At 34.9% G+C, this 253,264-nt stretch overlaps 10 protein-coding genes across 16 annotated transcripts; 5 read left to right on the forward strand and 5 right to left on the reverse strand.

Moving 5' to 3' along the window:
• Positions 1 to 477: 477 nt before the first annotated feature.
• On the reverse strand, positions 478 to 16,655 carry LOC149910549 (long-chain fatty acid transport protein 4-like). Its single transcript, XM_090114942.1, has 12 exons — positions 16,398 to 16,655; positions 15,970 to 16,120; positions 14,325 to 14,562; positions 13,539 to 13,788; positions 10,405 to 10,603; positions 8,833 to 8,943; positions 4,336 to 4,417; positions 3,816 to 3,946; positions 3,152 to 3,302; positions 2,157 to 2,314; positions 1,474 to 1,627; positions 478 to 1,280 (listed from the first exon to the last, which is right to left on the reverse strand). The coding sequence occupies exons 1-12, from the start codon at positions 16,559 to 16,561 to the stop codon at positions 1,120 to 1,122; spliced, it is 1,950 nt and encodes a 649-aa protein (XP_089971068.1). The 5' UTR covers positions 16,562 to 16,655; the 3' UTR covers positions 478 to 1,119.
• A 3,656-nt stretch (positions 16,656 to 20,311) lies between these two features.
• LOC149910550 (long-chain fatty acid transport protein 4-like) lies at positions 20,312 to 45,707 on the reverse strand. Of its 3 annotated transcripts, XM_090114954.1 has the most exons (14): positions 45,573 to 45,707; positions 31,167 to 31,345; positions 30,254 to 30,501; positions 29,617 to 29,767; positions 29,249 to 29,486; positions 28,816 to 29,065; positions 28,326 to 28,527; positions 27,845 to 27,955; positions 27,343 to 27,424; positions 25,887 to 26,017; positions 25,463 to 25,613; positions 22,239 to 22,396; positions 21,165 to 21,318; positions 20,312 to 21,000 (listed from the first exon to the last, which is right to left on the reverse strand). In XM_090114954.1, the coding sequence occupies exons 2-14, from the start codon at positions 31,233 to 31,235 to the stop codon at positions 20,843 to 20,845; spliced, it is 2,103 nt and encodes a 700-aa protein (XP_089971080.1). In that variant the 5' UTR covers positions 31,236 to 31,345; positions 45,573 to 45,707; the 3' UTR covers positions 20,312 to 20,842. The 3 variants fall into 3 exon arrangements, with proteins under 3 accessions (XP_089971080.1, XP_089971097.1, XP_089971089.1); XM_090114971.1 differs by lacking the exons at positions 31,167 to 31,345; positions 45,573 to 45,707 and adding an exon at positions 30,813 to 30,898; XM_090114963.1 differs by lacking the exons at positions 31,167 to 31,345; positions 45,573 to 45,707 and adding an exon at positions 30,587 to 30,771.
• Positions 31,705 to 33,192, forward strand: LOC149910551 (uncharacterized). The gene has a single exon (XM_090109487.1). The coding sequence runs from the start codon at positions 31,705 to 31,707 to the stop codon at positions 33,190 to 33,192; it is 1,488 nt and encodes a 495-aa protein (XP_089965613.1).
• Positions 45,708 to 56,584: 10,877 nt separating the features above from the next.
• Positions 56,585 to 69,629, forward strand: LOC149910552 (uncharacterized protein C05D11.1-like). The gene is made up of 18 exons (XM_090114983.1): positions 56,585 to 56,810; positions 56,993 to 57,338; positions 57,651 to 57,753; positions 57,922 to 58,044; positions 58,811 to 58,924; positions 61,072 to 61,224; positions 61,827 to 62,096; positions 62,385 to 62,527; positions 62,903 to 63,011; positions 63,876 to 64,046; positions 64,387 to 64,623; positions 64,942 to 65,061; positions 65,229 to 65,524; positions 66,184 to 66,358; positions 67,026 to 67,169; positions 67,719 to 67,876; positions 68,747 to 68,899; positions 69,399 to 69,629. The coding sequence occupies exons 1-18, from the start codon at positions 56,672 to 56,674 to the stop codon at positions 69,454 to 69,456; spliced, it is 3,012 nt and encodes a 1,003-aa protein (XP_089971109.1). The 5' UTR covers positions 56,585 to 56,671; the 3' UTR covers positions 69,457 to 69,629.
• Positions 69,630 to 73,351: 3,722 nt separating this feature from the next.
• Positions 73,352 to 111,014, reverse strand: usp (retinoid X receptor ultraspiracle). Of its 3 annotated transcripts, XM_090114994.1 has the most exons (10): positions 108,060 to 108,162; positions 98,250 to 98,507; positions 89,412 to 89,619; positions 86,631 to 86,856; positions 80,502 to 80,640; positions 79,796 to 79,938; positions 79,128 to 79,203; positions 78,277 to 78,426; positions 77,944 to 77,993; positions 73,352 to 73,724 (listed from the first exon to the last, which is right to left on the reverse strand). In XM_090114994.1, exons 2-10 carry the CDS (start codon positions 98,431 to 98,433, stop codon positions 73,503 to 73,505), a joined length of 1,398 nt encoding a protein of 465 aa, XP_089971120.1. In that variant the 5' UTR covers positions 98,434 to 98,507; positions 108,060 to 108,162; the 3' UTR covers positions 73,352 to 73,502. The 3 variants fall into 3 exon arrangements, with proteins under 3 accessions (XP_089971120.1, XP_089971136.1, XP_089971128.1); XM_090115010.1 differs by lacking the exons at positions 98,250 to 98,507; positions 108,060 to 108,162 and adding an exon at positions 110,708 to 111,014; XM_090115002.1 differs by lacking the exon at positions 108,060 to 108,162 and having other exon boundaries at positions 98,250 to 98,755.
• A 1,689-nt stretch (positions 111,015 to 112,703) lies between these two features.
• Zw (glucose-6-phosphate 1-dehydrogenase Zw) lies at positions 112,704 to 115,190 on the forward strand. Its single transcript, XM_090115021.1, has one exon. It carries the CDS (start codon positions 112,803 to 112,805, stop codon positions 114,285 to 114,287), a length of 1,485 nt encoding a protein of 494 aa, XP_089971147.1. The 5' UTR covers positions 112,704 to 112,802; the 3' UTR covers positions 114,288 to 115,190.
• Positions 115,191 to 117,609: 2,419 nt separating this feature from the next.
• Positions 117,610 to 135,692, forward strand: Atg17 (autophagy-related 17). Of its 2 annotated transcripts, XM_090115029.1 has the most exons (23): positions 117,610 to 117,811; positions 118,346 to 118,489; positions 118,570 to 118,760; positions 119,887 to 120,128; positions 120,269 to 120,396; positions 120,703 to 120,917; positions 122,214 to 122,419; positions 123,428 to 123,610; positions 123,685 to 123,857; positions 124,064 to 124,250; positions 125,032 to 125,315; positions 125,406 to 125,462; positions 125,742 to 125,853; positions 126,528 to 127,060; positions 127,240 to 127,489; positions 127,788 to 127,958; positions 128,189 to 128,307; positions 131,093 to 131,252; positions 131,902 to 132,039; positions 132,246 to 132,357; positions 133,360 to 133,437; positions 133,824 to 134,043; positions 134,503 to 135,692. In XM_090115029.1, the coding sequence occupies exons 2-23, from the start codon at positions 118,422 to 118,424 to the stop codon at positions 134,633 to 134,635; spliced, it is 3,960 nt and encodes a 1,319-aa protein (XP_089971155.1). In that variant the 5' UTR covers positions 117,610 to 117,811; positions 118,346 to 118,421; the 3' UTR covers positions 134,636 to 135,692. The 2 variants fall into 2 exon arrangements, with proteins under 2 accessions (XP_089971155.1, XP_089971163.1); XM_090115037.1 differs by lacking the exon at positions 133,360 to 133,437.
• A 3,320-nt stretch (positions 135,693 to 139,012) lies between these two features.
• LOC149910556 (uncharacterized) lies at positions 139,013 to 147,855 on the reverse strand. Its single transcript, XM_090115050.1, has 4 exons — positions 147,711 to 147,855; positions 143,320 to 143,642; positions 140,290 to 140,631; positions 139,013 to 140,060 (listed from the first exon to the last, which is right to left on the reverse strand). Exons 1-4 carry the CDS (start codon positions 147,719 to 147,721, stop codon positions 139,372 to 139,374), a joined length of 1,365 nt encoding a protein of 454 aa, XP_089971176.1. The 5' UTR covers positions 147,722 to 147,855; the 3' UTR covers positions 139,013 to 139,371.
• Positions 147,856 to 178,946: 31,091 nt separating this feature from the next.
• Positions 178,947 to 182,710, forward strand: mei-W68 (meiotic W68). Its single transcript, XM_090108668.1, has 8 exons — positions 178,947 to 179,279; positions 179,385 to 179,556; positions 179,750 to 179,893; positions 180,252 to 180,445; positions 180,615 to 180,760; positions 181,072 to 181,209; positions 181,753 to 181,924; positions 182,571 to 182,710. The coding sequence occupies exons 1-8, from the start codon at positions 179,066 to 179,068 to the stop codon at positions 182,708 to 182,710; spliced, it is 1,320 nt and encodes a 439-aa protein (XP_089964794.1). The 5' UTR covers positions 178,947 to 179,065.
• Positions 182,711 to 190,759: 8,049 nt separating this feature from the next.
• On the reverse strand, positions 190,760 to 205,789 carry LOC149910558 (inactive dipeptidyl peptidase 10). 2 transcript variants are annotated; one of them, XM_090115069.1, is made up of 17 exons: positions 205,631 to 205,789; positions 204,883 to 204,986; positions 203,808 to 204,006; positions 201,305 to 201,379; positions 200,966 to 201,018; positions 198,869 to 199,080; positions 197,510 to 197,730; positions 196,460 to 196,563; positions 196,243 to 196,372; positions 195,909 to 196,149; positions 195,759 to 195,828; positions 195,210 to 195,521; positions 194,976 to 195,125; positions 194,353 to 194,538; positions 193,982 to 194,139; positions 193,505 to 193,710; positions 190,760 to 193,170 (listed from the first exon to the last, which is right to left on the reverse strand). In XM_090115069.1, the coding sequence occupies exons 1-17, from the start codon at positions 205,742 to 205,744 to the stop codon at positions 193,042 to 193,044; spliced, it is 2,664 nt and encodes an 887-aa protein (XP_089971195.1). In that variant the 5' UTR covers positions 205,745 to 205,789; the 3' UTR covers positions 190,760 to 193,041. The 2 variants fall into 2 exon arrangements, with proteins under 2 accessions (XP_089971195.1, XP_089971203.1); XM_090115077.1 differs by lacking the exon at positions 195,759 to 195,828 and having other exon boundaries at positions 195,210 to 195,525; positions 205,631 to 205,788.
• Positions 205,790 to 253,264: the final 47,475 nt, after the last annotated feature.

Below are 253,264 nucleotides of genomic sequence, written 5' to 3' on the forward strand. Positions count from 1 at the left end.
TGAATTATTTTATAACTATAAAACAATGAAACTGCTGTAAAAACGCCATTATTTCTAATACAAGAATTTCATACCTTGACTTGATGTTCGATACTTACTACTTAGCATCAATACAAAACGACTATTTACATCAAAAACCTTTCGCAAAATATTATACAGCATTTTATAAATGTGGGAAGTTTCACTTCCATTACCCCTTTGGACTAGGTATATACAAATTATTTTTACATACCTTAAATATATTTAATTTATATAATACCTCAATTCCTTGGAAATTATCGTAAAGTAGTATTTTACCAAATAAAAAAATAGGAAAGTTTTCGGTATATAAATACATACTAGCAATTGGAATATATTAATAAATAGCTTTCAGCGTATGCAAACCTATTTAGGAATTTTATTGTGGCAAAAATATAATAAAACCTGTAGAATGACTTACAGAAATTTAAACAGATCTACTTTCATAAATACATACTTTTGAATAGTCCGATTATAATTATACTAATTGTGTAACCATTTTGTATATACATATATGTAAAACGAAATTTTCCATTTTGAGATAGCATAAAATATATTACGTTATTTTATTCATTGGTTGTATATTTTGCTTATACTTAAATAACACAAATAAAACATTTGAACATAAAACAATTAATTAAATATTTTCACCTATGCCACATTATAACAAATTAAAATAAAGATTCACAAATTCTAAAGAGATTATTCCTCGTCATTGTTTTAAAATGTAATTATGGGATTAAATCCGTGTCAATAAAATAGTTATTTCAACATTATTATAATTAAATTAATAGTATTATTATTATCACCCATATTTCCCAAATATCAATAGAAACAACCCTTTTCCATTATTTTATTTGAATTTTGTCGTAAAAATTACTATAAACAAATTATTTCATAATGGCAGAGCCGTCAAACACTTTATATGCATAAATGAAAGATATAGGAATACTAACATGACTAAAACAATTTTGAATTATACACACATTTTTCTATAACGATATGAGTACCTCCGATATATGAGACTAATTCGAGTATTTTTGGTAAAGTAAGACGAGAGTATACCAACAATTCGATTGTTTTACTTTATATATTAAAAGATCACAGTCTAATTTTTCCAGTGTTAATATTTTCGTACTCTTCAGGACCTAGTGGCAAATATTTGTTTTGTTTCACGTCTAAGTAGTATAGTTTATCGGTTTTTACTACACTGGGATCGAATCCTTCCTTCTGTAGGTCCGTTTTCTTCATTTTGAATGTTCCTGTAAAAAAATAAATTGATAAGTAATTTTAAGTGGCTTAACTACTCATTTCTCAATAACTTTCGAATTCTTAAAGACGCAAGTGATCTGAACATTTGCTAGAAATTTTTTAAATAAAAACGTTAAACATATTAGGATCATTCACAAAATGTTGCTTAAATATCAATAAAGATAAAGCTAGAACTAAACCCACCCGTCATATCCATACTATCCATGACTCTGATGAAGATAGGTCTCGCATATGCAGGTAGATCTCTGGCTAGATCTTTGGCGAGTTTGTCTAAATCCAGACTGCCATCCGGGTCTACAATACCGCACATTCCCGCTCTACCTTCCGTGTTGGCAACCTGGCGATAAAATATTATATGTTACCAACAATTTTTGACAGGTTGAGATCGCACAAGTTTTTGACACTACATCACCGGTTTATATAAATTATATATTATGTATGTTTATCAGCCATCTGGTTTCCATAACACAAGCGAAAGCTTAGTATGGGATCAGATCGTGCCGTGTGAAAATTGTCCCGAAATATTTATTAATTTTTCACTATCACTTTATTCACCAATACCCTTATGATATGCACCATAGAGATGCCTATCGCTTGCGCTGAGTACGAAACCGTGTCTCATTTCAAATTTACGCACACAACTGCAGTAAACAAAATCAAAGCAATACTTCGCGTTGTGTGCGTGTCATCACACAAAAATATGAGAGCGACTATTCGTTCGCACACTATATTGTAAGTGACGTACGTATACAGCACCGCTACAGCTTGTTCTTTTTTTGGGCATATTGGCTGCGACACCGGCCCCGCTCCCTAACCATATTTCCCTTTAGTTTCTGTGATCTGTGATATGCCGCTACGCTACCCACCAGCACGCCGTACACGACCGCGTCGCGGTGCTGAGCGACGCGCGACACGGCCGCCTCCACCTCGCTGGTGCTAACGTTCTCGCCGCGCCAGCGGAACGTGTCGCCGGTGCGGTCGCGGAAGTACAGGTAGCCCAGCTCGTCCGCTACTAGGATGTCGCCTGCGAGATGATATACAGGTTAATGGTGCATTTATATATATACTACGTGGTCCGCCCCGGCTTCGCCCGTGGTACATATTTAGTCCTGCTCCTGGCTCTAAACTACCTCCCTGCCAATTTTCAGCTAAATCAGTTCAGCCGTTCTTGAGTTATAAGTGGAGTAACTAACACGACTTTCTTTTATATATTATATAGATATAGATATACAAAAATTGGTTGTCTGTAAAGTCGGTTTACTGACGATAGTTGAACGTGACAACGTCCGATTGTGCTTCTTTGTCGTTCGTTCCACGCTCTCGCTTACACTTCAAGCCTTACATGGAACGCCTCAGAGCGAGGTAACGCCGCATGAGTCATGTTTTTTCGTGCGTGCAGCCGGCTCTATCGAATTATAAGACGTTGTCACGTCGAAAATGTGATATGCATGGATTTACCACGCTCGCTTATGAAGCGTAAACGCATTGTACTACGTGTAAAATACAACTACAAAAATGTACATTGTCAAATAAGTCCGTACACGAAGCGTAGTGGCAGCAGCTTTCTTACGATACGCTTACGAGATGACTACGCTTACGTTTCATGAGCATTGTTAATATTATATAATATGGGAATTTTATTTAACGCTTGCCCGAACCTGCGCAGAAGTCAAAACTGTCTTGCGGGCGCGACATTATGCATGCAAAGTAATCCCCTTCACATTTCACTCAGCGCTACAGTTACGTGCCGCCTATTATACTTCATTACTCTTTGACGTAAAGTCTTTAAAATCGCTGCTACACACAGAGATCATGCTAGATAGACCATAACGTCCATAATCCATAATCCAATACATCTCACCTGATATAAACGCAGAATCCCCATGTGAGAACACATCGTGCACCACTTTCTTATCCGACGCCGCTTTGTCCACATACCCGTGGTATTCCCGGGATGGGTTATTGGGAGATATCTTGCCAATGAACACGCCCGGTTCGTTCGGTCCTGCGATCTGGAAAACATTAAGAAAGGTATATTATCTTATTATGATAGGAAGGAAAAGATTTGATTTCGAGCAACAATAGTATGATATCTATATGTGACCCTTAAAGGTGGATGTAATAGGGTGCTTTTTCATCAATAATATGCGAGGATGTGTAGCGAGGAATGTGTTTGTAATTAACCAATAGTATCGCTTCAAACGCTAAACGCTTCAAACTTCAAACTAAATAAAGCAATATGATTGGTTATTTGCAAACACATTCCTCGCTACACATTCTCGCACATTATTGGTGAAAAAGCATCCTAAAAACCCGTATGCCATTGTGCAAATACGTTAAAAAAGTTTCTTGCCGATTCTTCTCCGTAGATACTGCTTTCCGAATAGGTGGTAAATGTTAAAAACATGTACTTAATGACGTTTCAAAAGTGCTTCTAGAAGAAGTCTAATTGAATAAATAAATGTTTGAGTTTGAGTTTGAGTTTAAAGTTTACATTGGAGCTGATATAAGAATTTATTGTATACCTGACATAATCCTGAAGAATCTCGTATCGGTTCCCCAGTTTCCTGGTCCACTTTTATGATGGCGATAGGATAAACACTAGGGAAGATTCGAGAAATAAAACCGATGGCTCCCGGCGTTCCATCCGTGTTTGCTGGAGATAAAAAAAAAACATTTGTTTTAAATATTGAATTTTCTTGAGAAAACAGTAATTGAAATTCAATTTGAAAATGAGGGGAGACTAATTTGTACTATTTATTAGTCTTAATTGATGTCTTGTTATCTTATTATACCTTAACGCGTTAACGTGTTACATTCCAGACAAATTACTCAAGCGCTGTAATAGCTATAATATTACATTATACTGTATATTTATGTAACAATTATCTACAATTTATACATTTAGAGAACTATACAATTACTATAGCACTCTACAATTATTATTAGTCTTAATCACTTTTTTAATTCACCTCCGTGAATTGCAACTTTGAACTCTATTTATAGCGCACTATGAGTCAAATTACTCAAGTATCTATATCTCACCAATATTAGCATTTCCCTCGGTCGCTCCATAGAATTCGGTCACGTACTTGATGTTAAAACGATTAACAAACTCGGTCCAAATCTGGAAGACAATGATATTCACAACGTATAAATTACAGATGGAAACAGAATGCTGATAAAGGGATTACGATTTTCATATCATTTCATTGACTCAGTGAAGCGTACTTATTTAATTGTTCGTCATAGTTTGTCCTCTAGACGTTTTTATGTACGGTACATTATAAGAAGGAGCATAAATTGAATACTGTTCAATACTTTTTTTTACTACACAGGATATTCAATCCTTATTTAATATGTTAAGTATGTATTAATTATGCATTCTGAATAGCTTTGTCATTTTTGCCTCATTTTTTTATGACAATATTGATAAATTTATTTTTATTTTTGTGACTAAATAGAATATTTAAATTCTATGCCTTGTTTTAATAATATGCACTTCTGCCTTATAGCCGAATATGATAGGTAACAATTTTATAATCTTAGTTAAAAAGACAATTTAAAATTATTTTTATTGTCTCCATGTTTAAAGTAATGACTAATGTAAATATATATCTTTAGTCACTTTACAGTCTTGTCCGTAACGCAAATGTAGGGTCACCCGGACATATGACCTTTTGTGTATAATTTTATATATCACTGCCAATGAACTTACACGAATTACAGATTTAAATTCATTTAGTAATAAGTACCTCGCGCTGGCCCTCGCGGCGTAGGGGAGCGTCCCCCGGGTGGCGGATGGGGGGATGGTCGGTAGTATAGCCTAGCTACGCTACCGGCTAAGTCCGATGGACTCGCTGACCAACGATGGGTGTGGTCCTCCAGCAATATGGGGGTTGTGCGGCGGGTTAACACCCCTCCCACATAAAAAATCTTTGTGTTACGAAACTGAGAACGAGAAAAAGAAAACCCGATCCCAAGAACGACGACTCCAGGCATGGTATAAAGGATTTACGAATAGCTTCATGGAATGTCCGCTCCTTATTTCGCCCCGGGGCCATTTACCAAGTAAATAGTGAGCTGCGTAGATACAATGTAAAAATAGCCGCACTCCAAGAAGTAAGATGGCCGGGCAAAGGGGAGTGTAATATTGACGATAAAGCGATTTTGTTTTATAGCGGTAATGACACGGGACACCACACACACGGTACTGGATTCATAGTCGCCAAAGATTTCGTCCGCAATGTCCTTCGCTACGACGCCGTATCTGACAGAATATCAGTACTTCGTATTAGAGGTCAATTTGCCAACATCTCCTTAGTAAATGTATACGCTCCTACAGAATTAGCGGAAGACGAAACTAAGGATCAGTTCTACGAACAGCTCGAACTGATATATGACCAATTACCGAGTTACGACATTAAAATAGTACTGGGGGATTTTAACGCCAAAATTGGAAGGGAGGATATATATATCCCAACAATCGGAACACATAGTAAACATACACACTCTAACGACAACGGGCTAAGACTTATAAGTTTTGCCTCAGCCAAAGCCATGGTAGTCAAAAGTACTATGTTTCCGCACAAGGATATTTATAAGGGAACTTGGCGATCCCCGGATGGATACACAATCAATCAGATTGATCACGTAGCGATCGACGAGCGTCACAAAAGAACTGTTGAGGATGTAAGAACTTTCCGCGGGGCAGACTGTGACAGTGATCACTACTTGCTAGGAATAAAACTAAAATTTAGAATCAAATCAGTAACAAAACATTCACAAACCGCAGAGGACAGAATTGATATAGATAACCTAAAATCACAATATATGAAAGAAACATTTCAATTAGAACTGAGCAATAGATTCAAAGATTTAGACATTAATGATCCGATTGACACAGTATGGGAAAATATAAAGAGCACGGTAAAAGAAATTGGTTTTAAAGTATTAGGGAAGGTCAAAAAGAGAAAGCGGAGGAAGTGGTGGAACCAAGAGTGTGAAGATAAAATGCAAGAAAAACGTCACTATAAGGTCCTGGCGGAACAAGATAGGCAATGGATTGGAAAATACTCAGAATGCGGGTTACAGCTAAAGAAAGCTATCAGAAGAGCCAAAAGACAGCACTTTGATGACCTTATACAAAACATGGAGTCATTCATACGAGCCGGTGAATCGAGGAAATTCTACAAGGAAGTTAAAAACACAAAAAAAGGATACCAACCCACAACCCAAGTGCTGGAGGACGAAAATGGTGACCTCATCACTGATAAAGACGACATCAAGATAGCTTGGCGAGAGTATTTCCAGAACCTACTTAATTGCCCACCCCCTCAAGTTGAAATTACCAGGGAGACCGAGGACAACAAGGAAGACGTACCCACTCCCACATTTGAAGAAGTGCACAAAGCAATCATGCGGCTCAAAAATAACAAAGCACCAGGTATTGACGGCGTGCCTTCTGAAATATGGAAGCAAGGTGGGGCGGTGATTCAATCCAAGTTGTACGAAATCCTTAGAAGGATATGGGAGGAACATATACAGCCAAAAGATTGGAATACAGGGATCATCTGCCCAGTTCACAAAAAAGGTAGCAAGAGGAAATGTAGCAACTACCGCGGAATTGCTCTGTTGCCAACAGCATATAAAATCCTGTCGTACATATTGCTGGATAGACTGGAACCCTACGCGGAAAAAATCCTCAGTGATTATCAGTGTGGGTTCCGTCGAAACCGAAGTACGATCGACCAGATTTTCCTCCTCAAACAGATCATGGAAAAGAGGTGGGAATACGCTCTGAGCATGCACGCGCTATTTGTAGATTTCGAGAAGGCTTATGACAGCATTGATAGGGGCGCCCTGTTTACAATTTTAAAGGAGCTTGGTATCCCAGCCAAGCTGGTGGACTTAATAAAAACAGCTATTGGAGACAGCAACATGCGAGTGAGGGTGGGCAAAGAACTATCAGAAGAGTTTGCGGTGCTCACCGGATTAAAACAAGGCGATTCTCTGTCGCCGGTGCTATTCAATTTGGTACTGGAATATATCCTGCGGAAAATGCTTGCATTGGACTGTGGAGTGTTACTAAATGGAAAGCACTTGGTGATTGGATATGCCGACGACCTCGCATTGCTTGGTGAAAACCGTGACGAAGTGGGTAAAGCCGCTGAGACCTTAAAACAAGAAGCTGAAAAGGTCGGACTAAAAATAAACGGAAAAAAGACGGAATATCTCCACATGAAGCGCTATAGGAACACACGAACTCAACGCCAAAACCTACAGGTTGGAGATACGACGTACACGGGAGTAGCTAGCTTCAGATATCTGGGTTGCACGATAACGGATGCACACACTAGAGAGGAAGAGATTAAAATCCGCATACAAAATACCCTCAAGTGTGGTGCTGCCTTGCATAAAGTCCTCGTGTCTAGGCTTCTGAGTAAAAAAACCAAACTGCGGATATACAAAACGGTTATAAGACCAATACTTACTTATGGTTGTGAAGCCTGGACCCTAACCCAGAACGAAGAGCGTAACCTTTTAGTCACAGAACGAAAGCTTCTTAGGAAAATCTTTGGTCCTATCAGACAAGAGGATGGAAGTTGGAGAATCCGGAAGAATGCCGAATTAGAAAAACTCATGGCCGAGCCAAATATACTTGGGGAAATAAAAGCGCATCGCCTGCGTTGGCTTGGTCATGTAGAGCGAATGGGTGAGGAACGAGGTCTGAAGAGAGCATACTTGGGCCGTCCCTCGGGCCGTCGGCCGGTGGGTCGACCCAAGTATCGCTGGCGCGATCAAGTGGAGAGGGACCTGAGTGCGCTTCAAGCCAGTGACAATTGGCAAGAGACCGCTCAGGACCGGGCAAGGTGGAGAGTTCTCGTCTCGGAGGCCAAGACCCACTTCGGGGTTTCAGCGCCACAGGAGTAAGTGAGTAAGTAAGTAAGTAATAAGTTCATACATTGCAAAAAAAGCCTTTCCAATGAATATCCTAAAGTGTGTGCCCTTTTAATGTGAATACTAAATCTATAAAAAGATTAAATATTTCGTCAAGTCATATTCTAGTCAACAATATAAATTATATATTAATAATATTAAATATTAATAAATTTTTAAACCAACAATAAATCACTGCCAGAATTTATCATAGTAACGATAATCAATTTATATTATCGATAATATAAATATATAAGTAAATGTCAAATATGTATTTTACATAGATAAAAAAGAAAGAAATAATAATAGTTAAAAAAACTAAAAAACACGCTTTTTATAGAAAACCGAACTAAAAAATAGAAAATTTTATCAAATTAGTGTATATCATTATTGATATACACTAATCTACAAAGTTTGAACGAAATCTGGCCGTTTAAAGTGGGTCAAAATCGCGCCCAAAGAAGTCGGTTACAAACAAACATACAGGTGAAGCTAATATAAAGCGTGTAAAAAAAAACTCGCGGTATTCTAGAACGTTCTCACGTCACGTGTGCGCGTTTCCCGCCAATTACACAAAGTGACAGATACTATATAGTGACGTACCTGCGGCCTCAGCCCGTTGCCGAAGATGACGCGCACGTTGTGCTGCCTGTCGGCGGGCGACGGCGGGGTCGCGAGCACGTAACGACACATCTCACCTATGTAGTGGGCTACCTAGAAAATATAAGCCATTTGTTACATGGAATCACTATAATGCTATTGATATCGAGTTTGTACCTTGTATACGTAGAATTCATTTTTTTTAAATTTTTTTTACCCGCCTTTTTACAACACCACTTTTGTAACAAAATAAAAACAATTCATATAGGTATTTTGGAGCGAAATAAAGTTTATATTTACGGAATATTTTGTTTACCGGTCGAATTAGAAACAACCACCGTTACAGGAAAGGTCAGTTGAAATATAATACATAATATAAAACTATAGGTCAGGATCAAAATTAAATTTCGCCGTATTCAGGTTTTAAAGACAAGCTTATTCAAGTTTAGTACTAGACCTGCCTATATCTATAAGTAGAGGTACTACTTATAGATATAGGCAGTTTACTATGTATAGGAGATATTATTGTACAACTAAACTACTACAAAACTATTAATTTTGTATAAATCAGCTAACGCATACATTTAAATAACATTAACACATTTAGAACATGCTTGTATCCGCACCGAAAATATTGGTAATGTTCAGTAAGTGAAGATAATTTTCCAATTTACTTGAAAATTTTCTTACCTCCACAAGAACACGCCTTATTTTCGATATAAATTCAAAAGTCGGTAAAAAGATTCGAGAAAGATCAATTCTTAATTTATTTATATATTGATTGAAGACCTCAATGCCAACAGGCGAACCTTACAAGGTAGCCTGGTAGGACAAGTCGAATTGCATGAAAACTTACAAATTTAACAAAAAACGTACGCGTAATTTTCTAGAAACCACATTACATTACTTTGATTGTTTTTCGTTTCATTCAATAAATTTAATTTGTGAATCGACCTCGTTTTCCAAATCCAATGAAGTGCTTAGTCACTCAAGAAAAAGGGGCTAATTTATTTCATTCCGTTTGGTTTAATGTAAAGTTCAGTAGAAAGATTTTACATTGTCAAGTTAATTACAATTTCTTTTTAAAACAAAGTTTCATTTTGTATGCCTTGATATAATTAAAATAAAATATATCGTTTTAAAAACTAAATGTGCGACTAGGTTTTTTGCATACATATTGACTAATAAATATCTATATTTATAAAATTATTTATCGTTAATAATTTGTATAAGAATGACGCAATTGTCATATTTTTATGTGTCGAAGATAATGTTAAAATATGTATTTAAATACATTTGTATAAAATATTAAATAACCTATAATTTGTGAATTAAATTAGCACGTCATTAAATGCATGTTATTCTAAACTTAGGCACACTTAGTCATGAATAGCAACAAAAATCGGCTAATGGTGACGGACCCTTAAAATATATAACATATAACAATTTACATGATAAATCAAGTTGTATATAGACTATATAAATACTCGATCGATAAGAAAAATACTCGATCATCAACCCAAGACGAAGGTTACTTTAAAAGGTTTACAATATAACTGCATTAAACAAACTTACCGTCGCTTTATACTTGGCGCAGTCTGGGAAGAACTGTGATGCTGAGAACTTAGGCTTCAACACCACGGTGCAACCAAACAGTAAGGCCTGGCCCACACTCACGACACCTCCAGCAGTGTGATACATGGGTAAGGGGCAGTACACAATGTCCGACGAGTTGAGCCGCAAATAGTGCACGCCGGATACCATGAAGATTAAACTAAAAAGTTTAATAATTTTATAACTACAAACATTATGAGAGCATAGTTAAATTACTAAATCATTATATACAAATAACTAAAATTTTTATTTATTAGTAACGAATATGTATTACTGTAAGTTTTTTGAACAACATATATAAAAAAATATATACGCTTTATTAGCATGTAGCCGCAATTCGTTATTTCTTATGTTTATGGTGGTAATACAAAAAACTTATGACGTACGTTCTACAGAAATCTCAAAGAATAACAAATAAGTAACAAAAAAGTATGAAGCAATTTACATAATAAAACATAAAAATATTATGGGTATTATGCTATTTCGGTAGACAAGTTTGAGTAATTAAATAATATTAAAAATAATAATTACCTATGATATAAAATAGTAATTAAGCTTATGTATTAGATAGGACCCCTCATGAACAGTTTCTTTTCTATTCGCCTACTATGTCAAACAAACCCTTACCTATGCTTAATTGTATGTTATTAGGAAAATAAGCAATGCACTTCCTATAAACGATTTTAGAAAATTCAAGTGAAGGAATAGTAATAGCATTTACGCATATTTGTACAAAAAGCCCCACCTAGGATAATCTCAATTGAGATAAGCTGCGATTATTCAATCAGCAAAATTATTATAATTTGTGTAACGAACAAATACAGTAACATTATATAATAAATGGTGATCAATTATTTAACAATTATCTAGATCTAGTAAACCAGTTTTAGAGTCGCGAGGCGTTGAATCGTTAATTAGCATAGTATCACTGGGTCAAGGTCACTTTCGACCGTGTCGTTTGTACGTGATGCGATAACCAATTACAAAAAAATTACAAAACATTATACGACAATTATAAATTCTTACTTTTACAGATTATCCTCGAACAAGTTAGTACGTTTCATAATAATGAATAACTAGTAACGTTATTGTGAGTATAAAATGTTATTGGAAGTAATCATTATAAGCAACATATTTGCGTAGTTCGCATTTATTCATCAGCGTGAATATTTCATAAGCGAGTAAACTATATAACAAACAAATCGGATACTTTCCAAATTCCAATAGCTCAATAACATTTAGACTTAGCATTAAGTAGTAAGTACCTATATTAACTCAAATGGTAACAAATTTTAGTATTATCATCATTTTAGTTAGTATTCCTCTTAGGTATGTAAGTTTCATACAAAGCTACAATAAGATTAAGCCTGCAGTTACGTCTTGAAGGCAATGACTAGGGTCGAAAGAGAAAGTCAAATCGAGAAAGTACCTAACAATATTGAGTCTTACGTATCTAATAATTTATGGTCGTGAAAATAGCATGACAAGGAATGAAAGTAGGTAAAGATTCAAGTGGTTAAATTTAAATATGTATACAAATTACACAGTAACAAGTGCGTCAATCTTGGTCGCTGCCGCATTTGCATAGAGGGCCTTATTTGACGACTATAATGAGTTTTTTGATTTACTTAATTAGTGCAAGAGGTTACTTACTAAAAAAAGTTCAATTTAATCAGGAATGATGCGGATTTTATTGTTTAAAAATGATTTCGTCTAAATACCGTCGATTTAGACGAACCTACTGTTGAATACTCCACGTCGTATTTCGAGCTACGCGTTGTAGAAGACTGATGAGTGATGATCATGCGTCCATAGTTTTCAATACATATTGGAAATCAAGATATTCTCTCTAATATATCATAAATGACATTTTGAGGAAGGACCACGTACGTCGTACACACAATGATACCCTGACTACTGTGGCATTGTGTTAAACAAATCGAGTGGCACCCATATCACATCTTCGGTTAAAACTTATGTAAATATACCAGTTCAAAAACATAAAATTTCCACCGAACCACCGATATACATATATTGTTTAAATTACCACCGATATATATTGTTTGGAAAATTTGCTATTTACGTACCGGTCTATAAATAACATTCTACTAACAGTATACTTTGGTGGTTCAGTAGTTGCCACAATTTTGTATTAACCTACTAGGCGCCTCTTATAGTTTTTTTTTTTTTTTTAAAGAAGCGTAGGTAAAAAATGAACACAAAAAATCCACAAAACATCGAAACATCGATATAGAACAAAGTTTAGAGGGTTAATTGTATCATATTTGAAATGATCATACCTACATACTGGGCTTATTCATAGCTATAGGAAAAAACACACAAAGATTGTTTGTCCTTTCTTCTATCAATGCGTGTTAATTTTTTATTTTTTTTATAGTAGATAATAAACTAAGTACATAATTGTAATCAGGTACTTTTTCGAAACTAATCAATTCTCTACTAATATTATAAAGCTAAAGACTTTGTTTATTTGGTTGGTTGAAGGCTTTTATCAGGAACGGGTCCGATTTCAAAAAAAGTGGTTCAGTCAGTGTTTCTATGACTAACTACTGACTATATATTGTATATCATGCCGCTAATTCCAACTGGAACGAAGCTATGCTGGTAAAACCACGGGGTATGTAATGAAAATATAATATGTATGCCAGTAAATACTATATAGCGCCTAGTTAGATCCTTATCAAGATGTATAACAAGGATTACGTAATTTATAAATAACGTTACTTACATTTTTGTTTTTTCCTAATGGACCTAACTAACTACCTAAAGAGTAACATACAAAATTGAGGAAAAACGTTTTTTTTTTATACGTATTGTACAATGAACATATCAAATTTAATCGGATGGAAACAATTATAATCTGGATGCCTTCTACCATGTACAAAAAATTGGAATCTGACATTGAAATTATGTTATGTTTTACTCCTAAATCATCTTTCAAGAAGTGTATAATACATACCTACATTAATACCAAATACGTTAAAAAATACGTTTTTCACACCTCGACAACGTTTAACGAGTATGTAATAACGCAAATCTAATAATCTCAGGAGTGTTAATTAATGCAAACTTACCGGGAGTTAGAAATAACTGCTGCTTTTGGCAACCCAGTAGTTCCCGATGTGTATATGTAAAGTATCTTTCCCTGGAAACCATATCCATCAGCCTTGGACCATGGGGCTGGTGGAGTAGCTTCAAGGAGGTCAGTCAAATTGGGAATACCATCACCACTGGCCTTCTCAGACTTGGGAGAGTTAAGTGGACGGTGAGTGAATTTATAAAGTTTCAGCGACGGATCGAGCTGGCCGGATATTTCTTGTATAGCTGTAATCATGAGCCGCGGATAACGAAAAGAAAAAACTTCGTATAAAAATCGAATATTATGCAGTGTAAAAATCACATATGATTTATACGGTAACTTAAAGTCACGGCCAAGGTAAAAAAGTGTGCATTATAAATATAATAATAATTCAATGTCAATAGGTGTGTTATACGTATGTTATGTACTGGCTCAGCAGTTTAAATAGTTTATTCAGCAATAATGTAAATATGAAAATCTTTATGAAATTACGTACTTAATTTTACTCTTAGTTTTTTTTTCGTTTGTTACTCGAATAAATACAGTACATAAACAAACACAAAAAACCATTTAACATATGTAGGTACTTAAAATTCAGTTCCTATACATACTCCAAAGTCAAAACTATTTAACACATAAAAACAATTGAAACTCGTACTCGCTTTTATCGCGACAAAATATTTAACGTGCACATAAAACAAAAAAACACGTTTCCTCTTCTGGGTATTCCAATGTTTACTATGTCAAGAGAATAAGTACAATAGTAGCATAATGAACTTACCTGGCAAGTATTCGTCGGAAAATATGAGGACATTGCATTTAGCAACATTTATGGAGTGAATTAACGCGTTGCCTCGTTGGTTTGTATTGATAAGTGGGGATATTGCACCAATGCGCGCACTGCCGATCCAGAGCGCTGGCATTTGGGCGCAGTTGTTGGTCATCAATCCCACAATATCCCCCTTCTTTATGCCTTCATTTTTTAGAACTGCTGTCATACGTAAACTGTAGTTTTCTACCTAAAATATAGAATTCTAACCTTGTAGCTTCTTATCATAAATACAAGTCATAATGTGTTATTGACCTATGACAATTTGTTTACATCAGCCTATTGTCTGTAGTATTTCATTCTTATTAAATTGTTAAACAAAGATAACATTTTACAAGTAAAATTGATGTTCATTTGTGGCTAGAGTTAAATCAGACAGAAAAAGACTAAAAAATGTAAAAAGCCCTAAAGTACTAGAAGAATTGAACAATCCAAATAAGTAAGTGATAAAAAAGTGCATTTAGACACTAATCTACTAAATAACATTATTTCATTTGACATTGGATTTCTGAATTTACTAGAAAAGAAAGTAAAACTTCTTCAATGAGAATTGTGTAACTTGTGGCAATGCCTGTTGAATTATCCTTATGTCCTATAATGACCTCTTATTCAGCCTTGAGAACTTTAATTCATTGTTTTAATCCAAGTGCATATGTTATTTCAAGGCTCATATTAAAAAGTATTGGGTTGAAATTGTATTTGTTAATTAGTTTTAACAAAATATACAATTTCAACCCAATACTTGGATATTATATTTAAACATTAATTGATAGGGAAAATTGCAACCAAATATTATATTCTTACACAAACAATACAAAATTAAATCTTGAAATTAAATACCATTTAAAACATTTATTTATTTGAAAAATAAAGTGCTAAGATAATATATTCTCAGTGTCTGGAGTTGCTGTTTAAAATGCATTGACATTGCAATAACACAATAATTAAATAAAAATTATGTTCTTCATTTAATTAAATGTTCATCTTAATTTAATAAATTCAAGTATTAAAACATTTTATATTTTAAACACATACAACTGAGAAGAGATTAGAGTTGTTTGCTTGAACACGCTAATCTTGGGAACCACAGGACCAACTTGAAAAATGTTTTCACTGTAGTATTTATTGAGCAAGGCTTATCTATACTAATATTATAAAGCTGAAGAGTTTGTTTGTTTGAACATGCTAATCTCAGGAACTACTGGTCAAATTTGAAAAATTCTTTCGGTGTTAGATAGCCCATTTATCAAGGAAGGCTATATATCAACACACTAAGAGCAACAGGAGCAGAGCAATGCGGGTGAAACTGCGGAGCACAGCTAGTAGGCTTTATATATTATTTACCAAATATACATACTACAGTTTACATGTTATTCTATATAATATGTCAATTAAATACTTTTGGTATCAATTTGCATCAAAATGTATTGTAATAAAATAAATCAGTATGCACATAATTTTAACCCAACAGTTGGAATAAATATTAGCTTTATCAAAAGTAGCATAAATTAATTTATCCTTAATTTGTACATTAACGTAAAGTTAACTGAAAATATGTTTGATACTAAATGTATGTAAATTGTAACATTACACAAACCTCTCTAAAAGTCCAAACTTCATCTTGAAACAGGAAACACGGCTTTTCAGGGTGCCTTTGAACTACTTCATGGAACAAATCCGGTAGAGTTGAATTATTCCTTTGGCATTTCTTGGCAAGCATTAACACTCTTAGGTAGCACCATAGCGCTCTAAAAATTAACTTTTATTTGAATATACATGTTAACTTTGATGTATGTTAATATAATCATGAAAAGATGTCAAAAGATCATGCTGAATAAAATATTTAAAATATATTATCAACAATATATGAATCTGGAGAAAACATTCCTCCAAGGAGTGACCTCATACTATTCTGGTATACATGTAAGGTGTATTTTATGCACTCAGTTAAAATTACTTTATAGACTTGTTACCTATAAGTAATAGTATTACAACAAGTTTTTATGCATTAAAGGTTTGCATTACCTAAGATCCCTAGGCGTAGTAACCAACGCGATGTAACACCATCTTGAATGGAAGGTAAGTAGATACAGCACACTCACAATAACAGCAACAATGGATGTTAAGAGAAAACCCAAATATTGGCACACGGCGATGAACGCCACCGCAGTACCGAGTGCAGCAAGCATCGCGACCAGTTTCCGCCACGATATACGGCGAACTGATCGACGAAAGTAGCGAAACCAAACCACTTTGATTTCCACAAATCACTGCACAAATACCGAGTTTCTTTCAGCGATAGCGTTTGCCTTCACGCAAGGTAAGGCGTCTTGAATTACACTGATAACAATATAATCACACTTCTTTTAACTACATCATAAACGTAACTGTCGTATAACGTGTTGGACAGTTAGATCCTGTGGTTAGATCGGTGAAGAAGCATACGGTGCAGATATAAATTTGTTCAAAATCTTATTTTATATAGAGAATGAATAGTTATCAAATAATATATAACGATTTCATTTTAAATTTGCATTTGAGCAATTTGTATTAAATAGGTTTTTTTTCTTTAGATTATTTTTATCAGCGAACGATCTTTCAGAATAATATTAAATGTCATCGCTCCAGACGTTCCGATTGTCAACAGGAGAAGTGCCAAGTGGAGACAGGAGAAGTCAAAACAAGTCAATAACTGCGTTAAAAACAACCGACTTCAAACTTGCACTTGCAACATTTACAAAAATGCTCATAAAATAAAAACTACTGGGCCTATCCGAATAAAATTTTTATGGGACCAATTCGACACCATCCCGCATCGAACAAAAAAAGAATCACGTAAATCGGTTCAGAAACCACGGAGTAATCGGTGTACATACATATAAAAAAAAAAAAAAAAAAAAAACATACCGGCCGAATTGATAACCTCCTCCTTTTTTTTGAAGTCGGTTAATAAGTCAAATCACAAATGTCATATTAATTTTAGGGACACCACAACTCACAAGGGACTTACAATATGTAAATATGTGTGTAAATATTTATTTATTTAAAAATAAAAAAGTATTTTATACAGTTCTGGCTAAAAAGAAAAATACCTTTCTGAGTAACTTGCATTAATGTTGACTTAGTAAATTGTATCAGTGATCCTTTAGATTACAAAATAAAAGGCAGATGGAGCATCTCAATTACTTTACTGTTCTGTGATCTCAATCGTCCATCGCCCTTGTCAAAGAAAATACGAAATCAAAAACGAATACGAACCTCCGCCAGCCGCCAGTGATATAGCGATTCTAGTGTCATTATTCGAAAATGAATTTGCCATTTTTAGGGGTAAAACGGTGAAATGGTTAAAAGATCTTCGGGGTAGTGCTGTTGGATTTTTCGATCGTGAATGTGATTATTTATAATCTGCTTGATTCTGCCAACGCTAGACATTTTATTTTTTTTGTCCACTGTCCAAGGATGCGGTCATAGCTGTTTTCCAATGTTGAAAAAAAAAATATTCATAGAGTTAGCAATAACCTCATTTAATGTGTAAATAAAGTTGTATACATAATAATTGGTTGAAAAATATTTACGGTTATTTTAACCCCGTTTTCCAATTACAGCACTAGAGCGCATTGTGCGGCATAATGCTTAACGTTGAATGTTCCAACTACAGCAACGCTTCGCACAATCGAGCACAAGAAAAAGTAATGCGCGTGAATTGATGCGTACAATCGATTTATCGTTAGTAATTATTAATTGTTGGAAAAAAATTTAAAGCTTTCGTTTCATTGTAGTTTTTTCGAAATAATCAAAGTTAATTCAAATTGTGTTAAAAAAATAAATATAAGTATGGACGAAGGTACAAACATTGAAAAAAATGTTAATGAAATAATCAAAATCCAAATTACTTAAAATAACCGTAAATATTTTTCAACCAATTATTATGTATACCACTTTATTTACACATTAATGAGGTTTTTGCTAACTCTATGAATATTTTTTTTTTCAACACTGAAATTAGCGCAACCTGCTGGCGTGTTTCATGTTCCAATGAAGCATCAGCATAATTCGGCATTGTGCGGCACTGAGTCGCATTATGCTCTGTAATTGGAAAACGGGGTAAGTAATTTGGATTTTGATTATTTCATTAACATTTTTTTCAATGTTTGTACCTTCATCCATACTTATATTTATTTTTTTAACACAATTTGAATTAACTTTGATTATTTCGAAAAAACTACAATGAAACGAAAGCTTTAATTTTTTTTTCCAACAATTATTATTAATTACTAAATCGATTGCACGCATCAATTCACGGGCATTACTTTTTCTAGTGCTCGATTGTGCGAAGCTTTGCTGTAGTTGGAACATTCAACGTTAAGCATTATGCCGCATAATGCGCTCTAGTGCTGTAATTGGAAAACGGGGATAGTTCATGTAAGTAAGTACCTAAAATAATGGAATAGGTATAAAATAATGGAAATGGGAATAATTTTATATTTATGTCCTTTTATTTCACTATTCTATAAAGGTGAGTAGTTTATTGTCTTTGATCTACAGTTTGTTTTTTAAAACAAAAAACAGTTTTTTTTTCTGAATTCAAAAATATTAATTTTATACATGGTAACAATAATTAACATAAATATTAAATAATTTATCATAATATTGTCTGTGATATTGTACTGTTTGTAATTTTACGCATTATCTTTTTGATCCTTTTTTCTAATTTTATTTTTGTCGTATTTCTTTCGTTATGAAGCCGTTAAAATTTAAATTATTGTGAAATGAACATGGGAACATTCGAATTTCGAAGCTATTAATTAGGTAGGTATTAGTTAGTTCTTTAAAGAAACGAATCTTCAATGGCGGCGCTTATCATTCCCTCTCGCTCAAACACGGCCGTACGGTATGCAAAAAAAAAATGGAAAAATAAAATCACTAAAATGTATTTGATTTTCCCTATAATAGTTTTTATCATAAATTTCCAATGTCAATTATGCATTTGCGAAAGTAAATAATGTTTTATTGGAATTTGACAAAATATGTTCTTTGGGAAAAGTTGTTCAGTTTTATGGGCTTATTACAAGTATTATGGGGATTTTATTACATTCTGTATACGTAAATATGATAATTAATATAAATACACAAATACAATAACAAAAAAGTTTGTCAACAAACAATTTGAAATAATTAATAAAATAATTATCAATTTACGTTATTTTTATTTTCTTTTTTGATGATCCTACCATCTGTCAAAGTCAGCTTTGGCCGCCATTGAAGATTCGTTTCTTTATTGAACTGACTAATAATTGCTCTGTGATTCGATCATCGATGGTATTAGTCAGAATCTTCAATGGCGGCGCTTATCATTCCCTCTCGCTCACACACGGCCGTACGGTATACAAAAAAAAATGGAAAAATAAAATCACTAAAATGTATTTGATTTTCCCTATAATGGTTTTTATCATAAATTTACAATGACAATTATGCATTTGCGAAAGTAAATAATGTTTTATTGGAATTTGACAAAATAATATGTTCTTTGGGAAAAGTTGTTCAGTTTTATGGGCTTATTACAAGTATTATGGGGATTTTATTACATTCTGTATACGTAAATATGATAATTCATATAAATACATAAATACAATAACAAAAAAGTTTGTCAACAAACAATTTGAAATAATTAATAAAATAATTATCAATTTACGTTATTTTTATTTTCTTTTTTGCTGATCCTACCATCTGTCAAAGTCAGCTTTGGCCGCCATTGAAGATTCGTTTCTTGAACTGACTAACACACACGGCGCACCCCGCATCTGAAGCCTGAAGGACTTTGGGCTACGCGCTAAGCGCGCTAATTGCAAGCAATTTATCCGGATCACAATTTTTCGACATAAATTAGCCAAGTCGAGACCAAGAACAATGAAGAAAGGTAGGTCGGAAAAAAACACAAGTTCATTATAAATAATATTATATTTTCTTTTGTACGTCTTAGTCCATATTTTTATAATAGGTAGGTAGTTACTTAAGTATTCTTATAGATATATTTTCAGTATTGTACCGCTATAAATATTTTCTTATCCTAGAGGAATTGATTACCAAAATATCCTCATGCCCATCATTAAATACCTATTATTCTATTATTTGTTAAGGCCAACTATCCGAAACATACAATAATTCTCTTTCGTGTCCTAAAATTAATTGAGCTTAAAAACATTTCATATAATTATTTAAATTTATACATTCTTATTAATTCATGCTTTCTCAATGCGGTCGGATCCCTGTATACACAAAAAATTATTTCATTTTGATATAAAAATTGTCATCTATAATAGTTACGTAGATATAAATTAAAATGCACATTTAAAAAGAGTAATTAGCCACAAGGCCACAAATACGTTTGAACTTAATTTAAGTATATAATACAAAGTTTATCTAAATACACGGTAAAGGCACCACATTGCATTCAATAAATAAATTAATAATCACAGTCTTATTTGTCCGGACATAATTTTTTCGTATTCCTGGGGTCCTAGGCTAACATATTTATTTAACTTTGGATCTAAATAGTAAAGCTTGTCTTTTATTACTGATGGATTGTATCCCTCCTTTTGTAGGTCCACTTTCCTTATTTTAAATGTCGCTGAAAACGAAAGTAATGGTTATTTACTAAACTGGACAATAGAAACTAAGATAAAAATCGAATAAGGATGCGTATTTTCAGCGGGATGTAATATTTCAGTGAGTACGTTTCAATACAGAAATGCGAATTCCAAACTTGTTATTATAAATGTATATTCAACATACCAGTCATATCCATGATCTTCATTGTCCTGAGGATTATTGGTCTAGCATATTTCGGCAAGTCCTTTGACATGTCTTTTAACAGTTTATCCAAATCTAAACTTCCATCAGTATCCACGATTCCACACATTCCCGCTCGCCCCTCATTGTTGGGAATCTATAAAATATTTTGAGCGTAAAAACATCCAAAAAGGTTAAGGACCTTTAATATAGATTTGAGTTCAAACACATTCAATTGAATACATAATAATTATGTATATTTTTACGTTCTCACGGCTATACTGATGTATTTTTTTATCAACAGACGGACGGAAACAAGACTTAAAAAATTAAACTATGTATGAAAATTTATAGAGACATACTGAATCACTAAATAAATAACGAAATATAATAATACATAATATTATGCTGTACGGTTTCGGAGCATAACGTTTTATGAGACCAACAAAAGTTTATGAAATGTCACACTAATTTATGGGTCAAGGTATACGCTTATACAATAGAATTCCTCACAATATTAAAGAGTTTAGTAGTTCTAAATTTAAAACTTACATAAAAAATGTACTAGTTCAGAGAGCGTACTACAGTATTCAGGAATATATGGACGATAAAGACCCATGGAGGGTTGTCGCGTAAACACCACAGGACAGTTCTTTGGCATATTATGTAGTTAGGTAGATATAAGTTACATATTATGTAAATTTATTGACATAATTTAAAAGAGCAACTATGGAGTTTCTTGCCGATTCTTCTCCATAGATACTGCTTTCCGAATCGGTGGTAAATGTTAAAAATACTATGTAATGACGATTCGAAAGTGCTACTAAATAGTAGTCTAATTGAATAAATGAATGTTTGAGTTTGTTTGAGTTTAATTTCTCCAGTGTGCTAGCTATGGTCCTTGTATAATAATATTTTAATCATAGATATTTATCGTCGAAAATTTAATTTGAAATGCTTAATGATATTTTTTATTAATAGATTTAATTAACACATTTTATCCGTTAGAAAATTCGTTATCATCTTTTTTCTCATTACATTAAAAAAATGTCATACCAGTCTTATTTAACGACTTACCTCAACACCAAACACAACAGCGTCTCGCTGATCAGCCACCCTGGATATAGCAGCTTCCACCTCCGTGGTGCTCACGTTCTCGCCTCGCCAGCGGAACGTGTCCCCGGTACGATCCTTGAAGTAGAGGTAACCGAACTCGTCGGATATTAGGATATCACCTGGAACAAAGAAACGTGTTATGTCTACGAGATAAATATATTATGTTACATGCACGAGTGACAAGATAATGATAAATTATCAGTTTGTTTGCGAAATAACAAAATATTTACGAAACAAAGAAAAAATTTATCGGTTGTGAAACAATTATAAGTAATGGATTATGGAAATACTGTTATCCAATGAACTAAAACTCCAATATACTTTTGGAAGTAGAAATAATTATTTCAAAATCCACAAATCCAATTAATTGCACGCCTCATAAGCGAAGCGTTGAGGTGGGTACTACTGTCACTTCACGCAAAACATCTGATTTTTCAAACTTAAAATGTCTTTATGTATCATACATTGCACTTCTAAGATAATACATACACACACATATTAAGAAAAAGCACTATTTTTAACATTCATGATATTTTAGATGTCATTTTTGTTATTTAAACTAGTTAAAAAACAGTTTAAAAAAGTTCTGTCTTGGATGTCCGTGTGTCTGTATGTGCGGAGGATTTTCTTGTTTTAAAGGGTGATTATACAAAAATGGGGTAACTCGATGTCATCAGCCAATTTAAACAAAGTCTTATTATATTTTATTCAAATAACAATCTATTTTAAAACAATGAAGCGTCCTTTATTTGGTCACTCAATTTCACTTCTTTATTTAAAATACAAATGAATAAAAATATTAAATTAATACCTCAAACGTCAGTACTTTGGCATGTCACAACTCCGAAAACCAACAATCAAGTGACTATCGTTTAAACATTATCATCGATTTGAGAAAACTTACTAATTCACTACAATCTTTGATGTACATAGTATTATATACTACAACTTTCATAACGCAATGTTTTCCATTTTATTTAAAAAATAAAATTAAACTTTGTCATCGTTTTCACTAGTCAGTCCGTTGTGTGTTTTTTAAATTCGAAATTCTCGCTAAATATCACCAAGTCGAGGTCAAATCCCTGTCTAAGTATTAATGTTGGTAATGAAGTTACTTGTGCACCGCATATTTTGACGGCCGTCATAACTGTACCAGCGCTAGGGTTGTGTTTGTCCTCTAAAATCTTGCTGCGCCAGTCAACATTTCAGTCCTATGGTGAGTCGTTATTTTATTGTTAATCCGATTTTTATTTTCATTTATAAATGGTTAACTATGATTTGTAAAAATATAGTTTGTTGATATCAGAAATTAGGCAAAAAAAACCTAATTTGTGATTATAACCTCATATTAAGTCCCTTTTCATCAATCCGCTGGCATCAGTCCTTTGTCAGATATCGCGCCAGAGGACTGATGCGGCCCCATAGTACTGATGATTCTATCATTTTTGAGAACTTTTATCTTGATTGTTATTGGTATAAGCATTTCTATATTATATTTCAGTTAAAAACATCATGCGCCACGCTAAAAGAAACTGAATTTGACTAGGGAAGAAACATTTAAAAAAGAGTAGCAAAGAAAAGAGCTATTGAAACAAACTACTAATAATTTTATTAAAAAGATCTTATTTTCTTTTAATTATTGATTTTGATGCTTTCAGGGCATAGCTTTTTATATTTATCAGATAAATATGTATACGTATAATACTGTGAAGTAAAATTACCTCAAAATAACATAAAAGTTAATTAATATACTTAATAACATTATAAAAATGTCAAGGGGCTCTTATGAAAACTCAGATGAGACTTTCATTCGAGCCTTTGGTTTTTAATTTTATAATAATTAGTACTTTTAACATAAATATTGGTAGATTTTTAGGGCTCCGAACCTCAAAATGAAAAAACAGAACCCTTATAGGATCACTTTGTAGTCCGTTTGTCTGTTAAGACGTTTTTTTGGAACGCGTGGAGGTATCAATCTGAAATTTATATTGGATACTCAAGATTAAGAACCCTTGGGGCTGTAAAAAAATCAAACTTATAACGCAACGCAATCAAAAGATACCTACATCCGTTAATACTGCAAATTTCCACAAAATTCAATATTCGCAAGGGAATAAAAAAACACACAGGATGCTTGCCGTGTATACAGTCTACTATAGTTTACTTCTACTCGGTAAATAGCAACGTCTTATAACACAGATAAAGGAAAAATTGCTAAAAGTGTAAATTTTAAGTTACAAACATACTAAAAAATAGGTTTGTTAGGAGTCCAACTCGCACTTGGCCGTTTTTTTGTTTATATTGTTTGTGAATTACTTAAAATATCAAGTAAAACTAATTCAAAGTAGTAAAAGTTAAGTAAGAGAGTAAGAATATTCACGTTGCGTTAAATGTCAGAAGGCTGTTTTGAAAATTGAGAGATTGTTTTTCCCAGTATCACATATTATTAATTATCATTTTTAAACATGTTAAGTACATAAAAGACATGTGCCACTATTAAAACTGAGAGATTTGTAGTAATTTTCATTGAATTTCTTTAAGAATATTACAAGTTATAGTTTTTTATCAGTACCATGTTAGCCTCGTCAGTCCCCTGGAGGCCAAATCCAGAAAATTTAAAATATCTCACAATCTATTTAAAAAAGTGGCTGGCCCGATTTGGAACAATATATTCATTAGATTAGCTATCATATACACCCTAATTTGTAACAATCTGATATAAAAAATATAGTAAACAAAATATCCTCAAAAGTTACCCCATTTTTGTATAATGACCCTTAACACGATAGCGACTGAAATACTTTACTAATCGAGTCTTTTTTTTTCTCTTACGCTTGAGTATGCTCAGGAATAGAACCCTTTCATTTTTCAGGGTCTGATTCGATGTGGTTTAATTGTTATTAAATAAACAAAAATAATAATTAATAAATAATTATTAAAAAAAATTATGAGGCACTTTTGGATTTTCCAAACTATTTTTAAAATACGATGGATATTAATTATGACATCATAAAACATCTTTGTATCTCCCAGCGTTAAAATAATTTCAAGTAACTAACTAAATACCTATACAATATACATACCTATTCCTAACTTTACCTAGTTAAAATATTTTACATTTTTGATAAAATAGTTTTCTTTAATAATATGTAATTCATTAAATAAATACTTATGCTTTGGCTTACCAGATATAAATGCAGAGTCGCCGTGACTGAGTACGTCTCTAACAATCTTCTTTTCTGAAGCTTCTTTGTCGACGTAACCCAAAAACGCTCTTGAAGGATTGTTCGGTTTTATTTTCCCAATGAATACTCCTGGTTCGTTTGGTTTTGCCAACTGAAAAAAAATCATTAATAAGTAGGTACATAGGTAAATCAAAATTATCATTTCTGATATAAGAATTTGTCGTGATAAGAGGAGGCTTGAGGTCTTATTTCTTAAAGCACTAAAGCAGTACTTATCCTAGTGTGAAAAATTGATGACGGTAGACGACATATTGTATAGCTGTCTTTTTCTGATGGAATTAAAACTGATTTAAGACGAAGCTGTAACAGTCCAGGCTTTTATCCGGTAATAAAAAAACACGAAATTTAATATTTTTGCCCTTACCTGACATAAGCCTTTGGAATCCCTAATAGGTTCCCCAGTTTCTTCATCTACTTTTATGATGGCTATGGGATAAACTGCGGGGATGATTCGCGATATGAAACCAATAGCACCTGGCTTGTTGTCGATATTAACTGCAATCAAAGAAACATAGTTAGAGCAAATTTTTAACAATAATTCTTATATTATGTTTCTCATTTCCATAATACTCGGGTACCACCAGAAGGACAGTACCCGGATCTTTGGAAGGCTTACGTGGGGACACGGATACAACACGCAGAGGCCCTTTCGAGAATTTTAATGTGTTGTGGGACACCAGCCGCAGCCTGCCCATGACTGCACTATAGAGATACAGCCCTGGGCAGTCCGCGGCCGATGTAGGACTATTGCAGGGTATGGAAATTTAATGATTGGGCTATGGATTGGGATGCTAAATGGAATGGTACTGAGGACTATGGGAAACTATGGCACCTGCCTTTCTACTAAAAGAAAGTAAAAATATGTTGGCAGGTGGTGACTCGCCCTCTCACTGTATGGGCCCCCGAAATAAGTCGCTGCAATAGTGCGACAAGGGGGCAACATATTGTGAGCAGCTAAGGGTGGAGAGGCGTCCCTGGACTTTAAACTACGATCACGCGCTCCCTGAGGGTCCAGCATCACGTGCCCACTCGCCACTTACGCTTCGCATCCACCCTTCGAGCTAAAAGCTCTCGCGACTCCACTCTGGCCGGCCGGTTAAGGCAAGCCAGAGGTGGGGGTCCTGTCCTCGTCAGGCTTCACTCCGACCGGCCGGTGAAGGCGAGCCGGAGATGAAGACAGGGGCCTCCCCCGGGAGCACTCGGTTCCCGCGGGGTCGCTACTCCCCGACACCCCGCCACAAGGTGTCCTGCGGGTTGACTGATTGCACGGGTGGAATATCTATTGTCACGTAGACAATAGATATTCCAACCGTGGGCGATGGGGTCGTCACATCCCTACGCCCCTTTATTTTGCGTATTCCTTTTTAATATTTTGCGTATTCCTTTTTAATGTACTATTGGGTACTGATGACAAACAGATTAGTTAGTGTGCATTTAGGGTGAGCCTGTGGTACACTCTAAGTGCCGCCGGACGGATTACGCCTTCGTGTTAGCTCACCGGCAAAGTGGACATTTAGAGATTGTCTCTCAAATGCGCGCTGTGTTCGGCTATCGATCCATGAATCATTGATGAGAGTACAGCAGTGGTGACGGTCGTAATGTTACGCTTATTTAAATTATCCAGATGACTAACATCACTTATTACAATTTGGATATGTTTCCCAGTCTGGAAAATTACTTTTTAATCCCGCCAAAAATGAATCTACGATCCTACATAGATGAAAATCAAATGTGAGAGATACTTATATTATATATATATATATATTAAATAATAAAATATTTATTAATAAATATTTTAATTAATTAATGTTGTTCTTTACCTATGTTTGCGTTTCCTTCAGTAGCGCCGTAAAATTCGACAACCTTTTTTATTCCAAACCGTTCAACAAACTCATTCCACACCTGTAATTAAAAAATAGGTTCATTATTTACATAATATAACTTTACGTGGAGTTAAACAAATGTATTCTTAAGTTTTTAAGATAATTAAGCTTAAGGGTCATTAATTATTAACCATAAAACGTGTCATAATAAAATGTAATTAAGTGAGTTGTAGAACCTTATTTTAATTATTCTTTGGAATTATATTCCCACCAATCTTGTGATAAAGTTGGAGGTGTGTTCATTAAAAATAAGTAAGTATTCAATTTTTACGATTGCTTCCGTGAATTACAGACATCATGTTTTTAGCACATTATACGTAGATAAGATTTTAACATATTATTGTTTATTAACTAATACATAAGAATATACTATATGCGACATTGTTGTCTCAATACTTATTAAAAACTAAAATAACTTTAATAAATAAAATAAATGTACCGTTGGTCTCATCCCGTTTCCGTACACTGTGCGAACTGTATGTTGTCTATCTGTAGCCGCGGGAGGAGTAGCAAGGATGTAGCGGCACATTTCACCGATGTAGTGAGCAGCCTTAAAAAGAAAGAAACAATATTAATACATTCGCTTGGGAATATAGGAAAATTACGATCAAAGTTTTGAATTGCTATCACCACGACCGTTGAAACTATAGTCTCGACCATTGGAAAATCGGTTCTCTAAATTATGTTCTCTATTAATTTAATCTAAGTATTTCTTTTTTAGTTTGTTATCTCAGAACGTTCGACTGGGTGAACTAATTTTAATGACTGTTTTTATTTATTTATTTGAAAGCTTGTACCGCATACCTTGTACCTTCCATATTATTTCTTCAATTCTGACAATATGAAGGCGTTTTAGTTTTTCGTTATAAATGATTAATTAATATAATATAATATTATAATGATAGTTACAAATCACTCACTGTAGCTTTGAATTTGATACAATCAGGGAAGTACTGAGACGCTGAGAACTTTGTGCGTAGAGCAACAGTACAGCCGAAGATGAAGGCTTGGCCCATCGTGATCACACCACCCGCAGAATGATACAAAGGCATTGGACAGTAAATAACATCGGTCTTTCTTAAGCTTCCCAAGTAGTGTACGCCTGACGCCATGAAGCACATTCTGAAAGAAAGAAAGTTATAGTGAAGACAATGATGATCCTGACTTTTTTTAATTCACTGGCTTCGACTCTAGGCTAGCAAAATATCACCTTTCGTTCTCCACCCATTTTTCCAATCGATTATTTTTTTAACATGGTTTAAATATCCTTTTAACTGGTTTATGACCAAACAAAATACATATCGAATAATAATATTGTGCAACATTATGATTTCTATATGAAACACTAAAGTTAATAAAGATAATTTAATATTTTCGTATTCGAACTTTTACGCGTAATTACACAATTACCTTGAAGGCGAAATGACAGCGGCTTTCGGCAGACCCGTCGTGCCAGATGTGTAAATGTAAAGCAGCCTGCCATTGAAGCCTTCACCTTCAGCAGGGCTCCAGGGAGCCGGTGCGGTTGTTTCGAGCAAATGTGTCAAGTCGCTCGCCGACTCAGCAACTTTTACACTGTCGTTCGATGTGTTCAACGGCCGACGAGTGAATTTGAAAAGACGTAATGATGGGTTCAGCTCTTTTCTTACTTCGTTGACGACTGTAAAAATGTTAATGTTAATATTTTGATTTTGGAAAGTTTCCGCTATTGCACAATGCACATACGTATTTATAATTCCTATACAGTAGGTACGTAAAATTTATATCGTCATCATCAGGGTTTTTCGCAAAGTCGCGAGTTATTATTTTTTGTCGATACCACGTTATCGATATGTAAACTCACCGGTTTCAAATTCGCTGCCATAAATAAAAGCATCGCACTTTGCTATATTAATCGAATGAAGAAGTGTGTTTCCAGTTTGATTTGTATTAATAAGGGGAGCTATTCCTCCGATGCGGGTAATGCCGAGCCACATTGACGGCATTTCAGGATAATTACTGGCCATTACAGCCACTGTATCACCTTTTTTGATCCCTTGAGCCTTTAATGCTGCGGATACGCGAAGACTGAAATCTTCCACCTGAAATTTCGTAAAAGACTTAAAATTTACAATTATTAAGGCAAAAACTTCGACCGTTGTGAATTCGACCCCAATAACAAAAAAGATTGTACGTAAGCACAGCACAAAATTATTGTTATTATTAGTATACCTGCTGGAAGGTCCATGTTTCCTCTTCAAATAAGAAGCAAGCCTTATTTGGATGCTGTTTAACAACATCGTGGAAGATGTCCGGCATAGACCAGTCAGTTTTCGTGAATTTATTCGCGAGTCGCAATATTTTTATGTAACAGTATAATGCCCTGTAAGGGAAATAATGTTGAGTTGCATTTTCATTACATAAAAATAATCTTATTTATATATTTTTCTATCGTATCTAATATTATCAATACGAACAGAACAGAATTTGATTAGCTTTGTACATATTACCACGTATTACCTAGGTTCTAGTAGTTACCTAGGTAGGTATATAATTAGTTATCACCATACTATAAATCTATTTATAATAGGTACTATTGTAATTGTGTAGGTGCAGAGTCCAGACTCTTGAAGTAACTACTACCGTAATTAATACGAACAATACATAGCTGACCGTCATGGAAAAATTGGAAAATCCAACTAAACAAAAAATATTTATGAAGAATTTACATGAGCTAACAAATTTTTTTATAAAAGGGGTACTTCTAATTCTATTTGTTTTATCTAATAGCGATCTGGAAAGTGCATGCTTATTAAAATTTAAGAGCATAACAAAACGCATAGCAAGCATGCATAAAAATCCTACTCACGATAAATCCCTAGGTGCAGTTTTCACAACGACGTATAGGAATCTCCAGTAATAAATTAATAAATACACTGGAACCACAACAGCCAGTACAATTAGAGTTGTTTGCCATCCTTGAAGCACCCAAGCCACTGCGCACGCGGCGACTAGTACAGCTAACGCAAGCACCATTATAATGACGCTCTTCCACGGTATTTGAGCACCGCTTGCTTCACGACTTCCTTTTTCCACGTCCCTACTGGGATATGCAATCTAGAAAAACACATTGAACCGTTTTAAATTCCATAAACACACTGTTTCATATCGGTACCAAACACACACTGAGAGATAAGTTTACCGATAACGTGTTACGTAATCATGACTAATACAAACGCATCTTTTATTACCCAATCTCTTAACAATCGGTTAAAGGGTGGAAAAATGCACACGATGAACGTATTTCAACGCATGCACCAATTGAACTTTCTACACGAACTGTTCACAAAACCAAAACTTTCATTTGCGTTCCACTTCGCGGGCCCCTCCAACTATGTATAATATGATTTTCATTTAAAATAAAATACCGGTTTTCCACGAGGACGGCTTCTGTAGTCAGATGTGTAGCTAAGACTATCTTATAAATTATTACATTGTTATTATTTTAAACCCAACCGCAACTAAGCGAGTTGAATAACATTATAGAATATCAATCATAAACAAGCGTAAAAATACACGATTGCATTTTTCCAATGTTTGAAATTTAAAAGTATATTTTACTTCAAACATTTTGAGTAACAAACCTATTGTTTTACAATGTTGGAGATTATAATTTATGCAATGTGGGTGGGTATATGCATTATACTGCATTATATGTGTGAGGTGTCCTATATGTTTACAACGCGTATAAAGACTAGGTACAGTGTATACTTATTACTTACGTCGAGCTTATTATTTTTAACATCAGTCTTATTCATGTTATTGTCGACGTTCACCTCGACATTTGACATCGTTAAGAGGTACAAACAGCAGTCTCAATAAAAATCATTAACAACTGGCGATGTCCCAACGTGACTTGTCATCAATGTCTTCTAATCATCATACATTTTGATCTTCATGCCTGCAACAAAAAATGTACGTACGGAATTTGAATTTGAATATAAATATATAGGGCAAATGCACTGAAATCTAAATCTAGCCTAGCTGTTGGAATGAAGAAGCCGAATATGTCTAGAATATTGTGTATCCTGCCTAAATGTTATGCAGAAAAGTTTGCAAAACTTATTAGCATTGATTAGATACTATCTAACTATTTATATAAATGAAAATTGTAGATCCGCAACCCGTACCGCAACAACAATAATAATAATTAGGCTGTGGTTTTGCCTGGCACTAAACCCTCTAAGCTATTTGCTGGAGAGATTAGGGTCCGGATTTCAGCTTCGCAGAGGTGGTCTAAGACTTAGCCATCTGCTCTACATGGATGATCTCAAATTATTTGCCCCTAATAGGTCCAGGTTAACGGAGCTGCTAAATATCACGTGTGATTTTAGCAGCTCCATTGGCATGGAACTTGGGGTGGATAAGTGTGCGGTTCTGCATGTGGAGCGGGGTAAAGTAACCGCGTCTGATGACATAACACCATCTGGCGCGGCCCATCTTAGGGTACTTACAGAAGCTGAAACTTACCGGTACTTGGGTATGTCACAGAATATATGTGTGGAGGGGACGGGTGTGAAGCAGGATGTTGTCGAAGTATTTTGTGAACGCATGACAAAAGTCTTTAACAGCTATTTGTCGGGCGTGAACAAGATACGAGCGTTCAATACCTGGGTCATGCCCGTTCTCCTGTACACATTTGGCGTACTCAAGTGGACTCAGACCGAACTCAACGCCCTGGATCGGAAAGTCCGCACAACTATGACTCTGCATCGGTTGCATCACCCGAAATCGTCAGTGATGAGGCTGTATATCCCTCGAAAGTGTGGTGGTCGTGGCATGTTAAGTGCCCAATCGCTGCATAATCGTGAGATATGCAAACTCCGAGACTATTTCCTCTCAAAGGTTGGTCATGCAATCCATGCTGAAGTCATAGAATGTGACAAAGGACTCACTCCCCTATCCCTGGCCAAACAGGACTGGCAAAAGCCGACGGTACTCAGCATTTCCGACAGGGAGGCCATATGGAAAGAGAAAGAGCTACACGGTAGGTTTCACAGGAGTCTACATGAACCTCACGTAGATTTCTTGTCCTCCGTGCACTGGCTGCGTTTCGGTGACCTCTTTGGGGAAACCGAGGGTTTTGTCTGTGCGATACAGGATCAGGTGGTTAAGACGAACAATTATCGGAAGTACATCATAAAGGACGGGACCCAGGACTTATGTCGTATGTGTCACCGTCCTGGAGAAACTCTCCGACATGTTACTTCCGGTTGTTCCATGCTTGCCAACTCTGAGTATTTGCACAGGCACAACCTAGCAGCCAGGATTATCCACCAAGAGCTCGCTCTGAAGTATGGCCTTCTTGAAGGAAAAGTGCCTTACTACAAGTACGCGCCGGAGCCAGTCCTGGAAAATAACCGTGCCAAGTTGTACTGGGATCGGCCCATCATCACAGACAGGACTATCCTAGCGAATAGACCTGATATTGTGGTGATGGACCGAGCAACTTCTAGGATTTTCTTGGTAGACATCACTATTCCACATGACGACAATCTTGTTAAGGCCGAGTCAGATAAACGGCTCAAATATCTGGATCTGGCGCACGAGGTTGTCGAGATGTGGGACGGTGTGTCTGCCGAGATAATCCCTATAGTTGTGTCCACCAATGGGCTGGTTCCTGCCTCCTTAAAACAATATTTAAGGAGGTTGGATTTACCGGTAAAGCCCATGACAGTGGGGATACAGCGGGCAGTCCTTCTGGATAACGCTCGGATAGTCCGAAGGTTCCTCACTCAGTCGCCCTAGACTCCGGCCGTCTGGCCACTCAGCCGGAGTTTTTTTTTCACACCGCCGCGAGGCGAGATACTTGCCCCCCCACATTAGGTACCATTTTATAGGATATAGGGAGTAGCTAGTATGTTTTTAAGCTATATCTTCCTACGTCATTGGGTTAGGTAATATCGAAATAATAGTAGAAACTTCTATATGCCATATTCACACCTATAATTATTTATCCCTTCATTGATTGTGAACATACATTGTTTGTGTACCTACATGCTGCGCAACTCACGGCATATATTTAAGTCATTAAAATAGTACATATAAAGAATTCAACATTGTCATTTTGTCACATAACACCTGCAGGTTTTTGACCTCCAAAAAAGTGTCAATGAATTATGAACGTGTTTGCATCTACCTACATTATTTGATGTTTGATTTTGTTCAAAATATTTTAAATCCATTTAAATAATGTAATTTGACTGTATTTTAAAGATACTGCGCTTATGCTTGTATAATCAAGGATCTTCAATCAATTGAATGGCCCTAGTCCTAGCTTTGTTGGTACTTTTAGAAACCTAGGAAGTCCGTGTCCCTGCAGTAAGACCATGTATGTGCTGTCGATGATAAGTGATAACGATGCAAGTCTATAATATTCTAAGTGTAAAATCACAATGAATCTAATAAAAATATCTCAGTTTTCACACTTTTTGTCACAGAAGGTCATACGTAAAAGTGCTTTACCGTGGGAACTAGAGATAAAACTGGGGTATTTGTAACCGAAGTTCCTAAAAATGACATTTTCATTTGAGAACATTTTTTTAACTGTTAAGTATTATAAATTATAATGTGCACGTAAGTACCTTACTTAATTGATTGAAATTGAAATAATAAAAAATAATTGTTCAGTAGTTAGTCTATTTTAAAATTAGGACATTTATAATGCGATAATAATATAAAATTGTATTTAAAAGCAACTACTGTTACAAACTTGAAGTGTTAAAATAATTCACGCAATTTATTTTTGAGAAATATTTTTGCCACCGTTGATGTAGTTCAGAATGCCTGTAGTACTTACAATTTATTTTCTATAAATAGGAAAATAATTCATAAATATATTTTAACAAGTTTGATTTTAAAAATTGCACCTTGAAGTGCTATTGAAGCTGAGTACCTACCATGTACCTACCTTATATTATGTGGAACATCACGATATTATAAATAGATATAAAGTCAGGGTTTTATTGAAATTACGATCTAAAAATAAACTTTTACAATAATTTTGACTTTTACGTAACTGCTATTTATATCTTCTTTATGGTAGGTACTCAGCCAATAACTCTCTAGTAAGAATAAAAGAACGCAAATTACATTTTATATGTCAATCCATTTACGGTTAAGTCCTACGTGAACTTGGTCTTGTATCGAATGAATGACACATGTATTTATTTAACTAGGCACTTATGGCTAAATGTTGTCTTTTAATTGATGAGTTGTATTACTTGTTCAGAAATAAAAAAAGAAATGGATTTAAAACGCCTGCCCTGTGCCCCCTCCAATTTACATGCAATTCTAAGCAATGCAATAAAAGTTCTCGACAAAATAAAAACGGACTTTGGTTCAATTTACAGAACCGAAGCTGAATCAAAACTTTGATTGACCTTGCCATCAATTTTGACCATTACTTGATTAAAAATATGTACGTTGTAAAAATATAATATTATATAATTTAAATATAAATTAACCTAACTACCTGTCGTTAAAGTAAATAAAACTACTATATAATTTACTTCTTTCAGATTTTTTTTACAAATCGATAAGACAGGACGACAACCTGTGTTTATGAGTACTTTTACAATAATAGTTCTATTTGAGTAAGGTTGTTTCCAGCGTAAATCCGTAAATCAAACGCACGCGACGGAAGTCCAAAAAGAAAGTAAAGGTCAACGAACTTTCATAATATCGCGTTGTGGTAGAGAGTGAAAACGAAGCTATCGAATTTCGTCATAGCTCTAAGCCTTCACGTTCGATTTCTGTGGTCAAGAAAGCATTTTACTCGGCTTTAGAAATATCATATTATCAATTATCAATGATGAAAAGCGAAAGTCATACTTAATCATTTTTCAATAAACTTTTTATTTGTCAAAGTTAACACGTGCATTAATTATAATAAATGAATCTAAAAATGCATATTTAGAGAAACGACTAATTTTAAGAGTTGCAAATCAGATGATAAATGCCATATTTCATTTATTATTTTAATTAATTAGATGATTATTAACAAGTACCTACCTACCCACGTTAGGCACTTTCTGTCTGAGACTCTTGTATGTACCTATTTCGGGTGCTCTATTACAAGTTTATATGTACTATAATTTTGTTGAAATATCTTGTAGTTAATTCCGTTACTGAAAATGTTCTATTGATTGGTGAGATAAAAATAACTGGTTCTAGGTTACCCTAAGCCAAATATTCCATGTTGTTCTCAATTTAATATTTGGATTGAGACCACGTATTTTTTGAACAAATATATTTTCATATGTTTGTTTAGTTTCAAACAAACCGCTCAGAGCATGATGTCATTGTGATGTTTCTACGCACAGTACATTTTAAGCTTCACTCTTCTATTCTATTTCCTTTGCTCAAGTTACAAAACGAACAAAATCATGATTATTTTAATACTAGATTTCCGCCCGCGGCTTCGCCCGCGTTTTCAAAGGAAAACCCGCATAGTTCCCGTTCCCGTGGGATTTCCGGGATAAAACCTATCCTATGTGTTAATCCAAGTTACCCTCTATATGTGTGCCAAATTTCATTGTAATCGGTTCAGTAGTTTTAACATGAAAGAGTAACAAACATCCATACATCCATACATCCTTACAAACTTTCGCCTTTATAATAGTATTAAGATAATCAAAGTGAAACTGTATTTTTAATGATATGTTGCATAATAGAGAATATAGTCAATATGTATATAAGTACGTATTTATATGTAGGTACGCACTTCTTAATATTTTAACAAAACGCTGCAGATGGAGAGTTCAGCCTTTACTTTTATTCTTACAGAAACATAAGAGTAATGTGTATGATAAACTCTTACATCACCGTAAAAGTACTGCGTAATAATAGACAGTTTAAGTAACAATGACTTATATTTTATCACTTGAAAGTCATTAAACTTACTAGAGCCTAACAAATTAACATAACTCAGACATCGGAGATATGTGTAGTAAGATCAAATTATGTAACAACAATACATTTTGCAGATAATGAGCAAATTTGGTTACACAAACCTTGCCTGATGATACACGTATTTATCATAAGAACACATTTTGTATATTTTATACACAACTAGGAACTAGTGTAATAGAAATTGAAATTGTTAATGAAAATTCATTTATTCATTATTCATATGAATTCACTCATATCAGACGTAAAGTTAAAAATTTCTTATTATTTCGTCGTATTAAAACATTTAATAAGAATCTTATACTTTTAATTTTGTACAAAACTTTCACAGCAACGTTACACCTAGCAGTCTAGATTGCTCGCGAAGATGCACTGGGATTCCTGTCTATTTTTGAATACTAAACGTATTCGCCTTGTATTCGCTATGATATTATATGAACTATGTATATATATTATAATACACAACTTTTTTATTCCTCAAGATTCCAGAGGGTAGAGTCTGCCTTTCGCAACATGGTAGAATTTCAATATACGTATTGTCTTAACTTTTACCATATTATGACGTTGTCGATGCATATATTTTATTCTTTAAATTACAGGACAGAATATATTAATATGGTGATTTTTAAAAATGATAGAACGATAACTGCAAAGAGAAAGCAAAGACTATAACATAGAATAAAGATATTATCTAATACAAATTACGTATTATAAAGAAAAAGTGCTTATAAATTGATATTGAATGTTAATGATTCTTAAGATCATTGCAAAATATAGGCGCTACTTTACAGTGAAAAGGCGGAAGGAAGTTACCCGATCTTGCTCACTAAAATGATTTGTAAAAAAGCTGAATCTACACTAATATCACAGACTAATAATAATATACTACGTATACACTATAATATTATAAAGCTGAAGAGTTTGTTTGTTTGAACGCGCTAATCTCGGGAACTACTAGTCCGATTTGAAAAATTCTTTCGGTGTTAGATAGCCCATTTATCGAGGAAGGTTATAGGCTATATATCATCACGCTACGACCAACAGGAGTGGAGCCACGGGGGTGAAACCGCGCGGAGCAGCTAGTCTTAAATATAACATATTCTGACGTTTTCACATGTTTTTCTTAGAATTCAATTTGTTCCGATTCTAAAAAAGGTACCTACCTAACAATTTACGTCAATCACAACAGTGATGAGCAAAAAAGCTAATTCATTTCATACAATATTGTTTAAAAAAAAAAACATAATTAATGTGTAGGTAGTAAGAAATTCTTAGATATTCTTATAAGGGTGATGTGTAGTGAATACAAAAACAGCTGAAAACCGAGGATTAACCGCATTCGATTAGTAAGTATAACTTATTTGTATGCACACTATTGTCTTTCTCTTGACTCAAAGTTGTCTTTGTTCATTGCAGATGGTTAATTTATGTGTCATGGACGACCTTAGGTGTTTGAACTTGGAATTTATAAATACAACCAAAACAACATTGCAATGAATAAACACGAATGCTGATTGCCGTGGATAGCGAAAGTTAAAGTTATATTTGTTTTTTTTTGGATTGTATTTTAAAAATCTATAAAATGTCTATAGTCTGTAAAATGCTCAAACAATAGGCTATTTGACAGTATAAAAAATAAATTACTTTTTTGTGTAATCCATATATATATAAGGTTTTTGAAGAGATTTAAATTAATAAATGATATAAATAATAACTTATTTATTTATAAATCGTCGAGAAAAAACATCATATTTTTTAAAATGACCACGTGACCGAAAACATCCATGATTGGCTGCATCTGCCATGACGTCACAGCGGCGTAAATAACAAGTGATCCCAACGTTTACTCACGTCGTTGCTGAATTTCGCTTTTGGTTTTGTTTCTTGTATAACTTATTTATTGTGATTCAAGGTGTCTGTAATCAGTTTTGTTCTTTATGTGTTATTTTTGTTTGTCATGGAACCTAATTTCGAAAAAGCAGACAGTAGAAATCTACCTAAAGTGGACGCTATAATTAGGAAATTATATTCTAATACTGTGCTATAATGGTTGGCATGTTCTTTAAAAACAACCAAGATTTTTACGCTCCTCAATTGAGAAATGTGAAAACAGCTACGTAAGTTAATATTTCAATCGTCATTCATTACCTTTTTAGTTAATTGTACCTACAAACATGAATCACAATAGCATAATAATTATGAAGTATACATTTTTTAGATTAAGTCCTTTATTTTTCATTTCAGCCATCCAGTTTATAGGATTGACGTGTTTGTATTGATATTGAAAATAATCAATACAAACTCGTCATCATCAATTTATATATATTATTATCTTACCTCAAGCAGGTAAGTAATGAGACGATTTATACTATGTATTGCAAATAAATACTTACATCGAAGTGGTCTTCACAAAAAAATATAACTGTTTTAATTGATATATCTAATATCACTTGGATTTCTGCGAGCTAACTGCAACCACTTTCTACGCATTTTTATATCTTTTGGAGCACATATAAATAGTTTGTCAGGGGTTTTAATAGTTGTATTTCTGCATCCAGGAACTACACACCACCTATAAGAACTCATTCTCTGGTTTTTAAACAGATTAACTTAATTATACTATAATTAAAACAAAAACGAACAATAAGTACTAGGAGCAAGTTGATGGTTACGCCGCTGTGACGTCACCATGGTCGCGAGACGCCATATTCTTCAAAATTGTGTTTTGGCGGCGTATTTGAATATCATGTTTTTATTTTCCATTTTCTCAATGAATAACTACAAAAAATTAAGAAACATGTGTTTTGTGTGCTCTATAAACGTATTTTAATAATTTGAGACAGTTTTCAAAACCTTGTCAAATAGCCTATTGTAATAATATGATTATCAATAGCGCGAAAAAGTTTTTGCGCTGCATTGCAAAATCATTGTGCAATGATAAACATAATACGAAACACAAACACAACGCTAAAAACAAAAATGGTCTTTCGGAAAACACATACGTTTATTTATAAAGCGGTAAATTAAAAACATATTGATATAATTAATTTTACATACCTACACGGTAATACAAAAAGCACAGACCTATAAAAATCTGTGAAAAAGATCTATCTAATGATTAAATAATTCGAGACTCCGAAGAAGGTCTTTCATAGAGTTTCTTTAAAAATTGAAATGGTAAAATCATTAGATAATAGATACCATATTTTATAAATGAAACTTCTAATAGTCATGCTGCTCAAGTTTTAGTGGCTTGTGGCTATGTAATCAGAATTACGGGTATTTTGCTCAAGTCTTGAAACTAGATGCATTTAGCATTAATAACATTTCCTATTTTCTCTTACAGCGAAAGTAATAAGAAGCAGGAGCTTAAATTAAAAGCTTTCTGCCACGTCTTGTCAGTTCCTCTTGCATAATTAACTTCTCAATATACTCATAGTATTTTAGTGAATTTTATTTTGAAACTGTCATATGCTGACCTACACAGTATAGCTCAAAACAAGTTGAGTGGCTCTGCGACAGGTTATTACCTAATATCAACTGTTATGCCATATCACTATCGATTGGCATTGACTTTAGATAAAACGTGCAGCTTTATTGCAATTGGTTTACGCCATACTCGAAATAGATGTGGGTATTCAATTAATATTTTCGTGGACCCAAAAATATATTAGATCACGCGATCGTACATGTACCATTTTATCAAAATTGCATTACAATGTAGATGCGTTTTAAATTTAATAGACTGGTTTTGGTATAGGGACACATTTTTTCTCTCTTTTTTTGTATTGCTAATGCTTAGGCTTTTGAAAAATGCTTTTAAAAGCTTCAAATTGAGATTAGGAACCAACGATTCAAAGTACATACCTACAGGCTACATTGTTTAAAAATAATCCCCATTATATTTCAAGTTTAATAGTGTACCTATTCTTTATTTCAATCTTCATCTAACTGCAGGTCAAAGGCACAGGTTATGTTACTGAGTACCTACAACTTGCGTCATTTTCTTTTTATGTATTTCTATTAATATTCGCAAGTGTTGTAGGTATTATGTAATGCTGATGATCATTAATAAATAATGACCCTGAAAGTAGTCCCAGAGCTGATGTCTGATACTTCAACACGGCAACACCGAAACGGTGATGTAGGTAATAAAATATTTGAATAATTAACAGAAACGTTAAATTAAAATTTATCGTTTTTAGTAAAAAAAATATCTGTAAAGGCCGAAAATCCACTCATTGACCCTTATACTACCTTGAGAATGCGTGTTACATTTTAGTAGGTAAATCTTTTTAGACCAGTTTCATTAATGATTAAATCAAGTTATTAGAAGTTTATATTATGATTCTGTGCGTGTATTTAATTAGTTAACCGGCCTAGATAACATCATCAAATCGTTATAAGTTATTTTATCAAATGCTCGGTTTTAAAAAATATTCTATGTGAAGAAGGCAGTTAACTGTTGATGGGCACCTATTTGTATACCTACTTGGACTAGATTTATCAAGGGATACTGTTTACAAAGGGATCTCATCAAAACAGCAATTTCTATGAGGTAATGGTACCCGCAACTCATAAATATCTGGCATTGACGCTCTTGATATGGTAACGACAAAGTAATTAGTGTACGTTAGCCCCATAGTTGCATCAAGACCATTGGATTTCATTGTATATGAAGTACGAGTGAAGGGTAGCCTTGAAGACGTCTGTAATTTATGGTTTGAGCGAAATTGAAGTGAAACTTCTTTAGGCGCGTTGAGAAAAAATTTTACGTTGGCGTTATGGCAATACCGTCACGCAATGGAGTAAGGCGATGATTTTGGTATCTTTGACTCTTGCCAAAGAAATTTCACTTCTGACACGTGTGGTCGACACTCGACACACATGCTCTTTTTTTAATAGGTACCTGAATATAAATTATAAACCATGTTTCTACTAAATATTCACCACCTAGTATGTATGTAGCATAAAGCATTACGCAGTAGGTACGCACCTTGCAGTTGCACATTTAATTTTGTGAAGATACTAATGTAGCTATAAGCTAATGTTTAATTTGAAAACCTGACAAACAAAGGTAATTGATTTTTCATGATTTTACATTTGTGTATAGAGTTTTACTAGTTCCTAAGTCTTAGTGATAGTTATACATTTATGTATGCACTATGTATATACATAGTGACATCCTTTGTTTGTATGCATATTATATGCATAAGTACCATTCCTTTGAATTATAATATACCATTCTTATTAAAAAATCTTTACAACAGGTAGGTAAGTAACTGGTTTGAAAATTCGTAAGAGTTGTGATTTTTCTACCTATAACCTACCTAATATTTGTATACGTAGTATATTATTATTAGTTTGTGCTAATATTAAGGCTTATACATGCGCTAATAACCTTGACCATACTTGACGGATCTCAAACCTCTCCCGCTGCACCTTCTTTTTTCCTCGCATTTTGTATTTAAAAAGATACCAATCAGTGAAACAAAAAAGTCCTCGTCAGGGACTGTTGTGTAACTGATAATTTATTAAACATAAAATTTTCAGAGCTCTAAGTCAGCAGGTTACGAAGTTTATAGAGTATTTGCGGAAAAATCGATGACCACGGCACATTTTTTTTCTAGAAATCTATTAACTTTGGAAAAAAGTTCTCGCGAGCAATTAAAGATCAAAGACCATCCTATTTTATATATTTTTTTCGGTATTGTGCTTTATGTTGTACCAGACTTTATAGAGGTTGAACATAGTCGAAATTGCCGGGTAACGCCTTAAACATTGATTAATTTCATAACTAAACTTGCTATTTATCGTCCTTTTAGGTACCTAATTTTAAAATAAATAAATTAGATTATTGACTATGAGTCTATATATTTTATGCGCCATTAATAATTAATATAGAGCCAGAAAAAAATAATATCTACAAATTAAACTGTTTCGTATTTTGTTGGTTGCAAATCACAATTAATTTCTGAATGCAACTGTATTAACTAGTCACTAGAGCAAAACCTAATACCTATTATAAGGTTTACGTCAAAAATAAAATATTATGCCACTCATATAAATTACACTTCGAGGTCTAATTAATATTAAGTAGGTACCTATATTAAATAAAAATAGGCTCTTTTTATATGTTTACAGAGGCATTACTGCTATTTACCTATAGCTTCATATTGACACAGAATAAGCAACGCAGACAATAGGTAATAATTTGTTTGCGTAAAACACAATTATTGGTTTCGTAATAGGAAGCACTTTATTGTGACAACAGCCATACAATATGAATAGTCATAAAATTTTTACCTAAGTACTCAGATATAAAAATCTCATTATTAAAATATCCGTCATCCATACAGAAACTCTAACTACTCTTGTACTACTATTTACTCCTTTGCTCTACTTCTACTCTCTTTCGTTCAGTTTTTCTTCAATCCAAACCGATCTTTAAATAATTCAGCAATAGGTAATTAATTTTCATGCTGGAGTTAAGGATTAAGTATAAATCATATACCTATAACCTTAACCACAGACTAATAATAATATACTACGTCCTTAACATAACAATGGCCCAAAGATTCAGTCGCGTAAATACTACTATAAATAGGTACATAAATAATTTAAAAATAATATGTATTGTTTCTAAGTAAATATGTTTGAAGAAATTTATAATGTATGTATCTATGTATGTATGTACTTATCGCAAATTCTAGAAAAACAATAAATGACAGAGAAAATGCACTCAAAATGAAAACTAAATAGCTTTATAATTAACCACATCTTCATTATACTTAGTAGAATAGATTGATAATAATGGTTAAAGTGATTGATTGAAAAAGTTAATGGCTTTACCTATTTATTGCCTACATATTGCCTATTTACGTACCTGTAGGTATGTCCCTTGACTAGAGTTACTAATAATAATCTATGTATTTGCTAATTACTTTAATCAAAGGCATCAATCATTCCGTTGTGCTTGTGAATATAATAAGCAAATTATTTTTATACGTTTGGATTATATCTAAATTGATGGATACGAAAAAAATATTTGTATAAATTAATCACAGATTGTTAAAATAACAGATAAGGATAAAATAGCAATTAAATAATCTGTTGTGATTTAAAACAATAATAACGTTTACATCAGGCGCACTATTTTAGTTTTTATCACAGGTTTTTATTATAATATTTTCTTTCTAGGTTACTCTGTTTTAAACTTTTAGCATATTTTATATTAAGGTTAAATTTAATTTAAATATTATTAAAAAATTTCCAGTTATATTTGATTTGCTTTTATTATTTACTAATCAAAATCGACCTCTAAGCTTATTAAGGAAGTTTTTTTATTCCTTTATTAACTATATATTTATTTACTCTTGGTAGATGTTAAACAGATAAGATGTGATTATAAATATTTAAAGGTTCGCATAAATTTATATTCTCTTCTTGTAATGTCTTTGAACTAATTTCTTCATTTAGCAGTACCTACTCATAGGAAGAAATGACGACCAGAAATCAAAGTGAAAGGATATCATTTGAAAGCAATGTTTGAAAGCAGTAAAAATTTAAAGTAAGGTACCTAGGTATTAGGAATTAATAAAAAGGCGGTAAGATCAATGATTTCTCCCATTTTCTGAGTTGATAGAAATGTCGCCATTAAAAACGAGTCGTTTATGAAGAAATAGCTTCCGCATGCAATAGTCGCTTCATTGTAGCATAATATTATAATACATAATAATCGGAACATGGTGCAAGCAGTTATGAAACACAATCTGTGTTATTAAAAAAGTAGTGTTGACGTTATACGTATGACAATTACTCCTTTCATAAACAAAGTAGAGACCATTGTCTCTACCACACTATTTTATTGTAAGTTGTTGAATATTATGATGATTCTGCCTTATTTGTAATATACCTACTGAACATTAGAACATTGGTATTGCTTCAGTCCGTCTACGGTCTATTTTGTTTTCAATTAGCACTTAAATCTTCAATACATTTTAAGTGCATGGACAATGATATTTTTTCAAGGCAAACTGCTAAAAAGTCGTAAAGTAAGAATGTTGCGTTGTTTAATTCATGAACACCAGGATTTTAGTTTCATATTTATACTGACAATGCGCAACCAATGTCCTATTGAAATAATATCTACTTAGTAAATAATAAGTCACGTAGTGAGTTATGATATAATATATTCTTTACTAATTACGTAAAAGAAGATAAGACTTAATAAGTTTTTTCTATACGTAATCGTAATCAGTATAACAATCACAAATGTGTTATCATCAGAGGATTAGCATTTTGTATATCTTTAGAGTAAACGATAAACAAAAATCAATTAAAAATGTGCAAATAACAATGTTTATTTCTTATACCTACCTATCCCATTTTCTCGGTGAAGACTGAAAAGTGAAGATCAATTTTCAAATAACGTTTTGATTCAATTTGTACACAACAATCTCAGTCGTCGAGAAAGTGAAATTTCACATAATATCTCTTAACAATCAAAATAATATGGATTCACAGAAATAACCATTAAATAGGAACCAGAAAACAAGTCTGATATCACATGAATGGTCACTAATTCATGTGAATTGTGAAATCAGACTTGAATAATTACAGTGTGTGAAAATATTAATTTTGTGAGATAAACGTGAAGGTAAACGAAGTTAGATAAATGAATTAATTAATGTCTTTATTATTTACCTGCAATATTTAGGTACGGTACAGTTAAATTATAAAAAAATTTAATTAAAAGAAAATAAGGGGTAACTAATGAATATTTTTAGTAAACTATTTTTTATGGTAAGTAGATTATTTAGATTTTAGAGACATAGTAGAGATGACTGAGATAGCTTTATGTATATCTACTTATTTTCAATCAAAACTCTATGAGCTTGCTGTAATAACGACGAATGAAATAAAAAAATAATTACACATTACGATAACTAGGCATCCGTTTTGGTCCGCAAAAATGTCACAACCAGTAAGCAAATTTATTTAATTAAATCATAATCACTGGTTATCAATTGGAAGATACTCCATAATAATACAAGATATGTATTACTTTTTTTTACTATTATTGGTTTCTAACATAAAAAAATTAAGCAATAGCTACTAAGCAATAAATTTTCACATGAATTTAATCGCGTTTAAAATCAACATAATTTCCAATCCAATAATTATTTATTTAAAAAAATTAAATTATACACACTTACAATTGATAGTCTCCTTTGTATACAATCAAACACGAACTTATGTTATCGGAACTTATCGTAAAATTGGACGTTAACGCCACCACTGAGCACGCGTGCTTGGTACTGTGTGAATGTCTGAACTCTGAACTAGGCGGAAAGCAGCGCCCGGTGGGGTGGGTGATCGTAATCAACTGATAATACAGCACCGTGGGAGATAGAAACACCAAGAACGCATCTCACCATTCAAGTGTGCACAAAAACACCAATCAGCCTCCGACACTAGTGCATTCGAAAGTCGAGATGTTGGTTATTGTGCTAAATATGATTGAAGCTATCTCTCACCTCACCTTTCTTCGGCCTGAGTGTGCGATTATGATGGAGGGAGTATTAGCGAATTAAAAAGCTGCTTTGAATATGCACACTGGTTACATTTAAACACTTTGATGTGGCTATATCGCTTATGGCTTAACAAAGTGAAAGCAAAACTTTCATCGTAGATATTCGTTAATTTAAAATTTTATGCCCTCGCTTATCTTTGTGTTATTGAATCTCCTAAAGTATTCGCTAACTTATATTGGATTGAATAACTTTGTTAAAATTGAGGTCCCAATGTTTTATCAATAAAACTATTTACTTCATTACTTTTATCAAAACTTAAATTTTAAAAGGGAAGTTTACACCAAATACATTTTATGGAAATAAATAAAAACTTCGGTATTTTAACAATTCCTTAGAAAAATATTTAAATAACTAGGTATCTAATAAAAATCTCTTATTCTTTATTATTTATTTTCCAACACAAGTAATTTACAGGTATGTACTATACCCAAAACATTACAAGGCAGTTACTTAACTAAAATTACATAATTTTTTATAACTAAGACAGAATATAATAATATTTTTAAATTTATATAGTTAACAAAATATATCGCTTTGAGCTATTGCTGTGAGCGAGTATTGAGCATATATATATATATACTAGATTTCCGCCCGCGGCTTCGCCCGCGTTTTCAAAGGAAAACCCGCATAGTTCCCGTTCCCGTGGGATTTCCGGGATAAAACCTATCCTATGTGTTAATCCAAGTTACCCTCTATATGTGTGCTAAATTTCATTGTAATCGGTTCAGTAGTTTTTACGTGAAAGAGTAACAAACATCCATACATCCATACATCCATACAAACTTTCGCCTTTATTATAGTTATATGATTATACCGAATCCGGCTATATAAGCGCCTCGACTCACTGCCGTCTTCATACCTACTTCACTCTCTTATCAATCGATCATGAAAAAGGCAAGATACAAGTATAAGGTTGCACAGCGGCAGCACTCCCTCTCGCTAAAAGTGGACCTAACCAACATCAGAGGTCTCCACTCTAATCTCGCTGCAGTCCACTTCCACCTTGAGACTAGCAAACCGTGTATCTTGTTTCTCACGGAGACGCAGATTAGATGTCCGTCTGACTTGGCGTACCTATCCTATCCCGGCTACACCCTGGAGCATAATTTTAAGGCTCGGTCAGGTGTGTGCGCGTACGTCCGAGATGACATCTGTTGTCGGCGTCTCCGACATCTTGAAGACCCCCATTTTTCCGTGCTATGGATGCTGGTGGACACAGGCCCAGAGAAACTTCTCTATGCCTGTGTCTACCGGGCGCACAGCGGAGACCAGGAGACGATCAGGCTCACAGAGTACCTTAGTGAGGTGGCGGATGCTGCTCAACACAAATACCCTTCCGCTCAGCTTGTGTTACTGGGGGATTTTAATGCCCACCACCAGGGCACTGACCTGGCTGGGAGAGAGATGCGTAAACTCTCCATAGCATTAAATCTCACCCAGCTGGTTCAAGGAGCGACGCGGGTTCCTGATGTTGAGAGCCATACAGCCAATTGCTTGGACCTTCTGCTGACAACAGATCCAGACCGTTACTCGGTGGCGATTTCTTCGCCGCTTGGCAGCTCCGATCACTGTCTGGTGAAATCTGTATCTGTCTACTCGCCGCCCGATCCCAGTCCTAGGGGCTCTCGGCGCGTGTGGCGATACAAGTCAGCAGATTGGGATGAGATGCGCTCCTTCTTTGCGTCTTATCCCTGGCGACCGGTCTGCTTTTCTTCTGATGATCCTTCGACCTGCGCGGATGCTGTGACAGATGTGCTGCGACAGGGAATGGAGTATTTCATCCCATTCTCAGACGTAGCTATGTCCGGCAAAGCTCAACCCTAGTTCAGAGCCGACTGCAGACGCGCAGAAGCGCTAAAGCATGAAGCATACCTGGCTTGGGTTGATGCTCGACACCGCAAGGCCAAGGACGTGTCGGAAAAGAAGAAAGCCTTCAACCGAGCCGCCAAGTCCTGCAAAAAGGCTCTACGGAAAGCTCGATTTGACCATGTCAGCCGAATAGGGAACAAACTGGCTTCTTACCCCTCTGGTAGCAAAGCGTTTTGGTCCCTGGCTAAGACGGTTGAATCGAATTTCTGCCGCCCCTCACTTCCTCCACTGCTGAAACCGGATGGATCGCTGGCTCACACCGCCGTAGAGAAAGCGAACCTCTTTGCTTCTCTTTTCGCGGAAAATTCTCGTCTTGATCCTGCAAATGCGAAACCTCCCAGTCTACCTGGATGCGAGGTGAACATGCCCGAAATTCGCATCCGTCAGACTGAGGTTCTTAAAACGCTGCGGAATCTTGACGTGAATAAAGCCAGCGGCCCTGATGGAATTCCAGCCATAGTACTTAAAACCTGTGCGCCTGAACTTGCTCCTGTTCTGACACGCCTCTTTCGTCTCTCGATGACGACTGGAATAGTACCGAAATCTTGGAAACTTGCCAACGTGCAGCCCGTGCCCAAAAAAGGCAGTCGTGCCGACCCCTCCAACTATAGGCCAATTTCAGTCACGTCCATACTCTGTAAGACTATGGAACGTGTACTGAACAGCCGGCTCCTGGCAAACCTAGAAGCGAATGACCTCCTCAGTGACCGTCAGTACGGGTTCCGCCGAAACCGGTCCACTGGGGATCTTCTAGCGTACGCCACCTACATCTGGAGCGAGGCCATAGAGAATCATGGTGAAGCACTTGCTGTCTCCCTTGATATCTCGAAGGCCTTCGATAGGGTCTGGCATGATAGTCTTATTGGCAAGCTTCCATCCTACGGTCTGCCTGCTGGTCTCTGCGCCTGGATCTCAGATTTTCTGAGAGACCGGTCACTTCGGGTAGTTGTCGACGGCTGCTCGTCCGACCAAATGGCTATTAATGCCGGGGTCCCTCAGGGATCAGTTCTCTCCGCAACACTCTTCTTGCTACACATCAACGATCTGCTGAAACCCGGTATCTATGGGTACGCAGACGATAGCACTGTTGTGGAGAGATATGTATCCAGCGCGCGAACCAGTACGGCACAAATCCAGTCTCTACGAGAGTCGATGGTCGATCGCATGAACTTGTCCTTACAGGCGGTCTCCGATTGGGGCGATGCCAATCTGGTCAAGTTCAATGCGACTAAGACCCAGGCGTGTCTATTCTCCGCTAAACGGAGTCCATTCCACCTGACTCCGACTTTCCAGGGTGTATCCGTGCCGATAACCAACCACCTCGAGCTTCTTGGCATTACCCTGACGCCTACTCTGAACTTTGGTTCTTATATAGAATACAAAGCCCAAGTAGCCTCAAAAAAGCTTGGAATTCTGGCGAAGGTGAGACAGTATTTCAGCCCGGGACAGCTGCTCAACCTTTATCAAGCACAAGTCCGATCGTGCATGGAGTACTGCTCTCACCTCTGGGACGGTTCCGCCAAGTACCAGCTGGAGGCACTTGAGGCGATAGAGAGGCGTGCCAAGAGGCTAATAAACGACGATGAGCTAGTAGGCAAAAAACTCCAGAGCCTCGCCCACCGTCGCAGAGTGGCAAGTTTATCGGTATTTTATCGGATACACTTTGGTGAGTGCGCTGCGGAATTGCACGATTTAATTCCGCCATCCCCGTTTTTCCATCGATCGTCGAGGCGCACAGACTCTAGGCATCGCCATATGGTGGATGTTCCATGTACCCGGACAAAGCGGTTCGGATCGACATTCTTCATCCGAACCGCGAGGGACTGGAACATGCTTCCTGAGTATGTGTTCCCCGACGAGTACAATATGGGGGTCTTCAAGCGAAGAGTGAACGGGTACCTTCTAGGGAAGCGCGCTCCATCATAGGCCACATCTCAGCTTACCATCAGGCGAGATCGTGGTCAAGCGCTTCCCTATCACACAATAAAAAAAAAAAAAAAATCAATGAAAATAAACTGTAAAACAAGGGGAATGTTTTTAATTTTACCATGAAAAACTAATTATTTATTACGCTCTACGTTTGAAATCAAACATTTTTCGCGGATAGCTAAGTATGGAAACCGCTTTCATTTATATCTTTGTGTTTATTTTTTTCTATAAGTAACTATATGAAATATAAATATTAAGGAGGTTATTAATCTATCTTGGTATTTGCACAGTAAGAATGCAAAAACTCTATGCAAGAGATAAATATGTAGCTAATTGTGACTCGAACATCTCATATCTAAAAGAAAGTTAAAAAAAGACAATCCAAAGTAAGTATAATATAAACCGTCTGCTCCAAGTCTCACAACAATAGGAACATAATAATTTATGATGACCGCGTGCACGATAACCATTCCATCATGTTAATATAGTAACTGCTATTTTATAACGGCACTTTGTGTGATTTTAGATTCCTCGCATCAAATCAAGGCAGCTCGATTAAGCCCGATGACATCTATGGCCTTGTAGCACTGATTAACATTATCCATGTCATGTGGTGGCGAAAAAAAATTACTATGGGCTGTATAACGATTAAAAGAAGAGAAGAAAACTGATGAATTTATTATTATTTATTATAATTAATTTTACTAGTAGCTAATTTCATTAGCTAGTAATAAAGTAGATTACCTATATTATAATAGCAATATTTTTCCATTCATATTTTTCCACTAATACCTTTGTAATAAATAGTACCCAATGTGCCTTTATTTAGGTTTTAATGCCAACAAGATTCATTTGGCACTAATCGTTTTGTTTAATGAAGTCACTGTTTTAACTACAGTGGATAATTGATACTTCAATGTATTTACATAATAATCATAAAGTAAGATTAAAGAACCCGACGATATGTATAGGTATTACTATGTAATTACTGTAAGTAGGTACATACTTCATATAACCGGAAAAGTCTACAGAATTTAATATTTATCATCAGTTGTGAAACAAGAGGTAATCTGCAACACATCTCATTTAACCATAAAATGTTGAATATTTTAAAAGAGATCTCAAAAAATATGATAGTGTGATCGATTCAAATCCATCTAAGTAGATATATTTGTAGATATTTGCATAAGTTAAATAAATTAATCTTAAAAATTCACGTTACCAGCTATTGCCATATTTTCACAACAGCTAGGCGATAGAGGAGTATTAAATCAAAGCAAATATATGTCAGAGTACTGGCAAATGGCTTAACTGATAAAAGACGCAAAACGGGAAATATTTATCGTGGATATTTAATTCTTTATCGGATAATGTATATTGTTATCAGATGTCATCACTTATTATTTGCGAAGAATAATAATTAGGTATCGACTTTACTGAATTACCCGATAGAGTTATTTAGAGTACCTATGTAGGCTAGCATCAAATTTTCATGACCGAAGAGCGCTTGTGCGTTAATTATTAAATGTCTTATTATTTTCATTGATTATTTTCCTCTATTTTAAATTTGTCAAATATCAATGCATATTGTAGTTAACACAATAGGCTAAATCGGCTGAATACTGCATCTTGCATGTCGATTGTAGGCATATTGTAGGATTATATTTTTTACGTTTTGGGTAATTTTAATTTATTCCCAATTGAAAATTTGACAAATTTCATAGATTTTATAGAATAGAAAAAAATTCGATAACAAGGCGGGATTCGAAAGTAATAATAGCTCAATGATTCGAACCCACGTCTTCTGCCAAAGTCCGCCGCGCGTCCGCGTCGCCTTTGGCGGAAGACGCTTGTTCGCTTCCCGTCCCTGTCCCGATATTTCTTTTTTTGTAATTTTCTTTGAAGTACGAGGATGGTTTATGAAGATAAAACGTAAACATGTACACCACGGGTGAAGCCGGGGCGGACTGCTAGTATTGTATATTATAATAAAGGTGGTTTTAAAATATATTATTTTGTAATATCCGCGCCTGGAACTGGACTGAAGTCCTATATGGCATAATTTTGAGTTAAGTTTGATAAACCTTAAAAAACAGTTTTGTGGTTATTTTAAAAATAACTCTCATGGCTCTATTTTCAGGTTTACTTGGCTAAAAATAAAGTCAGATATTGGTAAGATTTTAATATGCTTGTTGGTATTTATTTCATTTCCTTTATCAAGTTCCAAGCTTGAATCAAAATTATTATAAACCAAGCGACTCATACATCGATTCCCTAGACCAAAGCCCTAGACTGTAGGTTAGTGAATCTTTATATATATAAAAATGAATCGCAAAATGTGTTGCGCATAACTCGAGAATTCTTTTTTTATTATATTCCTTGAAGTATGAGGATGGTTCTTATGTAGAGAAAACGTAAACATGTACCACGGGCGAAGCCGGGGCGGACCGCTAGTATGTGATAAAATTATATTAATTTTATTTATTTATTTATTTATTTATATACTCTTTATTGCACACACAAAGTTTGACAAAATCAGGATATTATACTAAGCAATTGGCGGCTTTATTGCTTAACAGCAATTTTATATTTAGCCTGCTAAAATTGAACGGGTAGGACATCGACGTCGACCCTGTCGACGTCTAGGAAGTCTAGTGAATTACCTTGTATTTTGTAAATTAATAATGTAATTAAATATAAAGCAAGCACAAAAGAAAAGCAAGTGAGTAGCCGCCATCAAGCCATGAAAGAAGTCCCGTCAGTCCCGTAGAGCGTAGACGGTCATTGTCGCGGTCGGTGCCTAGTACAATGTTGCCATTTGTTAGTAATTTATTAAAATTTCCTCAAGGTCCTCATAATTAGTTAGTTATAAGCTAAGGTTGTAAGTTTATTTACATTAATATGTTTATCCATGTATAACACAATCGAATTGGAATTTTTTTTTAGGACAGCACTATTCGAGTCAAACCCCGTTTTCCAATTACAGAGCATAATGCGACTCAGTGCCGCACAATGCCGAATTATGCTGATGCTTAATTGGAACGTGAAACGCACCAGCAGGTTGCGCTAGTTCAGTGTTGAAAAAAAAATATTCATAGAATTAGCAATAACCACATTAATGTGTAAATAAAGTGGTATACATAATAATTGGTTGAAAACACAGTTGAAAAATATTTACGATTATTTTAAGTAATTTGGATTTTGATTTTTTCATTAACATTTTTTTCAATGTTTGTACCTTCATCCATACTTATATTTATTTTTTAAACACAATTTGAATTAACTTTGATTATTTCGAAAAAACTACAATGAAACGAAAGCTTTAAAATTTTTTCCAACAATTAATAATTACTAACGATAAATCGATTGCACGCATCAATTCACGCGCATTACTTTTTCTAGTGCTCGATTGTGCGAAGCGTTGCTGTAGTTGGAACATTCAACGTTAAGCATTATGCCGCATAATGCGCTCTAGTGCTGTAATTGGAAAACGGGGAAAGATTCGAGTATATAAATTGACATTGATTGATAACATTTGACCTCTCATTTGACTAAACAATTTTAAACGTCAAAGTCATTTTAAAGTTTAAACATTTTTTATCTACACAAGTATTTATTTCTTCTTGTTGGTTGTTTTTTCGCATTTCTACTTGTGTATTTACAGATGAGTCAGTCGTTTCAGCCGTGGGACGTCCACTGCTGGACAAAGGCCTCCCTCAGGGTTTTCCACCACGACCGGTCACCGGCGGCCTGCATCCAGCGGCTCCCTGCCACTCGGACCAGGTCGTCTGTCCATCTTGTGGGTGGTCGTCCCACGCTTCGTCGCCCAGTACGTGGTCTCCATTCGAGAACCTTTCTGCCCCAACGGCCATCGGTTCTGCGGGCTATGTGCCCAGCCCATTGCCACTTCAGCGTGCTAATCCGGCGAGCTATGTCGGTGACACCGGTTCTCCTACGGATCTCCTCATTTCTGATTCGATCTCGTAGGGAAACTCCGAGCATAGCCCTTTCCATAGCACGTTGAGCGACGCTGAGCTTGTGCACAAGGCCCAGGGTTAGAGACCACGTTTCTGTACCGTATGTCATCACTGGCAACACACATTGCTCGAAGACTTTTGTCTTCAGGCACTGAGGGATTTTGGATGAAAAGATGTTATGTAACTTCCCGAACGCTGCCCATCCGAGTCGGATTCGACGATTGACCTCTTTCCCGAAGTTGGACCTGCCTAATTGGACCGTTTGTCCGAGGTAGACATATTCGTCAACAACTTCGAGAGTAGAGTTTCCAACAGAGACTGGAGTGGGCACAACATGGACATTCGACATGATTTTCGTCTTGTCCATGTTCATGCTAAGGCCCACTTGTTGTGAAACTCTGTAGAGGTCATCGAGCATTGCATTAAGGTCTTCCATGGATTCTGCCATGACTACGATATCATCGGCAAAACGAAGATGAGAGATGTACTCGCCGTTAATATTGATGCCAAGTCCTTTCCATTCCAACAGTTTGAAAGCATCTTCCAAAGCAGCGGTAAAAAGTTTGGGCGAGATCACGTCGCCTTGTCTAACACCGCGCTGCAATGGGATTGCCTTTGTGCACTGATCTTGTACTCGGACTGACATTGTGGCGTGTTCGTACAAGCTTCTCAATACTTCGATGTACCGATAGTCAATACGGCACCGCTGGAGAGACCTTAATACGGCCCAGGTCTCGATCGAATCGAAGGCTTTTTCATAGTCCACGAACGCTAAGCATAGTGGCAAATTATACTCCTCGGTTTTCTGTATAATTTGCCGCAGCGTGTGGATGTGGTCTATGGTGCTAAAGCCTTTACGGAAACCGGCTTGTTCGGGAGGCTGGAAGTCATCTAACCTGCGTTCGAGACGATTCGTGATAACCCTTGAAAACAGCTTATAAACATGACTCAAGAGTGATATCGGTCTGTAGTTCTTCAATAGGGTCTTATCTCCCTTTTTGAAGAACAGAACAACCACACTCCTGCTCCATGCTTCAGGCGTTGTGCCCTCGAGCAAGGCGGAACTGAATAGCCTCTGGAGCATTCTGAGGATTGGTTTTCCACCCGCTCTCAGTAGCTCAGAGGTAATTCCGTCCTCACCCGGCGCCTTGTTGTTCTTAAGCTGTTTCAGAGCTATCCTAATCTCGTACAGGCTGATGTCCGGGATATCTTCGGTGAAATGTCGGGTTAGTCGGGCTCTTGGGTCTTTCGCCGGACTATTAACAGGCTTGGCAACTGAGGTGTAAAGCTGCCGGTAGAACCTCTCGACCTCTCCTAATACCTCTGACTTGGCCGACACTACTACGCCACGGTCTGTCTTCAGCTTCGTCAGCCGGCTCTGCCCAATAGACATATCTCTTGCAAACACTTTCGAGCCTTGGTTTCGCTTAATCGCTTCCTCAATGCTTGAAGCATTAAAGGAGCGAATATCGTGTCGCAGAGATTTAGATATCCGTCTATTGAGCTGCCTATATGACTTAGCATCTTCAGATGTGCGCAGTGGCATAGAGCGCCGGTCTGCCATAAGTTTCAGAGTGTGGTCAGAGAGTTTTTGCGGGTTTACTTTACGGGTTTTAAAGTGGGACCCAACCGCGCGGATAGTTTCTACCAGCCTGTTATTTAGATCGTCCACTGAAACGCTACTGTCGAGGCAATCGAAGCGATTTTGCAGTTCCAGTTGAAAGCTTTCGGGATTTTGGATTTGTTCATGGCAAGGACGGAGCGTAGACTTCATCAGACGAGATCTCTCACGTTTGACATCGATATTCAAGATGCCTCGTACCATTCGGTGATCGCTTCCGGTTTTCACCCTGTGGATCACGGAGACATCTTTGAATATTTGTCTTTTCGTGGTCATAATGAAGTCTATCTCATTTTTCGTCTTCCCGTCGGGGCTGAGCCAGGTCCACTTCCTGTGGGTCGGTTTCTGGAAGAAGGAATTCATCATAAAAAGACCCTCCTTCTCCAGAAAGTCTGCTAGTCTCTGGCCCCTCGGATTGCGTTGTCCAAATCCAAATTGTCCCACTCTCAACTCATCATCGCCTCTCTTGCCCAACTTTGCGTTGAAATCTCCCATCACAACATTGAAGTGTGTTTTCGAGGTATGTATGGCCCTACTTATGTCCTCATACATAACCTCCACTTCTTCATCGGAGTGAGCCGAGGTCGGTGCGTAAACCTGTATGACCTTCAGCGAATATCTTTGAGATATTCTGAGTATAAGGCACGCAACCCTGCTCGACACACTCTCAATGCTTACGATGTTGTTGACGAGAGATTTGTGGACGATAAACCCGATTCCACCTTGGGACTGTTGGTCGCCCTCCCGGTAGAAGAACAAATTACCGGACGTCAACGTTACCGTGTCCTCCCCCTCTCTTCGGACTTCTGATAACCCTATGACATCCCAGCGTAATTTGCTCAATTCTTCTTCCAGCTCAACAATCTTTTCATCCGTCCTCAATGTGCGTGCATTGTATGTTGCCAGGGCCAGGGGTCGTCGGGAGTGGTAGCCGGATCGCATCCGGTGATTCTTAGCACCCCTTGCCCCGCCGTTACCATAGCCGCTACCGTAGCCAGGAATAGCGGGGCTGCCGGGTACTAGGGGCCTGGTTAAAGGTGTACAATCCATGAGGGGATTTAATGCCAATACTCGCCACGCTTGGCAGGCGGGTTGGCGAGCGCAGTAGATGTGCATGTAAGTCACGGAACGCTGCTGCCCGTTCCGGTATCAGGTATCCCTTAGTCGCCTCTTACGACACCCACGGGAGGAGATGGGGGAGTGCTATTCTTAAACCGGCACCCCACGGCCGATTACAGATGAGTAGACGGTATTTATTTTAATTAGTTGTAAACTTTTTAAATATCTGCATATTAGGAATAGGCGATCTCGAGTTTTTGTTTAAAATGTCTCATTTTAAACTTACTTCTTCCACTAAAGCTTCCGATGTAATACCGGTAAAAAAGTATGTGTCTGAAAAAACTGGCTTAACCGTTATCATTGCAGACGTCGAAGGTCCTCTTGTAAATGGATTTTTCTGTCTAGGTAAGTAATTTTTATTTTTAAATATTTAATATTTTATGAAATACCAGCATCTATAGTAGCAATGATATCACAAAAATAATAAAATACTTTAACTTCAAAGAATAGAAAGATGCACTAACGTTTTTCCAGATGATATCGTATTTAATTAATAATTCATATTAAATTTGTGAATTTCTAACCAGCGACGGAGGCACACGATGATGATGGATTGCCGCACACTCTGGAACATCTCATCTTTTTGGGATCGGAACGGTATCCCTATAAAGGAATACTTGATTTATTGGCAAATCGCTGCATGGCCCATGGTACAAATGCTTGGACAGACATTGATCACACATGCTACACGATTTATACGGCTGGTGATGCTGGTATGCTAACATTACTGCCAATATATCTGGACCACATTTTGAGACCCACCCTCACAGACCAGGGCTTTATAACGGAAGTTCACCACATTGATGGAGATGGTGACAATGCTGGCGTGGTTTACTGCGAAATGCAGGGAAGAGAGAATTCAGCAGACAGCAGGTACATTAAAAAATATTATAAGAATTAAAAGAATATTTTATTTATTGAATACTATATTAGGCACAAACATTTTACTTTTTTTAAATCTTTCATTAAATTCTAATTTCTTATCAAGTTTTCACCTTCTATTACAATTGAAATTAATTTTTTTTTTCAACAAGACTATTTAATTAAACTTTGTACTTAAAATTGAATCGAAATAAATTCATGTGTACTTATGTTGAAGTGAAACTATTTCTGTGACTAAAATATGAGTACGGTGATTTTGTCCATAAATTTCTCATTTTACATTTACTTCGGTATTTGTTTCAGATGCCAGTTGAGATTGCAACGTGCCATGTATCCCAACAGTGGCTACTCCTCAGAAACTGGTGGCATCATGAAGAATCTGCGAGAATCTACAACTAACATTAAAGTTAGTCTTTACAATCATAGAAATTGAAATGCTCGTTAAATATTTATGGTGAACCATTTTGGCAGTGTATCAAAAATTCTTGTGCAGTTTTAATCAATTTCCACAAAAGAAAGCAGCCAAATTTTAAATTAACATGTTTATTAACAATTCTATTATTAATTTTCACAGGTAAGAGACTTTCACAAGAAGTTTTATAGGCCAGAAAATCTAACAATCATCTTAACTGGGCAAATTAAAGCGGATGATGTGTTCAAAGCATTAGCCACTGTGGAGGATGACATCATTGCAAAGGTTAGTACATACTACATACATATCTATAGTAATATATCCATTTACCTGCAGTAGGATTGATTTAGAACTGGTATTATACCTGTGTGAATACTTGTTTTTATTGCCTTGTGAAGGCTGACCATATTTAGAATTCAGATTTTTGTAACATTAATGTTGGCTTTTATAAAATTGGACATGCTCTACTTCTAATGTTAATGATAACAATAAATTGACATTTTTCAACACTTACACATCAAATTGAAAAAAAATATATTTTTTTATTTGTTTAGTTTTTATTAAATATTAGGATTACTTTTATTTATACAATGTACTAGCGGTCCGCCCCGGCTTCGTCCGTGCTACATATATCGCAATAAAAAGTAGCCTATGTTCTTTCTCAGGGTCTAAAGATTATCTGTGCCAAATTTAATCAAAATCGGTCCAGTAGTTTATGCATGAAAACCATACATACATATATAATTAAAAAACCTTTCCTCTTTATAATATTAGTATAGATAAGTTGTATGTCTATAAACACATCAACTGTTAAATTCCCATAAATATAATGAAGCTTTAAAGCTTATAAAATTGAAAATCGTAATAAAAAGTACTGCCCTAATTCGGTACAATTTATAGTCTATGTGAATATATCATTTTTTAAAACAATAATCAAGGCCTCCCATAGAAGTGATATAGCATAAATTATCACACAAGAAACTTAATATCTCCCACCCTGAATGCATACATGTGCATATGAAATTAAATTAATTTTGTATTTTATTAACAGAGGCAGGTAGAGACCCAAGAAGAATGGGTGAAGCCATGGCAGACCATCCCACCGCCTCCCAACTATGGAGATTTGAGGGAACAGTGGCCAGCTGATACTGAAGACTGTGGACAGGTATGATTGCTCTGTGTCTGGGTGTTAATTATCTATATAAGTATTTATATAAAACTAGCTTTCCACCCGCGGCATCGCCCGCGCAGTCAAAGAAAAACCCGCATAGTTCCCGTTCCCGTGGGATTTCCGGGATAATACCTATCCTATGTCCTTTCTCGGGTATCAAAATATCTCTATACCAAATTTAATGCAAATTTGTTCAGTAGTTAAGGTGTGATTGAGTAACAGACAGACAGACAGAGTTACTTTCGCATTTATAATATTAAGTATCGATTATATAATATGTATTAGTACGAGATCCGGCTGCAGGATCAGTGCGTTCATCGGTTTTTTGCTGAAAACCGAATTTTTATGTATATTTATAATTAGGAGAATATATATCGACTAGGTTGCCAGTCAAAATTTGGCCGCAAGCATGTTTAATTAAAATTTTTCTAATCGATTTTTGGGAAAAAAATTCGTTCCCTTGTTTTTTGAATAAAATGTAGTCTACATCACGTCAAATGATATAAAAATTCTAAAAAATCACGGTTGCCGCTTTTCACCTGGCCGCAACATCTTGGCAGCCTGGTGCAAACAGGTATGATTTCGAATTATTTTTACGTTCATAACGCAAATTTATGAATTATATATCAAATTAAAGCTAATTTTTTTCTATTTATTATCATATATGGTTGCCTAATTAAATCCGGCCGCAAATAAGGGTTGCTGGCTTATAAAAATTATAAATATAGGATTAGTGCATTCATCGGTTTTTTGCTGAAAACCAAATTTTTATGTAACTATATGTATATATAATTAGGAGAATATATATAGACTAGGTTGCCAGTCAAAATTTGGCCGCAAGCATGTTTACACTCAACCTTAAATATTCAACATCTTTAACAGCCGGCAACCCTTATTTGCGGCCGGATTTAATTAGGCAACCATATATGATAATAAATAGAAAAAAATTAGCTTTAATTTGATATATGATTCATAAATGTGCGTTATGAACGTAAAAATGAATCGAAATCATACCTGTTTGCACCAGGCTGCCAAGATGTTGCGGTCAGGTGAAAAGCGGCAACCGTGATTTTTTAGAATTTTTATATCATTTGACGTGATGTAGACTACATTTTATTCAAAAAACAAGTGAACGATTTTTTTTTCCAAAAACCGATTAGAAAAATTTTAATTAAACATGCTTGCGGCCAAATTTTGACTGGCATCCTAGTCGATATATATTCTCCTAATTATAAATATACATAAAAATTCGGTTTTCAGCAAAAAACGATGAACGCACTAATCCTATATTTATAATTTTTAAAAGCCAGCAACCCTTATTTGCGGCGGGATTTAATTAGGCAACCATATATGATAATAAATAGAAAAAAATTAGCTTTAATTTGATATATGATTCATAAATGTGCGTTATGAACGTAAAAATAAATCGAAATCATACCTGTTTGCACCAGGCTGCCAAGATGTTGCGGCCAGGTGAAAAGCGGCAACCGTGATTTTTTAGAATTTTTATATCATTTGACGTGATGTAGACTACATTTTATTCAAAAAACAAGTGAACGAATTTTTTTCCCAAAAATCGATTAGGAAAATTTTAATTAAACATGCTTGCGGCCAAATTTTGACTGGCAACCTAGTCGATATATATTTTTCTAATTATAAATATACATAAAAATTCGGTTTTCAGCAAAAAACCGATGAGCGCACTGATCCTGCGGTGGGATCTTAGACTATATGTTTACCAGCCATCTGGTTTCCATAACACAAGCAAAAGCTTAGTATGGGATCAGATTGTGCCGTGTGTGAAAATTGTCCTGAAATATTTATTTCTTTAATTATAGCATACTAAATTCCAAGTTGCTATACATAAGTAAGATATAACATGACATTGTTAAATTGTAATAAAGCATTGTATCTGTTAGATTATGATTTTTCTCACACAATAATTGTAAAGTGTCAATAAAGTGTGATAATTTATAATCATCATGTTACAACATTTGCTTGTAATTTAATTACTATTTTTATATGCTTAATTTAAATTCTAATAAGAATTTAAAATATCATTTAAAAATGCTTAGATTAAAATTAATTAAATCAAGAGAAAAAAAATTATCTATGATCAAAAACATTCCATTTTCAAACAGGTTCTGTTCGGTTGGCGCGGACCGCTGCTCACGGAAGCGAACTCGATAAAGGAACTAACGGGGTGTGCAGTGTTGCTCAGGTATCTGTGTGACACTGCTGCGGCACCCCTGCAGCGATGCCTCGTGGAGCGGGAGGATGCGCTTGCGGGTGATGTGAGTTTGTTTTTTTCTAAAACTGATATGAGTAACACAAAGATAGTAATACCACAGAACATATAAAAGAGGTTAGAAAGTCATTGTAGGCGGGGCAGACGCGCCAAGGATATGAGCACTGCTCACATCATCATCATGCGTATGATTCGTTCCATTTTAAATCGCGTGATCGCGCGACGCTATGATTGGCTAGATTTGAAATTGCAAATATGTGCGTAAGCGGACTTGCACGGACTTGGCCACACCCACAGGCGACACCGGTTCTTATAGGAACGGCGAATTATTGCCATTCTAACCTCTTTTATATGTTCTGTGAGTAAAACATACAAGATACATATATTGTAAAATTATACATTGTTTAACAGAATTTAAAAAATGAATGAAGAATTATTTCAATGTTTTCATATTAATATTTTTGTAGCAGCATAATATTTCTGTTTATTAGTAATTTCAAGATTCAAGAATTTATTAAATATGCATTTAATAATTTTTGTGGTTCAACTTGGTTTTATAATATTGCAAACTAGATTTCCGCCCATATAAAGCTTCATATAAAGTTAAATCACACTTGTTAGTTAATTTTATAATACTTAATTCCTCAGGTCTCATACAACGTAACTGAGAACATCGCGTCCCTACTCAAGATAGAACTGGACAATGTACCGATCGACAAATTGGAAGCTGCGCGCGCGCAAGCACAAACATGCTTAAAGAGTTTAAGGAATGGTGAAGAGGTTATCGATATGGAGCGAATGAAAGTGTTATTAAGAAAGCAGTTGAGGGAAAGTATAGCGAGTTTGGAGTCAGACCCGCATCATGCTGTCGCGTTCCGGTGTATTGGTGACGCGTTGTACTCACAGAGTGAGGAAGATGTAAGTTTATTGTATAGAAATACTAGTTTGTTTCTGACGTAGGTTCTATTATTTGGTATGTGTGGCAGCCATTCTTATGCAAACTTCCATTCTAAATATACTTTTTTCATCTTTTGTTCTATTTAATATAATATATCAATTTAATTAAAATCAAAGTAATGCATTTTTTTGTCTTCTGTTCACTTCAGCATTTTCGTTTTATAATTTATATTGTACAAATGGTTTTTATTACCACAATTTGATTATATTATTTCATCTCATCTGATCCCTTTATCTGTTTTTTTACAGTTCCGACTAAGAATGAACCCCCAAGAATCAATGTATGAACTGCTAGAGGAAAATTCCGAATTCTGGTTGGGCTTACTGCAGAAGTATTTCACAGATGACGTCATTACTATTGTTGGATCGCCGAGTATCGAACTGCAAGCTAAGTAAGTATTTTGGGATAATTGATATCAGATCGAAATTAACTTTTATTTAAGCAAATTAATCTATGAAATATTACTCTGACTGTAGTAATAAATATAGACCATGTCTAAAGTGTGAAAATTAATGAATATTACCAGTTTATTAACCATTTTTGAATCCTGCCTCTCATTTATGTTTTAAACTAGCTTCGCCCGTGGTACATGTTTTCATTTTCTCTCTATAACAACCATCCTCGTACTTCAAGGAATATTATAAAAAAGGATTAATGAAATTCGTTTCGTTCTCGAGTTATGCGCTTACCAACACATTTTGCAATTCATTTTTATATTATAGAAGATGTTTTATTAAAGAAATTGTTTTAATCACTTTAACTTCAGAATGGCAGAAGAAGAAAAAAAGCGTCTGGAAGAACAAAGAGCGCAGCTAGGAGAAACGGGTTTAGCACAAAAAGCCAAAGAGTTGGAACAAGCTATGGAATTCAATGAGGTTGGTTCAATGGTTATTGTGATTTACAATTAAGTTCTAAAAATAAAGATAATATTGATTAATAGATTCTTTATCTTGTTAAGTTAATTTTTCTTTCAATTATGAAGTATGTGTCATTTGATGATAATATTTATTGCTTATTATAAAATACATTATCATAAAAATTATATCTGTGTTAGTCATATGTGATATAATTGCTTTTTAGAAGTGTTTGTTTGTATCATGTTATTTGTATTATTTCTCATTTCTCATTATAATAAAATTACTTTGTGTGATAATATAAATGTGTTACAAACATTAATGTCTTACTGTGTCTATATTTTATGTGAATTTCTGTGTGTGCAATAGAGTATTATCTATCTATCTATCTATATGTCTATTAGCAAACAAAAAACTATTCTATTACCACATTCATCCTGCGGCTTTACTAGCATGATACACCAATACAAAGTAGTTTCATACAACGTAACTGATCCTCTCAGTTCTTTTTCCGTAAAAGAATTTATCGTTTTAGAAACTTTCCCATATTATTATTTATTAGTACCTTCGTTTTTTTTATACTACAACCGGAGCGGGCGGTGCACTTGATGTAAGGTGATCTCCGCTTCCCATAAGCAATTGCAACATCGGGTAACTTTGCGATTGTTTTGCCGGCCTTTGAGAGACGCATCTCTCGGCTCTTTTTCTGTTTAGTGGAAAATAAATCTTGCATAGATACCAACGCGAACGGCCCGCAGGGGAAGGAGCCGTAGGTTATTTCGGATTTTCACCAACTTAACTAACAGCTTAAATGACGGGCCACCAATATTTAATTGAATCCTTCCGGGACCATATTATTAGTACTACTATATTTTATATTTACAGCGTCCTCCCCCTCCCGGCACGTTAGCGTCAGTGCCCGTGCCATCATGTGACAACCTGAAGTGTCACAACATCACCACTTGGAGCTCAGATACTGAACCCTGCCCGTACTTCGATTTGAAGGAGGTGCCGCTGTACACTAGAGTGCACAGCTTGAAGACCAACTTTGTTTATGTGAGTCGGCTTTTTAGCTAATAGTGCGCTATACTATAGTTGATAATTCATTATCATTTAAGAAATGACTGAAAATAGAGCTGAATAATTTTATTATAACAATTTTTTCTCTGCCAAACAGAAAACAGGTTCATTTTACTGTGCATAATAAATATTTTTTTAACAAAGGTTATGAGTTATATGTATTCAATGAAGAAATCAGTTAAAACATTGGAAATACTTTCACAAAAGTTCATTTTTTTTTGTGAATTTACTGTATCTTTTCGTGAATGATACTATGATAAAACTATGTAATTTTCTTTATATTTGCCAATAAATATATTACTTTCCCCAACCATAGATCAACATAGTCTTAGACACGACGTCCATAGACCAGCACACGCGCAAGTGGCTCCCCCTACACCTTAACGCTCTAGCCGAGTGCCCAGTAAGACGTGGCGATAAACTGATACCCCATGAAGAAGTCATCGCTACAACTGAACAATTGACGGTCACTTTTAGCAATGATATTGGCTTTGGGAAGTCGGGGAACTTCACTGTGGGACACTATGGCAACTTTGTGCATATTGAGACGAGGGTAAGTGTGTTTGTTTTGTAAATTGTAAAAAAATGTAAATTTTTGCCCCTTTTATTGATTAAAGCCAAACAGGATTTTACTTCGTATAAGATACTTACTTGCAAAAGTGGATAACCACATGATAAAAGTAAAAATCCTTAACAGAAATTGTAAATCTCCCAAATTTCTTAAATATTGTTTGTTATAAATTTGGTTATCATTCTCCCAAAAAATTTCTACTCTTTTTTATATTTGAAGGAATTTGAGCTTCATTTATGAGCTGTATAAGTATTTTATTTCTGTTTTTTTTATATACAATTTATTGTTTATGGTTTTCAGTGTGAACCTGCGGACTATGTACAAGTGGTGAATCATTTGTACGAAGTATTGTATGCTGCTGAATTGACCAAGGAACGATTGCTTGTCTTTGCTCAAAGACTTATCAATGATGTTGCTCAGGTATGGATATATTTTTCATACAACTTTCTTATACCAAAATTTTACCATTAAAAGAGTCACTTTATTCTGGTAATTTCAGTGGCGAAATTAGGATATTTTATTGCATTTATTTATTGTATTTTATTTTATATTTTAACGGTTTTTAATATACAATTTTGTCTTTTCAGGTCCGTCGCAACGGACACAAAATGGTATACGACATACTACGCGATTCCCTATATAGCAAAGATAGTAACGTACATTGGTCGTCAGTGTTACGCCAACAGAAGTTCCTCAAAGAGCTCATAGAAACACTAAACGCTGGTGGAGACTCAGCTGAGAACGCGTTGAGTGAAGCTAGAGAAACACTTAACAATATAACGGCTAAACCGTGGTTGCATCTAGCAAGTGATTTGGAGAGATACACGCTTAGTACGGAGCCGTGGAAGCAGTTTGCAAGGCCCAATGAAATTTTACCTGTTGAGTAAGTTTAGAATTTTAGCAGATTTATGAATTCCAAACGTTATCAATGTGAAAGCATGTTTATTTGTTTTTTCGGATGTAAGAAAAAGACTTGGGCTACTTTAGAGTATGGTGAAACCTCTCTTTCTCAACGGAATTTCTTGGCTTTAATAAATTTAGAATACATATTGGAAATCAAATTGTTTAGGATATTATAATCATCAAAATCATGTTTCATATTACATAGTTTAAATGTTTTAAACAACATTTAATAGATGATGTGGGGTATCAACTATCAACATAAAAGCGAATGAAATTCAATTTATAAAGGCTACCAGCCTTACGATGCGTCGAGCATAGTGGCAATTCGTAGAACATTGCCACGGTTAATCGAAGGATGCGGGATCATATCCCGGGCATTCACGATATTTTTTCTATTTTTTTTTTCAATTATCCTATACTTTTTGACGTGACAACGTCTTATAATTCGATAGAGCCGGTTGCACGCACGAAAAAACATGACTCATCCGGCGTTACCTCGCTCTGAGGCGTTCCTTGTAAGGCTTGAAATGCAAGCGAGAGCGCGGAACGAGCGACAAAGAAGCACAATCGGCCGTTATCACGTTCACTATCGTCAGTAAACCGACTTTACAGACAACCAATTTTTTTATTATCTCTTAGGCCGAAGCTATACAGCGATTCAGAGCTAATGTCAGGTTGGGGCGGCGGGTTCGTGGTGGGCGTGGGCGGGCTGGAGTCGTCGTTCCTCGCGCAGCTCAGCGCGGGGCCCAGGGGACATCAGCTGCTGGAGACCGCGCCGCTTGCTGTCGCTCTTAACTACTTTACACAATTAGAGGTAATGTTAAATAGCTAAAAATAGACTAGTTATACAGTGACTTAGATACGTATGTATGCGTACGTATAAATTAAATGTTTAGTTTATTGGAACAAAAAAAATTAAATTGTTTCTATTTCTTAATGCACTTGTTGTATTTGCATTGCAAACAATGCAAATACATATTTTCATACCCCAAAGGGTATGAAAATATTTACAATCTAATAAATCTTTAATCTTTTGTGTCTATGCTTTGTCTAATCTCTGTCAACAAAAAAAGACTTAAATTAATTTCGTTATGAATAATAACAATGTTATTTTGGTCATCATCTTTGTGGTACACTTTCTTGCATCAAACCGTGTAGTTTGGAAAAAAAACTATTCTGAAATTTTAAGAACTATCCTTTTTTATTGATTTACAATTCAAAATACAAAAATCCTCTAAAGTATTATAACTTAATACACGAAAAAATATATTCAAATTGTAATTTTTTCCTTGATTGTATGTTACAACTAGCTTTCCGCCCGCGTCTTCGCGCCCGCGTTTTCAAAGAAAAACCCGCGTAGTTCCCGCGGCGAGTACCAACCAACTATTATTTATGCCTAAGGTTGACTTTTGTTAGGGAGTGAACCTTCTGTACGTAGTACTATTATATATTCTGTGGGATTACATAAGTCTCATTCGCAGGGTCCGATGTGGCGTGAGATCCGCGGCGGTGGCCTCTCGTACGGGTACGGGGTGCGCGCGGCCCCCGCGGAGGCGGCGCTCGTGCTGTCGCTGTACCGCGCCACTAACGCGCCAGCCGCCTATACTAAGGCGAAGACTATCTTGGTGAGCACTGCTGTAGTAATCGTAATTAAGGGGTGATCGAATTTTTGATGTTATAACGTTTTTAAAATCGTTTTAGTCGGGTGACATGTTCAGTCAGAAACTTGTGTCACACCAAAACCTCACGAGCGCGATCGCAGGTATAACGAGAGAGAGACGGACCGATCTCCTGTCTCATCTCGAGCGCTGCCACCAATAAGACGTTATCACGTAAACATCTCGATCGTAAACCTACTTTACAAACAACCAATTTTTTTTATACTCTTAAAAATGTCCCATTTATAAAACATTTCAATGCTAAAAAACTATTATAATTGCTTGTTTTTTCCTGTTGAACTATAGCATTAAGATAAATAGAGGAATAACATACGTTCATCTCTTTTTTTTTTTTGTAAAAAAGATGAATTTATAAAATGAAATATTCTTACTCTACATCCAAAATTTTATAGGATTAAATTTGACAAGAAAATAACAATAGATTGTTTCTACCAATTAGGATAAAGCTTCCATGAAAAACATTGTCCGTATAGATCTGAAAATGTGAAATTTCAGGAGGACTATCTCGCCAAAGGCAAGTTCGATGAGGAACTATTTGCCTCAGCGAAGAGTACAGCTTTGTTTGAAGTTGTAGAAAACGAGAAGTGTCCCGCGGACGTGGTGCGGCAGTCGCTCACTAATTATGTGAAACAAGTGGGGACTTGCTATAATAGGTGAGTTACATTTTGTTTCGTGTTGTTTCGATAATTCGTTTGATATTGGATAACTGGAATTCTGTGTTTAGGTTTTTTTAATATTTATTAAATTTTTAATAAATTAAATTTTATTAATTTAAAATTAAATGGTGAAATCGTTGCTTAATTTACAATTCGAATTCAATTCACTTCACCGCACATCATATAAGATATCTTAAAATGTTTATAGCTTATTCATTACAATGAAAAATTATGTACTTGTTATTCTTCATTAAATAAATGCTATAAGGATCTCATATTAATATTTGTTTTCGACTCCTTCATCTCGTCTTACAGTTAATATTTCTTATCGTTTATAATTATTCAATTCAAATTCACATCCAACAAATACATATATTTGCATAAACGTACATAGAATTAAATGTAAATAAACTTCAACAGCAACATTCGTTTCCCATGACAGGAAATATGAAGTCTCCGTCTCCTCGTGACCACGCTCACTGCAAAGTGTGCGGGATAGTAATAGAATGAATAAATCGTGTTTTAAATCCGTTTGTCTTAAATTTCTAAATATATAAATCACAAAAATGTACTAGAAACAAGTTGCTCATATCTATTTTTAGTTCTTTTGAAGTGAAAACTTCTTTAGCGGCGTTGGGTATAAAATCTTAAACTCGCGTCAGGACACGTGGCCTGATCGAAAAAGCGTAGCGCGTAAGACGGACTTTTTTTTTAGCCCTTATATTCCATGCGTAAGACGGATACCATTCCAAAATAAAATATCAAACATGCTGAACGTTAATAATCAAGTTTTCACTTCTGCCGGCACTCCCGGAGTGCAACCCGTCTTTTTTTTTTCTAATGAAATTGCTCGATAATTCCTTGCAGAGAGCTAATATGTGCCATAGCAGCGGTCACCGAGGCAGAAGCACACGCGGCGGCCGAGCGCTGGCTGCCCGCGCTCTTTGATACCAAGCGCAGTAAGCTGGCCATCGTGTGCCATCCCAGCAAGGCCAACGATCTGCAGAATAGCTTTGCTAAGTATGTTCCGTGAATTTTATGTTTTTGATATATGAAATGAAAAATTTACTGTAAATATATTGTTTGGATACTTTAGGAGTGTGAGGTACTTTATGGTTTAGGTATAAGCATAAAATTAACATTTGTCTTTTAGGTAGGAGGTATTGTTCAGATACAGAAATAGAAAAAATTGATGGAGAAATGCAGAGTGCAATTCAAAGATTTTTAAAAAGCTTATTTTAGTGTCTGTAGAGATATTGTATAGGTGTTTTAACATCAAAAATTTATTTAAAATTACAATTGATACCTAATGGGAAACAATTTAATTCCTCTTCAACTACTTATATCTTAAATTTTATTTTCATATCATTTAAAAGCTTATATTTAAATAAAATAAATATTTAAGAATTCCGATCGATCCTTTCGCGACTGACGACTTGGCCACTCTCTTGCATGATCCAGCTCAGCAATCTTATTACTTTCAAAATTGTCTTGATACTTAAAATTATTTTTGTTCCAGAATAAACATTAACTTGGAAGCGTTCGAGTCAATGGAAGCGTCTCACTTTAATAAATAAGAAGTACACAATTTAGAATTTTAAGCAATTTGTATTTTATATTAATTACTTTTATATGTTGCCTGTTAACACCGAAAGTCATTTATTGCTTGGCTGTGCCTTAAATAATATTATTGCATGACCTCAATTTTGTCCGATATTGAATTTATATCTTTGTTAATAAAGTGATTTACAAGGACTATTCGTTTTTTTCTTTGTACACCCAAGACCAATTTCCTTATTAAAAGAATGCGTTTATTGTACGTAACTATATCGGAGGAATATATAAGCTGTTACATTACGAGGTAGGTATAGTATAAAAATTTACCAAAATATTAGGATAAAAATTAAAATCATTAACCATCACTTCAAAACTATATTTCGAGTCACCCCTAGAACTATTGAAGCGCATAAACTCCATGAATGAGTGCAAAAATATTATCCACAGTAATTATAGATAATATCGTTCTTGCTTTCTATTAATTTCAGTCGTTTTTGCGAGGCAAAATATATAACAGACCGAATAAAGTAGCATTAAGACTATAATTGCAAGTAAGACTATAATATATGACAAACAATACAACATTTTGAGGTATTTAAAGACAAAACAAAAAAATCTATATGTGATACCAAAAAATTTAAAGCAAGATCTCCATGTTTATCATATTTCAATTCAAACTGTTGTAGCAAAATAAGTCAGACGAAAATACTATACTATATAAATAGATTTACGCTATACGCAAATAAGCACTAAAATTGTTTATCAAACTTAAACTCAAACATTTATTTATTCAATTAGACTTCTTATAAAAGCACTATTTTAACATTTAACACCGATTCGAAAAGCAGTATCTATGGTGAAGAGCCGGCAAGAAACTCCATAATAATTGCTCTTTTAAACGCATTAAACTACATAATATGTGCAAAAGAACTGTCCTGTGGTTCTTACGCGACAACCCTCCATGGGTTTTAATCTTCCATATATTCCTTAACGCTGTAATAGGCTCTCTGAACTAATACATTTTTAAGCTATTGCATTGCTTCTATTGCGGGCCTTGAGCGCGGCGACCGAATGTAAAAATTCCGTAACGAAAAAACCTAACACCCCCCACTCCAACCGGCACAGCGATGCGATGCTATGCAATAGTTTTACCGCAGCAGTCCTCGAGTGTCACACGTTTTTTTTTATATAAGTTTTAAATTTAGCACTACTAAACTCTTTAATACAATGAGGAATTCTGTTGTAAAAGCGTATATCTTGAGTCATAAATGAATTTTTAACGTTAGCTAAGCGGTAAAATGGCATTTCAATTTTATTTCTGTTCCTTGTGCCATAACAGTGTCTATCTCCTACTCTTGTGTGTATATATATCTTATCGGATAGTTTCTATATCTTTCAACCCTGACCCACAGTAGAATTCCATAGGATATAATGCTATGAAAGTAGCCGAAATAAACCAATCTAGCCGTATTTTAACTGCATATGCTGCTGAACTGAGCTTACTTGCAGCGGTATTGACATGGGCTCCCCACTGTCGTTTCTACATCCAACACTTTACTTTCGTCCAATGTTAACGCAATAAATATAGTAGATTCTGTAGGGTGTATATGTAACGCTTCGAGAAAAGGCACTACCGTGCCCCCAGATACCTTCGTATTCAAGGTAATGTCTCTGTTCAACTTTTTTACGTTAGGAAGTAAAAATCCAATAAATTATTACCATTTAATAATATATTATTCGTCAATATTTGGGTCATGCTTATCAAATTATAAATTATACTAGTCTGAAACGATCTTTTTATTGTAACACAGAATTTGCTTCTCTGTTCTGACAACACAACGTTGAAATATGTAGTCCCTCGAGTATTGTTATATAGAGTATACAATATATTTTGTACTGTTCTGTTATTTCAAAAAAGGAGGCATGCAGGACAATAAAAGACAACATTTTGATGATTTATTTATTCACCATTAATCTTAAAGCTATGTCTATACAAAAAATATAACTTAAATTTAGTCAGATATTTAGTGAACGTCAATATAAATCATCTCACAACCGCTGCAACATATCCATTTTCAAACCGTCCATAGAAATAAACCAATCTTTAACATCAACAGTTTATTCATACAATATAACAAAATATATTGAATAATTTTATAGATAGATACTATTTTTAGAACGACATTAAAACATTAAACATTTCTATCTAATAATACAGAATTTTAAAATTGAAGTCACTAATTGAGCTGTCTTCCAGAAATTCAAAAAGCGCAACTATTTATACATTTAAAAGTAAATAACAGTATCGTATCGATAACGTTCTTTTCGGTTCGTAATACTGGCTATTTTAGTAGCTGTCCTCGAAATTCGTACTTGTTCTTCGCGAGTAGAAATAAACTGGCCTTAGACGATACATACAGTAATAGGCCCTTCAGTATGTGAAGTATAAAAATTATATGCAATAAATATTTACAAATCATTTATTTTATGTTACTAACGATTAGTTTGCTACGCATATTGATATGCAATTTAATGCATTTTAAAGCACCAAAAATACACGCGCCTACCGAACAAAGACAATGTGATGTAGAAATGTAACTCGGTCGATAAATATTTTACGGCACTTCAACAAGTACTTCATTACACGTTTTGGTAAACAATAAACAACTACTTATGTTAACATCTATATGCAGAATATAACTATTAATGCGATGATTACATTATAAACTTATGTTACAAAAGAGGCGGCCCCATTTACACTATCTAACGCGTCTCGATCTGACGGGTTTTATTTCTCACTGTACTTCGAATTGAGATTCGACTTATGATATTTATATTTGGACACTAAAGTATAAATTTCAACTAAAACAACCAAAAGGTAAGCCGATTTCTTCGATTAAAACAAGACTGGATAAAATTCTTTAAAAATTTCATGATATTCATAAATCCGGGGCTTTACACTACGGAATGACAATACTTACAACTGCGTGTATAAGATTTATTAATTATAAATGACACCTAATTCCTTACAATAGTAATTCTCCTATGATTCTTAGATAGTAAATTTGTATAAGTAGTAAATAAGAAAGTTCTAACTTGAACTAAATGCATAGACGATAAACTGTATCAGAAAAATAAATACAAGAAATTTACGTCATAGACAAACTCTAGCTTTGGTTGCCACATATATTGTGACACAAATTAAAATTAACTTAAAAATATTATTACATTTAATCCCAATAATTAACACGATGCTAATATATTTATATAGTTGGAGCGCGGGTTCAAAAGTTTTAGACCAAAACGAAGTGTGAAAATAATTCCACTCTAAATATTATAGTTATACATTTAGTATGAATTAAACAAAAATAGTTTGTACACTGCATGTAAAGCGGCCCCGCCGCATACTTATTTTAGTTATTATAATTAATATGGATAGGTCTTTAAAATTACATAATGAAACATAAACTTCAACTGGTTACTTAATGTTACAGAATAACTGCTATATAACTTAACACTGTCTCGAACATTCTAAACAACAAATCCTATAATCCAAACCTCGAATCGATCGAATAGGTTAATATCCTAACAAGACAGATTACAACTCGTAAGCCGCGAGTACGTTACATATACGTAACTGAAATTCTACTGTCATAAAACATAGCTAGTTAGAAGAACGAATTGTGTGCTTTTAAACTAATCTTTAGAGGACACAGTTGCAAACACTAAGCTCAATATTAGTTTTACAAATGAGTAAAACGCAATAACAATAAGAAGGTTCGAACTAAGTTCGAACTCAGAGTATGTATGTACCGCGACTTACTGCTGCTGTCCGCAAAACTCGAAAGTTCCAGAATGTTCTCGAATGTTCTAGAAGTTTTGGCGCCAATGAGTGAGATGATGAAGTTTCGAAGTCGAAAAAGTCCTCGAAGGTTCGCCGCGGTCGGTGCACGTGCAGCGCGAGGTTGCCAAAGCGCCCGTAAGTTCTCAAGGATTCTAGAAGCTTCGAGCCGCGCGAGGTTGCCGAGCCGAGCGTTCTGGAACGTTCTAGAATGTTCCAATGCGGTTACATCATCGAGTTGGCATCGATGGGCGGCGCGTGGTTGCGCAGCGCCTCGCGGATGAAGCCGCCGATGTTGCCCTCGGCCACCAGGTGGAAGAAGAACAGGTGCTCGAAGCCCTTGAGCGAGATGGAGCGCAGCGCGGGCAGGCGCAGCAGCAGCGACGCGAACCGGCCCTCCTCCGCGCTGTGCGACCGCCGGCAGTACTCGTCCAGGCACGAGAACATCTAGTCATAGTAAATATTAAAAACATTAAATTAAATTAAATTAAAATTTATTTATTTTCTCATCACAAATGTACAATCAACACATACATTGTTAATAGAGGTCCGCGCCACGCCGGCGTGCCGCCGCCGAGCGACCCCGGCGCGCCGCCGCCGCCGCCGGGGCACAGAAAAATTGACGCCGAGTTCAAATTTTGCGCGCGAACCATGTGTCACGCACGCGTTGTTGTCTACAACACGGCAACGTCGCATCGATATAGTAGACAATGTCTACTATATCGTCGATGCCAGATGTTTTACTCCAAAAGCTAGCCAAAAAACACTCCAATAGATTTATTGATGAGGATGTCGACGTCACTTAAGAGTGTTGGAGATATTTGGCTACGGCTAACCCTTCAGATTTAGGAGATGTAGAGGGCAACATTCTTAAGTTCTGGGAACAAAAAAAAGTTGTTTTTCCTTGGCTTGCCGGATTAGCGCGATCGCTTCTATCTATCCCAGCTACAAGCACGCCAAGTGAAAGGGTTTTTTCTGTAGCTGGGCTAGTCTTAACTGCGAAGAGATCGCGTCTAAATCCTGCAAAAGTTAGCAAAATTATTTTTATCCATGATAATTATAAACATGATTTGTTACAAATCAGTAACATTCATTGCTATGCAGACGACAGTACGGGGGATGCTCTTTATCCCGGCCGTGCAAACACATCAAAGGAAAGCCTCAATGAGAGTCGAAGCAAACTTGTGTCTGAAGTCGAGTCTTCTCTCCAAGAAGTCTCGGATTGGGGCGAACTTAATCTTGTCGAGTTCAATCCCCTAAAGACACAGGTTTGCGCGTTCACCGCTAAAAAGACCCCATTTGTCGTAGAACCTCGGTTTAAGAGTACTCCCCTTAGTATATCGCCGAAAATCGGAATCCTCGGAGTTGAAATCTCGAGTGACGTTCAATGCCGCAGTCATTTGGAAGCGAAGGCTAAATTAGCCTCGAAAAAACTTGGTGTGCTCAGTAGATCGAGACAGTACTTCAAGCGGGCCCACCGACTTCAGCTGTACAAGGCTCAGGTGCGACCGTATATGGAATACTGTTCTCATCTCTGGGCCGGAGCCCCACAGTATCAACTCCTTCCTCTTGACCGCATCCAACGTCGAGCAGCTCGAATTGTCGATGACCGTAGGCTTTCCGATAGGCTCGATCCACTGTCAGTGCGAAGAGACGTTGCGTCTCTCTGTATACTGTACAGAATCTACTATGGGGAGTGCTCTGAGGAATTGTTCCACCTTTTACCAGCCGCACAGTTCCACCACCGGACCACACGCCGTAAAAACCAGTTCCATCCGCACCATCTGAATGGTTGGCGCTCCACCACTGTCCGCTTCACCCGCAACTTCCTTCCGCGTACGGTGAAACTGTGGAACGATTTGCCACCTGCGGTGATCCCGAAGAACTACGACATTGGGGCCTTCAAGAAAAGAGCTTATTTGTCCATAAAAGGCCGGCAAAGCACCTGTAACACTTCAAGTGTTACAGGTGTTTATGGGCGGTGGTGAAATAACTTTAAAAATAACTAGCCCACGCCGGCGACGCCGCGCCGCGCCGGGTGCCGCACCCGGCGCGCCGCCGCTGGGCTTTTGGACTGCGGCGCGGACCTCTAATTGTTAATCTATATATCATTGTTAATCTAACATGTCAGTTTGTTAGCTGTGATGTTTGCTAGTTTACATGTAAATTTCAATGTGATATGATAATTGATAAAAATATTTTACAGGTAAATTAGCTTGGAGAAATTTTTGCGTTTGTAGTAGTGTATGGTCAGCAAATAAAATAAAACAACATTTTATTTTTAGTTTTTATTTTATATATATATAAGGGATTTTAAATTAAACTATATGTGTTTCTCCTCTGAAAAAGATGAGACTTTATTTTAATATTTGCACATTTAACATACGTATAACTTTTACATTAACTAGACCGGGAGATATTGACACAAAATTTCGAGTCATTTGTAACAGGATGGCGGTTCTACAGGGGTCTTAGTACGCAATGACAAAAAGAAAAACGATGGTGTGAACGCTGGTACCGGCGGCTTAGTCACGTAGGCGTTAGTCGAACTCGTCGGAAAAATAGCGAAGTCAAACAATTTGTAACACAAAAATTTTAGAATTTACCGATAGCCCATAAAAAGAAGTAGGCGGTAGTGTCATGCCATACTTTTCCGGTGTGACTTACAGCCCGCCATACCGACGCGAATGTGTTGATTTAAAAAAAAACAATTCAACCATTTGTACCAGGCTAACTTTTGCACAGGTAACCATCGTCGTGCAGCCATTTACGAAAATCGCCATGCCATACTTTTCGGACGATTCCAAATGGTCGCCATACCGCCGAAAATCTGCAAATTTTTTTTTTCGCCGAACCATTTGTACCACCCTAAATTTTTTTTTCAACAACTCCTGAATGATTATAAATAGAAGTGTGATAATGCCATACCTGTGGGAGGTGGCGAATGTGTATAAGATTTTTTTTTATTGTAAGATTTTATTCGTATTTTGAACGATTAGTAACAGTATGGCACTAATTCTTCCTGTAAGTTTGAGGTTCAACGAATATAAATACAAAATTTCAAAGATCTAGGTGGTGGAAATCTTCACTTATATAAATTAATACTAAATTAATTTTTTAAGTATGGCAGCACTTTTTCCCCCTACTAGAAGTATGGTAAATATAATAATGGTCACATTTTATCAAATACTCTCCAAAAATCCAAATGCAATACTGGTACAAAAAGTTTGGCGAAAAAAAAAATTTTTGCAGATTTTCGGCGGTATGGCGACCATTTGGAATCGTCCGAAAAGTATGGCATGGCGATTTTCGTAAATAGCTGCACGACGATGGTTACCTGTGCAAAAGTTAGCCTGGTACAAATGGTTGAATTGTTTTTTTTTTAATCAACACATTCGCGTCGGTATGGCGGGCTGTAAGTCACACCGGAAAAGTATGGCATGACACTACCGCCTACTTCTTTTTTATGGGCTATCGGTAAATTCTAAAATTTTTATGTTACAAATCGTTTGACTTTCGCTATTTTTCCGACGAGTTCGACTAACGCCTACGCGACTAAGCCGCCGGTACCAGTGTTCACACCATCGTTTTGCACGCCTCATAAGCGAAGCGTTGAGGTGGGTACTACTGTCACTTCGCGCAAAACATCTGATTTTTCAAACTTAAAATGTCTTTATGTATCATACATTGCACTTGTAAGATAATACATACACACACATATTAAGAAAAAACACTATTTTTAACATTCATGATATTTTTGATGTCATTTTTGTTATTTAAACTAGTTAAAAAACAGTTTAAAAAAGTTCTGTCTTGGACGTCCGTGTGTCTGTATGTGCGGAGGATTTTCTTGTTAACACGATAGCGACCGAAATACTTTACTAATCGAGTCTTTTTTTTTCTCTTACGCTTGAGTATGCTCAGGAATAGAACCCTTTTATTTTTCAGGGTCTGATTCGATGTGGTTTAATTGTTATTAAATAAACAAAAATAATAATTAATAAATAATTATTAAAAAAAAATTATGAGGCGTGCACTTTTGGATTTTCCAAACTATTTCTTTTTGTCATTGCGTACTAAGACCCCTGTAGAACCGCCATCCTGTTACAAATGACTCGAAATTTTGTGTCAATATCTCCCGGTCTATACGTAATAATTATAATTTTTGAATGAAATGTGTGCTTTATGTTCACGGTACCAAACGACTGCACGTGGCACCTGCGGACAGCGTAAACTGGTTTATTCTGGTTTTGTGCGTGTTTCCACTTTCCACTATCAAGTGACGATTTATTTATTTGTTTTGTTTCGTAATTATTATGGTCAAATATTAATTATGAAACAAATTATTATGGACACGATATTTTATTGTTTCACGGTAGTCGCCTTGTCGTTTGCTCAAGGACGTGAAATTGAATGATATATTTTTTTTTATAAAGTCAAAACCATTTTCTTTCAAATAAAAACTTGTTTTTATTGAAAACAAAAGTGTTGCTAGGAATAAGTATAAAATTAAATAGTAATGTTAGGATATCGAAACATTTTTGTATAGGCCAGAAGTCAGAACGATATAGTGGAAACGCGCTCTAAGATCTGAGTAATATACACACCACTACATATGCAAAAATTTCTCCAAGCTAATTTACCTGTAAGCGGATATTTTTATTACCTTTTCTCGTAGTACGTCGACTTCCTGGCGATTCTTCAAGCCCTTAACATCTGTAAGTAAAATAATCATCTCTTCATTATTCCCATTTATATTCAAACTAATTGTATAGATATACGATTCGATATTTTGTTTTCATTTACACGATTTTAACAATCCTTAAATAGCGAATCAAAAAAACTTTCTAACCATATTTTTGCTTTATCTCTGCTCTAGAAAGCTATAAAAGATCCCTAAAATTAACACTGTTGGAACAAATTTCGTGCAACATTTAGCTAATGCCCCTTCAAGTTAATGAAGTTCCCTATAAACACATTTTCCCCGCTCCCCGCTTACCCGGGTTAAGCAGCACGATGGCTTTCAACGCGACATACTCCGCCTGGTCCATGCGCAATGCGCGCATCTTCAGCGACAGCTCCGACAACACGCGGTCGAAGATCTGCCCCACGCCCGCTTGGAGCGCTGAATTACGGTGCAACGTCATACCTGTAATAATAATTATACATTTATTAGTAGAATTGTAACTCATTTTTTGAAGTGAAAATTTCTTTAGCGGCGTTGGGTATAAAATCTTAAACTCGCGTCAGGACACGTGACCTGATCGAAAAAGCGTAAGACGGATGGATATCAAACATGCTCAACGTTAATAATCAAGTTTTCACTTCTGCCAGCACTCCTGGAGTGCAACCCGTCTTTCATGATTCAGGACCAGTAGTTTCTGGGATAAAGAAACTATACTATGTACTATAATATAGTATATCTATACTAATATTATTAAGTTGAAGAGTTGGTTTGTTTGTCGGTTTGAACGCGTTTAGGAACTACTGGTCCGATTTGAAAAATTTATTCGGTGTTAGATAGCCCATTTATCGAGGAAGGCTATACGCTATATCTAAAGCTATAAGCTATATCATCTCATAAAACCGCATTGCACAGCAGGTAAATATATGCACAAAAGATCAAGACACGAGAATTACCGGGAAATAAAAGCACAATGCACAATATTTTAATACAACAAGCGGTTGTTCCACTTGCTGATAATGTTTCTGATAGCCGATACAATAATTTTGAATTGTCTATTTACTGACCCTTAAAACTCTATGATAATAATCGTAATATAAGACAAAGAAAGGTGGAGGGCTTTAGCGATTTATTGGGTTTAAATAAATCTAAAATAGAATAATTACCTGGCATGAGACACATGAGCTGCGGCGGTGAGACGGTTCGCGTGCCGTCCATATTTTCTCGGTCGTCTTCCAAGTACTGAAATAAATAATATCGCTTGTTAACCGTCACAATACAGGGAGGATTTTTGAGACGGGTCAGTAAGGGCAGGTTCCTTAACCGTTATAGCTACAGGAAAACGTTCCTAGGAGAACATCCATAACTTTTTAAGGTATTCTGAACTGCATTCAAAGATTTTGGTAAAAAAATTACAGTCAGCAAAAAATGCTAAAATACCGAAAAATGTTGCTTTCACTCCTATTTCACGTGGGAATCAAAATACTTTACATGACCATTCTAGGTTAGAGTACTAGAAATGACAGAAATTGCCATAACCTTTTCTAACCAATATACAAGCTAGTGAATGGAACCGCAACAACACACCAGAGACTGACACAATTTTTGCTTAAAAACCATTTTCCGTATATCTAAAAATGCTTTTATTTTTATAATATTACTAGCGGTCCGCCCGGGCTTCGCCCGTGGTACCCTATCTCTCAAGTTGGATCGAACTGCACATGGTGTGCGAATTTTATAATAATCGGTTAAGTGGTTTAGGAGTCCATTGAGGACAAACATTGTGACACGAGATTTATATATATTAAGATTTTATGATATTTATTCCACGCACCTCCATAGACCGCCAAGCGATCGCGAACAGCAGCAGCTCGTTCCAGGACGCCTTAATGAGGAGCACTTGGTCGTCCATCTCCAGCTGGCTGAAGTGGGGGATGTCACGAGCCCACACCACTAGCGCGGCTATTTGTTTGTTACCTGCAATTTGTTGGGTGCATTATTGTAGTTTATATTATTTAATCATCATTACATCATTACATATTATATGCAGTGGTGGCTCAGTGGTGGACCTCGGGCTTTAAATCGGTTGTGGGTTCGTGATCAGACGTGCTTGCAAGAAATAAATTGATATTTAAATTTATCTGCGCATGGTGTTTTTAGTGTTTTTAAAAACTTCGCAACACATCTTTAAATCATTGAATATACTCAGCACTCAATAATATGTACACTGAAAACAAGTTATACATTAAAGCGCCATCTAGTGACATTGATGTCCAGTATTGTTTATTGCTTTGTGTGCCAATAGATGGCGTTGCTCTCCAACTACGAATACCAATTAGAATTAAGTATATACTTAGTAGAATTAAGTATGTATATACCAATTAGAATGAAGTATAACATATCCGTATTTTTAATTATTTATTTAAACCTAGTAAAAAATGATTGATAATTTCTCCAACACTATTTCTACAGCGTCCCTACTCCATCAGAAGTACTTCTGAGTAACATCTGGAAAATTTTTATTTTAAGGTTTTGCTTACCTATTTGACAAAGGCTAGAGACAGGGGCACGGTACCGCGGCGGCACGTTAGTGTCGGGCCCTACGCGCAAAAACTGAAATTCCTCACTGGGATCCGCTACCAACGACTCCATTTCTAACAGCCGTTCGATAGACAATTCCTGAAATAGATATTAAAATACATATTACAGTAAAAATAAAATATTTTTTTTCTAGTATTTCCTTCTCACGTTTCACCATAATGGAAGAGTTGTGTTTGTCCTAATTGATATATATCACGATTATAGTTTATTGGTTTTATAAGAAATTTTATACTATCTATACGTTTCTATTTTTTTTAAATAATGAATAGGCAAACGTTTGGAAGACCTTAATGCAATGCTCGATGACCTCTACAGAGTTTCACAACAAGTGGGCCTTAGCCTGAACATGGACAAGACGAAAATCATGTGAAATGTCCATGTTGTGCCCACTCCGGTCTCTGTTGGAAACTCTATTCTCGAAGTTGTTGACGAATATGTCTACCTCGGACAAACCGTCCAATTAGGCAGGTCCAACTTCGAGAAAGAGGTCAATCGTCGAATCCGACTCGGATGGGCAGCGTTCGGGAAGTTACATAACATCTTTTCATCCAAAATCCCTCAGTGCCTGAAGACAAAAGTCTTCGAGCAATGTGTGTTGCCGGTGATGACATACGGTACAGAAACGTGGTCTCTAACCCTGGGCCTTGTGCACAAACTCATCGTCGATCAACGTGCTATGGAAAGGGCTATGCTCGGAGTTTCCCTACGAGATCGAATCAGAAATGAGGAGATCCGTAGGAGAACCGGTGTCACCGACATAGCTCGCCGAATTAGCACGCTGAAGTGGCAATGGGCTGGGTACATAGCCCGCAGAACAGATGGCCGTTGGGGCAGAAAGGTTCTCGAATGGAGGCCACGTACTGGAAGACGAAGCGTGGGACGACCACCCACAAGATGGACAGACGACCTGGTCCGAGTGGCAGGGTGCCGCTGGATGCAGGCCGCCGGTGACCGGGCGTGGTGGAAAACCCTGAGGGAGGCTTTTGTCCAGCAGTGGACGTCCCACGGCTGACACGAACGAAACGTTTGACCACAATGCATTCCCTAGAACGAGCCTATTCTATTTATCTATATCAAACTCGTTCTTTGTTGATATTGCCTATTTTAGACATATAATTATGTATACAGATATACTAAACATGTATTTAAATTTATCTAAATTTATCTATCGGCATTTAAGTAAGCCGTAAGGCATCACTTATTAGCAATGTTTAAATAAAACATGAAAAGCGTAGCTATTTCAGATGCTCTTACGAAATGATCAAAATAAAGATGTAAAGAATATTCCTCGATAGAAATATATTAAATAAAAGATCAAAATACAAATGTAAATTCATAGCCGCAGGTTTCCTTTTGATATATCATTGATATCTCATAGGTATTTCAACATTATAATATTATGTTATTATTTCCACGGATTTGAATATAAATGTACAAAACCTGTCTCATAGTAATGTGAATAATAATGAAAATAAATAGATATGATGTGATATGTTTTTGTGTGCAGGTCGCTGTATAAACTGAGCACTTATCAAAGGAAAATAATTATTTTATTCTATTTGTGACAATGTTTGTGTGATATATACGAGATTTCTCATTTTAGTTGAACTATGACTTCTGCTCATAAAAGCAACTTTTATGTGTTTACAAAAACACATTTATTTGTACGTGAAAGAACGATAGAATCAGGCATTTGTTCTTTATCTGACTTCCGTTCCTACTTATCGACCCTCTAAAAAATGCGAATTTTGTATAGTATAGGTAGGTATATATTTTTGGTAAACATTAATATTAAATGTAATTTTATAAATGTTCATGAAATATTATGCCAAACAGACTACTTATCGGATTATCCCGCATTCCCAACAAAAATAAAAAGGCTGTAATATATTTAAATTCTTTCGCAAGTAAAAAGAGGAAATCAAATTATATAACCTGTTATCTCTCAAAATATAACATCATATGATGACATGATGCGATACAAATGTCCTTGAGCAAATAAAGGGCCCCGGAAACTAGACTTGGTCATAACAAATTACACGCAGCAGACAGTATTTATATGTAATAGCCAAAAGTAGGGTGTCTATAGTACTTTCAGTCATAAAGTACACATCGACTGTGAATCTTATTTGGCTCTTATGGTGTTAAAAATAAGCATACTCAATTACTAATTTGTATTTGGTTGCTAAAAATGAATCCCCAAGGCATGACGCACATTTTCTGTCTCTTACAACACGCCTCACCCTAATGTAGCTAATACAGACACTGCATATTATTATTTATTATAATAAATTATTATACCTACTAGATGATATGTTACTCAATAATTTCAAATAGAACAGACTTCATTGAAATACGTTAGTCTCATCATATTCTAATGTTTGCACAACACATGCTTGTCCCACGACCCACATAAAATTTCAAGGAAAAAGATAAGTGAACCCTTTAACAACAGGAAAATGTAATAACAATTAAAAACATGGCGGAGTCCAGTCGAATATAAACTTGTTGAATTGTCTGCAAGACCACAGCCTTCACCGAGCGACCTTGATTCACGAAATCAACATAAAATTATTACGTTTATTTGTATGCGAATACCTTTCCCACTGGCTGTATTAAACATACCTAAAAATAGCCATTATATTAAATTCAACATTTGTAATAATTCAGGATCAATCTAGCATTCATGATTACCTAGAAACGGAGCAGATTTATGGCCCCTTGATTAACAAGTAATTCGTTCTCGTTTTATTACAATGTTTTATTAACTTGTTTATATTCAGTCACATGTTTAATCGTCAAATAATCTGCGGATCGATGACAATTAAGTATGTAATATAAGTCTTTTGGATAACAAACGAACCCGCATCCGAAAACTAAACCGAAATGAAGCTTTTATCAGCACTCCGATCGTTAAAGACTTTCTGAGAATATTATTGAATCCAGAGGGTTTATGAGACGTATAATACATTTTGGTTTACAAGTTTATAAAGCGTGAACCCAATGAAAGGCTCATGGATAGTTAACTACATTGATTGTGCTTAAAATAGCTGTGACGGGGTGGAGATTTATATATTAGTTACATAAGTAGGTACCTACATTTAATTTTTTAAGGTTTATTTTTTATAAGACAACAACGTATAATGTTTGTTATTTTTATTTAAATAAAATGATATCATCGCAACACAATTCACAAACTTCACAAAGAAGTAGGTAGAATCTTAGAATACATATAAATAGACTACAAGCCCGCATAGGACAAAAATATGGGTCAAATGAACCACCAGGGGACATATCTAGAACGATAGCAGAGCAAAAAATAATAAGATTCATCACTATGCCGTCACTTGTAAGCTGTCCAACTGAGTGCAGATGAGAATTGAAAAGTACAGGTAGACTCGGTAAATTTTGGTCATTTGACCATGTACGGCATTCTTAACCATCGATAGATCCATTAAAAATAATAAGAAACCGCTCAGTGCCGTACAAAAATGGTGGTCCACCAAGTCGGAATTTTTATTTAATTTCCGAGAGTTACCGGGGGTAAATTTGGTCATTTGACCATGTACGGCATCTGTGTCATACTATTGCTATACTGCTTTTAATCCATTATTCCGCAACGCCGTACAAAAATCATGGGGACAAGGGGAAAAAATCGAGAGTTGTAATCCCCTCTCTTTCCCCACTCCAGGGGGTCATTTGACACAACACGAAATAAATTTATTTTTAAAGTATTTTATGCATAGATAATATTTTTTCATGTGCCGTACATTTTCGTTGGTTCAAAGGGGAAAAATCTGAAAAAGAAAAAAATCCATATAACGAAATGTTTGCTTTATATTTTTATAATAAAATATATAAATATACATTAATATTAAGAAGCTCGAGGTGGTTAATTATCACCTTGGAAAGTCGGAGTCAGGTGGAATGGACTCCGTTAAATTGATGAACTAATAAAAAAGCTATGAACGAAAAGATGTGAATTATATGCAATCAGTCCATGAATACAGGTAAAGTCACAAGCAAATGCTAGTAATATATACATATTCAAAATGTACAAGTAAAGCGCTTTCAAATGATACCAAACACTGCATATTTATCTTAACTTTATTTTTTTACTCTGTATGTTTTGTCCGCTAGAGGGCGCCACATTAGATTTTGTGAAACCCCATATAGCCTTTAGCTAGCTGGTCGCTGGTTATCCAGTGAACAATTCAGACGCTTCTAATGATATGTCATTTGTCGAATTCTGATAAGTTGTTTAGAAGTTACGAGGGAATAGATGAACATACATACATGACCTGTAAACAACCATAACCCTCCTTTTGCTTTGCCGTAGTTGGGTAAAAATATGTTAATGCCGTACTGTATCAAATGGCCATAAAGCACCCTTAAAATTGTAGCTTTCGTCGCTTTCATCAGCCTAAAAGATGTGGTCTGCACAAAAATGTACGGCATCGTTTTTTCCTAATTTATCTATGTTAATACTATTTAAAACAACGGATAAAGTGTAGAAAACTATTATATTTCATTAATCTACGATGTTTAAACTTTAACAAAATTTCTGGTTTTGCATTTCTCTATAACTTTTTTTAGAACGGTTTCTTTTGAACGGCAATACTATAGAACAATTGAATTTTACAATATCATGTTAAAAAAAAAGTTCCCGTACAGGGTCAAATGACCTTACAGCTCTTTATATCAAGAATTCGATGAAATTAAGATGATTATTGGTATACATTTAAAAGAACAATTATTTTTTGACGGCATTGCTTTTAATAGTACTTTTGAGTGCTAGATAATGTTTTGGAACCGAAGCCGTACTTAGTCAAATGACCCCCTGGAGTGGGGAAAGAGAGGGGATTGCAACTCTCGATTTTTTCCCCTTGTCCCCATGATTTTTGTACGGCGTTGCGGAATAATGGATTAAAAGCAGTATAGCAATAGTATGACACAGATGCCGTACATGGTCAAATGACCAAATTTACCCCCGGTAACTCTCGGAAATTAAATAAAAATTCCGACTTGGTGGACCACCATTTTTGTACGGCACTGAGCGGTTTCTTATTATTTTTAATGGATCTATCGATGGTTAAGAATGCCGTACATGGTCAAATGACCAAAATTTACCGAGTCTACCTGTACTTTTCAATTCTCATCTGCACTCAGTTGGACAGCTTACAAGTGACGGCATAGTGATGAATCTTATTATTTTTTGCTCTGCTATCGTTCTAGATATGTCCCCTGGTGGTTCATTTGACCCATATTTTTGTCCTATGCGGGCTTGTAGTCTAAAAGAATATAAATAAATTATATGTATTCTCAGGGTAGAATCTTTACTATCTAATTAAATATATTTCAGACTTGAAATTGATTGGTAAATTTAGTGCCTACTGTAAGATATTAAAATATCTTCAATGAGATTTTGGTACGGGTGTCAGTTCTGTCCAAAAAAAGCAATAGCTGTGGCAATAGTAGTAACTAGTAAGGTACCTACCATTTACCAATTAAAAAAAATAATATGGTAATAGTAAACCTAATAATAAGTAATAGTTTTATAGAATTTCGGTGTAGATTTACTATGAACGCCTTTTATCTTCCTTTCTCTGTCCCTATGTCCCTTTGTATGCTTAAATCTTTAAAACTACGCAACGGATTTTGATGCGTTTTTTTTTAATAGATAGAGTGATTCAAGAGGAAGGTTTTAGTATATAATTTATTAGGTTTTAGACAAAGCGGGCGAAGCCGCGGGCGGTAAGCTAGTAATATTATAAAGCTGAAGAGTTTGTTTCTTTGTTTGAACGCGCTAATCTCAGGAACTACTGGTCCGATTTGAAAAATTCTTTCGGTTCTAGATAGCCAATTTATCGAGGAAGGTTATAGGCTATATATCATCACCCAGACCAACAGGAGCGGAGCGATGCGGTTGAAACCGCGCGGCACAGCTAGTAACAAATAAACCCTGTACCTTTTTAATATAGACAATAGTTTTCCCTTTTGCTTTCTTTTTTGAATGATTATGTGTGTGTTAAATAGAGTGTATCCCTAGTACATATTGTATAGTGTACCTGTACAGAACTGCTAGGATGCGCGTCCTCCGCCCCCCGCGCCGCCCTCTGCCGCTCCTCCTGCACCGCCTCCCGCTTCATACCACACGCGAGACATTTCTGGTAGCGGCAGAACTGACATCGATTCCTCTGCCGTTTGTCTATTATGCAATTCCTTTCTTCTCGACACGCGTACGTAAGGTCTTTTCGTACCGTCCGTTTGAAGAAGCCTTTACATCCTTCGCAACTGAAAATTTAAAATTGCGAATTTAATTAAATTATAAATATATTGTAAAACAAGTATTAAAGATAAGGTAGCATATATTTAAAAACTTATCTTAATCTAAAAACCCTTATCAATATCTATATTCTTAAGATGACAAATTGTCCCAAACCAAACCAATGTAGGTAAATGTATGTTGTTTCATTTATTCCACACTGTACGGATAAGTGAATTAATCTCAATAACTTTGATGACATCATATAAAATTCCATACAGCCGGATTTACAGCTAAAGGCTAAACACAGAACATCAATACAATAACACAATATACTATATAAGTCAAATAATTAATAATGCTGCAAAAGAGGACTATAAAATCAAAATTGATTATATTTAGGTGATATAATATGTGATCGATTCTGTTGATTGACGAGGTTAAACGATAAAACATTTTTCTGGCCATGGTCAGAGCGTTGCGAATCGAGTCTCCTAACGAGTTAGGACGGTCCGGTACATTAGATTCGTCTGCGATCTATTGAAAAATGATAAATGATCAACACTGTGACCGTGAGGATATTTAGCAACTCCCTGAAAACGTGCGGACTCTTCTCTTGGCGTATATTTTGAATAAACTGTGTCAATTATAGTTGATTTATTTTACATTTCGTTCCAACGTTATTTGTAATAAATAGTATATTTTTCAGCAGATAGGTATGCACGGATATTAAGGATACATTTATTTAGACGCGATAATGTGATTTCATGTCAACTATGATTTTTTTTAAAAGGGCAAAGCGTATGCGCGACTTGTGAGTTAATCTTTGTGACCACTGATATCCTTGAAAAATGGAATGCTTGTTACACATGAGTACATGGCAAGTAGGTACAGTCAGCTATACCAACATCAGTACTAATGAAGATCGGGTGAATCGCAGGAGCCCTCGCTCCAACCATCATTAGTCACATGATTACTTCTCAAGTGGATGACTTATGCACGATTTAACTGGAATCGTATTCCATCGTATTACTTTATAAATAAAAAGATAAAAAGAACATACATTACTACGTACCTATACCTACTTAGTAATTCGATCAAATCAAAAGAAATTTCGCAATCTGCAATTGAATTAAAAAATGCTTTGTTCGTGACACATGTCAGTAGCGGTTTAGAACATTAACTAAAACTTAAAAGAGACGACATTTTCATCTTGTCTGCAAATGCAATCACTGTAATGTTTGCTCACTTTGCACACGCGATGGCACGTGACGCATTTCGCTTAATGCATTAAAGAAAGTCAAATATTTCCAAACTAATTTACACCCGCCGGCCGCCACCCATGATCCATTTTACCTGCCCTCGACTATATCGTTGTTAACATACAGCATTCTCAAGATGAAAATAAAATGTCTCTTGCATGACATTACGAGCGGCCGACGATCGATAGAATTGTAAATTGTTTCAATAATGTATAAATCCAGAATGAGTAAAGGTTGAATAGAATTATACGATTATATGTACGTACACAGGGCGCCTCCCACGCCACCGTGCTCTTTGGAAAATAATAAATCGATTGAGCATTTCACAGTCAAATCGCTCACTTACATACCACCGACAGTGTACCTGTCTGTAGGAATACCTAACTACATGGTATATACAATTAATTTTAAACTATAGCTGCCGTCTAGGAGTCTAGACGTCTTTATATACAATTATGTTCGAGTACATGTACATTTTTATAGCGAAAATGGCGATAGAACGTGCAGACAGTGAAGCTAATCTTTTCATCTCATATGCAGCGAATAATATTCTAGTATTACGTAGCGAATATTATGTTCAATCGTGTGGGAAATAGTTGAAACCGACTTATACTGCAGTTCTCATGATCCCGTAAGCACCTATGTAATGGATAGGCCTCGGTGGGTTTATTTATATCTCTGACTCTGATGGATCGCAATCTATCCACATTTATGGAACATCTGCCATGCGAAAGTAATTGAAAACAAAACGTTAGACTACGAATAATGTAGGTGTTTCTATTGCATACTTTTCTTTTCAATAGTTAATCTATTATACGAGAACCTCAATAAGTTCAGTTCAATAAATTTCTATTACCTACTATTTTTTATCAATTGGAATCTCATCAGCAGTTTAATATCAGAGACGCAGCTGGTTTGAATGTGGATTTTATGCCTCGCACGCTTGGTTCATAATTTTATGCGCATTGTAACAACTGTATTTGTTTAAATTAAACTACCTAATGGCATATTCATTCCAACTCTATATTTTGTTAAGTTAATTATTGAAACTGTACCGTTTTCTATATCATTTACACAAGTCGAGTAACGCTCAGGTACTTTAAAATATATTTTATATCCAAATGAATTCAGCTATTTGTGAATGGTTGAATTAATTTGAATTTCAGGAAAAGCGGAACGTAATACCCACTACGTATTTCGTATTTCCTTCGGCGAAGTTTAATCATACGAAACAGTGCTTTGCGTTCCTAGAAACGGGAGCACAAAATATGTTATAGACGTAACAAGAGATGATCACCGAAAAATGATCTTTTATTACCTACCTGTACACCCCGTAGTGTTTGCCCGACGCTCTGTCGCCGCATATCGAGCATAAGTGTTTCGATCCACTGAGAGGATGGTTCGGCGGATAATTCCTGAGCGCAGGGGGAGACGTTGCGTCGTCACGCATTCCACCGTCCAGCATCGCTGTGTCCGGCTTCATTTCAGGCGGTGACATAGGCGACATAAAACCTGGTTCCAGGTTCAACCCTGCAATCGAAATCATATCTTAACACAATGCCCTTAGAATTGCTTCACAATACCTAACCGTTAATACCGACTCTAATATTTAGGTCAGCATGAAGACGATCAGTTAATCGCATCCTTTATTGTCGTCGCGACACAGTAACAATGCAGTAAATTATGCTATCGTTGGAATTGAACAAGTACCCATTTATCTTGTCAATATTAAAACAATTTATATCTCTTGAAATTATCCTTTAGCATCGTATACATGTCTTTAGCAATATCTCTTTTAATATACGTAAATTTAGACACAACACTCGCTGCAAATTACATAAAACATGGCATGGGTGTAACAACGTCAATCATATATATATCACACTGAGATAGTTCTAGACGTTATGTTACACAGTAACTACGTAGTTTTATATTTTGAAAATCTTTTATCTATCACACATCACCAACACTTGTTGCATAATCTATACATATAGTTCAATAATATGTATGTATTATATCAGTGATGACTTAATACTTAGTGACTAAATTCCATATAAAATGTTTTCAAAATAAAGTCGGCCGATAGGTAAATATTATTCAAATAACATATTGATTGCGAATATGAAAACAGTTGTAAATGCTATAAACTCATTACAAACTACGTTAAATGATAATAAATACCTACAAGTTTCGCATATTGAAAACGAAATGTGGTAAGGCGAATGGCGTAGATAATAAAACAAAAACGAAAGTTGGCTGTTCAGAAAAATCAGAAACCGGTCCATTAGACGGGGGGCTCCAGAAGCCCGCAAAAAGTGAACAAACATCCCTCCAGCCTCCTCGTGATGAAAATTCAATGGTGAGGGCACCTTCTCGCTAAATTGGAGGCGTTTGTCTATACAAAACACTCTCGGAAAATATTCGCCTACGCACAGCCGATGGAAAATTGTTTGCAAATTACATAAATAACTGACGCGTGACTTCGTGAATAATTAAAGCGTATTGAAGTGTATTTTATAAATCATAATATTACATTAATTATCGTTTTGCGTCTCTTTAGGTACGTTTTATGAGTACGTCAAATCATTTACACAGCCTTACGGAGAGTAAAATAAAACAATAATTAACTTGAACAATGTTTATAAGAACTTGCTGAATTTTCATAATTATGTAGAACATGAATTCTATAGGTACACGATACAGAAACCACGAGGTAACCATGTATTAAAATGGACCCTTAGCATTCAGAATAATTTTAAATTACAATTGCAAAGCGAAAAAAATACAAATCAGTGAACAAAAGGAGACTTGAATGTTGTTATAAAGACAAACCGAAAATAAATTGCGCAGCCTCTCCAAATACGTATAGAAACAAAACTTACAAAAATTTGTGAAAGGGTTTATCAAAGGAATCTGTTTTCGAGTCGCCGAGATAAAAAGAAAGTTTTAGGCCAACGGATATTTTAATTTAATTCGATTGTATGCTTGGTATCTTTTTATCCTTTTTTGTTTCAAAGTTAAAGACTTTATCCATATTTATTTAAAATAAATAAAATTGTTTTATTTCAGGAAATATCCCTTCCCATATACAAGTTACAATTACATTTAAATAACAACATTTTTATCTTTAACAAAGAAAGAACATGGAATTATTATTACTTTCACATAATCTTTTCATTCTATTTGTAGCTATTTGTATCGATGTGCTCATAAACATTCAATCAGTAGATACATACCTATATCATAAAAACAACTTAGGAACTTAGGAAGGAAGACCCTAGGTTACTTTCACGGCAATAGTCAATTAATTTAAATATACTTAAAAAGTCTTAAAAAGTACATAATATTAAATTAATTAGGTATTGACGATAAGAAAGTGAAAACAAATTTTATCAACACAATGAATGCGCGTGATAAGGCGATCATGCCACACGATGATATCGCACAAAGAAAACTAGACTGCGATATGATGCAGTATTTTGACACATTTTACATACTATATAATATGAAGTATGAACCAATGACATAGTGGAACATATTTTCGTTTCAAATAATGAGTGGGCTATATCTATCTTGCGACACTCCAAAATGTAAACAAATTAAAAATAAAAATTGCTCGTAATGGAATATGTTAATAAAAGCCGATGAAATCGAGCGTCCACTAGGAATTCTTATTTTTTAATAAATAATCTAATAAGTCATTATGTCGTATCTGCTTTCAAAGAAATGCACCATGGAATGTTAAATTATTCTTTTACACGATGTTAAGATTTCAAACATTCAACGAAATTAACTTTCATTCCACTACAAGAATACACTCATTTGTTTTTATTATAATCTATTAGAGAATGCATATAAAACGATTTCATTTCTTAGTAATACAAAGATAAACGATAATAATATACCTCATCTAATTATCTACGGACATGGAACTTTTAGAAAACAAACAATTACGCTTCTTTGGCGCAAACATTAAAGACTGTTTATTTTATAAAATAATATTGTAGCACTATTTATAAATATTGCTGTACATATAATATTCTTCGGTTTATGAATTTCAAAGTCAATAAATATTAAATACTATAGATGCATGATAATAGACGAATTATATTTTGTGAATTGTGCCCAACTTGTTGTAGAAGCTCAGAAGGATAAACTGTTTCGCTTAGTTTCCACGTGTACTGAAACTTATATGATAAGTATAATATCTAGATATTGTATAATATACAGTGTGTCCGGACATGACATACCGATATTTGAAGGGGCTATTCTCCAGGTATTTTTATCGACAATTCAACCCCTCTACAGTCCCCTACCTCACCCCCCTCAAAATGGCAAACCTATCAATTCGGATAGTGAATTTATGAAAATTGTAATAACTTCGAAAGTGAGTGTCACAAAATACAAAATTTGGTTTTATTTGAACAATAACAAGTTATTCTAGGGACCAATAAACAAATTTAATTGATAAGAGTGATGAAACATACTTTAAAAAATTCGAAAACCATTTTGAGGGGGGTGAGGTAGGGGACTGTAGAGGGGTTGAATTGTCGATAAAAATACCTGGAGAATAGCCCCTTCAAATATCGGTATGTCATGTCCGGACACACTGTAGATATTATACATATATATATACATTATATAATTATATTGTACATTTTCCTACAAAATCGTTGCTTTATTATAATACTGACAAGATCATATCATAAGATAAATACGCGGAAAAGTAATTTCGTGTCATAAGCATCGGAACGATGTGATATCAATTCGGATAGATATTTTCAATCACCCCTCTTAGCGGATACAATACATAGTGGAAACATGGCAACGGGAAAGAGATACTTTAGCATAGACTAACCACAGACCATGTTTGGACGGGCTTTTGAATTAATTAACAAACAACAAACAAACAAAAATACTTTATTGTGCACCAGGACATAAAAATTACAAAATCAAATGTATAAAAGAAAGAGACACAGTTGAGCACAACAGGCGGTCTTATCGCTAAGACAGCGATCTCTTCCAGACAACCTGGTGGTCAAGGAGAAACAGTGGAAGTAAAAGTTAATGGGCAAGAGGTGCGTTTATAGTTTAGAGCACATAAATAAAATACACATATATCCATATTATATACATACAAATACATACACATACAAACATATACATACATATATACATACACATACAAACATAAACATACATACATACACATAAATATACATATATACATACATACACATAAATATACATATACGTACATACACATACATATACATACATACAGAAAGAAATGAGCTATTTACTAGTCGAAAAGCAGACACATACGGAGACAGCATCAATACAAAGATATTTAACACTAAACAGGTAGATCTAAATTCATTACTTGGACAGGTAAAATCGCTTCAGCAGTGTTTTGAATGTGAGTAGAGATTGAGCTTCTCTTATGTCTAATGGTAGATCGTTCCATAGTCTGATGGCACGCACAGTAAAGGAAGAATTATATATATGATTTACATGACCTGGTACGACCAGACGAGACTTGTTTGATGATCGAATCGGGTGGATATTAGACACAAGGAACTCAAATCTCTCTTTTAAATATTGCGGTGTTTTCGGATCAAACAGAACACAGTACAGGAGGTGAAGGATATGAGTATTTCGGCGAAGACGAATGGGAAGCCATTTGAGCTTAGTACGAAATTCGGAGACATGATCGTATTTGCGCAAGCCAAACACAAATCTTATGCAAAAATTTTGAAGGCGCTCAAGGCAGTCAAGGTGGTATTCATAGAGGTCAGGATAGCACGCGTCGGCATAATCTATTATAGGTAAAAGGAGTGTTTGAACGAGCGCAATTTTAGTTGGTATCGGCAGAAAGTTGCGTAGCCGGCGAATGGAACTAGCAGCAGCGAAAACCTTTTTACGCACTTCCTTTATTTGATAACTCCAAGTTAGGCATGAATCTATCCAAATTCCTAAGCACTTAATTTCGTTGCTATATGGTATTGCAACGCCATCAACTACTACTTTCGGCAGTGAAGTCCAATCTATCCTGGATACGAAATATTTCGTACCACAAACAATAATTTGTGTCTTATTAGGATTCACGTTTAAGCCATGATTAAAACTCCATCTAACAATAGTGGAAATGTCATTGTTCATTGTTGTCACAGCATTCGGCAAATCATTGATCTCTGCGTAATTAAATAGTTTATTACTTATTAATTATTATGTATCAATATTACAGACTGTAATAAAATCGTTTATACGTTCAATATTTTATGACGAATTAATTCAAGTAATCAAAGGTGGAAATGAGGAAAGTAATAAAATTACTACACTAATAGGGAATGCAGCAATTAAAGCTTAGAGAGTTCAGAAATTACTAATTAATAGTTGTTATTATGACGTACAGGTACATATACTCGTAGCACCTCGTAATGATGTAAGTACCTAAATAAAATTATTTATTACTTCAAGTTATTGTAACTCATTTATTGGTATCATGGGAACACTAAGAAAGGTTGATCGAACTTTTACTGCTCAATATGATCAAAGAGAAGTTATGACGCAGTGCCAATAAACAAAGAAAACTTATAATATCGACATTATTGTTCAACAGATTGGGATAAGTCTGAAACGTGAAAAGTTTACCGCGAAACCTGACAAAATTGATTTGATTTTGATATTACTCTTCTAAACATTTCATCTCATATCGTAACCACTTTTCTAAAAATGATAGTGAAAGTAGGTATATTTTTTTTTTAAATAAATCTATCATATATTCAATATATATAATAGATCCGGGAATAATAAAATAAATAAAGGTTAAGCTAATAACTTTCATCATAAAAACAAAATTTTATCGTACAAAAATAAGTCCGAACCGAGATTATTAAAACGCAAATGAGTGTTATAATAACTATAATAACAAAACAATGATGTCATAATATTAATACATATATTACGATGAAATAATAAATTTTCAATTTCTAAAAAAAATATTAGGGCGGTCTAAAGAATGCAAATTTTTGAAGTAGGTACCAAGATATTTACGACGCGATATTAATTAAATAATTATAATATGTATCTCAAGGAGAATTGAAACAACTCCCCTACAGGCTATAATTTAAGTCAAGTAGGATCCCAAATGGCACAATCACAATATGGCAATTATACCACAACAAACAAATGCGCACACGCATGTTTGCTTTTTTCATCCTGTCGGTTTACCTAGTTATTAGGAAGAAAAGTCTGTTGTCCAGACTTTAGGAGACACTGCAAATTCTGACCCTGGGCTGTCAGACCGATTTTTATGTTACGCAAGGTTTTGATTATGCACAAGTTAACAACTCTACCAAGAGCTTATTTCATGTTTCAGACGACCCTGTTATATATACAGCGTAGATAGTAAGGTCCATTAAATTTCCACGTGATAACAAAATATCGAAGTCTATAACTTCCGATTTAACTTTGTAATTATTATACACTTAATTAAGGTGTAATTTTCCTTCCTGAAATTTGCAAGAGAATAAAAGTTAATATTTTTTGCTCAGATTTAAACTCGGCTTAGACAAAGGCCACGTTTTTAACATTAAAAGCCTAATAAAAAGAAGCTTTTTATCGTTGCTGTTTCACGTAATAGGGGCTAAAAGTGATGATGGTGAGCTCACCTAAAAGCGTATTTTTATGAGGTAGATTTATCAATGTTTCATTATCTAAAGAGCCTGTATAATTTTTATATTATACATAATTAGCTGTTGATATGTTTAAATAGCAAAGGTAACTTGCGTGCCGGTTCTTATATTATGCGTGTGTCGAGCAATCAGAAAAAACTAATTTGCAGTTTATTTTTATATAAACAATATTATAATAAATGATTAAACTTCTAACACTTCGTAAACATATTTCAATCCTAAATGTACACACGAACATAATTTTATTTAAATTTTAATAAAAGTAGAATAGGTATACACAATCTATACTAATATTATAAATACGAAGGTACCTCTGTCTGTCTGTCTGTTACTCAATCACGCCTAAACTACTGAACCAATTTTCATGAAATTTGGTATGGAGATATTTTGATACCCTAGAAAGGACATAGGCTACTTTTTATCCCGGGAAAATGACTATAAAATGACCGGGAAAATCCGGGAAAAACCGGGACCGGTATTGTATAAGCAATGACAGGAAATTTATAAACAGGTATATTAATGAAAAAATAATAAAAAAATACATATTTAATTAGAGTAATAAAAAAGTCTCAATCAATAATAATTGGTTTGGATATTAATGTATTCAAAATACGTCGAGTATCGTGATTTGTAATATTTTTGTTGATTTAAAAAATCTAGAACATTCTACATGCATGCCTGTCTTTTTTCATCAAGTAACTACATATACCTACATAATTATATTGAACATATAGACATACAGACACAACTTATTATTTTATGCAAACAATGTAGCTTCATTATAATGATTTCCGATGAATGTAATTGTATAATTTTTTGCAGTCTAATATCCCAGTACAGTCGTCTCTTGAAACAATGATACAATGACATTCAAAATAAATTTGCAGGAATCGACAGCATGACTTATTAAATTGAATCGGGATACTTTTTGCTTCCTAAAGTGTTGCAAGTGGACCCTTTTATATTCGATACTTATTTATTACAGGTGGTAGGCATCGGTAAAAATAAGGTTCGATTTTTACATTTATTATAATACAAGTAATACGATTATAAGGTGTTTTTGGAAATATGATTGTGTATCTAATTTGAAATTTCTCAACAACAAAGTTTAAAATTCATCATCAGCATCATAGTAATTTACATTTTGAGTAGTCGAAATAGGTATTATACCTATTTTTTTAGGTTACCGAACCTCAAAAGGAAAAACCTTCGTTATCCTTCATGTCTTTATGTCTGTCAGTCAGTCAAGACCCTTTTTGTAAATATCACGTGGAGGTATCAAGCTGAAATTTATATTGAATACTCAACTCTACCGTCTCTTGAAGCTGTGAATAAATCAAACTTATATAAGCCAACGCATTACGCAATTAAAAGTTATAGCCGTTGAAGCTGCAAATTTTCGCAAATTTACACGCGCAAGGGAATCAAAATATACAGGGAACTTCCCGTAAACACAGAATCTTGAAATTGGTACGAAGCAACGTCTTATAACATCTTGATAACGGTAACGAAGCAAAGATAAAGAAAAATTGTGAAAAGTATAAATTTACAGTAACAACAGGTTACGGAACCCTAGGTGCGTTATCCGACTCGTACTTGGCTGGTTTTCAAATACGTTAATACCTATTGCAAATCTTTATAATCGATTAATATAGCGAATCAAATCCAATTAAAGCGTGTTGAAATTTAATGAATTTTAGTTCGTGTTTTTGTTGAATTCTAAAGTCTTACTTTAGCAATCTAGATAACTATTATAGATAGAACTCAAATAAATAATCTTCATTGTCTGCGTAGTTTTGTATAAAATACATTATGCTAATAATTATAAATTCAACGATCAAATAACGTAAGCATTTATGTATGTAACAATATTTAATTTAATATGTTTGTATTTAATTTAATTTAATATTTTACAAGAAACAGGTACGGTTCTTCGCAATTCGCAATATTTTCAAAAACAGCTCAAAGACGGCATGAAAAAATGTTTTCTGACACGCCTTTACTTTCACTGGAAAAATAATCAATCTTGATAAAATCAATATTATTATTATCAGTCTTTGTATGAACTCAATTGCTATCATTCCAAGGTTTTTTAATTTAAAAAATAAGAATAGATACATATTATCATATGAACACCCCTCGTGTTTTTGTATAAGTATGTAGATAACATTTTCGTTATAATTTGCAGACCTTATTTACATAACTCGACTATAAAATGTAATACAAAGCTGTAAACAATTATTCAAACGACTTATTTTCCTCATTATCTTTGTTGTTGCAAAGTTTCAAACTGTCAAATAGACATCAAATACACAGTTTAGACTAAATTCCAGTCTCCAGTTTCCACTCAACAAGAAGCTTAAGTATGGTTAATGAGATATTGAATCTGATCGATCTTTGTAATAAAATGAAATCTAGACTAGGTATATATAGATAGATTTGTAAATGTGTTGAAATAATTACATTGCATGTCGATGGAGTAATCGACGTTGGACATTGTCGGAGTCCCGGGCGACTGCAGCATGTTGGCGGAGGGCGCGGGGGTCGCGGGTGGCGGCTGCTGCGGCCCCGGCGGCGCCGGCCGCGCCCACTGCATCAGCGCAGTCACAGACATCGTCGGCTTGTCTTTCTTCGCCACACTCGACATGACCGCGCACTAACATCCTCACATCACTACCGGCCAACACAACGACACTCGCGCACCGCTCCAATATTCTGCACCTAGACCCGCAAACGAAGACCGTCCCATATAAAACGCGATCGCACAATGATGTAAATAATGTGGACAATACCGCGCACCGGTGTGCCGACGACGGAGATACGCGATATGAAATCGTCGTAGCCGCCGGGGACAAAGATATCGTTATGACATTGTGATAGCGGCTGTTATTGCACTCCACTCCGAGATATCGCGGTGCAACGTGTCAACAATGGTCCGCGAGCACCAACGCTGAAGGTTAGCTTGTGACTAATGCGTGCTAAAATTCAACAAGCTCAAAATTGACAAAAAAATGTACCCGTCAACTTCCGCGCGGTTACCAACATGAAGGTCTCAGCTCAACAGGCGCGCTCAAGGTCCGCATACAATCATAAGTGAATAAATCTGACTTTATGTTGAAAAACGCGTTGGCATAATCGACTTTTTGCCATTATTCAAGAAATTATATGGAACCGACGAACGACGACGCGTATATGTTTCATATATGATAGAATATGAATCAACTAAATAATTGGAGTTGTAAGGTGACGGCCTTCGTGATCGTGGTTGCGAAACATTTCTGTAATTAAGTTTTACGTCACTCAGACCGAACACCCTAACCTAGCCTCTATCGTCAAATTTTTCGCCATGTCACTCAAACGCATTTATCGCATTTGTTCACATTCGACAAATAATGCTTAATTATATTGAAAACAATGATTAGGTAATATCTGTACTAATCTTTGCCACCATCGATCAAAAAAAAATCAGCAGGGCATTTCTTTTAAATACCTCTACGGCTACACGACCACTTTTATCTTTGTTGGAAACGTGAACGGTAAAACGTTGCATTATTCAGTTGAACGATAAAAAAACATATATTTACAATTTTAATAGCCAACTGCGTTTTACTTTGCTCGCAACTAAGGCGAGAATTTTGGCGATTTATTTACAATTCAATTGATGGTACACAAAAACTCGAAGCGTCGCTTCTAATATGGTAGGGAACATACACCCTACAGCTACACGTGTGCGACCTTGGTATTCAGTGTACGCGCCTTCAAAATATTTATCTAAGACATTAATTCAAGTTCCCTTAAGTATAACATTCGTGGGTACATTGACAAATATAGTACACGTGTACATAGTAATATGTGGTAATATAAAGGTGGTGTCACGTGGTGTTTATCATACCGACAGGATTGGAAGGGACAAAGATAATATAAACATCGATAAACTTGTGCGCACAATTTTGGATTAACAATATGTTTATACATAATAGACCGGGAGATATTGACACAAAATTTCGAGTCATTTGTAATAGGATGGCGGTTCTACAGGGTTCTTAGTACGCAATGACAAAAAGAAAAATGATGGTGTGAACGCTGGTACCGGCGGCTTAGTCGCGTGGGCGTTAGTCGAACTCGTCGGAAAAATAGCGAAAGTCAAACGATTTGTAACAGTATGGCACTTATTTTTCCTGTAAGTTTAAGGAACAACGAATATAAATACAAAATTTCAAAGATCTAGGTGTTGGAAATCTTCACTTATATAAATTAATTTTTCAAGTATGACAGCACTTTTTCCCCCTACTAGAAGTATGGCAAATATAATAATTAATAATGGTCACATTTTATCAAATACTCTCCAAAAATCCAAATGCAATACCGGTACAAAAAGTTTGGCGTAAAAAAATTTTTTGCAGATTTTCGGCGGTATGGCGACCTTTTGGAATCGTCCGAAAAGTATGGCATGGCGATTTTCGTAAATGGCTGCACGACGATGGTTACCTGTGCAAAAGTTAGCCTGGTACAAATGGTTGAATAATTGTTTTATTTAAATCAACACATTCACGTCGGTATGGCGGGCTGTAAGTCACACCGGAAAAGTATGGCATGACACTACCGCCTACTTCTTTTTTATGGGCTATCGGTAAATTCTAAAATTTTTGTGTTACAAATCGTTTGACTTTCGCTATTTTTCCGACGAGTTCGACTAACGCCCACGCGAATAAGCCGCCGGTACCAGCGTTCACACCATCATTTTTCTTTTTGTCATTGCGTACTAAGAGTAAGACCCCTGTAGACCCGCCATCCTGTTACAAATGACTCGAAATTTTGTGTCAATATCTCCAGGTCTATAAAACCGATGACTTATTTTGAATTGATGATTCAATAAAAACTAAAAACAACCTTGTCGTGACGTAATCGCAATTTTTTGTGAAGCTTGTCATGTTTTCGATCAAGGCTAGCATTTAATATAATGAATTTGAATTTATCCGTTTGACATGCATTCAAAGTATGTAAACAAAGTAATCGTGCATGCCGCAAATTACTACAGTTGTTGCATCTTTATGATACCAGAAGACTTGAATCACATCAATTCACCTAAACAACGGCTTTGAAATGTTTTTATCAGATTCTAATGTTTTTCAGCAAGGATTTCATGTATTCCTAGAACTGCTAGAACATCACGATTTGAATCATACGAAATGCCTAAATCGCTCTTGAAATAAAAATACTGCTTTGCATTATATAAATATGGAATGACCATACAGCCAGTGTTTATGCTCCACAGCCACTTTTTGGATATCATCAGCTCAATGTAATTTATTGCTGATTCAAGCTTTTCACGTCATAATTTATAAAAAAATATACGTTCATATTTTTTGGGATAAAATTATAGGTACCTAATGGACGGATTTTTTAAATCTTTCTTATTTGCATCATTCCTTTCAGACTTTATTTTAAAAGAAACGCGATTCACGTAGCTTACTTAGACTTAAGGGTGGGGTGATAAGACATTTTTTTATACAGTTATAAAGTATTATGTAAACATTGTGCGAGCGATCGTCTTTTTCATGATTATTAACCGAGGTTGACGTTAAACTAAGCAATAATTTATTTCGAATAAATATGTACGTTTGTTGAATAAGAAGACGTGATAATATAAATCAATACTTTCCTCCCACCACACGTGGCAAACATATTCCTACGCATTTTCTCTCCCGGTGATTTCTGATAAATAGATAGGTATCTTGTTATAACTATTGGTAATATTTTATGAATTGCTTTTTCGGGTACACTTTTTGATATTTTTAGAAGTCAATGAAGAAAATTAATTTCAGGCAGAAAATATTTTATAAGCATTGAATATGTACTTTGTTAAGTATTCAATTTCTCAACAAAATCACGTGGAAAATGTTAAATAAACCGCATCAGATCTAGCTGCGCGGAGTGGAATGTTTCTACTTTCATTCACTTTCTTCAACACAGTGATCTTGAACGCACACGTAGGTACGCCGCATGCGAAGAATGCATATTGCAAGCTTGTCCGTCGTCATTCAGCTCTATCGATCTGCACCGACCTTGACTTCACGCAGCCATAATTAACATTGACAATAGCCGACGCGCGCGTTCGCACACTATTGAACCCGCTTCGAAAGTGACATTGCGTTACTTACGTATACCTTTTGTATTTTATGGTACATTGCGCGGATTTATTTAATGCCAACTAGCTAACACGTGATAACAGGACTCCAACCCGGCCCTGTACCTCCAAAGCGAGAGTCAGACGTGCGTCCTAGACTTGACCCGGAGTGCGGGCGAGGTAGCAGGTACGGACGGCGGACTGCGGTGACTCAAGAGCGGGGGCGGTGCGACGCGTGCACTCGCGAGATGTAGGTAAACGGAACGCAGAGAAGCACGCCACGGGGGCCTGCGACCTTGGCAATTCTCTGACGACTACAGGTGGTTTTTGTTTGCACACTTTTAATGCGATCGCAGATTCTCGACGGCCACTCCGCGTACACCGAGCCAAAGAGCGGGACGAGAGAATTCAACCGGAACTCCATCGAAAACAATGATTTCGCATTGTTCATTTTAAATCGCAGTTTGGGAAAGGAATTACCGATATGTAGGTATCCATAGATATACAGGCGACGGCCATTTTATATTGAATTGTACCTACATATTAGTGTGCAATAATAATTACATATAATTAACTTCATAGCCACTTTAGAAATATTATTATTAAAACATACGCATAAAATAACCATTAATTGTAGCCAACACTAATTTATTGAACTTTAAAGGCAATTTGACCAGTATACGGACGCGAAATAAATAAACTTTGAAAATAACTATTCAAGATTTTTAAGTGCAACAAAACACTTTATGTATTTTTTATCCTAAAGAATGGAATGTATCTAGAAAAATGCTCAAGACTAGAATGGGCTCGTATAACAAGTTTCGAATGAGACAACCAAGTCGCAGTGGTTTTTACATTGCATATTATGTACGTATAAGAATTTCTGGCGGAAAATAAAATATCATTTACCTCTATTTTACACATACACATAAATATTCTACGTAGGTACCTACTTAGTCATTAAATATAGTTTATAACAAGACAACCTGGAGATTGATAAATTATTTAAATCTTACACAAGGCCTTTATCTCAATACCTATGTATTTATAAATGTTAAATTTTCAGTGAATAGAATAAATATATTCATTCTATAAAAACAAAACCTGATGCATTATTTATCAAGTTTATTTTTATTTTAAAATGTTTCTATAATAATCTGGTTTTACCACAAACAATTTTATAGACGCACTCAATCAAACTTGTAGGGATATCCAGGCTTCACTATGCGCACCATAATTATGCCAATTCACAGAGCATTGCAATACTGATGTTTTATTTAATTTCATTATATCCTTTATGTATTTCTTTATTAAGGTTTTATGGCAGTAGCATTTGAATGAATATTTTAATTTTTAACTCCCATTTAGTATACAAGTATAATTAATAATTGTACAATAAGGGCTATGAATTATTGTGTTAATTCTAAAACAAAAGGGAAATACCTAAATTGTATATTTTCCTTTCTATTAACAATGCCTATACAAAGTAACATTAATTTCAATTAACATATAACATCCATATAGCCCAATTCATGAAGCATGCGTCGTTCAGCCGAAATACGTCACGAGCAACGTGATAACGTAATACTGTATAATGGAGTGGAAATACGAAATATTATCTATCATTTACTGGCGATTATATAACGTGAGACCTTGGCCGTGACCAAACGTTTCCCGAGCCATGACGCTGCCAGCTCACACCCGCGACTATCCGAACGATAACAATTGTTATAACAACAACGATCAGTTATCCGCACTTCATAACAATGCTAGAAAATAATCGAAGCGTTGTCAATGATACGTGTCTTTTTTCCGTGCAGTTTATCAAGCGTACTTATAATTGTACTGAAATCTACTCTTTCTTTTTGATAAATGAGCCTCTTAAAAAATTCTCGTCGAAATGAAATATTTGTCTATAGTGGCGTGCATATTAACCCATTGAGCCCCAAGCGGCCCGATCGGTCCCAGATACAATAGATTTTCTATTGTGTCTGTGGTTCCGGGGCCTGAGTTTAAGTAGTAAAATTATGATACTTAAGTTAAGAGGCGAATAAATATTCAGTATGCTATTTTGCTAGCATCTGAGAACGCTCTTGCTCTATATTTTGGAAAATATAATAATTTAAATTATAATTAATAGGCGGTACAAGTAAGGCATTGCATTTTGGTAAATACACACATTTTTTTTTACAGAAACGTATATTTTCGCGAGATTCAGTATTGCAAACTGCAAAGGAATCTAAAAACAGTTCATAACACAGTGCAGTATAATCATTGAGTCAATCATATCATTTTGTAACTTTGTAGCTGCTATGTTTACGTGCACTGCACGGACTGAAGGTATGCCGGTCCAAAAGTGAGTTAGCACGAAGGCGGCACCGAATTCTAATAAACTAGAAGACCTTGATAATGATACAATATACTTGTGGAAGCGCCTTATAAAGTACAGAGCTCACGTCCGCGATTATACGTGGTTTCAATACACAAATTGCAACGTTTAATAATTGTACCTATTACTAGCATTACGCCATTAATCTTTGCTTTTGTTTGAACGCACAAATCTCAGGAACTACTGAACTGATTTCAAAAATTCCCTTACCGGCTACCGCTGAATATACACGTAATTCCCGAATGCCAAAGACTATAAAATATTTACCACGGGTTAAGCTATTACGGACCGATAGTACAATATAAATAGTAAAAGCTCAAATATTCAACTTATCACACACAATGTCGCTTCGATACGTAAATATTCTAAACGAATCCAATAGCAATATATAACCCGTTGAAATTATTCTATCAAATATTATCTACTTCTACGAGGAAAACGCGCATCAAACACTATTTCAGTAAGATTTGATACATGTAATCTGTAGAGCTCTACATGTAGAGCAAGTAAACTTTGACAACAGGCTTTAACACACTAATTAGTAATTTTACTGCATTAATGTAGTAAAGACTAAAGATAAAATTTTAAAATAATAAAAAAAACATTACGACGAAATCAAGATTCAAGTTTTGATACAAAAAATATTTTGAGACTCAACCTACACATTTCTTTTATTTAAATATAATAAACGTTAAAATCATTAAGTATTGTTAAACCTATCGCCATAAATCAGAGGCTAAATTTAACTTTATTTAATTAAAATAACAGCTAATTATGAATTATTAAAATTTTATGTTTGATCTAATTAATCTTAATCACATTATTCAGCATCAAGCTATAAAAATCACCATTTGGTGTTTAAGCGTTTACTTTACACCTTATTGGAAACATTTTGTTAAATTAAAATTATGTCTACTTCGACAACACACGTAAAAAAGGAATTATTAAGTTTATGTTTCCAAATTTCAGCATATTTTTAATTACCCGAGACATACTATATACGAAGAACGAAATGTAAAGATTTTTGAAATGATACAAAAAGTAGATCTTAGTACTTAACAAATAAAATTAGCACATCACTAATAAATTGTCAATAATTACTCATTCATTTTAACATTTTCCAAGAAAGACGAAACAATATTTTATCTAATCGTTAATATTTCCTTTGATTTCAGTAAGTTATAAAAAATATCATTTATCTCTACAATTTGTATGAATAAAGTACGTATTTGTATATTATGTTAAAAATTTATTAAAATATCATTAAAAAATAGTATTTAAATACGAGATAACCTAATTAATAATTTTGTAGAGTCGATAGAGACGAGTTAAAAGAAATGCGAAATCAATTTCATTCTTTTGAAAATCTTACTGCCTAGGTATTTGGTACATTACAATTTATGAATTAAGTACATAATATTAAATTTATAGAAACGTTAACTAAATATAGTTCAATTATAATATTTTAATTTTTAAATTACGTATGATTTCCATATTAAACAGGTTCACACGTTTCATTAAATAATGAATGTAAGTAAATTGTATACGTTTCAGTGTTTTTCACAAAGTTATTATCAAAATAAAGTGCGATAGGAGTTCATGGTTTCAATTTTATCGGGTTGATATAAACGGAAAGTAAGTTAAATGTATATGTTTATCGGTTCGGTTATAGTATAAAATCTTAAACTAATTTTCGCACTTAGCTCTCTACCTATGGCGCGGGTCAAACACAAGCGGCGCGGGCGCGGGCGTGCCATAAGCGCACCTCTTGAATCTGTTTTGCACCACGTCCTTCTTATACATTTTGTATGAAAGAATTTTGGAAAGGCGACGAGGCGGCACGCCACGGTTGCGCCGCGGGCGTACCGCAGGCGTACCGCAGGCGCGCTTCCCCCATCGCATCCAAATAGAGGTCAATTCACGGTCATACACAATCAAAAACAAATCGGGTGGTAGGAGACGGTAGCCTGTCAGTCAAAAATGTGTTCTCTCTGTGTGGAATTATATAGAGCTGCTATTACATACCCTTCTTCGTTTTGTTTTTAAAGGTGAATTGAATTAATCGATGAAATGATTTACACAGGTGATGGCAGTAGGGAAAGTGAAAATGAAGAAGAGCATAATGAAAGTTCCCATGTATTTACAATGTCAGAAATAAAGATAATCCTGATTTTGATTGTGTTTTTTATTTATTTGTAATTGTAATAATATTGTGGAATGATCAGTACTGTAAATACTTTTGAATAAGATTTATATGGTTTAAATGTAAACCTGTGTTTGAAAACCATATTTTATCTATACTAGATAATATTATAAAGAGGAAAGGTTTGTATGTATGGTTTTCACGCATAAACTAGGTACTGGACCGATTTTGATGAAATTTGGCACAGATAATCTTTAGACCCTGAGAAAGAACATAGGCTACCTTTTATTGCGAAATATGTACCACGGGCGAAGCCGTGGCGGACCGCTAGTACAATATAAATTTTGTGTTATTTTAACCTTCTTTTCTTCCATCATTACACCAGTACTACTTTAAAATTACTTTAAAAGTACTATAAAATTTTCCAAGTAAATTCCAACATTTTCAACAAAGATATATTTGCAATCGTGGGGTTATCCTCGCTATTTACTTACAAGGAATTATCAAAACAAAATCGTTACTTTCAAATTAATGTTAATCTCTTTTAGCACAAAAAACATAATTTTACTAAATTATGCATGAAGAAAATGCATTTAACCACTCTATATAAATATCATTTTCGGACGCCAACAGCGCGCCCGCGGCGCGCCGGCAGTGCGCCCGCGGTGCGCCCGATGCGCGCCGCGCCGCTTGTTTATGTCCCGCGCCTATTGTCACCGCTAACGCCTGACTCTAGCTACGATTAATCACTCTTAACGACGTTAAGAAATTAGTGATAGAATTGTGAATGAACGTCGAGAAACACGGTCCTCAGTTATCCAGTGTTGGTGAAGACATTTAAAAAATAACTAGATCATGATCCATTTTAGATAAAGAGTGCAATGTAGGTTTAGGATGTTTCAAAGATGTACCGGTCTTACATTGGCACGTATTCTACAACCGGTTACATCACCCTGACGTCAAACAACCAAATGGGGATATTACTTCGTTATCTCGTTAAAAATGTTAATCATACGATGTAAATGCATAGCCTAGAATCATATCATGTCGAATATATTGGGAGTCAATACACCGCCAACCTTGCAATGCTCTTTACGACTCGTGTCAGATAAAGACATAGGGCATAAAAACATTACCTACAAGCTTGAGAACAAAATGTAGGTAGGTAATTATATTTTATTTTGACTGTCTATTAGGCGTCAGTCTAATTTTAACTCCCGCTATATATCTCTCATGGTATACTTTTACAGGTGGTTAATAGTGTGCAAACATACCCAATCGTCAGCTCAGTTTAACAAACTGCGTTGTGTATAGATAGGTGTTCATGAAATATTGAAAAAACCGGCTTTTGTAATTTAATTTTCAGTCAATTAAAATAGGTGGTATAAATATAAACGTTTTCCGAAACGTGATATAAATGTAAGACTTTTTCTAAAAGCGATTTTATTTTAATTTCGATAAAAATCTATACTGAAAAAGAATCCTGTTTTCGACTCGTCAAGTACATTCAACACAACCGACCGTCATATACAAACAAACGCATTTCATTTCAAAGAGAGGAGCGCATGGGGGACCGCCTTGACGTAGGTCATTATGAGTTACGATCGAAATTACAATGTAATGAGTAGTGGTGAACGCTGGTTGCGGATCGAGCATCGATTTTCAAATTGTCGCGAACGGCGGCGTAAACGCGACGGACGCGAGCGGCGGCGCTGCTCTGACTGCCGCGCCGGGCTCCCCTCCCGCCCCGTGCCGCCACCGTTTGTTTTGCTGTATTTTCGTTGTTAATCATTCTCCTTGACCTTGTGCGACGTCGAGTGGTCCACTGCACACGACTGCGCACCCCTCACCCTGCGGTCCGCCCGCGCTGCCTGTCGCGACGCATCACACGTGCTATGGCACCGCAAACCTTACCATGCAATATGATCACATACCTCTTTTCCAATATCCGATTACAGAAAAAGAACACATTCTACTATCTAAGAATCTGTCATTTAACTCTTTAAGATAACAATAATTATGAAAATTAAATCCATGTAAAATACAGAGTAGAGAATGCATAATATTAATACCTTCCCTCAGTTAATACAGAGTAATTTAGTATATTCATAATACGGACTAAATTACTCCGTCATAACATGATTCAATTGCCTAGCATGGTCTCCTATAAGCAGCTATTTTATTTCTAGACATAATTTATTTTCTCTAGATCAAGCAGTCCTGGCAACCAGGTTTCTAAAAGGTAAGTGGTGATAATATTATTATAGTGTGTAGAGACATCTTCTGATTTACATTGTAATTACCCTCAAAACTAAATGTTTTAACACAATGACACATATTGTGAATTCCAATTAAGCACTGATAGATAAGCAGCATTGTCTGATGATTCTTTTTAGCACAGAATCCTCATAACCTACAGACCTACTTGCCTAGAAATTTAAACTATATTGTATCAGTATAGTTACCGTCTCAAAATGCTAATTAATATATCAATCAATCAATTATTTGGAGCTGTTACTTAACTAAGATTGAGTTGTTTCATCAATTGTCAATAAATTTTATATTCAAAATGTAGGCCAAATTTCAGAGTTCATCAATTCAACGATATAACCATATAAGAAAATTGAAGATGGATCAATTAATTCAACCTAATAATACTATTATCCTACGATAATAGTTATGTACAAATTTAATACAATACTTGTGTATCCAAACAGAAAGTTATCTTGATATAATGATTTGATTTCAACGCCACCTAGTTTCTGTGCCTTATTACGTGATAAAATGCCATCTGCCTGATGCTGTGGGAACTAAATGTTCTACAACTTTACAAACTGATAGAAAATACAGTGAACTGATAGTAAAGTGAATGGAAATAATTAAATTATATAGTTATACATATTTATAAAAGTATAGAAACTGACTGACTTAATTTATATATGGATACTAGCGGTCCGCCCCGGCTTCGCCCGTGGTACATGTTTACGTTTTCTCTACATAAGAACCATCCTCGTACTTCAAGGAATATAATAAAAAAAGAATTATCGAAATCGGTTCAGCCGTTCTCGAGTTATGCGCTTACCAACACATTTTGCGATTCATTTTTATATATAAGAAGAAGATGACTCTTAAATATTTTGTTGAGATTTTTGATGCTGCCAAAGTGCCAAGTTTAATTAATATATATGTAGTATGTATGGCATGCATAGCATCCATTGTATGGTATTAAAATTATTTATTTACTTATCCTAATTGCATGAATTGGTACTGGAGAAAATGCAAAATAAATTATTTTATTTACTGTACAATACCCAGATATAATTTTATTTATTTTTAATTTTTGAGACATTCCATTAAGCAAGACAAATAAGTTAAACTTTTGAAGATTGTAAGCTGGCCAACGTTTTGAAATTAAGATTATTCTTTACTACAACTCATTGCATTATAATTTTAGATAAAATTTAATATCTCACAGTAGTTATTACAGATTTTTAAAAAAATATTATGTAAAAACAACCACTTCCAACATCCCTTTTCACTCTAGGAAATACTAAGAAGATTTACATATTTTTATATAAATTGGTAATTATCTCAAGTTACAAAAGCATATTATAGCATTTCAACTTTCAATAATAAATTCTATAAGAACTTTATCAGATATAATTTATGTAAAATATTTAAACTACCTATAAAGGGCACAAACATGAGCAGATTCAAAACAAATTAATCCATCTTGTTCAATATGTTCCTATGATTTCTCTATTTTCAAATCGATAGATTTTAGTAAGTTTGAAATTTTTTATAAAGGTTGTAAAACATTCATACAATAAAAAATATGTGATGCTGGGTGTCTATCAATATTCAATACACATTAAAATATTATAATATCTTCATAACTCCTAAAATGAAAACACTAAATAAATTCTATTTGAATGTGAATAATTCTAGTCTAGATATAAAGTATTCCATACCCTTTGCAGGTGTTTGTAATAGTTTGCTTTTTATGGTCATAATTTTTGTTTATATAAAATTTTATCTAACCCTCTCAACCATTGTTTATTACATTTGACTCATGTTATTTATATTGTAGTATTTCGTGTCATTAAACAATACAAAAATATTTTAAAATACGAGAAGGTTGTTTACATGTAGGCCAATTTGGTTATGGTGACATCTTCATTTGAAGTTTCATAGGGTTAACTTGAACAAAACGTTCAGACATAATAGGTTAATAAATAAGGCATGCTTAGCAATTAACTTACCAGGATCTCTCGAATCCATCCTCCGTTTTTAATTTAAATACTTTGTCTAAACACTATGATACAGTATTTAGTTAACAACGATGAACCTGTCAGTAACAAGGTCGTTGAACTAAATATATCTACAATTGCTTTTCATCCACTCGTTTATCATAGGTAATTGAAAGTTATGTATTAACAAACACAAGGACAGGGGTTCACATAATATTCATCACATTAAAATTATAGTTTAATTATAATGACTGAAACACAATAATTATCTTCTTTTTTAATATTTCCGCACACAAATGACAAAACCAAAAACACTCAGCGTCACGTCATCTAAATGTCATTGAAAAGTATAAATTAGATAGATTATAGATAATTATTTTTAAATCATGAAAACCTCTAAATTTGCAAATACGTACAATATTTTTGAATCTACACAAGCAATGATTCCTAAAACACGATTAAACACATACTCAAGCACGCAAACATTGAAAAATATTTGTTTTTTATCACCTATTTTTTATCAAGTACTTATGATCTAACAAAATATCATGAATTAACATAACTAATGCAAAGCAATATTAAAATAAACACATAATTAGATACAACTTAAAATAATTATAGATTATCTATTATTATCGGACAAAGACCGGTACAAGTGGGTACAAGAGGGTTGAGAAATGACAGAGGGTTGACAAAATTAATATAGTGTATTTAAGCGGATAACAGTTCAAATACGTGTAATCTACGAATGGTACTTCTTTAATTTGTGCTTATCATGGTGTATTCGCTGTTTGTTCTTTACGATGGTGAAATAATCGACGAAACATTCGTATACGAGCGTTCACGCAAATCACTGCATAAGTGCTTACACATTCGTATTCCCATTGACTACGTCCGATAAACCGGTCTTAACACGAATATATGCGAAACTGAAGGCGAATATCGAATAGCAATGTGCAAAACAAATGCGTGATCGTTACGCGTGATTGTGTAAATGCACCATTACCATACCATTACATTATTTGTGTTGCACTATCTCAAATTCATTCTGACAATGTCTTTTTATTCGAGCACCTTTTGAGCAACTTATTAAAAAATATATATATATTGTATTATAATATGCTAAATTACTAACTTTTTGAAATATTATATCGATTAATCGGTAACGATTTTAAAAATTAATTTTAAATCGAGTGCGGACAACTTTTTGATTAGTCATGTTCACACTAAATGTATCTACAGACGCTCCGATTTGGTTGGTGCCAACCATCCGACCACGACCAAATCGGAAAGTGTAGAGAGCGGTCGGTCCGACATAATTATTATTAATATTGGTTTGACGTGGTCGGATGCGCCAGCAATACCGACCAAACCAACTTCCTATCCGATCCAACCAAATTGGAACGTTTGGAAGCTTTGTTCCGACCAAATCGGCTCATTCCATAGAGTAATATATGTAATTGGCTCATTCACATTTGCAACGCCGCCGGTGTAGGACGTCAACATGAACGCCGAGGGAGTTACGGTCACCGAACGTGACATATTAATAAAATTACTGGAACTATATAAAGACTTTCCCTGTTTGTGGGACATATGTAACAAAGATTACGCAAATAGAGATGCCAGAAATCAAGCGTATTTTATTATGTTAGAAGTATTAAAAAAATTGACAGTGCGGCTGCATTAAAAACCTTAAAAAATAAGTTATAAGAGCCGCATATGACTGTAATTTTCTCTATTTCTATAGTAGAATTTAGCCCATTCTCTTCGTACTATGGTCAACTGACATATTACTCTATGGTCAACTGACAGTTGGAAGGCCAACCGTCGGACAATCTGTAGCCCTCTACGATCTGTAGCAATGTTGGAATGGTTGCCATGTCGGTTCCAATATGGTTGGTGTGGTTGGCACCAACCAAATCGGAGCGTCTGTAGATACACTTAGTTCACACTTCACAAGTAGGCAATGCTACTTGACATTCTGTGACGTCAAATGTGTACCTATCTATTTGACATTTGATTTCCAATTCCATTCCTTATTAATTTTAGTTTTATTTTAGTTATAGATTCTATAGGTTGTGTTATAAGTTTAGTTAAAAAAGGCAAAATGGAAAACAAAGAAGATTTTCAATATCCTCATACATTCGTTCTACTGGGAGCATCAGGTGATCTTGCTAAAAAGAAGATTTATCCCACGATATGGTATTTATACCGAGACAATCTTCTTCCAAAAAACACGAGGTTTGTTGGCTATGCTCGAACCAAACAAACAATTGAAGATGTTCGGGAGAAATCAAAAAAATATATGAAAATTAGACCTGGTGACGAGGAAAAATTAGAAAAATTTTGGGAAGCTAACGACTATGTCGCCGGTTCCTACGACAAAAGAATTGACTTTGAGTTTCTTAATCAACATATCAGTAAGCACGAAAAAGAACTAATAGCGAACAGAATTTTTTATTTAGCAGTACCACCTACAGTATTTGAAGATGTTACAGTTAACATTAAGAATGCATGTATATCAATTAAAGGTTATACAAGGGTCATTATTGAAAAACCTTTCGGTCGCGACGACGAATCCTCGGATAAACTAAGCAATCATTTATGTGGGTTGTTCAGAGAAGAACAAATTTACAGAATTGATCACTACCTTGGCAAAGAGATGGTTCAAAACTTAATGACTATTAGATTTGCAAATCAAATCTTTAGCCCTTCCTGGAATAGGGAAAACATTGCATCAGTGCTTATTTCATTTAAGGAACCATTCGGTACTGAAGGTAGAGGTGGATATTTTGATGATTTTGGTATTCTCCGTGATGTTATGCAAAATCACCTCTTACAGATCCTGTCTCTTGTAGCTATGGAAAAACCAGTAACCCTGTGTCCTAATGACATAAGAGATGAAAAAGTTAAAGTGTTACGGCACATTAAACCTATTGAGTTAAGTGATCTATTAGTTGGACAGTATATTGGTGACCCTAATGGTCAAGGTGAAGCAAAGTTGGGTTATCTGGATGACCCAACTGTACCTAAAGATTCAGTTACACCCACATATGCAGTTGCTGCTTTATATATTAACAACTCTAGGTGGCAAGGAGTGCCATTCATTCTGCGATGTGGTAAAGCTCTAAATGAGAGGAAAGCAGAAGTCCGAATTCAATATAAGGATGTACCTGGAGACATATTTGAAGGACACACTAAGCGCAATGAGCTTGTGATTAGAGTCCAACCTGGAGAAGCCTTGTATTTAAAATTAATGTGCAAATCACCCGGCATGAAGTTTGATTTAATGGAAACAGAACTAGATCTCACATACAGTATGCGATACAAGGAGACTGATGTTCCTGACGCTTATGAAAGGTTAATTCTCGATGTATTTACTGGAACCCAGATGCATTTTGTGAGAAATGATGAGTTGAAAGAAGCTTGGCGTATATTTACACCAGTCCTTAAACAATTAGAGGATCAACATATAAAACCTGTTCCTTATGTTTATGGGTCCCGGGGACCACCAGAGGCAGATGAAAAGCTAGCCCATTATGATTTTAAATATTCTGGCTCCTACAAATGGCAAAAGCCAACACTTTCTTAAAGATTTCCACTTTTACTGCATTTGGTGATGGTGTACCTTTTGAAGGTGTGTATTTATAATAAAATAATGTTGCATAATATTATGTAACTCAAATGTTATAGACACTGATATTATGTATTGTAAGTAAACATTCCATTTTTGATAGTGACATGCAAAATTTTCCAAAGGTCATTTTAAGGTCAATGAAGTTATAAACTATGAATATCAGCATTTTCTTTTCTAAGTATAGTATTAATTAAAATTAATGAATAAATGAATAATTTCATGTAATGAATAATTTTAATATTTATTGTATAGTGCTTTAAAAAAATGACATCACATTATATTATATTTGTTATTGTACCTATTTTAATTTCTATAGCTGTTGTCAAGCATAAGTGATTATGCAGAGGTCAAATTGTCACCTTGAAATGCAGATTAGCTCAGAGAATGGACATTGACTTAGACTTTCATGTAATGCATTTTGCCCTTATTAATTTAGTTATTTTATTTAGCAATGTGAAAACATTACATTGGTGCTGATATGAAGCCTTACAATAGTAAAAAAATATTTTTCATGTTGACATTCATATTTTTCTGATAATCTTTTAAAATGAAAATAGTGAATTGATTATATTATGTATATGTAATATGTTAAAGATATTTTTTATATAGATACTGACAATCTGTTGCTTTGCTTAAATATTTTTTATATTACTTTTAAATAAGAAGCTTGTGAGCAAAAATTAAAAATTATAAAAAAGCCTATGAGGTTTCAACTTTTTCGTATAAGTAATTAACTTGTTTTTTATTATCCTATTTATTTTGTCGAATATTATGGCCTAGAGATAAGGGGGTTTAGTGGGAGGTTTTTGAAAGTTTTACAATTTTTTTTCTTATTAATATAAAGTTGATACAATATTATTTTTTGTTTTATTTATATCATGCTACAGAACTTTTTCACTAAAGATACATATTTTGTATTAAAATTTTAATACTAATAGAGATATAGAGCTATAAGAGCTAGCGCGCACGAGCAACTTTGTCTCCGCAACTATTTTGTCTCTCCCATCAATTTGTATGGGGAGTTGCGTCGCTACGTGCGCGCACTTTCATACTAGCCCATAGGTGGGAGAGACAAAATAGTTGCGGAGACAAAATAGTTGCGGAGACAAAGTTGCTCGTGCGCGCACTGTCTAATAGGCTATAATCTTTAATAGCCTACGGTGCAATCCACCCTAGAGCCATTTTATTAGGCAACATTTGACAGTTCAACAAAATTCAACAACGCAACCTAGTAACGACGACATAGAATAACATGATAATTCGTTTTGTTAGAACTGTACATTTGCATAACTTATTTCAATTACGATTACATACTTATATTAATAATGACCGATACAAGTACTTAATTTTAAGGTTTGATTTTACTGATAAACCATTCTAAACATAATAAACAATTTGATTTAAAGAACTGACGTCGCTACAATTTTGTGCCAATAAACCTTTTTTCTTTTTAAATACCTACCAGAGACGTTACTCTAAGGGCGTATTCAGAAAGAAAGCTTGAAACTTATAAGCGCTTATAAGCGCTGGTAACCCGCGCAGGAAAATATATGAACATGCGCTTATAAGCGCTGATCGGCGCCGACAAGTTCCAACAAGTTCTTAGATCATTTTCAACAAACTTGAACGTTTGAAAGAAGAAAACGTTTTGAATTTTGGAAGGGCGCGCCATGTTATCGTAGTTTATCTCTACTTGTGAATAAAAATCATCATAAATAAATAAATGCGTTGTTTTTTTAATTTTATTATACGTGTCTCATTTTGTTCCTTAAATTTACGAAAGAAAGTATTTTATAAGACAGAGATTCGCCTGATGAATTTTAAAATTGACATGTGTTTCAAGTTCGATTGACAAAATATGTCTTCAGAGTGAACAGCCCCCCTAGACAAGTGGCTTTTTAGCGTAAAGTATAATAGAATAGATTATGAATGTATGAGATTGACGTTTGATTACGACGACGACGACGATTGATTACGTCAATCTCATAGATTCTTAATCTATTCTATTAAACTTTACGCAAATAGAATAGATTATGAATGTATGAGATTGACGTTTGATTACAACGACGACGACGATTGATTACGTCAATCTCATACATTCATAATCTATTCTATTAAACTTTACGCTAATAGAAAGCCACTGGTCTAGGGGGGCAGGTACCGGAACGGAAGCGCGTTCCATCTTAGACCACATCTCAGCTTAACATCAGGCGAGATTGTGGTCAAGCGCTTCCATAGTAACAATAAAAAAAAAGACGGGTTGCACTCCGGGAGTGCCGGCAGAAGTGAAAACTTGATTATTATGTTTGATATCCATCCGTCACGCTTTTCGATCGTGTCCTGACGCGAGTTTAAGATTTTATACCCATTACAGAAAAATTGCTCAACGCCGCTAAAGAAGTTTTCACTTAAAAAAAAAATGTTTAAGTGAAAACTTCTTTAGCGGTTCTTTAGCACTTTAATCGATGTTTAGGCAGTATGCAATAAATGGTTTGAATTTGAAAATATATATTTTAAATTCAATGCTTCATTTATGATAGGTCCATCCAATCCCGATCTCACTTTTTTTTGTTTTTTTTTTTTTTTTTTTTCTCACTGTGGCCAAATTCTGTTATTTCTGCCATAAATGCGGGAACACTGCGGGAATTTAGAGTCCCTCCCACGAAACGAGTCTCGCTACCTTTAAATGTCTTTACATTTACGCTGACAGCGCCGAAAATAATGCTGCCAGTATTATTTAATTTAAATACCCTCAAAAGTTGTTGTAAGTGATGAGAAACCGTGAGAAACGTATTATTAATTGAGAATACCCTGAAAATTCCGCTTCATTGTTTGTGTAATATTCATTAATAATCAATTATTTGTCTTAGGTAGCTTTACTCTTTTGACTTTTCGTTTTCATTTTAATTTTTATACTGTTGGTATGATTTATGTACTTAAATATATTTTTTTTTCAAAGTTATGTAAGAAACAAATTTCGTATAGCCATAATTAATTCGTAGGTATATTTTCGAATTAATTACGGCCGTCTCATAACGCACACATGCGTTGTGAATCTTGGTGGTGCATTGTAAATACTTTCACAAAGACTTTCAAACGTTTTGAATTTTGGAGGGGCGCGCCATGTTATCGTAGTTTATCTCTACGTAATATTATTGAGAGTAAAATATGTGGAGTAAAGAAGTAAATATATAATTAATGTGCTCTATGCTCTTGATTTTTGCTATTTGATATGGCAATAATACATAGCTGTCAGCTGAGTTTAGTTTACGTCTGTCGTCTAGAATAATGCAATGGTGGTGTTATGAATAAAGGGATATGAAAATTGTACTTGTAAATTGAACAAGCAAATTTTTCAAGAGTTCTTGCCTCTTGTGGAAACAATGGTGTTTCAAAATGAAAAAGTGTGTTTAGTGCAAAATAGATTAGTGCTGTAATGATTATCAAAATAGAATCAGATGGCTATCAAAAGTATTTGTGTAAGTGTCGAATCTTTGTTTTTAAAACGTTTTTACGTTCAATTTTTTTTAGTCAGTAATAGATCTGCTTCGTTATGTTTATAATTCGTAATTATATAGTTTGCCGTTGACTTAATTATTTTTTTATGCTCTGGTTTTGTAAAACATTAATTTGTTTATTTTGCAGATTTGAAATAATAATGATGTCTTTCTAGGACTTACACTCAGAAATGACTATATTATTGACCTTATATTTCAATATAGTACTTTTAAATAAATGTATATTTTGAAATGCAAGTCATTATATAATAGAAGAGTGATTTGTTTGTCATTTACTAATATTATTTAGTAGTTATTAGAGTGATTAATTATCATATACCAACCTATTTTTAAATTATTTATCAAGAATGGATTAAACTTATATACCTTTTTATTCAAATAGTTTTAAATAGTAGGTAATGAACATGAACAGATTAATATATTGTATTTAAGACATTGATAACAGTAATTAATAAATATCTGCTATAATGGTGTTTCTTTTACATTTTCTTGCAGCCATGGAATGAGTGAAGAGACTCCACAGAAGTAGTAGCTATTTAATTTAAAGAGCTGTAACAATAAATATATCACCATGTTGTATGTATTCCACGTTGATGCTGGTTTAATGACCACATATGATATGAATCTCACACTGCAAAGGTATATTTCATACTCTTTAGTCTATGTACATTAAGTTAAAATTCAAATTAAGAACTTCTAAAGTTATACTTTTTTTTCAGTGTTGCTAGTTTAAAAGCAGCCATAGAAAGAAAGACAAAGATACCAGCACATTCGCTAGTGCTTCTTGTAAGTGGCGGTGAAGTATTGCAGTCTGACCATATGGTGTCATCATACAGCGCTGGGACTGATACCAATCCTATTTATATGTTTAGTAAACCTTCAGTAAAGGAAAGTCACATAAAGCAATCTAGTGAGTATTTAGTGTAGTATTTCATTTTGTCATATAGATTTTTGCCTAAAAATTATAATACTCAATTATATACATATACTCTCAAAGAGAACTATAAGAGTTTACAATTAAGTTTATTTTCAACAAATGCTTGAAAATAATTATAAGAATATGCTAAATATATATTATGTAGGTATAAGTTTTAAAATGAACAAGGTACTACTAATTTTATTGGGTACTTATAAAAAACTTCTCTGTTTCATTTTTACTGTTTCATCTTTTCAAATGGTTCTTGTGATACAGGTGCTATATAATAATGACCTATTTTAGCTGCTTTATATTCAAGAATAATGAATTGATTAATCCATACTAATTTTATAAATACGAAAGTAACTCTGTCTGTCTGTCTGTTACTCAATCACGCCTTAACTACTGAACCAATTTGCATGAAATTTGGTATAGAGATATTTTGATATCCGAGAAAGGAGCCTATGGCTACTTTTTATGCCGGGAAATAGGATAGGTTTTATCCCGGAAATCCCACAGGAACGGGAACTATGCGGGTTTTTCTTTGACTGCGCGGGCGAAGCTGCGGGTGGAAAGCTAGTATTTTATAAATTTTGAAACAGGAAGCCAAAAGTGCAAAACACTTTCCTTGATCTTTAACCCAATGTTATTTGTAATGATAATGTTATATTTTTAATCATTGATTTAAATAAATTCTCAGTTTATAGTAGAGCATCTCTAACAAGTCAATGGCTGACCATGACATAAATACATAATATATTTACCAAAATTGTGTCGGCATTTATCTAAATGTAATCACTGTATTAAGTTTAATGAGTAATCAAATTTAATTCAACTACTTTATAAATGCTGTGTTATCTTTATATTAAAAAGCATTAAGATGGATATAGTGTAATTATTGATAATGATGGAATAGATTATTTTTGGTGTCTTTGTTTGATATGGGCCACTAAATTTTTTTCCGTAAACAATTATTTTACGGACAAGTAAACAATCCACCTTCTGTGTCCTGCTAGATGGAGACATTTTTTTTAATCACCACAGCGTAACAAAGCCACTTACTTTTAATTCTAGATGCACATGGTATTACTAAGATTTTATATCTGATCTTTTTTTCTAGTGTGTGGAGATCTCAGTCCTATCGTAGAATTGAGTACAGGGGAGTTTCGTAGCGACTCAAGTGCCTTTGATGGAAAGTCAGTAGCTGAACTCAGGAAGTCGGTGGAGGTCTGTTGCTCTATGCAGCCGAATGTTAACACTGTTATGTCATGTGCGTCGCTCGCTAAGCAGTTTAGTGACCTCGCTCATGAGGTATCGAGGAGTTGTGAACAGCTGGTACATGAACAGCATTTGCAGCATCAGGTGTGTGCCTATGAATAATTGACATTGTTTATTGAAATTGTTTTGATGAGCTCAAATACATATTTACTTTATTTTTTTTACTGGTTTAGTAGTATGTGTTAATCATAAATGTTTAAAATAAGTTTATTTATCTAAATTAGGGCTGGGCAGCTGTTGTAGCGAATTTAGAAGATATATTCAACGAATTTTGCGAAAGGTCGCGAAGTTTCAAAGAGTCATTTAAAAAACATCGAATTAAAAAGGAGGAGTATCATGAAATGCTAAATACGTAAGTACAGTTTCTTTTATATTTAAAAGACCATTTCCCTTTGCAAAAAATATAGACTTACTATTAACCTTAAATATTTTAACTTTATAAATGAGTAACTTTAAGATTTTGCATTCGGAATGATTGACCCATCCTTTTTGTTATATGATCTTCATTAATCTTCATTAAAATCAATCTTTTTATAATCTGTTCTCAAATTTGTAATAACCAATATCTTAGGGGCAAGGTAGACTCTGTTGTTGTAAAGAAGCCATAAAATAAACTAATATCATAAAGTTTCTTCAATAAAATAATGTCTTATTACAGTTTGAACGAAGTGCTTGAATCACTGGGCAAGATTCCAATATTATCGGCGCTGCAATTGCACGCTGAAGCACATCGTTTCTCTGCTTTCGATGTCTTTGAGGAGACCGACTTTGAAGGTCATCACTATGGCAGCCAACAAAGATCGGACACTAGTTCTGAGAATAGAACGGCACAGGATTTCGGTGTTGGAGTCTTTAAGCTGTCAGATGAGGATGGTAAGTTTGTATTATGTTACTATAATAAAATCAATGTTTGTAGTATTTAATAGTAGCAATAGTAGTGATTTGTTGTTTTGTTTCCAATATTTTATAGAACAGTAGCTGCTTTAATGTTTAAGCAACAGTGTCGCTTGAATTATTGCTTTGGTAGTTTTTCAGATCCGATTTTGTTTATGAGTAAAAAGCACTAAAAAGCATAAATAGTAAAAAATTGTTTATGCTTTTTAGTACCTATGCAGAAATTTTATCCATTAAAATTATACAGTAAATGAAATTATCTTTATCATATTAATATTATGTTGCAATAATATGTAGTTACATTTGATGGATAGGAGGAAAGCAATTAAAATGCTGACTCATTATATCTGATGTGTTGTTTATTGTTTTAAAACTGTTTATAACCTAGACTTGTTTAATAAAAACATGTTAATGAAGAATTGTCCATTTTGTATTGCTTACTTACAAATAATTGATAATTTACTGTATTGCAATTAATTATAATTGCAATTAATGAATACAATTTGGAATAAAGTCAATATATTTCTAGTCAATATCATTCTAGATTAGATAGATTAATGTATTATTGTTTCTTTTACTTTATTGTACCTATAGCTCAAATTATTCCACTTAAATTCACACGAAAACATTTTGTATTGCAATTTTATGAGCATCAACTTGATAAATAATTCCTTATTATTTGTGTTCAATAAAATATGGATTAGGATTATTAGCCACAGCAATGCGTAATAACAATGTATAAGTCATATTGAAGGAATTCTCATAATTACTGCGTATTATATTCAATTTATACCGTGGTTATAATATTGTTTATGTTTTTTTAATCTAGTCTCAAAGCAACAAACTATAAAATACCTTTATTTGTAACTATTAAAATATTTTACGCTTTAATGTGTTTCTGTATGTATGCCTTATTTAGTAAGAATGTGAAGGTGCATTCCGAAGCGTAAGCTTTAGTTCATGATACATATATCTGATTTTTCTCAGCTGATATTTATATTGTTTTCCTTACATTTAATATTTGTGTTGCATTCTTCTGCTTTGTTTCTTGTTTGTTTTGATTCTTTATAGCATGGTCCTTTTTAAGAAAACGTACAACTTCTCTTCTTTTGAACAAACTTGGTATTTTTGACTGCTGTTACGACTTTTAGCTTATTACAATTTTCTCTATCTCTCCATTTTTACATATGAGACTATGTAACTCAGTATCGACAAGTCTTTACCCAGTCTTTTTCCATAATTTCTTCAAATCTAAATAATAATATATTACCTCAGTGTTCGATCAAAAGAACGCATCGGGTAGCCACGATGAAGTTCCCGCAGAGAGTCATCAGATCGAAGAATCGGACGAAGGGGTCACTTTCAAAGCGCCCTCTGTTGAGAGTAAAGAGGAACCCACGTTGTTGCATTGGATATTAGCGCAAGGGAATAAGGCCTCGCTGCAGGATATACTGGACTACTGCCAGAAGGCTTTGGCTTTGGTAAGTATACTTGGAATAGCTGGTAGAGTAGTTTAATTGGAATTGTACGAGCTGTATGTGTTAGGTAAAATTTTTAATTGAATTTCAAGGAATGAAGTATTTTGAAGTAGGGTGCAGTGGGTAAATTTATAGATTCTGAGATACTGCGGCTTAAACGTTTTCTTAATTAAACTAAATTTGGTAAAAGTAAAATCATATTAATTCAAAAATATGCTATTTAGTTTTTCTGAGTAGCAAGGAAATTGATATACCTACATAATAAAAATTTATGTTGTTGTACAATTATAGGTAGATGCAATTAATGCAGAAGGAACTAGGAAGGATAATTTATAGTCAATTAATCATTGATTAAAGTTCATTTCTATAAGCATGTTTTAGATAGGTATTGTTTAAGGTAAATAATGTATGTACTGAACTACGACAGAGAAAACTATTAAAAGTCGTATAACTAATGTTATCGCATAAGAAACCTATTATCAAATTGTGTTTTAAGGTTAACGCAATTTGCGAATATAAATAAAATCACGTGTTTCAAGCGTGCCACACTCCATTCATAATGCAAATACATTAAATTTGTTTACATTATACCGTAGACATATTGGATTTACGAGATATGGGTGTTTTGATTATGACAATGTTTACGCTTTTACATTCTTTATATTTTAACAGGTCTATAAATATTTTAATGGATGTTTTAAGATTTTTACATTATTATTTATTAACTATAAAATACACACAGTTATAACGCATATCTACTGTCGAAAATATTCCGCACTTTATAAGACATTCACTTTTTTTATTGTAAAGGGAGAAGTCAAAATATTGCTATGGATTCGTGAATTGATTCTTATATTTCTCTTATCTTTTCTTGAATTTCTTGATTTTACTCTTGGTAATCTGAATATTACTTAACTGAAGAAAACTCGCTCTTTACAAAAAGCAAATACAAATAGTATGCATGAATTTTCTGTACCAAATAATTTTAACATGATTTTTCTATGTTGTCAGATCGATGCAGAACCACTAAAAGAGCGTGAAGCCCAATTATATCAAATCTTGGAATATGCCAATATGCACGGGTTAAAGCAAATAAAAGGCATCGAGGATCGCTTATACGGCCTCGATCAACTGTTGAACGATGTTAAAAAGCTTGAAAAGGACCAACGGGATCAAGCCACTTCTATCATACAAGTAAGAAAATATATGTTTAATGTTTATCTTCAAAATATTATATCTTATTATAATATTTTTTATTGTACTTTTAGTGTCGTGATCGCCTTAATTCCGCCTGCGATCCAACAGTCCTGCCAACATTAGTACAATCGCATTGTTGCCAACTTGAAAAACTTTTAGTTGGTCATCAGAAAATCGTAGATATCATCAGGAGGATTGCCAAATCAAAAGATGAGTTGTCACAAGTTTTAAAGGCGCGATTAGAGTGAGTTTTTATTTTACTCCGTTTTTAATTTTATTGTCATAAAATTAATACAAACAGTCAAAATGTGACTATCACTTAATGAAAAAGTATCATTAAAAGTAACTTTATTTACCTAATAATTTTTACCCAGTATCACTTTATTTAGCTAATAATTTTTACCCAGTCACGTATTATTTCCCATGTTTGAATGATTTCGTTCGTTCCAGGGCGGTACTGCGCATCGAGAACTCGATGTCGGTGCAGGACGCGCACGCGATGCTCTCGTTCCAGTGCCTCAACCGGCTGTCGCGGTACTTCAGCATCGTGTGGCAGCTGCACCGCGCGCCGCACGTGTTCGTGCGCGCCGTGCACGAGGTGGCGCGCCGCCGGACCTTCTCGCACGCGCACCTGCAGGTCACTGGGGGCTATAGAATAAATAAATAAATGAATAAAAAAAAAAATATTTCAGGACAATTTTCACACACGGTACGATCTGATCCCATACTAAGCTTTCGCTTGTGTTATGGAAACTAGATGGCTGATAAACATACATATATTATTAACGTGACAACGTCTTATAATTCGATAAAGCCGGCTGCACGCACGAAAAAACATGACTCATGCGGCGTTACCTCGCTCTGAGGCGTTCCGTGTAAGGTTTGAAGTGCAAGCGAGAGCGCGGAACGAGTGACAAAGAAGCACACTCAGACGTTGTCACGTTCAACTATCGTCAGTAAACCAACTTTACAGACAACCATTTTTTTTTTTATTTAGAAGCAGCAGCATGGTTCCTCTGACCGTGTGGGGAATGTTGTTCAGGACGATTCGTCCTCTTCAACAAGTATCTGGCGCCGCCCGTGAATATGAGCGGGTCATTGTGAGGACGAATCGCCCTGTTTAGATAGTTGAGGCACAGTTTGGGAGACTGTGCCTGACTGTTTAAACCTCGTGGCTATAGCTCAAGCGTATCGTATATATAGTACCGTGTTCTGCCAATGAGTCGCTAAATACCTCACGAGTCATGCCCCTGGGGCAGTACTGTATACTGCGAAGTCGCCGAAGACCTTACAAGTCATGAAAGGGGAAATGCAAAACAAAATCTACACCGATCAAAATCCAAAAGATTACATCTTGAATCCTACTCGATTGCTTCTTTGTTAATACAAAAATATCTAATCTCAAACATTAATTTCAGTGGGCGACAGATCTAGCGGAGAAGCTGTTGAAAATACACGAAGAAGAAGTTAGCAGGCGTCAAGACTTCAATACGCTTTTCGAAGGTCACTTCCTCAAGAGTCTGTTCCCTGGTATGACGGATTTGCCGCCAACGTTTGCGACACAAGCGCCCCCTACATTTGACTCGAAATTGCCGAAACTAACGAGTGAAGATGTGGAATTCGTGGCAAACGCTTTCCCAGAACTTGCGAAGGATGTTCCCAAATACGATATGGATGCCACGGTGAAGTTTTTTCAACAAAGGTCTGAGAGAATGTTTTAACTTAAAATATAATATGTCTGTCATTATTTTGATAGATTATGTATAATATTAATATTCTGTATTACTTTCAGGTTATCGACATCTGAGCACGGAGATAGAGATGCAAACGTACAAGTGGATCTTGACAGGTAGAACATTCGTATACTAAAACAAAAAAAATTGTGGTAAAAAAAAAATGAATTTGAATGTAACCGGATTAAATTTAACTTAAAAATGTATCTCAAATAAAATAAATACATGTCTAATCGACAGCGACAAATACGCGCTCTATCAAAATATAATTGGATTTCGTCATATTTCTCGAAATTATTCGTTTAATATACAACAATTACATTAAAATTAATAGTATTTTGTTATCAAATAAAGTAAGTTAAATAAAAATCGTTTTCATTATAAATTTATTGCAGGGACTTCGAATCGGACGCCGATTTCGAGAAGCTGTCCGGTCAACCCGTCCCCCGCACGGACACGTCGACCACGTGCGTGCCGGACACGGCGAGCGCGGGCACAGTGACCGAGGTACTGGCTAGTGAGGGGTTCGTCAACTCTGAGTTTTACATCGACGAGTCGCTCGCCGCCAGCCTCGAGTGGGGCCGCGGACGACAGGTGCTCTAGTACACGGTTCCCGCTCAGATATTGTGAATTAGATCTTTTTTTAAACGATTTTTCAGTTATGTGATTTAGGATTTGGGAGGCTACAATGGTGCAGGGGGAAATAATTCCCTAAAAAATAGTCATAATTTTCTGTGAATGTGTGCATTGATCTGGCTCGAAGGACCATTTTTTGCGTGGTTAAGTGATGGTAAATGAGTCCCACATGTAAATGAATGCCGTTGTAGTCTTCTATATCGAATTATAGTTTAGTTCTGTGCCGTTTATTTTTATAATGTACTAAGTACATTACTATGATCATCTTACAGACGTATTTCATTGTTTATTTATTTATTGTTTTTGTTCCTTTAAACACGAAGTAATAATATCTGAGTGGATTTTTTAAATTACAAATTGTAGTTATTTTTATTTTTGTTGCTCCTGTCTTCGTCGGCCCCATATATAGAATAGTTTAATATAATATGATTTACTTAATTATATGCTTTATTGTAGTTTAATTAGATTAAGTAGTGTGGATGGCATAAATTTATTTGATAAAAATTGACATTATTACATGATGAAGATTAACTTTTAAATTTTAGGACAACATGGACACGCATAAAATAAACATCGAAAAATTACAAGATTTCTTAATAAAACTATGTACTTTGTGTAAAGTAAATATCGTTTTAATTAAAGAGGAGTTAACGAAACTAAAAAACGATATGGATGAACAAAAACGGTTCATGCAAGAAAAATGTTTAGAAATAACTGAAGCTTGGAGCCAGAGTAATGAAGAAACACAAATAAGATTTAGGGAAGAAAAACAAAGGTTAATGGTGGATCACGAATTAGAACTGAGCGATATGAAAGCGACACTCAGTGAAAAAGATGAACTGATTGAAACTTTAAAAAGGGAAAAGGAAGAGTTGAAAAATCAACACCAAAAGGACATAGAAAGGTTGGAAACTGAGCACAAGAGTACAAAGGATTTGCTGGAACAGACGCGTGAAGAAATTAAAGAGTTTGAAAAGAAATTTGAAGATGCTGAAGTCCAGAAGGCTAAAGAAATAAAGGAAGTACAGGAAAAAATGCATCTTGAATACAAAGCGGAAATAGAATCGATGCGGTCAAGGTAATCCCTTCATTTTGAATTATGAATTGCCATAAGTTATGAAGCTGGATATTTTAAATATTTTTCATTTTTATTAGGTTTAAATTGGCAATATATCTCGACCGCCACACGCAATATAAGCGAATTAAATAATCTTAAAATTCTTTCTTTCGTAAAGATAATTTTGTGTCCTCTTACAGGTTCCGACTTGTAGCCCTAACAAATAACATGGATAGATCGCCATCAGAGTCGAGTCTTGAGAAAATAGAGCGCACAGACGTTATAGAAATAAGTCATCACAACGCAATCGTGATGCAAACAAAGGAAAATGCTGAGGTGGAAAAGGATCAAGCGATCAAAGATACGGTTGAGAAGTGTAAGGTCGAGTGGGAACAGAAGTTGAACGCTGAGATTGCATTGCTCAAAGCGAAGTATGAAGCTGAGAAACAGGTATGATGTAGGTAAAATTGCGTCGAAAGAGTAGCTTAGTCAGGGTTAGATATTCAAATAACATCTGTACAAAATTTTGTTAAAAACATTTCTTTAGCTAAATAATAGACTTAACACAAAGTTTTTAGTATGTTTGCGTATACTTGATTCAAAATTAAGTGATGTTATTATTCATTATTATCATTCTATGTTCTATTTTGGATTTTGAAACAACTCACCGTTAATATCGTATTGGCTAGCACATCTTAAAAACAGTCGTATTTTATCACTAAATTTCAATATAGTCCGTTTTTTTAAGGTAACAATAAACGACGTGACCCGCCGTTTGCTAATAGAAAAAGATCGACAGCTAGAATTGCTTAGAGAACGCGAACAAGCGTTAACACGTGAATGCAGTAAATATCGAGATACCATACAACAGCTCACCGACCCGGAGACTAATGATTATGATAGCCTGCTCAAAACACAGGTTTGTGGGTTAAAATTATTAAGACATGTTTATTTACAATCATATTATTAAGAGAACAGACTTTTTACGTTTGTTTGATAGAGTTAAAAACCATTTCAAGTTAAGAAAGGTAAACGTTATTTGGGTAATTATAGGCCATATTTTTTGTTTATTTGTTGATGGTCACATATTTTGATTGCATTTAGCATAGTTCTCGTTGATAAATTTTATTAATTAAAAAATGGTTACAGTTTGCGTCCCTGGAAAATGAGAAAGCGCTCTTGCAACAACAAGTGGCAGATCTCAAGAAAGAGTTAGAAAAGAGATCAGACGAAGGGGAGAAAAGTAGAGAGGATGATAGCGATGGCAGGTGAGGTTCATGCAACCAATAGCCGCTAATATTGTAGATCGGTACATTTTTGTCCACTTTTTGTCCACTTAGATTGGTTGTGTTACGGACATTGCGGTACATTTATCGACTAGACTGACAATCACGTTTAGAAATTGTCCTAATCAAAACTCTGCCCAAACTTATATTAGGCAGAGTTTTCTAATGAACGAAGCAATAGACTTTGACCATTACGACAACGAAATAAGGCGCTAATTTTAATGAGATTGTGAGTCTAGTTGTTTATAGTACCTACTTTAATGGTTAGGGGATTGTTATTTACTTAGTTTGTAATCTTTATTTTATGTTTATGGTTCTTTTTTGCATGTTGTGCACCTGATTTTTTTTAATATGACCACTTAAATTCTTTTTCCTACCATTTTAACTTTGATACTGCGTGCATTCGTGATTAGGTTTAATATTTTTAACAATTATACATTTTTGTCAATCCTTTACAACTGACGTCCATGCTCAAAAACAATACTTAGTATTGTTTATGTAATATTTTTTTTTATATTTAACATATCAATATTAAACAATCACAAATAAAAGACTGATCACAAAACCTTAGCATATAAATAATAATTTTCAAAGTAATAGCATTTATCTGCATTTTATTTGTACTTTTAGTGTGTATCATGTAAAATTGTTTGTGTTTGTTTTTCGAATACCACAAAATGGATTCAGAATCAACAGTCCATTTTCATAGAATATTTTCAACCTTTTCCATGTTATAATATTCCATTGACGTTGTAGTGAAGGTATTTAGTAGTATATTTCTTCTATTTGTTATATTTTTTTTGTTGTAATTTTAATTAAAAAACATTTAACACGTTGCTTGTTGTAAAATGTGTCACGCTTGCTTGCAATTCAATGTGCAATTTAGTAACTTTTTTTTATTAAGCTATAGCAATCCTCACATTATATATAATACAGAATAATCACAGATAACAAACAGCCATTATAATTGTGCAATATAATTTATTGATCATTGTATGAACACTTAACTCTGAAATATGATTGTAATTTGAATTAAAGCTATATTCATGATAAACATTTGTTTTGCGATGTTAATTTATTTTTCTCAAACAAGGAACGCAACATACAACATTTAAACAAAGTTTCCAACAATGTCGTGTTCATCAATTGTTGCTCAATATGTTTAGAATGAATACATGGCTTTAGTGCACTATTGTATTGAAGTGAAACTTCTTTTGGCGCGTTGAGAGTAAATGCAATACCGTCACCTTATGGAGTAAGCTGCGACGATTTTGGTATCTTAATCTGGACAAAGAAGTTTCACTTCTGACACGTGTTCTCGGCACACACGCTCTTTTTAAGCATATTTGTTTAAAAATGACTATGCCATCATATTATTTACTTACATGATGTCACAAATTACATTTAACTCTAATCAATAATAGCTTGAATATCACGTATGACTCTATATCCTTTTGACCTTGTTTTGACCCTTCATTCTTATGATGTTTTAACGAAAATATACAAAGAGAGGTAACAAAAGAGAATAGTTTACAATAGTTAATTAAAGATGAAATAAGTATGATACAAATATCATTAAAATTATTTTAACGCGTTTAATTATGTGAGGTGATGTTTTTACATAGTGATGTAATCCTAATTTTTTATGTGGTTTTTTATAGTTTTAAGTAGGTATATTTAGGTATACATGTTTCTTTTGGAATTGAAAATGTTTATTTCACTTATTCAGCAAAGTTTTGGATGTGTATATTTGAAATAAGTTATCATTTTTTTTGGATAATAAAACACGAGTCTTCCAATGTTTTCTCTTTGTTTTTGTCCCATATCATATCCTTCCCTTATTTTTTTTGCTCTTTATTATTATTTTTTTAGTCTAACCTAATATTATATTAACCTTTTTCCTTAAGCCTTTCCACAATTTAAATATTATGGTAATATTATACACATTTTAGTCTTCCATTACTTAAATTCATATTTATCCTGAATAATGAATAAGTTATATTATTATAATATTTACACGATCAGTTCCATTCAAAAGGCAAAGTAAATATGTACATATTTAAAAGGTTTAAAATGTCTTTTGTAAATAAAATTAAACCTTAGTTCTAAAACTAAAAATAAGTATCAATTTGACTAGGAAAGTGCAAACAAGAAAGGCATATAATTTCTCGACTCATTCCATATAGCGCTTAAAGCGACATAAAAAATGTAACGCGAACACATGATCACAGCACCGCTGTAGACATAAGAATACTATTTGTTTTGGCCCATTACTGGTCGCGTAAATAAGGTCATAGTACAAGGGTGATAGAGTTCAGTGATATGTATAGCATATGCATGAGACGTGAATATTATTGTCTCGTTAACAAAGAGTATTGTATTTTAAGCATGTGACGCATAGGTATAATTAATAATATAATAAAGTTAGATATACATATATTCAAAAGTTATAAAAGCTGCACATTATTATAATTGTATAAAATACAGAACCAGGATATAAATTAGATTTCTTTATGTCACCAGTGGGTTATAAAGTGGCTTATAAAGTGTTATACGTTTATAAATCGCCGTCTTTCTTTGAACTTCAATATTTTTAAACAAAAAAGAGATTGAAAATAAAAAAAAAAAAATTAACTGCAATCGATAAAATTCACTTATACATATCACTATAAAAAAAAATATATATAACCTGTGTCTTTCGCCTAATGTCGTCTCGTGCTCTTTTTTCTATATAAAAAAATATCCAAACACATTTTCTCTATTAAAGATCGTCATCGCCAAAAAAAGAGGAAGGCAAGCGGGCACGCACGCGCTGTCACACGCCCGTGGGGCTGTCCGCTGGTGCGCTCAGCCTATCGTCTTGTTTGCCCGGACACACAGTCCTCTTGCTGTGGGACCCAGCTCATTTGAATTATACTGTGCTACAGGTGAGATTAGCCTACTTTTAGTTTAAGAACGCTAATCTTAGGCCGGGAGATACTGACACAAAATTTTGGGTCATTTGTAACAGTATGGCGGTTTTAAATATCGCGCGATATCTCCCGGCCTATCTGAAAGTTATGCTAGTCTAGTAATGGTGTACTGTCTAGTGTATATTGGGATTAAAAAAGAAAAAATCTTATATTGTAAAAAGTTCTAGATTGATCATATTTATTCGGATTGAAGACTATAATTATAATTTTACTAGATTTCCGCCCGCGGCTTCGCCCGCGTTTTCAAAGGAAAACCCGCATAGTTCCCGTTCCTGTGGGATTTCCGGGATAAAACCTATCCTATGTGTTAATCCAAGTTACCCTCTATATGTGTGCTAAATTTCATTGTAATCGGTTCAGTAGTTTTTACGTGAAAGAGTAACAAACATCCATACATCCTTACAAACTTTCGCCTTTATAATAGTATTAAGATTCACTCACTTTATATTTCTGTAGATGCGTGTTAGGTCTGGAATAATTGCCGGTCTAATGCGCCTTCTTGTGTTTTATTTGATAATTTTTTGTCATTTTTAATAAGAATTGAATGGTTTTAATTGAATTGGGAACGTAATGTTTATTTAATGTATTCCGGTTTATATTTCAGGAAGCATCAATAATGTACTTCGTGCATAGCGACTGCCTCGCCGCATTAGACCTCAGTATACACGTCAAGAATGAGAGAGAGAGGCGGCTATATGCCATCGCCACCGTCGAATCTAAAGAGTTTTGTTATGCTAAAAAGGTAATAGTTGGCTTTACTTTTACTAAGTATTACTTTTGTACCAAGTTTGTATTATTTTCTGAAACAATCAGGTTCGATTTCTATTTAGTCACTACGTTGCTTTTGATTGAATTCAAAGAGTAGATTCCAAAATATTTTCAGAATTTCCATCGGATAATAAAAAAAAAACAATTTTATTTCTTAGAATTAAGCATTTTTTGTTATAGAGTGGCAATCGTTTTCAAATGCCACGTGGCTCGAAGTTCTACCGAGTGCGTGTGAAACCGCTCAAACCGCACCCGCCACACCCTTCTTGCTGTGACCATAGGCATAAACAAGGTAAGGTTTTACTAAAATTTACAAAAAAATGTGATTTTTTTTAAGTTACAAAAAATAAGGTTTTATTAAAATTTACAAAAAAATTACAAAAACTGAGAAGGTAAATTGTATTGTTTAGCATTTTTTAAGCGGCGTCGTCTAACAGTAACGTGATAATTTATACAATTTGTCTTCATTTGCTATAAATAATCATTGGTTTTTATTTTCTTGTTAATTTTTTTTTAGTAAAAAGCCTTTTTGCTTTGCTGTATTAATAGTTTTCGATTGCAATCTATACAGTTTTAAAGGGTTAGATAAAGTTTATCGATCAAGTTTCTAACAAAAATTTGCCTGGAAAAGTAAATTTAAGTTTTCTAGGCAACATTCAATAATAATCTCTCTGAGACGATTTTGGCTTCAGACAAATCAAATACGTTCTCAATTTAAATATAGCTGTTTTCCCTACTGCTGTGCAAGTAGATACCTTACATATCCGTCGTAAGACACGGCCAAACACTAGTCAGGACTTAGACCGCTACAGGTCGCGTCATGTAAAAAGAACGCTGACGGTGAAGCTGTGCATTGGCGATTTATCGGTCTATTTGGTGTTTATAAGAATAAAAAACAAATATGTAAATGCGAAGTCACGATTCGCGAGCCTAGTTCAAAAATAAAATAATCGGCACATAACTTTCGTGCAAAACTCGATCCATGTGTAAACACACCCCCATCACTTTCATCCAGCGTTCTTTTTACGTGACGTACTATACGTAGTATGTGCATGCGCGCTGATCCGAGTCCAGACGTGTGAAACATATAATGCAAGATTAAGATTACAGCACAGTGTGGACGACCCATGAACTCAAAGCGAATGAGTACTGCGCCTTTGTGTTCCCATGTTTGTTCGTATTGTTTCAACGCGTATTGTTCGTACCATCCACATGTGAATTACATGTTATTACAAGTACATTACACGTTACACACGTTCGGAGTCGATTGTACAGTAACACGTGCACGTTACAGACGCGCTGAAGGGCAGCGTGCTCAACGCGCTCGAAGCGCGCCCGGTCAAGAAGTGGCTGACCTATATGCATGCAACAGGTTATTGCTTTATATGTTTTTTTAGTTCTGTCCCCCCTTGCTTTGTGTTTTGATCGCTTGTTTTGTTGCGATTTTTTAGTTGTGCTTTGAAATTTTGGTAGTTTTCGACATTTTCGACAATGTTTTTGAATTAGATTAATAGAAATAAAAAAAAGTATTGGCATATTAAAAAAAATGTTATGTGTTCTGAAAGAACCTTCTATATTCCTGTAATGTGATGGTCAAGTTTATTTTCTGGAGAATTAATTATCACATTATTGAATAACTCTAGATAAAATGTTATAGCCGTATAATGTGATACATTTTGTATTAACATTCAAGTATTATTATATTATTACAAAACTGGGCTTCAGTATTGAGTACTAACTCCTGTATACCGTGAACAGACACCCAAAAGTCAGGAGACACGAGCCAGTCGACTAGCTCCGCGACGGACGAAGCGAGTCGAGTGGGCGAAGTGGCTACAGCTACTCTCATTAACCTGGAGTCACCGGTTTCGTGTGAAATCACACCAGCACCACCACAGTCGGATTTAGACCAACTGGACTCAATTGAGTCGAGCGAGTGGCAGAGCGCTAAGATGCAAGTGTCGACGGCTAGTGCTTTGTGAGTATGAAGTTACTTGATTTGGTGTCTTGTAAACGTAAACCAATAAAATGTGATATTATGTAGTCTAATCTGAGGCCTTTTCCTCAGATTATTCTATGGTACATTGCATGGTACAGAAACGTAGCATTTACACTCATACATATTTCTAATAGTCTATCAAAAAACGTCAAAGAAAAGAAATGACATAAATATTATTTTCTGTTCTACTTTAAGTTCGCATAAAATTGTTATCGTACATAGTCATAGTGTATCAAAACGTTTAACAAAAAATACTTTACGCACCTAAATATAATCGAAAATCGTTTCCTTAACACAACCAAAATCAACGCTACCATCTTAACGTACGTAACTAAACTAAATTCAAATTCAAATTCATTTATTAATTGCTTGAACACGTACATTAGATGTTTTGTATTACAAATAATATATTATATTACCGTCCTATTCTTATTTCAGAACGGACATGGAATGCAGCGTGGGCAGGTGTCCAGGGCTCGAGCCTCTCGAACTAACAGTCAGCTCAGTGTCCGTAGTAGCTCGAGGATCAGCCCCTCCCGGCTCCGAACTAGCCGAAGAGGCCACTCCTTGACGACCGAACACTTTGCACCTACGCACCACTACACAGAACTAGAACTACGCGTGTAAGGTGTAAAAGTGGATAATGAACTCTATTTCTATGTGCAGAAGGACGAATTCGCTGTGCCGTATAATATAGATATGGGTATAGAATAACTAGAACGGCGCATTAGAACTATACGCGTGAATTGTTAACTCGGTGTAAGGTAGGTGGATTATAGACTCTATTTCTATGTGCAGAAGGACGAATTCGCTATGCCGTATAATATTGATACAGTGCTTATGTGTATAGACTAACTAGAACGGATTGGAACTATACGCGTGAATTGTGAACGTTGTAAAGTAGGTGGTTAATGGACTCTATTTCTAATCGCAAAAGACCGAAATTACTATGACGTATACAGATGGAATCTACCCGTGAATTGTGACGAGGTGTACGTGATTTGGATAATGAACTCTATAACTATACGTAGAAGAACGAATTTGCTGTACCATACATGATACATACTTAGTGCTCGTGGGAAATTTGAGTGGATTTTGAAGGGATATGAATAAAGACGAGTTTATAAAAATTAAGTTTTTGGCAGTATTTGGATATAATAATTATGTCGTTAAAGAGGTGGGATACGAATTTGCGTGAGTTCGATCTTTTATCGTGTGCGAATTTATTTAAATTACTCAAATGTACAATAAACTCGTTTAGTAGTATATTACGGCGTACTCTATAATTGTAAAAGGTAATAAACAAGATGCCAAAAGGGGGAGGAGGGATGAGACGACAAATTTAATATTCTCTACAAGAAAAAATATTTTTTGAAATAATTTAATACCCACCTCAGTCACAAACCTTGATTCCGTGCCTGCAATGGATCGTAAACTGCGCAAATTGAAAAACATCGATTACCTATTGTCCTTTTGAAACGCAGTTTAATGTTATCATGTGACAAAACTAGGTTTAGTTGTTGGGTTGTTGCCAAAGGGGAATGGAGATTGTGTTATACCTTGTTTTAAACAGGTTGGAAAGTAAAAATACATTGGTTCGGGATATACTGAAATTCAATTGACAAAAACAAACATATTGTAAAGTTACTTTACTCTGCATAAGATTGTTTTGATATATTGTGGCCACCTTTTGACTTCACTTTTCAGTACATATTATATTATACTAGTGTATTTTTGCTCACCAACTTCAAGTGTTGAACAACTGTGTTAAAGAACCATTTAATCTAATGTATATCGCTGTAAGGATCAAAGTTATTCAAAAATGTCCTAATTACCAGCTCTTAAAGTATGAAAAAAAGGCAATAAAAATATTTTATATCCAGAAAGGATCGAATGTCTTGCATTTACATCAAACAAACATCGAGCTTGAGCTTGAGCAAGAGCATTCTTTGGTGATCTTTTGTTTAAATGAAGACTCAATATTCAGTGTTGTTCAGTATTAGAACATTGCATAGGATCTTTTGTCGTTTGTTTACACTATAATGCCGGGTCCAGACTGGTGAAACGTAACATGCAATGTAACATTCTGCCTTTCATTGCATGTTCGCTGCTGGTGTGGACGCATAGCGCGCTCATAACGCGCATTCACTACGAACATCCCGCGTTCGTCTGTTTCCGCCATTCTGCCGCGAACACGGCCCTTCGTTACACGTTTTTTTCGTGCGCGTCAAACCGGTAGATCACACGAAGCATGGAGTCCGAAGACCACGTTCTTGCTATGACGATTATCAGTACTTCATTATTAATAATACATCAACTCATGAAAACACGCCGAAGACCCTTTCTTTTGCTCATTCCACGCAGTCTCATCCTCCATGTTCGTTGCGTTCTCAAACGACCGTCCACATTGGCTGCTCCGCGCACACTACGCGCCCCTTTGTGTTCGTCGAAAAACCGACAAATTTCGGATCGCTCCGCGCGCGGCTTGTAATGCTCGTAGCATGCGCGTGTAACGCACAATTCGCGCGCGCAAGACGTCCAAACTATGAGAAATTGTTACAAAGTGTGTTACCTTTCATGATACATTGCAGCAATGTGGACGGTGAATTCTTTCATTGCATGTTACGTTCACCAGTCTGGACCCGGCATAAGAATTTGACATAGTGGGGTTAGAATGAGCATTCGCTTGTTTGATTTAAATGCACTAATTTTATATAAAACGAATCTTAAACATATGTTATATTTTGTCTGACAAGTCTTTCGAGATCAAGATCTTATCTATAACTGTTTACCTTATTCATTTAATCCATAATATTAAAAAGATATCCTAATTTATTTTATCTCTGCCATCATATTTTTATTTTCACTATTTTGGGCGATTCCTCTTCAATTGTAATGTTAATGAAAAATATATTTTCTGAATTTTTATTATGGGAAGTTTTTACGTCAGTATAAAAACGTTTTCTATGTACATTTTGCATGTGAATTTGAATGATATTATTTATTTAACCACGTTATTATAGCTTTTGTTTTAAATCATAAATAAAAAAAAAACTGTTATAGAAATTGTCCTAAACAATTATTATTGTACAGATCATTTCTGTATCATGAATTAGGTACTTGTCCGCCATTATAAGGAATATTGAAATATATATCATTGGAAATATTCCACCTAGATAGTCTTCCATGATTTAGAAACGAACATGGAACACTTTATTAATTATTGTATTTTGTAACAAGGAATTATTTTTATTTTACTTATATTAAAATTAAACTTTTCTTTTTTTGTTTATGGATTGTATAATTCAAGATGAAGGTAACTTGTAAAAATAAATAGGCAATGTTTAACCAACTATTGTTTTGTCTCTTTTATTTAAGACTATTTGACGTAAGGGTGAAAGAGACAAAGCAATGTTTTGGTTGCACGTTGAATAAATTAGATTAGAAGGAAGGGGCTTAATCATAGCCTTTTTGGGAGTTTGAAGGCGTTTGCTCGAATTTAAATTCGTGTTTTCTTCTATAGTACAAATTATAATTTTAGTCGCTTCCCAGCTTAACTAGCGTTGTTTTGCGTCACCATATTTTATGTTAATATTCGCGTTGTGTTATGTGTTCCTTTTAAACTTTTAACGATGTCACTAATATTTTGTTCTAGAAATTCTTTTATCTAACCATTTAACAATAACTAATTAAAAATATTTTTTGTATAAAGCACAAAATGTTATGCGTAACACGTAATTAATTTTATGAAAGTAAAAAAAATAATGTTATAGCTTCGTGTCTAAATACAGCTGTAGGTAGTTTCGCTTTTCATCTTCAATGTTTGTCCTAACTTTTAAGTCTATATTGATACCTAAGTCATAGTATTAATAGGACTTCTGTCCGCTACTCTACACTTACTATAAGCGTTTAGGCTTCAGCAAACGGAAACGCTTACGTGAACGATCTCGCTTCAAATTAAACTCTTACTTCTAGATAGTTCTATCGTTCTAGCTGTAGTTTATTTGAAATAGTATCAAGTATTTACTCACTGGTAAATTCCAAGGAACTAGTTCCTATATGGTATTCTTCGATTACTTGACTGGGTACTATGCAATATGGAATATTATACGGTTTTATATAAATACGGTATCATATAGGAACTAGTCCTTTTATCAAAGCACAGGTTTCTTGCGTCCGTAATTTTTCTTATAAAATATAGAATGATGCGCAAAACGTTACGTTGTAAAGAAGAGGGCATCGCTTCGAATTGATATTTGTTTGTGGCCTTATTATAAGCCCTTTCTGGGCTTCGAGTGTCTCTAATCTGGTAAAGTATAAGTTACTGCCATGGAAATGAGAAGGTTAGAGGCATCAGTCGGCTTTGTCGAATGCTGTGATAGTGCGTGCTGTGCTCTCCTCACCCCCGTTAACAGAAGGGCTAAATACGTCATCTCTATATAATAATTGATAGGGCCTATATTAATGAACGTTTATTTCTAAGGGAGTGATTACATTAAATTGTTCAATTTTATGGCCCTATTTTGCAATATTAAAAAAGCCGTTACGTGATATCGCTTTGTGATTAAATAATGTTAATCTATTTGTCTATTGTTAGCTGTAAGGTTTTTAATAATACACACAATTTGCTATAGTTCACAATTGTCAATCGGATATGATTTTTGTCTTTCTAATGAGCATATAAAGAGAATCTTGTATAAACAGGTATCGTTATTGTAAATACTTGTTTGTTGAGATGAAATGTTGAAACAAAATTGTTTTAATATTTCCATTGCGCGCTTCACCGTGTAGCGGCTTCGAGCTATGCGCATGCAGATGGCGCAGTGGACACAGAGCAGGCGGTCGATCGCTCTGTCGAAATATTAACTCATTTTTGGTATATTGTTATCGATATTGTTTAAAGTTATAGTCGTATGGACAACTTAAGGTACATATTATATTTTGCGATTACGAATGCATAATAAATTTTATCGTGTAAGGTAATCGCTTCGTGGACTATTTTGTAGTGACCAATTTTATCTTTAGAAAATAAAAGAAATGTAAAATTGACAATTTTAATGTAATTTTTATATACAATAAATAGACATTTTATAAAAATGCGCTTTTATTTTCTCCTTATAACGAATTCATTCCATTCGATCCAGCTTCAATAACAAACATGAAGGGCCCAGAAAAAGGAACTAACATCACTTAATAGTTAACACAAAATCAAAGCCTTACAAGAACAAGAAATAATTCTATTTACAATTTACACAATTATTATTATTAACAAGCTATGTACAAATAAAATTTTCTAATAACAGCGAATTATAAAAGACCACTAAATGCGTTTACGGATTGCGGGTGTTGGACGTCGTAGTACTGTTTGCATTCAGGAATGTTGTGCGAGGTGAAGGCGCAGTCTGTGTAGTTCCAACCTTGCATCTCTAGGTTATTTTGTGAACAGTCTTGACCGTACCTATAATACCGCTGATCTTCCATTTCCATGACTGGGGATTCTCTCGTATTATCTACGGGATAGTACTGCGCTTCTTCGGGGTAAAACTGTTGATGCGCGTACGCTTGTTGATCACAGTACGGTTCCATTTGTTGGTATCCATTCCCAAAGAGCTCGGGTGAAGATGTCTCACTGGACTCTGATCCTCCAGCGGCTCGTTGCCATTCGAACCAATATGAATCTTCTGGTCTAGAGTTTTCGCTGTTTAGATCGGCGAACGTAGGAGGAGATTCTAAGGTGTTTTCTTCCATTGGGAAGTCGAGCCGTATGGGTTGGTCTAATTGGAATATTTCTTCAGGATGGAAGATGTCATCAGAGGGCAATGCACTAGGGTCGTATGTTTGTTGCTGTTGGTGTGTGGTTTGTATTGAAGGTGCGATGTAAGTATTATAAGGTTGATGTTCAGTAGATGGCCACGTTGTGGGCGTAAATGTCTCATTTGACATTTCAGGACGCCACCGGCAGTTGCACTCGAATGGACCGCATGTACATGTTAATGCTGCAAGAGAAAATTTACGTTATAATTTGGATAAGACGAAAGTTAATTGATTTAATCTATTTAGTGTATTTAATGCAATTCAAAATACTAAATTGATATCGACTAAGGATATCGATAATAAAATCAGATCAAATCAATAATATCTAATGATTGTAAAATTACTTGCAAGGATCCTCTCTATAATTTGTTAAGTCTAATTAAATAAATAAGTTATATAATAGATATTTACCTCTTTGGTTGTCTGGTATCAGTGGAGGTGGTTGAAGATGTGGATTTATTTTCTGTGGCATTTGTTTTTCGGGCTTAACATTTAGTATTTTGTCGGCAATTGCTGCTTCTCTGGCCAGTAATAAAGCCAGACCGCGCACTCGTCTGCCGGCGCCGAGAGACCGCCTCACTTCACTCGCACCTTTTGCTTCTGGTCGGGGATGATCGTGAGATCCTTTGGCTTGGAAGAAGATTGCGTGTTCTGTATGTCTCCAGAAATGTGTGACTGGGTAGCCGCAATGTCCGCGACACGGTTGCACTTCCAATCTGCCGCCGTTGCACAGGCGATTTGGACACGGTTTACCTAAAAGATAATTTAAATTAAGGCTGCAGTCTAGCAAAATTGCGTTTTCAACAAGTTATTTGACAATTTTTTCCCGGCTAATGAAATGATAAACTGATTTTTTTTTTCTTGTTTATCAATTAGTGTTATATACGCAATGCGCGTGAATTTTTTCACATTTATAAAGTTACTTTATGTTACCTTAATCAGGCCTTCAAGATAAGTCTATTTCCCCCAAAGACATTTCGAGCTAAGTTTGTGCACTCACTACGTTGCAACCGATTACAATTTACACAATCTGATCAGCGCATTATTATCCTTATATAGTCGTTATTAAAAACTGCTGAACACAATTGCCGAAAAACTTATGATTTTCTTAATTAGAACGTTATAAATTCATTAAATTTCCCATTTTTTGCCTTACAAAATCTATTGATAAATACTGCTAAAAGTTATTTTTTCCTTTAATTTATTCGAGTTGGTTGAAGACCAATGAGTATTAATCCTTTAAAAATTTTTTTTTTTGAATTTTGATAATTCTTTAAATATTAAAAAAATATTTAAAATAATTAGGAATAATCCTAGCGAATTTCTTTAGTCGCGCTCCTTGGGCCGGAGCGTTCTGACGTGTGCTCTACGCTCGATTTTCCTTCATACCGAAGTGAAAGTTGCTCTACTTCATTAAATTTAATATTTTTGTTAATTGATTATTTTTATCTTAGTTTTGTGCAAATATTCGTATTTTTAAACATTTGATTTCGATATGGAAAATAAACGAAAAAAATACGCGTGTAACTACTAGAAAAAAAATTATCTTCGAACATAAAGTTAATGAAACCAAATAGATTGCAAAGGTGATTGGCAATAATTTCTTTATTTTACGGGGTGTCAGTAAAGGGATGTATATTTCTTTAAAACTAAAGTAAGCTCATAAATTTTCTTATAATATAATTTTTTTGAAGTTCCAAAAATGTTTATTTTTCGTTTGAGAAATACGAAATATAATATAAACTTGTATTGAGAACTTGAACTTCCCAAGTTCATCCGGGGAAATCCCCATACGGGGAAAATGATTTGTTTACTCCAAAATTGATCCGAGGTGTTTTAATTTTTTCTTCTAGTCATTTTCAACGTAGCGGCATGTTGTTTGATTATTCATTTTGTAACTTAAATACAGGATGTTGGTTTTATATTCTGATCTTACAGACGCGCTGCCAAATTTAGTCCGCCATTTCTAGTTTAGTCCACCAACTCTAAGTACCAATATTAAAACGAATGGATTATCATCACATCATCAAAACTCAGATGTAATGGAAGATCACAATAACATAGAAAATTCAGTGGGTGTTGAGAACTAAACAAACACAAGTAACAGAGACGCGAAGAATAAAAAAAGAGGACGAAAACGATAATTCGTTGATGCTTTCCCTTTTCGACGTATTGTTAGGGTAGATCACCAATCTGCAAAAAACAAAACTGATGATTCCCAATTGCTGATTAAAAATGAAAAACAAATAATCGACAACAGTGGTGAAAATTTGCTGATCACAATGAAACATCCTTCAGTGGTAGCAGATTTACTCATTTAAAATGTATCGGTGAACAGCGTAAAGGAGAGGAGGACAGGAAAACATTATGAATGTGGATGGTGGATTGTATACAGGGTGTAATCGATAAGTATATGCAGGCGATTGTGACGTTATTATTGCAGATAATATCAAAAAACTTAAAACTGATATCGAAATTACTTTACCTAATGAGCAAAATGACAATAATAACTTTTTAAAAGTATAACGAGAAATATCTAAAAAATTTACTTTATACAGTCCCGTATCAAAAAGGGAAAATGGGACTAGTAGAAGTTAAATGACTAATTCCGGCAAAAGACATGAATGCGGTAGATGCAGTTAAAAATAAAAAAATTTAATATTTGAAATACAATGCAAAAAATAACACTTTTTTCATAGATACTTGAATCATGACTATGAAAATACATGAAAAGATTTATTAGGTTTATCAATATAAATCTATATATTATACATAATATAATAAATCTGTAAAAGACGCGAAGACCGACATCCGCGCGGACGGAGTCGCGGGCGGAAGCTAGTCAGAAATAAATATCTTTTGTTTTCATTTGCGTATTTTTCTATTTTATAATTTTTAACACAAACATTACATTTTTTTTATTATATACAAAATTTGTTTATCCGTTTTATTAGTTAAACTGAACAACTTTCACTAAGAAACTTAGGTCGAAAAAAATGTATAGAGCTATGCATTTTGTATGGAAAGCTTATTTTTTTTATATTTCGTCCAAATTTCTTTGTAAAAGTTGATCAGTTATATAAACATGAAGTTGAAGATATCAATAGAAAGTATTCGCAAATTTTGTGTACTGATAAAAAAAAAATCACCCGGTGTAATTTTCACGAAAATTGTTTCAAATTGTCATTTTTGGTACTTATTATGAATATTAAATTATTCATACGAATGATTTAATTTTTAAAAATTAAGTGGAGCAACTTTCCCTTAGTACATTTGTATTATTTACATATAGGATGACAGGATGCATTTGTTTGCACTACTAGACCAAGCCCTTAATACTCTATACATTCCCGATTGAAAATATGTTTTCAAAAGTATAGTTCGAAAATAGAGTTCGTCTAGTCTAAGATTGCAAAATTGATTTATAGATTAAAATATTACCTTGTTGTTTTTTTCTCGCTTTATCACAGATTGCAGGTCGCAGATGTACTCTTGAGCCGTCGGGCAGTCGACACCTCGTGGAGCAAACTAGTACGCCTAGACAGCTCTTCTTCAAGATATGTACATTATGGTTGTTGGTGTTCCTCATCGCCCATCCTGAAGCATGTCTCCTGGCTTCTTCACAGCCGGGAGGGTAGACCCTCCTCACGTGGCCGTCGCACCATTCGCCGAATGTGTCAAAATGCGTCACTCTGGGGACTACAGCGTCGTTGATATCCCACTCGGGTGTGGCTTGTCCCTCTGACATGTCCGCACTCCTGGTGCTGTAACAAATGCATAGGTAAAGTAAACGCAATTTATTCATTATCGTTTGATATACCCGAACTTTATATTCAAATCGACTTTTTTAACTATGTGAACATTCGTTTGAAATATATTTAGATCAAAAAGGCCACCTATATTGGAAAGCAAGTCGTTTAATTAACCTTAATTAGTATGTTAAATTTTTAATTAACTAAGCTACGAATAAGTGTTATAGGTAGGACCTTATTATTAATGCTACCTAAAATGTTTTTATCGAAATGTTGCAATATCCCCTCTTCGGTTACATCGTTAAGAAAGCTCCCCCTTACAACTCTCGTTAAGCCAATTGCTTTAGAATAGCCCTTTGAGAAGGGGCAGCACGATCTAATTGGATGAAACGATTTCAAAAGGAACTGAAACGATTTTATGTTTGTACTTTTTGTTGATTTTTGTACAATCAATGTTCACCTGTTTTATTGAAAGGAGAGATTTGGTAATAAAATAATCGAATTACCTACTTTAACAGCAATCTTCAATGAATAGGTAGATATATTTGATTACAAAATAATAAAATGTAGGTATTATGCAGTGGTTAGGTATATGCAATATTAACTCTACATCTATTTAAATTTTAAGTTATAGGTATAATCCAGTCTGTAGGTATTTATGCTCTACAAAAGGTGGCGTAGAAAATGTTTTGAAACGATATTGTTTAGGTATGAAAGGTTAATAAAAATCCAAGTTTTCGACCTTGACGGACCCAGGCGCTAGCCGCCACCTTGAATTAAAGGTGCTAAAATTAGGTATATTTTAAATAACTTCTCAATTGTTTACTAAATCACAAAAGTGTCTATGAGGGGTTCAAAGAAGACAAAATTACCTACATTTTTTTCATACATGATTATTCTGTAAGTCTTAAAGGTAAAAAGTTACAAGCGACGGAAATAATAATATTTACAGAAATCATATAATTTTAATTTTGTTTAAAAATTGTACAGCTATCATTTTTTAATTCCCTTTGATGGCCCGGGCTGGTTAATGGTGGCTTCTTCATTATCGTCGCTGAAATTTTCTGTTTCATTGTCTGTATTTTTAGTTTCCAACCATGAAATTTCGTCATCATGACCAGAAGAAATCGAAGACGCTGGAGCACGCTTTCTAGTAACTTTTTACGGAGGGGACATGGATAAGGAATCCTTAGAAGATATCCGATATGAACGATTCATAAAGTTATCAATAAAAAGTAAATTTAATCGACGAAATTTCATGGTTGGAAACTAAAAATACAGACAATGAAACAGAAAATTTCAGCGACGATAATGAAGAAGCCACCATTAACCAGCCCGGGCCATCAAAGAAAAAGAATAAAAAAAGATTGCTGCACAATTTTTAAACAAAATTAAATTATATGATTTCTGTAAATATTATTATTTCCGTTGCTTGTAACTTTTTACCTTTAAGACTTACAGAATAATCATGTATGAAAAAAATGTAGGTAATTTTGTCTTCTTTGAACCCCTCATAGACACTTTTGTGATTTAGTAAACAATTGAGAAGTTATTTAAAATATACCTAATTTTAGCACCTTTAATTCAAGGTGGCGGCTAGCGCCTGGGTCCGTCAAGGTCGAAAACTTGGATTTTTATTAACCTTTCATACCTAAACAATATTGTTTCAAAACATTTTCTACGCCACCTTTTGTAGAGCAGAGGCTTTTACATTTCCCCACAGACTGGACTAGTAGATAATTTTTAAAATTGGTCAAATTATGTCAAATGTTAAGAGAGATCAATGTCCATATATTTGCTCTCCTACTGAATTATAGTCATAAAATATATTATTTTTAAAACAACGTTATAATTACTAGCTTTCCTAATAAAAGTACATGTAAAGCTCCCTAAAAACAAATAAATCGCTAAACACAAACCACAAAGCTTTACATTGAACTTTCGTCTAGGAACTTTTTATGTAGCGTTCCCTTGTACGTTTTCAATGAGTTTCAATTAAAACCAATTGCCGTCCCCCGACACCTTCAAGCAACCCCGGGCGATTTCAATATACTCGCTGAGTCATGTTGTTTAAGTTAATACAAGTTAATAGACCGTGCCTAACGAGAGACTGGTTGGGACTTGGGAGCATAACGCGAATCATGTAAAAAGAACGCTGGATGAAAGTGATGGGGTGTGTTTTGGCATGTATCGAGTTTAGCACGAAAGTTATTTGCTGCTTATTTTATTTTTGAAGTAGGCTCTCGAGTCCTGGCTTCGCAACTACATATTTGTTATTCTTATACCACCTCATAACACCAAATAGACCAATAAATCGCCAATGCGCAGCTTAACCGTCAGCGTTCTTTTTACATGACGCGACCTTTATGAGAATTTCAGTAATTTTAGTGCTCTGCAGAATAAAGTTTTTAATAATTGCGATTAAAATAAGTTTTTATGTGTAATTATACCTAAAATTTTATATGTAGGTAATTTTTAACATTCAATGCTCATAGGAAGGCATCTGAAATCTGAACTTACCTAATTATAGGTAGGTAATCATTAATTGTTTTATAGATAGGTACCTAATAATTATTCAAATATTAAGTACCTACCTAAGGTAAATATCGTGACAAAATATTGATTAGGTAGATATATATTTTATGTGGTAGATATTGTATAAAAATATTAAATAACCATCGATTTGACATTAAATTCATTATAAGATATTAAAACTATCTAGGTACCTACTTGTTTTAATTACCTACTGTTTATTAAGCACAACTAAAACAAAAAGTAAAATCATGAGAGTTATCACAATATGGTCCCGTATATTTTTTTGTCGCCAAGATGCAAATAAATTGAAATAAAAAAAATTATAACATTTATAAAGTTCTACTTAAAAATAATACACAAACATTAACTTCGATTAATAATCAAGACGAAAAAACAAAAGATAATACGAAAAAAGTCGAGTTAAGAATAGAAACCTTTTTTGAAAATAAAAATAAGCTCCCTTAGTTATGCAATTAGAAAGTGAAACTTCTATAAGGTGTTGAGAGTAAAATTTCAAGTATTTTTTTTATATTTATGTTTTTTAATTGAAAAATTTTTCTTCAAATAGGTAAACTCATTTTTGTCCATACCTTATTTAATTAAATTTTAACAGTCCATGATAGCATTCTTGCACATTAGATATATTATGGACCTACCTACCTAAATTTGGGCAATTCTTTTCAAGTTTTACCCAATTCACTTAAAATAATAAAACCGGCCAAGTGCGAGTCGGGCTCGCGCACAAAGGGTTCCGTAGCAGCAAATATAATAAATTACAGTTAAATCAACCTATCTCAAAAACTATAAGAGATACTTTGATCAAACCAAAAATCGTTGAAAGAGTTAATTAGCATGCATCACCTCTATTTTTTTTAGAATTTTATACCCCGTAGTTATAAAAATAGAGGGGGGGGGACATACTTTTTACGACTTTGAGAGCTGATATCTCAAAAACCGTTCACTTTAAGAAAAATGTTTTTTAGAAAACTTTATATCATTTTAAAAGACCTTTCCATTGATACCCCACACGGGTATGTACATCGAAAAAAAAAATTTCATCCCTCAGTTACATGTATGGGGGGCCCCACCCCCAATTCTTTTTTTTACTATTTAGTGTCATATTTTTGTAGCGGTTCATACAACACATATTCCCATCAAATTTCATCACTGTAGTACTTATAGTTTCCGAGTAAATCGGCTGTGACAGACGGACAGACGGACAGACGGACAGACGGACATGACGAAACTATAAGGGTTCCGTTTTTGCCATTTTGGCTACGGAACCCTAAAAACCTCTCAACCGACGTAGGTATGCAGTTATATGTTATAGGTATAGGTATCCATATTATTATACATTGTAGGTACTTTAAAGCGTTGCAAAAACAACAAAACTAGTTACGAATAAAGCATTTATTTTAAAACCTATCAAGTAGAAAAAACAAATTACCCGCTAACCCAATCTAATTGATTTCAATAAAAAAAAAAAACATATTCTCAAACCTTTCCCCCATACATACAAAAATATAATAAAATCTTTATACTTACAGGATAACCATCTCCAAAAATGTAGAGTCAGGAAATAAACACAATGTCCTTAAACAACCAATATCACAATCACGCACAACACGTATTAACTATCAATAACTATTAACAAATCCTGCAAAAGCACGCATGCAGTCAACGCGTTGAAAGCTCATAGCTCACTGACTTTAACAACAAAAATAAACACAGGGATGATTCTCCCCACTATCGTCTCCTGTAGGGTAATGTGCCTCGACCAATCAGAAAGCAGTAATGCAATACGCCCGCCCACTAGCCAATGGGAAAACGTATGTCGTTTCAATCTCTCGACCAATGGGAACGAGCTGTTGCTTTTCAGGAAAAGCCGATGTTGGGAAATTTCAGTGATACATCACCTAGTTACATACTTATCGGTTCGGTTGGTATTGATTTTTGTACGAGTTAATTGTACCTTGGTAGAGATAACTCATTCGACTTAATATACCTTTTGTTTGCTTTATTCAATTTATCTTAGTGTGCAAGGGACATTTATATTGAATTTTATTATGGGTAAATGCTATCTGTGGTAAATTTCTGTTAAAATCCTTAAAATTTTAATCCTCTTGAACTTCGGAAGTCGGTAGGTAGGTAATTGCGTGTATAGGTAGGTATCTACCTACCTAATAGGTATGTACCTACCTACTTAATCTAACTTATCTTAATAGGTATTTTTAACGCTTATTTTGAAAATACCTGGGGTATTATAATTAGATAAACAATTTCCTAATATAGAGAGGCACATAAAATCAGAGACATAAAATATCATAACGTAAATTAAATAATATTTTATACAATAACCGTTGGCATATTTCGTCATTTTATTGTTTTTAAAGTGCTAAATTTATGTAACTGCAATTGTGGGGATACAAAGTTATAATAGATTTGTAGATATGCAGAAAGCAAGCTGATTGAAAGAGGGAAAAAGATGCGGGCGCGCACGTTACACTTTTACGTGTATTCGCTCATTAAACTTGATAAAAATTGGAATACGCAATATCTATACAAGGGTGTGTTAATAAAATGAAATTTCAATAAACTCTCTTTTGTAGTAGGTTTGTGTTTTATTATCTTCTTTCAGACTTTTGGAGCAATAATGACCTACGGTAACTCATTTTAAACCTGGATGCATATCTACACTAAATACCTAGGTATCCAGTACATACCTCCAATTTTTTAGTGGAGTATCTAAATATGCTTTTTGTTTCTTACACATATCCCAGGACCTATATATATCCTTTGGGCTGATTTCAAAAGTAAAATTTACAAGCAACTTTTTTACAATTTTAAGAAAAAGATAGGTGTATTTTATTGGATTGCTTAACCAAATCGGTTTCTGTTGCTTACTTTAAATTATCATTTAGGTACCTAATACTTAAGAAGGGACCTACATAATCCTCTTAGCGCTAAGTCTTCGCATGTTTATGGTTTACAGAATTTACAGTTGTCTAAAACTAAGAGCTAATACGTAATCCTTTCATAAGCCAATATTTTTATTTTTTAAAGAATTAAGTAGGAAGCGTTGTTTTTATTTTTGTTTAAGCTTACTTTAATTAATTACAGTGAAACTTGGTTAAGTGGGACCTGGATAAGTGAGAAACCTCCATAACTGGAACTCATGCTGAGGTCCCAACACTTTGGCACTGAATTACCTCTGTTAGTGGGACAAGGTAAACCTCTATATCTGGGATTTGTTCTTTCGATTTATCATCATAGTTACCTCTATAACTGAGACAGCGAGTAAATTTTATATGCATAAACCTCTGTAACTGAGATAACATTGTTTGTTTACTCATTCTTATTCTACCCTACCATATATTTTATTTAATGATCGCACCTGTATAACTGAAATATTCTCATCTCTATTAATGGAACCCTCTGTAAATGAGAAAGCTATTTATTTATACCTGTATATCTGAGACACTGGGTAAGTGGAATACCTCTATAAGTGAAACGACATTGCAGGTCCCTTGATGTCTCACTTAACCAGGTTTCACTGTATTAGGTATTAGATTATACTTGAAATCCTTGACTAGAATGATGTAGGTATGAAAATATAATAAAATGGATATAGATACCTAAAGATAAAGTTAGTTATTAAGATTTACAATTTCAATTTTAACGGTAGGTACCGTTTTTGCAAATGTGCAGTGTGCAAATTTAAAAAACTGAGTAGGTACCCTTTAGGTACAATAAATTAATCTCTCTGTACATTTTGCATTTAAAAACTTTCCCTCAACATGACGTTACATGTACCTATTTTATCATAAGAAGAAAGCGCCATAAAACTAAGATAATTTCTCTGATTTCACATTATAATCCTTTAAACAATACCACAGTGGCGACAAACTATTTAGTTGGATTATATTTAATCACTTGCAACACCAAAATCTTTTGTTTAAATACGATGTAAGTAATCTCATTATTATTGTTAGAAGTTTCTAGACAGTTTAAGAAGGTTTTCTCCAAATTATACTTGAAGCAGCTTCCGAATGGATTTGAAACAGTAGTTTTAATACAGTTGATGATTCCGTCGGTTTGTTGATAAAATTAAATCTCGTTCGAAATTAACGTTCTTGGAAATATTATATCCTTTAGATAATCTTAAAAACTTACCCAATACCCTAAGATGATTTTATTTTTATGAAGTTTATGAAGTTGTGTTACCTACCTTAGGGGTTTTTTCTGTTGTAGCAATAAGTTTTTACCGTTGCTAAAACAACATAATATTAACAAATAAACATGTAGGTACCTATTACAAAAGATTATCTCCATAAATGTGAATGGTGAGTTTATGTTATTAGACATTAAATATTTCACAGTTTGACTTGATAATTTGTATAAAGAATGTATTTGATTTAATGTAGAGTCGGCATTTAGTAATTTAAAACTTGTAGATACCATATCCATATAGGTACCAATTATTTATGAAATCGTCGGTGGCTACACCACTATCCTATAAAAATAAATAAAAATCATTTATTGAACTTTCTAATAAGATAGGTATGTACCTACATACATGTCACATTTGGACTGTTAGTATTTCTATTTACGGTAATACATAATAATCTTATTTACACCGCAAAATATAAAACCTTTTTGCTAATCTAGAGGCGGGGCTCTGCTTCCGTCGCCTCGCTATCAATTGACGCCCAAATAAAAAATAAATTGCACTCGTATTAGCAATTTGCGTCCCCTCACTGCACCGGAAGTCGCCAATCCGCAAAATTGAAAACAATTCCTTCGCAGAATAAGATGATAGCTTCACCATTCATACTGCGACTGAATCAATTGATAGTAAGATTATTGACTGTAGGTACATAATTCATATAGATAGGATAGATAGGTATATGCGAATGCCCTTAGTTCCATTGGTTCTATGTTGATATCAAAAAGATAGTAGACTTCACATGTTGTGTTAGCTGAGGCTTTCAAGTATTCACATACCAATAAATTTTTATTAACTATAATTTCTCAAATTTTTCGGCCACTGTGATAGTGCGCTATCTTGGCATTCTAATATGAAACCATTAATAGGTAGGTAAGTATCTCTTTTCCTAAGCTCTTTTCTAACATCATATGACATATCCAAAAAATAATAATAAGAATTCGTAAAGTAAATGCTCCGAAAGGTGGCAGGGAAGGTAGAGAACAAACACCTACCTAAGAAACCTTTGCAAATATGGTAGGTAGTTGACCTTATGGAGTTAAATTTGTTGTTGTTGAACCTTAAACTTACTAAAGCTGAAAATACAATCAAGATGAATTTTGTAAAATATCAACTTTATTACTTTCATTGGTACCTATCCTACTTAATAGTTAAACTAACTGTTTGTTAGTATATGTAAAGTAATTTATGAAATCTAGAATTATTATTCTTATTGAAGAACGTATATAAAATTATATATTTTGAATGTGACTGCGAGACATTCGAAGGAATACCTACACTTATACATTTTCATTTATATTACGACACCATACTAATAATTCTAAAATATAAGACTCTATTACTAGAACATTGTTAAACATCACCACCCGCTCAAAACTACCTTCTATAGTTTTTGTAAAACATCAACTTTATTACGTTTATAAATAAAATCTCTAATACTAGTACCCAGTATTAACATTCGCTTCTTCATACGAATTATTATCATATATAGCACTAACATTGGTACTACCTACTATTAATTCAACACCAATATCATCACCATACCAAAATGTAACATATCAAGCTAAAACAGAAGCCCAAGTCCCAACAGATTCGCAAATCAAGCGCAGGTCGCTGAAAGTGACACTGCGATAACCCCAGCCGATCGGATCTCATCTGATCCCGCCATAATCCTTTCCACACAAGCGACGCTCAAACAAAGGATCAAATTAAACAAATCTGCAGACAATCGCGTTCCGACGATGCGACATGAAAGAGAGTTCATCAAACAACTATTTTCCGAGCAAATACGTTAATGCGGGGGTGTATTTCGCAACTGTCACACAACAAATGGGCTTATGATTGACCTCGCACCCTGTATCTGTGACGAATGACGATTTGGAAATGCGCAATACCGATTTAATTTTCAGCTTTGCCGGGTGTCATGTCTGTTGTTAGTGATACGGCTTGAATAATGTAGGAGTATGATGTAGCAGCTTTTTATGAACTTTGAATGATTAATTTACTTTTAATGGAAGAGTTAGAATCTCTACATCATAATTACTGTCGTAATTGGATTTCAGTTGGCTTTTACACGTTCTTTGTGAAAATTGTATAAATATATGATAGAGTTGTTTTTCCAGCACAATTACAGAATAAGTTTATGTGGCGATTGGAGAGTAGGTACATTGGAACAACATATTTAAAGATAATTGCTACATTTGTTCTAATCGTATGTGCCGTCGTCATCCCTTTTCCGCAAATGTTAACAGATAAGTATAACATTATGGATTCCTATAAAACTACCTATATTTTACTAATAAAATCTCTAAAGATTAAAAAATATTTAGTATGTTATTCTCTAGAAAATATCTATTCGTCGTAAACGAATAAAATATACCTTGAAATCGATAGCAAAGCTACAAGGTGAAAAGTGACAAAGTTTATTGTGAAAAGCCGTGTGTTCGTCGTTAATTTATTACCAGCCGTTATCTTAATATGCGGGCGCGCGTGCGCCGATCGCGTAGCCATAGCGATGGCTCTACCTTCTTTTTACACACAGCACGTGACAACTACAAGCATAGATAAAAAATAATTCTGTTAAATTCGTTGAATTTATTATATAATGTGTAACTTATTGTGAAACAGTAATCATATTTTTCAATCGTTTTTTTTTAATTGATGATTCTGCTATAGCAGTTTTTGGTAGAGAATATCGTGTAGTCTTTCGTAGAAAATCTTAGGCCACATTTCAGCTTACCATCAGGCGAGATCGTGGCCAAGCGCTCCCCTATAATTGTACATGTAAAAAAACACATGTAAAAAAAATAACTTTTTGAATTGGAAAATTTCATATTAATCTATCGTATGGTCCACGTAAACATAGAAAACTCGACGTAAAAATTTATAATACAATGTCCTTACTAATATTCAAACAATCTAATGTTTCGAAATATATTTCTGTTACACGAGTGTTAGTTAGATATCGACAATATTACGCTATTTGTAGAACCCCTTCCTATTTGCTAATTTAAATTTCCAGAATAGAATAATTTTGCATAAACATGGGCAACACGCTGCACATCCGAAGTATTCAAAGGAAATGTTTTGATTTATGGCCAAATTATACAAATTGCTCTATGTTGAAGATATTTGGCTATTGTTGATTTAAAACTATGAAATTTGTGTTTATTTATTGCGTTCACGTTAATTTTATTAGTAAATTAAGTGGAACATAGTAATAGCTCTATAAATTATAAATTACAAATGTAATTTAAATTACTCAGCTTTATTGTGAAGATTGAGCTTTTTTTCTCTAAAATAGTGTAAAATATTAAACCATATAAAAATTCACACACGTAGGTAATGGGGTGTATTATGAGAGTTAAAATTGACGATTCATAACACCAAAAGTAATTATGGTCAGGCCATTTCACGCTCACCCCAAAACAAAGGGCGGAGAGGTGAGCGTCGAATAATCTAATAAATGAATAAAGATGTTGCGTGATTTCCCGATATCATGACGTGGGAACCGACCTTGATTGGCAAAATTAATTAATGGACTCTAATAGTTCATGTGGTCAGGCGTGGGAAATTGGGAAGAGTACTATTAAAATATTTGGACTTTTATATGAGTTAAATTAATCTGATGACGTGTATGACAGAATTTTGTTTTGATCATTGCAAATAGGTATGGGAGGTATTTGTAGAGATTCACGATAAAAATGATTTTATAGATACTACAAACTATAGTCCTTTCCACCTAAGATGATTCCTGTGACACATCGATTTTTGACACGTGTAGAGATGTCGGTTACTGAAATCGTATCAATTGTTTCCGATAATCGATAATATTTTATATGGAAATGAAATCGATTTGAATAAAGTACCAAAATTAGTTTTTTCGGCATTTCGCCAACAATTAACTAAGGAAACTTAGCAAACAACAGCAACAAAAAGTCAACAATAACAATTAGTAACAATAACAGAATATCACGTAAAGTATCAATATAAAAATGCAACTTGTATACAAGGCTGATGCACTCGTACAGACGATTGACTCGATTGACAAACGATCACAAGATGGGCGCCGATTATATGATTTTCCAACTCTATGATTTTTCAACGATCCATTTCATGTACACGAATTGCGTAGGTATTATATTTTAGTGTTATTTTATTTTATTTTTCATTATATTAAACTAAACAATACTGTTTTTGATTTATAAGCTTAAGATGTTTCTTTTTTAAATTTTTGATAATAATGCCGCCATAAAATAAAAATATTATGCACTAAAATTATTTTGGCTTTTTAAACATAAATACGTAATTCGGAACACGATGAAGTGTCACAGGAATCATCATAGGTGAAAAGGACTATAATAACATTCAATTTTATAGTTATTTGTCGCCGGAATATAATGTATAATAAGTTATGCATAGTGTACCTACCTATAACTGAAAAGGAAGATTCTGTGTGCGGTGTGGCTACAGGGATAGAACAAGGACTTTTTAATTACTCTTTTATATATTGCTTTTATATGAATGATAGATTTGTAACATAACCATTCTATGTCTATATATATATATATATAAAAGTTTGGAAAATCCAAAAGTGCACGACTCATAATGCTCATTTAATTATGAAATATAAAAAATAAAAAAAAACTTATTGTAGTTTTCGTTTTTTATTAATTGCAATTAAACGACACTGAATTAATTAATCATTCGCATTCAGTGACCTACAATCGTCGATTAGAATATTTAAAAAAAAAAATTCAACTCAAATGATGGATTTTTTCACAAGTTATAGTGTTTTCAGGTTTCACACATGACGGACAGGAAAATTTTTTGACCTATTTCGGTGTTTTTTTCCAATTCCATTGAAGTAAATCCATTTTTAAAAAGTATGGGATTAATCTCTATTAAATTATCTCGACAATAGTATGCAAAATATCTTGATTCTGTGAACTAACAAGGCTATAATAATAAGAATAGCTGCAAAAATGAGGCGAAAAGAATTTTTCGATCGTAAAGCACTCTCTGATGCTTCGCATCATGAGTCGTGCAATTTATTTAAACTATGGCAAAATTGAGTTTTCTTTCATTTCACTGATTGGCAGATGCGTTTCCATATTAACTAATATTATCACAAAATAAAACGATCATATAAAACCCGGAAATCCGATATTTCACAAATCACAATACGTTCATAGACAACTTAAAAACGCACCCGACGGACCATTAAATTTTATTTCAACCCGCGAATTGCGAAGGGTGGCCAAATCGGCAGGGCGTTCAAGGCATAAATAATGGCAAAAAACATATTGCATTCGTTGCTCAGGCTCATTATGCGCAATTAGCTACGATTGTGACAGCGGACATCATGTGAACGGATTCGGTTTCGTGCCTGCTTCTGGTGCTATACCGAACGATGACGCGTGCCAGTATTATTGTTTATAAACATTAAATTTAATGATTACTTTCATTATTTATATTCAAGTTTTTTTAGCGCGAGACTCTCGATTTGATGGTTCATCATAACTTTAATGGTTTGTTTTATCATATTAAAAGGAGTAACGACACTGTGTTTTCTACTGTTTAGATACTTACAAATGAAAAAAACCGTGATTGGTGATACGTATTGTATGCTATTTTTGAAAATAATAACTAATGCCATCTGCACTCTAAGCGTGGTACCTATGCAAATTTATATATTATACACATCCATGTGAGATGCTCTCATATTTGTAACAATTGTAACATTTATAACATTTTAGAAGGGAGACACATCTAACATAAAAGTATAGAGGATTCATTTAATATTGACATTTCCTATTACAGTATTTATCTTTTAATTTGTAAATTCGAATGTTAAACAACGTTTAAATGCTTTTAACCCAATACTTTTTGACCCCTCTGCTTACACACATTAGTAAAATTAGAGCTGTGGGAAAGGGTTACCGCGAATACTTTATGTTTATTGTTATTAGGTAAATATTTGTAAACTCGAGATCTATGGTTATAGTTATTGCGGACGGTAAATTAGATATCTAATAGCAACGCCAAATTTATTATACGCTGAAGTTACAAATGGTTAGGGAGCCAGGTGCAAATTTGGTTCATTATTTCCTCTCAAGAGATAATTCGTCAGACGCATGAGAGTATAGTATTATAAAGCCTCGTGAACGTCAGCTGGCGCTCGGTTGGGGGGGTGAGCGGTTGTAGCCTCCCACGCACATAGGAAAAAAAATACATTCATTCATTCATTTCCTCTCAGCTAAAAATTTGTCAAATTGTAGCTAACCCAATATCTCAACGAAAAAAAATAGTCAGCTGGTTACAACATGGTGTATTATACGTCAGCTGGTGTCTCGAACATGAAAGTTAAATTTAAAGAAAAATTTATTTTCCGTTATTTCCTCTCAAACAAAAATTTACCTGATGATAGCTTATATGTAACTGTGGATAAATATATATGTCAGCTGGCTGTATCTTGGTGGAAAAACCGTCAGCTGATACGGGAGGCTACAACCGCTCTTCCCCCCAACCGAGCTCCAGCTGACGTTCACGAGGCTTCATAATACTATACTTTGATGCATTTTACTAATTACCGCTTGAGAGGAACTTGGTCATAAAATCTGCTGCTGGCTCCCGGACCAAAAGAAGAATTCAAACTATAAATAACCTTAAATTACTTTGCCACCGTGGCAAGACCATATGAATATTATCGATACAAACATGCATTCTTTTAGCCAAAAATTAGAAGGTATTCATAGATATTCAATGATCAATCACGTACCCCTGACTATTTTATATTGAAATTGATAAATACATTGTAATAGTTCTGATGCTCATTTAACCGTGGTTGGGATGAATTGTCCAGCCATTGGTTCGCAGGACAATGTCCACGCGTGCCTTTGTGATATCTATCGTTAATTGTGTGCGAATAGTATTTTGACTAAACGTGTATCAGCATTCAATGTTCATTAATTTTAATGTAATTTGCTTCTCACAATGAGAAGCTGCTTTCTTCTATTGCTGTTTTGCTTCCATAGCCGACAGCGATATTTGCGTCTATTTGTTTTTGTTTAAAACACGTTAGAATCAGTGGATTGTCAAAAGGTATTGATTGGAAATAACAATACGTTAGATGACGGGTTGTTCGAAGGATTTGCGCCGGTAATAAAGTGCACGGGTGCCACTGCGATTAAGGGCTTAAAATAAATCCGTTAACATCCATAGCTTTTTACCGTTTTTATGGTTGGATTCTATGGTAAATTTAAAAGGAATGGCATTGTAAATACCTATTACATTGTATCTCTCATGTTTATCTAAATAATGTGTAGTTGAATTTCAGACTTGGGAGACCACATTCTTATTCCCTCCTTTTTATCATAAATCTGATCTCATGTAAGTGTTAGATGGTTCTAAAAATATGTATCGAGAAATTAAATGTAGATACTTAATTCCAGACCGATTTATTTCATACATATAATATATTTTGATTCGCTGGATTTATCTCCTTATATAATTACAGAAAATGTACTAAGATATAGGTATGACCAAGAATTAATGAAATGTATCCATATAGCGCTACAAAGTTCAGCAGCTCAAATAGGTTTGTGCATAAACTATTATACCTATTTCATAAAAAGTTGTTCAGACAACAGAACATAATATAAACACCAGGGCCTGTAGACAAAGTAACAATTACAAAACGATAACGAAGTTAGAAATCGCAAAAATGTATGGGATTGACATAAGCCGCGTTAGATCACGTGGTCTATCTAATGTCAATCCCATACATTTTTGCGATTTCTAACTTCGTTATCGTTTTGTAGTTGTTACTTTGTCTAAGGCCCCAGGAAGCTCTAAGGTGTAGTTCAAAATATTATCGGCACGCGTCGTGCATTACCTACCTGTGGAAACGCGGCACGTGGACGCGCCGGAGCGTGCGCACACGTGGAGGCATTCGCGTGCATCTCCTGAGTACGAACTCGTGTTGTATGGACAAATGGACTGAGACCAAACTGACCTGCGACGGGCGACCAGAAATGTTGTGTGATAAATAACATGTGTTGATATAAGTGGCTTTTTTGGTTAAGCTTTTTCTTTCTTATGTTTCTGTGGATAATTTCTTTGTCTAGTATATTTATTGGCTATTGATGTCCTAATCACGATGAATATAGAATTAAGTATTTGTAATAGTTATTCTCTGTTCAGTATGAACGAATGTGATTTATCCATGTAGAGCTTTTTACTTTCACGCATTTACCAATTTAGAAGATAACATAATTTTGAAATTTTGTTCTGGGTTTGGAACATTTTGTTTGCTAGTAAGAGTTTTCTGTTCTTATACTGTTTAAGTGGCTTCTCTTATGCTCTGTTCTTATTGTGTAAGTCTTGTTAATAAGCTTTAGGAAATGTTTATTTTACGGAGGTAACAATAGAGCAAGTTAACCGCAGTCCGCAATCCGCCCACTTGACATTTGTACTTTTCCAACGTCACTCAAGTTTCGGGCGCACAAAGAGATGGACAATCAAACGGTGTCAGATACCTCAGAACAATATTGAACATCAAATCGATGCGTTTACGTAAATATAGAACGCCTTTTATTATCTGCTAAGTTCGATTGTGGTTACTCACCCCTCCGCCCATTCAGCAAGGATGATTGATCTACGGCAGATTGACAGATTTTTTATAAAACCACCCGAGGGTCGGCACCAGCGAGCGAATATTAAAGGCAATTGTTGTTTAATTTTTACATTGGAAGGGCGATGCGTTTCGAGTGTTGTAATAATGTTTTGATAATAGCAGTATCCGTTCAGCTCATATTTCTTATTCAGGGTGCGTGGGACCGCCCGCGCCCGGTGATTTCATTACGCCGAATGCACTCTTTGAATTTAAAACGTTTAATGAAGTCCGTTAGCTTACACCTTGATCAGCTTATTTGTTCTTCACCCTTTGTTTAAACGGTCACATTATACTAATGTTTTAAAACATTAAACAACTATCCATTGTCCCTATATTAATTCTGTAGATAATAAATTAGTGAGTTACATTCTTGAGATATTTAGGTGGATTTCTTAACGGATTGAAGTGTCACATTACTAAGGTTTTAGCGGATGGAATTTAAATCCGCTATTGTGCACATCAGTTTTGAATTAGGTCTCGAATTGGCCAAGCTTTAATCTGACATCCATCGACAGCTTGCAATAGAGTGCTGACCCTTGACGGGTGCTGGCTTGGCTAAGCTTTTTTCTAATTTTTATCCCCAATCGGACAATGGGCAAAACCATTCAGTAGTTTAACACAATGTGCCCACTGATCCTCATTGATCGCCAATTACTGGACATTAAGTACCTTAAACGCTTTTCATATCCGCTATTTGTAGCAACAAATCAAATACGAAAAAACACAATGAACCGTTGAAGATTTCTATTCAATATTATTGGGGAGGTTTTATTCCTTTATAAGCTTGTTTTTTGTGACTTGTAACAGTAGCTTGTGGGAGATTATTTTATTCCGTGTGCGGTAACTTTTGACTGCTTTGTTGGTACATAACTTAGAAGTTATTACAAATACATTTTTCTTATCGTTATCCCATTTTGCTGATCTGCATAGTATTATTAAATTTTGTATAAAAATGTATACTGAATAGACAGAAATAAACTTAGGATTTTATATACGGTAAATTATAAGTGTATTTAAACAGTATTAATCTTTTAAATTACAGTGATTGATAACATATGACTGGAATATATGTAATTGATTATTCGGATTGCTGCTGCCTGACCTGCTGATTTTTATAATACCTACTTTTTAATTATTTTTTATTATTCAGCCATTGCTGTCCCTGCTGGGCAAAGCCTCACTTAATACCTACTTACTATTATAATTTCACCTGCACTGATATTTAAATAGCCTAAAATCAAATAGTACACAATAAAAAATTGGTCTACCTCAGCTACCAACGCGTGGCCAACAAGGTGCGTCCCGAGTCCCGACCCGTGCGCACGCGCCGCTGCCTCCATTGTCACGCCGGTCACGCATGTTGTAAGCTCTTAACACAAGAACACATTATTGCATTTTTATTGCGCATCTTCAAAGCATTGTTGCGCTCATACAATCTATTATTTGTATTTTTTACCGGACGATGTATGTTTTCACGCTGTAATTTCGTTGTTTCTTTGATGCTTTTATTTGCTTTTCATACACGATTTTTAGAGCAATATTGCTTTGTTAAAAATGTTAGTTTTGTTAATATCGAATTGCAACGTTAAAAAAGATTTAAGCATATTTCTAGGTAACCACATGAATCTAAAATATATTCCATGATAATGTGTGATGACTCTTTTATCTACTTTTATTATTTCAATAGCTCTACAATAATAAGTCAAAAGCATCGCTATTTTAAGTCAGCTATAGTCTAAATCTAAGACGAAATAATACATGCTCTACACTTTGGCTCTACAATCTTTCATAAAACATAACAAAATTGACAAACAGCTATACAATTAATCACGTATCAATTACAAGTCAACATTTTCACCGGCAGACGGCCCTTGGCGATTCCTTGAAATCCCATCTCTATAATTTGTCCCATGACTAGTCATATCCTTAATTGTATCACTTGAGACGTCTTGTGCGTGGTCAGTGCTACCATGAGTCAAGGAGCCGAGCCGTCTGCCAGACATGCGGGTTCTTCAGTGGGTCATGTCTGCGTTCAAGATCAACTATCAATGAAATCTACTTTTGATTTGAAGGACGTGTTATTTTATTACTGTAGCATAGTGATCATGAGACTGTATTTACGAGGTGCAATGTGTGAGCTGTCGAAATCAAATCGTTGGAATGCCACAACTAGTTATAAAGACAATAAAGTATTTTAAACTCTACCTATTGTCCTGTTATCTATTGTCTTTTAATGAACTGTGTATTATATAGATTGTGTATTAGTCAGTTCTTTAAAGAAACGAATCTTCAATGGCGGCGCTTATCATTCCCTCTCGCTCACACACGGCCGTACGGTATGCAAAAAAAAAATGGAAAAATAAAATCACTAAAATGTATTTAATTTTCCCTATAATAGTTTTTATCATAAATTTACAATGACAATTATGCATTTGCGAAAGTAAATAATGTTTTCTTGGAATTTGACAAAATATGTTCTTTAGGAAAAGTTTTTCAGTTTTATGGGCTTATTACAAGTATTATGGGGATTTTATTACATTCTGTATACGTAAATATGATAATTCATATAAATACACAAATACAATAACAAAAAAGTTTGTCAACAAACAATTTGAAATAATTAATAAAATAATTATCAATTTACGTTATTTTTATTTTCTTTTTTACTGATCCTACCATCTGTCAAAGTCAGCTTTGGCCGCCATTGAAGATTCGTTTCTTTATTGAACTAGCTAATAATATTGATGACGCTAAACCTTAGCGCTCAAGAGAGTGATGATTATGAGTATTTCGAGCCGTGTTCAATATTGTCAATTTGAAGCGCTGCCACACGACCGACGCAAAATATTGTGATAATCCGCCTCTTTGCCATTGTCACTCGATGACTTGATATAAAAAGTACAAAATGATCCTCACCGCACATCCCCCGGGACCACTCTCCACTTCAGAACCGCTCCTCTTCCCTTCATTCCCATAATCTATTCCAATTAACTGACAGCAACATATTGTGATATTAACACAATGCATTCATTGCCCCTTCCCTTTAACCACCAATGTTTGATATTGAATTATAGACTCTATTACAATTTATTAAGTATGCCAGTAGATCAAATGTACCTGCTAAGTAAACTTTGATTTGTTTAAAGAGATGTTTTGTTATCCTGTTTGCTGCATAATAGTTTGACTTTGTTCTAATGATAACAAAAGATGGGCTTGCTTTGTGCGATTCTCGATTGTCACCTTTTAGCAATAATAAACAAACAAACATTTAACAATAGAAAGAAGATTTCGATTCATATAAATTTAAACGGTAAACCAATACAATTTCATAGAATGTCTTTAAAAACAAACTTAAATTTGTTATTTGCGTATAGTAATCAAAACTGTTTCGAAAACTATTCTTTTTTGGGGAGTCGGAAATAATACAAACATAATATGAGGAAGGTAATATTTATCAAAAAGTATTCACCAATATTTAGAATTAGCAATCTATGACGTCATGACCATCGGTTAATCGTAGCGTGGTATCTATGAGATCGCTAAGTTTGTCCAGTTAATCCTGACTGATAAGCAAGGTACCCCTTAGCCCCACTGATGTGAGCTATTAACTGAGATATAATCGCCATTGTCTTTGCCCTTTCCGAGCATTATACGCATTATAGACCGGGAGATACTGACACAAAATTTCGAGTCATTTGTAACAGGATGGCGGTTCTACAGGGTTCTTAGTACGCAATGACAAAAAGAAAAATGATGGTGTGAACGCTGGTACCGGCGGCTTAGTCGCGTGGGCGTTAGTCGAACTCATCGGAAAATAGCGAAAGTCAAACGATTTGTAACAGTATGGCACTTATTTTTCCTGTAAGTTTGAGGATCAACGAATATAAATACAAAATTTCAAAGATCTAGGTGTTGGAAATCTTCACTTATATAAATTAATAATAAATTTATTTTTCAAGTATGACAGCACTTTTTCCCCCTACTAGAAGTATGGCAAATATAATAATGGTCACATTTTATCAAATACTCTCTAAAAAGCCAAATGCAATACTGGTACAAAAAGATAGGCGAAATAAAAAAATTTTGCAGATTTTCGGCGGTATGGCGACCATTTGGAATCGTCCGAAAAGTATGGCATGGCGATTTTCGTAAATGGCTGCACAACGATGGTTACCTGTGCAAAAGTTAGCTTGGTACAAATGGTTGAATAATTGTTTTTTTTAAATCAACACATTCGCGTCGGTATGGCGGGCTGTAAGTCATACCGGAAAAGTATGGCATGACACTACCGCCTACTTCTTTTTTATGGGCTATCGGTAAATTCTAAAATTTTTGTGTTACAAATCGTTTGACTTTCGCTATTTTTCCGACGAGTTCGACTAACGCCCACGCGACTAACCCACCGGTACCAGCATTCACACCATCATTTTTCTTTTTGTCATTGCGTACTAAGACCCCTGTAGAACCGCCATCCTGTTACAAATGACTCGAAATTTTGTGTCAGTATCTCCCGGTCTATTAGGGATAGATATCAAATGAGTAAGCGAATGACACGTGATTAGTGCTCGAATTACGATTCAGGGCTTATCCATATAAATATACAAGCTTACAGGCCGACCACAGATCTTAGAGGCCGACAGAAGTCGGTACCTGAAGTTTTATGTTGCAATTTTCATAAGACTACTTAATCCTAATAGCTTATCTTATTGTACCTACAGACAATAATAGCATGTGATAATATATGTATAAGAAAGTGTGATACAAGTTAACCAAAGAGATTAGAATAATGATAGAAAATACAGTGGTACTAACTATAACTTATTTTGAATGCAGTATAAAAATATCTAATATGTATATATATATCTAATATAAAACACATCTAATCTAGGTAATAGTTATAAAAATTACTTCCACGGGTGTCGTAAATTTGTGAATTTCCCACCAAACCGCAATGGGCGGAAGATAGCATCTACGCCAATTGCGATCGATAATTTTAACGTTGTATCGATTACATAGTTATATTACGGATAATGAGTGGCGTTCTCAGGAGCCACGGGGGTTTCGGGGGTGACCTATCTTCGTGTGAGATCTAGTGACTTTTGCGTTGTAATTGTTTGAGGTTAATTTTTTTTATGTTACATTTAAAATTTTGCTATTACTATAAAAAAAAAAAAACTATTTATACTAGTACATAATATGTTTCTTTCTTTAACTGGTTTACGTGTCATATTAGACGTAGGTATCTGGGTGCATGCCGCATGGCGCTCATGTTAAGTCAGTAGTTGGCTAATGAAAGCATAGTCTTCACAGATCACAGAAACTAAAGGGAGATATGGTTAGGGGGCGGGGCCGGTGTCGCAGCAATATGTACAAAAAGAGAACAAACTGTAGCGGTGCTGTATACGTACGTCGCTTACAATCTAGTGTGCGAACGAATAGTCGCTCTCATATTTTTGTGTGATGACACGCACACAACGCGAAGTATTGTATTGATTTTGTTTACTACAGTTGTGTGCGTAACTTTTTTATGAGACACGGTTTCGTACTCAGCGAAAGCGATTGGCATCTCTCTAGATCTCTATGATAGTCTTGGTTATTCAATTTGTAACTATGGTTTTGTTTCAAAGCGATTGTGTAAGGTTATAAGTTTGAATAAAGTTTTCTTCCTGGATGGAACTTTCAACGTGTGCTAATAACTTGAATGCATATAATTTACAAAAACTGGAAACTTACCATAGGTACCTTCGCTCTCGCTGTCATAAAATTGCATCCATAATAAAATCATATCATTCAAGCAGTTCAATACTAACAGCTCCCAAAAGGCGGGGACGCATACGCAGAACTGCACAACGCAGCAGTCCCAGTTTGAAAGCCGTCGCGCGCAGGTGGCCGATACACGATACCCCATTGATCGACGTTGCTCGCTCATAGCCTCCTTCATTTGTCTCCTTTCAAAGGGATTCCTGAGAGACAACGCTCACTGTGCTACTAATTATGCCTGGCCAAAGATTAACGACAATACAGAACGCCACTCTACGAGAGAAACTACATTTTACAATTCGTATGGTGTTTAAAATTGTAACTTAGATAATATCGCTTCTAAAATACATATTATTGTAACTAAAACAAAAGCCTGATCATTAACAATGAAACATAAATATTGAAAAAGTTTACTTAAGCATTTTTTTGGTTTGGATGTATGTAGTATGGATGTAGAACAGATTTTCGCTTATTAAATACTGATTTTTTGCATCATCACATAAAATTAAGGAATTTCAAATAAACAAAAAAATATTGAACCTATAAGAGACACTTCTTTTCTTTTATTTATTCTGTGGCAATCATGTCTGACTCATCTTGCGTGTGCGCACAAAATGCGCGAACGATTCAAATGAAATGAAAAGCGTTTTGAAGTGCTTCATTTCTTGATTATTAAGAGCACATGTGCGCTTACAAAAAAGGTTCGCAATATTTTGGATTGATTTGGGTAATGTTGTTGATGTTTTATTTTTGTATACTAAATTTATAAACATTCGCTTTTGTTGATTGGAAGGTCACTGGGTGTAGGCATCGCAATAATTCGTAGTAATTTCTTATCAAACACCATAATTATAACGTATTCTTACTTACAGATATTTACAGCATTTTAGGTAAAAAATATCCATATACTAATGCTTTAATAGTTTTACAATAAAGATGAAGATAAGATGGAAGTCAACATATAATAAAACTATAGCATAGGCATTAGCATAGGCACTAATTAATAAGGAATATATTATATGTCTTTAAATAGTTTTCTTCGTTTATTATCTAATACTTACAAATATAAAGTGTGCACATGTCTTCGCCCGTATCCTCACCAACTGCACACCTAACGTACCTACTATCGATAATTACATTGCGTTTGACCAAACGTATGTATTTATATTTTGTCATTAGCAATAGCCTATTAATTCCTAGATTATGACTAGTATAGGGGCTTGCAATTTTCGCGACAACAGCTGCCTTGAATATCTCTGCAAAAACTTTTCTGCAAGCAAAGCACCTGCGGTCGACTGATTCATAGTTCTAATAGCCGCACGTGATTCCTGATTTGTATTCAAAATGAAGAAAGTAATTGCGAAACATAACTTAATAACTTTCTATTAATAGCATAGATACTTCGTGCAAATTATTGCTAATAACTTGTACCTATTGGTACTAACTACTTGATAATATTATCGCTATCAATCTAGAAATATTTTAATCGAAGGATACTAAGCCGTAGTTTAACTAGGTACATTACAATATCATCTGTAGCTTTGCGCAAAATAACGAGATCAGTATTTCTTTGATTGAAGAAACTGGTTGTAATGTGGACTATACGATAAGGCAGTATGACATGCGTTACTCTCGCGTCATGCATGAATGATTGTTTAGATCGATGATGGAAATGAATGAAATGCAAACAACATCCTTGCAACTGATTGATGAAGCTTTCTATTTTCTATCCTGCAAGTGTCACTGGCATGCAGCATGATCGTTTAGAATTTAGATGGATTGCTATCATGCAAAAGCTTCGAGTGTATCATGCGCTACTCAGGTCAGGTATAAAAATGCATGATTTGATGATTTAGAAGCTCAAGCAGTTGCATTACCGTATAACTTTTTTATGGTTATGATAATTTTGCCAAATTATTTTAGAAAACTAATCTAAATTTTCTATCATACTGTGTTCATTATTCTATAATACTGGGCGGAACAAAAAAGTAAGTATGTTCATTGTTCACACTTTTGAAATATTTGCCGTGAAAATATCCTGCTGAATTTTATATTATTGTGTGTGTTCCGCAAAAAAATATCGAAAAACAATATTCCTTGAAGTTCAAAAACAGGATTGTACTCGTATGTTAAGTTCTGTAATCAGTAAATACATGTGTGTACACTGTACATCATATATTGTAATTATCGCATTGGTAATCACTCGCAATGTCCACTTAATGAAATCGCAACAACAGGTTTTTCATGTTTATACTATTTTACATAAGGGTTGCCACTACATTTTTTATAAATAGACATCGCAATTTACATTTAACATAGACACTATTTTTTTATTTTACCTACATATACGAAAAACATATTCCAAATTAAGAAGAACTTATGACTTAACACAATAGAAATTAATTATGATGTGGATAATTGTTTATTTAGGTACTATTCCTTACATGAAGTTTGTAAAATGTAGTCTTTATAATGAGCCGTCATCCTTCTTACACTTCCTCTCTTGTTGTCTTATTTACCCTATAAAAGAGGTGTTAGAAGCAACCCTGAAGCTCCCACGTGGTTGATTACATATCACCTGTTAGCTAAATATAACGAGAGCAATCAGCTCTCACATCTGCCTAGCTAGATTATTACGCAATGAGTCCAAGCGCGGATGTCCTCACTAGGTACTCACTTCCAGATGTTAGCCAAGGAACATTGAACCTGTGATGATTTTTATATCTCGACTGTTTATGTCCAATGCACTTTTTGCTATGGAAATGTGCGTGTTTTAATTAATGTTATTTTATGCGCTATTTAATGTATCCTTTTAATGAGCTCGTTATTGATATAACTTATTTGATTTTAATTAAATACGGGTTTTAGTTTTTGCTTATGTGCAATAATTTTTTTATGATCTATTAACAACTCAATTTTTTAGAAGAGAGATTAAATTAAATTAAACAAATTCGAAAATTATAGCGCTCTAACTCGGCGCTAGGCTATCAATGGATATTTTAAAACAATTAATGTTTTTTTTGTATAGGTATTTACTTCAAGTAGGTAAATGTATTATTATTTGATTAAAATTTTAAGGAAGAAGAATGTATCAGTAGGTACGTATCTAGTCACTTTGATAATTAAATTTTCATGAGATCACTTAAAGACCAAAAAATTTTGATTTTGTAAATTTTGTTAGTCTATCCTAATATTATAAAGAGGAAAGGTTTGTATGTATGTATGGTTTTCACGCATAAACTACTGGACCGATTTTGATGAAATTTGGCACAGATAATCTTTAGACCCTGAGAAAGAACATAGGCTACCTTTTATTGCGAAATATGTACCACGGGCGAAGCCGGGGCGTACCGCTAGTTATAAATAAACAATCTAACCAAGAGGAAGAAATTAAAGGCATGTTTTTCTCTCTATTCAATATTACATTATTGTGTATTCTTTGGAATTACCCAGACTCAAAACTATGTATTATCCTAAATAGCTGGGACATCTGTTTAAAATTGTATGCTATTGAATATTTCTAGAAATTACAGGAAATTACTAAGTGTCGTTCCAGAACTTGTCTATTTATCTACTATTTGGTGTGTCCATTTTTACTATTTCTGTCATTTTTATAGTTGGTTTTACGGGAAAGGAACGATTGTCTTCTTTATTTCTTGACATATTTTAATTTTTTCGCCAATAGCTAGTAATAACGTAATGCGTAGTAGTCTAGCAAAATAAATAAAACTGGATATAATTATTATTATTTTAGAACATTTGCACAAACCTATGATTTGTACTGATGCTGAGGAATTATGAATCTTGTAAAAAATATGTGTCTCCTATAAAGTATAATGCACCTGTTTGCTCCATATATGACCATCTAGTCATGTTCTTCTGGAAAAGGATTTCTTACAGACCAGTTTTTAATGTTGTCTAGGGTAAGTACTATTTTTAATTCGTATAAGATTTACAGTAGCAAGATTAAGCTAGCCTGCGTCAATATTTTTTCCACTTAGTGTAATTAGTGCATTGAGACATTAATACATTTCCAGAAGCTTTTGTAATATTGTATTAAATAGATATGTCTATAAATCATTGCATTTGAATGGTTGTATATGAAAATTTATTTGTATTCGCATTAAAAGTTTCCCACCACGGCACGTGTTACTAATTGTGAACCCGCATGAACTGATTGATGTTCGACTCCAGCGAGACAATACCGTTACACTTTCCAGTGTACCATACGTATTTTAGAGTGAAATAAACTCATAGGTAACTAATAAAATCAAACAGCAGATTTTTTTGTGGCTGTTAAAGTGTTTAATTACCGTCTGATGAGTTTTTGTTATAAGTCATAACTCAGTATAGAGCTCGACTAGTTTCCTTGTTTAACCATCACATGTACATTATTGTTTTCTCGTTCCTAGTATCCATTATGTCAGTCAATTCCTTGATTTATTGATGAGTTTTTGTAAACATTGGCTTGATTGGCGTTTATAGCAAAAAACGTGTGTCAACTCCCCAGGTGTGGTCTTGGCTGGCTCCCGTCACACCTTGCCTCCATTTACGAGGTTTGATTAAAATCTTGTTTATTATGATCTTTGAACTGTCAGCGATTTAATGTGGATATGGTTGTGAAAAAAATCAATGTAAAAAAATTAAGTTTTAACAAACTATGTATGATTAGGTATATATTATGGTTTAACTTTTAAAATCTAAGTTTTAAAATAAAACATTTTTATGAGGAGCATAGAGACATAATACGAGAGTCTGGTTGTGGTAAGGTCGTAAAATTGTAGCAGCTTTCGCTCTTTTAGTATAATTATTACAATGTCTGCCCTTTATTATATTCTTACTTTCTGTATTTCCCATTTTAAGAAGCTCTTTAGCTATTTTAACAGTCCAAACTATCACTACTAAAAGAACATAATAATATGATGGGATTATTTAAACAATTATAATATGAAAAAGCATTTCGATTAAACTCAAATTTGCCGCAACCTCAACTCCATTATAAACTTTACGCCAAACATGGACGTTCACAGAGCATGTGGATAACGCGAACAGAAGTCACAAGTGCTTTCGGTATCTGGAAAAGGCTTTTCCTAATTACTTGGGGTGTTTTGTTTGGTGCTATCAGCGTGTAACGAGCCGCAAATAGGTCTCCGGTGATCGCACGATCATGCGGGCCGCCCCCTCCTCCCTGCGCACGTCAAAGGCCTTTGTGCGAATGTGTGTTGACACTTGGTAATGAACTGCGCGATTTGGATAAGGTTGTTATTTGATAGGCAATAAACGTTGTTGAGACTATGATTGGTGTTGTTTTGTTGGTCCTAAAATAAAACAATATATTTGATTTTGGTTATGCTGTGAGGAAGGTGGCAAGGAAGGTTGTAAAGACGGGTTGGATTATATAATATATGGGCTATAAGATATTTAGTAGATAGTTAATACAAAAGTAAAGTAAAAGTAGTAAAGCTACAGTATATTGTAAAAGACCAACGAAATAATGTATATTTGGTTAAAATTAGGGATGTAACGATACCGATACCGATACCGATATATCGGCCGATATATCGGCAAACCGATATATCGGTATCGCCGATAATAAATCAACCGATACCGATATTTTTTTATTAAATTCTTTTCTTTTATGTTTTTGCATTGTATTCATTCATATTGTTTTATTTCTGTTTCTGTAATAGTGTTAAGGAAGAGCGGAACCTCCTGACACAAGCATTTTATTTGCTTACTAGGAGTGTTCCAATCACAAATTTGTTTATGTAAAGGAAAGAAATAAATAATTTTGAATTTTTTTAATTTTTAACGTGATAACGTTTTTAAAATCGTTTTAGTCGGGTGACATGTAAATAAACTTGTGTCACACCAAAACCCCACGAGCGCGATCGCAGGTATAACGAGAGAGAGACGGACCGATCTCCCGTTTCATCTCGAGCGCTGCCACTGCATTATGTTATCACGTAAACATCTCGATCGTAAGCCTACTTTACAAACAACCAATTTTTTTGATATCAAATAATTCAAAAATCCGCGCCCAATGAACGGTGCGGGAGGCCGCCCGCGCGTGCGCACTTTGTTTTCTGAAAAAACTCTACCAATTATAGTAAACTTTTATTAGGTACTGATTGTATGTGTATTACTTAAAGTTTAACTGACTTCGTAAAAATAATAATACTAAAATAAATGGTTTTGTTGTTTTTTGATTTGGCATTTTTATTTAAAAGAATACGATTAACAGTTGTCTCTGTTAAATGTTGGTAACTTTTTATGCATAATTCACTATTTATTTTTCTACCAAGCCATCGATATCGGTATCGGTATCGGTATCGCCGATACATTACTACAAATATCGGTATCGGTATCGTATCGGCAAAATCATGTATCGTTACATCCCTAGTTAAAATCTTATATATAAAAATGAATCGCAAAATGTGTTGGTAAGCGCATAACTCAAGAACGGCTGAACCGATTTCGATAATTCTTTTTTTATTATATTCCTTGAAGTACGAGGATGGTTTTTATGTAGAGAAAACGTAAATATGTACCACGGGCGAAGCCGGGGCGGACCGCTAGTTTTTAATAAAGCTTCCAGTGATAAAGCTATTAAAAACGATAAAAAATATTATGTCTCTTATTTACACAAACCTGACTAAAAAATATCAAGCTATAGAACGCTATACAGTTATTTCGGGATGAGATAAATCTGACCCGCTGTCGCGTGTGAATGTATCCTCTCCATAACCAGATAAGCTCGACATAGCGAGCAGCGGAATCTCATGTCTATCCTTGTTAATTAGTTTATCTCATATGTGCAATGTAATTAGCCCATTGAATCTGGCACAAGGATAATTTGGAGGTGTACGGTCAAAGCGCTTTATCTTTTCTGTGTTTTTGTTTTACACCTACCTACCGTAGGGTAGGTAACAATATCCTTAAATGTAGATTTAAGGATATTGTTTTGGTTATTTATGTAAGTATAGATGTGTATTGTATATGATGCATTAGTAGTAGGTAGGTATATAGTTTATTATTTTTTGATTTGTGTACAAGTTATACCTACAAATTACTATGGATTCAGCTTGCAGTTGCAACATAGATAAATCTATACAAACCTCGTAAGTTGCATAGGTACAGAAATTTAAGTTACTTTTCTGTTCTAACTATCAGAATAATAAATGATATAATAACTTTAAAATGAATTTAGTTTTTATTTTTTAATGATAACCAACTTCAGTCCAAAATACACGTATCGTCGTTTGAAATTAGTACCTACCTAGTATTTTTTTTTAACGGTGTCTAATACAAGTTACAACGCCTATGAATAATCATTTAACCGCATTCAAAACTTAAAGTTACCTACATGTAGATATTTTAGTCATCTCAGGAACATTAAAAATTATATTAATTATAATCATCCGAAATTAAAATTTTATCCTTTCAGATACATGAATAAAACATTATACCAACCAAATATTCACCTTATCCTAATAAGCTTTTATCTTCACTCGTCATCTTTATTCTTGTGAGAAATTTTTCAGTAATCTATTTTATAACCGCAATCGCTTGACTTTTATAGGGTAGTGATGGTAATTTCTCCTCATTTGACGTTTTCATGTTCCCTGTTATTAACCTCATTTAAATATTTAGTGGCATCAGATGCATCGCAACAAATTATGTAAATGACATGGGTGCAATATGGTCTGTGAATTGCATCCTTATCATATATCGACACGCGACAATTATAATTGTAGTTTATTATAATAGATATTTTATGGGTTTAAATTGCAATAAAAGAGAATTAGAGAATGTGATGCTATATTACAGTACCTACTTAGATTAGTTAGTTACAGACTTACAGTTTTGTTACAGTAGTTGTAGTGGTAGAGTAGTCTCGTATGATTGAAAGGACAATTTAAAAGATGTAAAACAGGGTAAAATATCAATTTTGAAATTAAGTTCACTTATTGCATGAAATACGTATCGACAAATTAAGTAATTTCCTACCTCTATGCAGTAGGTATATATATCTTCACGCTATTTTAGTAACACTGAAAAAATTGCATAAATATTAGCATTTAAACGAGCTACGTTTTGTTTGCACTTTAAGAGAAATGCGGATGACCACAACGAGGCCTTGACAGTTCAAGAAGCCTCTCGCCTAGCCTGAAGGGGTCCTTGCTCCTGATTTATAGCCTCCGAAAACCACAGGGATTCAATGTGCCTTTGTTACTATACACTTTTATTGAATAATAAAACTTCTTCACGAAATGGAATAACTTTATAGGTCATAATTTCCCTTTTACGTTAACGTTAAGTATGGCAAAAAGTCTAATGGCATATTTAGATTGCTTTTGCTTCAGTCATTTGTTAGGTGCGTCCAAGCGTACAGAGCTAAAGAGACAAGTTATATGGTATAGGTGACATTAATTTTCCCTTAAATAAATAAAATAGTTGAATTAACAAAAGATACAATTATATTAATAGCGTGACGACAAAACACAAAAGTAAAACACATTCGTGTATAAGATAACATCATTCGGTAAAACGCGGACAAAAAGATAATGAGTCGATGAATAATAATGAGGTTTGTAAGTGTGAATCATCAAATATATTTAAATTGTTATCAATTAAAAGCAATATAATAGCGATTTGAGTCGGGTAGGTCCGGCCATATGGTGTGGTAGAGCACGGGCGCAGAGTCGAGCCACTAAAACGAAGTTTTCTTTAGACTCGACATACAGTATTCTATAGAAAAATATTACACACATTTGTGTTTTTATGTTGTCATCAACACATTATACTCAAATAGTCAATTCAGTTATTATGGTAGAGTATCAATCTTAATTTGCGATTATTATAAACCAAAGATCTTAAAATGACAGGTAGATTTTACTATTACATATGAATTAAGAAAATATGCATGCACGCTGTATTACACGCTTATGATAATACATAATAAAAAATAGTGTGGTACCTGGCGTGTGCCATCCAACACTATTCCGCTATTTGCGTAGCCCAGAGGTGCATGTAAATTTACCGAGCTCAATTGAAGTTAATAGGAATGTTCGAGGGAGGATCGCCAGCTGACGCGAGGTGTGAGGGAATGTCCTCCCTCCACACTCGACGACGGCTACCAATTGCCTGAATAAAACATTTTTGATTACCTATCAAATTCGACGTGCTCTGTGCTGTTTCAAATTATTATTAGAAGAATATTGAAAAGAAAGTAATTTTTAAATATCGATTTTTTGTCTCGAATACAACTTATGTATTATTAATAGTGAATCGTTTCATTACAATTTGCAATAGCCCACTACCAATACCGAAAACAAATTTTCTAACCTTCCTTTTTAGTCAAAGTAAATAAAAAGTAGACCGTAAATAATTTTTTCTATTCTATACCTAAATTAAATGAAGGTATAGAGAAATTTTCAGGAATTTAATAGGGTTAAGAAAACCCTACCCTACTCCTTATAAGGGCCATAAACAAAGACGAAGAAGAAGTAAATAAATAAATAAATAAATAAATATTATAGGACATTATTACAAAAATCGACCTAGTCCCACAGTAAGCTCAATTAAGGCTTGTGTTGAGGGTACTAGGCGACGATAAATATAATATTTAATAAATACATATATAGATAACTAGATTTCCGACCGCGGCTTCGCCCGCGTTTTCAAAGAAAAACTCGCATAGTTTCCGTTCCCGTGGGATTTCCGGGATAAAACCTATCCTATGTGTTAATCCAAGTTACCCTCTATATGTGTGCTAAATTTCATTGTAATCGGTTCAGTAGTTTTTACGTGAAAGAGTAACAAACATCCATACATCCATACATCCATACTTACAAACTTTCGCCTTTATAATAGTAGTAGGATAACACCCAGACCCAAGAACAAATAATTGAGTTCATCACACAAATATTTGCCCTGACCGGGGTTCGAACCCGGGACCGTCGGCTCAGTAGGCAGTTACTTTACCACTGCGCCAACCGCGTCGTCAAAATAGGAAGTACTTCTGATAAATAGTATAATATTTTATGTGAATCACTATAATTTTTTTTAAAGAATGCAATTTTTTTTTCGGTCAAAGACATGGCTAAATTTTAACAAAATTAATTTATATCTATTGTCTACTGCAATGTGCATCAAGTGACAGCTGTAGGTAAACACAGATAAATATCATGTCAAGCGCACGGGGATTTTGGGCACGCGCCTAAATTAAAAAAAAGTTAAAATATGTAGGTGGTAGCACCGATAAATGTGTCGGTGCTCTAAATTGTACTTTTTAGATTAACCTATCTTACAATAATTTAATGTTATACTTTAAAATAATTAATTTATAAAATAAATATAAAAAAAGAAAATGCTCTAAGTATCAGGCATGGCATAAAAAAAGAATTAAAAAAAAGAAACATTTTAAAAATATTCTTTTACAGATTCTTTTTCTATTTGGCGCGTAGTTGAGGTGAATATACTTTTGTTAAGTTTGAATATTTAATAATTAATAATATTTAATTATTAATTAATACTCCAATACGATTGGTAAGGATTTAATATTTCACTAACAATCTTTATTTTTACTTGTATAATACTACAAGTAATATATTATTATTTAGATACTGAAAGGTGTAGGCTCGCTTTGTTGTATCATAAATTTACATGAATAGTGTTAGGAAAATAGATAAACATAGAAGGATTTACGTAATAGGAATAGAAAAATTCTAGATTTAATTTAATTTTACTGCAGCTGCAATCACACCTGCCTGGTATAGCATGGGTTATGTTTATCTTGTACAACTCACATTGAATTTTAATATTTTCCTCCTTTTCAATAAAATTATATTTTTTTAACATTAAGTATATAGGTAAATACATTTAATTCAGGATGTAGCAATTTAGTATCCACAGCTTTAACTGCGTTTTATTTAGATTCAACGCGGTAGGTTGCCATTATTTTATTCCCTTCATGACAATATCATTAAATGATAAAATATTTAATACATTTTTATTAATTACATAGTTAAAATACACATTGATTCGTAACTTTCCGTGCAAATTACTCGGGATTGACAATGTGAATACAAATTACGTGCTTCTACTGTTGAGAGTTATTTTAATCGGGAGGTTTTTAGTATAGTCATTAGGAAAGGAATAGCTCTTTAGTGTTGTACACCTGTGTCGGTCGGCCATTATTATCAGTTGTAAATAAATTGGAAGCTAACAAATTAGTTTTTTCTTTTAACGCTTCCTTACAAGAATTAATTTATAACATTTATAAACTTAGTATACTTACAATTTGCTATATCAATTATTACGAAATGAGTAAGTAATTGATATTATTTCTTATTTAAACATAATAATTATAGTTAGCACGTCATTCAGTTCTCTCTATACCGGTTTATGATATGTTTAAAAGTCACGTCATTTAAATCTTTTGTTTATTGTTTATCAAATAAAATAATAGATTTTTTAATTGCACATAATCCCATTATTTTTCATGAGAACGCTTTTGTAATTATTTCAAATGAGCGACGCATTTCGTCGGACACATGCGAAAGGGTTCAAATAGTTCGAGTGCTATTGTTTTTCGACTATAAATCTAATGGTTTGTGTAATTATGACCTTTAATATGTGACAGTCGCTTTGTAACATGTAAATTTATCCGGGAGCATATTGTGGGGTGAAGTGAGTTGGGAACTAGCGGAGACCAATAATGGGGCGCAGAGCGATGCCACTTCACGGCCTCGGTTATTATGGGGTTAGTGTTTTAATTTTGTTTTAAATTGTTTGCAAAACGGTCCAGTGTGGTAATTTATTTTTGATCCGGATTATGTTAGCGATTTTTATGTTTGCGTTGAAGTAAACGGATGTTGGATAATTTATAACTTTATTTCAGTAGGTAAGCAGTATTTATTAATAGGTATTACGCATAACATATTGAAAAGTAAAAATATATTCGATTCAAATTAAAATAAGTACCTAATCGTGAATTCATATTGAAGTTAAACGTGGTAGAGTTCGGGACAGTCGCACAATAGTATAAAATACGGAAATAAAGTACTTAAAATAAACGTTTATAATGAGCATACAAAGCGATCGCTTACACAAGAAACAATACACAAGAATGAACACCAAATGTATATGCCCTCAGCACTTATGGCCACTTCAGGCTGAATTGTAGACGTATAGTCTTATTAGCGATTGTAGTATTGTTCATTGCACAAAGCCATAAGTAGCTACTTCATATTGTGAGAAACTGTTGCAATTTCACTAAGATCGTGTGTGAGAATGTGGGTCCTAATAGAATTGGTATTCGTTGTGAACTGATTAATATAAACTAAAGAATAATGAAGATGATATCATGACTCTGATATCTTGAATAGAAAACCGAGTCACTATCTTAATTTTATAGCGGTCAGACTATCTTAATTTTTATAATTTCAAGGAAACAATGAAAATATAATAAATAATATAATGTTCTTAGTTTTATTTATTAATCGTTTCTTGAATCTATTTTATAAAAAAAAAAAGTAATTATAGTACCTAACGCAGACGGAAAGAACAAGCAACAATACATTGCGATCGCGGCATGGGAAAAGTACAATAAAACTATACAAGTATGTAAAAATATTTCTAATTTGCAAACCATCAATGGAAGTGAATCAGAATTCAATAACAAAGTATTAAAATAACGTTTGAGCAGTCAATTAGGCGGCAACGTATCGTCCATCGAGATAGCGCGATGGTGGTCCATTGTTGGGCGACGCCCTGTGGATTGCGCGCCAACCACTCGCCGCATATACAATGTGACGAATGTTTTATTCTCATTTTGTAATTGTTGCGTTTGCTTCCGCACCACTGACCAATTCTATCCCCGAAATTGGTGGGAACTAAAAAATTTAGACTCAAATAAAAATAGCAGGTTTTCAATAATCCACCATACCGCCACAAATCACTTCCTTGAATGTAACACCATAAAATCGAACAAAACATTTAAAACACCAAATGGTAGTCTTATCAGGCAGCTTTTAATCGCGAGATCGTGACAAAAAATAATGGCGAATAACCGGGAGCCGTCCCGCGGCGACCTCCCAGTATTGAATTGTTAACTCACACCGATGTCAAAGAGTTTGATCGTTGTTTCGAGATTGAGCAAATAGATAAGAGCTTTCTCACCTCCCCGTGGTCGCGGATACTCGAAAGGGTTCGCCGAATAATTGCAACAATCAATGTGAAGGAGCTATCGAGTAATTTGTATGGTATTTGTGCGGGCTGTCTCCTGCTGATGCTATCGACGCTTCTAGGGGTGCTTTACGGTCTTGAAGTTGGGAACTCGTTTTATAACATTCTCACACCTCAATCAGTTATTAAATTAGACAATTAATAACGTTTAGATTGAAGCTAGACAAAAGCATTTGAAAATTTAATGTAACCATCACCATAAACAATAACAAAAATTACGAATTAATTAGAACATAATATTTACAAAAAAATTGTTCTGACACAATCGGTCGACGTTGAACATTATTCACAAAAAATAATACCATCCACTTATTACTAGAATGCAGCGTAGTAAGTTTACTGGTATCACACGTTTTTTTATGTAAATTAATTATAATCAAGTTTGAATTACACCATTATTCACGCACAGGTTCATAATAAGACATAAACATCAACTCGTCTCAATATGTCACGGAATACAAAGCATTGCGGTAACGGTTTGCATCATTTGTCTACCTTAGCACTGTTATTTATGATCTCCTGCAGAAGAAGGACAAAAAACAGGGCTGCTGTTAAATATTTGCCTGAGACAAGAGGGGGCGATAATTCGAGGCTATTATGACGTCATTTCACGCCCTTTGTGAGGTCGTCACGCCGTGTCATCTGCTCCTCGAGACGCCTGCCCCGACTATCTCTCGATTATATCTATTGTGTCATTTTTTCAGAGCGCGCAAGTCGGATGCGCCACCGACGATGAATTTGTGCTGTTCGCTTCTTTGGCCGACTTCGTTGTAAAAACACTCGAGAAGTTGCTCTATTGTCTCGTGGCCTTTTATGAGCTCCGTTTTGTGAAGCTGTTATTGTTTGCGGTCGATAAACATCTCGCCAATAGGTAGTTAAGGATCATCGTCACTTTTGCCCGCCGTTCGTTTTAATAAAGTTCTATTGGATTTATTTGTCAGCTATACTGATTTTTAAAGGTTATAAGAGACAACGAATTTTTTCAGAATGGATCTAATGAATAAAAATCTATTGATGTTGAAGATAGATTTAGCTGTAAATTCCGGACCGTTTAAACAGGATCCCAAGTTAGTCGCAGCAATCGATAAACTATTTTATAATAACACAAAAGAAGTTTTAGGAGAGGCGGTGTTATTACCTGAACGTAAACTAGATTTCACAGAGGTTAATCAATTGTTGAAACAGACCCCAGTTGAAAACGGTAACGGTATTCGTAAGGCACTGCTGCAAAGATGATAAATTATTGTTAAATACACACAACCGTTAGCGTTACAACTTGCTAATGCATTCTATAATATTTTTTTAGATAAGTCGTTGGATAATGTTATAAAGGAAACGTACAATAATAGAAAGAACATCCTTAGGAAAATAGAAACGTTCCTTGGAGATATAAATAAACGCGCAGAAGAAGGTAACATTCCAAAACTTATAATAAGAAACCAAAGATTGTGGAGCAACTGTGTTTACGATCTTGATAGGTAAGTATTTTCCAAACATAGATAGTGTCTGACACAACAATCATAAAATATATTTTAGCGAATATGTTTTCGTCTTTAGTACGTTATAAAATACTTAAACTGTAATTATGTAAGGACTATAATTTATACCAAGGTATGTACTTTAATACTGCATACGTAATGTATGTAATTTTTTTATATATTTTTCTCTTAGGGTTACATTAAAAGAATTAGAAATTGCTAAAACTACTACCATACAATATTCAAGGGCTGAAGACAAATCTCGTTTCAATACGATTGTGTTTGTTCTAACCAGGGTTCATGAACTTATAACGAAAAACTTAACAGTCACAAGGAGGTATTTACAACTATTCTAGAACATTCATTTTAATATCTAGTAGTAATCCATAATCTAGACTTCAGTTAATAGCACATATGTTAAACTCGTATAGAATTAAATAAACTGCGGGTAATTAATATTATCACTAGTTTAATAGCATGAGTTTCTAAGTATTTTGTTAAACATAAATTAAATATAAGTTATATGAGAAAAATTGTGAACTTTCGAATTAAATTCTCACTAATGGAAAAATAGAAGGTTCGTGTAGAAACGAAAATAACTGTCTTTATGTAGTTAAAGTAATAGAACTAAATTGAAATATGCCTGGTTTATTGAATTAAACATATTTGTTGACGATATTTAAGAATTTTTACAGAGAATTATATTATCAAAACGTGGCTAGATTCAGGAATCAAGGGGATTTAGATATAGGAGTTAGGGATGTGTGCTGCCTTCTGGAATGTCCACCTTGGGATCTGGGTATTGTGGCTACTGCTAAAGGACTTATAGCGGGACCTTTAAAAATAGTCAACAATGATGGTTCTATTACTGATTGTTCGACGTCTGGAGGTAAGTTCAAAATAACATGTTTTTGAAGCAATTTTTTTAGGTACCTACCTACTTATTTAACCACAGTACACACTTTTCCACAATACTTCTGTTTATAATATATAATATCTGTTTATAAATTAAAAAATATAGAAGAAAAGCATTTAAAAGCTGTATGACATTATTTCAGGTACATTAGTACCCCAAGATATTCAAAACATAAAAGAGTTCAAGACTTCTGCGAAGTACATTCTAGTAGTGGAGAAAGACGCTGTTTTTCAGAAGTTACTTGATGAAGGTGCACTTGTCCGGTTACGCCCAGTTATTATTATAACGGTAGGTAAATTTTGCCTAGAAATATAACCTGATTCTTCTCTATGTAATGTTCTTTCTGGAATTGTTTTCAATAAAAACATTCAAACTCTAATAAAAAATCACAAGTAACTTTGCTTCTAATTAACCTACGCACAAAAAGGTGACTGGGTAATAATTATACGAAATTGCCTAAACCTGGAAAAGAAATGTATTTTCTTATCTTTATCTGTCTAGTGTCTATAATTAGAAATTGTTGTTTCCGACCCGTAAGTTTTAATCATTTGGAAGTCGGTAATCTTTAAAAACGTAATTACTTTGGGTTAATTTAATAGGGTAAAGGTTACCCCGATGTGTGCACTCGACAACTGCTATGTAGACTTGTATCGGAATTGAAGTTGAAAGCATTAGCTCTTGTTGATGCTGATCCACACGGTTATGAAATATTTCTCACGTACAAATATGGTTCTTTGGTATGTATTGTAAATATACGGTATGTATTTCTGTGGTATTTACAATCTTAAATATGGGTATACGTTATACAAATGAAATATTATAAATTTAAAGCGAATTATAATATATTAAGATTTCTATCATCTAGAATCTAGATATTCCCTAATTAGTTTGATCCATTTCTAAAACATTAGATATAACTACGAAATGCTAATTAAACGACTTCCTGATAGAGTCCATTTGTTTATATATTTTTGAAGTGAAAACTTCTTTAGCGGCGTTGGGTATAAAATCTTAAACTCGCGTCAGGACACGTGGCCTGATCGAAAAAGCGTAAGACGGATGGATATCAAACATGCTCAACGTTATCTAATAATAATCAAGTTTTCACTTCTGCCGGCACTCCCGTAGTGCAACCCGTCTTTTTTTTTCTTATTAACTGGCCGATTAGAAAATGTGAAACTGGTCACACACATACTCCGATAGAGTTTCAAGATAACATTTTCAAAAGCACTTCATCTTTACACAGCAATACTTTCAAAGGACAATTCGACATATTCCAGGCTCAATCCCACCTTTCGTCATCGCTAGCGTGTCCCAAGCTATTGCTCCTCGGAGCTCGTCACCAGGATGTCATGACGTTGGCCCCGAAAGCATCTCGGCTTGTTCTTACCGCTTTGGATAAACGGAAACTTGTGTCTTTGTTGGCTAGACCGTATCTCAATACTGCTATGGGTATAGATATTTTAATTTTAATTTGGAACTGCTTTTGGTGACGATATGATCACCGCTATGTTATGATAATGTTATGTAAAAAAGTATGCACTCTTCCCTTCTTTAGATAGTTACTTTAAGAATTTAATTTTTTATATGATTTTCAAATTACAATACTTACATTTTTTTTAATTAAGAACTCTGTCTGTAGAAGGAAAACCGAAATTATAAAATACTAGCGGTCCGCCCCGGCTTCGCCCGTGGTACATATTTACGTTTTCTCTACATAAAAACCATCCTCGTACTTCAAGGAATATAATAAAAAAAGAATTATCGAAATCGGTTCAGCCGTTCTCGAGTTATGCGCTTACCAACACATTTTGCGATTCATTTTTATATATAAGACTAGAGGTCCGCCCCGGCTTCGCCCGTGGTACATATTTCGCAATAAAAGGTAGCCTATGTCCTTTCTCGGGTATCAAAATATCTCCATACCAAATTTCATGCAAATTGGTTCAGTAGTTAAGGCGTGATTGAGTAACAGACAGACAGACAGAGTTACTTTCGCATTTATAATATTAGTATGGAGTATGGATTATGTTAAAAAAATATTACGGAAAAAAAATACTCGAAGGACTATAGACGCATTGATGTGGTTTGATTTCAGGTTCTCATATAAAGCAAGAGTTAAAAGCAATGCTGGACAGTGGAGTAAAGGCAGAGATAGAAGCATTGGCGTCATCAGCAGCAGCGCTCTGTGATTCCTATCTACCCTCAAAGATAATACAAGCTGAATACCTAGGATAGAAAATAGTTACACTGTACAGTAAAACTGAAAATGGTTTCTAATAAAAATGTAAAAAAAATAATAAACTTGTTTGATTGAATAACTGTTATGCGTATGTTCTACTACTGTCTATAGGAAACTTGTAGGAAACTAATATAGCTATATTATATTTTATTACTTTCGAGAATTTCCTCTATTTAAAAATTTTTGTGGATTTAGAAAGTTTTTTGAGCAAACCATTATTTAAATTGTTACCATATTTTGTGTTTTAACTCTGCTAGGAATTAATAATTATCAGAATTTTGAACAATTGAATATATACAACCTACACATAATTTTCTATATGGGTTTATTTAATAATTCCTATTCGATTCTATGATTCAATCAGGTAGTTAATGAAAAGTTTAAAAGTTAAAAAGTGTATCCAGAATCAGGGCGAGTACCTAGTTGAATTATATATAAAGTTTAAAATATTATGCAAAGTTCTGAAGAAAACTAGTGCACAGCGACATAGGCGACATCTTGTGTGCTAAATTATAACAACTAACACGCCATCTAGTGTTTTCTGTGTCGAAAGTATTTCAATGGGGCACTCGCGAATGATGGGGTTGATGAAGCTTTTTCATGAAGTATACGACGTTGTTTCTACATATTTTTATAGATGGCGCTATTAGCTAATAGCTTGTATGATATATTATCAGCAGTCATATTTGACTTGTTTTTGACCATTTCAAATATGCCATGACAATTTGATTGTACGGCCTAGATTTTATTTTATTTTCTAGCGCTTTTAGTTCCTAAATTATTCCGTTTTCAATGGAGAAAAATGTTGAAGTACCCAATAACGAAGCCCCTTCTGTAAGTAAAGGAAAAGTTTTGGCCAGTGGCACCGCTAAGAAATTAAAAAGCGATCCTGCAAAGCGTAAATCTTTTTACGTGAACGAAGCAGTTAGATCATTAGATTTGGCACTTGGGAGAGTAAAAAAGACTAAATTTGTGAATGAATATACTTGTAGCAGCTCTCATACAAGCCCCTCTCGTCGGAGTACTGCTGGGAGCGTGTTCAACGACAACCTCACAACAGCTAGTAACGCAGATACTGCTTCTATGATGTCAATGAACTTTTCGCATTATGAGCTTATGCGCAATCTATCTCATTCGAATTGTAATTCTGACAGTGCTTTCAGTACTACAACTTGCAATGCTAGTTCCATTCCATTTGATTCGATATCAAAAAATGAACAGTTGGAGAAATATTTCAGAAGTATCGAAATGTGGAGCAAAAATTATAGTCCTCAACGTCGCGCAAATAATAAATAGATGAAATATTCCGGGGTTTATTTTAATAGATATGCTTCAACTATTTGTACTAAATACTGAATATTGCAATGTAATGTACAATTAGGTAAATAAAATTCAACCCTGAACGATTATGAAAATTTTATTTGTTTAAAGAAAATTTACATTAATAACAGAATAATCTTAGAATTTACAAATGAAACTATACAACACTGCAACTCTTAAACGAGACAATAAGATTAACACTAACATATAATTTATAGAGACCTCAATTTCAATCAAGCGCCAATATTGAACACAATAATAAGCGTTTTATTTTCAGGTTTATTAAGCTTAATTATTAAAAGAGTCAGTTGATGAGAATAACCGAGTAATGAATAGGAGCTTTACTCATAGTTTATTTATTTATTATTGTATTCAACATTGTCCATACCATCAATCTAACCACTAAGGAGCAATTTGCGACATTCTAAAGTTACCAATGTGTAAAGGTACATTTTGTCCTGCTTAAGGTTTAACTGTACTCATCGATATAACCCAGATTTAGATTATTACGAATCCAGATGGTCGAGAATAATATTTCCTTTTCTTTAATATCTCTGATCCTTTTTAGGTAATAAAGATTCGTGATGTCTTTGTCGAGTACAGTAAATTTAAGCATGAGTGTCTCTAACGACACTGCATTTACTCACATTGAATACAACACATCCATTAGACTCCGAGAAACCTAGGGTGAACCTAAACTAATTAATCAGACGAGATGTCATTAAAATTTGAAATACAATTTTAGCTGATCAGTTGGAGTAAGGAAATAATTGACATAGTCATCACATAGTTCCTATATTCCTGTTTTAACCATTATTTGTATGGTCTGGAAGCATTCGCTAATTGGAAGACTAAGGGACGTTTAGAAAAGAAAGAAGGCTTAGCAGAACAAAATGTCAATTTTCTAATAGTCATGGTATACAATTTTAATTATCATATTTCTAATGAACGTATTTGGTGTTATTCTCAGTTTCTTATGAATATCATAATAATAATATTGTTTTGTTGATATCAATTATTAAACACTTGACCGTAATTTGAAGCTTACTTCATCGAGAAGGTACCTAGCTTTTTCCGCCTATTTTTCCCTCTCTTTCCGTTGTATATATGCTATCTCTCTCGCACACCTCTCCACCAGGTGGCGGGGCGCACGATAATGTCGGGCGCTGGATGTTTTTCATTGGCGTCTAGCTTCCGCCGCGAGAAGGTTGTCTACAAGACTACAACCTTGGTGCTATTAAGTATTAAGTATTGCTTAAAGCAAGTGCTAAAAGTGTTAAAAAGTGTATCCCGTCGGATCGGTACAGTGAGTTATTTTTACATCTATTCTAATAATATTTTACTTAAAAATGAGTAAAAATCTTTAAAGTCAACGGTATAATCGTTGGACTTTATTTAAAATGCTGAGGTTTTTAATGAATCCTTCAGCAATAGTTTATTTTTCAATATGCTTAAATACTTAATAGCATGAATAAAGATATTTAAAATTAACGATACAACCGTTACATTTTACTTGAAATAGTAACTTTTCTTTTGAAATATTTCATTATGCAATATGTACTAATTAATATTTGAATTTTTAATACTGTGAGTAAAGCTATTTTAACGGTGTTACCGTTCGGCTTTACTCGAATCGTTAATATTACTTTTGTGATTATTTGATATTACTAGATATATCAAATACCCTCTCTTGTATATAGATATTTTTAATATTTTATTTCATTTTTAATAATGTGTTTTTATTACAAGGGTACAAGTGAATTTTTCGTGGAAAAATTACAATTAATACTTAGTATGGATATGAGCCAACTCAAAGCTTTACAGGCATACAATCCATTGCTACGACTTTATTACATTGTCGTTATCGCTAGGAACGGTTCGGAATTCCTATCATAGTTTATTACTAAAAATTATCGAACGAGATGAGTCAGCTCCAAGAAGTCACGACATGTCAGAACATGTTGTGATTTTATTTTATAAATCGTACGGGAGTTACCGCTCAACTGAATAATGATGGAATTCGCTCATGTATAGTAGATACGTACCATGAATGTTCCACACATTCAAAACTATCCGTAGTCTATACGTGTCCTTTTATGAGTATTATTCTGATCCGTTTTTATGTGAAAATAGACATATTACACACGGCTAATTTGATTGAAAATTACGTTTCCTATGTTCAAATGATGCAACTTTTTTGTTAAAACGAGTAAGTACCAAAATTTTACAATTAAATTCTTTGGTTTACTGAACTTGTGCTGAAAGGGTTATCGTATAATAATTATCGAGATATCTTAATATAAATTAGATTTAGATACACTTATTTCAAAGGATTTACAATTCACTTCTAACGTTTTAGAATAATATTATAAACTTGTACACCTTGACAAAAAGTAAAAAATTGCGGGTGAGTGGAGATTATTTTGTGCAATTAAATATAACGTCCTACGACGGTATGGTTGCGTTCGTAAGGAATGTTAACGGATATAAAGCAACTAAATGTTACATCGATTGCATGAACAAAAATAAATATGAATCGAAGTTCATTTTAAAATTTAGTGAATTGATTTGAATTATGAATTTATTAAATGTCGCTAACATTGGAAAATAAGTTAAAGGACCTTGTTAATTGCTATATTATTTAAATGATTATTTACTGCTATTTTTATATTAGCACTAAGGTGTATTCTTGCTCGAAGCAGAATACATAAATGTGGCCACTACTCCTCGCAGGGGTTAGCCAGGTCAAATTCACCCTCGCAGGGTGTCTCTTAAGCATTTTTTGGCAGGCCCTACTTATTTCTAGTTACAAACATCCCTCGCGCAGCTGTCGCTCGCAGGGAAATGGTGCAAATATATATATATCGGCCCTTGCGGGGCTTTGATTACAATCGTCCCTCACGGAAAAGATGGTGCGAATATATATCAGCCCTCGCGGGGCTTTGATTACAACCGTCCCTCATGGAGAAATGGTGCAAATATATATCAGCCCTCGCGGGGCTTTGATTACAACAGTACCTCACGGAGACATGGTGCAAATATATATCAGCCTTCGCGGGGCTTTGATAACAACCGTCCCCACGGGGAAATGGTGCAAATATATATCAGCCCTCGCGGGGCTTTAATGGCGATTGGTGCAAATATACAAAGGATTGATCATTAAAATGATCATAGATATTTGCTTTTGTCAACGAGGACCCACGAAAGAAGTTTTGGATATGACCGTATCGGATCTTCACTCTTCTAAGGTAGGTAGAAAAAGGTTTTGAAATCTACTTCACAGTGGGCAGTATAGTAAATGACCTAATAAATACAATAAAGGTTAGATACGTCAAATAATGGGCGCATGAAATTGATACTTCGTATCCTAAAAGTTTACGCTTCAGGAATCAGGAAACCACCATTGGTTTACCAATTATGGAAATTGGAATTGAACAAATTGTATTTACCAATGCAAAGCCTAATCACAACAAAGGAAGGCGAGTCGGATCAAATATCATCTCGCAGATGATTTGTGGCGGTGGTTTCGAGGATTGTCACCAAGCCTTGTGTCAACGGTATGTTTGGTATCGTAATTAAATGGCACTAGCCGACCAATTTACATATACAAACATCGGAAGAGATTTTTTAATCGCAAAGCGATTGAATGTAACAAATGACGATTGATTACGTATAGTTGACCTCTCATAGGCCTATTTTAGTTGCCCGGTCTTGTAGGCAATTTATTTGACTCGTTTTTCAACCCATTTGACCTCATTATTGCACCCATGAGATTTTTCTTCGGGGCTCAAACAATAAATCGCTGAGGGATTAGGATAATCGTTTGTTAGACAAGTTTTTTTGTCATCCCACCAGGATTATTATATTGTATAATAAAGTTATATACAACTATTAACGTAAAACGTTTAAGTACTCAACGAATGCTGAGAATACTGACTGTTGAGTTACATAGGATAGAGGATAAATAACGGAAAGTCAATCTTTCCAAACAAAAGCCTCTTATTATTAGATATTATTTGGAACCCCTACCCTTAACGAGAAAGCTCTGCCAAATGACTTCTCATTTCTTTGCTTTGAGGGGGGGGGGGGGGGCAATAAATGAAATGTACAGGCTATACGGCTTTTAAAATATAAGTCTGGTAAGCGAACTAAACTTTGCTGGTTTAGTTCTTGCTATATCGCTATCCGTGCCTGCTTCTCGTGTTTACGGGTGAATTAAGTTTATCAATAGTCATAAATGCAATGCTATTCAGAGGATATACTGCATTTAAAACATGACAAAGCCTGGTAAGCGAACTAAACTTTGCTAGTTTAGTTCTTGCTATATCGCTGTCCGTGGCTGCCTCGCGTGTTTACGGATGAATAAAGTAATGTCCTGTCTTCGCATCCACAGCTAACTGTCCTATACTGTCATAATCTTAACACAGATTCATTCGACATAGCTCCCCACGAGCTCAGTTCTTCATTTTTGCACTCGCACAACTGTGGACAACACAAGAGCAATGCCTCCATTGGTAGCAGTTACAATCAAGGGATAACTAACCTTAGGCTAGCCATATTACGGATGTTGGAACAACCGACTATATTCAGGGCAATTTTCTTTGTTCAGTGTAACGTTTAGACTGTCGTAGCATTCCTACGGAACAAAGATGGGATCAAATCTGCATCCTTAATGCAGTTAATCGAAAGGAGATACTTTCAGACGACGATAGTATTCAAAACCCACCATATTCCTTAACATAATATTGCATAGTTAAGCTTATAATCTCTCTTGCCATTATCCTGCAGCAGAATTCCTTGGCGATAATTTATCCTCGTTAGAACGAGCGAGGGTTGTTACGATAATATGAGAAATCCTAGTCAGTTAGAGACCTGAACGACGCGATAGAGTACCGCTATTTCAGTAGTAGTAACACCTAGAAGGGTGAAGGTATTCTGGAAAGCGGAACTGAAGGCCCGGTCAGCAGCATCAGCCACCTAATAGACAGTGTTCAGTGCTGCACCACTATAATCTGCAAAATGACTCTGACGGTATGAAAATGTGGAGTACATTTTCAAAATATCAAATGATATAGTTGGAATAAAAATCCTATTTGCCTCCGTCTATCCAAAAGACATACGGAGTAGCTAGTAGTAGTTGGTTGAATTAGAATAAAGTAACTATAGTTAAAATCCTTTGTTACTGACTGGATAAATTTGGCTCTTTTCCTATCTGACGTTCATATAGCTGTTGACTGCCTAGTGTTGTGCACAAACACTATTATTATAAACTAGCGGTCCGCCCCGGCTTCGCTCGTGGTACTTACGTTTTCTCTACATAAAAACCATCCTCGTACTTCAAGGAATATAATAAAAGAATTATCGAAATCGGTTCAGCCGTTATCGAGTTATGCGCTTACCAACACATTTTGCGATTCATTTTTATATATAAGAAGATAAGTCACGTTATGTAGTCCCGAGGCTTTCGGTATATAAGTTCTTATGTAAATCATAATTATATCTTAAAACCGAATTGATTAAAAGTAACGTACTTGGCTGTAGTAATTGCAGTTTTGGGACACAGATAAGCTCCTTATCATATTAGTCTCTTAAGAGTTAAGTTCAGTATATTTGTTTCCAGTACAGAGTTTATGACCTATCAGTTTTAAATAAATAATTCATGCATTGTACTGAAAGTACTAGCCATGTTTAGATTATGATTGGTGGCGTTGGCTCTAAACATTAATAGATACCGCACGGTTTGGTTTGATGTTAAAAATCTGTATTATAATTAAAACCGTTTACCTGTTTTGATATTTTATTGCCTTATTCAAGGGGTGACCTTTTAAATTTATTTCTGACCCCAAAAGTAAGGACCAAGTTCTCTTCTTGTCCGCTTGTAGCAGGTTGGTTTAAAACTGTGTGAGTTGAGACAGGTGGTAATTCTATGTAAAGATGATTCAATTGTGCTTCTACAGAGTTCTAATTGAATAAATAAAGGTTTGAGTTTGAGGTATTTTTGCCTCGTCGGGATCAGCTGTTGCTTCATTTTGTAAGTAACATCTAAATGCGTAATTGAAAGTCGTTACTGGCGCTTTCGCAGATTTACGCTAAAGATAGTGAAAATTGTAGTAACTTTAACTTTTCAAGCCCAAAAGGTTAACTAAGGTACGCTTGAACCAATCTCATAAGTTCTAATACTTTTAATCATTATGATTAACTTTTTGGTTCTTATTTGATTAACTTTTCATCTGGGATTGTTAATATATTATATAATATAAAAATTTGTGTGATTTATTGGTAGGTATACTATCTGCACACCTTACTCTTTCAAATAAAGAAATAAGTAATTACTTATGTATTCAAATTCACATTGGCGTCCATATATTGTACACCAGGTGGGTAACAAACAGGTCTCAATGAAGTAAGCTTCAAATTACGGTCAAGTGTTTAATAGCTGTGTTTTACCTGAAAATAAAACACATATTAAATACTTACCTATATTTGAAGCTTACACTTAACGTCCACCTGTTGTGGATTTCGACTCAATGAAAAACATCCAGCGCCCGACATTATCGTGCGCCCCGCCACCTGGTGGAGAGGTGTGCGAGAGAGATAGCATATATACAACGGAAAGAGAGGGAAAAATAGGCGGAAAAAGCTAGGTACCTTCTCGATGAAGTAAGCTTCAAATATAGGTAAGTATTTAATATGTGTTTTATTTTCAGGTAAAACACAGCTATTTAAGATACATTTACTGACATCCAAATTTAAAACACTTGAATTTTAAATGAATAATGGTGTTATTCGTTTTAACCTGACGATGTACCTAACCAACTATAACTATTTACTTAAAAGATTTTGCTAATGAAATCAATTTATTTAACATGATGTAAAATTTAAAGCACCCGGTTTCCAAACTCTCTCGTATTATATTATCTATAAAATTTCATATGTTGTGTGATGTATACGTAGACTTCAATATATATTGTCTATCATTGTCATATATTTATGGTGAATAAAGCAAATATCAATATTATTATTTTTTCATAGAATTTCAAAATATCTAAAGTAACGTTAATCTTAGTTTACTTTTAATAATTACAACGAATTCGATCTGCCTAGGCCCTACGTATATGTAAAATGAAGATATTACATTTTTTTATAATTTATCTAATATATTTTAATACAATATTGGTAAAATTACGCAATAGAAGAATCACAGCATCCTTAAGACCATTACGGCAATTGAAATTAATTTCATCGACATATCGTAGGTATTTTAATTGTAAAATTTAGACCAAATTGGCAGTCTTCACAAACATGGAATGTACGATATGCGTCTATGAATTTATTCGATAACACTTAACAAATACTGGTAGACATTCATATCTATACAACAACAACGAGTTACCTAATAATTAATTATTCAAATACATTTACTGCCGAATTAACAACATTATCTATAGACCGTCGACATTCTACGTAGCTTTTTCCTTCGGCACTTTTTTTTTCTAGAGCAGATTTTAAAGAATTATATGATGTATATACAAAAAAAGTACCTGGTATATATTCATGTCAACAACACACCAATCTGGGGTTGCTTTAAATTAAAGTTAACAATTATGAATTTGAAGGTGAACTATAATAGATCAAAATACACGTGGCATAATGTGTAATTTACTTTGTACACATTCATTCTTCATAAACGATTGATAGTTAACAAATGTTTTTTTACAAATTTAGTTATAATTATTTGTATTTAATTTTTAACTTTATTAATAAGTATTATGGTTTAGCTTACAAAATAAAAGAGGAAAACCTATTTATGATTTGACACAAAAGCATGATCAAGGACACTTTTTCCCTTAACATTACAAATTTCCTTAAATTGATGTAATTATAACAGTTTAAGGTTTTTGTTTAGCACAAGGGGTAACGTTAACAATAGCAGTAACTATTTCCTAAAATAATAAAAACGGATTCTTAAAAATTATTAAAACTTCAAAATGCTCTAGAATTTCCTAAAAGTTAAGCTCATTGTTAATTATCGTGATTGGATTGATGACGAGTTTTAAAATATTGTTTTATGAAACATTTTTATTTCTTGGGAAATAAAGCCAAAAATTTGATAATTATTTTATAAGCGACCTTATTTTATAAGAAGTGTAGAAATCCTATCTCAGGCGATAATTTGTAGAAAATGGAATAAAGCCTAAGTGAAGAAGCTCGAGGTGCTACATGCATTAATATGATCACAAGTATATCAAAAAAGAGCTCTTATAGTAATATACAGGAAGAAAACACGCTTAAGTTCTGGGGTTATTAATTTATACCCTTTAAGGTTGTACACAAATTATTTATACTAATTTGACGATATAGTAGTGCAAGTGAAAAGCTTTAGGATCCAAGAGTCATGAGGAATCTCTTTCGTTAGATTTGTATTTCTGTAACAGACTAATATTTTCATATAAGTCGGTAAACACTCAATATATAAATAACAATAAAAATTAACATGTCTTTCAAATTTCATTTTTTATTTTGGTATATTTATAAAATTAAATGTAATTAGTCTTAAGCTCCTAAAACGACGACGAAATATTTTCTTATAGGAATAATATTTAAGTAGTTATAAGTTTAGCTCGATTTGTTTCTAATTTAGTAATTTAACTTATAACAAAACTAATTTAGTACTTATTCATTCCAACATGTCATGCAATCCACTGCTATAGAACCGATTCTATTCACTATTCTAATCACAATTAGCCTTCACATATTACTCTAAAACAGTCAATTTAACCAGCTAAAACAATTAAGGGGAACACATTATAAAGCACTATTTGTACATATTTACAAAGAAAATTATAACAAAACATTATACGTATATTTGGTAATTGATACGTTACAAGTTATTGCTGAGTACGAATTTAATTATATTCTGCAAATAAGATGTTAAGTTTCTGCATATAAAGAAGATTTATTTCATAGATAAAACTTATTTCTATCGAAGATTACAGCAGTCGGGTAATTATCTATCGGGTGGAGGCAGCTTGGTGTCTTCTGGGTCGAGAGATAGGCACTCGCGTAAATAGTCTTCCATAGACCGATATACATGTTCTATGACACCTTTCAGGTCATGGCCCTCGTCTGCGTATACCTGAAACATAAAGAAGAATAATTTAATAACTTCATATAACATAGTACCTAGTCACTGTGATCACAATTGTGATCCTTAACATATTGATTAAAATTTAACGCATTATTTTTCGGTAGATTATAATCTGTCGATGTGAAACCGTAAAATTATGAAATGGATATTTCATATAATTATAACATTAGGTTCATTTTATTTAAAAACTACACAGAAACAGAAGCCAAGCAAAGTGGAGCTCAGTCGGACGAAAGGTTATTTTTAACCTCACCGAAATCTCACTCCCATTTCATTTCCTTTGACCATGCAAGTGAAGCTTCGTGTAACATCTAAAGTATACCTGATATCGGAACAGCACCCCCGCGTCAGTGAGGGCGCGGGCCAGCTGCAGCGCGTGCGGGTAGGGCGCGCTCATGTCGGCCATGCCGTGCACGAGGTACAGCGCGTGCGGCGGCACGTGGTGCGCGCGCTGCGACGCGTCCGCCTCCACGTAGCCCTTGTAGTTCACGGACGGCTGGCCCAGGATGCGCTCCGTGAATGCGGCATCTGGTTGATTTAGCTCAATTTGACTATATGACTACAAGTATTTTTTCATAAGAATATTTTTTCATATTAGATAGAAATAGTCAATAGTCATGATAGAAACGTCGGGAGAAATATATTATTATGAATTAATTGCAAATATCCAAATATTTTTTCAAATTATGGGAAAAATTTTATTGCCCTTATTTTTAAAGTTCTTGGTAATCGCCAGGAAAAATTTAACGTTAAAATACAGATGTAATTCTTTTAAAATAAAATAGTTTAATTTACTAACTGTAGTATAACCAATCCGTGATTGGTGAAACAGCAATGCCGCATTTAAGAGTAGCCTGCTGAGAACCAAGTAACATAGAGGTGACATAGCCTCCATATCCCCAGCCCCAGACGGCCACTCGCGTTACATCCAAAAACTTAAAGGTTTCTAATAAATATCTGAAAAAGAACGGAATTACACTTTTAAATGTCATCGACAATTACTTTCATATGCCAGATACTAATACAATAGACGGTACTAAAATTAGGTGACCAAGAGTATCATTAATCGACTCAACCTATAAGAGTAATTGACATTATTGTTACAATTAAATTCTGTAGCTGCTGCCAGGTGCCAAGTATTAACATACCATAATCTAACTCATCTCTCACCTAATAACAGCCAACTGATCCGCCACCTCGACCCCTCCCAGGCGGCCCCGCAGCAGCGCGCGTGGCAGCCCCCTCGCGCCCGCCACGTCCAGCTTCACGTACACCACGTCGTTCCGCGACGACATGTACGTGCCCCAGTCCACCACGAACTTGTCCGTCACTTGCTGGCTGCCGGGCCTGCCGTCGCTGGAACATGGTATTGGTAGCGTTTAGCTACTATTATGTATTCTATAATATTGGTTTAATAACGAATGAAACGAATTGGCGATATTTGTTTATAAATTATGGAATCATTGTTCTTGTGTATTTTGGACACAGGGTAGAAAATAATAAGAAGTGTTAAGGGATAAAAGTATTTTGGATGAACAATAATAAATAAATAATTAAATAAAAACACTTTATTGTACACACAGATGAAATTGACAGAAGGACAATAAAAATCAGCACAAGAGGTTAAGGTACAGTAGGCAATATTAGGTAGGTAGATTAAATATCAAACAGGATAGAGTAAGAGAAACTTCTATCAACGTTCAATAGTTAATATTTCTGCACTACAGTTGATATATTTTAACGTCTTCTTTTCAAGATATCGTATAAGTTTAAATATATTTATATTTTCTTACACATGGACAAGAACTGGAAACGCGGCGTCACGTAGTTCCTCACGCCAAGAGGGAGGCAATAACAGTTGAACGCGTGCTTTTGAACCGCTGCTTAATTGCACATCAAATGAACGCCGAGTGGGTAAGGCTAATTCACGTAATCGTACAGATCTGTAAGAGATTTAAATAATTGATTAATGATGATTAATCATACCCAAAAGGTAAGTTTTAAAGTATATTTAGTTATTTACTTACCTATAAGGCCTCGTGTCATATAATATTCTTTCTAATTTATGAGTTCTAGCATCATGGAGTCCCGCTAAAGGTGGGCCTGGTCCTCCACATTCTAATACATAATGCGTTATACCAACTTTGGGTTTGGCTGGAGAAAAAGTGGCACTCCAAAATGTACAATTAGCATAATGTAGACGTGCAGGCCAAACTGCTAATTCACAAGTAAGGCAACGTGGCTCCTCACGTTCTGCCCGAGCTCTGACCGAGTTACTTCCACCTCCGTAACTTGGATCTCGCACTACATACACTTGCCTTTGGCCTGGTCTATCAGCACTACCTGTGAAAAAATCCTTCGATTTGAAAATGTTTCTAATAGGCGATCAAAAATAAAATGAGAAACCACACACTTCAAATCATAATGATGCAAAACAACTTAACAAGACCACGGTGATAAAAAAGGAAATTGAACCTCATGGAAAAACGGGAAGTACTAAGCAAGCCTGTCTAAGGGGGTTAGTAAAAATCGCAACTTCAGTACTCCAACAAATCACTCATTTGCAATCTAAATACTTAATTTGATTTGATTCCTTGACCATATCAGGATGCAGTTTAGGTATGTACAATTTTTCTTTGTCTAAACCTTTAACGAAGAAAATAAGATTAACGGAATATTGTATTATTATCAGAAGGAATCAAAAACGTATAAAACGGGATGTTTACCTAAATAATACACTAAGTGGTTCTCCTGGTCCCACGCCAGGATTTCAGCGACTTCCACTTTACCATGTGAGAGTACAGCTATACGTTGACGCAACACATCCACATGTTTGATATGCGTATAATATTGTCCCCCGCCTTCTTGTACGGCGGCTAAGAGGAGGAAGGCACTACCGTCTTCAGAGTAGACCGGTTTTTGGTGAACTTCTAGCCAGGGTTCATCTGTAGCTTTTTCTGAATGCGTCTGAAAATGTTTAACGTGTGGTTTTAACTTTCGATTATGTTTATCTGTTCCTTTTATTTATTTTTGCTAATAAATATATTCCTAAGTTTTTACCTCAGTACATGTCCAATTGGGTGCATAACAACTGCTATATACGGTAAGATTTTGCGCTCGATTCATCCACACTACACCTACATGCGAGTTTTCTTTGCCCACCCATTGGGCTGATATGAGATAATATTCCCTGAAAATAAATATATTTTCAAATTATTGCAAAACTATTTTCTATATCAACACCGAAATAAATAAAAATGTATAATCGATATCTTACATTCCATCTAAAGTACTAGGAGGTTTTACCTCCCACCGAGGTGGTGAGGTTACATTTTGAACTTCCACTATCCACAGTCTAGCTTTCGGGATCGAGCTGCCAGGCTGAAATTAGACAGAAAGTTTTTAAAGACTTTGTCAAACGTTCTTTAAATTAAACTTAATTGATATGTTTTTCTGAAAAATATAGTTATCGATAAAATATATATAATTAATTTTGATATAAGAAAAAATAACAATTTTCTCATACAATCTTTTCCTCATCCTTAATATGAATGTGTTATCATAAATTTGGCCTTTTGCATAATATAGACTATAGAGCAATGCAAACTACCAGTAGTATGTAACATTATAAGATAATCAAGAAAAGACGACGAAGATTGTCATGACGATTGAACAGCGATATAATCAAACTGCACATAAAACATTGCTATTCGTCATTGAGAACTTGATCACTTGCCAACATCTTACATTTCTTTCTTTTCGTATAGTTTATAGTTTCATTTCATATAAAATACTACTTTTCAGTCAAGTGAAGAAGGTTGTTGGCAGCTAGTTTCAAAGTCGTCGCTAGTATTGTGGCTGCAAATTACCCAGAAAGGCCTCGCCGAGTGGCCAACTCGCCTCTAGTGGGTTTTGAGGCTCGTTATTACGAAATACTTTCTCATTTATGTTAGGCTTTATAATTTGGTCTTAACTTGGCAGGTTTCTTTTTTAAAATCCTACTTTTTAAATATACTTAACATTAAAGATTGTACTATTTATAATAACGTACTGTGAGTTGTTATGTTTAACATATAATTAGTAGTAAGAGTTTTGAATTAAATAACTTGGTTTTAATTCTATAATAGAAAGTTCTTAATCCATCAGTCCTCGGAATCACAGACACAATAGAAAATCTATTGTGTCGCGCCCCGATCGGGCCTTACTGTGGTCAATGGGTTAATAGATAACAAAATATGATATAGAGATTTAAAAAAAATCCTCATGGCATCGCGTGAAAAAATTTTGATATCAATTCGTGCATTAAGAAACTAATTAGAACACTTACTGTAGGATATTTAACACTTATATGGTCAGGGTAGACATTCGGGATACTGTTGTTAATCGCCGGCAGGAGGAAGCCAGACCTCGCTGCCACCGCACCCCCGATGCCTTCAGAGATGCGCGGCAGACGCAGCTCCGACACCAGGCTGTCGTCGTAGCGGACGTACATGATAAAGGCACCGTCGGACGAACCCCAAGTCGCTGATGCGGTTTTTGTCACCTCCTCTGTTATGACAGTAAGGAGATTTAGAAACAATTCGAGATTATATTGTACTAGAGGTCCGCCCCGGCTTCGCCCGTGGTAAATATTTCGCAATAAAAGGTAGCCTATGTCCTTTCTCGGGTATCAAAATATCTCTATACCAAATTTCATGCAAATTGGTTCAGTAGTTAAGGTGTGATTGAATAACAGACAGACAGACAGAGTTACTTTCGCATTTATAATATTAGTATGGATTTGTATCTTATCATTTTGGGTATTAAGTAAATTGGCCTGCGTCAATTTAACTCTCGTAGCACAAGTTTTAACATTATAAAGTGCAATAAAAAATATATTTTAACGTTAAGAAGCAAAGTTCATTTAATAGTAGCCAATCTTTATAGCAAAATTCACATAATAAATAGTCTGTCATATATTTGGAGCGTTAACGCACAATTTCTGCTACGTAGGCTTGCTTGACTTCGATTTTGCACGGAAAGGTACAGATAAAATTTACGTGTTCGAACCGGATGTTATGTACGCCCAGATCTTGCCCAGATAATGTTTAAAGGACTTTTCTATTAGCTTTTCCAACCTAGAATTAGGAGATTTTTTTGTATTATTTTTATTTGTTTTTTTTGTACGTCATTGTTATGTATGCAGCCAGTCTCAAGTATCCGACAACTTGTTAACAAGTATTTTACCTACGTCGAATAAAAATTAATGTTACCTTTAAAACCGTTTAACTATATCGTGCATGTCGTGACCGTAATCGGAACGCTGGAGCAACAAGTTTGTTTGCATAAGGAATATTTTCACTCGAAACCTGCACTATCTAGCCGCAAGACCTTAATCTATTCGCCCGTAGACTTTGCAACTTTGTAGCAAGTATTCAAAGCCGTGTTTATGAATGTTTACTTGAATTAACGTCTGTTTTTACAAGTGTTTATCGTGCTTTTAAATGTTTGGATTATTGTAGCAGATTATTGCATTTCTTTACATTTAATTTCCCTATGTTGTAGGTTGTGAAATTGTCTTTATTGCCTTACCCATTATCAAGGTATCCTGTGTCCTTTTCTAGACCACTATCGAATTACTAAAAACCCAAATAAATATACATTAATTTTAGAATACCTCTATAAAAGAAATGAATTGCAAGCACACCTTGATATAACCAATCCGAGACGCCATTATACACGTTTCCCGGGTTGGCGTCCTTGGTGAGGCGCAGGAGCGGCGCCCTTCTCGCCGGGGGCGCGGGCCGGGCCAGCACCTCGTTGTCCGCCGCAAGCACCAGCGCCCCTTCCGTGCCGAGCCACGCCGCGTGCTGCCATTCCCAGCTGCCCTGGCCTTCGCCGAATAGCGGGATGTGGTGGCTGAGGATGAATAATATTATTAGATTTTGTGGTAGAATAAGCTATATTAAGGTTTTATTCAAAAATGTTCATAGTGGTGGTTTGCTTATAAGTTAGTCGTAAGCTCCTGTAAGTTCTTCTGGGTCCGTTTTGTCAATGTCCAAATTGAAAGGCTTTAATAGGAAATTAAACAAAGAAACACTATTAGACAATTTGTTACATACTTAAGTAGGTACTTAATAATCATTTATTCTTCTGTTTTTATATTAACTTATTTAAGAACTCAGGGATAATCATATTATGTTTTCCGTGAATTTTACATTTTACTATTCCTATAATCCTGAAGTAAAAAATGAAAACACACCAAAAACTATCAACAAAATATATTTTCAACTAAAATCACAACAGCAGCGTTTTTTAAATTCGTTTAAAGTGTATTTGCTAAAATGCTTTAAAACTATGAAATAACAAGCTTTGTAGCTTTGATATTCAAGAAGTTTGTCGGACACGGATTACGCGGACAAAACAAAGTTATTTTCTAGTGAAGTATAAATGTTTGCCGTCGAGAATAGTCCCTGTAGAGGTGCTGTAAAGACCATAAATCTACTTTGTAAGATACGAGGTATCCCCAACGCAAGCATTTAACTGAAGAAACCTGAAACTTTAAAGCCTTTAAAATACTTTGTTTTATAATAAATGTACTTTTTTTATGAGACAGTTTAATTAAATTCGTTCGTGAAGTAATCTTCGTCATCAAAAGAAAAACAAAGCTCGCGTGAAGAAATGCTGAGACGTCATTAAAATTCCTTTTTATTTAGGTGAGAATATGAATATATTTGACGAATACCTTGTTCTATAAATATTTCTTATACCTTACCGCATTTATTTTTCATTTCTAAAATGGTTTAGGTATGGTAAAAATATTATATAACCATACTACATACATTTTATATATAGGTAATATTAGGTATATGTATAACCTTACAAATTTCAGACTTATATAATATTCAAAACACACCATCTAATCAAATAAAGAAACCTACATAAGTAGTAAGTACCTACGTAATACAGTTTAAACGCTTCTATTATTTTTCTCGTTTCCATCTAAATAAGTGTTGATGATTAAAATTTCTTTTGTTTTCAGAACGGAACTGCCTTGAGCGTTTGGATAAAAGCTTCATTCAGTTGCACGCCATAATTTTTATTCAAATATCGAAGAATGCGAGCGCGGAGTTTATTTATGCACTTTTTTAATTCTCATACTTAGGGGTTATTTAAAGATTATTAATTACGAGCTGGCGTTTTTCAAAGCTGGCTCTGACTACAAAACAATGCGAAGCTTAATTAAAATGTATGAATATGATGCAATAAAGGATTATTGAAATATACGATGTGAAATCACAATGAAGCTGCGCGAAGCTTTTACGGCCCTGCCTTCGTAAGAACTATGCCATTAATTAGTTCGTAATTAGTATGAGCTAAGTCGGTTGTTATATCGTAGTATAGAAGTACAAATTTATTTTATTTTAGTTATCAAATGCTATGTCTATTTAGTTTTAATTACCTAAGTGAACACAAAATAAAACTTGATTACTAGATATATTGGAAAAACCACAACACGAATGCATTATAAACTTAATTTTAGTAAATAACTTTTTAACACTTTTGCGAAGATATTATAAACTTTTACGAATATGTGTCTCGGTTATGTCTAAAATAAAACGAGATCATACATAACATTTTCAGTCCCACGATATTGATATTTGCCAAGTTACGTTAACATTGTATAATATGATGAAGACAAAACGGTGTAGGGAGAGAATTTATGATACGTATGAGTTGTTTAAGGGTTTATGAAGTTCACGAGCGTTGCGAGCACCTTAATGTTAAATACCAAGTGACTCACTCATTTGTGACGTCATAAACGGTGTAGTGCGCCGTAAAAGTCCGCCTGTATACCTGTAAATTAAACAGAAAATTACGTGCTTGAAACGCCTTCATTAATGATTCTTAATTAAAGTAAACACGTCCATAATTGCTTATGGAACAAAAAAACGCGCCGGGAAATATTATTTGCGTTCTTCGGAAAAATTTAATAGCTTTTTTATTGTTCATTGTAATTTTAAAGAAAGGTAAGACCCTTGAAGATTACAATGTAAGTTCTTCGTCAGTATAAGTAGCGGTTGCTTCGTAAGATGACCAAAGTTTAAATCACAATACACACAAATATATTCATTCAACTCACTTCTTTAATGTTGTGTTGGAAGAGAACATAGCGTAAGTTTGGTGAACACTGGTAGCCGCGAACGTTAAGTTGTCTCTGTAAAAATGTCAAAAATATTTTCATTTTATTTAAATAAAAAACTGAATCTTAAAATAATAAACTAAATGCAGTAGGTATTTAATTTAAGCAAAATGTTTTTACACCTGAGAGTTTTTGCGACGTGTTCAGTTAAAAAGATAATAAAATTAGCGCTTTTGTGTGCTATATAATATGTTTTAACACGAATTCCCTAAATAACGTAATCATACAAACATTTTTGGGTTCTTACACATTCCATCTTATTAATCACACAATCTCATCTATAAGAACATGACATAACATTTAAAAGGTCTTAAACGAATCAACTCTACAAGTTAAATAATTGAAGCGATTTCTGATAATATTCCTTGGGTTAACGTCTAACGACTCAATCGACCTCAATAATTAGAGGCTGTAGAACTTCATGTGTCTCAAGTTTGTGGATAAGATTGTCGGCGATAATTATAGACAGCTTAAGCTGTGCCATCCGTTATCTTAAATGCGCTCCATATAATTCGTTTAAAAGCGTCATTTATCTTATTTTAACCGATGAGTACGTAAGGCTTGAGTTGTTATATTCTTTAATGGATTATTCCGTTGGTGAGTGGAGACTGGAGGGGTAATGTTGTTTTTTTTTAAGTGAAGCTTCTTTAGGCGCGTTGGGAGTAAAATTTCATGGCAATACCGTCACATCATAGAGTGGCGACGATTTTGGTATCTATGAATCTTGCTAAAGAAGTTTCACTTTTGACACGTGTACGTGGCACACATGCACTTATAAATATAAGAGGAGCGTTCAAAGTCTGTTTTCCATAATCTGCAGCTCTTCCTAGTTTAATGTGTGATACAGGTTAATAAGATGGAATATGATTTAAAGTTATGCACATTGTAATTTGTTGGAGAAGACGAGAGTGTAATTACATAAGATGATAGAGTGCCGGTATAAATCATTGGGAAGGCAGGCGTATCACTTTGCGAAGCGGGTAGTTGAAGTAACGAGCAATTTACGTAGTGAAAATTGAATTTGCATTGTTTTGCATCGCTCCCGAGAAATTCAAATGAGCTAAGTGTAAACGAATATTTTATAATTAACGCAAGATGTTTAGCGGTTCTTAGGTTACAGTTTTTAATTTTATGCTACAATGGATAGGATAATTTTACATAATTCTTTACGCTTTTGAAATGAAAGTAACTTTAAGCATGTGTAAGTATATATCATTGTATAGGTACGGTATATTTTGCTTTTTGTCAGGGGCTGCCATATTTGTGACACGATTCACTAAAAACTGTAGAAACTAAATGAAACTTTTAGACACTAAGCGAAGGGATACCTATTTATAACCAATATCGGATTCAATAGAACCATTAATACATTCAATTTTGAACTTGGCACAGGTGTTCTGAGTCCTGACTAATAGTATTTAGACGGGATAGGAATATGAGTTATACTAGGTACTAATATAAGGCTAATAATTCAATCACAGTTTCAAAATTAATAAAAATATTGGTACGTTATAGTGTGTACATTAAAATAATTTTAGCTATGACACTGCCTGTGCTTTAATATAAGTTAGTTATCTAGAATAAAAAATGTCTCTCAAGGGAATAAATCAGGATCATATTAATTGTATCCAGTATTTGAGCATGTGAATAAAGTTTAAATAAGGTTATAAGTAAGGCTTAATTTAATTATACAAGTTTGAAACACACATGTTTTGGGCAAACAAAATTTTAAATAATTTGTATACCGTACTGTCTTATGTCTTACCAAAGTGTGATTAGTGATTAGTTCAGATAGGGTGTTGTTAGAGGTACCCAACGCGAGAAATTTTGAATTTGAATAGTAGGTATTGTATAGTGTACACTCGACAATAGGCTTACCAAAGTATGGTTAGTGAGCAGCACAGATAGGGTGTTGTTAAAGGTGTCCAACACGAGAAATTTTGAATTTGAATAGTAGGTATTGTATAGTGTACACTCGACAATAGGCTTACCAAAGTATGGTTAGTGACCAGCACAGATAGGGTGTTGTTAAAGGTGTCCAACACGAGAAATTTTGAATTTGAATAGTAGGTATTGTATAGTGTACACTCGACAATAGGCTTACCAAAGTATGGTTAGTGACCAGCACAGATAGGGTGTTGTTAAAGGTGTCCAACACGAGAAATTTTGAATTTGAATAGTAGGTATTGTATAGTGTACACTCGACGATAGGCTTACCAAAGTATGGTTAGTGACCAGCACAGATAGGGTGTTGTTAAAGGTGTCCAACACGAGAAATTTTGAATTTGAATAGTAGGTATTGTATAGTGTACACTCGACAATAGGCTTACCAAAGTATGGTTAGTGACCAGCACAGATAGGGTGTTGTTAAAGGTGTCCAACACGAGAAATTTTGAATTTGAATAGTAGGTATTGTATAGTGTACACTCGACAATAGGCTTACCAAAGTATGGTTAGTGACCAGCACAGATAGGGTGTTGTTAAAGGTGTCCAACGCGAGCAGGCCCCCGTCATCCGCCTGGTACACGAGCTGGTGGGAGCTGACCCAGGTGGTGGGCAGCCGGTCGCCGGCCAGGTCACCGCGGAGGAATTCGTCCAAGCGCATACGACGACCGGACCAGTATAGCAGCTCGTCCACATATCTAAATATATTATTATCGTGTTAATGTCAGTGATGGCTTAGTTTCTTAATGATCCTGCAAGGGATATGTCTCTATATAGGTAGAATTGCGTCCGCATACAATTTACTAATAAATTTTAGTTTGTGGGGTTAAATAAAATCAGCATTTCTAAATAATGCTGTAATACTATATAAAGTTGAGTTCGATTACTTTATTTTTGTATGTTTTTTTGTATCTAATATAATTTCTTATTCAGCACGTTTCTAATATGCCTTATTTGTGTGTGTATGTAGAAATCGAGTTCACGTTACGTCTGTAAATTATAAATTTGCATTCCTAAAAATCGAGTTGAAGTAAAATTTGGTTGATTCAAGTAAGAATTATAGCCGAAAACACGGAAACGTTAAAACTTAAAAGCATTATTTTCAGTCAATACTTGAGGGTCTTTAAATTGTATTCTAAAACGCATAAATACTGACACGCCTTGCCATGAAGAGACGGTTCAGCGAAGGCATCACACGCGATCTTGCATGCAATAGCGTCTCTTTGTCACCAGAATTGAATACCTTGGGCTATTCGGATATTGCAAGTTGGCCAAGGAAATATGGTAGACCGGTAACGGAAACCGGCCAAATAGAATTTATATACGATGCCATTTATTAAATGCAACGGTCACAAGTAACGTTAACTTCGTCGCATTGCAGTGGACACGGAGGTGAATTAAAAAGAGAGAGAAATTTATCATTGCAGGTTGTTAAAATCATACAAAATATGCACTGAAATTGCAATATTATTCCTGGAAAACCGCTCGAATTTTTAACTGAAGGACGTCAGATACAGATCTCACGAACATGTTATGAAAATAGAAAATATTTTATTTGATATCGAATAACTTACCCCAATAGATAAATAGCTGTAACGATTCCGGCGATGACGAAACTTATGACCATCAAAGAGAATATGATGCTTCGCCAATTGTGTCCATCTCCAGGGTAAAGATCCTAAAATATTTTCATTATTAAATATTTCGCACTGTTTATCTATGATCATCATCAATGATAATCTCCAAGAGAAAGTTCGTCTTGGTTACAAGATTGCATGAAATTCAATACAATACTGAAGTCTAATAAGATATTTGAAATTTTGAAATAATATCGTATTGCTCAAGATTAGCAGTAGGGAAATCTGGCAAGTTAAAGCCTAGGGGAAATAACTCTTGTCTAACTTAGTGGTTAGGCAATCAGCACGCGGCAGGGGCGACACTGTAAGAAAATTGAGATTCAGCCTCCCATTTAAGACCATTTGTACGGCGCAATTTACGTCTTTATTGTTTGTTGGTAAGTTCTTGACTTAGCCATCTAATCTGCTAATAACGATTAGTATCCCATTTGGAGACAAGGGTTTGTTTGAATAGTAGCAAAAATAGGGCTGAAGTTAAAATGAATAAGTGAAAAAAAGTTATAGCAAAAATCTTTGCAGTTTGAATTTGTAATGGTATGCGGATGATAGGTACCTACCTACTATCTATTAATTAAAAGTGCTATTGCATATAAAATTAGCTCTAGAAATGTGTACACACTCTTCTATCCATTTATACTTGGAGTCGAAGATTATATACTTATAGGTTTCTATAATTTAGGCATACCTCTTCCTTGGCAGACTTGGGGTCGGCGACTTGCAGGGTCTCGTCGGGCGGGAGGCGCCAGGAGCCGCCGCCGCCGCCGCCGCCCGAGCGGTCCGTGTGGCCAGTGGCGTGCATGCGCCGCCGCAACGCCGCGCGCACCCGCCACCGCGCCGCACTATGCGCCCGCGCAACCGCGGACCAGCAGCCCGCGACCCACCGCGTCGCTAAGCAGTGGGATCGCCTCCATCACTGAAACGGGATTCTATTTTAAGTTTTTGTCGCAAAAGTATATACATTTTTTCGTTCTGTTACTTAATGACGCAACAATGATAGGAATTAAATCTTTGTTGCGTCATTAAGTAACGACATGCGACAAATCCTTCTATACACATATTAAAAATACAATCCGATACATAAATTTAATCTAGAAACTAGCAGAAAATTCATTACCTAGAAAAAATATGATTTATTCGAAACAATTCAGTTACAGGGGTGGCTGTAAAGCCTGAAGAGCAATAAATATTTATATATGAACGTGAAAAGGAAGCGTTTCTAGGTAGGTGAGTTTGACTAAAATATTCCGTTATTCCAAGTTTGGTCATACAATTCATTTAAATAATTTAAAAGAATCTGTTTACTTTGTCTAGATTTGAGCCTTTCTTCGTGCAACGCATATTTTAACCCTTTTTAAACTACTTATAGGTATCCAATTTTGGAAGACAGATCAGGTTAGGTTGTATTGAAAATAACATTGAATAAAGTCATACAATCTAACTAGTTTTAGATAAACTTGTTATTTATACAAAGGATCTCCACTATTAGGTAGGTACTAAAACGAGAATGGGAGCTAATGTGAACATTGCCACAACGTCCACCGCTCGGGGTTGGCGTCGTTTGCACTCGCACCGCGGCAAGCTAATATGTAATTTGTCAACATGTTACATGCTTTACAAAACAGTTTGTGATTTGTATAAATAATATATGTTGAACGTAAGTTATCTTTGTGTGGAAAGAAAACAAATTATGATGAATTGTTACCTAGTTATTTAGCCTGTCAAGAAATGGTATCTATGTTAGAATTATAAAATTCTAGTATTTTTAGTCATAAAACGAAGTATAACTTTGCTGTGTAACTAAATATTACTCTGGATTTAAAAATATTGCAGCTATCTCGACTGCAGCGATAATGAGAGTAATTATCTACCTGTATCATTATGAATGTATCTGTTAACTTGTTCTAGCATAGTATCTACTGATTAAAGTTTGAAAAATGAGGTAGATATACTTTAAAGTTTAAAGCGTCGTGATCTTCCGCTCATTGTATGCTAGGTCACGTCACGTTGAATTGAATATCTATTAACCCTCTAGGGGCATAATTTTTTATAATAAAGTAAACTTTGATAATAATTAATATATAACGATTATTATTAGTAAGTGACTTTTTTATTTTTGCTATACAGAATTATGACTGTAATTTTTGTGTCATAACAGTCGTCTTTTCCTTCTTCCAATATTTGCACAGTAATAGCTAAAAGAGCGTTCTAATATAATATGTAAAGAATATTGATTGTTTCAGACGTTGTAGCTTTAATTCATTCTTCGTAGCTTGGGGGTGGAGAGATAAAGAATTGGATAAACGCCAACGGGGCCACGCGTCCGCACCTTTTACATTCGGCCAGCGATGCTTTACGACTCTGTAACACTTATTTTAGTTCCACGATGAGATTTTAGATTGATGCTTCTGTATTGTAAGTTCTAATTCTTCTATAATATTGTAAATATGAACCATTGGTATGGCTGTTGCTTTGGTTGTCAATTTGTAGCGCGGACAATAATAAAAAAAGAGAAGAGAAGACAAATGATGTTTCTCTAGTTATTAAAAGTTTGTCAAATGTTACTCTATATAGTCCTATACTAGTCTATATGTACTTAGAGTATTTTATTGAACAATATAATATATTTATTTCACTTTAATAACTTTCTATTTTTAGCCTTCGATTGTTAAAGCACACACTAAGTCTAACCCGTAGATAAGACGGAAGAAGCTATAAACGCAGCTCTGGCAAGAAAATCGCTGACACTCAAAGTACTCCACAGAGAAAGGCGTGCTAATTGTAATCAGTGCCAGAAAAGATCAGGGGAAGGCTCTCACAGATTTTTATCTAGGCCGCAAAGCGCTAGCACATTTGTAATAATTTAGCGAGATTCACTGCGGCCTGCGGGCTTTGGCTAATGAGTATATTGAGCTCAAACGCTGCCGTAGAAATTAAATTCACTGCTTCATTTTTCCCGTGAGTTCTGCATTTTAAACTTTGTACTAAAGTCTAATGTAAAAGACTATGTTTAACGTAAAATATATACTACATGTTTATGAATGTATTTCAAGAATATGGTTTGAATTTATATTTTTGGTTTTATGGCATTCAAATGCTTTATAAATATAAATTTATAAAGAATAGAAAAAATTCGATCATCGATTCGATTTTTCTATTCTTTATAAATTTATATTTATAAAGCATTTGAATGCCATAAAACCAAAAATATAAATTCAACAAAAAAGGTCGTGTTCCATCGTTACAATATTGTATTCACTGAAAAGTGCTTCATATTGATTGAAATGGTTGTTAATCATCTCAATAGATGGCGCGCGGTGTGTCCCTTCAGACACATAAAACTGAAAGAATAGAATAAATTCGATTGCTCTGGCGGGTCACGAGTGGCTGAGTTGGTAAGGCATCCGCCCCGGAATGGCGCGAAGGATGCGGGTTCGAGTCTCGCCTCGTGATCGAATTTTTTCTATTCTTTATAAATTTATAAGAATATGGTTTTACTAGTACACATCTAATATTTATAACGATGTATTGTAAAAATGTGAGGTTTGATATATTATGTGTGAAATTAAGATAAAGTACTTTACAGAGACAATTATTCATTGTTATAAGTTTTTCGATATTAGCCCTAAAACATTGGCGAACAGCCAGCTACTAATTCAATTGATGCACGTTATGCCACTGTTGATTTTCATGATAAATATTTTTTTAGAAAATTATACTTTTCACTCGAGAGTTTTATATTTTATTTATTTTTTAAAATAGTAAGTGGCAAGTTAAATTATGGTCAAATCAATAGCAAATAATTAGGGTACTTAATTAATAAACAAAAGATGACGTTTCAAATATACCGAGAAAATATAAAAAATATTGATAAATGCCGCAAAAGTAAACGATCACTCATAGTGTTGTAGAGTCTAAGCTTTATTTTCAGTAGGTACATAGATATAGATTAGTGATTAATGTACGTGTTTCGACACAAAAACCTATTCAACAGTCTATGTAAGTTCCTTTAACTAAATATAAAATTTATTCATCATAATAAAACCATATAAGACAATTCTATTCACATAATGGGATTAAAAAACAATTTCTCGTAAATACACCCAAACGTTACACAGTAAAATCATGATTAAATTGCATCCACCCTTGTTAGGTTCAAAAATATTGAGGCTCCTAAGTATGGAGAAATTTTCCCTTTATTTGCTGACGGTGCACTTTTCATAGTTTTCATCAACCCTATATAATTTAAGAAAAGGATTGAAAACTAAGCATGATAACGAATATAATAGAAAGGGAAGGAATAATAACAATATCCATCAGATAGCATATCCGCTAGATAAAAACTTAATATAATAAAACTAAAAGTGACTGCAATGCTTTGTGACATTTTTCTAACTGAAACCAGACAGACGTTTTATCGATGCTTATCTTTCAAGATGCTATTCTTATTGGCTTTTGTTTAAAATCCGCTTCATTTCAAGAACTTTATTGTCCCTTTTGTTTCTGTCTCGAAAGCTTTCTCGTGTCTTATCTTCTATCCAATGCTACTTAACTGGCTTACCCTTGTCTTTGGATCTTTACTTGCTTGTGTTATATTGCATCAAAGAACCGGCTGGGTTGCCGTTGAAGTATATTGTTTAGTAACATTTGAATATCGTACCACTTTTTTTATTAATATTATCTTCTTTATTTGCTGATTTGTTGATAGCTTGTAGGCATAACAAATTAATTGTAACCTTACTTCATAAAATATGAAAAAAAAACCTTGTTAAAAACATCGAATGAGATATTTTGTATTTCGTACTTCCTAACAAAACATGTCTATTGTCTAGTAAGTACTGGGTACGGATAATTAATTTTATTTCTCCACGTGGACAAACAATACCTAGTGCTGATAATGGTAAGTTACTATTTGTATTTAGGTATCGAAAAACAACATTTCCTACGTGCTTGCTTTGAAGATAGCGTTTGGCCCGTGGCCAATTCTATTAAGCAGTATTAAACCAAAATTTTAACATTATCCAGCTTTGTATTGTATATTTGGTTTGGTCAAAACGAGAAAAAATGGTATTTCAAGTTCAAAGAAATAATTTTTTTTTTTAAAGAACATTTGAGTCTACAATAACATAAAAACAAAAGAATTTAAACATAGTCTTCATAAGAAAGTCATAACACACTATAAATTATAATTCTCATCAGCGTGCATTCAACTAAACGAGCTGCAAAGTTCTGGTGAAGTGTTTTAAAATAGGAAAAAAGCCACGTTGAGTGAAATGGTGTGAATACTCCGGACCTCACGGAGTGCAGTTAATCTCTTTATCTCTACGGTACATTTACGGCGACGGTAATCCATCTCTCGTTGTATGCAGCTGAAAATACTACCTTGACTAACGTCTAACCTAGTCAGGGTTTGTTGTGTATGATATAAAAAGGGGACGTGCGAAGAACCTGATTGGAATATTGTTCATAGAGAATAATATTACCTAAATAATAATTGCTAATTATTTATTGCCATATCAAATGGAAAGAGGATTATTATTTATTATCCATTATCGTAACTGTTTAAACGCAATTGTTAAAATAATATTTACCCTTCTATTTAACAACCAAACAATTAGATTTAAGGTGTTGACATTCTTTTTAGGACCGGTTAAGTATAAATTATAATACACGACGGTAACACACGACAACGACGACACGACGCGACGGTTAGAAATTAAATAAATTTGAAGTAGTCGTTCTAATTAAAATTTTTTGATCGGTTAATTAATAAGCCTGCCAAATTTACGAACTAAATACCAACACGTTGTAAATTAAACGGTCAGCAATATTGCTCACATTATATGACAGCGTGCTACCGCCTACCGAAGGCTCGGCCGAAGTTTGTACCGAAATTACTTCGAGAAACATTGTACATATAATAACAGAACAAATTATGGGCCAAGTAATTGGTAAAATAATTTTCCTTCGCCGTTGTAACTTGTGTTTATGTTGCGCGTTTATGAAATTATGCTTTGATGCTTTGATGTTAAATTTAGGCTTGTTGACTTGTGAACTATGACTTTTAGGTTTTTTACTATTCTTCAAACCTTTTTAGATGTTGGAAAAGTTGAAATAGCGTGCAAATTGCTTGTAACAGATTTAGTAACACTGCGTCGTAATTTGCATTTTCGTTTTCTTTCCCGTGTTCAATAAGGTTGGATTGCTACGCTTTATTCCTATGTATAAAAATATAATTTTAATGTGTGTAGTATACTTAATGAAATACCAATAATATTTGAATTGATAAACGATTGAATTTTAAATCTACATATATTATACTAGATACTAGACAACAGCTATACGCTCGAGAAAAATTGAAAAAGCTCTAATTACTAGGCTACATAAAAAGTAAAAACTCATTAATAAGTGATAAGAGAAAACATGCTATTAGTAAGTACAAAGTTATTGTTAAGAAAAATTTAAAATGTATTTAAATCTATTCAAAATATTAAAATATCACAAACTAACGCAAAAGCGTAGAAGCTTGCATAATTTGCTACGAAAGCTACGGAATTGCAGCAATAGTAAGTAATGTAAATTTAACAAGTCGGCAATTATGCATACAACGGTAATGTCATAGATAATTAGTTTTCATTTAGAATTTGCGAGATATTATGTAAATATCTTTGAGTTCGTGTTTAAGTCGTCGTTGCATCAAACATAGGAATGAGGGAAACATGTTTAAATGATTTTGTTGTGGACTGTATAATTTTTGGGGCTCGTGGTCGAAATAAAACCCTTCCTTCGACATACATAAGTACATATATTTTCTCTTTACAATTACAATTCCTAATCACTATTACTTATTAACTACTTGTCTGTAATAAGCACTTGCTCGAACTGATCACTATTAGTACTTATTCGCTACTGGTCTGGAGTAAGCACTTGCTCGAACTGAACTCCATTAGAAAACTTGTGCTATTTATATGCGTCGCCGGCGGGGAGATTCAAAGCGGCCGCCCGGCGGCGAGGCACAAAGCGGCGGCGGCATCCAAAAGGCGGCGAGACTCAAAGCGGCGGCGGCATCCAAAAGCGGCGGCGGCTGTCTTGCATTTGCCGCCTAGGCCACGCCTCCTCCACGTGTAAACGCAATGCACGTGGCGTACTGAGTACAGCGCGATAGGCGAAACCGCGGTGCGCCTCGTTGAAACCGCGGTGCGCCTCTCTTCCACGTGCAGCGTTAATATTCCGCCTCATACACGTGGAGCCGCTGCGCGGGGAGCCCCGTTACCGCCTGCGTGTACTCGTCCTTTACAGTCCTCCCCCCGGCGTAGCTTGCGTAGCCTCCTTCATCACGACGAGCTTGCTGACGGGGCGTCTGAAGATCCCGCTCTTGGTCTTCACTTCGGCTACCCGCACAGCGTTGTCCGGCCCGGCGTGAACGCGCACCACGACCCCCATGGGCCATGTGTTGCGCGGCAAGACGTGGTCCACGATGATGACCACGTCACCTTCCTCGAGGCGTCGCGTGTCCTTTCGCGCCTCCCCCCGTGGCACGAGCGTCGGTAGGTACTCCTTGATCCATCTGCGCCAGAAGTGGTCGGCGAGCGCCTGGCTGGCGCGCCAGGTCCGTCGGTCTGCTTCGTCGCACGGCCCCGTCGTCGGCAGTCCCGTTGAGGAGCCCAACAGGAAGTGGTTGGGCGTTAGGGCTTCGGGGTCGTCTGGGCTCACGCTTACGTGAGTCAGTGGCCTCGCGTTCACCGCGAACTCCGCCTCGGTGAGTAGAGTCCGCAGCACCTCTTCTGGCGGCGCCTTCTCCCGTAGTGTCGCGCCGAGCGCGGTTTTCACCGACCGCACCAGCCGCTCCCATGCACCGCCTTGATGCGGCGCACCCGGCGGTATGTAGCGCCACTCCATCCGGTGGCGCAGCGCTTCTTCTTGTAGCGCCGGCGCCCACTCGTTGTACGCCTTCTTCAGTTCTTGATCAGCACCCCTGAAGTTTGTACCGTTGTCTGAGTACATCAGACGAGGCCACCCTCTGCGAGCTGCCATCCTTCTCAGCGCCATGATGGCTGAGTCCGTTGACAGAGATGCGACGAGCTCCAGGTGCACGGCGCGCGATGTCAGGCATGTGAACAGCGCGCCCCATCTCTTCTCTCTTCTTCGTCCGATCTTGACCATCATTGGCCCGAAGTAGTCGACCCCGCAGTTGGTGAAGGGTCGGTGGAACGGGTCGAGGCGAGCGCGCGGCAAGTCCCCTTTGGCTGGGACCTGCGGCATGGCTCGGCGTACTCGGCACAGCGCGCAGTTCTTTTCCACGGCGCGCACTGTAGGCCGCAGGTGGATGACCCAGTAGCGCTGCCTCAGGTCGTTGGTGACGCGCTCGCGGTTGGCGTGTCCGGCGGCACAATGTTCCTGTAACACTATTAGTCTGGTTATTCTGTGCCGGCCGTCGAGGATTACCGGCTTCTTCATTGTGTCGGGTGCTGTGGCTGCGTTTATGCGGCCCCTTACTCTCAGCACGCCGTCTTCCATTACCGGGTCCAATTTGTACAGTCTACTGGATCTGCTGATGGGGCGCGCGTCCTTGATTCGCTTTATGTCTTCTCCAAAGCTGTCGTTCTGTGCGCGCTGCACCAGCAGTCGTTCGGCTTGCTCCAGGTGGCGACATTCTAGTCTCGTCGCCGTGTGTCTGATGCGTATGTCGATGAATGCGAGCACCCTTGCTGTTGCTCCCACCAGTGTGCGGAATTTGGAGAAGCGCTCTGGATCCGGCAGCCATTCCATCTTCCGTGGCAGCTCGCTTACATGCAGTACATCAGCCTCGTCCGTAGTTTCTCGTAGTTCCTTCTCCGTGGGCCACTGGTCCTCCGTCTTTGTCAGGAATTCTGGACCCTGGAACCATCGATCATGTCCCGTGGTGAAACTTAGGCGGGTGGCGTCGTCGGCAACGTTTTCATGAGTCGGCAGCCACCGCCACTCTTCCCTTTGTGTTAGTTCTCCAATCTCACCGAGGCGATGCGCGACGAACGGCGTGTATCTCTTTGCATCGTTGCGCACCCAGTGCACCACCGTCGATGAGTCTGTCCAAAACCAAGTACGAGATATGTCATACCTGTGCTCTCTTCTCATCTGATCAGCGAGTCTGGCGCCGATCACCGCCGCCTGCAGCTCTAGGCGCGGGATTGTCTGCGCGCGCCGTGGTGCCACCTTCGCTTTCGCCGAGACGAGTCTCACTTGTACGCTGCCGTCCGTTCGCCGCATACGCCAGTACGCCACGGCTGCATACGCTTGTTCACTGGCATCGCATAGCACGTGCAGCTCGATGTCTTCGACGTTGTCCGTTGCGTAGCATCGCGGCAAACGTAGCGCGCCGACCGCTTCCAGCTGCGCCAGCCAGCCCGCAAACTGCTCGCCCTCTTCTTCAGGTATTGGTTCGTCCCATGAAATTTGGAGGCGCCACAGGCTCTGCAATATGATTTTAGCACGGATGGTGAAATAACTTAAGAGGCCTAGTGGGTCATAAATTGACATTACCGCACTTAATGCTTCGCGCTTGGTTGGCGGGCGCTTGCGATCTCGCACCTCCACCGGTACCCTGTTCATTGCTGCGTTGAATCCTAGCGCGTCTTGCTCGGCGTCCCAAATTAGCCCGAGGATCTTCGGGGCTGGCTGCGCTCCTCCCAGCTGCGTTGGTGTGCTGGCGTGCAGTTCTCGTGGCACGTCCCTCAGCACGCTCCTATCGCTGGCGTTCCATCCTCGTAGCTTGAAGCCTGCCGCCGCGTGCACCGTCCGTATTTCTTCGATTGCTTGTCTGGCTTCCTCTGCGTCGGCGTAGCTCACCACCAGGTCATCCATGTAGTGGCTCTTCGTTATCGCTTCCAACGCCATTGGATACTGTTCTGCGTGCTGCTGCGCATTATGATTACGGATGTAATGCGCCATGAACGGAGAGCTCGCTGCACCGAATATCATGGACGTCATCTTGTAGTGCTGTGGCGGCGTGTCGCGTCGGCTCCCCCTCCATAAAAACTGCTGCGCTGGCTGGTCTTCGGGTCTTATTTTTACTTGTAGGAACATCTCCTCTATATCTGCCGTGACTGCCACTGCCTTTTCCCTGAATCGAAATAATATACCCGGCAGTGATAGTAGCAAGTCTGGGCCCTCAAGCAGTTCGTCATTTAAACAAGTCCCGTGGCTTTTGGCTGCCGCATCGAAAACCAATCGCTGCTTCCCTGGCTTGTTGGGATTGGTCACAGCGAAATGCGGCAGGTACCAGCACACGCTGCTCTCGCCTTCACTGCCGTCGCATGGAACCGCATACCTTTTCTCAAATAAGTTGTTCATCTGCTTGGTGTACTCGGCTGCGAATTCCGGCGCGGCGTCCATCTTGGCTTCAATCTTCAGAAGTCTCCGCAGCGCGGCATTGTAGCTCGGCGGCATGCGGACATTATCTCTCTTCCATGGCAGGCCGATTTCATACCCGCCCGGCGTCTTCTTCGTAGTCATCTCGACGATTGACGTCGCTCGTCGGTCGGCGTCGCTGATGCGCGGTCTGCTGGCTATGTTCAATGATTCGATCTTGAAGTGCTCTGCCACCAGGTCGTGCAGCCGTTGGTCCGCTTGTTGTTCTCGGACGTGAAGCACGCAGTCCCTTTCGACGATCATTCGATGCGGCGTTGTCCCATGTATCACCCAGCCGAGATTTGTCTTGGAGGCGGCAGGTTCGTCGGCGCCGCCCGTCCGAAGTTCTCTTGTCACGATATGCTCCCAGTGGTCGGTACCCACCAGGACACCCGCGCGTGCTTGTTCGTAACATACCTCATGTTCCGGTATGTCGCGCAGGTGTCTGTACCGAAGCAGGGAACCCGGGATGGACTGCTGATGCAACTGTAGCTTCTTCATTGTGCGGGCGCGCAGGTCGTGTAGTGTCCCGTCGCTCTGCCCCCGCAGCTGCACCGTCACCAGTCGACTTCCTTCTTCAATCTGCTCCATGTTCGCCCCGTGGATGCGGAGCGGCGTGGCGGGACCTTCGGCGCCGATCTGTTGCGCCAGGTCCTCATCAATGAGGGTGATGGTGGAGCCCTCATCGAGCAGTGCGTGCGTCGATACCTCCCCCCGTGGGCCGACGACGGTAACTGGACACATCTTCAGCAGGACGGCGCGGGGCGGTGCGGTTGCGCGGTCAGCAACCGCCATGACGGTTTCTTCGGTCGACGCAGCAGGCTCTTCTCTTCTTACGTCGTGCAGTGATGAATGATGCGGGCGGCGGCACTGGTTCACGCCGCATGGTTTCGCTCGACAGTAGATGCGCCGATGTTTCTTCGTGGCGCACTTGAAGCAGGCGCCCTTTTCCCTCACCAGCGCCCACCGCTCATCCACCGACAGCTTGGCGTAGCGCGGGCAGGCAACCATGGTGTGGTCGCGCCCGCAGCATAGGCAGAAGTCTTCTTTCTTCTCTTCTTTCTTCTCTTCTTTCTTCTCTTCTTTCTTCTCTTCTTTCTTCTCTTCTTTCTTCTCTTCTTTCTTCTCCTCTTCATCACCACTGCTGGAAACTGTGGCGTATACTGCTGACTTCCTTCTTGGTGGAGCAGGTCGCGCTGCCGCTGCTGCCGTGGTGTCTCTGCGCGCTGGCGCAGTGCTGCTCGTCGGCGCGTATGTGTAGCGGAGCGCCTGGTCCGCCTCTCTCATCAGGAAGCGGGACAGCACCACAATTTCCGGATCTGCCGTACCTTCCTGTGAATATGCATAGTCGCACCATCTGGACCGCAGGTGCGGACTTAGTTTGTCCAATATCTCCCTTGCTAGCATAGGATTGTATAAATATCCTTTCCTATCTATGGTTTGAAGTATGCATACCACGTTCTGTACCTTCACAGCGAAGCTGTTGATGTCCTTGGCCGCTGCTCCAGGTCGCGGCAGCTTCCTCAGGTCCTCCATGGCCCTGTCGATAATTATCTCGGGCCTCCCGAAGCACTGCTCCAAGGTTTTCATGACTGCTTCAGGTGATGAAGCAGTGTGAAGCAGCGCTGCCACGGCGTCCCTTGCTTCCCCCTTCAGGCATGTACGCAGCCGCTGGATGTTTTCTGCGTCGGACACTTGGTACATGCTGCTTGTGTCCCGGTAGGCTGCTCGGAACGGCAGCCACTCTTCGATCGCACCTGAAAATATAGGAAGGTCCGCGTGGCGTAGGCGCGGTCGCGCCATCTTCTCTAGGGACGCCGCCAGCTGCTCGATTCCTGTTCTTCTGGTCGGCGTCGGCGATCTTCCTCTTCTTAGTTCGGATCTCTGGTGTCTGTCATCCTTCGGCACAGGATGTGACTGGAGCCACTCGTCCACCTTGTTTCGTTCTTCTGTCGCGGTGACGATATCTTCCGGCAGGTCCTCGTCTTCCTGTATGGCGGACACCTCGAACTGTAAGCGTTTATTTATTAGTTCTTTCTCAATTTGTAGTTCTTTTCTCTGGATAGCGGCGAGTCGCTCTGCCGCTTCTAATTCCGCCGCCTTAATCCGCCGCGCCGTACTCGCCGACGACCGCACCGATCTAGCGGATCTCGCTGGCGAATGCCGTCGCGGTTGCGGCGGGATCTCCATTGTTTCTGTGGCTGACGTCAAGCGTGCGTCAGACGGCGATGCTAACGGGTCCAGCACCAGCCGCCGCATTCGTTCTTGCCGCACACGCTCTGTCTCCTGGCTCCGGTCTTCAACTTCCACAGCGTCACCCTGGCTGCGGGTTACCACCATGCCTAAAGAGGTGACGCACCGCAGGCTTATACTGGCAGACTCGTTCCGCTGACCAGCACCCCTGATTCCCGGCGCGTACCACTAGGTCACCACTGGCGGCCCGTGTCTGCCCGTAAAAAACCTTACGACTCACCTTATTGGACTAGTACCAACAGCGCGGCCCCGTCGGTAGGTACCTGACTCGCCTGGTGACGATCAAAAACACCAGCAGGCTAGTACCAACGTTACCGGTTTGTCGATATTCGTCCCTCGAAGGTGAGCTCGTTGCCGATGCGTACCTCTCTTCGGCAGGATCTGGTCTTCCACGTGCAGCGTTTCTTCCTTGAAGTATCCGGTGCTCGTTGGATCACACGTTGTTATCCGGCGATCGAAGGGTCACACGTTGTTATCCGGCGATCGAAGGACCACACGTTGTTGTGGACTGTATAATTTTTGGGGCTCGTGGTCGAAATAAAACCCTTCCTTCGACATACATAAGTACATATATTTTCTCTTTACAATTACAATTCCTAATCACTATTACTTATTAACTACTTGTCTGTAATAAGCACTTGCTCGAACTGATCACTATTAGTACTTATTCGCTACTGGTCTGGAGTAAGCACTTGCTCGAACTGAACTCCATTAGAAAACTTGTGCTATTTATATGCGTCGCCGGCGGGGAGATTCAAAGCGGCCGCCCGGCGGCGAGGCACAAAGCGGCGGCGGCATCCAAAAGGCGGCGAGACTCAAAGCGGCGGCGGCATCCAAAAGCGGCGGCGGCTGTCTTGCATTTGCCGCCTAGGCCACGCCTCCTCCACGTGTAAACGCAATGCACGTGGCGTACTGAGTACAGCGCGATAGGCGAAACCGCGGTGCGCCTCGTTGAAACCGCGGTGCGCCTCTCTTCCACGTGCAGCGTTAATATTCCGCCTCATACACGTGGAGCCGCTGCGCGGGGAGCCCCGTTACCGCCTGCGTGTACTCGTCCTTTACAGATTTATATCATATTACAGTATCATGTCATGTAAAGAAGCTGACTGAACACAGCTAATTACATCGGATAACAGATTTTGATTACTTTGATTACTTCGTGATTAACGAATACCTATATCTATAAAAGTAGTGTGAAGTGGCCAACATCCAAAATATGATGAAATCTAAAACACAAACTGATATAAAGTTTTCCTCTTATTAATAAATTCATTATATTGCAACTCAATTCCAATCAGATAACCGTTCACAACAAAAGATTCACTTGAAACGCATCGCTTTATTTTATTAAATCGAATTATCGAGCAATACGCTTTGTGCAATGAGTTGTAATCGAGTAATTGGCAATTTAATATTACAGCTATAGAAATTGCTCATGAAATATTCATAAAGACTTTTTCATAAGCCTTATTCAAGGAGCTTAAAACATTCGTGATATACGATGACATTATTCGCTAACGGTCCTCGGCTGAACAATAGGTATGCAGAACGTGCCGGATTCACTCTATAAATCTCTCGGAGTGCAATAAGGATTTTACCTGCTTTGACACCGCCTCGGATAAAAGTTTCATGTTGGAATTGTATCGGTGCGCATTCCCTTTGCCATTGAGTTATTAGGTGCAATCTGTGTGTCTGTGTTTGCGTTGTGCTTTTGCGGTAAAGCGGCGTGATGGAGTGGCCAATTCATTGGTTGTACGGGCACAAACGCATCTCTTACATGAAAGATTACATGGTAGTAGGCAGCAAATATTCGAAATTAGCAAACATATAGGTATTATGATATAATAATGCAATGTCAATTTCATATTGGATCTGTGTAATTTTTTCTTAAAACTAACCAATTAGATATTCAAAGAAATAAATTGAATTAGGTACGCGGTTATCAAACATGAAAAGTATATTAAATAATTTTTATTCTTAAGAACGTCGATTTCAATTAGTTAAATTCGTTCAACGTCCAAGCGAATGAAAAAAGGTAATTTTTCTTTCAGCAAAAGTTTGTGCGGAACAGAATAGGACCGCTGTACCAGTTTTAAATATCTCCTTTGTATAATTTTTTATTATTCAAAAAGTTATCGAGGCTAGGTTCAAGACACGTTGGGTCTTCATCAAGATTGGAGTGCTACAAAGAGGCAAAACGTGCTTCAAGTTGCGCCATAGTAGCGTTGCTCAGCATTTCCGACTGTGTCGATTAAAATAGTTTATTTTATACGTAGTAAACAATATTATCTGTGATTTCGAACAACTATCTTTTATATCGGAGGCTAGTTGATATTTGCTCGATATTAGGTATTTCGGAAAAAACTTTCAGAATTTTCGTGCGACTTTTTTTAGAAAATATTAAAAGGTGATGTTTTACTTATTTAACGTTTACAAACTCGCAAACACATATCGCATCTAGGAAAATAAATAATTTATAAATCTTATTAAAACGTCTATATAATATTGTAAAACTACTTAATTAAGAATTTTATCATATTAAAATAAATCATTTTATCGTTGTAAACCGAAATACATATATCAAAAATTATCTTATAATATGACACTGCACCTATCGTTATAAGTTTTAAATCGATTAAACTTTTTACTAAGAGCTAATTAATAGATGCGGTATCGGATACAAAAGTTCGCGTACACCTACCGCAGTTTCCCGCCGCTTATGAAACAAGTTTATATTAGAGTTAACGATATTACCCAATTTTAAAATTAAAAATCTTTTCTATCTACCTATATACGATACTAAAACATTTTGGCAATAAGCTAACAAGAACCAAGTACTATTTCTACATAATGAATGTTATTATAAAAGCTTCAAAACTGCGTTTGTTTTTGCAGTTTCATTAAGAAAGTAGACGGAAGATTTGGTATGAGATTGTAGATGAAAACATGGAATGAATATGAGTACTGAATTCATAATATTATTACTACTATCGGCCGCCCTTCCTTCCATATGAGGGAGTTTCGTCTATGTAAATTATGTACCTACTTGGGCGGATTTGAATTGTTTTCATTATACTCTTTGTCTTGGCCTAATTTACTGCCACGGAGCCAAGAACAATTGTATTTCATGCATTTAAGGTCAAATAAATAAGCGCATACTGTTTTTTAAAACTGAAGTAGAAATCGAATAAAATTCATGAGTAAAATTCTTACGCAATCGCTAGAAATACATTTTTCTGTTTCTTCTTTTTCTTCTATTTTACGAACAAAAAAATACTCTTGTAAAAAATTGTTTTAGTATAAAATATAGCAAACCACTCAATTCAAGTTTTACGAAATATCCAAAATTGTCAACCTAAACGAAAATATGGTAAAACTTGAAAAAAAAATCGTAAATCTCACCAAACTTTGTAAATCGCTCGATTTTTACCGGTCAAAGTTGGCACAACACGTTTCGTTTAAAAACTAGGCCTGGTACTTTGTAAAAAAAGTTTTTAATTAAAAATCGCGGACCAGTTTAAGGCTGTCAACGATAAAGTTATTGAAATTGATATTTGTATTGTATATTTCAGGTCTCAAATGGTTGTGTTTGTAATTAATTTAAGAATAATAATAACCTGTTTGTATTTTTTTTATTTTTATATTAGCACGCTGTGCAACAAACTAAGCGATTGATTAAACAGTCAAATTGACCATGGGTACTGTTTGAACCGCCCAATATAAAACCCAAATAAAACCACTACGTCAGAACTGCATGCAGTTCGATTTATCCTAATACGTCGCGTCGTGTCGTTCCGCACAAGTAGCACGTCAGCTGTTGTACGCAAACGCTTAGTTATAGTCCTTTCCACCTAAGATGAGTTCTGTGACACATCGATTTTTGACACGTGTAGAGATGTCGGTTACTGAAATCGTATCAATTGTTTCCGATAATCGATAATATTCTATATGGAAATGAAATCGATTTGAATAAAGTACCAAAATTAGTTTTTTCGGCATTTCGCCAACAATTAACTAAGGAAACTTAGCAAACAACAGCAACAAAAAGTCAACAATAACAATTAGTAACAATAACAGAATACCACGTAAAGTATCAATATAAAAATGCAACTTGTATACAAGGCTGACGCACTCGTACAGACGATTGACTCGATTGACAAACGATCACAAGATGGGCGCCGATTATATGATTTTCCAACTCTATGACTTTTCAACGATCCATTTCATGTACACAAATTGCGTAGGTATTATATTTTTGTGTTATTTTATTTTATTTTTCATTATATTAAACTAAACAATACTGTTTTTGACTTATAAGCTTAAGATTGTTCATTTTTATATTTTTGGTAATAATGCCGCCATAAAATAAAAATATTATGCACTAAAATTATTTTGACTTTTTAAACATAAAATACGTAATTCGGAACACGATGAAGTGTCACAGGAATCATCCTAAATGAAAAGGACTATAGTGTCAGGTTGACGGGCCAGCCTGTGCCAGATGCCACCGTCACACGCCACGTCACAGCACACGCCACATGCCATCCGCAACCCACAAAGGCGATATATGACAAACAAGCTATGTGGCTCGCTAGCGGAGATTAGTTCATAGCCTTAATCCCCGCCTCGTCGATGTTCACGATGTTACTTACCCCGCTCCTTGTGTGGCTAATTAAATTGGAGTTCCTATCGCATTCATGCATTTTCATAGCCAATATTGTACTGATACTAATCTCTCCAAAGACTCCGAGAATGTGAAATTGTAATATTTCATGTCCAACGACTACTAGATTAGATAACAGATTAGATGTAGCAAATTGAATTGTGGATGACAATATTTTGCATTATAAGAATATTTCCATCCTCCCAGTTAAATCTTATGCCTATTTTTATGAAGACCTCACAGTAGACACTTTACTATCTTCTACCTATATACATACATATATAAAACTCAAAGGTGACTGATATAGTGATCTATCAACGCACAGCCCAAACCATTGGACGTATCGGGCTGAAATTTTGTATTCAGGTAGATGTTAGGACGTAGGCATCCGCTAAGAAAGGATTTCCCGTAATTCTTGGGGGGGATGCACGTACAAAGTCGTGGGCGGAAGCTAGTCACTACATAGTATAAAACAAAGTCGCTTTCTCTGTCCCTATGTCCCTATGTATGCTTAAATCTTTAAAACTACGCTCAACTCAACTACAAGAGGAAGGTTTTAGTGTATAATTTATTATGTTTTAGACAAAGCGGGCGAAGCCGCGGGCGAAAAGCTAGTATTTTATAAAACAATATAATATATGTTCCTGTTGAACTGTACTGTGTACTGTATTCATTTAAACAAAAACAATCAAAGCGATTAAGTGGAACTAAGAAAAGTAGATTTAGCGTTGATGATGTTTATTTGCGTAAACTAAGTATGCACGATTTTATTTCCTCTTTTTAATAACATCGTTGGAGTCTCGCTGAGAGAAATGGAAGATAATTAAAGTGTAGAATCCGAGAGGTGTAATTGATTCTTTCGAGCTCCGTATCTTAGCTTGGAGAAGTTGCGCTATTGTGATTGTTAAAAGAGTTGTAGTCGGCGAACATTTTAATCCATTAGGAAGAAGAAATATTTATAATCAGAAAAGAGTTGGAAGGTTATAAAAGAAATTCTCTTCTTGTGGCATAGTATAAAGAATTCATGCCTCGTGTGTTGAGCTACGAAAATGAAAAATGGTGTAGGTTAAACTATTGCCATTGCAGGTGAGTAAATTTCCCACAAAACTAGTACGAGAAATTATTTTGGAGCGAGGTGAAATGTAAAAATAAGTTCTTGGCTTGTGACGGGTGTACATAATGACCGAGTCCCAAGCCGGCTCGAACAAACAGAGCCGATTCCAATTTATTGCCTGCAGCGGGGACTCTCCGTTTCGCGTCATAAAAAAATTACGGCGCAAACACTGCAATTGGTATGAAAGGAAATTGTATCAAACAGGACACCTGCCGTTTTTGGTTGAATTCAAATTTGGAGCAGATTTGTGTTTCTATAGAAATTAAATTTGTCTTTAAATGTTATCGACTCTACGTGTACTGTGAAACATTTTTTTATACCACTATTAAGAGTTGCCTTGAAATACAAAGTTTAGATATACATATATAGGACTTTTTATTACAGAGATATTAATACTAAATTTTGTCGGCTATCGTAATTAGTAGAGTTTTCAAATTATTGTAAGTTCTCCTATTCTATCTTCTTTTATTTTGTTGATGTATTAATTTTATAAATACTGCATAAACTACGCTCAAACCATTGGTGAAACTCATAGTTTAAAACAATTTTAGTTACTCAACTTCAGTTCACACTGGAAGTACAAATTCGTCTAAACATTATTCCTACTCATTGTAACTCGTAGTTAGTATAGAAAGTTTCTACACATTTAGTTATACGTTTGCGATCACTGCATAAATACATTTTTTATTTTTTACAATGGCTCCACCACAATGCCTGCTCATGAAATGAAAAATACTTTTTCCTTTTTTAAATACTATAGTAGGTACCTACCGTATTTCGCTCGCTTGAATGAATTTTTAACTGAATAACAGCAGTTCATTTCTTAACTCATAATTAAGTTTATAATTACGTGTTTTATTCAGGTTCCTACCTACTTATTTTTAATTATATCAAATAAATAATGTAAAAATAGGTAAAGTGTAAAATACAGAAATAATGCTGTTAACGTATAAAACTAGAGCGTAAAAATAAGGTAATACCACGTAATACCCTAAGGAGGTAATTACAAATATTTATAGCTATAATTAAACCTAATATGGTCTTATTATGCAGGCTTCCAAAAATAGAATGCATCTTAAATATTAGCTGAGGGAAGATTCGAATTTGGTTACAAAAAGTCCACTGGACCGTGAAATAAAGTTTCGGTATTTAAATGAAACGAAACGGTCCAACAATTTTTAGGGTTTTCAATGTCCTCTGTTTTATTTATGACTCGGGTAAATCCATGAATTTTGATGCGTTGTTTTACCACGTGGACTAGATAACTATGATTATCATACATTTACATGCAACATTGTTTTATGGTATGTACATTCTAAATATGCTGACTATTTTTACTAGATTGACCGGTTGGCTTAGTTGGTAGTGACCCTGTCTTCCAAGCCAGAGGTCGTGGTCGAGGTTGAACATTCTTCCTGTGTTAGATAGCCCATTTATCAAGAAAGGCTATATATCATCACGTTAAGACCAACAGGAGCGGAGCACTGCGGGTAAAACCGCGGGGCACAGCTAGTTATCTATATAACTATTTATTTACAATTATATATGTGTGTTTATCAGCCATTTGGTTTCCATAACACAAGCGAAAGCTTAGTATGGGATCAGATCGAGCCGAGTGTGAAAAATGTTCTGAAATATTTATTTATTTTATTTATCCCCATGAAAGCACAGACTAATAATAATATACTACGTATATGAAAGTAAATAAGTAATTACCTACTGATAGTTTTACAATAGTATTTATACAATAATATATAGATACGTCATACATTGACCTTCATATATTATCAGGACATCATTTAAATTTAATGAATAATATTTGATTCTGATGAAACTATATTCGGTAACCACATCTAATTGATACGGATTGATGTTGGTATTGTTTGTCATTTGCCATCAAAATGAATATGCGGTCTGAACTTTGGCCTTTTATACTTAAATGTTAATAAATGATCAATCTTTACAGTGGTGTATTTGTAATGATGTACTTGCTTTGTACGAACAATGATTTATTACGATTAAATGTATACGTGAATAGCTATTAAACATATTGTAATATTTATTGACATAGGATATAACGTACAGATCTGGATTGTAGATATACAATTATAAATGTTTTAAGTGAATAGCTATTAAACATATTCTAATATTATTTGACATAGGACATAACTTACAGATTGTAGATTTAATTCAATTCTCTGCGTACCTGAAACAATCATTACAAAATATGGTCAATAATTATTATTTTCAATAAATTATATTCAAAATTACTATGTATATTATTTAACCTTACAGACTATAGGTATACTTAGATTTATCTTAATATCCCGATTCTAATTCGAGCTTAACCTAATGTATTTGTTATATCTCATCAAACCAAGACTCTTGATCCTTTCCCATCCTACAGTTGACTAGTCATGGGAAGCAGGAAGCCACAAATAAATATCTTAAGTGTTTTTGGTCGAATTCATTTATCTTAGGAAAACATTCGAGGTCAAAGAGGGTATGACGTTCACTCGGTTTTCTTAAGTATTGATGAATCGGACCGTTTATCGAAAATCAACAAATTGAATACAGTTAAGATAATACTGGGGCAGGTTTAAGGAAGAAAACATACGCAAACATTGGTATAGTGTGGCTATAATCTGAGTTCGATATTTTAACTGAGAGGTAGGTTTTTTAGATGAATTTTATATTAAGGTACGAATTAAAGCAACAGATAATATGACATGTCAAGTTTAAGACAAAAGTGAACAAGATTGCAAAAAAAGGCTGTGTATTCGAATTGAACTATTGTTGCCGTCCGCAGCCAGGTGTAATTCAAAATTGAATATCACATTATCGCAACTTCGTTCGAGAACCTGCACATGACACCTTTTATTAAACGCCAATACTGTGTGCGGTAGATATCGAGTCATAAATTATAGACATAAAGATAGTTATTTCTGAAATAAACTTTTATATGTTGATGCAAAATCGTATATTAAGAATTTATATAAACAGCCTCGTAATTCAAGGCAACAAAAGACGCAGGTTCGAATCCCCCTAATGCAAACTTTCACTATTATTTTCCTTTTTAAAACATAAACTCTACACAATAAAATAGTTTCAAAGCGATTAAGTATCGATATGACTGAATCGCTGGTAAGACATAGCAATATGCTGGATATTGTCTAATATCCGATGCAATTAGTTGCGGATATCTGCTGCTCGTCTTAATACAACATCAATCTTTGGAATGTTCCAGGTTAATAAATGTCCCTCTTTACTGAGAAATTTCATAAGGTAGCAATAAAAATATGGAATTTTAAATTCTAAAATACTTCAAATAACGTACTCAGTTTACTTTATTCTTTATATTCTTACATTTCCACACAGATCAAAAATGTGAGCAGACTATCACATAAAAATACATAAGTATGTATATGTAGATGAAAACCTCCTCCTTTTTCCGGAAGTTGGTGAAAAAAATCAGCTTATTGCCGCAAACTTGATACAGGATATACAGATATCGTCTTGGGCTATCCGATTTGATTGGAAAAGCTGTAATAAATCCGGCCCGTCACAGGTCATTGATTTCCAACCAAAACAATGGTATTGGGATCGAAAACGGATTAGGTAATACATCTTGGCGAGCTCTCCAATGAAATCATTTGTTAAAATACAACCTCATAGCCTCCAATTCAAACTGCCGCTGAAGCATGATATTTCAGATTCGATTTTCGCTATGAAATTGAATTGATTGCTGGGGCAATTTGGCGAATCGAGTAGTTTGAGGAAACTTGGACCCAGAAATATTATTCCATAATTGATATTTCTGCACTGCAACCTTTTTATTCGATATAGATTGATCACTTCTCAATGGTTAAACATGTTATATAATATTAGATTTATATGTAACGAATATAGTCAGAATTGAGTGTGCTTGCGTGTTGGCAAATATTGGAAACGTAGGTATATGGGTGGAAACGATTGCCTATTTAGTAGTAACAAATTGTCAATCGACTTACGTATAACTCACGCTCTCTGCGACTCGTTTGGAGATTCATATTACTAACCAATTCCATCAAAGACTGTAACTGTACTTGATGAATATTTAATGAAAAAGATTCAACTGCAGTTTGGCTTTGCTAGCTTAAAATTATCACTCCTGACGAATTTCTTTATAACTTGGCTATTGGCAAATAATAATTATCTTCATGAGTATAATTGCAATAACTTATTATTATTTTATGCAATTAATTAAATGAATAATATATTGTACTATGTTCTAGTAGATTTATAGTAGATGTCTATAAGTTTAATGTTTAGGCCCTTCATGCTCGTTCAGTAAAAGGGTAAATAACGCATCGATGGTCAGACAGGGGATATATGGGCAATTCGTGGTTGATGTTTCGTCGTATTAGAACCGTAGCTCCCCCGAGTCTATCGAATGTTGCTACAAACCATCTGGATTAATATATGCTTCCTTATTTATACAGTAAACAGTAGATAATGTAACAGCGATGTTGACTACACTGTAACAAGGAAAATTTTGTATATGTAGGTACACATTATATTTCGGTTGTTTGAAATAAAATATATTTTAAAGTCTTCGAAGAAGTGTAGTATGTATTTATTTAGATGAAAGTACAATATGCTTAGGTACATGAAACTTCAGAATTTAAACAGTGATTAAAAAGGCCCAACGTTTATTTAAAATTTGACCACAGTGCTACAGAAAAGATATAAAATATGGTGATTTTCATGGTTACTTTCATGTTAAAGCACTGGCAATAGGCAGAATGTGAGAACTTTAATATGAGACTAGAGACCACAAAAGTGTAGCAACAGTATTCTATGTCTAAAAGACCTGCAGTATTCAATTTCATCGCTATAACGCGTTAGAAGCCCTTCACATACCTACCATGACAAAAGTAAATGTTCTATGGCATGAACAACGCAGTAAATACTGTGTGGGAAATAAAAGTTTACAACGTATCCGTTTATTTTCGTACTTGTTCCTGTACGAGAAATTGAAATAAAGTTTGTGAAAAATGTATTTAATGATAAGTGATAAAATATCTGAAATATTGCGCAGTGAATCAATCTCTGTCTCAGAGTGAAATGTATGTTTGTAAACATGTTCTATTTAATAATATATAATTCATGAGAATATATTATTGTAAGTACGTGCTACGTGTTAACAACAACTATTAAAAACAATATTGTTTATCTCTGTTAATCTCAGATAACCTCTTAAACAATTGAAATGCATAAGTCGACTTTACTGGAAAATAATATATCACTTTTTTAATATTGCACAAATTGACAATTTTATATCAATAAAGTGTGATAAACGGAACTCCTAGACATTGCGTCGAACCACGGATGGATAATAAAACAATACTTGATTGTCACATGTTACCGTCACGAAATTGACCGATTCGGAAATTAACAAGCATGCTCAAATATCTGTGAATTTCGTAAATAAAATTAGTGCACCGCTCGTTTCAGTTGCTGGTTTACGTTCAAATGAATTCTGTTCTTAAAGGCTGCAGCCTGTAATTTAATTAGGGGGCAATTTGTGCCGCCTCTTGCACGAGACGTGCGCCGAATGCCGCGTTGTTCGACAAATTTCATTACAAGCTATTGTAGTATACAAGACTTTATCCCTCGAAGTGCCATCGCTTTAATCAGTTAGGGTATCATTGATGAAAATTGTTGCATTAAATATACGTAGTTGTAGGTAGTGGATTTGTTTTTATATTATGAATCAACAGTCACCTACACCTAAAGGTATCAAATTCAAACAACTTTAATTGAAGTACATATCATGATTGATACGAAAAATTATTATATCTATTGTGTAATACTACTTAAAAATAATTACAATTATCTGCTAGGTAGGTATGTATTACATATTAATATATTGATAATGCATATTTCTTATATGCAAAATCACTCCAGTCAAGAAAAATTGGTAATCTATTGAATTCTTTTAGGATTTATTGCTAATATAGGGTCAATGTACCACTAGCTGACCAAGCGCCAATACATGACCGAAATTCAAATATACGCGCCAATCAAGAAAATACGGCAGCCCCAGATGATAGTTTATTGTTTTTTCTATAAAGCAACATCATCTATAAAATAAAAACAAACCTTGCTGCCATTGGTCAGAAATATTGTCATTTTTTCAACACGAAGATGTAATTAAGTAGGTGCCCCGTAAGTAATCACATTTTTTACTAAGAGTTTTTTATCGGGAGTCAGGTTTCGGGGATTTCCGTGACCAAGTGGTTTGATTTCATCAACCTATCTTTATTTATTAAATAATATATTTATTTATTAAACAAAACTCATGTTCGAAGAAGGACATTTTGTCCATTTTGAAGTGATTTTGAAAATGGTCAACTTTTAGAGTAATGATGGTCAGATATTTGTGATCAGTGGTCAAGTAATGGTGTTTTTAGCAGAAATAACTTTCAGAGTAGTTTTCATAAAACCTTTGAAGGTTATCAAATTGATATTAAGAACAATAGTTACAGTGAGTATTCAATTATCTGTGTCCCAAAAATAACATTGAACGTAAAACAAATAACCCGTTTTTTATATATAGCTAAAGATAAAACCGCCAACTAGTGGTACATCCACCCTAGTTGACATTGAAAGGTTATGTGAGGGTGTGTTTAATCTTATAGGGTGACCTAACTTTCGCAATCATCCTTCGACACTGGATTAAACCGTATCACGGTCACCGTCAGTAATGCTACAAAAAAGTAATGTTTACTTATTTAAGGGAATATAAATTCATGTTATATTTTGAAACTGTTAACAAGATGCACTTTTATCGAGGATCCCTCTATGTAAATTTTGCTTTAGAGACCAGAAAGTGGAGTTTATGTATCTTTGAATACGACCATATTTATTTGTCATACTTGTGGTAGTTAGCGCCTACAGGAAGCTAAATGCTGATGCTGCAGAAGTTAAATAAAAACTTTGAGTTCACATACTGCAGTTGTCTCGGCATCAAATATGAAAATGACATCTCTACAAATGTGGATACTATGTGGTCTCCGTTACGTAAGCAAGAAAGGAAGAGAAATATTGCATCAAAGAGAATTTGAAATATTGCCAAGTACATACGTCGCAGTACGAATTGATTTTGCTGCCTTTTTTGATCCCGGCCTCGACGAGATACTTCCTACCATTTTGTAATTTATCTTCATTCTGGGCCTTTCTCCTTGAAATTTTCCGCTCGCTACATTACTTTAAATAATATTATACTGAACAAACATGCTGAATTTGATTATGGCAATAGTATATAGCCATTATTTTAATCCATTTTATAATATGTAAACAGGGTTGTAATTATCTGTAATTTACTGTAGCTTTAACCGTAAATCGTATAATCCACGCAAAATAGTTGCAAATGTAAATTCAACTTATTTACTTAGTTAGCCCATAAAGTGCTGATAACAAATGCTGAATAGTTTTAATGTTATTTACAATTGTACGCTTGTACCTATATATTTTGGGATTGAATTCTGCTTGAAATTATTTGAGAATGCTATTTATAACAAAACAATAATAATCGAATAACTGCAAATGTATTTTATAATTGTTCCAAATTGTCTTTAAATTAAAGCTTTAGTTATAAGTAAGACCACAGATAATATAATACATTATTAGGTAAGACGCAAACGCTATAGTTATTATTTATTAAAATTACCTAAAAATAGAACGTTCACTTACGTGTACCGTATTCAATGTATTGGTTACTACATCTGCATTATCATACAAAACTCGTAGACTAGTTTTATTAACGACCCAACACTCTGTAAAGGAAAAATGTTTCCAGCAAATTAATATTTCACGCGTTTCCGCGAGTGCTTACTCGAGTATCACTCCGCTGGATTAACTTCGTTGATAAGTGTTTCGCCACGAGTGTGTTCGCGTGAATTTTTGTAATGGACCTGAAATGAAAATCGGGGGAATTGTTGAATAGAACGATGGTTGCAGTTAGATTGTTGCAAGTTTTTTGCTTTAAACAAAAATTGTATGCCATGATTGGTTCATTAAAATTTGTCTAATGTTAATTATTATTCTTTATATGCGAGTTCGAAAATGAACTGTGATTAAGGTATGTACTTGAATGCCAAGTGTTATTCTTCGTATTCTACGAATAGTAATTTGTATACGTTCCTAATGCCTTTTCTGCTAACATACCAAAGTATATACGCAATTGAATTGATACGTGTATTCTAATAAATAGTATGTCAACTATAAATTGCGTATTGGCAATGATTCTGTCGGCACTTACCAACTCTCTTGACGTGAACGAATGACACTCGTACACTATATCCTAGCATGATGTTTGGTATCGTCTATTAAATTGAACGCTATTGTATCGTTTTACTCGAGTTCCGTATTGTGTACATGTGAATTATCTATTACTTCACTTCACTATCAATTTAAGTTTAGTACCTTATGTGTTTGATTGACACCCATAAAGAAAAATATTAGTGTCTTTTTAAATAGTAATATAGGTAATTAGAAAGATACCTACTAAATTTAAAATCTGAATGTACAAAAAAATCGAGTCCATATAAAATGAAAAAAAATGGGGCTAACCGACGATCTTCCTTTGCATAGATGCGGAAAAATGTTTGCCTGGTTATTTGTTACAATTTCATGTACTGGGATTTACCATCGACTTTATTAAATTGCATAAAGAAATAAGAGGATTAATTATTGGAGCTTGTTATGATGAAAATTTATCATGCGAATTAAAGCACAAGAGCGCGAAGATGCGGGTGGAAAACAAATATACATATTTCCCACGAAATTTTATTTTATTTATACTGCATAAAAGATGACAAGACAAATAAACTTTGCTGTAACTCAACTACAAAATGTCATTTCTATCAACAAAGCGAACGTTAACAAAACATTCGAAATCAAAACATCGATTTGAAAATAACGACTGTCTTAAAATCGATCGACAGACGTTCTAATATTAGATTATTTAGTTATTTTATCGATGTTATAAAGCTGCCGCGGTGAGTTTAAGGGGTTTTTCATTACGCCATTTAAACACCATGCCATAAAATTTATCTGCTATGATAATATAGTTCGGTTCGCAGTAAAATGACGTTAACGGGACGGAAACGATAGAACAACAGTATTAGTGAATCAAAAATATCGGTTCATTTGTGATTGACGAATGCTTTGAACGTGTTACAATATAATGCTACATGAAAACTTATAGTGTTGCAACAAAGAGACGTATTATAAATGGAGTTATTACGAGCTACGAACCACTTCGAAACATTGAGAAGCTAGTCTCGCATTATTTAAAGGTTAGTTAGTTGATAAATATCTATCAAAAGTAATATAACTACGTAGGTACTTATAAAATATTCCATCAATATTTGTATAGTTAAAGGAACAGAATGTTTATTGGTCCACAGGAGTGGCAATCGTACTGCCCAGCAAAAAAATACAAAGTCATTCTCAAGCGTATTATGTAAAACCTAAAACACTGTTTTTCTGTAATTAAATTACTTACCCACTGCAAATCTTGTAATCTTATTTACTTCTGAGCTAATGTTATTTAAATGTCTATTAATCCGCTTAAGAGTGAGGCGTTGAGCGATTTCATATAAAATAGTTTTAAAATAGTCTTATCGTGGGAAGTTTTAGACAAAAGCGGTTCCTTGCGTGCAAGAGTCGATTATTTTATTTATAAAGTCCATCCAACCCTTTACAGATTAGATAGCAAGTTTCGTACAGGCCGAATTTGCATTTAAACAAAAGTCACGGAAGGAAGCCTACAGAGGAAAACGTTAGAAGCCTCCCACTGAAGTTGGTATCCAGATTTCCTTTCAAATACCAAAAGAATCGTACATCTATACTACTATTATAAAGCTGAAGAGTTTTTTGTTTGTTTGTTTGAACGCGCTTATCTCAAGAAAATCCGTCCGATTTGAAAAATTCTTTCGGTGTTGGATAGCCCATTTATCGAGGAATGCTATAGGCTATACATATATCATCGTGATGATTGATTATCGTGATAAGACCAACAGAAGCGGAGCCACGCGGGTGAAACCGCGGAGCGCAGCTAGTAAAATATATTACTTAGGTAAAATATTGTATGTATTTTATATCCAATATTTTATAATAGGTTTTAGAATGTTTTATCTTGAAGCTGATAAACAGATAGGCAGAGTATAAATACCTATGTTCAAAAAGTTCAAAACATGATCGAATATTGTAAGCTAAGACTGCACAATAAAGTTGTATTCTAGCGAAATGTTTATCCTAAGTTTGCCGTACATTCCACACCTACTCAGCGCAATTCTACTTCCGACCTTTTTACATAACCCCGTATAACAAAACCGCAAACTTTTAATCGTCCCTTGTTGCTCCACAATACCGTACATATTGTACTGCGGTAAGAAGGATTATAGATACAGTAAAAAATAGCATATTTCCTGCTTCCACGTATTAAACAGACCGACTCCTTGGTACCAGTGATTAATGCGTAAGCGTGGAAAGGGTCCTGAGTTCAATTTCTGGCGTCAAAAGTCTGGGCCTGGTATGACACAGAAGGCAGATCACCTACTTGTCCCTAAAGAAAAATCGATCAGTGAAACAAGCGTATGAATAATGCATCCCATACCCCACAGGAGACACGTGACTTCACTTTTTATACATTTCACAACTGGAATAGCAGTTAATAAAATTCAAACATAAAGCAACATTTTTAAAAATACAACTTTTTATCTGAACGATTTCAGCTCATTTCTGGTTTCGATGCCAAAGAAAAGATCTAAAATCTGTAGCAAGCGATGCTTGAGATCGAAACGGACATGAATTGAAATATTACTCGAGATTTTTTGCTCGGAGTGGTTTGGAAGTGCTATCATTGAAAGTTAAACTGATGTAAATTTGACGAAAGCTGTGGATTTGGCCGTCGTCTAGAGCCCTTATCCAATTGAGAGATGATATTCTCTATCAGGCTTATTTTGTCTTTGAAGCATGGTGCTGTCCTTTTGGGAATATAGATAAAGAGTTTATCATTATAATACATATTTAAATTATCATTTCACTGGGAATTTCCTACAATGGACAGTTGTATGGATATCAGGTCATCAGGTCTTTTAGTTTATAATTGTAAAAAAAAATAAACTTGCAGTTTTAAATTGTTTGTCTATTTCCATGAAAAACAGACAACTAACGTGCAATATCATATTAAATAAGGATTTGAGTACTTTTTCATTCATTGTCATCGTTAGCGAAATATACTAGACATTAATTAAAAAGTAAAATACTACTATCACGCTATCCATCCATTATGAAGTATGAACGAGATTGTTAGAATACCGAGTAAAATATATTATTATATTCGCACTTTTTTACTTAAACTGTTGAAGGGGTAATATTCTAAATACTCCAAATATCCAAGACGAAATTATACAAAAGAAATATCCAATTCATTAAGATACAAGGCATTACCGTCGTTTTGTGTTGATAATAACTCTATGTTGAACACCTATATGTATTTTGTAAGTAACAATTTTTGTATTGAGAGACTAATACTATGACTAGACTCATGATGCGTAGCAATAAGACGAGCAAAGTTTAATTGACACAAGATTCTAGTGTAAGTCGTATATCGGACTTAAGCATTCCCGACTTTCTTGCACTGAACTCTACTCTACCACAGACTCTACCACAAAACTTTAAATAAGACTCGTAAAAGTTCGCACCTGTAGATGTCAGTACATAAGTTATATGCATATGTTATATGATAACTTCTTAAAACTTTATTAAGGTTCAGTTTCAAATTTTGCAGGTAAGAATATTTATATTTAATACTAGCGGTCCGCCCCGGCTTCGCCCGTGGTACATATTTACGTTTTCTCTACATAAGAACCATCCTCGTACTTCAAGGAATATAATAGAAAAGAATAATCGAAATCGGTTCAGCCGTTCACACGTGATGCCGTGACAACGCGAAACGGGTGCAGACCCGCCGCCTTTTTAATTTTTATAGCTCCCGCCGCGCAGCGCGTCGAACGCGGCAACTGATACACAAAAATAATCCTTATGGCATGATTCTGTATTCACGCGCGATGACTTATAACGTATTTCATGTATAACTTTGGTGTTTCTACACCGATTTACATGATTCTTTTACTATAACCTGCCCAGGAGTATGAAGAATAATTGTGCCAAATTAAGTTAAAATCCGTCGGGTAGTTTTTGTTTCTATAACGAATATACAGACAGACAGACAGACAGACAGACAGACAGACAGACAGACAGACAGACAAAAATTTTACTGATTGCATTTTTGGCATCAGTAGCGATCCCTTATCACCCCTTCATAGTTTTTTTTAAATATATTTCATGTACAGAATTGGCCTCTCTACAGATTTATTATAAGTATAGATTAAATATAAAATTTTGGTTCGGTTCTTGAAGGCTTCATCATCGATTAAATGATGATAAGACTTCATGTTCATCATATCAAAAAGTAGTAGGTAAAGGATAGTATCTAGGGAAAGAAAACACAATTCACATAACTTTTCCAATAAATCCCAGAGATAGAATGCGACAAATTGTGAATTCAAACGTCAACATTTCTCTTTCTCTTTTTACTTTGATTTGATTTCACTTTAATAGTAAAACAGTAACAAACAAATTGCTTCAGACACTCACATGCTCCATATACGTAGCTTATTTCAATAGAAAAAGTATTGTCATTTGAAGCGAGATTGAAACTTGAATACGGTATTCAGTTCGCGCCAATCTATTCGAGTATTGTCTATGAAAATGTACGGCTGACTGCAGTTACAGTACGAGCAATTAAACGCTTTGTTTTTATTTAGCCGTCGAGCAATTTGCGAGATAATCTGCGAAGTTTATTCTAGTTCATCACGAATAGGGTCCATTCAATTGAGAATTCGCTTTGAAACCAGCGTTACTTTTCTTTTACGCTACGAAATGTGGGAATTTCACTGCTAACTACAGTTTTTTTTATGTTTGCACTTTAACATTTGTGCAGTCTTAAGAACTTTTCCGTGTGATCGAGGGTATAAGGTTACAAGTAATAAAATTTTGTTCTTTCTGTGACCAAATGGTTTAATAAATATTCTACTTAAGCGCATTACAATCTATGTTGATAGTTTTTACGTGCGTTACCACACAATACAATTTTATTATAAACCCATTTCAATGAATAACATCCACCTATGGAACATGTATTTCGATAAAGCGGCACCTAATTTCGCTCGTGTTGACATATTTTCCCGGCCCATCTCTTACACTTGTCATGAATGTCATGTGTTTTTTGTTCCCACAGATGAACAATAGCTCTGAAGTGGGGTAACTCCGGTAACTTTTGTCCATTTGACGCTTTGTCGTGTTTGTCTTTGATCCCTGGCTCGCGATTTTTGTTAATTAGGCAAATAGGTTCGTATGCTTAAGGTATTAACAGTACAGGGAATAAATAAGTTTATACTTTTGTGTGTTTTTCCGAAAATAACGGATTAATGTTATTTTTGACAAAAATGCTGATGTTGCTACTTTTGATTCATCATTCAATCATTTTGTTAATACTTTGAAGGTGCTTTGCAAAAAATAAAGCATAATTTAAATCAATCATCGTCTCTAAAATATGAATTGCTTGCTTTTACAACTAAGAGAGCTATTTTTGAGCTTCCAGCTTAAATGAAATTCATAGCTAATTACGATATCACAATTTAGGATTAATACCTAGCAAATAGCCCGATTTGCTGAGTAACTCATCTCCATGCGACAGTTATATGTTTACCGTGAACGCCATGAGCAAACTGTTCGGTTATTCGGTAAGCCAAATCTATAAATTATGTATTGCCGCATAAACTCTGAATTCTAATTGGGTTAGTTTCTTCCATTTGCAAAAACTTATACCATAGTGCTGCAGGAAATATTATTCATTCTTACAAACAATAAGTAAGGTTATAATTTGGTCAACACTACCTCAATCATAGACCATTTACATTAACTAAATTAGATGTATATCGATAATTCAAGTACACTTTCAAGTTACGCAACAAAATTGCTTTCTTTACTCTATCAGATTGCTATAATAACAGTTTTTTATACAGCAATAAAACAAATTCAGTGGGGATCGGTTGTATAATTTAAATTCAGGTCATTACATAAACATGCGATCACGAGACGATTGATAGCTCAGAGTGATTGATATACGCTCCTTGTAACTAGCTGACCGCGCTGTAAATCTCGTTAAATATACCTACATCGTATATTTTGATGAGCAATAGTTAGATTTGTGTTGGATTCTTTAAATTGAATGTGGGCAGTAAATTATCACAGTTTTTAAACAGTTTGCTTGCTGTTTCATTAATTCTATCGAGTACCGAATAGCAATAATGTTGTGCATTCAGTACATATGTACATATTTTCTGTAAACGTTTTACTAGATGTAATCATTTTAATCTTAAATGTAAATAAAACGAGTACCAAACTACAAATACGTAGCGCGTAGCTCTAAAAATGCTACGAATTCGACGACGAAACGAAATATTATATAAAAAATAGGACAGTTTTCCTACCACCACATGAAATTTCCATCTTAAAATCTTACCTTTTCTAAAATTAAACTAAATTAAACACACGCTAAACTAAAAGGCTACACGCTTAAAAATTAGCAAAATATACACATTTACAATCAAAGGTTATACGACCCTGGCAGTAACGAACACCATTTCCTGGATAGGAATCAGCCGGCGCACGCGAACCAGGCACAAACACAAAGGGTGTTAATTTAGCCGCTATGATAAACCCACGGCTATCGCAAAATGCTCCAAATTACCCACTTGCCCTTACCTCACTAAATGCGTTTAAATTTTGATCAAGGGCTAGATTAATTTAATTTAGCGTTAGGCTTTATGTTCTTGTAATTTTATTTTCATTATTACGTAAAGGTATCTATTTACTTACGCATTTCAAGGTTTGTATTATTGCGTAAATTTTGTCTTTCTATAAACGGAAGAGTTGCTTAAATACTCCATTAAAATTTCTTTATTTTGAAGTTACATTCAAATAAGAAAGACAGAACAAAGGCTTATTTTTACTAGTCCACCCTTACTAGCTGTACTTACGTAGCTACAGCGCGAAATGCGAATCCGTAGCACACACAACTTAATAAGCCGTGCAGGAGATGCAGAATTCTAGAATCTAATATCTAGATTATTAAATCTGTGATTTAAGAAAATGTATACCGCAAGGAAATAGAAGAGAATAACATTCGCGATCGACATAATAACAGCGATGTAGTCGGTTCGCAACACGATATAGTTTTATGATTCCAGCGCATTTGCATTTGCGTGCAGTTTTATCAGTAAGGGCGTGGTGAGAGTAAGGTGGTTATTTATGCTGGGTTGTACTTCGTAGAACAGCCACGTTGCATTGTAAGCGATCGCATCACTACATTAGAATTGCTAAAACGACCCCATTGACGCGGCATGCCCTTTATAGCAATTTGCCTCAACCTTTATGCGCTCTGATCTATGGTTACGATTATTACTTGAATGCTATCTTATGTTACGTGGTGTGGTCTCGGTATTTTGAAATGGATATCAAATATTTAATCATAGTTATCAAAGCTTTTGCAAGATGTTTGTGTTTACGATTATATTCCACTTGAGTCTTGATGGAATTGTTTTGTTATTAAATCGTATTTTTTTTAAACATTTATATCGATTAATTACTTTTATGAAACTCTTGTCTATACAAATATTATAAAGAGGAAAGGTTTGATTTTTTGTTTGTTTGTTTGTATGAATTGAATAGGCTCCGAAACTACTTGGCAGATTTGAAAAATTCTTTCACTGTTGGAAAGCTACATCATTTCTGAGTGACATAGGCTAGGTTTTATCCCGGAAATCCCACGGGAACGGGAACTATGCGGGTTTTTTTTTGAAAATGCGGGCGAAGCCGCAGGTGGAAAGCATTTTGCATTTACGTCTTCATAAATGCAATACTGAAATTAATCTTGAAAATTATACAGGTTTTTTTGTTTATGCCTTAATGCTCTACCGACTTTGTAATATACGTACACAACACGTATACAACAAACACAAAATACGTCCAATTGATAAACTCCCCTTCAGTTAAGCATACACTAGAAATTGCGTAAAATGTAGCGGAATAAAATAGCAAGTTGTTAAGCGCTGAAGTGACCGCACCGGCGCACGTCCAAGAGACTTGGCGGTGATCAATCGTCTCCGACATGATGAATAGTGAGCCCCGAGGAAATCTAGATAAACCCGCTTCCATATTACAAGGGGAAATTATTCTATTATCGCTTTCTGACGACCAAGGTGAGCGGTATGATGTATAGCCAATATTAATGTTAAACTATTCTAGAACAACGTCAAACTTGGTGATGGCGTGCTTTCGGAAAGTAATTTATTATATTTTTGTATTTTTTTTTTACCATCTACGGTCAGCCTGATGAGAGAAGGTTCGAATAAGATATTCAAATTGTATCTCAAAGCGTTAATTTATAAGTACATCAGTCCAATGAAAGAATTTCAGTTACAATACGTATTTACATGATTATTTCAAATTAAAGTATAAATTTCAAACGGCTATATCGTATTTACTTGATAATGTTACAGGTATGAGAGATTTTTGATACTACAAGATTATTTTATGTTAAGAGTGTAGGCTCTAAAAGATTGAATACACAACTTGCTAGATTATCAATTCAATCTTCTATTTATCCATTATTGCGTTTTCGACAATAACTTTTACTTCACAAAACATGCAATCTCATAAAACAATACTATTATTTCAGGGTCACACATCACAATTGGACGTCTAGCTCACACTTGTAACAACCAAGGGTGCACTCAGTCAGCGGAAGAAGTGCAATCAACATGATGTCAACGATTTTAAGCTAGACTTGGCTGGAGCACTCCTCCGGTCAAGGGGCCTCGTGTTGTGGCTTGTGGCTATGCAAATAGCATTGTGACTTTTGTATAATTCTAAATAGTAATGTTTTGTACTGAATAGCGAGTGTTATAAGTTACCTATTTTGTAGGTTTAATAAATAAATTGTAACTAAATAGTCAATATAGTATTTACGAAAAAGCTCAGTGTTTGGAATATGGTGCTGATGTTGTTACCCATATAGATAATTTGTATTGTTTTTTTTTTATTATAAGTAATGACACTTATAATTTACTAGCTGCTCCGCGATAGGATAGGATAGTTTAAACATGTAGGTACCACGGGCGAGCCGGGGCGGACCGCTAGTAATATTATAATCATTGATTATAGATTATAATCATTGATGATTTTGGATGTATATATAATATGTAGGATTTAAAAGTCTACACAAATAAACGGATTGTTTGAAACCTAGATCTTTAAAAAGTTAAGAGAAAAATTCGCGATAAGAGTATAAAAGGTGATCGATTAGCGTCACAAAGAATTCCAAGTATATTTCTCTTAACTAAAACGTTAACTTCTACAGTAATGTATTACAGTGGAGTGTAGAACCTTCTGTTGTAAAGGAAGTAAATTGCAAGTCACTCAACACTGTAAAAAGACCTGTCAATAATGTTCTTTGTTGTTTGTTACCTCTGTTTAAGAAAGCGATGTCAAATGAAAGTTTAAAAGCAACTTTAAAAGATATTTATTTGAAAAACATATTTATTAGTAAAAATTATATTTGTATTTTTAATATTGCACCATTACAACGCTTTAATATCTCAAAAATAGGGTCTAAAACGTGTGGGCAGAGTTGGAGAAATCAAATTTCCTGGAGCAGCGCTTACATTGAATATAAAACTGTTCGTCGGTGACAGGCGTGGGAGGCCTAGAATTAGATTTCCATACGCAATGCCTAAGTTTATTTTTTAACTTTTATTGTTGTGCTGCATAGAAAAACAAATTTAAATAAGGAAGGGTATTTATACGTGTTTTGTTTTTAATCATGTGGCGATGCAAACGAAAAAGTTAATTCCTTTTTTATTTTAGCTCTACATATTTATAAATTGTCCTCTTTTTAAATACAAATTGTTACTTACGGAATTTGACTCCAAATATGTTTAAAAACATCTCGCATTCACATACCTTTGACCCCGTTTACAAAGTTTTTCACTTCACACGCGTTCTATTTGTAACAAAAATAATCTCTCTCATTCTGCTGCTTTAGATAAGCGGATTACATAATTTTTCTAATTAGTACATCTTTATAAAATATTTATATGCTTATCCGCGTTTAATTTAATCACCGTGTGCTTTATAAAGACGTAGATAGGTACTTATTATTTATGTAAGTTAATATTATGTATAGTTAAATGCAGTTCAAAGAAATAAATAAACAATAATTACCATATAGATAATAAATTTTATTATACTTCGAAATTGTAATACTAATAATACATAATGTATTATGTAAGTTCGCATATTATGCAGGAATGTATAAAGTAGGTACTATAAACTACCGAATATTAGCAAAAAATATAATATCATCATTATCAATATAGTATTTCAATACGTGTAGACCTGAAGGTACTAGTTAATACTGTTTTAAAATTAAATATTAACACTTCTGAATAAAACTTTTAAAACTAGACTGTAAAATATAATTAACTCAACGGTCAAACAAGACTAATTGCTGTTTAACTCAGAAAAGTTAGAAAAATAACCTCTTAAGAAGAGCTCGCTTACTTTAATTTAAACAGAACTTGTCTCGTATTAATTGAAACTGTAGTGCAGCTTAACATAAAAGATTTGCATATAGAAGAGTAATAACGAAGAAATTAAAAGATAATTTCGGTTTCATTCTAGTCCGGGAGCCAGCAGCAGATTTTATGACCAAGTTCCTCTCAAGCGGTAATTAGTAAAATGCATCAAAGTATAGTATTATGAAGCCTCGTGAACGTCAGCTGGAGCTCGGTTGGGGGGAAGAGCGGTTGTAGCCTCCCGTATCAGCTGACGGTTTTTCCACCAAGATACAGCCAGCTGACATATATATTTATCCACAGTTACATATAAGCTATCATCAGGTAAATTTTTGTTTGAGAGGAAATAACGGAAAATAAATTTTTCTTTAAATTTAACTTTCATGTTCAAGACACCAGCTGACGTATAATACACCATGTTGTAACCAGCTGACTATTTTTTTTTGTTGAGATATTGGGTTAGCTACAATTTGACAAATTTTTACCTGAGAGGAAATGAATGAATGAATGTATTTTTTTTCCTATGTGCGTGGGAGGCTACAACCGCTCACCCCCCCAACCGAGCGCCAGCTGACGTTCACGAGGCTTTATAATACTATACTCTCATGCGTCTGACGAATTATCTCTTGAGAGGAAATAATGAACCAAATTTGCACCTGGCTCCCTAACCACATGTTTTATAAATAATTATGAGTTGTAGTGGCGCCGTTGTCATATCCAACGATGCCAATTCACCCTCCCAATTTTGTATCATTGAGATAATATTACTACGTATGGAGGAGACACCACGAACAAAATCTGTGCGCCATTTTTTGCTCTAACTAAGTTTTAAAAATTATTATCTAGTTAGGTACTAACCGATAAAAGTTATTCCGTATTGCACTTTTCCGTATTATTTGTATTATTTGTGCAATATCGTAACACACACGAAGGCATATTTGATTGGTTTCACTTTAAAACAAATAAAAAATGAGCGTGCAGTTACGCCATATGGCGTATGTTGAGCGGAACATAAGTGATGTAGGCGGTGTCGTCTCCATATGTATATCTCAATGTTTTCTATACCTACTTCTTATGTGCGAACCCTTCTCGACAAGCCTATAAAATTATTACACTATATAAATCTGTGGTATATTCGTATATTCGACGTTGACCGCAGTCCTGATGATGCCATTCATTGATATTCATGCCCCCGTTGTTTGTATAAGTGAAAATTATTCCTTGTTGTTCGTTAATGCCTTTGAAAATGGGATTTCAATTCTATTTTATGGCGTGATAAAATGTAATCTTTAATGAGCTTTGATCTTACAGTTATAGCCTTATCATTTAGGTTTTAAGCACGCCTAAATGTTTTTAATTCAAAGTTCTAAGAAACAATATTTTAATTATTTAGAGTTGTTGTTTTGATTATAGATTACTTTTGCTTTAAATAAACCCTACTAAATACAATAGATACCTTCCACTCACAATTTTTTTCAGTCTTTCGTGTTATGTAATAAAAGCGTACTTCCATTATAACTGACTTATTTCGTAATGCCTACAATACAACCTTTATCCAATATATGCTTGTAATGCCTCTACGTAGGTGGCTGTGTGCAGGCGGAAATCTTTTCTGATATAACAAATACATTCTCCGTCGAGGTTCGACCAAGAACACAGGATTTAACATGGATTCAACTGGCAGTTAGTAGTTCCCTCTCTATGCTACAATGCTGTTCATTCTAACACATGTTACCCTAATTTTGTATACTTCTTAATAACGTACTTTAAAGTTGCAGAATCTTTTGCCCATATGGAGCGACTTTTCAAGTTAAAAGAAGCAAAATTGTAATAGAACCTTTTCCTTGTATATGGCTCAATGTACAGTTGTATATATTTTTCTTCGTGGTGTTATGATCCTTTTCATTTTTTTAAGATATATAGTGAAATATTGCTAGACATATTTCGTTTGATATTGCGGTAATACTGCAGTAATATAAAAACATTATGTCCACATATTTTAAGAATAACGCGAACAACCGTTAAATATACTTGTAATGTATTTCTTTACTCGAACAAAGTAGTACGTAAACTTTCATTCATTTCTTTACATTTTCCCTGTTATATTCTAAGTTTTGTTTGTAAATTATCCCCTACAAATTTAAATACGTCCTTGGGAAAAAACTAATTTCATTATTGAAATTATTTTCTTATTTTATTACTTCTGTAAACTTGAACAACTGGGTTGTGGTTTGATGGCTAAACTTTGGATGGAATGGATGAAACGCTTAATTTTAACTTTGGGCCGCACCGGTTCCGTTAGAAAGATATTTTGCTAAACCATACTGATGGAAGTTTACTGGTTCACGATAGACCTTACAATAAGTTTTACGAGATAACTTTATGTATAGCTTCCAAGATATAAAAGTCCTTAATAAAAAAGTATTTAAGAAGATTATATTGATAGATTAAAAATGAAAGTTTTTATTCGTAGGGATGGAAAATAGACCTATATTTTTCATTCATTTATGGCATGGAATTAAATATTCCTGCAGCATCAATTATTATTTTTTTTAATATTGTAGCCAGTAAATGAAATGATTTTTCTATCCAGCTTTTGCGAGAATAATCATGAGATTGTTAAAAATTCAGATGATAGCGACTATTAGTTCGCTCGTTTTGTGGCGACTACGCTTTCAGATATTGTTGCTGAACAGATTGCGAAACCACACACATATAGTGAAAATATAATAGAGTATATTAGGTGGCTGGTGATGTTGGTGTCAGTTGATTTTATATACAACGCGTTGTTTTTATTTTTACGAAAAAACGGTAGGTAAAGAAATAGAGTACCTACTTATTTTTGAAAGTTTTGCTGTTTCACACACCTTTGTTAAATTTTTATTGAAGAATTGAATTATTTCTTCACACTTCTTCCTTATTTTCGATCCACAATATGAAAATACTTTAACAAACATTGCTTTTGAATGAAATAATTATGCATTTGAAAGGCTTATTCTATAAACTTGCCAACAAAGGGAAAAAATTCTCGAATATTCATTCGTGATTCATATTCTTATTTCGGACTAAATTAAGCTTATAATTTCGTTGGTTAAAAAAGAGTCCTGCGTAAAATTGCTACGAGATATGACTTGAAGACGGAATTTAATTAATTTTCACGCTTCGGCTCGACGATTCGTCCTCTAGCGCAAAACCCATAAAACCTAATGGACTTTCCCTGTCTAGTGGTAATTTTGTATGCTTTTAGCGCGACTCTGCAATCTTGCTAGAATTCACTAATTCATTCACTTTTCAGCTAGTGTTGACTCTTTTTAAATTATTATTTCACATACGGACTTGGTAGTGAGATGAAAGGATAAATGTAAGGTAAATTAAATATAAAAATTAATATGAGGTTGCTTTAATCTTTCTAACCGTGGTTACATATTAAAACATATAGGGGTCTTGACATGTTATTTATTTTTAAACGTTATTCATCAATGTCTCTATTAAAAATTGTACGAATAACTCTACATGTGCATTTAATAAATTATAATTAAATACTTAGTAAAACAATTATTTTTTGAACCATAATGGATGATCCAGCTTGGTAAGAAGGTAAAAGGTTGTGATACCTTACCTTTAATAGAACAAAACCAACTAGAAGAAGGTGAGGTGAAAGAAAGTGAAAAAAATCAATATTCCATTGGTTTTAAGTTTCTTGAAAACTTGATAACACTGAAAAAGGAAAGTGAATTTTAATTGAAAAGCATTTTCTCATAAAGGCAGCCATCGATAGCGATATAACGTTGATAAACCGAAACCAAAGGCTGCGTCAAACTTCTGTCGATTGCGTAATTTATATTCAAAGTACACTTTCAACTGCTCCATAGAGTTACCGAAAAACGAAGGAAAATTCAGCTTAATACCACTAAGATCTTAGAATAGGGTGACCATGGATACATATATAATTAGTAGCTACTAAAAATTCTAAACTAAAACAGCATAAATCGTGACAAACGAATAAACATGACACGCCGTGAAAGTTGTATCAGTTACTTTAAAAGCTGTAAAAATTCAACATCGCCGTAACTTACAAGAGTTATGAAAGCGTATAATGAATAGTATCGCGTGCGAAAACAAAACGTTCAATAAAAAGTTAGAAAGTTTCGCAATCAAAATCTATAAACGCCATGCCGACTCGTACGAAACGTTTGGCCTGAGAGTTCGGGATGGACCGGCGAAAGCATCTTTTGAAATTTAGATAAGATTGCGGTATAGGTTTAAGTGGTATAACAATAGGGCCATTGAAGCACAAATGTGTTGAATTGATCAGGACACGTAAACGCAATGATCGTTCAGCAACCCTTACGTACACTATGAAAGGTATTTTTGTAAATAGTTCTGAGAGAACATTTAAATGGCATTTTATTTATAAAATGTTAAGTAACTGGCATTTCTGTTCTTTACACAGTAAATATATAGCTAACGTTCATTATTTCATTTTATGGTGAAATACTGATTGCATATAATGCAACAAATATAACAATTTGATCTTTCTCGAAATCAACCTCTACGACTATGTCTACGAAGATTAATATGAATTAGAAAATATTCATATATTATTTTACTGGAAAAATGGAATTTCACATCCTATGTACGCAAAGCATTTCATTCCTTCAATTTCATTCAGTCTAAAAATAAAGTACCTTTCATAACACCTCCGAAATACGAGATAAATTTAATCAAAGCTTGTAAATGTTTCCCAAAACACACCATAGCGTGAGATTGAGTCATTTCACAGCGGATATGCCCTTTGTAAGCAAAGAAAAAGTAACATTAATGAGTGCAACTTATAAGTTGTGTAAAAGATTAAAAACTTTCAACGAGGCAACTTCATTCATGTCGGCAATAAGGAAGCGAGTCGGACACGCGATCGTTTTTGTTTCGTTTATAATAAAATACGCAACCAAAGCACACTAACTTTTTATTCGCGTTTGTTTTTACTTTGAAAGATGTAAATAAACTTCAGTCATGTTTCATTTGAAAAATAGTCGGTTAAATAAATATCTATTTTTAACTTTCAAAGCGTAGGTTTTCGCATTGTTAGTAGTATGGGCTACTGAAATAAGAAAAACTGATCTAATAAATTCGATTTCCCTTCAACCTGCCTTATAAATATCATAAAACCTTTCACCATAAAAATAAGGATTAAAACATAGGTATATGAAGATGTCTTGCATAAAAATAATCTGAAAGTGAAAATTTTTATAAAGTTTTGTCGAAAATGCTAATGCTTTTACCAAACTAATTATACATTCGGTACAAAGTATGTATTTAATTTCAAATTCTTACTATTATTAAACTGCCAACAGCAATTTAACACCGTTTTTCCGTGAAAGTGTGGTAATATACTCCCTTTACAAAGTTGACCCAATTTAGCGACGACTACAATTTTTAAAAGTGCTACATATTATGTTTCACTAATTGATTTTTTACCGCTATAGTTTTCTCTTTGGGCAATCTAATATAAAATTCTCGTGATACAGTGTTTGAAGTTAAACTTAAACTCCGAAACGGCTTAACCGATTCTCATGAAATTTTGTGTGCATACCGGGTAGGTCTGAGAATCGCACAACATTGTCGGGACAGCTAGCTATTTTATGAAATTAAAATCTTTATTTTAGTTATTGTTATAGCTACATAATTTTTATAGTAAGACTAGACACAAACAACCAAGACTCTATGGTAATTGAACAGACATTGTCGGCAAAATTCAGAACCAAATTTTGAACATATTCTGTTCAAAGTTTAGTTCTACAAATGTTGGGCGTGTACGTACATATGACACTAATATTCTTATAATTTTGTATAGAGATATATGTTTAATGATAGAAATAAATATAACTCAATCTAGGTATTGGTTTATTGACACTTTCATTTTTTTGCATAAAAATGCCCAGTACTTACAATATTATTATAGAGCGAGCACAGATGATACTAAACTAGAGCGGTATTATATTTTATCAACTCACTTTTTAATAGAGATCTCACACAACACATAGGTAGTTTACATAATATTGAATGTTTTGCATGTGTGAAATGAAATAAAAATAAATATTAATTTTGTAGTAAATGTAGTTTCGAACTAATAAACATGAGTGCGTTAAATTTATTTCACCTCGTCACGCATTTTGTACGTTGAATTATTATGAAAAGTTTACAAATTACTACTTTGTTTACATCGTAGTATTGGTTAGCGAGGCCTTTTATAATCTTAGAGAAACAATATTAAATTATAAGTTCAAGATAAGTTACACTTTTTAAAATTACAAAACAATGACCGGCTCCTCAGTTTTCTGATAAGGAGATTGAAAATAAAATTGGTTTAGAAATTCCCTCGTGAAGTTAATTGGTCTTTGGTGCTGTTTAATTTTTATTTAAGGCAGAAAAGCTTTAACATAAGATCACATGTTGAATTAAAAATCATATATGTACTTACTTAAAAAAAGGTCATATGAGATTTAAAATTTATGTAATAGAGACCAGAAATTTATGTAATAATACATACAAGTATATTAAATTTCACAAATACATACATTTTTAATTATTAATTATTTTATATTTTAGTTGTAACTTATTTTCCCACGCCGCGCTGCCTCAAGACACTTCTTGTTCTTCTTTTCTTTGTACGTAAAACTTGTTTACGCTTCATAAAATAAAATAAGACATAAATCGGAATATCCAGCATCCTTGAGGTCAAGCCATCTGAAAATGGTTGTACGTTTTGCTTCGACCACCGAATCGAATTAGTCCAATATACGTCGAATTCGCAACGGAATTGCATTCAAGCTGAAATTTTATAGAAAAATCGAACATGAGTCATATAACAGTTACATTTGTAAATAACGAAGTTGGGTATAAAATACGGTAGTTTACTTTCTTCATAATATGTACCATTTCTTTAAAAATCATACCATTCAAAATTTAATATAGGTACAACGAAAATAAATTATTGTATAGTAAATGTACATACAATTTCCTACTAACTGGTCGTTGGCGAATCGTTTAGGTATATTAAGCCTAAATGATTATGCTGCAGCGAAAGCCTTGCTAAAATTACACTTTAAATAAATGGCATAATAAAGTCACTGAAGCTTATCAGTGACGTGTGATTTAAAACTTAAGGTCAAGCGCTACGAGGTCTTATAATAGCCTCTAATATGTTGCATTAAAATTAATCGTCGCATGTCAAGGCTAAATATAATTAAACCTTAAATATACCTTGAAAATTACATTAGGCAGTAAATTAACATTGCCGCTAAGCTTTTAAGTGGCACTGTCAAAATATTAAAAGAAAGTCTAATAATATAGTGTAGTTCAATATATTTTCTACAATTTGTAAGTAGAAAAAATACCAGTATTTAACTTTTGTTAATATAAACGTAATTTGACTAGGCCTTTCAAATATTTGCTTCTTATACATAGAATATACTCATAGTAATGAATAAGTGCATATTTTTTGTGTTTTTAAGCTTTTATCGCGGGCCTTGAGCGCGGGGACCGAATCGAGAAATTCCGTAACGAAAAAACCTCACGCTCCCCACTCCAACGGGCTCGGAGGTGTGGCTTGAAAGTATGCTATGCAATAGCTTTACCGCGGCAGTCCCCGAGTGCCACACGTCTTTTTACAATTTTTTTGTATGCAGTTGTGAACATCCAACATTGTTAAAAATGTGCCATGAAAGAAAGCTTTTTCAACTTCATCTCGCATTGTATTGATTGTCATTGCCTTCTAGAATAGAAGTAGTTCGTTTAATACAATGTCTGTTGATGTGTTTATTAAATTACTTCAGTTCTTGGTCTTTATTATCAGACAGCACCTCCTTATGTTTATAATCAAGCAATAATATAACAATAAACGGTAAAGCTTACTGAGCTTCTGTTTTACGAATACAATTTCTTTTTAAACTGTATCTAGGTGAACTCGTAAAAGCAAGGACTGCATGTGCGAGGATTTTCAAAGCAATTTCGACTTTAACTAAAGTTGGCCGCACCTTTCGAAACTATTTAGATGCAATCTGAGTTCAAGTATTCTATTAGTTCTGGCACGAAAGCCATAATAATAAATCCTTTTTAGCTTTAATTGCGTATTCGTAACACCACTTTGAAAGCTAAATAAGGTTTAAAAATGCAATCGCACTTTCTTAGTCCCTGCTTAAATTTATAATGGCAGGAAATATAGTGCTGACCACTATATTTCTTTTTAGGAATTTTTAAATTGTTTATGTACAGTAAAATAGATTCAATTACAGAAAATATATTTGCGATAAATGTGATTTATAATAACTAAATTCAATCCACTCGTAATGAAATTTGTTGGTAATTCAACAATTATATTCCAATTATTCGACATACACTATATTTACCTTATCCAATTATTTTCCAATCATGACATTTACAAATTTAAATGAATTTGTAAAATTTGCGTGCTTTTAGCCGAGTAACATATTTATGAGCATTGTTTCTAAATTGCCTACAAGGTACAATTTATAACGCTTCATTATTTATAAAAATATCGTCATTACTTCGTGAATGTTCCAATTCGTTAACAGTTCTTTTATTCGAGGCGCTACAATCCAACGTATCAAAGACGAAACCCACACACTAAGTCTCTTTTAGCACAGAGAGACAAAAATTGGTCGCAGTTGCATTATTCGCTAAAAGCGAGTAATTGGAACTGCTTAATTGTCTGTGGAGACTAAGTATTATACTCTGTGGTCGCTCGGGAGGCTGTTAGCACGGAACACCGTCACCAATGTTTAATGCTCGTATGACGGTCGCGTAACTGTTGCATGGATATGCTTTTAGTTTATGCTGTATTTTCATGTTAATACGACTATTATGTTATAAAATTTATTTATTTAGGTATTTCGCCAATTACCTTTCAACTTAATTTGTTTTTACGTAGCGTTGCAATTTTATTGTATGCACTTTTTCATGACTATTATTTTGTCTGAGAAAACGGCAATGAAAAAATGTTTGCATAAATCTTCGATTCAAATACGCAAAAGACACTCCCTGTATATCGAGCCTTTAAATTTCAGCGTTCTACGAAGTTACGAAGCCAAGAAAATGAAGTTGTTATGGTCATTTTAGGCCGGACCAAGGGCCATTGTTGCGTTTACCCAGCCCTATAATGAAGGCTCTGTTGCGTAACGCAGTCATGTGTGATAAGAGCGATAACGGGATCCAATTAACTGGGCCAATATTTGGACTCGTTAATAGAACTAGAAGCGGATTATGCGATTAAGGGCTCATGTGGTACAGTATGTGTTTTTTTGGTTGGTATCGTAGGACATTGAACTCACAGGGGTTTCGCAAAATAGCCTGAAAATATCTTGTATTGTTTTATTTAGAATAAAAGTTTGAACAATGTTTTTAGACTTTCTTGCTTAGAACGGGAAAATGATTTTTATAATTAATTTTAATAAACAGGAATACAATATACAAATGTTATTATTTCAATCACAAAATGGAAGGAAGTTCCAGAATTAATCTATTAAGTATCTGCATAGTTGTGCGCCGCTCCCTGTTCCTAAATTACACTATGAAGGGACTGAAACACGACATTTATTAAGTCGTTAATCCTTATGTATATTATGCTGTAAGCCCCCTCCCATTCGGCACTGGCTCTGGCTAGAATAACAGATTCACTCGCTTTTATAAGTTTCTCTTTAACTTTGAAATTTAGTGTCAAAGTTCGTCTGGATGATCGTAACCGCCCCTACACTTTGTTAATATGTGAATACTCTAGTTTGCAAGTTTGATTATATTAATGTACAAACTTGGTTTATTGTTGTCGTATGAAATTAATTTATTTTTAAGGGAATTCGAATAGAATGTAAAATGATACATATAATCAAAACTAGATTATTGACCAAGTGCCTTCATGGAACACCAGATACGATAGACGAAATATAACGAATAAAATAAAAATGTCCCCGTCTAAAAGATTTTTAAAATTTTAGATACTAAAAAAACACAGGTAGGTGGTTTACGTGATATGAGATTTAAGGGACTTCTGGACTTGACTCATAATAATTCGAAAGTAAAGTATGCGAAATGAGCTCTACTTAGCAGTAACAAATGAAAGTGGTTTCAGATGCGGCCGCGGCATGGAGAACATTATTCGTTTTAAAGCGTATTCAGTTTGAGAGTCGCACAAATCGGATTTGCGTTCAATTTCGTAGACTTTTGGAACTGGCTACGGCCGAGGAAAACTTGACCTAAATACAACGAAAGAAATTCAATCCCTTGACTTAGACTTGAAAGATTTAGACCCTCACTGACTCACTGATATTCACGTAATCCGACTCTGAATTCTTATCCCCCTTTTTACATAAAGCTTTGTTACTATCAAGTTGCTAAATTGTTAGTTGAAATGGTTGCTCGTAAAGTTAATAAAAATCGAATTTTGTCTACATTTTTTATACATATATATGTAAAAAATTAAACAAATGAAAAAAACATATTTCAATGGACAATATTCAGGCAACTTTTCTCAGATAAAAATAATGGCAAAATTACTCATCCTTATTATAAGCACGGTCGTAGCTTAACGAAATATGTGCTAGAACCGCACACACCAATGAAATAGATCGTTTGCCAATATTCGTAGTCGGAACTCCACATATTCAAAACTAAGTTTTGACGGCGGCGGATTTACGTAAGATAATAAATTATAGCGGGGAAACTGCATATACGCTCTGTATTTTAGAAAGGAAGGATGATATATATTTTAAGTTGAACGTTATAGCTTCAGGAAGGAAGGATCCGCGCAAGTGGGTATCACCTGCCGTCGAGCTAGGCTCGGGGCAAGAAGCCAGCTCGTACAGTCATTTGTTACCTTTACTGTGAACATTTATTACGTCTCTCGACGCCCGAAGCTCACGCCTCGCTGAATTTACTTAATTAAAATTACCGCACGTGCCCTTAGAGGATTCGCATGTATGAACAGTAAGACGCCTAACGGAGCGAGATAAATTTAATTTGTTGAAGAAATTCACTAACTTCCTCACTAGCTATGTTAGACATCCAAATGAACGTATTAACGTAAGATATGTTTGTAGAAAGATTTAGAATGAGAAGATAATACTGAGTACTAAAGAG

The sequence above is a fragment of the Colias eurytheme genome, chromosome 2 (assembly GCF_061535395.1).
Source record: "Colias eurytheme isolate Ceu_HAF_F1 chromosome 2, ilColEury1 Martin Lab GWU primary, whole genome shotgun sequence".
NCBI lineage: Eukaryota > Metazoa > Arthropoda > Insecta > Lepidoptera > Pieridae > Colias > Colias eurytheme.

Bases quoted from the DNA above. Each gene is read 5' to 3' on its own strand.
- LOC149910549 (XM_090114942.1), bottom strand. From the start codon at position 16,561: ATGCTTGCTGCACTCGGTACTGCGGTGGCGTTCATCGCCGTGTGCCAA. The intron at 3,303-3,815 runs GTATACAATAAA...AATGTTTTCCAG, and splicing joins ATTCTTCAGGATTATGTCAG to ATCGCAGGACCGAACGAACC. The intron at 1,281-1,473 runs GTGGGTTTAGTT...ATTTTTTTACAG, and splicing joins GGATAGTATGGATATGACGG to GAACATTCAAAATGAAGAAA.
- LOC149910550 (XM_090114954.1), bottom strand. From the start codon at position 31,235: ATGTCAAATGTCGAGGTGAACGTCGACAATAACATGAATAAGACTGAT. The intron at 29,487-29,616 runs GTATACTAATAA...ACGAAATTTCAG, and splicing joins AAACATGGACCTTCCAGCAG to GTGGAAGATTTCAGTCTTCG. The intron at 28,528-28,815 runs GTAATTGTGTAA...TCTTTCTTTCAG, and splicing joins GCTGTCATTTCGCCTTCAAG to AATGTGCTTCATGGCGTCAG.
- LOC149910551 (XM_090109487.1), top strand. From the start codon at position 31,705: ATGGATGATCTCAAATTATTTGCCCCTAATAGGTCCAGGTTAACGGAG.
- LOC149910552 (XM_090114983.1), top strand. From the start codon at position 56,672: ATGTCTCATTTTAAACTTACTTCTTCCACTAAAGCTTCCGATGTAATA. The intron at 61,225-61,826 runs GTGAGTTTGTTT...TTAATTCCTCAG, and splicing joins AGGATGCGCTTGCGGGTGAT to GTCTCATACAACGTAACTGA. The intron at 68,900-69,398 runs GTATGTTCCGTG...TTTTTGTTCCAG, and splicing joins CTGCAGAATAGCTTTGCTAA to AATAAACATTAACTTGGAAG.
- usp (XM_090114994.1), bottom strand. From the start codon at position 98,433: ATGTCGAGTGTGGCGAAGAAAGACAAGCCGACGATGTCTGTGACTGCG. The intron at 89,620-98,249 runs GTAATTATTTCA...TTTCGATTGCAG, and splicing joins TTACTCCATCGACATGCAAT to GGTTGAACCTGGAACCAGGT. The intron at 79,939-80,501 runs GTAAGCAAAACC...AACAAATTGCAG, and splicing joins CTCTAGCCTTTGTCAAATAG to GTAACAAACAAATAGCCGCG.
- Zw (XM_090115021.1), top strand. From the start codon at position 112,803: ATGGAAAACAAAGAAGATTTTCAATATCCTCATACATTCGTTCTACTG.
- Atg17 (XM_090115029.1), top strand. From the start codon at position 118,422: ATGTTGTATGTATTCCACGTTGATGCTGGTTTAATGACCACATATGAT. The intron at 118,490-118,569 runs GTATATTTCATA...CTTTTTTTTCAG, and splicing joins ATGAATCTCACACTGCAAAG to TGTTGCTAGTTTAAAAGCAG. The intron at 120,129-120,268 runs GTGTGTGCCTAT...TATCTAAATTAG, and splicing joins AACAGCATTTGCAGCATCAG to GGCTGGGCAGCTGTTGTAGC.
- LOC149910556 (XM_090115050.1), bottom strand. The intron at 140,632-143,319 runs GTAATATTTTAA...ATTATCTTTTAG, and splicing joins AGCGAGAAAAAAACAACAAG to GTAAACCGTGTCCAAATCGC. The intron at 140,061-140,289 runs GTAAATATCTAT...TTTCTCTTGCAG, and splicing joins GATACCAGACAACCAAAGAG to CATTAACATGTACATGCGGT.
- mei-W68 (XM_090108668.1), top strand. From the start codon at position 179,066: ATGGATCTAATGAATAAAAATCTATTGATGTTGAAGATAGATTTAGCT. The intron at 179,280-179,384 runs GTAACGGTATTC...ATATTTTTTTAG, and splicing joins ACAGACCCCAGTTGAAAACG to ATAAGTCGTTGGATAATGTT. The intron at 180,446-180,614 runs GTAAGTTCAAAA...ACATTATTTCAG, and splicing joins TGATTGTTCGACGTCTGGAG to GTACATTAGTACCCCAAGAT.
- LOC149910558 (XM_090115069.1), bottom strand. From the start codon at position 205,744: ATGCACGCCACTGGCCACACGGACCGCTCGGGCGGCGGCGGCGGCGGC. The intron at 204,987-205,630 runs GTATGCCTAAAT...AAAATATTTTAG, and splicing joins CCAAGTCTGCCAAGGAAGAG to GATCTTTACCCTGGAGATGG. The intron at 196,564-197,509 runs GTAAGTGTTCTA...GTCTAATTTCAG, and splicing joins TAAGTGTTAAATATCCTACA to CCTGGCAGCTCGATCCCGAA.